Source organism: Mustela erminea, chromosome X (assembly GCF_009829155.1).
Source record: "Mustela erminea isolate mMusErm1 chromosome X, mMusErm1.Pri, whole genome shotgun sequence".
NCBI lineage: Eukaryota > Metazoa > Chordata > Mammalia > Carnivora > Mustelidae > Mustela > Mustela erminea.
In genome coordinates, this window is record NC_045635.1 from 46084015 (window position 1) to 46372372 (window position 288358).

A 288358-nucleotide genomic window follows, 5' to 3' on the forward strand; every position below is an offset into this window, starting at 1 on the left:
AACCTATGGCCACACCTCCTTTGCTGTGAAATGAGTTTCTGGATCAGATGCAATGCAATGCAAAAGAGTTCACTGATGGTGGTGTTGGCACAAGCAATACGAATGGGAAAGGGAATCCATATCTAGAAAATGTGTCTATTCCTATGCAGATGAATCTCTGTCCTCCTTCATAATGGAAGAAGTCCAATATAATCAACCTGCCATCAGGTTGGTCCCCACAAGGAATAATGCCTTATCAGGGACTCGATTTTCATTTCTGTTTGGTGGCAGTTAGGCACTCAGAAACATCACTACACCATGCTCATTAAAGGGAAGTCTATATTGTTGAGCCCAGGCATAGTTTCCATCTCCACCATTTTGTTCTGGGCTGCTATGGACTGAATTGTGTCCCTCAAAATTTATATGTTGAAACCCTAACCTGCAGTTGTGATGGTATCTGGAGATGGAGCCTTTGGAAGATGATTAAGTCATGAGGGTGGAATCCTCATGTAGGATTAGTGTCCTTGTAAAAAGAGACATGAAAGAACCTTGTCTCTCTGTTACGCGAGGACACAGCAAGAAGATGGCTGTGTGCATGGAGAGAGATCTCAGCAGGAACGAAATCTGCCCACGCTCAGATTTTGGAACTTCTCCAGCCTCCAGAAGTGTGAGAAATAAATTTCTGTTGTTTAAGCTACCCAGTCTATGATGTTTTGTTATTATAGCCTGAGAAGACTAGTACACAGGCCCATTGTTTCTTTTACCAAACACTGGAGTGGCTGGTAAAAGAAGTTGACTGATGTGCACAGAGCAAGTCTCCTCTGCAGTAAATGCCTTTTGGTGGGTATTCACATGGGATACACATATCCTCACTGTGTCCATTCAGATGTTCATCCACCTCTCTCATTCCTCGACTTCTTGGTCACTAATATTAAAGTACTATTCTTTCCAACTCCCTGATCACATGCATCAGTGTAGATCCATACTTCTGGCTCTTTCTTGCTCCAGACACAGTAGACAATGAAATATACTGCTCTGTGTTTGGCTCACTAGAGAGGATTTTCCTTCACCACTAACATTCACAGTCACCTCTGAGTAGAGCTGTAATGCACATCTCCACTTTCAAATGTTATCAACATATCATGCAGGCCCATATATAAACCAGGCTTGAGTCTTGTCTTTTTCAGTCAACTCATCAACTCATCATAAGAAATGTCCCGTGATACCATAGACATGGACTGAAGGAGAGGAGGCAGTATTACAGGATTTCAGGTGTCAAAAGAGTCTGAGCCACTTGCTCATACAATTTTCTTGGACCTCCCAGACTTGCTCAAGTTGTTGTTGTTGTTGTTGTTTTTCATGCGATAATAAATTGTTGCTATGCATGTCTAACCATATGACTATGTGGGTCAGACAAAACACCCAAGTGGGAATCTCAAAATATATGGCCACCTGATATCTAATTATCGGTTAGGTGTTTGTTCTATGTCAAGGTCTAGTAGTATGCCAGAAGCTGTTTCTCAAAAGGAGAATAGTTATCTGCAAAAGAGGGTACAGACTTGCTCTAAAATCCTAGTGGCTTACACTATGATTCTCTCATTGGTGCTTGCCAGAACCTTTATACAGCATTCTTATTTGTCAAGTGCCAGTGGATCTGCTGGATCATAAGGTCCTAGTTAAAGAGCTTGTACTGAAGTCTGAATATGCCTAGCTTTGGCTAGTTCTGGTCCTATTGGAAATTGGAAACCTTGTGGGTTCAAAGTCGCACACTCAAATGTTGCTTCCAAAATCCAAAGAAGCCTACCAAAGTGTCTAAGTCTGTTTGGGCTACTATAACAAAACATCACAGACTGCATGATTTCTATACAACATATATTCCTCACACTTCTGAAGCCTGGAAGTCCAAGATCACAGCACTGGCATTTCTGATGTGTGGTAAGGACCTTCTTCCCCACCGACAGCTTCCTTCTCACTGTAACCTCATGTAGTAGAAGGTGGGATGGAGCTCTGTTGGGGTCATTCTTACCAACGCATCTAAGAAACTTGATACTTCCTTTTCACCAGATCTAATCAGCCTTTCATCAATATTAAAGCCCAGTGTGATGTTTTATTGAGTGTCAAGATGATCAGGATCTCTGCAGACTATACATGACAGAGACCAGGAGATTTGGTGTATACCCGAAGCAACACTTTCAAGTTATTCTGTTGATCTTTTTTTTCTTTAAGTAACCTCTACTCCCAACATGGGGTTTAAACTCACAACCTTGAGATCAAGAGTTAAATTCTCTACCAACTGAGCCAGCCAGGTGCCCCCAAATTGTATTGGTGTTCTTGGCAGTTAAAGCAAATGGCATCTGGTAGTCCTTGAAATTTATTTTTTAGAAAAAAAGCCATTGGCCAGGCCAATACCTGCATACCAAGTTCCAGGAATTAAGCGAATTGTTCCAGTAAATATACTGTATCTGGAACAGCATCTACAACTAGAATCACCACCTGATTGAATTCGTGATAGTCTGCAGTCATTATCCAAGATTCAGCTGACTTCTGCATAGGCCATACTGGCAAGTTAAAGGGAAATACGGTAAATATCACTCATTTTTTTTTTGTCTCTTATGATGACATTAATCTCTGCATTCTCCTGGGGATGTATTATCATTGGTTACTAACTTTGAAGATAGAAGAAGTTCACTTTCACTTAGCCCCCTTCTTAACATAATGCCCCTCATTATTATCAGTAAACTGATGTGGGGATTGTGCCAGTTTCTAAGTATATTTATTCCAATAATAAACTTAGGAACTGGGGAAATAACCACAAGGTGGGTTACTAGTCCAACTGGGCTCAATGGGAATCAGATCTGAGGTAAAATTCTATAATTTGGCTACCACTTTGTAAAGCAAAAGTAGAGCCCCCACTTTGACTGTTGGGTCACAGTGGCATTTTGGGTCCCCAGGAATTAATGTTAATTCAGAGCCAGTACCTAGGAATCCTCATAAAGTCTCGGTATTTCCTTTTCCTCAACGAGCACTCAATCTATTAAAAGGGTCACAGGTCCCTTTGGGGAAGGCTTGGAGGAAGATTTGCAATATGTTTTTGCAGCAATGATGCATGCTCCTTCCTCAAGGGAACCTAGTTTCCCCTTTAATCAAAGGTCTGTAGGTCTACAAATTGATCTCAGACTAGAAACAGCAAGAGGCTGACTCTCCACTACGATGACTTGAGTCAGTTTTCTGGTTACTAGATCTAGAACTTTTCTTATCATATAGATTAGCAATATTGCAGTAGACTATTCATTTATTTCATCCCTAGGGATATTGTGATTACTACCCTTTATGGTAGATGTTCCCACCTTGTCTTTTGCAGTTAAGTATTGCCACTTGGCCTCAGCTTCTCTGGGAATCCGTCATCCCCATTGAAAACAGGGAGCCTTTTGTTTCCCTTGCCTTTGGAGACGTGTCTTGAAAGAAGTTGCTGTGGTTGATGTCGAAGAGGTTACTGCCTATGTTCTCCTCTAGGATTTTTTTTTAAAGATTTTATTTATTTATTTGACAGACAGAGATCACAAGTAGGCAGAGAGGCAGGCAGAGAGAGAGAGAGAGAGAGGAGGAAGCAGGCTCCCTGCCGAGCAGAGAGCCCGATGCGGGGCTCGATCCCAGGACCCTGGGATCATGACCCGAGCCGAAGGCAGAGGCCTTAACCCACTGAGCCACCCAGGCGCCCCTCCTCTAGGATTTTGATGGATTCCTGCTTCACATTGAGGTCTTTCATCCAGTTAGAGTTTATCTTTGTGTATGGTGTAAGAGAATGGTCCAGTTTCATTCTTCTGTATATAGTTGTCCAATTTTCCCAGCACCATTTATTGAAGAGACTGTCTTTCTTCCATTGGATATTCTCTTCTGCTTTGTTGAAGATTAGTCGACCATAGAGTTGAGAGTCCATATCTGGGCTCTTTATTCTGTTCCATTGGTCTATGTGTGTGGTTTTGTGCGAGTACCATGCTGTCTTGGAGATCACAGCTTTGTAATATAGCTTGAAATCAGGCAATGTGATGCCCCCAGCTTTGTTTTTCTTTTTCAACATTTCCTTGGTGATTCGGGGTCTTTTCTGGTTCCATACAAATTTTAGGATTGTTTATTCCAGCACTTTGAAAAATGTTGATGGTATTTTGATCAGGATGGCATTAAAAGTATAGATTGCTCTGGGCAGCATAGACATTTTAATGATGTTTATTCTTCTGATCCATGAGCATGGAATGTTTTTTCCATCTTCTTTTGTCTTCTGTTGATGGGTGTTAAGGAGGGCACAGATTGCATGGAGCACTGGGTGTTATACACAAACAATGAATCATGGAACACTACATCAAAAGCTAATGATGTACTGTATGGTGACTAAGATAACACAATAAAAAAATATGTTCAACCATTGTTTGATGAACAGTATGTTTCCTGGTAGAAGATACTCCAGAACAGCCCCATGTCTTAACTCTTTTCTGTAAATGCTCGTAGAGGGACAGTGTTTCACACAATAGATGTATTGCTGCAAACTTATATCTGTAAATAAAATTTGAATAGTATTTAGCAAAAAAAAAAAAAAAAAGAAAGAAAGAAAAGAAAACAGGGATCCTGTCTTAGTGTGTTCAGGCAGCCCTAACAGAGTATAATAGACTGAGTGGTTTATAAGAAATAAATATTTACTTCTCTCAGTTCCAGAGGCTGGGAAGTCCAAGATCAAGGCACTTGCAGATTTGGTGTCTGTTGAGACCTGCTTCCTCATTCATAGATGGCTGTCTTCTTACTGTGTCCTCACATGGTGGAAGGAGCAGAGCCTTTATCATAAGGGCACCGATTCCATTCTTGAGGGCTCCATCCTTGTGACCTAATCACCTCCCAAAGGCCCCACCTCCAAATACCATCACACTGGGGGTTATGTTTCAACATATGAATTGGGGGGACACATTCAGGATATAGCATCTAGCCCTGATCCCCCAAAACTCATGTCCTTCTCACATGCAAAATATACTCATTCCAGCCCAACAATCCCCAAAATCTTGATTTGTTCCAGCATCATCTCTAAAATCTAAAATCTTTTTTTTAAAAGATTTTACTTATTTATTTGTCAGAGAGAGACACAGTGAGAGAGGGAACACAAGCAGGGGGACTAGGAGAGGGAAAGCAGGCTTCCCACTGAGCAGGGAGCCCAATGCAGGGCTTGATCCCAGGACCCTTGGACCATGACCTGAGCTTAAGGCAGACACTTAATGACTGAGCCACACAGGCACCCCTAAAATCTAAAAACTTATCTAAGTATTATCTAAATCAGATGTCAACCACGAGAGACTGTGGACTCTGGGGAAAAAACTGAGGATTTCGAGGGGAAGAGATGGAGTGCCCGGGTGATGGGTATTGAGGAGGGCGCGTGTTGTGATAAGCACTGGATGTTATATGCAACTAATGAATCATTGAACACTACATCAAAAGCTAATCATGTACTATACACTGGCTACCTGAACATAATTTAAAAAATAAGCTATGAGTGAGACTCAATATATGGTTCATCCTGAGGCAAATTTCTCTCCAGCTGTGAACCCAAGTCATGTACTTTCAAATATAATGTCAGCACAGGCATAGGGCAGACATTCCCATTCCAAAAGGGAGAAATTGGAGAGAAGGAAAAAGTGATAGGGTCCAGGCAAGTCAAAAACCCAAGGGGGCAAATTCCATTAGACCGTAAGGCTCTTTGGCTGGACATTCTACCCTGCAGGTCCGCTAGGATGGATGTCTCACGACTGGAGTCAGTGTGTCTCCAGACACACTGGAGAGAGGCACATGGTGGCAGGATTACACCACAGTTTTGCTGGTCATGGATTGGGCCCCTTAGGCTTTTGGGTAGCTGGCCCCCAAGCAGTGTTCCCAGGGTTCTTTTACTCTGGCTCTATCATCAGAGAAGCAGGCCTGATGATCTCTGGATTGCCATCAGTGTCATTCTTCTCCTGAGGTCATACCTGGCCTGCAAAGGGAAACAACCACAGAGGTTCCAAAGTGCAGGTGCTCCTCTCATTAATGGATTTCTTAATGTCTTAATGTGAAGGAGGTGTCTTCTGAGCCTTTTAATGGAACATGGTTGGGGATTGTGTACAGGTCATACATTATAAATTCTGTCCAGCATTCCTATCATCCTAAGCTTTTGTATTCCCTCTTCCATATCGTGCCAGGGCACCTCTGGCATCTCAGCTTCATTAATGTGGGCCATAAATAAGTTCCAGTTTCAGTCAACAAAGAAAGCTCTTAGAGCCACATTCAGCTATATGTACTGACACATTAAATCCAAAATTTCTGGTAAGTGTACCTATATCAATGAATTTTGCCTTCCTTCATCTAACACCCTTAGAATCTGCTTCTGCACAGATTTCCCAGGTTTCTGCCAATATATATTAGCAAAGTCTTACAATTCTTTTGGTATATAAGCTGTTTCTTCCTTGGTCATAGTGTGTACTTGTTCCCCTGGAACATGCTGAGATTTAAGTGAAGTTACAGTTCTATCAACAGTAGGGGGTGGTTATGCTTGGTCTTGAGGAGAATAATCATCTGCTTTCAAGGCATTTGGGCCAGGTGAGTTTATTACAGTGTTTTCAAGGAGAGAAAGGCTAAACTCAGACACTGAAGGGCAAGGTATTTCCATTAGTAAGGGAGGCTCAGAGTGACTTTGTAGTTTAAGACTGTCAATTTCATCTGGAGCCAAACTGATGTTACCATTTCAAGTTTGAGGATCCCATTCTTTACCAGACTTTTACCAACTTTCACATGAGAAACTTTTCAAGACTGTGAATTCAATTCAAAGACTGTCATTACAATTCAACAACCCATACGATTAAGTACTGTACTTGATTTTCAGCAACATTATCCCTGTAGCTACAATAAATAAGAACATCTTTTACCCATCATGAAAGCTCTCTTGTTCTTAGACTGTGGCTTGAGCTGAGAAATTAATGGACATAAGCTTGTCATTTTCTCTTTGTAATTAATGGACATAAGCTTGTCATTTTCTCTTTCTAAGTGCTCAGTACACTCAAAATAATCCATCTCACATCACAGTCTTTATAGCCATGATTATTGCCATAATGGTCAAGTGCAACAGCCTTTTAAGCTTCCAAGGACATGCTTCAGTTGGTATTTCAACACAGTCAACCATAGGTTGATTAATTGTGATGCCACCATATGCCATGGATTATAAGCATCCATTTCTCATTGGCAAAGACTGTGCTCAAGCACAGAGGTGTGAACAAATCAAACCAAAGGTCTCATTTCTTCAGGTCTATTTTCTGGGACCACTCTTTTTTTTTTTAAGATTTTGTTTATTTATTTGACAGAGATCACAAGTAGGCAGAGATGCAGGCAGAAAGAGAGGAAGGGAAGCAGGCTCCCTGCTGAGCAGAGAGCCCCATGTGGGGCTCCATCCCAGGACCCTGAGATCATGACCTGAGCCTAAGGCAGAGGCTTTAACCCACTGAGCCACCGAGGCGCCCCTCCTGGGATCACTCTTGGTGACAATTCTGTATCAGCCTGAGTCCTATCTGGAGAGAGGAATGACAGTAATTTGAACAGAGAAGGTTAATATAAGGTATTACGTATGAGAGGGGATTGGAATAATGAAAGGTTGGCTAGGAAGATGTAAAGAGAAATCCAAAGAACATAGAAATAACAGATATAAGAAGTAGTCACTATCTCCAGGCTGAGATACAATGCTCTGGGGCTGACATGCAGATTTTGTTGGAGAAGCATGACCGTAGCTCATTGAATAGCAGAGAAATCACTGTGGTGCTACACTAGTGGAACTTTCTGGAAACCTTTTCTTTGGAACTTGCCAGAAATCTGCCTGCTGTGGGATTCACTGAGCACTATTGCTCTATGCTCTGAAGGAGCCAGGCCCTGGGGAGGCTGCAGGATCCAGAAGCACTCAGCTTGCCACCAAAGTGCCTGAGGGTGAGTGCTAGGGGGAGGGAAAAGCTACTAATCACCAGGTGCTACTGGCTGCCATGCACTGCAAGAACCAGGCCCTGGAAAAGTTGTGAGCACTGCAGGAGTCTGATACCAGAAAAAGCCATGCAGAAGGAGCCTGCCAAGCAAGCACACAGGAATCAGGAAGGAAGCCTCTTTTCTTCTTGCAATATCTCTCCAGCCCCTTCTACTGAAAAAGCTTCAGTGCCAGCTGGCAAAGGAAAAAAAGTTAAAATATGCTCCACTATCACAGAGCAGGCAGAAAGGGTGAATTTGAAGTTGAGAAGCAATAAATTGACAACCAGCACACCAGGGACCAAAGAATAAATCATAATAAAAATTAGAAAGTATTTTGAATGGAATTGAAATGAAAGCAATAATTTATCAAAATTTATGGAATGCAGCAAAATCAGTGCTTAAGAAAATTACAGTGTTAAATGCTTATATTAAAAAAGAATGGGTCTCAAACCAATGACCTCAGCTTAAGAAATTATGATAAAAAGAGGAAAGTAAACTCAAAATAAGTAGAAGAAAGGAAATAACAAAGATAAGAGCAGGAATCACTGAAGTAGAAAACAGAAAAACAATAGAGAAAATCAAAGAAACCAATAGCTGGCTCTTTGGGAGGATCAATAAAACTGATAAACCTCTAGCCAGAATAAGGAGGGAAAAGAGAGAGAAGACCCAGATGACTAATATCAGGAACAATATATGGGACAATGCTATAAATCCTACAGAAATTGACATAATAATAAAGGGATGTTATAAAGAGTTTTATGCCCACAAATTTGGCAATTTAGATAAGATCGACACATTCCTTAAAAGATACAAGCTATCAAACTCACTCCAAAAGAAATACAACCTGAATAACTATGTATCTTTAAATAAATTTATTTCATAGTTAAAAACATTTCCATAAAGAAAATTCAAGATAGCTTCACTGGGCATTCCATTTGACCAAACAGTTAGGGAAGAAATAATAGTAATTGTACACAAACTTTCCAGAAGATAGAAGTGGAATGTATTAATTTTCTATTGTTACGTACAAAACTACTATAAACTTAATGGCTTCAATCAATATTTATTTATTATTTCAGTTTCTGTATGTCAGAAGTCCAGCATGACATGACTGGACTCTCTGCTCAAGGTGTAACAAAGCTGTAATCAAGATGCTTGCCATGCTAAGTTCTTTTTTTTTTTTTAATATTTTATTTATTTATTTGACAGACAGAGATCACAAGTAGGCAGAGAGGCAGGCAGAGAGAGAGGAGGAAGCAGGCTCCCTGCTGAGCAGAGAGCCCAATGCGGGGCTTGATCCCAGGATCCTGAGATCATGACCTGAGCTGAAGGCAGCGGCTTAACGCACTGAGCCACCCAGGCGCCCCCATGCTAAGTTCTTATCTGGAGGAACTTATCTGGGGAAAACCGTTTCCAAGCTCATTCTTGTTGGCAAAATTGAGTTCTTTGCAGTTGTGGGACAGAGGATCCCACTTTCTTGTGGGCAATCAACTAAGGCTACCCTTGTCTCCTAGAGGTCACCCTGTCTTTTGCCATGTGCCCCACCCCCCCGGTCTTTGAGCCACAAACAGTGTGGCAGATGCTTCTAGTGCTTTGGATTTTGGACAGTTACATCTTCAAAATCCCTTCACAATAGTAACTGGATTCATGTTTAATTAAGTAAGTAGGAGAAGGTAATGTGTATACCAGGGCTGAGAATCTTGGGGACCATCTTAGAATTCTACCTACCACAAGGAGGAAACACTTCCCAACATATTCCATGAGTTCAGCATTACTCTGATCCTGATATCTAAACCAGACAGAAATCTCAGCAAGTTATTTCATGGATATCAACAAACTGATAGTAAAATGTATAATGGAGAGGCAAAAGACCCAGAGCAGCCAACACAATATTGAAGAAGAACAGAGTAGGAAGGCTGATATAACCCAATTTCAAGACTTACTATAAAACTACAGTATTTAATACAGTGTGGTATTGCCAAAAGAATAGACCTTGATCGTCTACGGCCATACCACCCTGAACGCGCCCGATCTCGTCTGATCTCGGAAGCTAAGCAGGGTCGGGCCTGGTTAGTACTTGGATGGGAGAATAGACCTTGATCAATGGAACAGAAGAGAGAGCTCAGAAATATACCCACATAAATATAGCTAACTGATTTTTTTTTAGCAGGAGGGGCAGAGAGAGAGAGAGAGAGAGAGAGAGAATCATAAGCAGGCTCCATGTCCAGCATGTAGCCCAACATGAGGGTTGATCCCACAATCTTGAGAACATGACCTGAGCTAAAGTCAAGAGTTGGACACTTACATGACTGAACCACTCAGACACCCCAAGTCAACTGATCTTTGACAAAGGAGCAAATGTAATACAATGGGACAAAGATAATCTTTTCAACAAGTGCTGCCACCTGTCAGGATAGCTACTATTAAAAAAAAAAAGAAAAGGTGGGGGAAAACATGTCTAACTCAGTTGGGGGAGCATGTAACTCTTGGCTTCAGGGTCATAGGTTCAAGCCCACATTGGGTATAGAGATAACTTAAAAAACAAACAAACAAAAGTGTTGGTGAGGATATGGAGAAATTAGAACACTTGCAGACCTGTGGTGGGAATGCAAAATGGTGCGTCCACTACAGAAAACATTCTTGGGGTTCCTCAAAAAATTCTAAAAATAGAATTATCATATGATCCAGCAATTCTACTTTTGGTTATATATATAAAAAAATTGAAGTCAGGATTTCAAATCAGATCTCAAAAGCACTCCTATGTTCATTGTAGCAATATTCACAATGGCCGAGATATGGAAATGACCTAAACATCCATTAATTAATGAACAGATAAAGAAAATGTGGTATACACATATTTTGGACTACTATTCAACCTTTAAAAAGAAGGAAATTCTGCAGTATGAGACAATGAGGATAAAACTTGATGACAAAATGCTCAGTGAAATAATCCAGTCACAGAAAGACAAATATTGCATGATTCCACCCATATGAAGTATCCAAAATAGTCAAATTCATAGAATCAAAGAATACGATGGTGGTTGTCGGGGGCTGGAGTAAGAGGGTAATGGGGAGTTACAAATCAATGGGCATAAGCCTCAGTCAAATAAGATGAATAAACTCTAGAGAGTTGCTGTACAATACTGTACCTATATAGTCAACAATAACGCATTGTGTATTTAAAAAGTTGTTAACAGTGTAGATCTCATGTAAGTGTTTGTATCTCTCTCTCTCTCTCTCTCACACACACACACACACACACAAATGGTGCTGAAACAACTGGACACCCACATGCCAAAAAAAAAAATGAATCTAGACACCAACTTTATGACCTTCACAAAAATTAATTCAGAAAGGGTCACAGTCCCAAATGTAAAATGCAAAACTATAAAACTAGAAGATACCAAAGGAGAAAATCAAGGTGATCTTGGAATTGGCAATGACTTTTTAAATACAACACCAAAGGCATGATCGGTGAAAGAAAGAATTGATTAGCTGGACTTTGTTAAAATTTAAAAAATTCTGCTCTGTGAAAGACACTGTCAGGAGAATAAAAAGACCCACCACAAACTGAGAGAAAATATTTGAAAATGGCATATTTGATTGGGGACTGTTATCCAAAATATATAAAGAATTCTTAAAACTCAATAGTAAGAAAATTAACACCCAATATAAAAACGGGCCAAAAGTCTCAATGGACAGATATACAGGTGGAAAATAAGCATATGAAAAGATGCTCCACATGCTGTGTCATTAGAGAAATGCAAATGTAAACAATACTACTACATACCTATCAGAATCGCCAAAATTCAGACTGCTGACACCACTAAATGTTGATTAGGCTCTGGAGCAAAAGGAACTCTTATGCATTGCTGGTGGGAATGCAAAGTGGTACAGCCACTTTGGAAGACAGTTTGACAGTTCCTTATAAAACTAAACACATTTCTTACCATACCATCCATCAATCATGCTCCTTGGAATTTACCCAAAAGAATTATGTCCACACAAAAATCTGCACATGGGTATTTATAGCAACTTTATTTATAATTGCCAAAACTTGAAAGCAACCAAGATGCCCTTCAGTAGGTGAATGGATAAATAAACCATGGTGTATCCAGACAATGGAATATAATTCAGTGCTAAGTAGAAAGGAGTTATCAATTCATGAAAAGGTGTGGAATAACCTTAAGTGAACCTGATTTGAAAAGGCTATATATTATATGGTTCCAACTATATGACATTCCAGAAAAGGCAAAACTGTGGAGACAGTAAAAAGATCAATGGTTGCCAGGGGTTGGGGGAAGGCAGGAAGGGATGAAGAGGCAGAGCACAGAGGATGTTTAGAGTACTAAAACTATTCTTTATGATTTATGTAATGGATAAATGTCCTTAAACATTTGTTCAAACCTATAGAATATACAACACCACAAGTAAACTCTAAAGTAAACTATGGGATTTGGGTGATTATGATGTGTTAATGTAGGTTCATCAGTTGTAACAAATGTACCACTCCGGTGCAAGATTTTGATAATGGGGGAGTGTATGTATGTGTAGGGGCAGGGGGCATAGGGGAAGTATCTGTACCTTCTGCTCAATTTTATTTGAATCTACAACTACTGTAAAAATAAAGTCTTTGTAAAAACACAAAGATATGAGAAAAGAAAACTACAGATCAGATCCCTCATAAACATAGATATGTAAGTTTTAAACAAAATATGAGCAAATCAAATCCATCTCAATATATAAAAAGTATAATACATCATGACCATGTAGGGTTTAATTCTAAGAATACAAGTGTTGGTTTAACACTTGAAAACCAATCAATGTAATTCATCATATTAATGGACTAATAAAGAAAAACCATATGATCACTCAATCAACACTAGTAAAATATTTGACAAGACCCAACATCCATTTGTGATTTTAAAAAAGAAAAAACAAAATATAATTTCTTTGAAAATTAGGAATTTGGGGGCTTCTTCAACCTAATAAAAAGCATCTACATAAAAACTACATCTAATTTCATTTTCTTTTTTTTTAACATGAATTCTTTTTTTGAAGATTTTATTTATTTGAGAGAGAGAGAGAGCAAAAGAGTGACAGAGTGGGAGGGAGAAGCAGACTCCCCAAGGAGCAGGGAGCCGAGGGGCTTGATCACAGGACCCTGGGATCATGACCTGAGCTGAAGGCAGACGATTAACCAAATGATCCACCCAGGGACCCCATCTAATTTAATCCTTAAAGGTAAAAGACAAAGGTGCCTGGGTGGCTCAGTTTGTTGGGTGTCCCACTCTTGATTTCAGTTCAGGTCATGGTCTCAGGGTCGTGAGATTAAGCCTCGACTTGGGCTCTGCACTCATCAGGGGCTTAAGATTCTCTCTGCCCCTCTCTGCTTCCTTCTGTCTCAAGTAAATAAATCTTTTTTAAAAACCTGTTTTTATTTGCACACAACATGGCTACCTATGTAGAAAATCCTATGAAATCTACAAAAACAAACCAAACCCATACTAGAACTAATAAATAAATTTAGCTAGATCATAGGACACATTTTTAATAGAAAAAAAATCAATTGTATTTCTATATACTGTGAATGGTCAGAAATTGAAGTAAAAAACACAATACCATGAAAAAGTGAAATATTGGGGGGTGGACTTAGCAAAAGATTTGCAAGAGCTTTACACTGAAAAGACTAAATATCACAGAGAGAAATTAAAGAAGACCATCATAAATGGAGAGATATATTATGTTAATGGATTGAAATACTCAGTATTGCTGCGATGTCAGCTCTCATCAAATACATCTATAGATGCAATGAAATCCTAATCAAAATACCTGGAAGGTTTTTTCTTCTGGAGTGGGGAGGGTAAAAATTGACAAGCTTATTATAAAATTCATATGGAATGTTAAGTATCTAGAAAAGCCAAAATAATGTTATAAGAGGAGAACAAAGTTGGAGGGCCTAACACTACCTGATTTCAAGGCTTATCAGAAAACTATAGTAATCAAAACAGCATGGTATTGGAATCAAGATAGACAAATAGATCTCTGGAACAGTGTAGAGAGTCAAGGAATAGAAGAAGTTTAAATGGGGGCACCTGGGTGGCTCAGTGGGTTAAAGCCTCTGCCTTCAGCTCAGGTCATGATCCTGGGGTCCTGGGATCGAGCCCCACATTGGGCTCTCTGCTTAGTGGGAAGCCTGCTTCCCTTCCTCTCTCTCTGCCTACTTGTGATCTCTGTCTGTCAAATAAATAAAAAATCTTTTTAAAAAAAGAAGAAGCTCAAATGGCATAATGAAGGTGGATTACAACATGTGTAACTAATCACCCACTGATTTAAATAGTCTTTGTTCCTTTCCTGCAATATATTTATGCCCATGCAATTCTGTACATTGGCAAGTATGTCTGTAGTGTTAAAATGGTCAGTGTGGTCAAATCCTGGAATTGGCATTTGACTGAAGGTAGGGGCTTTTGGCCAGTTTGTTTTTTTCATAACTGCATATGCAGTGTCTTGTGCAGTGCCTGGTATCTAGGAGGTGCCTAATTAATTTTTTGTAAACTGATGAAACCCACAAGAGTCATACCTAGAGGCATGATCTCTAAAATGCTGGCAGAACCACAGGTACGCACTCTTGAAGATACAGCCCCATTTAAAAAATATTTATTTATATATATAAAATATATATTTAATGTAAAATATATTTTATATATTTATACTTATAAATATATATTATTTATATAAAATATATATTTTATTCATCTGGGGGAGAGAGAGAGAGAGAACATGGAGAGGGAGAGGTAGAGGGAGAAGCAGACTCCCTGCTGAGCAGAGATCCTGGGATCATGACCTGAGCCAAAGGCAGAAACTCAACCGACTGAGCCACACAGGCTCCCTGAATGAGCTGATGTTTAGCCAGTGCTTCCTATGGGCCAGGTGCTGTGCTGAGCCCCAGCTAAGTATTGCTTTATTTTATGCTCCACCAAATATAAATGATTAGGATTTGTGTTTTGCAGATAAGGAAACTGAGAAAGAGGGAGGTTTGGTACTTTGTTCAAGGTCACCTAGCCAGTAAGTGCCAGAATTTGCACCCAGGCCAGTTTGTCTAATTTCAGAACCTATAGGCCTGACTACTATGCAAGAGTCACACACAAACCCAGATAGACCCAGGGATACACACGGACAATTTTTGGCCATAAGAAAGCTATTTCCAAACTCAGAGACAATCTCATGCAGTCATGTGTTCACACAGTTACACACACACACACACACACACACACACACTCACACACATTCTCCCAGAAACACAGACATACTCAAGTGATGGCCCCTCTTCCATGTCAAATATGGACATTCCCACTGTTGAAAAAAGGAAACCACAGGACCAAAATGGAGTCATTTATGCTAGGCCAAGTCACCCAACTGGGGCTTAATCCCTAACCTAATTGTAGTTTCAACCTCCCCTCAGACATGTAGTCTTAACCAGCCAGTCAGGAATTTTCTGGTCAGCACCAATAAGATAATCTGTCCCATGGGCCCTCTCTAACTTCAAAAGGAAAATGAGGTAATCCACTTAATAAGACCCCTTTTCCCACAAAGGATGTCACCTCACCCCAAATAATCCCTTTTTTTCTTTACGACCTCCTTGTCCTGCTTTTAAAAACTTTCACCTTTCTGTAGCCCTCTGGAGCTCCTCTCTACTTGCTAGATGGGATGCTGCCTAATTCATGAATGGATTAATAAGGCCAATTAGATCTTTAAAATGTACCTGGTTGAACTTTTATTTAACAGAAATGGTGGCAGAATCAGGATCCAAAGAGAACTTCTGACAGCATTTGGGGACAATGAGAAACAGGTGCGGTGCCTGTGAACCCTTAAGTTCTCTGTGATTCTCCCTGTTTCCGAGGGCCATTGGTAAGTTTCTTTCCGTTCTGAGACCCCCTTTCTTAGTGTTGAGCTCCCAATATTAAGTGGCTTTCCACAGTTCCCTATTTTGATTGAAAAACCTTAATCCTTTCCCTAATCCCCAGATTGCACTTTCGGAGCTGTTGTTGGTTACTAGGTTGAACTGGACTGGGTCTGGCTTAAAAACTAGACGAGGGGGGTGCCTGGGTGGCTCAGTGGGTTAAGCCGCTGCCTTCGGCTCAGGTCATGATCCCAGGGTCCTGGGATCGAGTCCCGCATAGGGCTCTCTGCTGAGCAGAGAGCCTGCTTTCCTCTCTCTCTCTCTCTCTCTCTCTCTGCCTGCCTCTCTGCCTACTTGTGATCTCTCTCTGTCAAATAAATAAATACAATATTAAAAAAAAAAAAAAACTAGACGAGGGTCCAGGATTGGACTGGGTCTGATTTAAGCTGAGCAGTCTGGTATGAGGCCTCAGGTCAGTAAAATTTTATTTTATTTAAAATTTTATTTTAAATGAAATTTATTTTAAATAAATAAAATAAAAATTATTTTAAATAAAGCCTAGGGGCACCTGGGTGGCTCCGTCAGTTAAGCGTCTGACTTCGGTTGAGCCCCATGTCAGGCTCTGTGCTCAGCAGGAAGTCTGCTTCTCCCTCTCCCTCTGCCTCTCCCCCCGCTTGCTTTTTTCTCTGATAAATAAATTTTAAAAATCTTAAAAAAAACCCACACAAATGTTGATGGGCATGGGTCAAGCATTTAAAGACTGTTGGAGCACTTGCCACCTCAAGCAAACTGCCAGAACAGGACAGAGTGACATCTGCCAACCTTAAGAAAATTTCTGTGCAACAAGGTACCCTGTAAAACAGCCCACAATTCCCAATCCCATGGCATGTCCCTCTTACGTACTGGTTTGGTTCTGAGAAGCCCAAGGTCTAGCTAAAAGAAATAAGATCCTTTAGGGGCACCTGGGTGGCTCAGTGGGTTAAAGCCTCTGCCTTCGGCTCAGGTCATGATCCCAGGGTTCTGGGATCGAGCCCCGCATCGGGCTCTCTGCTCAGCAGGGAGCCTGCTTCCTCCTCTCTCTCTGTCTGCCTCTCTGCCTACTTGTGATCTCTGTCTGTCAAATAAATAAATAAAAATCTTAAAAAAAAAAAAGAAATAAGATCCTTTAAATTCAAAGAGTTGAGTGCTCCACCTTCGGGAACACCTGCTTAGGTCTAAAAATTATAATCCCTGAGGTTGCAAATAGATACCTAGTAAAAGAGCAAGGTCTTCCTAAAAGCTCTCTAGAATTACAACAGCCATTATGGGGAATGTTCCAATTAGACAAGATTGTTCATTTATGATGTGCCCTTGAAGGCAAGTGATCCCAAATTAAACGCAGAGAATGAGATACCTATTTTAATTGGTAGGCAGAAGTTTCCAAAAGACTTTAAGATTCCAAAAGAGCTTCATTAAGAGATTCATCATAGAAGGGTAATGAAAAATTTAGGGCACAAGAGGATATGTAAAACAAAGCATGGTCAGACTGAAGTGACCCCCTTCTGCTCCCCTCTGTCCTTCTTTACTGGAGCACTCACAGTTTACTAATTCACTGTCTGAACTGCCTATCCACTCTGTAGAGACTATTAAACAGTTATCCTTTAAAATAAAACTACCTGAGGTTGCAGACCGACATCCTCAGTTATCTTTTACTTTGGTCAAAGACTGCACTAAGGACCATAGTTAAAGAATTTCCTAAACCTAGGGAGGAAACCCCAAAGTTTTTTGAAGAATATTTAGTCATTATTGGAGCCCGTGACTCCAGGCTGCCAGATCCTCATCTGCTTGGACACACGTTGGCAGGACCTGGTAAAGCCCCAACATGGACACAGGAAGCAAGATGTCAAAATCCCGAGGATGATGTTCAAGATCCTCGACCTTCAACATCTCAGGGACCAGAAGAAGCTCACAAAAAAGCACCTGAACCCTTACAAACCACTCCTAGGGTCTTCCTCACCCACACTGATTGGTCTACTATACAAACTTGCAAACAAAACAAAACAAAAACCCCAAGATGAATCTGTGGCAGACTTTAAATCCTGCTTAGAAGCCCTCCTTCTACAGCATTTGGGGTTCTGTACAATAAATAAGGTCACCCAACCTGCTCTAGCTGCTCTATTTGTAAACAGATTATCTCCTGAAATTGGTGGATTAACAAAAAGATAGAAAACAGGATGGGAGGCCACTGGACTGATCGAACTCATGACCACAGCTGAGCATTCTGGAAGAACCCTGGAATGAGACCACAAACAATAAGTTGCCAAGGTATTAGCCTTACAGTTACAACAGCTCCAAGGCCAGAAACCTAAAATAGCACCTGGGCCTTGCAAATGGCACCATTTTAGGGGTTCAACATCAACACACTGGCTCAAGGATCTATGTCTCAGCTGTAATCACCTGGGACACTAGAAAAGAGATTGTCCTCAAAGGTTCTATGAAAAATTTTCTTGAAATGTCCTTGTATTTACTTCCCGAGGAGGGTCCCCATATGTGCTCCTCCCACAGTTGATGGGACATCGAGGGGTTCTCTGATAAATTATTACCAGTAATCCTCTTAAACAGTCAAGGGGGAACTAAAATTAAAAGTGATGTAAGATCTTGCCAAATTAGAGTTGATACCAGAGCTATGCTTTCTTTTCTTTTTTTTCCCCCAGAGCTACATTTTCTACTTTAAGCCTCACTGTCACAAGGACAAATCCCTTGGAGTAATAAGGAGGTTTCCATAGTGAGGGTATCTAATAAAATTCAGAGAGAGTTCATATTTCAACCAGTACAAATGACTCTGGGACCTTTCACTGAAAAAGATTCCTTTTTGGTACGATATACAGCCTTAGTCAACCTATTAGGTAGAGATCTCCTAAGTTAAAAAAGCTAATACATTTTTGCCTCCAATGGAGACCTCACCTTGGAATTTCCCGACCAACTTCAACCTGATCTTTTATATTCCTTACAATCTGTCCTTGATGTAGAAGAGGAAGAAGTCTAACAAAAGTCCCCTAACTTAATAGAGGTACCCCCAAATTTGTGGGCTACTTCTAATACTGACACTGGGAGAATAGAAAGTGCAGAGCCTATAAAAACTCAAATACAGGGGTGTCTGGGTGGCTCAATCAGTTAAGCATCTGCCTTCAGCGCAGGTCATGATCCCAGGGTCTTGGGATTGAGTCCTGCATCAGGCTCCCTGCTCCACGGGGAGCCTGCTTCTCCCTCTCCCTCTGCCACTCCCCATGCTTGTGCTCTCTCTCTCTCTCAAATAAATAAATGAAATCTTAAAAAAAAAAACTCAAATAGACAAAACTAAGCCTCTTCCTAATTTGCCTCAATAGCCACTGAAGTCTGAGGCCAAATAAGGCTTTGCACCCACAGTGTAAGACCTACTCACTCAGGGGCTAATCATTCCCTGTATCAGCCTCTGTAACACGTCCACGGGGCCCTAAACCTAGTGGGTGGGGATAGTGATTTGTCCAGGATTTGAGAGCTATTAATAAGATAGTTATTCCCCAGTTTCATTCTTCTGCATGTGGCTTTCCAATTTTCCCAACACCGTTTGTTGAAGAGACTATCTTTTTTCCATCGGACATTCTTTCCTGCTTTGTCAAAGATTAGTTGACCACAGAGTTGAGCGTCCATTTCTGGGCTGTTCCATTCATCTCTGTTTCTGTTTTTGTGCCAGTATTTCCCAGTTGTCCCAACCTGAACACCTTTCTGTCCTAAGTCCCACCAGACTCAAAAGGCTCACTGCTGTAGACCTGTGTTCTTTCAGCAACCCAGTAGACCCCAAAAGCCACTATCTGTTTGTCTTTACTTGGAAGAGTCGACAATATACCTGGACAGTTATGCCTTAAGGACTCACTGAGGCCTCTTCTTATTTCTCCCAGGTGTTCCACCAGGATTTAAGGACCTTCCAATCCCCTAGGAAATCGAGCCTTTTATGATATGTGGATGATTTCTTGCTGTGCTCAATTATCAGAGGCATCCATAAAAGATTCCATTTATTATGCTACAACAGTTAGCTGCAAAGGGACATAAAGTCTCTAATGAAAAATGGCAATTGTCTTTAAATTCTGTTCATTTCCTAGGTCATAATCTAAGTGCTGGGGGAATTCGGCTATTTCCAAAAAGAATTAAACTAACCCGGGGATTTCCTAAGCCTACAGGCAACAGCTTCATGGGTTTCTGGGCTTGACTGGCAATTGCAGACTGTGGGCTCCTAATTTTTCTCTGTTAGCTTCTCCACTGTACGAACTTACGAACATTTCAGTCCGGGAGCCCATTCCTTGGGAAGAGAAATGAGAGCAGGCCTTCAAAAGCCCAAAGTAAGTACTACAAGAACTGCCTACCTGAGGGCTACCTGACTACTCAAAAGTTTTCTCCTTATTTGTACAAGAAAGGGGTGGATAATCAAGCCCTGGGAATGCTCACGCAAGAATGTGGTAATGAACATATGCCTATTGCTTATTATAGCACATAACTTGGTTTACTTGCTTGTGCCTATTCCAGCAGTCTCTTTTTTATTTCTTTCAAGATTTTTATTTAAATTCTAATTCGTTAACTCTCCCAGTCTTAAGGCTATATCCACAGATGCAAAGTTAATAGAAGCCTCCGCAGATCTAACTCTAGAAAATAGTGTCTATTTACAAACTCCTCATTGTGTCCCAAGTTTTCTTAACTGAATTGACTAAACCATCTTCTCTGCCAGCAGACAAACCTCCTGCCTTCTGCTTTCACTACCTCATCTACAGCTTAAAATACCGAAACATCCGTAATGCTGCAACATTACCACCCCTGCACAATGAAGGTGAGCCCCGTGGCGATGAGGAGGTAACATCCCATTTCATGACACTTCGCCCTGACTCATGAGACACCCCTTTAACTCATCCTGATTTAATCATGTCTGTTGACAGGTCGTACTGTAGACATGAACAAGGCAATCTCCAAGCTGGTTATACTATTGCTCTCCAATATGAACTACTATCCAATATGAACTATCCAATATGAACTACTCAACCCAACGGGCAGAGCTCTGTGCCCTTACCAAGGCTTGCAAGTCATCAGGACAAACTGTTAATATTTGTACTGATGGCCAGCAATTTCTCTGGGGTTGCCCATGATTTGGGAATGCTATGGAAACAAAGGAGTTCTCTTACATCCTCTGGGACCCCAGTCAAAAACGGATAGCAAGTAAATGACCTTCTTACTGATATTTGCTACCTTCTGAAATTGCTGTCATTAAAATGGAGGCTCACACTAAAAGGACTGAACCTGAGTATCAGGGGAATGCCCTGGCTGACTCCCATGCAAAGGCTATTTCAGTCCATGCTCCTTCTGCCAGACTCTTTCCAGGCATGCCCTCCATGCCAGACTTTTGCCATCCTGATTTCCTTACAACATGGCAGCAGTTAGAAGCAAAGAATTTAAGATGGGCAAACAATGGTTGTAAATTAAATGAACAGTCAGAGCTATGGGAAACCCAGATGGCTACTTGGTTCTTCCCGGCTCCCTGGCAAACCCCATTTTTCAGTTTTTACATTCCTTCACCTACTGTGGTGCATTTGAGATAATTCAAATCATAAATAGACACCAGCGGGGAGATTTCTGTGAAATTGCAAAAAAAAATTTACCACCAATGTCTTATTTGTCAGGTCCATAATCTCGGAAAAACTGTTTTTGTTCCCTTACTCTGGACCCTTTGAACACCTGCAGCAGGATGTCATTCAACAGTCACTTAGTATGAGGTATCAATATGTTCTTGTTACTTTATGTATGTTTTTCAAATGGACCGAAGTGTTCCCTGGCCCAGTGCTGATGCCCTCACAGTGGCAAAGAAACTGTTAAATGCATTTTCCATTTGGGTTATACTCTCCATGATCTCCAGTGATGGAGGCCCCCACTTTGTTGGGCCAACCATAAAGCTTTAACACAGAACCCCACAAACCTCTTGGGATTATCACTGTCCTATCACCCTCAATCATCAGGCAAGGTCGGGAGAACTAATGAGATCCTCAAACTTAAAATCTCTAAACTTGCTGGAACTAGCAGACTCCCTTGGCCTTAGGTACCATCTTTGGTCTTGCTGATTCTTCATAGTACCCCCTTTTGAAATCATAAACTCATTCCATACGAGCTAGTCACCAGTAGACCAATGTCTTTTGTCACAAACCTTCTGCTGATCCCTTAGCTCAAATGAGTATGATCAGCTACTGTAAGTTCTTAATGTCTTATGTTCAAGCCTATCAACAGGTTCAAGAAGCTTTCCCATATTCCAATTCAAAGGATCCTATTAGTCTACAGCATTGTGACTGCGTAATCTGGAACTGTCATCAGAGTAAGACAGCCACTCAACCTCACTGGAAAGGCCCTTACTAAGTGCTCCTGACCACTGGCACTGCTGCAGAACTAGAAGGCATTGAGCCTTGGGTACACACCTCACAGCTACACCTGACAGCTAATCCTGGGCAGACACTGGAGGTCTCCAATTCAAACTGACAAGAAAGAGAAGTAGCTGACATTGGGGTAGATTGCTCCTGCTCAAGATAACAAATTGAAAAATAAGGAAAAACAAGCAAACAAACAAGCAAAGAAAGAAAAATGAGTGCGCGCGAGAGAGACAGAGAGAGATAGATCAGATCAGACCTCATCCTTAAAACATGAAGCCCTTTCTCCTTTATTCCCTTTCCTTTATTGGCATTGGCCTGGAAACATAATGCCTTTCCCTGTATCTCCTAGGTCATTGCTAAGAGGACGGAAGCCTTTCAGATTGCTTAATTGTCATCCAACATAGCAATCTACCCATGATGTTAGAGACCCCCTCATCCTCCCTGTGACCAGTTTCTCCTCCTAACGTCCCTTCAACTACAGTCGACTGCTCCCCACCCTTAGAAGTCTCTTACTGAGTTCAACTCCTATGGCCAGAACACCCAGTGCCTTGTTTTTACATCTCTCTAATTATAACTGTAGATACCCAATTTGACAAAACTACCTACATAATTCTTAGTCCATTTGCACTCCCACATTCCCATGATTATCTAGATCAGATCTGCCCTCTACTCAGTGAGATCTCCCCAGCAGCACCCATCTTTGCTAGGCATTTAGAAGGACTATTTCAGGCTCAGGGATTCTGTTTCCATATGCACTGAAAACCTGACTGACCACTGGCTTGAATGAATAAGTGTAGCATTCCTGTGTATTAACAGGACCAGCCTGATGGGAATGGTCTGTGCCCGGACAGAGTTTGTCCTTGTCTGTTTCATTCTTCATAGGTCTGTGAATGCCTAGATGGCCAGTACATAACCTGGCAATGCCTTTTAGGTTATCTACCGGTGCTCCTAACTTTCCCCAAAGGAACTAAGACACCTCATTGGTCAACTCCCCTGTATTTACATCATTGAGTTAGAAAGGACTTCCCAGGAGCCTCTCATGACTCAGAATTCACTGAACCAGGGCCCCACTTCCCTGGCTAGGAATAAATGTAAATGAAGATATGATCACAAACTCCTCCTTAACTCTTCAAGGTATTGCAGATTCTGTTGCTAAGACAATTGTCACCCCTGAAAGATCCGTAGACTCTCTGGCCAAAGTAGTTCTTAATAATAAGGATAGGCCTTGACTATCTTTTAGCTGGGTAAGGAGATGATTGTGCTATGGCCAACACCACCTGCTGAACTTGGATTAACACTTCTGGGGAAGTTGACAGCTTATAAAGGAGACTCCTTTAGCAGGATCTTTTTTGACTTCTTTGATTTTGATTGGTTTGCATCTTGGGGACCATCGCTCCAAAGTGCATTCCAAACACTGGAAATTATTCTGGTCATTATAATCACCATAATCTCCCTGTTGCATTGTATTCTTTCAAGAGCTGTAAATGTGTGTTAGTAGCGCTCACCACCAAGCAAACGATCTCCCTAGGACTGGAGTGTCAGAAAAGGAACTAAGAGAATGAGCAACTTAAAGATTGTGACCCTGAAACCATGATTTGTGAATATCACGAAGGTTAAGACCTGTGGATACCACACAAAAAGAGCAAGAAAAACGGCAAGACCTTTAGAGTGGTAGCTGGGAGTAGTGCTAATGCCTTAAATTTTTATCACATCTCTAAATTAAGACAAGAGTCTGATCAAAAGGGGGGGATTATTAAAAAGAAAATCACAGGTCCCACATGGGGTGAGTTATGTGAGATCAAGTCTCCAAGCTTGGATTTAATCCCAAACCTGTGTAGTTTCAACCTCCTCCAGACATGTAGTCTTAACCAGCCAGTCAGGAAATTTCTGGTCAGCACTAATAAATTAATCTGTCCCATTTGGGTCCTTCCTCTCTATCCGCAAAAGGAAAATGAGGTAATCCACTTAATAAGGCTCCTTTTCCCACAAAGGATGTCACCTCACCCCAGATAATCCCTTTCTCTCTTTATGACCTCCTTGCCCCGACTTCAAAGAACATTTCCCTTTCTGTAGCCCTTTGGAGTCCCCTTCTAATTGCAAGATGGGACGCTGTCTGATTCATGAATGGATTAATAAGGCCAATAAGATCTTTAAAATTTATTCAGTTAGTTTTCGTTATTTAACAACACAATCACCATAACTCAAGGCAGCAGATCCGGGCCACACGGGGTCACACAGTCACACACCCACTTCTGGAACCACAGACGCACAGGTAACCCCCACAAACCCATTCGGTTATGCACAGTCAGCAATGCACATAGTCATCCGATCACTTGCAGTAGGACTGCACACAATCTCCCCAGCACCGAACAATGCCTCTTCCCCTAGCTAGCGCAGTGACACAAACCCAGATTCAAACCCACTGATTTTCCAGGAAGTGGAGCGGGGAGGCCGTTCCGGGGTGGGGTCTCAGGCCGTGCCTGGGGTTGCCGGGCAGAGCAAGCCTGGGCTCCACGTCCCGTTCTGCTATTGGCTGGAGGCCCGTGCGGGGGCGGGGCTTGCCCCCAGCCTTCTCCCTCAGAGGCTGAGGAGCCAGTCGGCTTGGGGAGGGTAACCAACTCGGGGACGGTGCCTAACCGTCCTGGTTTGCCGGGGACGTGGGACTTACAGCACTAAAACCCGGGAAGTTCACGGCAAACCACGAGGAGCTGGGCGAGGCTTCTCTGCAGTGGGCATGTCGGGCGGGATGGGACGCCTCCAGTTCCTAAGGCTTGCGTCTGGGAGGGGAAGGAGCGGGGCGTGCCCACTAGAAATAGGCTACTTATTTTCTGTTGTAGAAATACTCGCCCAGGGTGAAAAACAGACAAGGAAATCATCACCACCACCACCACCATCATCATCATCATCCAGAGGAGGCTCTGGCTCATCTTAGGCCCTCAGTCCCCCTTTCCCTTTAACAATGCTTTGTTTCACCCAAGCCTACAGTAAACCTATTAAGGACTCTTTTCAAAGTGCCCGCCGGTAACTTGTGAACTGCCTGAAAAGAGGGCCTCGGCAGCCTCCTTAGGCTTCCTGGGACTCCCTGCTGGCCCCTCCCATCTACTCTTCACAAGCAGTAGAGAGGTCTGCGTCCCATCTCTTCTGTGCAATGCCCTTTGGTAGTTCCCACCTTACTCAGAGTAGAAGCCCGAGATCTGACTCCTGCTTATCTCTCTGACCTCAACAACCAACAACTTCGCATCACTTACCTCTCTAGAACCACACTGGTCCTCCTTCTGGATGCCATGCGAATTCCCACTTTGGAGCCCTTACACTAGCTGTTCCCTCTGCCTGGAACACTATTCCTTGAGATCTTCTGATGACTTATACCCTCGCTTCTTCCAAGCCCACCTTCTAAGCTTAAATATCATCTTTTCAGAGAGGCCATCCTTTGGCCACCCCCAGTTAAAATAACCTCCCCTTCAACTCTCTTTTTCTGTGTATTTTTCTTTTTCTTTTTTTTTTTTTTAAAGATATTTTATTTATTTATTTGAGAGAGAGACAGTGAGAGAGAGTATGAGCGAGGAGAAGGTCAGAGAGAGAAGCAGACTCCCCATGGAGCTGGGAGCCTGATGTGGGACTCGATTCCGGGATTCCAGGATCATGACCTGAGCCGAAAGCAGTCGCTTAACTAACTGAGCCACCCAGGCGCCCTCTGTGTATTTTTCTTCAGAAAAGAGAATATGTCACTCACTCCCTGACATATTTATTGTCTGCCTTCCCCCAGAAAAATGTCAGCTTCATAGTGGCAGGAATTTATATTGTCTGATGTGTTCACCCGTGCCTCCCTAGCCTGACACAGTACATGCTCAACAAATGTTCATTCAATGAACAAAGCCAGATGATATGAGTGTAATAAGGAGTGGTAGAGACTGTGGGACCTGTGAAAATATGTTCACCTCAGACCATTCACATTCACACACACCCACACACATCCTCATACATATACCGGGTTGTTGTCTGCAAGCCAAAGAGTTTGGGCTGCCAGTTTCCATCTGAATTTATAAATAGTAAAAAGCATTAACAGGAATATAGGATACATGCCAGTTAGCACCTTACTGTGTATAGTTCCTCATAGTGTCAGTGTCCCAGCAACCAAAGATCAGGAGCATGAACCTGCCCTGAGTCAAGAAAGTTGGCAGTGAGGGGGAACACACAGCATGGGGGACTGTGGGGTATTGCAGTAAAAGTTGTATCATAGGATTGGGGCTTGTTAAGTGATTTGGGGACAATTCAAAGTGAAGTTTTACTCTAGATTGAATACTATCCAGAAGTGGGGGTAATTTTATGATTGGGTATGCTAACACATCTTCCCTATAGAGAGGACAGACTAGAAAGAGGCTAAAGCTGTAACTGGTTTAAAAAAAAAAAGCAGCGACTCATTAATCAGGATAGGGGATGTTCAGTTAATTTCTGTGGTTTAGACAGTGTCTCTGATGTTTTGTCTGTGTTCAGACATGATTTTGAGGTGGTCTCAATTTTGTCTTAATCCACCACAGTTACAGAGTGACCTTCTCTGATGTTGATATTCTGTGAAATTGTTTATGTTCAACAGAAGAACACCGAAGCCTAACTGAATGCTAGACCAGCTCCCAGAAGTCAGCGGCTGCTTTTCTCTTTTTCAGTAGACATTACAAAACTACACATCAGAAAAGTGGTGCCAATTTCTCAGCAGTGCCTATTTCTTCACATTCTCTGATACCTGTGTTCACAGACACACACATTTTAATCCCAGTTAGTTATATTAGTTTTAGGTGTTATATTGGTTATATTATATTTAGGTGTTATATTAGTTTTAGGTGTACAATATAGTGATTCAAAATTCTGTACATCACCTGGCTCTCATCACAAGTGCACTCCTTAATCCCCATCACTTGTTTAAACTATCCCCACACCTTCCCTCTGGTAACCATCATATATTTCAATTTGGCAAGTGGTTTCCACAGGGCTTTTAATGGATTTTTGATTATTACAGAGGTAATAATTATCACAGAGGTAAGCATTTTTATATACTTATTGTTCATTTATATTTCTTCTTTTGTGAATCATCTTTTCATATCCTTGCATGTTTTTCTGTTGGGGAGTTTGTTTCTTAGTGATTCATAAGTTTAAAAAATATATATATTTAAAAAATATATGTATATACATATAAAGTATTAACCCATTGCCTGTTAGGGACATTTTTTCCCCCCTGGAATTGTCATTGTTTTTTTTAATTATGTTCACGGTGTTGCCAACATTTTAGTAGTCAAATGTATCATTATGATATATATTCCATTATGATGTCTTTGTAGATTTTAGCCTAAGGTTTTCTATATCCCAGATCAGTTATTATTTGCCCATATCCTCATTTTGTGCTTTAAAATATCAGTTCATAGTTTTCACTCTTGAATTTATTTCGTGTGAAGTGCAGGGCAAAATTTATATTTATATTTTATAAATTTAAAATTTTATAAAGTCGTATTTTTTTACCCTACCAATACTCAGGCAAGTTTCCTAACCTTAACATTGACAAAACTGTTCTTCCCACAACTAACTCTTGGTGCCTCATTTTTTTTTTACAGACCACAACATGCTGAATATTCACCGCTAAGGCCATTCTGTCAGGTCTATATGAACTCCCATCTTGTTTAGCATGTCAGTTTGTCTCCCACAGTCTCAAAGCCAGCTATACTTGCATTTTTATGCAAATGTACATCTCTTCATTTGTCTTTTATGCTTCTCATGAGTTTTCATTCATTTTTCTTTCACGAGTCCTAAACACTCCTTCTTAAGGCTATTCTTTGGTATTTTGTTACTGTTGTGAAGATAATCTATTTCCTGTTCGTTTTCTAACTGGTTATTGCTTGTATTTGAGAACATGTTTAATCTTGCTACCCCTGCCTGCTAAGTCTCTGTGTACCCATGCCCCCATAGTTTCCTAACACCTGCCTCCTTCTCTTCACAGAGAGCCTTCTCACTATTGTCAGTCCATGTAAGTGCTCAATGGAATTTTGCTTATTAGGGGTGATAATTGTTTCTCCAGCCTAGACAGACACATATCTCAAAGAACCATACATTCCAGTTTATTTGGTTTATCCCTGTGGCCCAGCATAATTATTAATAGTACCCTTTTTATTCTTAAATTTTCCAACTTTGGATGATAAATTACATGGTCACTCTAATAAAAAAAGGACTATTTTAATAAGGAGGTAACCCATGGTAATCATAATGCACAGACAGATCAGTGGAGGGAATTACTTGAGGGCAAAAAGGGACATGTTCAATCATGTCATGCAAGCAGCCTTCATGTAGAATTAGGCCTGTTATTGATTCCCCTGCTACCTACCTCAAATTTATTGTGAAATTTAGTAAGTCATATATCTCAAAGATTATGAAATGTCATTGTTATAAAGTATCATAGTATACAGCATTATAAGAAACACCCATGTGTCTAGCACCACCCAACCTAAGAAATAAACATTACCAAGGTAGTTGAAACTGTGTGATTACCTCTTCCAAACTGCATCTGCTTGTCTACCACAGATTATCCTGAACATTGTGCAGTACTCTGTCATACTCATGCATGGATTTTCACTCTTCATACATATGGACGGTTTTTCATGCTATTGATACATACATGCTATATGTTTTGTTTTGTGACTTCTAAGCAGGTCTCATCTTTGAGATTATGCATGTTGATATACATTTTTACTGCTACACAGGATTCCATTGTATTATTTATTCACACTTGTTGGGACAATGTCTACATGAGTTTTCTTTTTTTTTTTTTTTTTTCATTGTAACCAGTCCTCTTGCTGGCCTCTTTTAAGTGCTATTAACTTTTGGTTCTCTTTGGCTAGCAGTTTCTCCTCAGTAGTTGTACCTTATTTTCTACTTTACTGAAGTGATTAGAACTGACATACGAGTGTTATTAGTGGTAATTGGCCACCTTATGCTTCCTGTGTGATGTTGGCTGTTGCTCTGAGCCAACCTTACCAGGGTAGTGTCTTTAAGTTACCAGTAACAATTATTGTTAGCAAGTGCCTTGCATCAATTGACAGAATTTTTCTTATTTGACTTTGAGGTGATGAATATTACACCATACACACATCCCAAAGGCAAGTCATGCTTAGATACATTAAATATTTGTAGGATGCCACTGAATTAGATTCACTTTTCTTCAGGGTTATTCCATCTGTGCTCCCAGCTTCCACACCCAACTCCTGAACCCTATGCCTCCCAAATTTAAATGTCAGAGGTTTCTTTCTACTTGGGTTTTTCGAGGAATCCATTCTTAAGCTTATCAATTGCACTGTATTTCTGCTTATTCATTTCAAAGCTCTGCTGAACTCCCAGCCTCATCTCAGGCCATCAACCTTTGCTCAAGCTGTGTCATCAGCTGGACTCCTGCTACCTTGATCTAGATTACCCTCCTCTCCTTAATCTTAACTCCCAGCCAGGATTCAACTCATGAATGCCTGACAATGGAAAGCCTTCCCTGACCTTCCAGGCTAGGTCAAGGACTTCTGCTCTGGGAACCTAGGGACCCCTTCCCTCCATCTGTCACAGAACTACTCAGTCTCCTTCTCCCTTGACCAGAAATTCAATAGCAGGGACAGAGTCAGTTCATCTGTCTTCTCAGTTTTTCGCAGAATGAGGCACAGGCAAGTGTGAATATTTTAAAAAAGGGAGAAAATGTCTAGCAGCCATTTGCATCAGGACCAAGGGGATAAGGGGCTAGGTTAAGGAGAAAATCTTTACAAAATAGAGCCTCAGAAAATGAGAAAACACACACAAAGCAAGCATCACTTGGGGTTATTTTTCTAACTAAACCTTTATTATTTTCTTTGAAAGCTGGAACCATCAAAGTCCTTGGATCAGCTTTAACTGCTGGATGGAGTAAAAACCAAGAGACTACTGGGTGATCTGTGAACAGATTGGCAGATGACGAAACAAAACCAAAATGGATGGGAAGATTGTTCTGGAGAGCTGGTCCAATTACTTGCTTACTGAAATTTGTTAGAAAACCTAAAACATTAAATGAAATAAAAATTCTAAACTGAGCTCTACACTTGAGGCCGTTATAAAGGCTCATCACATAGAACTGTCGGTTGGGTTGAGTTCTCAGAATGTTTCTTACAACTTGCTGGTTTGTTCCCCTCAAGCAAGGTGATGCTTTGTCCTTGGCTGCAAATTTTAACACCATCACTGCCCTCAAGTGCAGATCCCATTCTAAAAAACAGGCTCCCCTCAATTCCTGGTGGTTGCTGATCTCTCCTGACAATGGGGAAACCGACTTTGAAGAAGGAAGATGCACCAGTGGTGGTGGCAAAGATGGTTTTCTGGAGAGTCCATTTGCATCTTTTCTCTAGATGTCTAGCATGTGTTCAAGAGTTATTTCTTTTAAGTTTGAAAAAAACTCCGTTGTGAAAAGTGAGTTATGAAGAGTGCTCTTTATTTGAAACCTCCACAACACAGACGCCAATCTTGTCTCGCATTGAATCATTAGCTGTGCACATCAACACATTCCAAGCACAAATTAAGAAATGCAAACAGAACAAAAAAATATATATATATATAATTTTTCCCCTATCCAAAGGTTTCAAGTCTCAATGCAGCAAATCCTTCTGAACACAGAATCTGAGGAGCACACTGTTCAAACAGTTGGGACAAATAGGTCCCTGCAAAGGCTATTGCCTTTTTAACACATGGGCTGGGGATCATGGACGGCATGGAACAGGGAGGAGGAGGTGAGGGAGAGGGAGAGAGGGAGAGAGAATGAGCAGGAGAGGGGGAATGGGTATGTGCTGGGGAAGATGGGGAAGCTGGGACACACACATGGTGAGTTGGTGGATTTCATTTATTGGTTTTCGACATTTTCTTTCTGGTTCTTTTTTGTTTTTCTTTCCCCCCAATTCCCAGGTCCAACATGGTAGAAAAACCCCACAGTGGTGGGCGGGGCCTTATTAGGCCAGCCCAAAGCCTTCAGAGCACTCCTGGATGGCCAATAGTAGCATGTGGCGGAGCTTCTCAAAGCTCTCATAGGCAGGCAGGTCCAGCTGATTAAAACTAGAGAAAGAAAAAAATATCAGTTTGTGACAAAAGATAGCCATGATCCCTATGTTCCCATGGTGCCCACTGACCTCTCCTCCCTGATGGAAACTTTTCCTCTCTTGCAGACTTGAAATCTTGTCCTAGGCCTCGTCCTCCCTCTTCTAATCTGGCCCCAATACTGCCCATCAGTTTCCCAAAGCATAAATCTGACCCTGTCAGTCCTTAAACACCATAGTCTCACTTATGGGTTAATGTGCAAGCTCCAAAGAGGCATTTGGAGTCACTGGTGATCCAACCTCTGGTGATCAACATCTTTAAGCATTCTGTTCCCTCTTTTTTTTTTTTTTTTTTAAAGATTTTATTTATTTATTTGTCAGAGAGAGAGCGAGCGAGAGCGAGAACAGGCAGACACAGTGGAAAGCAGAGTCAGAGGGAGAAACAGGCTCCCTGCGGGGCAAGGAGCCTGATGTGGGACTCGATCCCAGGACGCTGGGATCATGACCTGAGCCGAAGGCAGCTGCTTAACCAACTGAGCCACCCAGGCGTCCCCATTCTGTTCCCTCTTAACTCCTTGTTCCAGCTCAGCCCTGGAGTACACTGTGCTCTCATGTGGCAGTGCTCACCCGCAATGTCTCCCCAGCCTCACTGTGAATTTGGGCCAGCTTCTCATCTCAAACGTCACCTTTTCCACAAAACTACCAAATTATGCACTACTCCAGATCTAGTACAGCTGAGGCCAGATTGGGGTTCCTGCCCTTGGTTAGGCGTCTAGAAGCAACAAACAGGAAAGCTCAGTCTGAATGCTAAAAAGAAGAACAACCCCTTCCTCTTACCATGTGTGAGCTGAAGGCAGGCGATCTGTGGACCTGTCATCTCGATGGATCTGAAACTTCTGAATGCCATTCATGCCTTCAAGGGCAGCAAAGCCTTGCAAGGGCACCTTGGAAGTACCCGTGACAAACTGAAGGAACTTGGCACGGTCAGCTTGGTCAAAAGAACGCAAGGCTCTCCAGAACCACTGGATCTATGGGAAAGGACACAAGAAGTCAGTGAGAGGGGGTTAGAATCTTGAATCTTAGGCAAGTCCAGTTCTTTCATTCCATAAGATGGGCAAGAACATCCCCTGAAAACACGTATTGGAAGGATGAAGAGTTAGGTATAAGTACGCGGTCACCAATATCCCTTTGCCCCCTAACAGTGCTGAATTATGTGGTGTCATACCAACTAGCACTGCTTAGGGACATGGGGAAGGATGCCAGCAGCAGCTCACCTGAATAGAGTTGGACTGGTACTTGTGGTATTCAGTGTTGGATTTCAAATCATCAATGTCAATTGTGGGCAGTCCTGATATGAGGAGCTCTAACTCCTGCTCAGTGAAGATAGAAATGAGGCGCTTTGGAATGATTTCATAGAAGCCTTCTAAGAAAGCTGCCAGCTGTTTACGGATGGCTCCTGGGGAGAGAACCAACAAGCCATGAGGCGTCTAAACTCACACAACTGTTAAGAGGTCAGAGATCCTCAGTCTAGCTCTACTGCAACGAGGATACTGAATGGTTTGCCTGTTTCACCTAACACTGCTTCTGGCCCTTGAATGGAGGTGGATGAAGGGAAGTATTTTTTGGTCAGATGTTTGTAGACTCTTTTGTGCCAGGCACTTGTGGTTGGCACAGGGAAAGAGAAAAAACAGTATCTGTGAAATGACTGAGGCCTGACCTCTTCCGTATGAACGATAAAGAGTCTAAGGGACATTTCCCCTACCTGTCATCCTCATCTGGCACACCAGGTGTACATATTCCTTTTTATTCTCTTCTGTTACCAAGATGTTGGCCCCATTGGGTTTGAGGTCACGAACTTCACAGACTCCAAACTCTTGGACCTAGAATACCCAAAATACCAATCATTCATGTCAGGCTTGGTCTAGGATGGGATTTATATAGATACCTAGGATTACTTGAACTCTTTGACATGTCCTGGACAGAAAGACGAAGCAAGGTCATAAAAAAGTGTCCTTTATCATGAGCGCATAACTTTGCAATAGGGAAAAGCCATGGTTAACATGTGTAACATGACATAGCACAATCTTTACGGAAAACAATTTGGAGGAAGAGTAACCTTAAAAATTACTGTTTTTCACTTAAATCTGTTATAATGAACTAATTTTGGGAATGAAGAATACTATACTGAACAGTTTAAAAAAAAATAAAAAGGAAACTAGGAAACACCCTGGATTGTTTTTACAAAATCCTGGTTTTTCTGTTTGTGATGTCTCATGCAAATATCCACTGCTCACTGCTAGATGGGGAATGGGGCATGAGACTTTATCCAGTGCCAGTTCAAGGGTGGTCCCCCAATGGGTTTCCTGGACTAGATAAGATGTGCTGCAGTCAAGATTTCTCGACCTACCTCAGTGCTGAAGGTGAGGTCATAACCTAGTGTGGAGACATCATTTTCCAGCAGATAAACCAGGCCCTGGTAGAAGTGGTAATCTTCACTTTCCATATCTGTGTATCTAGAAAAACACAATTAGAGTCATAGGTTAGGGTGGAGGAGAGAAGTACGGGGGTGGGACACAAGAAAAGGACCTGTCAAGTGAGAATGTGGATCCTGTGCCACATTCCTCACCTGACAGACTTGCCCAAGATGTGTTTGTAGAAGGACCGAGTAAAATAGCACTCCAGGAGGCGGTTGTCATATACAGCTTTGGCCACAATGCGTCCAACAAACTTGAAGTAGCTGAGGTGGTTGGGGTTGCAGTGGGAAGATGGGTTGATGGTGTAGGTGACCCGATCACCGGGTGAGGTACGGAACAAGGCATACATAGGGTTAAACATCTCCCGAGAGATGATCATATACCACTCCCGCAGGAGCCCTCCAGCATCCTGCCCTTCTTCTCCTTCAAACACTATATACCTGCATAAGAGACCAGAAACAGATGTGCAGAAAGCCCAGCACAAATCCATTCATTTATGTAGCATGACCCGAGTGAGTGAGTGAGTGAGTGAAGCAGTGGCTGGGGAGTGCAGGATCAGAGAACAGAGGTGAATGCAGAGTACCAGGAAAGCCCAGAGGAACGGTGGGGATCTGGGACAAGAAAGCATCATAGAAAAGATATCCTGAATTATCACTAAAAGCTTATCAATATTCCAGAAAACAGCAACAGGAAAAATACAGAGGCTTAAATGAGGGCCTCACTTAGGGGAAGCAGGGAGAGGAGTTGACAAGTGGTGTCAGAGAGGCCTGAGCTCAGTCTGATGTCTGTAAGGATTTGGTGGTGGAGGAGCTGGGCCCAGTCTGTCTCAGAAGCCTGACTTCCTATGTGGTAACATGGATGGTGAGCCCATGCCATGAGGTAGAGGAGGAATCGGGTTCCTGAGCTCAGGAGCACCAAACTACACCAACAGGTTTATCATCTCACTGGCTTCCATGACACATATTATTATTATAAACTGCTGATCTCCTCTAGGCAGCTCAGAGTTACCAGTGAGTGATTACCAATTTCGTGAGGGGCCATTCATGCAAGTGTGGTCTCTCCCAAGCCTGAATAGCATTTGCTTAGCAGGCTTCCCATTCCTAGTATAACAGAAAACTCTCTGCGAAGTCATCGGGTCTATCTTTGTAAATTCCAAAGACTCTTCTCCCTGGGAATTGGTGGGTAGCTCAGCTCAAGGGCCAGCTAGCTAACAGAAGATCAGTCTCTTGAGACCAGGCTGAGGAGAGAGGAGACAACTCAGTGAGATTTTCTATACCGGGTTCCTATCTGGAATTCCTCTGGAGTTCCCCTGCACATCTGGCACTGGAGTAAGCCTTCACTACCACGTAGGAAGATCCTCCACCCTCCCATCCTGTCTTTTCTCGTTCTGGGCTCTTACAATCGATTCTTCATTTCTTCAGGGGATTTCCGGTGCAGTTCACGATAGGAGTCTTCAAACACATGATCACGGCGGACATGCACGGCCATGTCTTCTTTCCGGAGTCCCTCATCCAAACGTTCCAGCTCTTGGCGAAAATATCTTGGGAGGTAGGGAAGGAAGGAATATAGGACTGGGTGTGGCAGACCAAGTTTCTGTTCGCTTGATTAGAATGAAGACCTATAATGATGCTTCTCCCATCTTCTACTAAACATCTGCTCCCCAGGGGAAGGTGAAAAGTACTCAGTAGTTGGGAGAAGTGGGTCATTCATTACCAACACCAAATTTTCCTATCTCTACTGCATAAAGTCCCACAGAGATTGTGGCACAGCAGGCAGTACGTGTAGGTGCATAGAAAAGACAAGGGTAAGGATGACGGGAGTGCTGTGGAGCCCCCACTGCCCCCAAGCCCTGCTGTAAGTGTATTGTGGCTACCCACACCTCTTGTATGACCCCAAAGAATGGAATGGAACTTTAGAAGTCATGTGATTAAAGAAAGGACTGCATTTCTCTGATGAAGAATGGAGACAGAAATGGAGAAGGAGAGGGAGTATTTAGGTATGATGACAGTCAGTGGCACAGATGAACCTCCTCCCTCCTGCCTAGCACCATTCCAAGGGCTGCCACCAAGGGAAACTTCTTTTCCCTGGAAACACTCCTTCAGGAGGAATTTTGGCCTCTTTCTGGGAAGAGAGATACTACTTGAAAAGTTTCCAACCCACAGCCTCCAGGACACATACTTGCGCTTGACATCAAAGTCGAGGACACGAATGTAGTCTACCAGGACAGCAAAAGGCCCATCAGCAAGGTGGGTGGTGGACTGCCGTAGGATCTGGTTTAACACAGTGCGATGAGTCTCTGAGGGGAGGAAGGACACCAAGAATCAGCACATCTTGGCTCCCAGAAGACTATATTACTGCCAACCAGACAGCAACTGTGTTTCAGGGAAAAAAGACCGTGTGGCATAAAAGGGCTTTCAAACCCAGGCCCTATATCACTAGCTTCATTCTTTCCCTTTCTCTCTCCTCTCCCCACCACACACTTATTCATAACATGCACTCTCACCGCCTCTTCCCTATGAAAACAGCTATGAATAAAGTGTATGAAGTGACCCTGTAAAAAATGAAGCCTTCTTTTATGGGCCCAAGAGTTCCCTGTACCTGCAAAGCGAAGGAACTTCTGTGTGTCAGGGGGCAGGCTTGAGGAGATGTGCATAGACGAGGGCTCCCTGGAGAAGAATGGGTCAAGGGAGGAAGGAGTAGCTGGGGTCAGGGGGGCAGGGGAGAGTGGAGGTGGCTCGTCCTTGATGTGTGCCAGCTGGCTCTCACGGGTGTCTCTAATGGGAGGCTTGCTCTCCCGCTCTGTGGCATGGACCAGAAAGAAGGCCTCGACGGCAGGCTGTAGCACTGGGGGTAGGAATGACAGGGAAATGTTATTTTACTTTAGAAACTTCAACATATAATAAACCTCTTTTTCTTCATAATCAAATTACAGAGGCACAATATGTTAGAAAAAATAATGAAAACTTATAGGAGAAATACAATGTAGCAAAGAAAAATGAAGCCACAGAGAAAGTCCAAGCTTCCCTGAAACTTAAAAAAGGCAACCAGTTATAAAGATTCCCCTGATCTAAAAAGTGAAAAGATACAGCTACTAAAAGAAAGAGCCAATCTTTTTTTTGGATACTGAAGTGAGAGAAAAAACACCCCTCCTTTGAATTCTTATTACAGAGACATTGAGAGAGAGAGAGAGAGAGAGGTGATCTGGAAGGAAGAAAACTGAGTGGGCAGAAAGGGCCCGAGAGCAGATCAGCAGGGTGGGACCTTGGCCCAAAGGCCACAACTCACCTAGCACCGCATGCTGGTCATGGGATTCCTCTAGTTCCTTTAAACATTCTCCCAGCATGTCCCACAGTTCATCCAAGCTCAGCTGCTCACTGAGCAGGGGTAACTCAGGTGGCCTCTCCTCCTTTTCCTTCTCCCCTTGTGGGGTTCCATCTGAGCCTACAGGCCACAGAAAGGAGAGAGAGAAAGCTTTGAGGTTTTTCCTTCATTTAGCTTTTTCCCAGATCAAATGTGCAGGCCATTAATCCAGATTTCCAATGCCAGATCAAGCAGACTGGCCCACTGGCTACTAAGTAATACTGAGCAGTATCTGAAAGCAAGCTCCAGTCCTACACTAGATGACATTTAAATTTAAATCAATTACAATTAATACAATAAAAATTTTGGTTCCACAGCTGCAGAAGCCACATTTTAAGTGCTCCATAGGCACATGTGGCCAGTGACTACTATAGACAGAGCTGGTTTACTCACTGCCTCATTAGCTTTCAAAGAATCTATGGATTATTAAATGATGTAATGCATTTCAAAAACGGATGTCCTGTGACAACCCTATTCCACAGAAATGTGTTTAGGAGGGCATCGGAAAGTATTCTACGTACAATTAACTTTTGAGAAATGCTGCTACTAATGCACCCGCAATGTGCCAGGTTCTGTTTTAAGTGCTATATATATGGGTGTGTGTTCACTTGTTCAATATTAACTATGAACATCCCTGTTTTAAACAAGGAAACTGAAGCTAAGAGAGGTTTGCTTCATGTCCCAGAGCTAGCAAATGGCAGAGCCACCACTCAAACATATGCTGTCTCCATGTCTAACATTATCACATCATAGTTTCTTTACTACAGGAATTGTAGTGTATGCTAGAAATCTCCAGAAAGGGTGAGGTGGTGACAGTTAGTGATCTTGGTTGGTAAATGCCTATTAACATTTACAAAAGCCAGCGTTCACTGGAACAAACTGGAAAACACTGAGCTCATGTATATAGAGAACAGGGGATGCAGCAGACTGGCTTTCTCTTCTGCTGTACTGGAAACAGGAAGTAGTACTGACCAATGGACTGAGTATCCTGAGCACTGGGAGATGGCTGGTCCACATCCATGGGTGACTCCTCCCTCCGGACAGAGGCCTCCGACTGGCTTGACTCCGACTGGATAAAAGGGAGACAAAGTCACATAAAAGGGTGCAACTCTGCTTTCCTCAGGGAGAGGCTAGAGGCTGGCTCTACCCATTCTCATACATCATAAGTTTGGAAAGCTTAGAAGATAAAGCTTCCTTTATCTGGTCAAAAAACTCTGTAGCTTTCTAGAACAAAAGAAGGGCCTTCCCACCTCCTTTGCCGTCCTCCACCCTGAGCTAGTGAACTTTTCCAAAAAGCTCCCTGGATGCCTGCATTGCCTCCACTGTACTCCAGACCTATGTCCAGTTAGTTATGTCTAGTTAGACACCAGCCCTGAAGACTTCTTCTGAGAACAGATTGCATGCGCGTGTGTGCGCGCGCATGCGCGCACACCCACACCCACACACACACCCCTCAGGTGAGCACACTGTAGGTTTGGCTCTCTGTTTCTGTTTGCTCAGAAAAGGAGAAATAAGGGACAACCTTTGATGGGTGGGAGTATTCACAAAGCCAACACCTGTCCTTTTGGGTATGGGAAAGATGGCGCAGAAAATACTCCAGAATAATAGTTGCTTTCCCTTTCTACTGTGTTGGGAGTCACAGCCCTCAAATTCTACGATGTTCTCAGCATGCTCAATGAAATCACACTGTGTTAAATAGAAGTAATATGCAAAGAAAAACCAGGCCTCAGGATACCTTTATTTCTTGGATCTTGGGAAGGTGACTTGCATGTTGCAAGGACAGGAAAACAATGAGAGTGCCACAGCATATAGACATGATGCTAGGCTTTTCCCGCAGCCACTCTGTGCTGGGATCCCAACAATTGAGTTTGCTATCTAGGAACCTGAAGGTTTCTTCCTAAAAGTGCCTAAGTGCCTAGGTGCCATGGTACCAAGAGTGTGTGGAGAACAGAAGCAGAGGCCAGGGTAGATAGACCAACCATAGCCTAGAAGAGGCTGCATGGGATGTATACCAAGCCTGGGGGCATTACAAGGGCAGGATTCCTGATGTACTTGCATTATTCCATGAGACTGAAAAACCTTTATCCCACACCCCCTCAGAACCCAGACACTAAGCATTATGCAGTTTGCAAAAGCGCCACTGTTGACTGGATAGCTGGGAGTGGGGTATGATGGCCAAGCTTTAAGTCACATCAATCCAAAACAATGAACAAACAGTAGAGAAAACATCAATAAGAAAGTAACCCTGTTGTCCGGAAGCATTCATACAGCAAACTTAATGCAAAAGCATACAAGGTAAGGGCAGTGAAACCCCACTGATAATGTGGTGGGGAAGGGGAGAGAGACAAATGAATGAGGGGCCACAGGCATCATGCTAACCGTTGCTGCTTGTTGCTGTCTCCGCGCCCTTTGACCCTCACGTACCATTTGTATAATGGCATCAGCCTCAGCCTCCAGCTGCCGAACAGCTGCCTGGATGCTGCTAGCTGAGCCTAAACCGGAAGAACCTGGGAGAAAGAAAGAAAAAAAAAAAAAAGGCAAGATATAAAAAGTAGAAATGAGGGAATGCCCAATATTCTCTCTCCCATCTCCTGGGCTGCCACAGGGCATCTTGCTGAAGTCTTTGAGCTTTAGCTCAGGCAGCTTCAGAGTGCTCTTCACCAGGCACTAAGAACTACCATTACAAGTAAGGGCAGGGGACATGGTGCTAGGCAGATGGATAGTGGCAGGTGTAGAGGGTTCTGTGGGACAGGAGAAAAAGAGATAGGATTTGGCAGGCCACAGCTGAGGCAACATGGCTGCAATGTTTTAGTCAGGAGTGATCAAAGAAGCAGAAAGGAGACACACTCAGTGCCTTAAATCTTGCTCAACAAAAGAGCTGCCCCCAGTTTCTTTGCCGGATTTCCACTCTCCCTTAATTCTCACTTGCCCTAATGAATTTCCTATGCAGAGAGCTTGAGTGACATATAGAACGCAGCCATCAACAGCCAAGGAAAGGATCATCACTTCCTTTTTTGAAAAGGTTAAGCAGGATGGAAACATGACATTAAGTCCTGCCCTCCAGGGACTCTGAGTTTGCCACCACCAACCCTGCCCCTCAACTGGACACTCCAGTTTCATACCTAGCCTGCCTGTCTGCTTGGCTTTCTTGTTAGCTCGGCGTGTGTCGTCCCGGAGCTGGATGATGACCTGCAGTACCCTCAAGAAGAACTTCTGGGTAGACGTCTTGGATGTCAACATGGACATAGAAGGCAGCTGGAGCTCCCGGCCACCCAGAGGTCGCTTCTGAGATGCCACAATTACCACATTCTCAGCCATGTCAAACCTGGATGGTGTAGAGGTGGCTTGCGTATACTGACAGCATCAAAGCACAAACATCCAGAGCGAGCAGGGATTTTTGGTGTCAACCAGAGGGTTAAAGAATCTCAGAAGGAAATCCCCGAAGTGGGAAAAAATAAGGTAAAGCATGTATAGGACAGATAAGAAAATCTGCCCAAAGAGGGGAAACAACACCGCCAACAACAACACCACAACAACACCACCACCAGGAAACCAACAAGAGCCACCTTTTAGAATACCCCAGATTCCAGCCCCACAGCCAAATGGGTGGCAACCACCCACCTGCTCTGCATTTTGCCTTTTAGCTTGGTGGTCTGTGGCTGCTCCTCAGGCAGGCCATCAGGAGAGAGGGTTTCACACTGGGCTCGTCGCTGCTGTTCTAGGTTGTATTCCCGTAACTCAGCCAAAAGGGTACCTGGTCAGGCAGAGGAGCCAGCAAGTGTTCAGAGACTCCCCTAGTGAAGCAGCTGAAAGCCAAACTTTTCCAAGAAACCTGCCCCGGCTGTCTTCTTTGCTCAGCTGCAGAGAATCTGGAGTGAACAGGAATTCTGCTGTTCACCTTACTACGTATGTTCATGGATCAGCCATTCAGAGACTAGCAATATACCCTGCCTCAGGAATCTGTTCAATCTACACAAAATGCAGCTCAGTGCAGAGGGGGAAAGTATCAGTTTCTGAGGTGATCTCAAGCAAATTGCTTAAACTCCTCTCCAAGTTCACGAATCTATCTTGATAACGAGACTAACACTGACTAACCTCACAAGGCAGTTTTGAATATTAGGAGATAATAGCAGTAGAGTAGGTGGGACACTGCCTGGCCCATGGGTATTGAATGGTAGGACTCAAGGAAATCAGAGACTGGCCAAATTCCTTCTGGAAGAACCTTATAGTTCGCATGTAACAAATACTCTGGGTTATACAGTCTAACCAATACCCATATCACCTCTGCTCTAGGCACATTTGTGAGAAGGAGATAACTAAGCAGGCAGCTGAGATCTAGGGCGATCCATGATTGGGTTGGGGGTGGGAGAGAGCAAAGAGACTCTCTATGCTTAAAGAAAATCTGGCTCTACTCCTCAATTCAATCAGTTTATCACCCTGGGTTTTAGTTTTCTTCTTGATTAACAACAGGGAGACTGAAACTAGACAATTTACAAGTGTTTTTAGAACTTCTGTACCCTCACAACTGCACAAAGGCAGGGGATATCTACCACTTGGACTCTCAATTCTTGAGCCTAAGTGAAGTGCAAGTGTATCTCTGAGGTGGGAAGCTGCCTTAGCAGGCTCATCACAGGGCTCTTGTAAGTGCCCAGAATGGAGAAGCAAAAGAGCACTGCTGGTCCTATATGTACTCATTTTCCTTTACTAAGCACTGATTACAAGGCATGTGCCAGGCACTGGGAATGTAGAGAGAAGCCCAGCCCTGTTCTCCCTGAACAACAAGTAGAGGGAAACAGATGACAACCCAGTATAATCAGTGCTGCAACAGAGGAGAGGACAGGGGCTGTGCTACAGAAGCACAGAGGAGTTTGATTCAACCTGGAGATCCAGGGAAGGCTTCCATAAAGAGGTGACCCCTCATTGGAAAGCTTTAGAAAGACAAGATGCTTTACTCTGGTTATTACCTATCTGTTTACAAAGAGTATAACCCAGATGGCGAGCTCCATTCAGTAGCAGCTTGAGAACAGTGTCCCGGGTTGCAGGGTCCCCCCGAGAGAGCTGCAGTAACACATTTGCTGCATCCTCTAGACCTTCTTCAGAACAAGAGTGGGATGTCAACACCTGGGGGAAAGAAAAAGGGTAAGCCTCAACTTGAGTATGAAAACTTTATCTATTCCCATCCACCTTTTTTCCCTCAATCTTAGGAATTCAGAAGAGCTTGGACTCACCTCCACAGAGAGCTGTAGCTGGTTTTCAGTGAGGCCAGAAGATACCATCTTAAAGTCTGCACTGCTGCTGCCCCCATCACCCATCTTTGCTGGAGATTTGCTGACCTTAGTAGTTGTAGAAGCTTTGAGGAATCAGATGGAACACTGTAAGCCTCTAAAAAAACTCTCTGAAAAACAATCTGAGGGGTTTGAAGTGGTGGGGGGTGGGAGGTTGGGGTACTAGGTGGTGGGTATTATAGAGGGCACGGATTGCCTGGAGCACTGGGTGTGGTGAAAAAAATAATAAAAACTGTTATGCTGAAAATAAATTAATTTAATTAAAAAAAAAAACTCACATGACAGAACCAGATAATCACTGAACTGTCCAGAGCTTCACTATGGTAAAGTAGTACAAATGAAAAGCCACCCACCAAAGCTAAATCCAAATGACCTGGGATGTCAAGGACTCTCATGACCGTACCTTTTAAAGTGACAAAGAATCTCAAACATTTCTCAATTGTTTCCCTACCATCAGAGCCCCCTCTTCAAAACTTTTTTTCCAGTAATTCTTACCAGTCTGCTATAGGGCTCCTTCCTTTTACTTCCTAGGATAGCCTGGCTATTCTACCCTTATTCACACGGTATCCTGTTGGCTCTTAAACTTTTTCCTGAGATTGGTTCCCTCAACCAGAATGGAAAGGCTGGGAGTTCTTTGAAAATAGGGACTTTCTCTCTCTCTCCTCCTCCTTTTGGTGCTTAGCCTAGGGAAGCCACATTCAGTGAATGCCCGCTGGTCTTCAGGAGTGTCTGTGTGGGTAGGTGGATGAGTGTGGGGAAGAGAATGATGGAGAGAGAAAACTGGGACTGAGGGGGGCAAAAATGAACACGTTTGGCTCTCGCAAACACAAACCAAGCCGAATGCTATCATTAGGGAGTAATACCTGGATGGGGGAGTGGAGGGTGAGGTGGGTGTCCATACCCCAAAGCTCCCAGCCTACATCCACACTTACTTGAAACAGTAGTGGTAGCAGTCGTGGGGGTAGTCACCGTGGTCGAAGCAGCTACGGCAATGGTGGATATAGCCGTGGCAGCAACCAGAGCTGGAGCAGAAGTGACAGGGGTGGTTGCAGCAGGGGGAGTGGGCGTGCTGGAGGCAGCAGTGGTAGTGGTGGTAGATGTGGTTGAGGTGGCAACAGTGGTGGAGGAAGCACTGCTGCCAGAATTAGCCTGTGTTTCCGACACTTTGTTTTCTGGGAGAGCAATTGAGATGAGAGAAAGGAGTCTGAGGAGTTTCTCAGTTAAGAGAGAGCTCCGGCGGATGACTGGGTGTGACAACATGTTCATGAGCTGCCCCAGTGGAGAGGCCTCGAGGCTGTATGGGGAGGTTTCCCCCTCACCACCAGCGCTCACTGGCACTGACTTCACGGAGTTCTTGCCTTTCCGGCTGACATTCATGTTGTCCAGTTTTACCAATAAGTCCCAGAAGTCTGTGCAAATGCCACTGCTGGTGGACTGTGAAGAGCATGGGCTGCAGGCCTGCTTATTACTGCCCCTCTCCCGATCGCTCTCACAGTTTGTTTCTTTGGTCCGCTGCTGTGTAAAGTGGCTGGGAAATACCTGCCGGCAAAAGGAGGACAGGCTTGGTCTAAGGGTCTACACAGAAAATACGTCTTCTTGACAAGGAGAGACAACTGATTCCTAGACACACCATTCTTCTGAATAGCTTTGGTGACATGGGAGAAAGATCATATATGAGTTTTATCTAACTGATGGTGAAGTGGCCTAGAGAAGCAAACAAGGGGTTTGTAGGGAGATGATTAGCTAACCTCTGAGCATCTGTCTCTGTACTTAAGAAATGGGGAGCATAATCATGCTCTATCAAAAAAATGGCCAAGATCAAAGGAGATAATGTATTTTTGCATAGTGCCTGGTACGAGGTAGGCCCTCAAAAATGGCAGCAATGATTATTAAAAATAAGACTGAACAGGGGCACCTGGGTGGCTTAGTTGCTTAAGTGTCTGCCTTCGGCTGAGGTCATGATCCTGGAGTCCTAGGAGCGAGCCCCACATCAGGCTCCCTGCTCAGTGCGCCGTCTGCTTCTCCCTGTCCCCTCCCCCACTCGTGCTCTCTCCCTCTCTCTCTCTCTCTCTCTCTCTAATAAATAAAAACATCTTTTTTTTTTTTTAAAAAAAAAAAAGGAGCAGGTTCTAGGTCCAGGTCCATCACTTACTAGCCACATGACAAAGCCATTAAAAATTTCTGTACCCTAGCATCTTCATTTGTAGAATGGGGATCATACAGACCACTGAGAGTTTTGATAACCAAATGCACAAAAATTATAAAAAGTGAAAGTAAGAACCCCACAAAATTATTTACTGGATAACGCCAAGAAACAATACGGGCCTTAGGATTAATACTGCAGAAAGACCTGCTAGCTTTCTCAGAGTTCAGATTTCATCTAGGTTGTGGCTGTGACCCCCCCCTTCCATCCCCAAGGGTTGGGTTCAAGCTCCTCACCTTGGCCAATTGAATGAGTGTGTCCAAAACATGTCTGCAGACAACAGGAGCAGCCTGGGGGTGGATGTGGACGGTGGAGCCACTGCTTGCATGCTTCTCGGTGTGTTTGCGACCCCCTGAACGCTGGATCTGGAATATATTAGTCCTGCAGCCTAGGGCTGCATCCATGGATACTGAGAGCCAGGAAAGCTGGTTGGAACTCTTAGACTCCATCTTGTGTAGCAGGTCCAGTGGCCGGTTCTCATGACTGCTCGACCCACAGCTTTTGCTGGACTTTTTGCCCTTCTCCTCACTTGAGGAGAGCTTCGGTGTTTCAATGCATAGCTCACTCTCACTGCTGCGCTGCAAAATGGAGAGCAGACTGCGGATGACCCAGTGGCGGGTCTGGGCATGGTAGCAGAGATTTCTCAGTACTCGGTGTAGACGGCTAGTATTAAGCTTTGGCTCATCCACGAAAAGCAGGACCAGGAGACAGGATAGGGCTTCATGGTCCAGAAGTAGCCGTCCTCGGAGGCGGAGGAGAGTGTCCACATTACTGCCAGAAGGCCTGGAACAGAGCATGGTTTCTAGGTAACACTTCAGCTAGAGCTCGGGGATTAGGTATAGCCCAAGGGAAGGGGAATGAGCTACATACTTCCAAGGAGGCATAAGGGAAGAGTGTCTAGTCTAAGTGTTCTTAACAGTAAGAAGAGCTGCCCTCTTGTGTATCTACTGGGTACCAAGTACTCTATAATCCATACCAGCTGGAATGGGGCTGCTGAAAAGACCAAAGAACTGTCCATTTTTGAGATTTTTTTTTTAAACCATTTTTGAGATGATGAACAAGAGGCTCAAACAGGTTAAGTGACTGATTGCCCTACAACAGTGTCCATATTAACAATTGGTGAAGTCAGACTACACTTAAGGTCTTAAAAAACAAACCAATAATGCTTATTTCCTACCTTCTCTAGCCTATAAAGGATTTGCCTGCCTCACTGGGACTGATCACTCCCTTTATATTTTGGCATGTTGGGTGCAGTCTGCTTCAGCCTGGGTAGTAATGAACTCTTCTTCCACAGCCTAGATGTTACAAGCTCTCGGCAAGTGGCTTTCCTTACTATAACCACAGCTAGCACCTGCTGCGAGTCTGCCTTACTTTGTGATTATGGTCTATGGTAGCTACACCACCCCAAAGCTGGGTCTTTCTGAAGGAGGAGTCCAAAGATCTGGCTCCCCTACTCATTCAAGGCAATATCCTAGAGAGATCATCCAGTCTCTCCACCTATAAATTAAGGAAGTTGGACTAGCAACAGAAGTGAGAGGTGGTATGGCAATAAAACAATAAAAAAATAAAAAATAAATTAAAAAAAAAATAAGGTACCTGTTATGGCTGCTGCTACCCCCCATCTGGAAGGTGCCACCTCTCTGCACAGCAAGGCGAGTGTACTGGACTCCACGGTTGCCACTGAGGCGACTGGTGAAAGCTGGAAGGAAAGAAAAAGGAAAATGAAACTGGGGAGGTGGTTGGTGAGCTGGGTCCAATAAGAGAAAAGGGGAACAACAGAGCCTCATGTGGCCAAAGCCAAACATTTCAGAGCCCTCCCACTTGCCTCCCTCTGTACCGGGGCTTCGGAGGATGGCAGAGAGTGCAGAGGTGCTGCTGTGGCCAAAGAGCCGCTCATGCATGAGTTGTCGCTGCCGGGCTTCCTGCTCTCGCCTCAGGGCTTGAGCCTCAGCAGCAATGTCAGGTGGCATCACAGCCAACACACTGTCCTCCATGTCCTCCAGGACACTACGGCGCAGGTCTGAGGGCAGGGTCTGGATGAAGGTCACAGGGTCCATGGGGGTGTCTGAACTGGCATTCTGTGCCAGTTCCCGTCGCTGCTGCTCAGCTCTCTGCTGTGCCAGCACCTACGGAGCAGAAGAAGTCAATGGGGGCATACCCATGGCTAGGCAGCCTAGCCCCACCAGCTCCCTGCTCACATACTTCCTCCTGGATGGCTGGAGGCAGGGCAGCCAGGAACTCAGGGCTCACTTCAGTCACACCAGGATTGCCCACCACTGCAGGAGCTGAACTATTTGCTGAAGGGGCAGTCCGAGTTGGTGGACGGATACCCAGCTGGTTCTGCAGGACTTCCCGGCGGATGTCATCAGGCAGAGCAGCCAGAAAAGAGGGGTCCACACCTTCGGGTAGACTGATACCTGAGGGGAGGCACAAAATGTGAAGGGACTCCCATTTCTACCAACGCTTAAAATGTACTCGGAGTAAAGAGACCCATGGCCTTATTTAACCTCAATGCATGCAAAGGACAGAGGACACAAAGAGGGCCCATTCACCTTCCCTAGGCTCAGTAAAGCTCTAATTATGTGCCATAGTCTTCGTGTATGCTGTCACTGAATCTTCACCAAGACCCTACCACGTAGCTATTATCAACCCCCCTTAGTACTGATAAGGATCAGAGAAGTTAAGCAAAGGTTCCAAGTTCTGAAGGTAGGTGACTACAGAGGGGGTAACCTGAGCTAAGATCTGTTTGACTCCAAAGCCTGGGCTCATTCCATCATGCAGCACCAGCACTCCCTTACTGCTGGACCTCCTCCCACAGGTATGCCACCTTCCATGTGGGTGGAACAATTTAACTGGCAGGAATTTCCACGCCAAAGGCTCCTAGAAGCCTACATAACCCTAGGATGGCCTACGCACACATGGAGCTCACCTGCAAGGGGATCTTCTTCTTCACTGCTTGTTGAAGGGAGTGGCTCTTCTAGGATTCCCCGGGAATCTGCTCCAGAAATGGCCACAGCAGAATCTCTGGTGGAAGAACTCTCAGAGGATGCAGGGGGAGAGCTAAAGAAAATAATTTTCAGGTTGTTCTTGGTATTAATGTTTCCCCATTTATAAAATACTCCCATAACACCCCACTCTCATAGAAGCCAGGATGATTTCCCCAGTGCACCAAGCATGTGCAAGAGTTAACAAATATGCATGTGGCTTGAAATATCCACCAGCACATTCTGCTTTCCTCTTGTTCACACAATGCTTACCTGTCCTCAGGGGGCTGGGTAGGTTCCCCTGACGCATCGCCCCTGCCTTGCACTTCTGTCACAACAGGTGGGGCATCCCCAGGAGTGGAGCTGCCTGCTGTGGGTTGCTCAGAACTGCCAGCTGCTGAGGTGTCACCCACAGCCTCCTCCAGGGTACAGGAAGCTAGGCTACTGGTGTCCATAGGAGAGCCTTCCAGTTGACTGCTGACAGCTGTCAGTGCATCAGAATCTTCAGCTCTCTCTGGGGAAAGAGAGGCTAGGAGGAAGTCACATGGAGAGGTTAGATCTCTGCCTAGAAGAGGGGGCCGAATTAAGATGCAGCCAGATTAGACTTCTCACTTCTCTACTGTCTTGCTCGCCTGACATTCCCCTCAGTCTCATATACTTTATAAAGCTCAGCTCAATTCCTCATGATGTTCCTGGTATGCCTGTGAAACACCTTTCCCTAGGCACCCCAGGTAAGGAAGGGAGTCTGTCACTTTCAGATTCCATGCAGGCACCACTTGTACATGCATGTTGATTTTGTTTATCTAAAGAAGGGTCCTTGAAATAAAAAACTCCTATGCCTTAAAGTTTTTCCAGAGCCTATCACAGGCAGCATGGTGCAGAGCAGGAATAGCAAACAAGTCTCAATTTACCCTGTTGGAACACTGCTGTGAAGAATTTTGAGGCCCCACTGCAAACCACTGGGAAATAGTGGCATGAGATGAACAGTGTTTGCCAGGATGGGAGAGATGTGTGTGTGTGGGGGGTGGGTGATGTGCTTGCCATGCCTAAAGGATGCTGAAGGAGAGCAAGCTTTAAAGTCACACAACAGATCTGGATTTTTCTCAGCTCAATCACTTATTGAATGGTCTTGGGCTAATAATCTCATGTGGGTTTCAGTTTACTCACGGAGATAATACTATCTACTTTGGAGGGTTGTTTCTGTTTGGACGTTTATTTACTATTTTTTAAAAGTAACTTCTACCCCCAATGTGGGGCTCAAACTCACAACCACCAGATCAAGAGCTGTTGCATGCTCTTCTGACTGGGCCAGTCAGGAGTCCCAGGAAGGTTGCTTTTAAAGAAGTAACAGGCTTGCCATGATAGCCCAGGAAAAGTGATCACCTCAATAAACTGTTTGCATTATCACCTTTATCATTCGACACTCAGATACATGATCTTGAGTCCACAGAGAAGAAACCTCAACTTTAGCTAAGGAAGAAAATATGCAAGCTAAGATCCTACTCTCTGAGGACCCGAACTTCTACTATTTCTTTAAGGACAGTAAAAAACTCCAAAGATGTCCATTTTCCCTCCTGTTAAATCACCCTTCACTCCTTACCCAAACCTTGAAATTCTACTCACTTATAGTAGGAGCTGGGGACAACTCCATCTGAGTTGTTTCTGCTTCTCCACTTGGCCTTGTGGGACCCAATTCCTCTGACTCTACAGGCATCAATAGCTGTGCAGAGCTACCCCCTTCTCCAGCAGGGGATTGCAGCTCTTGAGCAATCTCTCCCAAGGCTGGTGGGGGTGGGAGTGTTTGTTGCTGTTGTGAAGGCTGCAGAGTGACAAGGGTGTCCTTGGACTCAGATGTAGCTGCATCAGTTGAAGATGGGGTTGTTGGGTAGCTGTCAGGCATAGGAGTCCCATCTTTCTCGGAAAGAATAACAATGCAGGTGTTAAGGGACAATCAGCCAAGAAACCAGGACTCCACTCAATCAGCACATGTGGCCTGACAAGTATCCCACCCCAGTCAGTAATGTATGAATATCTTTCCACCCTGCCCCCAAGTGTTCCTCGGAACAGCTTGTGGATCATTTGGTATACCCAGGATGAGGGCTAAGGCACAGTGTTATCTTAGTCTCAAGAACTGAAGATATGAATCTTTACAGATCCTAAGAATTAAATCCTTTCTATGCCCTGGGTGGAAGGGGAAAGAGTTCAAAGTCAATTCATGATGATACTTGCCTCACCCTAAATATCACTTATTCCCTTCGACCTCCCTTTCCTTAAGAGTCCTGATTATCCCAGGAATATCTGTATCTCTGATGGAGGCAACAGTGCCAAGACTAAGTATGAATATGCCCACACCAGGGAAAGTAGTAAGTTGTATAGTTATCTTCTAATTGGGGCCTAAAATCCCTACCCCACAACAATACAACTTACTACCTCACCCCGGCATGAGCAGAATCCTCTAGCAAGGGTAGCAGACAAAAGGCCATTTTACCTGGTAACAGACCTTTTCAAAGACCTTTTGCTTGATTAAAGGCACCAGGACACCTACCACCCACTTTAAATGCTTAGAAAAAAAACAACAACAACAACAAAAAACTGTGTAGGCTTTAGTATCTCATTTTGCAATTCAAATGCCAAAGGAGACAGAAGGCACAGGGAAGCAGAAGAAAGTTCTGAAGAAATGGGGGTGGGGGAGACATAATACCACATGGACAAGTTATCAGAACCAGGAAATAGCTGCTGACATTAAGATTAGAAGGAGGAATACAAAACATATAGTAGTAATACCAGTTAGCCCACAGATGCCAAAAACAGATTGCTCAGGATAACATCCCTAGACTTTTAGATTCCGAAGACTCACAAAGTTTATATAAAAAGGAAAAAATAGAAAGAGACTAACATAGGGTTACCAAACGTAGGTTAGTTTAGCCAAATAAGAAAGAATTCTGTCAATAACACTTAATAAAAATATTTTGATACCAAAGAACTAGGAAGGACATAATCTCTATAAAAACCAGTTCTTTAAATTGAATAAATTCAGCTTTCTGAAAAACTCATTAAACCCTCTTTATTTTGTTCATTTCCACAGAGGGCTGGCATTTGGGAACCACCGCCATCAGATATTCTCATGAAGCACCACACCACGGTGGTCACCAAAGGCAATAGGACACATGGCCTTGCTACACATGCCAGAATGCAGCACAGCATGATCAGAGTGAGAACCTGAACAGAGCACGTTGGAGGGGAAGTGTACCACCGTGGGAAAGACAGTAGACTGTATAGTTATCTCCAAGATGGGGTATGACCCTAAAACTATACAATCTACTACCTCATCCCACAGAGCACCAGTGTTCATCTTCAGCCCACTCTGGGCCAGCTACTTGAAAGGGTCAGGAAAAAGAACGAACCAATTAGCAGGAACGTGAAAAAGGGGAAGAGTTACCTGAGAGGTTCTGTTCAGTGGAGTCATTGGTCTTAGATGCAGTACACTGGAAAGAGAGGGGACAGACCAATGTGGGACTTCCGTAAGCATGTAAGACAGTGGAAAACTAATAGCTACCCCTGCCCACATAAGCCACCTAGGAGTTCAAGAACCTGGATGAAAGATGAGCATTTTAAAGTGCAATATATCTCTAATACATACTTGTGCTGAAAGATGGCTTGGGAACAAGGGGAAACAGCCAGGAGGCTGACTGAATAATGAGCTGGGCCGGGCACAGAATGTGGCCTAAATACAACCATGAGACCAGCAAGAATTCCTTAAAGTTTCATCACTAGGTATTTCCCTTCCTTGGGCTCGTTTTGTTCACTCCAGCTTTGTTTATTTGATTTTAAAGATTTTATTCATTCATCTACTTGAGAACGAAGAGAGAGCGCACGTGAGTGGGGTTTGGGAAGGAAGGGGCACAGAAGTGGGAGGGAGAGGAAGAAGCAGACTCCACCCTGAACCTTCCATCTTATGACCCTGAGACCATGACCTGAGCCAAAACCAAGAGCTGGATGCTTAATTGACTGAGCCACCCAGGCACCCCAACTGTCCACTCCAGCTTTTAAAATCACATGTCAGGCTTGCTTATTTTCTATCCATTTGTTATATCAAGTTTATTATCCTGAGTATTTTTAAAATCCTTCATTTGATATCCTAACTGCTGAGTTTTCTTATTTCTATATATTTCATATATTTTAAAGCCAGTATTATTCAACATCCCAGAAATTTCAAAACAGGTAGTTTCTTTCTAAACCAAAGTCATGCTAGAGGTTTTGCAAACTGAAAATCAAGCCTTAGAAAACAACATGTGGTGCTGGGGTTTAGGGCATGAGTATTTCCTGACTGAAGCCTAAGCCTAACTTATCCAAATGATGGAATGGGGTCATCTTGGTAAGTAAGGTCTCCCCACACTTGGTCAGTCAATCCACTGAGTGAACTGCAACTGAATCACTAAGAGCATGGGCATAATCAAAATCATTCTTCTTGTCTAGTTGCAGTCACTGAAGGTAGAGACTACACAGTGTCACTGGTAAGTTAGGAGCCACTCTGGTTCTTGCTCAAGTTTTCCCCAGCAGAGACACTGGAGAAATAGTTTTTCCTAAGGGTTTGAAATTCTTTCCTCTAAAAAAAACCCCATGTGAATGTAGGGTGCATTTGGAAGGAATCGTTTCTCAGGTTCAATGTGAACATCTCAGGATTCTTCAATCACTGGTGCTACGTATATGCCAAAACCATTTGAAAGTAAAGTATGACAGAGCCAAAGATGAATCCTTCCCGCCCTTGAAAATCACCTGTGCACCCTGATCCCTGTTTTCCTTATCTTCTTTGCTTTTGTCAGTTATCTTTGTTTCTTCCTCAGCCAGTTGTTTTCTGCGTTTTTCCCGCCTCTCTTCCAGCTCCTCATCCCTCAGGAATTCCAGGTGATTGACAATGGGCACTTTAACAACTGGATCAAAGAAGCAAAGATCAGAAGTTGCTCAGTGGAGGCAGCCAAGAGGCAGAGCCTGTGGCCAGAGAATGAGGGCAGCAATTCCCACGCACTCATTCCCAGCTGTGGAAGGCTCACTACTGCCCAGATAACCAAGCTGTCACATACCTGAAACACAGTCATGCATGCTCTCAGCATCGAGAACTTTGCATTCCTCTGTCCAGCGGGTCAAGGCTGTGGGGATGCTGGATAGGGTCCCTGTAGGGGCAAAAGAGTGAGATTCTTGGCCTGGTCCTATGTCACCTGATCCCCAAATCGCCACATTTCTCTAACAGGACCCAAAGTCTATCACAACATTTGGCACATCACCAGTGTCCAGAGATAGTAAAGATTTTGTTGACCTTGGCTGAACTATCAAGTGGTTCTGGATCCGATAAAATGTGGTTACTTTAGGCAGGGCAGATACTGTTCTGCCTTCCCTCAGCAAGAAAAAAGCAGAATGTAAAAACTGTACTCTTCCTTTCACCACACAAACTTGCCTGCTTGGCTGGTTGCTGTGCTCTGGTCATGGAAGAAGTCATCCAGAAGTTCATCATCAGATCTGGCAATGATGTGGACATCATCATTGCCTACCAGGAGGCGGGCTCGGCCACGGCTTTGTAGGGGAAGGCTGCTGCTCAGCTGAAGGATGTCAGCAGCAGCAGAAGGACCAAGCAACCTGTAGTGTGATGGTGGGGTACCATGGTCACTGTAATTCATAGGGGTCCTGCAATCTGTTATTGCGAGATCCTTTCTGTACCCTCTTGGAAATGCTTAACACTATTATGGACCTGATCATATTGAGTATAAATCTTTTTTTAAAAACTTTTATTTAGTAATCTCAACACCTGACATGGGGCTCTAACTCATGACCCCAAGATCAAGAACTGCCTGCTCCTCTGGATGAGCTGGTCAGATGCCCCACTAAGCATAAATCTTAGTTACTTTTCGAACTATCAGTCTGCCAACTTTATTTGGGCTGAGGTTGGATATTTGTTCCTGACAGAGTGTGTGTCATTGATAATACCATGCACCGCACCCTCTCTCTCTTGTGTACCCACTGTAGCCTGTACATTGACCATTATGATACCTATGTCCTTTTCTCTCACTCTGATATTGTTTCTTCCACTAAACTCTAAGACTGAGGGCAGAAATCTTGTCCTGTCTATATTTAAAGTGTTAAGTGCTTGGCACATGAGATGTTTCATCGATTGCTGAACATATGCATAGGAGGACACTTAAGCAAAAAGACTGTTACATAATTTAGTACTCCCCCAAAAGCTGCACATACAATCCTAAGAAATGGGACAAATGTAACTTACCTCTGGAGTATAAGAGGAGGGTTGGGCTGGCGATTCCCAGGGTAGTGAACATGAATGGTATGGCCTGTATTGGCCGTCAGCTGCCTTAGGGTCCTCTGACTGCGCCCGATGCCCTGGGTGAGACGCGTTGTGGAAGAGCCACTGCCCAGCGTCAGAGAACTGTGGTCTGCATGGCGTACCATCAGTGGGTGAGTGGTAGGGATATTTCCTGGGGATGGGGGGATGTCTGCTGCAAGGACAATATGTAAAGGGGTCAGTGCCAAAAAAAATCTCTTCCATGGTTGTTCCAACAGAACCATGTCTCCTGGGCCTTACTTCCTCACACGGAAACCTGAGCTTTGTCCTTTCTCCCTCATTCCCACACCTCATTTATAATCACTGACACTACCATAGCTTATGCCACAATCTCTTATCTAGATATAACAACAGCCTCCTAAATAGTACCTTCTCCCAATCCATTCTTCACACTATAGCCACAGTGATGCTTCTAGGCCCCTGAGAAACATGCTACTCCCTTCACCTAGAGGACTCCTATCCCCCTTCTTCACCTGCTCTTTTGTTCTTGGCCCAGATGTCACTTCCTCTGATTCTACAGACTGGCTTAATAATCCTTTTCTCTGGGCTTTCTTACCATGCTACAACGTAATGCCTCCTAACTTATAATTCCTAATAGACCATAAACTCCTTTCATGGAAAAGGACTGCTTTCTTTTTCACTGCTGTATCCTGAGTACCTAGGAAGCAGTAGGCACTCCTCAAATATTTAATTTGCTAAATGAAGGGAGGCTCAACAAACGGAAGACTGATGGAAATCACAAAAATGCAAAGAAAATCACAGAATAGAAGGCACCTTGAAAATTATGTAGTACAACCCATTTTTTTTTTCTTTTAGAACTTTTCATTTACAGGTGACAAACTGAGGCTCAAAGAGGTAAGAGACTACTTGGCCAAGACAACAGACCAGAACAGTTCAGTATTTTCTGCTATATCATGCTTGTGATTTGGGGTCAAGACCTGCCTTCTCAGGACAGCTTGATTCTAAGAACTAGATGCTAAAAGCGAACTTTGTCGTTGATGGGGGAGAAGGAAAGAGATTCACTCTCTCCTCCGTAAAGATGCATCCTTGATGACCAGAGTGAATGTGCTCAAATATATTCCCCAATGCCAAGCTCAAAGGTGTTCATCCAAACTCTCAAGATCCAGGGTTACAGACATAAGAATTATTGATTTCCCTGTCACTGTAGCATGCACATGGGTGCCTGATGCAGTCAGCCTTGGTCTCATTTAAAAAAAAAAAAAATTCAAGCAAATCATCAAGTTGTCCAGGCTCTAAAATGGCTGCCTGTTTACTGAGGTGGAGAGAACAAAAGCAGCCTCTCACAATTCCTTCTTCTAAGTACACATTTATTGAGAGAGATGGATTCAGATATCCCTTGCCCCAGGAAGTCAGCATAGGAAAAGAAGTGCTGTATCAGATTGATAGCTGCTCTGGTTCACTGCTTGGCTTACCCTAGAGAAGGGTATATGAATCAAGAGGTAAAAACCCAGCTGAGCCCCTGTATCTTACTAGCACTGGAGAACATGTTGTCAAACTCAATGATGAGATCATCCTCCCGGTCAAAGCGCTCAAATCGGACCAAGGGAGAAGCGTTCATATCAGGGTAATCCTCATCCAATTCCATTTCAGAGCCATCGTCGTCATCGTCTTCATCTCCCTCTTCACCTTCATCATCCTCCTTAAGGGGAAAATAGGAGATGGAGAATTGCTGGAGGTAAGGGTTTTCTGAAGTCTGGCGTCATGGCCACATTTGCACATGAGGGAGGGAGGCGCTGAGGCTAGCAACCCAGACTGTTGGTTTTCTCCAGCTCTGTGTTCCCATGGAAGAGGTTGTCTGAACCAGCCCAAACACAGTCCCCCCTCACCTGATCATCTTCCTCATCTTCCTCCTCCTCCTCCTCTTCATCCTGACTATCATCCTCATCCTCGTTACTGCCACTGCTGTCCTCTTCCTGAGTGTGCTCCTCCTCATCCTCAGGGTCCAGGATATTCATGGAATCTAAAACAAAGGGAGCACATTGGAGGACTATACTGAGTAGCTAGCAAACAGGCTACTGTGCAGGCCGGCAGACTGAGTGGGAAGGCGATGGGGTATCTGACTCTAGGAGAGGAAGAACCAGATCTGGGGTGATGTACAGACTTAGTGAGCCAGCCCTGATTTCCTGAGAGTGCCAATCAATGCATCAACACGCTGAGCAGGGTGGCTGAATGTGGAGGCTGGCTATAGGGTGGTACTTCAGGAGCCATGGTCTAGGACTTGGCCAAGTCTGCTGGTGCCCCTTTGCCTTTCCAGTCCTACTTTGCTACTGACTGCATCCTGTTGGTTAAGAGGGAATCTGGAGCGATGATAGCAGGTGGGTGAGAAGAAAGCGAACCAAGTAAGAAGTGACAAACTTTTGGGCAAGCAGTAGTAACATGTTATTTGAAAAACTGGCTGAGGATAAAGTGGATGGTGTATGTCAGCGCATGCAGACAGATGCTTCCTTATTCTGCACATGTGGGCAGCTGCCTCCAGGAAAACCCTAGTGTAGTGTCTGTCAGACGTGCAGGGCAAGAAGGGAGGCCTTTCTGGCCTCGGCACTCTCACCTTCTCGGTTGGCCTGCAAGGTGGAAGCTTGGCTGAGGTTGGAAGGAGCTTCATCCATCAGCACGTCCTCTTGTGATTCATCCTCTCCACTTCTGCTCACTGAAGGTTACAGAGCAGAGCCTTCACTGAACAACAGAGGACTTCCCTTTCCAGATTGGGTGCGCCTAAAGTAGCTATGTACACCCAGCAGATATCCATTTTTTTTTTTTTTTTTGGATGAGGGAGAAGACCTAGGTTCTCTGCTGTTGACTAGCTAGGTGAGCTTGGCCAGTCACTTTACCTGTCTGAGTCTCAGTTTCCTCATCTGTAAAATGGGATGATCACATCTGCCCTGCCAATCCCACTAATTGTGAAACCACAGAGGATAATGGGTGTGAAAAAGTCTTGTCAAATTTAAAAATAGAGGTCTACTTCCATTTATCCTTTGATTTCCTTTATCAATAAAATAAAAACAAGTAACACATAGACCCTTGGAGCCAGGTGACAGTAGGGTACTTTCGCCATTTTCCCTTTGAGTTGTAAAAAGGGCCACCCTTAGGGAATGATCACTCTTTTTACACTACTGAGACTCAGAGGCGGAAAGCCCCTGGATTTTGCTGAAGAACTGAAAGGAAAGCACTTTCTCACCCTACAGCCTCTAAAGCCTCCTCTCTAGGCTTCCATGAATAACACTCTTGATGTGCCTCATGTATCATCTATACTGATGGCCACCCCCTCCACCTCCCCCACACAGGCAACGCTTCAGACCTGCCACCACAGGTCTGTAGATGGTTTGTGAATTTCTCATCTGTAAGACCATCAACATCAAGACAAGCAGCAATCTAGGCTGGCTATGAGCCCTTAGGCAGAGCTGAGCAAGCAGATGATGAGAAAAAGGGTCCTCCCAAGAGAGACTGAGGCAAAGGAAGAGGCTATACTCAGTTCTGGGGCTCTCACCTATAATTGTACTGTTCCCAGATCCGCCATCCCTCTCAAGCAACTCATCTATCAGGTCCTCCAGCTCATTCTCAACCTGGAGAGAAATAGAACATATATATGGATGCACACAAGTCTATCATTGAGCTAGCACGGAAACCCTAAAAAAAGCCAGCAAGGGAGTATATATTTCTAGGATAACATGTGACAGAACATGTTGCATAAACACCACACATTTGGTGCTAAGAGCACAGAAACTACTATGTGCTGCCAATCCGCACTCAGATTGTCCTTCAAATGGATTCATCCCAGTTATCTCAGATCTGGTTAGTTTTACTATCCAGGAATACATGCAGATCTCCTCAGAGCTAGCAGCTTAGGACTGTAAGGCCCCATTTCTTACCACTGCTACTAGCTCCAGAAATTACATTGCCTTCTTTAGGGTCTTTAGAAAATAGCTGGTTTGAATGCTCCAGTGAGACCAGGTGCTATAGGTACAACAGTGATGTTAAGGAGTTTCCATTAATGGCCAGAGCCAAATAAATCAAATACCTTGGGCCCAAAGGGCTCAGGCCAGTTTTCTGCATCCATATTTCACCTGTGCTTGAGTTTTCCTCTTGGGATCTATTCTGTTTCATAGTACATGGATGGCATTCTGGCCCTGCCCCCACCCCTCATTTAATACAATTCAAACACATTTACTGATCTACTACTAAGAGTATCATCTGTGTTCCTCTGCAAAACAGACAGCATTGAGGCAAAGATCTAAAGTACTCACCCACCCACACCGCCTGGGGGTTTGGTTCAGCGCCGCAATAGGGGTATGCTGGGTGATCTGCCTCCCTACCTGCATCTCTTGTGAACTGAGCACCTCAGGCTGCCCAGCAATCACCACTGAGTCGGTTTCAGCCTCCCCATCCATGATATCCCCATCTGCCACCTCTGTCTGAGTGACATCATGATCCTCCTCCTGCACTTCTGCTTCCCCAGGCTCGCCTGAAACAATCAACCAACCAGCAAAATAATCAAAGGGTGCCTATCTGCAGGGCACCATGAGGCAAGCATTAAGACAATAAGGTCCCTTCCCTGGGCAAGTTTACAAGTTCTCAGAGAATAAATGAATGGGTGACAAAGGAAAAGACAAGGCTACGTGTGAGGAGAGCCAAATAAGGCTGCAATTTGAAGGAATTCTTTGTGGGGCGGATTCCCACACCACTATGACAGATCTCTGGAAGGCCAGCAAGTTCCCAGGGAAACAACACCAAGCCAGAACAGTTGTGATGCAATGCACCCATAAAATAGCTATGCCCACCCAGCCAGCTCTTCAGTCCATTGGCTCTGATTCCCTACCTGGGTCCTGCTGGTTGCTATTGGAGTCCTGAGCAGCTCCTTGGGCATCCTGCTCAGACTTGCTCTTGCTAGAAGCACTCTTGCTGCCAAAAAGGCTACTGGGCTGGTTAACAATCCGGGAAAGTGTTTCCAAAGGCTTCAAAGCAGCGTTGACTGTGTTGGCCATGTTTGGACTGAGATAAAGGAAGATACAGAGATGGACTTAGCACAGAAACTCACACTAAGGAGGAACCAAGACTCATCAGAGTACAGCTGATTCCAGGGATGAGGCATGGAGGGTACAAGGTGAGTCTGGGACATCTTGTTGTGCCAGAGGCTTTAAAAAATTAATGGGGTCATCATTACCACAGGTCAAATTTGAAACACTGAAATATCAACAATAATGATGGCAATGGTATTACATTAAATGTAAAAAGAATCTGCAGCCATAGGGATACAAACAGGCAGGATAAAGTCAGAAATCATCACTTTTCAGACAACAATGAAAGTGATCCAGGCAAAGATCAGTAAATGCTAAAACTATGGAGTTAAAAATCCTCAGGGCATAGGATATTCATATAATCTTCATGTGAACTCAAAGAATCACCCCATAGAAAACTTATTAAGTACAAAGGGAAAAGCTAACCTTTAACTGTGATCAAACCTAGCATTACCAATAATGGACAAATTAGTATTATGTATCTCCTGGTGTGATGCACCAATAAGGGCAAACATCACCTATATACTATTCTTGCAGGAAAGTTTAACCTAAACCTGAATATAAGGAAGCAATTAGACAAATCCAGATTATGGAATATTCTACATTTGTCTTTCTGGATCCTTCAAAACAGTCAAATTTCATAACAAGAGATATGGGATAATCAAATGCAATTACTGATGCTCATTGGATCCTGGACAAAAACCACTCTCCCCTCAAGGTGTAATACTTGGAATAATTGGGGATATCGGAGTACGAAATACATATTGAGTACTACTGTATCAATGGTAAAATTTCTTAGATGTGATGATATTCTAGCCATGTAAAAGAATGTTTATTTTTAGGAGAAACATGCTGAAACATTCAGAGGTTAAAACATCATGTTGTCTGCAATGAACTTCAAATGATTCAGCTTCTAAATGGGGGAACTCAAACAGGACAGAAATGATAACCACTGGTTAACCCAGATGAGACATACGGTGCTCATTACACTCCTGAGTTTGAAATTTTTAAACGTCTTAAGAAAACTGATGAGGGGCACCTGGGTGGCTCAGTGGGTTAGGCCTCCGCCTTCGTCTCAGGTCGTGATCTCAGGGTCCTGGGATTGAGCCCCACATTGGGCTCTTTGCTCGGTGGGGAGCCTGCTTCCCCTTCTGTCTCTGCCTGCCTCTCTGCCTACTTGTGATCTCTGTCTGTCAAATAAATAAATAAAATCTTAAAAAAAAAGCAGATTAATTTGTATCAAAACGACAAAGAAGTCAGTCTGAGGAGGCCCCATGGGCCAAAGATATAATGAGAAAGAATGACGGCAGCAGTCCAAATAATTCAATTACTGATTTAAAAAAATCAGTGAAAACAGAAAATTGAAAGCCAGAGAAAAGTTGCATTTGGGGTGGTGATTAAGTCTACTGATTACTCTAAAAATTGGTGACTTAAGAAAAATAAAAACAACAAAGTTTTTATCCTGCCTTTTCAGTAAGAACTGTATTTCAGGAAAACCAGACCACAAAAATGCCAGCTAACAGTGTAGAAGGAATGACAGAATTGAGAAAGTTATCACTGATAATCCCCAAAGAAATTAGAACAGGAAAGGATTATCACTTACTGTTAAGATCATTAATTAGGTATACGGCTGACAGGAAATCAAACATTTATACAGTGCCAAAATACTAACATAGATTACTTTATAGTAAGAAGGTGGAAAATACAACAGTACAATGACAATTATCACTCTAGTAGTCAGTTTTGTCATGATTTTTGATAGTTCAAAGAGATGTGTTGCCCCATGATAGAATATGAGATATACATCACTTAAGATAGAGCCTAACCAATAACTTGAAATTAAGCTTCTAGCTCTAATTAGAAGTTTACAGAAAACAGGAAGTAAAGGAATTGCAATGGGCCAAATCTAGAAGGCAAGACATTCTGCAGGATGGCAGGCCTGACCACCTCAACAAGTTAGTGTCACTAACAGAAATAAAATGAAGATTAAAAAAATTAAGGTTCTGTGTTAGAATAACAGAGATTCAGAGGACATAATCAGAAGTAATGCAAGATCTGTAACTAGATTCTGGTTTGCACAAAAATTTTTGAATATGGATTTGGGCATTATATATAAAGGATGAAAATTTACTTAAACCGGAAGGTAGACATAGTAACTGAAAAAAAACAAAAAACCACCCCAACCCAACCCAGGTTACACAACAACATATGTAACATCATTTTAGTAAAAAATACATTTTGTATGCATGTGAAGAAAACCACTGAGAGATATGTGGTAGGTAACAGTGATATCTGAGTGGCAGTGATATCTATTTTTGCTCATCTGTAGTTCTCATGATACACATATAATTTTACAATAATAGGTTATTTTTAATTAAGGTGGGGGAAGCTTGGGAAAAAATTATTCATACAGTCTAACTCTGGAGTTTGCAGGACATGAGAAAACTAAGGCCTGAAGAAAGGCAAAGTGTCTTGCTTAACCACGATATTAAGAACTCAGGTTCCCACCTATATCCAAATCATTCCTATCACATTGGTGGCTCACTACTCATCTGACGAAGATACAGGAAATACAAGCAAATGAAGAAATAAAAGCAGCATGACTAAAGAGAGGGCAAAAGCCTGCCACTGGGGTTCAGGAATAACTTTACCTAGACAGGTCCAGACTGTGAGGCACTCTTGCCAGGTCATTAACCAGTCCCTTCTTTAGGAAGAGTCGAATGATGTTGTTCATGCCATTGTGCTGGGTCTTGGCTGTGGCACTGCTGTAGAAGCTGGAGGTGGAGGGGCAGGACTCCATGATAGTACTGATGATACACATCACTGCCTGAAGTCTGGGAGAGAAGTGTGACACCTCTATCATATGAATACTGCTTGTTATTGGTGTCTTCACTAACTCAACTCAGATAACCCTCCTGTGCCCTCAGTATTTCCTTGTGGAAGTAACATTGAAAAAGGTGAGAGCTCACTCCCTGAGTGGTAGCACTTAGTTTTCTTTACACATAATTTAAAAAGTGAGACTGAATAGCCTGTTGAACATCAAGACCTCAGAAATATAATGAAAACATCCCTTTGTTTTTTTCTCTAAGCTGTATCCTCTTCCAAATGTAATCAATACTCTAGGTATCTGGAAGCACTAGAACTATTTGAGAGGACCAGAGGATATACAGTGCCAGTAGGACCAGAACTCTTGTTCAAGTGCAAGGAATCCCATGGACAAGGAATGCAGTAAGGGGATGCTATTGGTTACTAGCACTACATCAGGCATGGATTTTACCTGGCATGTTTCTCTGTACTCTCAGCCATAGCCAGTGCCCGTCCCAGGGCTGCCTTTACTTCATTCACAAGGGCCACTTGGGCATCTGTGCCACTCCCTGCAGCAGCCAGGCTTGCGAGGAATAAGCGGGCCAGGGCAGGTGTGTCCTTGTCTTCCGCATTCTGGGTATGTGGGAGGAGGTGGTCCAGAACAAAAGCTAGCACACTGCAGTCCTGAAAAGTCATTAACCATGACGTTTACTCACAAGCGTAATTATGCCATATTATTTGCATATCAACAAGGTACATATACATAGATTTGATCCTTCAAGTCATCCTGTCAATTATCAGGTCTACTTTACAGATGAGAAGACCAAGGGTTGAAGGTACATGCTAAGTGAGTAGCAAATCCAGATTTTATGCTTTTAAATCTCATTCATTTCTCATTACACAGTTTAAGCACCTTTACTTACATGTCACTTGGCATTTCTCAAACACTTTTATGTGTGATATTTGACAGAACTGTTCACAGTAAACCTATAGAACAGTTAAGCCAAGTTCATTATCTTCCCCGTCTGACAGATGGGTAATCTGAGGCCCAAAGAAACATGGCCTGCACAAAAAACTTAGCCCATGGAAAGGATTCAAATCCTGATTCATAATTGAGTGCTACAATTCCTTCAGTATTCTATTAAATTGTAATATTTACCGATACCTACAACATGCTAAGGAACGTGGGCTAAAAAGTGGCAGGAGTTCGAACAGTAGTCACAGATATAGATATGCAAACATATTTAATGAAGAGTTACATAAAATAGCAAAAAAGGTCCAACAAGGGAAGGAAACTGAGACTTGTTCCTTCTTTCTAACAATCATTTCTGCCCTGGTAATTCCTTACATTAGAAAGGAACTTAAAGTTCTGTTGTCATTCAAGCAGATTTTGGATCAAAATACATAAATGATTTCATAATTAGAAAGAGATGATGGTTGCACAAACACTTAATGTACTAAATGCAACTCAACTATACACTTAAATGCTTAATTTTATGTAAAATTTGCCTCAATAAAGAAAAGCACTGAAGAATTGTAAAGTCTAGATAATTAAGTAAAGTAGCCTAGTTAAGATGGAACTTGTTAGAAATAAAAAATTCCCAGTAGTGAATACAATACAAAATTGTATAAATATGTTATGTGACATTATTACTAAAAACTGGAAAAAAAGCTTTGCAATTTGGAAAAGCAGTGTGATGCAGTAAAGAGACTTGGATTTGTAATCAGAGACCTGGGTTCCAATTCTAATCCTGCTCCTCTGCAGCTGACCTTGAGCAAGCTAACCTTTCTGAGCCTTCTCTACTTCTCTGTTAAGGGTGGCAATACCAATCACCTTCCAGTCCTGAGGAAAGGATCATCAATAGCATTTATAAAGCACCTAGGAGTACCCAGTACCACAAGGTCACGTGACATGTATTAAACACATGCTTAATAAATTTACAATTAAATGTCTTATTCCACCAGTAACTACAACTGACGTAGTGATTAAAAACTTTCAAATAAAATGCCTAATGTATGTTTAATACACGTAACTCCACAAAAATACTTGTATCCAGAATATGTGAAGAATTCAATAGAAAACAAGAATACAAGACTTGGACACATCACAGGAGAATATCCAAATGGCCGATAAAGACAAGGATATTTTAACCACAATGCAATACCACTACAAATCCACTAGATCAGCTAAAATGAAAAATGAGAAAAATACCAAGTGTTGGCAAGGAGGTGAAACAACCTGAACTCCCATATACCATGCTTGGTGATAATATAAATTGACACAACCACTCTGGAAACTTTTGGCACCATTTGCTAAAGCTAAAGAGACCAGCAATTCTATTTCTAGGCATATACCACCTAACAGAAACACTTGTACAGTTTGATCCTTGAACAACATGGGTTTGAACTGTGTGGGCCCACTTATATGCGCCTTTTTTTTTTAAAAAGTGGAATAAATTTAAAAGTGTAAATGTATTTCTTCTTACGATTTTCTTAATCATATTTTCTTTTCTCTAATACATATAGCCATACAAAGTACGTGTTCATTGACTGCTTATGATATTGGGTAAGGCTTCTGGTCAACAGCAGGCTACCAGTAAAGTTTCTGAGGAGTCAAAAGTTATATGCGGATTTTCAACTGCATACATGGAGTGGGGGAAGGGTGCGTTGGCACCCTTAACACTTGTGTGTTGTTCAAGGGCCAACTGTGTATGTTCACCAAGACATGTTTAAGAATGGACTGTAGCAACACTACTTTTAATACCTCTAAATGGAAAACCACCTAATTGTCTCTCAGCACTGGAATGGATAAGATTGTGTTACATTTACACAAGGGAACTCTATATAGCGAATAAACTACAACCACACAGAAAAATCAATTTTGCGAACACATTAAACAAAAAAGAATCCAGACACAAAGGAGTATGTACTATAAGATTCCATTTATATGAAGTTGCAAAACTAACCTGTGGCAATAGAACTCAAGATAATGGTGACCTTATAGAAGCTTAAAGGGAAGGGGGAAATGTACAAAGGAAGGAAGGGGTAAGCTTTTATGGAATTTGTAACATTTTAATTTGGGTAATGGTCACCTAAGAAAAACTGATGAATTATTCAGGAACTGTGTATCTTTTTATGTATTTTAAAAACTTGGATTAAAGCCAAAATAGCTTAAAAAATGGCAGCTGCTTTCTTATTCTTTGCCTGCAACATTAATGTCCCCATTCTACTCTCAAAACCTTTACTACTTACTAACCATAAAGTTACAATATGACAACCCAAAACAAGATCCACTTCATGAAAAACAAGATCCACTTTATGAAAAAAAATTCCCTGGGCACCCCTTTTACATATATGGGAACATCATCTAGTTTCTTAGAGTGCCCTCTCACTTGAAAAATAACTTAAAAGATAATTCCGTATCAGGACATACAAAATATGACTTCATTTTTTTCCAAGCTCTGAAAGACATTTTGACTTTCCTTATATTCCATAGTACCGATACTATTAACCACATCAGGTGTCTTAGCACAGGTGCTGAGTACAATTGGAAGATAAACACCCATATTCTTGTTTATTTGGCTTATTCTACAGTCCCCTTAGATACCCTTATGCAGACAAACTACCTTTTCCCTTCAAACCATTTTCTTCTACTAACATAAAAAGGAATGGAAAATCATAAAACATCAAGTCCTTGATTTTGTTTTCTTCCAATTCTTGTCTATTTCTACCTTTAAAATATCTCTTCAACTCACCTATTTTTTCCCGCGACTTCACCAAGATGCTGTATTACCTAGATTGCTATCTAGATCAGATTCTTAACTGGTCTGACTCCAAACCTTGCCTTTTGTAGCTGCCATACTGCAGACCAAGTAGTTTTCTACAAAACAAATTAACAAATGGCACCAACTCACTCCCTGTAATGAGCCTGATAGCACCACATCACTGGAAAATGTCTAACTTCTTCATTGTATCTTAAGAGGCCTCTGCCTTGCAACACTGGGCTAGCATGCATAGGTTCCCAGCAAAGAGTGAGACACATCTGTATCCAAATGTTAACAGTATAAAGCCTCAGACGTACTGGAAATATTACCTCTTTAATCAGCTCAGACTGGCCCACAGTGTAGCTGTAGTTGGCAATCAGGGTAGCAATACCAACATAGGACCTCACCAACTCTGCCAGAAGACGAAGAATAGTGGAGGTGGGCATTAAAGGTTTGCTGCCTTTGCCTTTCTGCTTGCCTTCCTCAGAGGCCCGGTCCCCTTCTTTATCTTTCTTCCCATCCCGAGACTCCTCTGGTGTTGATGCTGTTGAGAAAGAGCCAAACTCTGGTTCAATTTCACGTTGAAATATTGGCAAACATCAAGTCTCAAGTGCAAGGAGAATACTCCTCCTCCTCCACTTTAGGACAATGGTACAAACTGAAAGTCCCCCTCACAATGCAGCGGAAGGACAGATAGCTAAGATGACAGGTACAGCAGGGAGGCTATTCACGTAACTTCTGCCACTCCCCTTCTTTTACACATAGTTTTATGCTCGAGAAATACTGTATACTCCAAAGATGCCTTATACATCTTTATACCTTTTCCTTCCCACATGTCTCCCTGGCACGCATTTACTTATCTAGCTTAGCTCAAAAGCTGATCTCCTCTATAAATGCTTTCCTGTCTCATCCAGGAATACTGAGATGCTATTAATCACATGCCCTCTATATTTTATCCCAGCAGTTATATCAAGTACAATGTCTCCTTGCTTAGATCTCGAAGATCTTCTCTATCCAAGGAGCAGCAGCTCTTGGAAGGCATCCTTAAAACTGCTTCCACGTGACAATGATAGAAGGCAAGAATCCACCACATAAACCTTAGAGCTAGAATTGTGTCACTGGCACCAAAGCTCTATAAGCCAGCATGAAAGCCAACAAAAGAAATATATGGGGTGGTTTAAAGAGTACCTCTGAAGGATCGCACCATAGCAACCATTACTTGGTTCTGTCAGTTTTATTAATTTTAACATATAGATACCTTTATTTACAGAATACTGAGCTCACCCTTGGGAAAAGTTCATTTAGATAAGTAAATGCGACAATTATGCCTATATTCCCATACCTCCTGCCCAGGACACCCAACCCAGTTTCTTTGTCCTCTCTAGAAATAAGAACAAGAGAAAGTAAACCAATACCTTCTCCTTGGGATGTCCCAGATGTGGAAGTCTCAGTGGAGGCACCATCTGCAGCAAAGACCTGACTCTATAGAAGAATATTCATGAGCCATTATTAATTTCAAACACAATTATCCCTAAATGGTAGGATCCCTTCCCAGGGTACTCATTGTAAATGCTACAGATTATCTTTAGCCGATCTTTTAACCACCTTTACCTGCTATATACTATAATCTGTGGGAATCAATCATTATAAACAGTGACTGGGAGATTGGGGAGCAAGGACAGGGAAAAATGAGAATGAAAAATCAATTTAAGGAAATGTTTCCAATCCAAAGAGAGACAAATCCCAGGGACACCCTAAATTTATTTTCATTTTTAGGCAACAGATAATTGACAGGTATATCAAAATCAGTACCTTTGAAATTTCCCAAGCATAACCCTAAATATGGAGAACACATCGGTATTGGAAAGGGAAAAGGAAATAGGAGGTTGGAATTGACTTACATTAATGGAAAAACCTGACTGTGTATCAAAGTCACTGCTCTGACGAGTAAGTGACCGGTACTGCTGGTATACATCATCACCCATGTCTTGTAGGAGTTGGCCAACCTCTTGGGTCATACCCCCAGGTTTAGGGTCAGATTTCTCTGCTAGAAAAGCAAACAAAAACAAAACTCAACTGTAACTGTGCAACGTCAATGCCTATTTGGCAGCTTGGTCAATTTTGCTCCACCCTACCGTGACTATTTATATGGTGGTATTGCCAGGCTTTCACTTAAGAGGAGAAATGTAGTTTAATCAAAAGAGCATGGATGAAAGGCTCATTCTTTCACTAACGAGTTTTGTGACCACAGGCAATCTACTTGGTCTGTTCAACTTTCCTCAGCTGTCATTGAGCTTAAATGAACATAGGCAGTATTATGCCTAATGTAACGGGGGTCAATAAATGTTTGCCCTGGCTATATAGCTAAATTATTTTTTGGGGTTGGGGAAGATATGAGGTGGAGTAAAGGTTCTATGGTTGTAGAAGAAACAAGGAGCTCTTTACAGATCAGAGTGCTGAATGGATGAAAAGCATCAAAGACTCAGATTTTCTTGACATAGTAAAGACTATATTCATCAATTTTTGGCAATTCTGTGAGACCTATCAAAGAAATATGTCCCAAATAAAATCCAGAAGGATATGACTGAATGAAAGCTGAGGTTCCAAGTAATTCATTCAAGACTTTCCCAGTACTTACAAGGAGCACCTTAGCTAGGAATAAAGGTGGATTGAGATGGTGCTCTCAAAGGTCAGGAAGCCTAACTACACCTTCTAATACTGATCCCAGTTTTTTGGGAGATAAAAATGTTTTTGTTTCTGAGAATGAAAATATTAGAGACTCCTTGGTATTTATTTTTCTGTCCACAAGATACTATCTCCTCTTTAATCTTTTTTTATTCTTTCCTCTGTATGGGATGGACTCTTGTATGTCAGCATTCTCCTCATCTCCTCTTAAATGATAATTTAAGACTTACTTTAGAAACCACCTGTTCTAAGAAACTTTCCTACAGGTCCCAACCCCCACCAAGTCAGGTGCCTTGCTCTAGGATTCACCACTACTTTGCCATCTGTCATAATGTATGACCACTAGTTTTTTCAGAAAAGGACATATGTTTTATTCATCTTGATTCCCAGTACATGGGCACATAGTGAGTGCTCATTAAGACTAAGTTGGTTGAAATATCCAGGCAAAGTGCCCAGACTTCTGAGGTACGGTAGCTACATACCTTCCTCTGGAGCATGGTATGCAGCCAGGGCATTCAGCATATCATAGATCACCTCCTTGATAGTATCAGGAATGACAGGCAGAGGCGAGGGCTTCAAAGGGGTTGTCTTTACCAGCTGTACAGCATTAGGACCTTTAATTCTAAGATTCTCAAATTCATCATCTGAAGCTAAGCCAAAGTGAGACAGAGAAAAATCAGTCAACAGTGAACCAGTACCTACACTTGGTTGGGGATAAAGACTCAGAAGGGGGCTTGTATAACCTGTAAGCTTGGGACAGGTGGCCATTTACAAATAACGTTCAAGTAGCCTATTAGAAAATCTGGCTTTTACTTTCTCTAAATCTCACAGGATTTATTAGAGCAGTACAAAATAGTAAATAGAATACAGGCAAAAAAGAGTACGCCTTTTGCCTGGTGCCTAGATGGCTCAGTTGGTTAAGTGTCTGACTCTTGATTTTAGCTCAGGTCATGATCTCGGGGTCATGAGATTGAGCCTCACATAATCAGGCTCCATGCTCAGCTGGCAATCTGCTTCTCGGCACCACCCCCCACCCCCGCCATGCTAATGAACAAACAAATAAATCTTTAAAGAAAAAAAAAAAAAGAATACAGTCTTTGTAATTGGGGAGACTTCGTTCTGAAATCTAGTTCTATTAGAGGATAATGGCCAAATTACTTCAATAAACCTGAATTTTAAAAATTTTTTTAATTCCTAAAATTTTAGGTTTAAATGAGATCGCACATGAGAAATGCTCAGCACAGAGAGCCAGGTACATATCTGAGGCTCCCAAGATAAAAGAGTCCCCTTCCCAACCTACCTTTTATTTTAAAAAGAAAACCCACAACCCTACAGAAAAGTTTAAAGGTTAGAATAAATAATACCCATACTTTTCATCTAGAATCAACATTTGTCTATCCATAAATATATTTACCTGCACTTAAGATTGGGGATATTTTCCTACATAACCACAATACCATCATAACACCCAAGACATTTAATAAAGATATAATTATCTGACCACACATAGTCAGTATTCAAATTTCTCTCAATCTCTTTATTGGGTCCAGAATCCCATCAAGGTCGGTAGTTCTTTCTAGTTTCCTTTTACCACCTAGAGTAACCTTGCATTTTTTCTCCTTTAGAACATTAACAGAACATTAATACTTTTGAAGAGTCTAGGTTGGCTGCCTTATAGAATATCTCACAATTTGCATTTAGTTGTTTCCTTGTAATTGAATATAGGTTGGACATTTTGAGCAAGAACACACTGATACTGCATACTCCCTACTGCATCAGGTGAGTCGTCACATGTCTACCTGTCCATCAATTACCACTCTCTCTGTAAACCATTCACAGTGTATAGAAGCTCTGTTGTCACACCAAGACAAATTCTTTGAAGGCAAGGACTAAATTGAATGAGACCTTGCTTTCTCTGGCAGGGATTACCACAGGGCAAGTAAGAGGCTACTGAAGTACCTCTGAATTGGCCCACATGACCGATCAGTTAATGTCCCAACACTTGCCTACCAAAGAGGCTTTCCAAGTTACAGGTCTCTTCACAGAAAATCTCAGGGGTTATACTAGGCCATAGACTTCAATATCTCAAAGGCCAGGGTAAGGGGAAACTCACCAGTTCCTGACCCTCGAGGGGCTGGAAGGGCAATGCGGATACAGCAGTTGGCTACTTCTGTGAAAATGTCTGGATTGCGGCACGCAGCTGGCCCAAGGACACGAAGGATGTAGTTGATCTCCCGAGAACCAAGGCTGCCAGATACAACACCAGAGGTAGTGCTACCAGCTCCACTTGTAGCTGCTGAGCGAACCACCTTGTAAAGAGAAGAAACACTGCTGATAAGACCACTTTTCAAAAATACAATTGCATTCAAAAAAGAGTTACCAAGGTTTTTTAAATACTATCCAAACTCTGCCTCAAGACAGTAGATGACAGCTTTAGATTTTTGAGAAAAGATGCACTTGGTCTTTTAAGTCCCACTCCTTCCTGATTATAAAAAAAAGTTACAGTATTCAGCATATCCCAAAACTATCAATTATTACACCAGATGGCATGTGATCTTCATAGAAATTGGCAAATATATCTAGACCACTGATCATCCATATAAATTACAGCTCTCATATGTAAGTGCCAGCTCCTAGCCTTCCCAAATGCTGTCCCAATTTTAAGCCAGAATGGTTCAAATTCTAAAAATATGCAATACTGATATCTTGGTGTTTAAGAACAAAATTAGACGTTTTCTTTATGTCTCAATCATCAGTCTCAGATAGCCACAGGAAATACCAAACTATTTACAGACCATTTGCTCTGATACTACAGATCATTATACTTTTCGTCTTCTTATAAAAGGACTCATCAATCAATAGAAAATACAGGAAAGAATAAAGAAAATAACTCCACTGTATTTTCCATTATTTATTCCTTTGTCAACTGTTCACAAACATCTTTTGGAATCTTAATGCTTTTCTTACCAAATCAGTCATGCTCTTTTTTTTTTTTTTTTTTACTTAGTCATGCTCTTTAAGTTTAACTTATTAACCCCTTTATCTTGCCTGTAAGGCTACAATAATAAACTCTCATTTTTTAAATACAAAGAAGTGTAATTTCATTATAAAGAATATGCTATAATTTATCCAGTCCTCTGCTGGACATCTGATCTCATTTCTTGTTATTACAACCAATTCTACAGTGAACAATCTATATGTACCTTGGCATACTTGACTTTAACTATCAAATAAATTCTTAGCCACAGAATTTCTAGGTCAAAGGATATCTTAAACTGACAGTACCAAATTGCCCTCCAATGTGGCTGCACTAATTTCCACTCCTACCAAAAGTAAGAGTATGCCTGGTTGTCCACACCCACACCTGCAATGGTTATTATCAAGCATTTACATTTCGCCAACTTGGTATGTTAAAACTGCCACTGATCTTCCTTTGCTCCCTACCCCCCCAAATACAATTAAGCTTAGAAAGTTCTCTCATCCAACAAGAACCTGATTTTTCTTCCCTAGCATTTTTCAAGTTTATAAACTTTAAACAATTTGCTTTTAAGTCAGAATTCTACCTGTATATAGCTGTTCATGCCCTCTTAGGCTTTTTCTTGCCCTTGGAATAATGTATATGCAGCTTTTAATAGCATTTTTTCTTTTGATTTTGCTCACATCAGATGAAATTTAAAAAGCCTGGTTAAAGAACTGAAGAATTTGAGATATATACTCATACACATGTGGAAGTATAAAGTGGTACCCCTTTCCTGGCAAGTTAAAAAATATTTATACATTTTGACCCGATTTCTAGGAATCCCTAAGAAAAACAAAGCTAAATGCAACAAAGCTATGCACAAAAATGCATATTGCAGCACTACTTATAAATGTGGTAATCAGTGTCCCAACAGAAAAAAATGGAAGTCCAGTAACATTCACATGATGACTGCTGACAAAGAATTAGGAGGAGGAAATAAGACATTTGTCTTCCCTACTTTTCCGCTTTCTTAATGTTGTTAAAAATACTTTCATTTTTTCTAATTGTTTTGTCATTTCTTCCACTGCTTTATATGTTTCCTAAAATGAACATATATGCCTCAGTTTTCTGATTGCACAATGGGTATCTATAAGGAGCTTATTAAAATGTCTGGTATATCATAAGTATTCCCAAAACTTTACTACTTTTACAACCCCAAAATACAGTGTTTGGAAAATAGGCTCATAGGTGAACACATGATAAATACTCCTATAATGTAATTAAGACATGAACTTGGTGGAAGGTATCCCATTCCTCATTAACAGTTTTTGGTTTGAAAAACCTATATATATTGCCAGAAAGAACTTTACAGCTAAGATTTATTAACTATAGTAAATTTAAGGACAGAAAATGTTATGTTCTACTTTTTAAAAAATGTCATCCAATGGGACAATCTACCACACCTAAGCAAGCACAAGATCACATATTTGGTAAAGTTTGCCAGACAAAGCACATAGTCTATGTATCTAACTATATATATATCTTATGAAGAACCAGAAATATATCTGTTCTGAGACCAAGGAGAACAAAGGTTTGATACAGAGCTAAAACAGCTTCTGCCACCACAAAGACTCACCTTTTCCATGGTATGACGGAGGGTGCAGGGGTCCTCAATGATGTGTCTTAAGAGAAGGGTGACCAAGGGAGTAAACCCATTGAAGCCTGAGCTCTGGGTCAAATTCAAGATCATGCGGGTACTCTTCAACTCTGCAAACATCATAGCATATTTGTGGTCTCGGGTGAGCCTCAGACAGAGGCGAAGGGTGGCATGCAAAGTGTCTGGGTCCACAGGGACTCCTAGCATGCTCACGCAGGCCCGGATTAAAACAGTCACCATATCTTCTGTCAGGCCTTGGATTAGGATCTCTCCAATTTTTGTTTCTTCCAGGCTTGTCTCCTTTTCAGTATTTGTACCTTCTAGGGCCAAAGGAGTATCTACAAATAAGAAAGTAAGAGTTCAGACAGTTTAACTTGACATTTCCTCCTCCATCTCTCCCTCAGAGCCAGGTCAAGCACCTGGGTCCTTATTAAGAGAAACATACAAAACGCCAATTCCAAGACCAGATGAAAGGGCATATAAAAAGGACTGTTGATCTTTAAGTCATCAAACAATCTGATGGATAAGAAAATCACTCATGATGAAGCTGGCCAAAATTTAAGCCATAAAGACACGCTAAGCTTTATATAACATTATCCTGAAAGACTCAAAACTAAAAGTCCATACCATTGGCTTTATTTTCTTTACGTTTGATATCCATTTCTTTGCTTTCTTCCAGTGTCTTCTCTAGCTCCTGTCCGTTGCTATTTTTCGAGTTTTTATTTAGCCGTGGTACTCTCAGGAGAGTCAACATCACAGGGCGCCGGTTCCCTGTTTCCTCATTAACCTAGAATTTCAAGGAGACAAAGAATATCTCTACAAAAAAAAAACCTGTAAGAGGGGTTTTGGAACTCCCAGGCAAAATCCTGTAATAGGAAGGAACCCTGGCAATTTTCCCATCCCTATCATTTACAGAGAGAAAAAGCCTAAGGTCCCCAGAAGGAAAGTAGCATACATAAGGCCATAAAACAAACTGGAAACTTTCCAACAGAGCAGATACCATCACTAACACTTAAAATCATTTCTGGATGGGACAGTATCAAACTGCCACAGACTGACTCATGGTCTCACTAATGACTTTAGGAAGACTCCATTCTCTGTAAATTACATCCAATTTAGTAGTGGTAACAGTGCTTCTTAGAACACGTGAAGACTGCTGGTTCAGGAAGAAGCAAGCCAAAAAGCACACCCAGTACCTTCCCCTCGTTTCAGTAAAAGTTTATGGCACTGAGTAAGCATGTACCTGCACCATTGTAGTGAACTGGACTGTGTATCTTCTTCGGCCTGCAGTGAAACGCACACTTGTCTCTCCAGATTTCCAGGCAGAATCAATTGTGCTGTTGTTGCTTGCACTGTAACTACACCAACGCCCAGAGCGGTCATCAAACCAGCGCCAGTTGTTGTTGTTGGACTGTAGATACTAAATTTAAGAACACAAAGTTTAACTGTATTTCCTACAAGGTTCATTGTTAGAAGAAATATTAACTTCATCTGTTCATTGCTAAACCTAACCCAGGAAAAAGAAATAACACCCAACATTTAATGAAATTTTGAGAGCGAAGAGAGAGATTTTTGTATGCATTAACCCTCAAGTTCCTAAGCCCCTTCAGTGGCACAAAACCCTCTATACCTTTGTTTTGCAATTCTCAGCTTTCCTTTTGTTTCCAATTGTTTTTCTACAAATAGGAAGCATTCTGGATGGGCAGGAACAAAAATTTCTGTTTCTGAGAAGGCACGGAGATAATGTGACAGATACAGTTTTCATATAAAGATCCATGTGGCTTGGGGCACCTGGTGGTTTAGTCGGTTAAGTGCCTTACTCTTGGTCTGCTTAAGAGTCTCTCTCTGCCCCTCTTACAAAAATAATAAATAATAAATAAAATCTTTTTTTTTTTTTTAAAGAGCATTTGGCTTTTGAAGGAATTGGTGTATAAAAGCCACTCTCCCTTCCTTTGGAGATAGCACATTCCTTTAATATTTACTTCCAGGGTAGTTTTTGGGCCCTTTTGCAAGCAGCCCCATAGAAAAATAATTCTAAATGACCATGCAGAACAGAAATCTAGAATTACTCTGATTCCTTAAGAGATTTATGTCTTCATCAGGGAGCTTTCTCCTGATTCTTTACCACTCTCCCATATTCTCTCCTCGTCTATTCTTGCCTTGAGAAGCTAAGTAGTTTTACCAACCATGTATTATATACCTTAGTCATTTGGGCTCTTCTTTTAGAGGAGATGGCTGTCTTTTCATAGAAATCTATCAGGAGCAACACTGGGGTGATCCACCTAAAAAAGAAATCATTTACTCTAGGAAAGCTAGAAACTTACATAATACAGAAAACTTATTTGATTTCACATTAGGGACCACAACTATTTTCAAACCACAGGAAGTACTCAAGATTTGTCCTATACATGCTCTAGGAAAGTGCCTGATTCAGGCCCTACACTTTAGGGCCCAAGTATAAGGGGAACACAAGTGAAACCAGGTGAGATAAAAGTCACTCACTTTGGGGTCTGGACCTCCTTTTGCTCCTTTGCAGCCTGTAGGCAGGGCTGAACTACTTCCAAGAGTTTGATTAGGACATTGAGGATGCCACTTGATTCAACCACCCAGGCACAAGGTAGCTTCAACTCCTAATTGATCAAAGAAAAAACATAAATCCCAACTTCTATTCAGTATGAAGGATTAGCACAGTACAGGGAGAACATTAAGAGAAATAGATGAATTCAAATTCCACCTCCACCACCAACCAGCTGTGTGATCTGAGAGGAGTTACTTAAATTCTCTAGGCCTTCAGTGTCTAGACCCTCAGGGGTCATAGGAAATAATTATTTCTACCTCCAATGTTAATTATGGTGATTAAATGAAGTGTGTGTGTACGTTCGCTCACTCTCTCTAATGCCCAACACGGTGCCTGGTACATCAGCATATACTTAATACAGAAGCTGTTATTAGTATCACTGATATCATTAAGGACTGTCATCTAGGTTACACAGTCTTAATTATGTTGAAGTTAAAAAGCTTCTGTTACAGAGAACCTTTACATTCCAAGAAGATGGAATAATTAAATGCAGCAATGATTAGTACAGTTCCCCTATAGGGCCTACACTACAGTATTTCCTTTATAGGGGTTGCACTAGAAGAAATTTAAATGTCCAACAATAGGCAATTATTTAAGTAAACTAGGGGACATCCCAAAGATGGAATGTATACATGGCTGGGGAAAACATTCATAATATAGTACTGAGAATACAGGACACAAAAGTTTCTAAATAGTCTAATTGTTTAAATGCACAGGAAAAGGATTAGAAGAAAATGTAAGACCAGTCCTCTGATTTTTAAAAGGGAGGGGATTCATAAGTGATTCTCTCCATATTATGTTACTGGGGACCCCGACAATCAGTACTTTGCAATCTTTCCCAGAAGTATCCGTTCACAAGTGCCATAGTAAGAATCACCACTTCCATCATAAAGGAAGTCAAGACTGTAGACACACAATATGACATATATTGGACTTAATCTCCTCAGCAGTTATGAAGGATTTACTCAATTAAGTTCAGGCTTTACTATTAAACATGAGCTACAAATGAAGAGTCACTTGTTCAAGGTCAGTTGCCTCCTAATTCTTGTATTGGCTGGAAAAAGAACATGTCCTGGCCAAACCACTCTCCTGCCTAAAATAATCTGGTGACTGACCAGGTATGAGGAAGAATCAGATTCTTTCTGATGCTTTATATCCAATTTCCACACCCGATCCCACTCTTTGGCTGCCAGTTAGGTTTCTTCAGAGAGGCCCAAATTATCCCATAACTATACTATGATGGTCATTCTAAAAACCTTTTAACTACCACTCCCCTAAATCCTCTATGACACAATTAATTAATAATTGTTCTGAGAAGTCTTTTCCTCATTATATCCAGAAGTGATGCATTAGCCCTTCTCCTGAACTCAGAGAAAATTCTGTATGTTATTAATGTGGCACAAAACATTGCATTTTATACTTAATTACATGTCTTACAGCCTATCAGAAACTGTGGGCTCATGAAATGCAGAGATCATGCCTTATATTTCCACTATCTTCAAGGTCTCAAATGGTACATGTATTATAATTCTTTAATGAATCACAGGAACCAAAAAAATCTAAATCTTACCTCAAAAAGCAGTGTTAAAAGCAAGATTCTAGTAGCCAAATTGGAGGCCTGGGGCAGGGTGGCCATCTGACTGATCCACTCTGACACAGTTTTTGTGTCACTTGTTGTCAGGGGAAGAGCAGCTTTGATCAATACATCAGCAGCTTCCCATACCTATAAAAGCAGAGAAATGGCCAAGTCAGGTAACTGTAGACAGAGTATAATAAGGTTTGTCTAAACATTTTCAAACTTGCAAAACACTCCCTCTATCCCCAACACATTTGCTGAAGGAGGGTGAGTAAATAGTAAAACATTTACTATATGGACTTGTGTCTGTATCAAAAGATGTATGCTACGAAAGGAGCACCTCTAAAAGATGATTTCTTAGGCTAGATTACAAGAAGCTAAGAAGCTGGTAAATTAAAGGAAATTAATATTTAAAAAATTTCTAGGGAGAATAAATTTCTAATACATAGTCAACACCACAAAGCTTCTACCAACTTACACTTCGACCAGTAATCTTTTACTACATCTGTCCCAGAATTATCATTAAGAACAAAAATAAACCAGAATGTTAGAAATGTTGGTCTTGCTTTAATTTGAATGTTAAATTTCTTATAAATCTGACATAATTGCTCTTTCCTAAGTTTCAGTTTTCTTAAAATCATTTCTGTAAGCTCTTTATATAAAGATAACTAAACCTGGGTCTTATCTTGTATAGAAAAAAAGGTTTATCCAGTTTGCCTTTTTTTTTTAAAAAGATTTTATTTATTCATTTGACAGAGATAGAAGTAGGCAGAGAGGCAGGCGGGGGGGGGGGGGCGGGGCGGGGAGCAGGCTCCCTGCTGAGCAGAGAGCCTGATGCGGGGCTCCATCCCAGGACCCTGGGACCACGACCTGAGCCGAAGGCAGAGGCTTTAAACCTCACCACCCAGGCGCCCTGGCCTTTTACTTTTGTGACATCTCCATACACAAAGTTATGCTTCCATACATCACTTTGATTTTTTCCTCTGCTTCTTGACTTCAAAAAATATGTCATAGATTTCAATGATTTAAAAACATGAACTGTAGGGGCGCCTGGGTGGCTCAGTCAGTTAAGCATCTGACTCTTGATTTTGGTCCTGAGACTGAGCCCTGCGTCGGGCTCTGTGCTCAGTGTGGAGTCTGCTTGAGATTCTCTCTCTCCCCGCCTCCTTCTGCCTCTTCTCCTCATATGCATTCTCTAAATAAACAAAAATCTTAAAAAAAAAAAAAACAACCCATGGAGTAAAAAAAAAAAGTTAGTAATGTATACAATTAGTGTATATTAATTTCATAATGAGGAAAACAGTTTTAAAAAAAATACAAATACCAGAAATACCAGGTCACGGCTATTCATTATGATGAGAACTTTTTTTGCTGATGTGGTTGTTGCATAGGAGAGGGAAAATGAAACATTTATTCACTGTTAGTCCATGGGACCTAACTCGGCTCAAGAGTAAGAAACATTTGGGACATTTTAGATGAATTTCAGAAGAGATGCCTAGAAAAAGAGAGCCTTGTTTCTTCCTTTCAAAGACATTTTTTATGAAGTAGCTTATTCACTTTCTGCAAGGAACATACAAGAAAGAGCGAGATTACCAAATCTAAAGAGTTCAAAGAGAACATATCTGTATTGGATTAAAACAAACCAAAACAAACAAACATACAAAAAAAAAAAGCTTCATTTAAAAAAAAAATCAGAGTTTGATGACAGCAGAATAACCACTTTATGCACTTAAAAAAAAAAACTTTTAAACTATATTCAATAAAGCCAGCATGTACTACATCATTAGTTTTGATATAGTGTTCAACGATTCATTAGTTGGATATAACACTCTCCTCTTCTGGCTCCTAGAGAACTGACCTGATTGACTACTTGCTTCAGAATCATGTCTCGATAGTCAGCTCCATTACGTTTGATCGCGGTCATGATCAGATCACAAACCCGGTACACTGTGTCTGGCAGCTCATCAAGAAGGTGAAAGCAACCTGGCAACATGGTATCTGTGAAAGTGTGGAGCTCATCTTGTTCCAATGGATCAGCATCCTGGAACTTCTCTAGACATTTTGCTTCTTCCTCTTCCTGCTTTTCCCGAGCTTTCCGTTCCTCTTCTTCCTTCCGACAAGCAACTTCCTGGATGCAGGGTAAGAAATGATTGCAAATGGGAGAGTTTAAGAAAACAGGGAACACTCTAAGAATGCACTGCTCTACCATACTGAAAACCCACTACCTTCTTCTCAAGCAGGTGATACATTCTTCAAGGTGTGGTAATCATTCATGAGGGCAACCTCAGGTCAATACAGTTTATCAATGATGGAGGTAAGTGTTATCAGTAATGGCATAGTTGGGATGAATGAATATCCCCATGTCCTTCTTTAGATATTAATTCCTCAATTATCTTTCCATAAAAATACTAAGATTAATGTGTCAGACCCTTTTGGATGTCATGTTTCCTAGTTACCTCAGGTGACTCCGCTCTTTGATCCATTGGGATATCCTGTCCCAGAGACATGGCAATTGCTCTCATCATCTGGTCCTCTTCAGACATACTCAGATCCTACAGAGAAACAACAGGAAATCCAACAACAAAGCACATACCAACTTACAGGGAATCAGACATCCTGTGCTCCAGTTTTAGAGAAGAAGGTGCTCCATATGTTACTCTGTAACAGTCAAACCCAACTAGGCTTACTTGGCCATTATAGTAACAGAGAGGGAAAATCACAATGAAGTTAAGCATAGGAAGGGGGTTTCAATGTGACCACTTATTCTGCAGCTCAGAAAAGGGAGTTTCTTCTATTGCTTTCTGACTGGGTAATTTAACAGTTCTTCTACAAAAAAAAAAAAGTTCAGTAATTTGCACAGCTGGAAGATAGGAAGCTTCTGCTCTGATTACATTCTAGAACCAAGAGTTATCACAAAAATGAAAATATTGGCATGCAGAATTCTGAAAATGAAAAGTAGTTTTCAAAGGGAAGGCCAACAGAAGAAAAAACACATCAGCAGCCAAACCAATGCCTACAAAATTAGATCCCCCAAGCCAACTTACCCTAACAACTCCTCCCATGATTGGGGGAGGGTGGGTTAGAAGGTACTCTGTGGCCTGCTCCATGGTGCTGGTGTTCAACAGGGCCTCCATGGCATGTTCCCTTGTGAAGCCCATGTCCATGAGCTACAAAAAGAATGCAGGATCTCAGAAATGGAGAGAAATCCAAATGCATTTTAAAAAGGCAGAAACCAGGGGCGCCTGGGTGGCTCAGTGGGTTAAAGCGTCTGCCTTCGGCTCAGGTCATGATCCCGGGGTTCTGGGATTGAGCCCCGCGTCGGGCTCTGCGCTCGGTGGGGAGCCTGCTTTCTCCTCTCTCTCTGCCTGCCTCTCTGCCTATTGTAATCTCTGTCCGTCAAATAAATAAATAAAATCTTTAAAAAAAAAAAAAAAGGCAGAAACCAGGTGCCTGGGTGGCTCAGCTGGTTAAGTGACTGTCTTCAGCTCCGGTCATGGTCCCGGAGTCCCAGGATTGAGTCCTGCATTGGTCTCCCAGCTCCATGGGGAGTCTGCTTCTCCCTCTGACCTTCTCCCCTCTCACGCTCTCTCTTAAGGTCTCTCTCAAATAAACACATAAAATCTTTAAAAAAAAAAAAGGGCAGAAACCCTTTCAAGATGGAAAGGAGTTTTTCTAACTTCAGATGAACTGAGAACTAAGCTCAAAGAGTTAGGTAAATGAACAAACCTTTCCATCTGGTGCTTCCACAATATTTGAACATTAGAGCTATACAATGGGGCAGGAAGCCAAGGTGAGTTTCAATTCTGTCCTCAAAGAAAATGGAGCTAGATGGTTATTATAATTAATAGGATCACCGTAATCCAAAGACTGAGATTTACACATAGAAGCAAAAATTGGGCCCCATTTTTCTGGAAAACAAACTGGAAACAGAACAAGAGCCTGAGAAACTGACCTAAGAATTTTATTACTAGGAAATAATCATGAGATGTACAGAAAGATCTGTACAAAAAGAAACTATACACGACAGTTTTACAAAACCAAATAAGAAAATTAACATCCAGTAATAAAATAACAAATTAAAAAAATATTTTCTTAATGATAGCACAATTCTATACTATATGTTAATTATATAAAAATTAGGCATAAAACTAAGTGATGAAAAACTATCTTGTGTTGTTATAAATGACTTCTTAAAAATATTTTGTTGTATTTCCAGATTTTCTTAAAGGGAGCCTTTTATTGGTTATAATAAAAATGTGGCATGTATATGTAGAAGACATATTCGAAGACTATCCTAGATATAAAAAGAACATACATACACACACACAAATTACCAGGTTAAATGCTCTGTGAGACTGAAAGGTCAGGATCAAAGGGCCTCCCCCAACCTCCGCTTCTGGATTCCAATTTTCAAAATGTGGTTTATGTATTTATTTGAAAAAACTAGTATGTTCTGTAGGTAAGGTTGCAGAGAGCTCTTGTTGGAGATACCCTTAATCCTTTCCTCTACAGAGAAATCAGAAAGTAGCTGAGGACAGTTCGCCTCCAAAGAACAAGACAGCCACAGCCTACTGAGTGGCTACTATACTATACTACTATAAAAGAGTTTTAATACTAAACAACATGCTTGGGAGGACACAAATCTTACACTGGTTAGCAGCACTGAAACCATACCTATACCTTGGCTTTTCAGGAGAAAAAAGAAAAGTTAAGAGGGAACAAATTTAAAGCTATCTCCTGGCTAAGAGGACCAAGCACTTTGTGGCACATAAATTAGAAAACCCACAACCCACTTAGTGGCATGTGAACTTAGAATATACTTGTGGGTTTGTGGGTTTTTTATTGGCAGCAAATTTCTTGGCCCTGGAGTGGGAACCCAGGACCCTACCTGTTGCAGTTGCTGCTGGTTGACTTGAGGTTCCCGGCGGGAGCCACCTTCCTCTTGCCCTGTGTCCTCTTCTCCTCGAGATCCCTCCTTCTCTTTGCTCAGTCTCTCACGAATCACAGGTTCTCCTCGGAGAATATGGCATAGGATGGCCAACATGGACTCAGCCATTCGCCCGCCATATACCTTTAGGGGTTTCCGGTTCCACAGGTTCTTGATGCAAGTAAAGGCTGCCTAGAAGTCATTTGAAAAGCTGTGTGAAGATCATTTTGTCTTAATTCAAAGTCACTGGAGGAATAAATCTAAGACCTATGGGACAGTCTTTCCCTGAAAGGTCAGTGTCAACAATAAAACCCTAGGTCAGTGCTGTGGAGGGCTAAAGAAGCACAGAGAAGGGGCATTTTAATCCAACCTGAAATATCAATCTCAAGTTTACAGTTCAAATATTTACACTATAGGAAATTTTCCAGTGGTCTATATCCCTTTCTGTAAGGCAGCCCTATCTGGGAGTAGGATCCAATGGTTCTCCAAGAATCAAGTTATTTCATTGAGGAGGACATAAAGGAGAGCTAACCAGTCAGCATGAGAAATCCCTCTTCGTTTCAGAATGCTTAATACTCACTTTCTGAGTTACCACAAGGAAGCGGAGGGCACTGAATTGTGGGAAGTTCTGGACACCTCCAGGCAATTTGGCAGGCAGTGAGTGTGGAGATTCAAGCACCGTGGTGGGATTCACCATCTTCTCCACTAGCATTAGCCAGGCATCTAGGAATTCTCCTGTGCCATCAGGTAAATCTGAATGTTCTAATCCCTCAGCAACAGGAACTTTGCCTCCCATTGATAGGGCCCAATTGAAAGTTCTAAAATTCAAATAACAGAGAATATGGAGACAAAATATTAGTACTTTAGATGGGGGGCATTCAGAAGGTTCCCAGTATCTATACTGCCACTACACATCTCTCTTCTTGCAGTTACAGCTGATAATCTGTCCAATATTTATTAGCTTTATCTTTTTTGAGGGGAGGATTTATTTGAGATTTATTGGGGTATTACTGACATATAACAGATATAAGTTTAAGGTATACAATGTGATGATTTGATACACATATAGTATGCAAAATGATTACCACTTTTAGCTTTACTTTTTAAAGCCAAAATGAATAAACAAACAAAAAAACCCAAAGTGGTTGTTACCAGAGGGGAGCATAGGGGATAGGGGGATGGTTGAAATAGGTAAAGGGGATTAACAGGTACAAATTTAGTTATAAAATAAACAAATCATAGAAATGAAAAGTATAGCATAGGGAATAGAGATAATAATATTGTAGTAACTTTATATGGTAAAAGATGTAACTACACTTATTGTGATGAGCACTGCATAAATACAAATTGTCAAATCACAATGTTGTACACCTGCAACAAGTATAACACTGTATGTCAACTATACTTCATGAAACAAGTGAAACTTTGCTTAGAATCTTTAGACCAAGAGAAGCAGAAAAATTATTGGAGAAACAAAAGGAAAGAGTAAGTCTACTAGAAAAATATGTACATCTGGCACTAAAAACCAGATGAAGAAAAGCAGAGACTCTTACAAACATCTCTAGGAAAGGCTGAATCCCACCCTCCAAGGAAGACTGAGACAAATATGGCTAGTTCCCCGAATGTAAAAGGTTAAAACTAATGGCTATCTTTGTGTATCCTGTGGTTACAGGACAGGTGATTTAGAAAGTGGTGCGCTGCTAAGGCACAAAGAAAGACCAAACTCCGAGAAATGCTTCTCTGTGAAGGAACTTGATTCTTACTCAAAAAGAGCATTGTGGCCTCCAGAGCAGAGAAATTTCTGCAGCATGAGGTGGTAGGGATACTTCCTCTCATCAAACAGCATTGGGGATGTAAAACCAACTGAACAGATGAAGAATGTCAGCCTGAAAGGGGGAAAAAGCAAAATTTTAGCTTTCTCTGAGGCAGTCACAGAAGCGCTGGGAAATTCATGTAGCTGCCTAGAGTAAAATTTAACATTGTACTAAAGTGACTGAGAGACTGACTGGAATTCAGGTGGGTGGCTGGCTAGTCTGGTTATTAAAACTTCTAAGGCAAAAAAGGTGACAGTCCTCACTTACTAAAAAATACAAGGTTACTGAAATACACTTTGATCATAAATACTTAAAAAATCTCTATATTCTAGACTAAAAAGCACCAATATAAGTACATTAAACTGCATGTGGGCTACACATCTAGAGTTAACAGGGAACCTTTCAAGTCCTCTAGTTCAGTGGCTCACTCTCCATTTAAGTACAAAAGGAACCAATTAGATTCTGTATCTCAAGTAGAACTCACCTGAAGCGAGGAGTAGGTGTATATGGTGGAGGCTGCCAAGATAAGCCCTTTGTGAGGAGCTTAGTGAGGGCTGAGGCTGTGGATCGAGCAGCAGGTGTCGGTGCTGTGGTGGTGCTGGCAGCATGATGGCTCCTTCTCTGGCGGACAGGAGACCCCACACAAAGTTTAACAAGGAGTCCAAATAGTTCAGCAAGCGCTCGGCCTAATCTGGAGGATGCTGGAAACCAAAAGTCAGAATAAGGCATGAGAGTATGCTCAGAATGGTTTCATTATAACTAACCAACAACACCTGGGAAACACCTGGACTTATTTCTACATTTAATAATCCAAAAAGGATGTTCCACAGAGAATAAATGCCTCTTTTAAAGGCAGGAGACAGAGAAGTATACTGGAACTTGATATATAACAAATGTGAAAGACGAATAAGATAAACACACTGTTTAAAGAGGTACAGAGTTAAAATCACCTTTGTAGAAAAAGCAACAGATCAATATGTATCAGTTAAGCAAATGATACATCTACTGGGTTACAGAATCACTTAAAATGCCCACAATATTTTAAAAACAGCAAAACTGTTAATAGAATTATCATATATATCGTCTGATCACAACATTAAATATATGATCCCCAAAGGAAAAAAGATCGCTAGGAAAAGCATAAAAATTTTTTAAGTGGCTTTCTTAACATTAATTAATTTATAGAGAGACTATGTGCACGCACGAGTGGGAAGGGGCAGAAAGAGATAGAGAAGCCTGATGTGAGGAGCCTGATGTAGGGATTGATCTTACAATTCGAGCTGAAATCAAGAGTCAGACCCTCAACCAACTGAGCCACCCAGGTGCCCCACCAAAGGCCATTTTCTGATTGCTTTGGGGCAGAGCTCTAGATTCCCAGGAGTTAGGTCTTCACCTTCCTCTACATTAAGGTGTCAGAAAGTGACAAATATCAAGGAACATACAAAACACGTTCTCCAAACACTGATACTACATTAAAGGGCAAAAGAAGACAAGGACATATCAGTGAACATCCTTAATGCAGTCTTATATCACGTTAATGTCTCCACAGAGCTGCCAAAATGACATTAGTAAAACATGAATCAGCCATGTCATTTGCCAGCTATATTTAATGAATAGAGAAAGGAAAAGAACACTGGGTGTAGTAGCCTAACAGGTAACAGGAAAGCAGAAGAGTTTAATACCAAAGAAACCAAGAAGAGTGTTTTGAGGTGATGGGCCGACTATCATGCTGCAGACAAGTTAGAAGGGGACTGAAGAGTATCCAATGGACGTAGCAACAGGTCACTGGTGAGTCATTTCAGTGGAATGGTAAGAGCAGGAATCATTTGCAGTAGTTGAGGAATGAGTAGCAAGGAAGGAATTTTAAAACATGACTTTCAGGAAGTCAGTCTCTTATCCCTGTATCCCTAGCAGTTAGTACAGAGCCTATCATATAGATACCACCTGAAAATGAGCCACCAAGGTTTCCAAGTTCCTTAAAGGAAACAACAGAGCCATACCAACTGAATTTGTCTAAAACTGGTTACGGCTCTGAAAGCCAGAAAAGGCAGTAGAATGAGGAAAATCACTCACCCGACAATAAAGGCTTGATTTGCTTGATTCTGGCAGCCATAGCAGGTGTGATTTTAGATTTGCCTTTAGAGTCTGAAGCAGTAGGTTCATCTGTCTCCATGGGAGCCAGTGTGTCGCCATCAAGCCCAATGCCTTCTAATAAGCCCTGGGTAGAAGCATCCATACTTGCAGATGTTCCATCCTGCTCACCATCTGTAGACATAAGAGACGAGCAATAAGACCATGCTGTGTCATCACTTACCTTGTTCCCTGTCCTGAACAGTCACAAGAAAGAGCTACATATGATGCTTGTTACTCTTTAAATGTCCATAACTTCCTAAATCTGAAAAGGAAAAATCAAACCAAAATGTAACTACTGATACCTTCCTCTCCTTTGAGACCTTCTAGGTAGCCAATACTAACATCTTCCAGCAAGAGCATATGAACTGTTTTAACCCAGGGCTACCTTGCAAAACTATAGGCACTATATGACATAGGGAGCACCATTCACATAGCCTACAGTGTGTACCCTGCCCCCCCCAACCCAATGCTGTCAAGGTGAATACCCTGTTAATATTTTATGGCTTATCAATAATAAACTCAAATTAAACATCACAGATGGCCACTGGAGAAATATATTTTATGACATTTAAGATTTTTGTATATGAACGTGAGATACATCTATTTTTTTGGTGGACATATGCATGCTTTTATATCTAATAATCAGGTTAGACAAACCTTTAATAAAACACACCACACCAAGTTGTCTTTGTAATATTCTAAAAAAAAACTATGTGGAAATGGAGTCATCTTTGTTAAATTAAATGTGTAAAAGAAATTGCTAGAAAAAATATATCCAGATTGTTAGGTGAAGCAATTCTTTGACACCAAATCTAATTTTGTTCATATTTCTTAGTAAATTACTTCTTTCCTTGATTCAAATTTGTTGCATTTTGACTAAATCTGAGGTTCTAATTTTTGGTTTGGTCCATTTTCTCCAAATTTACATGGGCCAAAGGTTTGTGTTTATTTTACTGATTCTCTCTCCTCTCCCGTAATAATCAGATGTTATATAAATCCTTTGTCTGTTCCTTAAGCATTTCCCCTATGTTTAATAACCCAAGTACAATTTTTAAGCATATCCTAACAGTTTTTATACATAGAATTGTCTTGTTTCCTTAATAGTTTATTAAATTTATTTCTTCCCTGATATAGAATATAAGGGAAAAACTTTCTAGAAAAGTTTTTATTAAGTTTGTTGCATTAGAGTCTAAAAATTGTGTATAGTTTCTGCTTACTGAAATTTCTTACTTTACTGTGATATAACATAAAAGCCATTTTCTAAAATACCACTGTACAGGAGTGCCTTGCTGGCTCAGCTGGAAGAGCATGTGACTGTTGAGTTTGAGCCCATGCTGGGGGTAGAAATTACTTAATATATGTGCTGCTGAAGCGAGCACTGGGGGTAGAAATTACTTAAATAAAAAAATACCCACTGTACGAAGAGGAGCTTGGGAAGATGGCAGAGTAGGAGGACCCTGAGCTTACCCTGTCCTACATTTACAACTAGATAGCATTCACATCCAAGTCATTAAACTGAAGAGCTATCTGAAGCCTGGCAGAACAAACTCCACAACTAAATATAGGGAAGCAGCTGCATCTGAAAGTTTAGGAAGGTCAGTAAGACAGAGGGAGGCTGCCCACTGAAGGGAGGGAGCTGGCTGCACAGCAAGGACAGAGAAAAAGGCACTCACTCCAGGAAGCTCGCATGGAGAGAGTAATTCCCATTACGTCTAGCTTTAAAAACCAGAGTGGCTGAATTCTGGGAGTTTATAAAGCCACTGGGACTTGGGAGACTGGAGCTTTAAAAGTTGGAGGACTCAGCAATGGGCCAACTATCACTGGGTCACCACCCTTAAAGAGACAGCAGTCTGTATCAAGTAGTAACATGAAGGGCACCCGGGAGACAGATCTGTTCATACTGATTTAGGAGCATGTTGGAGGATTTCTCTGAAAAGAAGAGAGCTGGTGGGAGCCATTCCCCACCCCCACCCCCGACTCTAACACAGAGCAACTTGCAGGAAGTGAGGCTGTACAGACAACTGCTACCTAACTAGATAGCAGCGTACCACAGCCAAGAGGTGTCCTGAGCACTCACCTACTCAGGGCAAATTCTGTTAAATTTGCACATACCCCACCTTGGCATCTCCCTAGCCACTTCGTGCTTTGAGGAACCTAGCATAAAACTAGTGGTCTAGTACACAATTTCCCAACACTGCCTTCCAGCTTTCAAGTTCACTAGTGGACACACCCTTCAAGAGCCAGCCTGCCTACGTCCCACTAACATCACAGAGACCAAGAACAGCCCACAAAAGGCTGAGAGTGTCAGTGCAAATGGCTGCATGAACAGGAAAGTAACTTAGACAAAACCCCAAGACATAAGCACCACATACATGATAATCTCCTGAAGTACTATGTTCTGGTGAACAGAGCACACTGCAGTCCAGGGCATTCTAGGACTGCTTCTTCATAAAGTCACTACTTTCAAGAGCAGAAGATAGAGCTGACTTTCTTAACACAGAGAGGCAGACAAAATAGAGACAGAGAGAAATTTATCCCAAATGAAAGATTAGCATAAAGCCACAACCAAAAATCCAAGTGAAATGGCTATAAGTAACATGCCCGATAGAGAATTTAAGGCAATGATCATAAGGATACTCCCTGGACTTGAGAAAAGAGTGGAAGGCATGAGTAAGATCCCTGACACAGAGGTAAGAAACAACATAGGAGACATAAAGCATTCAATAAATGCGATAAGAAACATGCTTGATGGAACAAACAATAGGATGGAAGAAGTAGAGGAATGAAGTAGTGACCTAGAAGACAAGAGCAATGGAAAGTAATCAAGCTGAAAAAAAACCAGAGAAGACTTAGGCAATATGAAAATAGATTTAGGGAACTCAGCAAGGACACCAAACATGACATCTATACTACAGGAGGCCCAGAAGAAGAGAGAGAGAGAGAGAGAAGGGGGCAGAAAATTTATTTGAAGAAGTAATAGCTAGAAACTTCCCTAATGTGGGGAAAGAAACAGTCATTAAGATCCAGGAGGCACAGAGAACTCCCAACAAAATCAATAAAAGCATATCAACATCAAGACATACTGTAATTAAAATTGCAGAATATGATAAGAGAAAAAATTTTAGAAGCAGCAAGATGAAAGTCATTAACTTACAAGGGAAAACCCAGAAGGAAAGCAGGAGATTTTTCAGCAGAAACTTGGCAAGCCAGAATGAAGTGGCATGATATAGTCAAAGTGCTGAATGGGAAAAATCTATAGCAGGAATACTCTATCCAGACAGGCTATCACTCAGTTTGAAGAAGAGATGAATAGTTTCCTAAACAAAAACTAAAGGAGTTCATGATCCCTAAACCAGCCCCCTAAAATATTAAAGAGGACTCTATGAGTGGAAAGACCAAAAGTGACAGTATCAAGGAACTCGCCAAAAAAGGGATATAAAATATAGTAACACATACCTAAAATGTGGAAAGAATCGAAGAATGCGTTCAAACTTAAAACAACCATCAACTTAATATAAACTGCTATATATAAAAGATGTTATATGCAAATAGAATGGTAACCATATTACCAAAAGCCACTTGTAAATATGCAAAGAATAAAGAGAAAGAAATCCAAATATATTACTAAAGAAAATCAGCAAACCACGAAAGAAAAGAGACAAGAAAGGATCAGAGAAAATCTCCAGAAACAACCACGAAACAAGTAATAAAATGGCAATACCTACCTCCTTCTTACCCACCTATGTGTAATTACACATTAACTGTAAATGGACTAAACACTCCAATCAAAAGATAGGGTGACAGAATGGATAAAATAGGAAGACCCATCTATATGCTGCTTATAAGAGACTCATTTTAGACCTAAAGACAACTGCAAATGGAACACGAGGGGATGGAGAAATATTTATCATGCAAATGGCTATCAAAGGAAAGCTGGAGTAGCAATACTTATATTGGACAAAATAGACTTTAAAGCAAAGACTGTAACATGAGACAAACACAGACACTACATAATAATAAAGGAGACAATTCAACAAGAAACTCTTAACAACTGTAAATACTTATGATATACCCACGTAAGAGCACCCAAATACACAGATAATTCCAAAAATAAAGGAACTGATCAATGGTAATATAATAATAGTAAGGGACTTTAACACCCCACTCACATCAACGGTTCATCTAAACAGAAAATCAACAAGAAAACAATGGCTTCCAATGAAACACTAAATCAGATGGATTTAATGGATAGATTCTGAACATTCCATCCTAAAACGAAAGAGAATACACATTCTTTTCAATTACACATGGAACAGTTTATAGAATAGATCACATATTAGTCCAGAAAACTAGCCTGAATAAATTCAAGAAGGCTGAAGTCATACCATGTATATCTTTTCAGACCACAATGCTATTGACACTAGACGTCAACCACAGGATAAAATCTGGAAAGATCACAAATACACAGAGGTTAAAGAACATGCTACTCAACAACGAATAAGTCAACCAGGAAATCAAAGAAGAAATAAAAAAGTACATGGGAACGAATGACAACACAATGGTCCAAAATCTTTGGGATTCAGCAAAAGCAGTTCTAAGAGAGAAGTATATAGCAATACAAGCCTACCTCAAAAGCAAGAGAAGTCTCAAGCAACCTAACCTCACACCAAAAAGAGCTAGAAAAAGAACAAACAAGACCTAAAACCAGCAGAAGGAAGGAACTAATAAAGATCAGAATAGAAATTAATACTACAGAACTAAAACAACAGTTCAATGATACCATGAGTTAGATCTTTAATCCTATCAGACTTGTTAAAAAAAAAGACTCAAATAAATAAAATCACAAATGAGAGAAGAGAAATAAACCCAAGAAATACAAAAAATCACGAGAATATGAAAAACGATATGCCAACAAACTGGACAACCCAGAATAAGTGGATGAATTCCTAGAAACATATGAACTACCAAAACTGAAACAGAAGGAAACAGAAGATTTCTGATAACCAGCAAAGAAACTGAATAAGTAATCAAAAAACTCCCAACAAACAGGAGTCCAGGACTGGACGGTGCACAGTTGAATTCTACCAAACTTTTAAAGAAGAGTTAATACTTATTCTCCTTAAACTATTCTAAGATACAGAAAAAAGGGAAAACTTCCCAATTTATTCTATGAGGACAGCATTACCCTGATTCCAAACCAGACAAAAACTCTACTAAAAAAGAGAACGACATGCCAAAATCCTTGATGAATAGAGATGCAAAAATTCTCAATAAAATACTAGCAATCCAATTCAACAATACATTAAAAAAAATCATTTGCCAGGATCAAATGGGATTTACTCCTGGGCTGCACGTGTGGTTCAACATTCACAAATTCAGTCAGTGTGATACATCAGATCAATAAGAGAAGGTAAGAGCATATGATCATTTTAATAGATGAAGAAAAAGCACTTGACAAGTACAATATCCATTCATGATAACCCTCAAGGGGTACCTGTGTGACTCAGCTGTTTAACTGTCCGACTCTTGATTTCATCTCAGGTAATGAATTCCGGTCCTGAGAACAAGCTCTGAATTGGGCTCCATGCTGGGGGAAGGAAGGTATGCTTGAAGTTCTCTTCCAATGCCCCACCCTGCAGCTCAGGCGCTCTCAAAATAAATAAATCATAAAAAAACACCCTCGGGGTGCCTGGGTGGCTCAGTGGGTTAAGCCGCTGCCTTCGGCTCAGGTCATGATCTCAGGGTCCTGGGATCGAGCCCCGCATCGGGCTCTCTGCTCAGCAGGGAGCCTGCTTCCTCCTCTCTCTCTGCCTGCCTCTCTGCCTGCTTGTCATCTCTGTCAAATAAATAAATAAAAAATCTTTAAAAAAAAAATCAAAACCCTCAACAAAGTAGGCTTAGACGGAACATACCTAAAGATAATAAAGACCATATACGAGAAACACAGCTATCATCATCCTTAATGGGGAAAAACTAAGGACTTTTCCTCCCCCTAAGGTAAGGAAGACAAGGAGGTCTACTCTCACAACTTTTATTCATCATAATATTCTAAGTCCTAGCCACAGCAATCAGACAACAAAAAGAAATAAAAGGGCATCCAAATCAGTAAAGAAGAAGTAAAACTTTTACTATTTGCAGATGACATAATACTATATATAGAAAACCCTATAGATTCCACTAAAAAATGCTGGAACTGATGTATGTATCAGTAAAGTTACAGGATACAAAATTAATGTACAGAAATCTGTTGCATTTCTATATACCAATAATGAAGCAGGAGAAAGAGAAATTAAGAAGACACTCCCATTGGGGCACCTGGGTGGCTCAGTGGGTTAAGCCACTGCCTTCGGCTCAGGTCATGATCTCAGGGTCCTAGGACTGAGTCCCACATCGGGCTCTCTACTCGGCAGAGAGCCTGCTTCCTCCTCTCTCTCTCTCTCTCTGTGCCTGCCTCCCTGCCTACTTGTGATCCCTCTCCGTCAAATAAATAAATAAAATCTTAAAAAAAAAAAAAAAAAAGAAGACAATCCCATTTACAACTACACCAGAAATAACGTATCTAGGAATAAACCTAACCGAAGAGGTGAGGGACCTGTACTCTCAAACCTATAAAAACACTGATGAAAAGAAATTCAAGATGACACAAAGAAATGGAAAGACAGTCCATGCTCACAGACTGAAGAACAAATAACGTTGAAATGTCTATACTACCTAAAGCAGTCTACACATTTAATGCAATTCCTATCAAAACACCAACAGCATTTTTTACAGAACCAGAACAAACAATTGTTAACATTTGTATGGAAACACAAAAAACTCTGAAGAGCCAAAGCAATCTTGAAAAAGAGAAAGAAAGCTGGAGGCATCACAATTCCAGATTTCAAGTTATGTTATAAAACTGCGGTAATCAAAAAAGTATGGATGGGGCACCTGGGTGGCTCAGTGGGTTAAAGCCTCTGCCTTCAGCTCAGGTCATGATCCCAGGGTCCTGGGATTGAGCCCCACATCGGGCTCTCTGCTCAGCAGGGAGCCTGCTTCCCTTCCTTTCTCTCTGCCTGCCTCTCTGCCTACTTGGGATCTCTGTCAAATAAACAAATAAAATCTTTAAAAAAAAAAAAAAGTATGGCAGTGGCACAAAAATCAGACACACAGATCAGTGGAACAGAGAAAGTCCTGAATTAAACACACAACTATATGGTCAATTAATCTCCGACAAAGCAGTAAAGAATATCCCATGGGAAAAAGACCATCTCTTCAACAAATGCTAATGGGAAAACTGGACAACAATATGCAGAAGAATGAAACTGGACCATTTTCTTACACCATACACAAAAATAAATTCAAAATGGATTAAAGACCTAAATGTGAGACCTGAATATATAAAAATCCTAGAACAGAACACAGTAACCTCTATGACATCAGCCATAGCAGTTTTTTTTCCAGACAGATCTCTGAAGACAAGGGAAACAAAATAAAAATTAAACTATTGGGACTGTATCAAAATAAAAAGCTTCTGCACAGTGAAGGAAATAATCAACAAAACTGAAAGGCAACCTACAGAACAGGTGAAGGTATTTGAAAATGACATGTCTGATAAAGGGTTAATATCCAAAATAATACAACTCAATACCCCCAAAACACATAATCCAACTATAAAATGGGCAGAAGACACTTCTCCAAAGAAGATAAACAGATGGCCAAAAGATACAAGCAAAGGTGTTTATCTTTACTGACCAACAAAGAAGTGCAAATCAAAACAAATATACAAATAATAAACAAAAGATGTTGTTGAGGATGTGCAGAAAAAGGAACACTCAAGCATTGCTGGTGGAATACAAACTGGTGCAGCCAACTGTGGGGACCAGTATGGAGGTTCCTCAGAAAGTTAAAAAAAAGATAAGATCCAGCAATTGCACTAGTAGGTATTTATCCAAAGAATACAAAAACACTAATTCAAAAGGATACATGTCCCCTATGTTTATAGCATCATTATTTACAACAGCCAAGATATGGACTGATAAATGGATAAAGAAGTGGTAGCATGTACATACAATGGAATATCATTCAACCATAATAAAGAATGAAATGTCATTTTCAAGGACATGGATAGACCTAGAGAGTATAATGCTGTGCAAAGTCAGAGAAAGACAAACACAATGTGATTTTGCTCCTATGTGGAATTTAAGAAACAGAACAAACAAGCAAAGGGGGAAAATGTGAGAGTAACAAACCAAGAAACAAATTCTTAATTATACAGAACAAACGGTATATTATTTTTACCAGATGGAAGGGGGTCAGGGATATGTTATATATATAAGTAATTGGGATTAAGGATTGTACTTGTCCTTATGAATACTGGATAATGTATGGAACTGCTGAATCACTTTATTGTTCAACTGAAACTAATGTAACGCTGTATGTTAACTAACTGGAATTTTTAAAAAACCTTAAAAAATACAAAACCAAAAGAAAAGAAGGAAAATTCAGAAAAATATATTAAATATGTAACAGAAAAAGTAGCACTGTCCAACAGAAATATGTGAGCCACATATATAATTTTAAACTTTCTGGTAGCCACATTAAAAAGTGAAAACAGGTAATTTTTAACACACTGCTTAACACAATATAGTTGAATTTTTATTTCAAGACATAATCATATATAAAAGTCACTGAGTTTTGACATTTTTATACTCATGATTTTTAAAAAAACAAGAATCTATGAAATAGAGTACATCTCAATTCAGATGTTAAATATTCATAAAAACTGACCTACATTTATTTCATACAATTTAGTTGGAAAAAAAAATACATTCACTGACCAAAGTTGTTCTAAACATTCTTAAAAGCTTCTAACAACTGTACAGAATAGTAGTAGTTATATTTATATAAAAATTAAGAATTTAGTTTCTTCCATCCAGTCTATCACCCTCCTCTTAACTATATCTTTAATAACCCTATTTCCAAATAAAGTCACATTTTGAGGCACTGGGGGAGGGAGGTTAGTGCTTCAACACAGTATTGTTTTGTGTAGGGAGTCAGACATACAAATCAACCCATTATATCCTTCCCTTACAAGAGGAAATAAAGGAAAAAAAAAAAGCACCTGGGAAGATAGAATAGGAAAGGAGAAGGAGGGAGGGAGAGCCAAAGAAGAAGAAAAAAAAAATCCAATTTTTTTTAGTTATACTGGCCATATTACAAGTGTTCAACAGTCCACATGTGGCTAGTGGCTAGCTACCATATTGAACAGTGTGGTTCTAAAGTGCTCCACAGAAATTGAAGAAGACACAAAAAGATGGAAGACCATTCCATGCTCTTGGATCGGAAGAATAAACATTGTTAAAATGTCTAGACTGCCTAGAGCAATATATACTTTTAATGCCATTCTGATCAAAATTCCACCGGTATTCTTCAAAGAGCTGGAGCAAATAATCCAAAAATTTGTATGGAATCAGAAGAGACCCCGAATCGCTAAGGAAATGTTGAAAAACAAAAATAAAGCTGGGGGCATCACGTTACCTGATTTCAAGCTTTATTACAAAGCTGTGATCACCAAGACAGCATGGTACTGGCATAAAAACAGACACATAGACCAGTGGAACAGTAGAGAGCCCAGATATGGACCCTCAACTCTATGGTCAATTAATCTTCGACAAAGCAGGAAAAAATATACAGTGGAAAAAAGACAGTCTCTTCAATAAATGGTGCTGGGAAAACTGGACAGCTATAAATAGAAGAATAAAACTCGACCATTCTCTTAGACTGTACACAACGATAAACTCAAAATGGGTAAAAGACCTCAACGTGAGACAGGAATCCATCAGAATCCTAGAGGAGAACATAGGCAGTAATCTCTTCGCTATCAGCCACAGCAACTTCTTTCAAGATATGTCTCCAAAGGCAAAGGAAACAAAAGCGAAAATAAACTTTTGGGACTTCATCAAAATCAAAAGCTTCTGCACAGCAAAGGAAACAGTCAACAAAACAAAGAGGCAACCCACGGAATGGGAGAAGGTATTTGCAAATGGCAGTACAGACAAAAGGTTGATATCCAGGATCTATAATGAACGCCTCAAACTCAACATACACGACAGGCAAACATATCAAAAAATGGGCAGAAGGTATGAACAGACACTTCTCCAATCAAGACATACAAATGGCTATCAGACACATGAAAAAATGTTCATCATCACTAGCCCTCAGGGAGATTCAAATTAAAACCACATTGAGATATCACCTTACACCAGTTAGAATGGCCAAAATTAACAAGACAGGAAACAACATGTGTTGGAGAGGATGTGGAGAAAGGGGAACCCTCTTCCACTGTTGGTGGGAATGCAAGTTGGTGCAGCCTCTTTGGAGAACAGTGTGGAGATTCCTCAAGAAATTAAAAACAGAACTTCCGTATAACCCTGCAATTGCACTACTGGGTATTTACCCCAAAGATACAGATGTTGTGAAAAGAAGGGCCATCTGTACCCCAATGTTTATAGCAGCAATGGCCATGGTCGCCAAACTATGGAAAGAACCAAGATGCCCTTCAACGGACTAATGGATAAGGAAGATGTGGTCCATATACACTATGGAGTATTATGCCTCCATCAGAAAGGACGAATACCCAACTTTTGTAGCAACATGGACGGGACTGGAAGAGATTATGCTGAGTGAAATAAGTCAAGCAGAGAGAGTCAATTATCATATGGTCTCACTTATTTGTGGAGCATAACAAATAGCATGGAGGACAAGGGGTGTGAGAGGAGAATGGAGTTGGGAGAAACTGGAAGGGGAGGTAAACCATGAGAGTCTATGGACTCTGAAAAACAATCTGAGGGGATTGAAATGGCGGGGGGGTGGTGGGTATTATGGAGGGCACGGATTGCATGGAGCACCGGGTGTGGTGAAAAAATAATAAATACTGTTTTTCTGAAAATAAATAAATTAATTTATTAAAAAAAATAAAAAAAAATAAAGTGCTCCACAGCCACTTAAAACAATCATTTGCCATTTTTTTAAAAAAAAAGATTTTATTTATTTATTTGTCAGAGAGAGAGCGAGCGAGAGCGAGCACAGGCAGACAGAGTGGAAGGCAGAGTCAGAGGGAGAAGCAGGCTCCCTGCGGAGCAAGGAGCCCGATGTGGGACTTGATCCCAGGATGCTGGGATCATGACCTGAGCCGAAGGCAGCTGCTTAACCAACTGAGCCACCCAGGCGTCCCCTCATTTGCCATTTTTAGAGTGAAATTAAACTTCTGAAAAATAAGCATACAAAAATTAGGGGCCCGCCATAACTTTCAGTACAGTAATTTCTAGGATTTAATTTTTTATTTGCATAAACTATAGAAAAATATACTATTTCAAAATTGTACATTAGAAAACAATAGGGAATGGTTAATTCACAGACCCTTTACATGGCACTTAATGTTAAGTAAAAAGAGATCTATAAAATATTATCTCTAAGATAATCACAACTATGCTAAGATGTATCCCTAGGGAAAAAGATTAGATAAACTGTTTATTTGTGGTACAAATGTTAAGTGATTCTTTTTACTGCAACTTGTAATTTTTACCATTGTATATACACATTTTACAGAGAAACTGACTGAAAATAATTTAATTTTAAAATAAAAATGAAAGGAAAAAATTGAGGGCTAAAGACAATACAGCTAACTCAGTTTCACAATAGACCTATAAAGACACAGAAACAAAACTAAGAGAATTAATGACTAAGATTTTAGATTCTTGGAGTTACCTGATCTTTTTCCGCCCTGGGTCGTACCTGCCTTCTCATCCTTTGGAACCAGTTTCTGCATGTCTGCCTGGCCAAATTCACACCCAGATGGTAAGCTGCAATAAGACAAACCATGAGTAAAAAGAACCCTGATAGCTCATTTCTTACGTTCTGCTTGGTCCCTCATCTGCTTGGCTGACAGGTAAGTGAACCTAACAAAACATGTACAATGATCAAATTCCTGAGGTAGTTCTCAACAAGATTTCCAACCCAACTTTAGATTTGGCTAACAAATTTTAAATACCTATCATGCTGACACAGAATAATCAGGACATAAGATCAAAGATGCAGAAAATAACCCATTTGTAAGCATGTCCCTAGGCTAGTAAATGGGAAGGACAATAGTGTGGAGTGAATGTTTGTGTCCCCTCAATATTCGTTTGTTGAAATCCTAATGACCAATGTGATAATATTAGTAGGTAAGGCCTTTGGGAAGTGCTTACGTCTTGAGGGCAGAACCTCAAGAATGGGACTACCGCCTCATAAAAGATGCTCCAGAAACATTCCTAGTCCCTTCCACTATGTGAGGATACAATGCAAAGTCTGCAACCCAGAAAAGGACCCTCACCCAACCACACTAGCAACATAGTCTCAGACCTCCAGCTTCCAGAACTATGAGCAATAAATTTCTGTTTATAAGGATCTAGTCTGTGGTATTTTGTGATTGCAGACTGAATGGATTAAGACAGACAAAGAACCCTCTGAACTCTTTACTAACAGCTTTCTGCTCTTGACCAAAGCAATCCTCCAGGATCACTGAACTTAAGTTTCTCTATTAAGAAAGACAACAGAGATAATAAAGAGATGACCCCTCCCTTACCTGTTTGGTGTACACAGGGAGAGAAGGACAGTGCTTTCCCACACCAGGGAACAGTATAACTGGCTCAGCTTGCTCAGAACACTCAGACCCAACTGAGAGCCCCACTGGTTTACCGAGATGGAACGAATTTCACTCTGCAAACAAAGTAAACAGAAGCTATCTTTGGGATGCCCTCTGTAACATTTACAGTCTGTATCTAACATCCCTTCTCAATTTCTTCTCACTGCTTTTTGTAAATCAAGAGGCAATGGTCACAGGCAACTCTTTTTAAAGAAACAGTTTCGCAGATTCAATGACAGTCTTCTAATTCTGTTAGGTTGTGCTGTGGGACTTGCTATTTCCCTCTTACTTCTTAACTTCAATTAATATTTGGATTTATGTAATTCCTTGAAGTGAACATTTCACCTTAAATTTTATTTAATAAAAAGTCATAAAACTCAATTCCAAACCTTTGTCACGTAATTATTTCCTCAATAGTTTACATCCATGCTTTTCAATTGATTTGATACAAAGAATATACTCCTGCTCAACAGCATAAAACAAGGGTGCTAAAACATTACATCATTTAATCTTTAGAATCGATTACTTGAGAACTGAAAGTTGTAAAACCATGAGCACACACAAACCACCCCCCTTTCTGGAACCACAGGAGGAACCTCACATGGATTACAGGCATAGGGTTTGATATTCAGGTAATCTTTACTAATCTCTCTTAATTACCATTGACTTAAACACGCTATGGTCAAATTTCCTTCTTGCCATCCCATTATCAGGCCTACATGCATCTGTACAAAGATTAGGAAGTAATAAGGCCAGATGAGCACCCAACTGAAGCTTGTCCACTAAAAAGGTGACTATAAATCCCAGTTGGCCTATGTAGCTGCTAAGATCTATTAATGCCTGTTATTTTTTAAAAAGATTTTATTTGCTTATTTGAGAGTGAGTGAGAGAGAACAGAGGGAGAGTGAGAGAGAGAAGCAGACTTCTCTGATGTGGGGCTCGATTCCAGGACCCTAACACCATGACTTGAGCTGAAGGCAGGTGCTTAACCGACTGAGTCACCCAGATGCCCCATTAATGCCTATTATTTATAGTAACTTAATAAAACATGAGCAATGATCAAATTCCTGAGGTAGCACTCAACAAAAAGTTTCCAACTCAACTTTCACTCTCAAGAAAGTCTAATTCACAAGGGGCGCCTGGGTGGCTTAGTGGTTTAAGCCTCTGCCTTCGGCTCAGGTCATGATCTCAGGGTCCTGGGATCGAGCCCCACGTTGGGCTCTCTGCTCAGCAGGGAGCCTGCTTCCCCCTCTCTCTCTGCCTGCCTCTCTGCCTACTTGTGATCTCTGTCTGTCTATCAAGTAAATAAATGAAAATCTTTAAAAAAAAAAAAAGAAAGTCTAATTCACAAAACAAATTATATGGTCACCCAAATTCTAATAAAAAAAAAGGGAAAATAAACTAGATGGCATCTTGAAGCATAAACTTGCATCCCCCACCAAAAAAAAAAAAAAAAATCTGTTCTTTTAGCAGCTAGCCCAGGTAGAACTGTTTCTAAGCACAGTAAGATGCCCAGTATGTGACCTATGTACTTCACTGGCTTTAAACTAGCTTGTTCACCCCCCAATTCTTACCTGTCCAACTCTGCAAGTATGAACAAACATCATGATATAGGCATGGGCAGCAGTGAGCGCATGGAGTAGAGGTGTGGCCTGAGCTGAAAGGGTAGCATCAGCAACGTTGCCAGCACAAGCCAGTTCTCGCAACAACACTGAGCCTCCAGGAGATTCAATTGGGCGGTGTAAGGGCTCCAAGGATGAAAGGATGGAGTCCAGCTGAAGGAGACCCTCTTGAAGGACTTTGGGTTCATGGGACAGTGTCTGAAACAAGAATAATAATTAAAGTATTAATATACAATGAACTTCATATACACCACATCTTTAATAGTCACAATGGAAGAAGTAGAAGACAAATGTCACAAATTTTGAACCTGGCCATGGTATCCCACCTGGTTAAATGGTAGAGCCAAAATATGAATGCAGATATGATATACCTCAATGCCTCCTTTTAGAGCAACACTTTACTTCTCTCAAATGAGAGGCTTTCAAATGTGGTAAGTCAATCATATTTAAAAGCTTGTGATGGCCAAACTGAAAATACTATTATAGCAATGACTGTATACTATAAGATTAATTATAAATTTTGCTCAACAAGGAGCAATATTAGGCAAGTTTCCAAAGTATGGAAGTGAACCAGTATTACTACTGTTTTTTTCTTCCTAAAATAAAAAAGATGATTCTAGAATAGGAATGAGGTAGGCAATCTCCTTTTTTATGAGACAACTCAAGGATTATAGGACACGGCCCTTGTAATTGCTTTTCAAATCTGCAGAAAATCTCACAGTAAAATACTATCACTTGCCATTCAAAGACAGGATAAGTTATGTGCCTTTACTGTGGCTTTAGATAAATCTATGAATTCTCACATAGTATCTTAGAGGTAGGATAATGATGGAGCACAGCCTCTTTACCTCTCTCCTATAAACAGCACTTAATATTGCAAAGAGTAAAGCAAAATAAAACATTACGGATATGTCACAATTACGGACTTTACAAATCCAAACGCAACTGTATTACTGATTTTTACCAGAAATTTCTTATCACTGCACAATCCAGCTAATGAAGGAGCTTCACAGATTTAATGCAATCCTTATAAAATCATCAATGGCTGGGGGGGGGGCAGAAATAGAAATCTCTCTCTTAAAATTTGTAGAATAATCTCAAGGGACCCCAAATAAATGTAACTACCTTGAAAAAGAACAAAGTTGGAGGTCTCACACTTCTTGATTTCCAAGCTTATCACAAAGATAAATTAAAAAAATGTGGTACTGGCATAAAGAAATACATCAGGATCAAAAGAATATAATAAAGCCCCCAAATAAACCCTCACATCTGTGGTCAAAATATTTTTGACAAGGGTGTCAAAACACAGGTGCAGTAGGGAAAGAACAATCTTTTCAACAAATGGTGTTGGGAAAACTGGATATCCACATGCAAAAGAATGAAGCTGGACCTTACCTTATACCATATAAAAACAATTATTCTAAATAGATCAAAGACCTAAATAAAAGAGTCAAAACTATAAAAGCATGTAGAAGAAGCCATAGGGTAAAAGCTGCAGGATCTTGGATTTGGGAGTGACTTCTTAGATTTGATACCAAAAGCACAGCAACAGCATAAAAAAGATAAAATGGACATCATCAGAATTAAAACCTTTTGTTCATCAAAACTATTAACAGAGATAAAGGCAAACCAGAGAAGAGAGGAAAATACTGCAAATCATTTATCTGATAAGGAATTAATATCCAGAATATAGAAAGGACCCCTATAACTCAACAACAACAAAAAACAAACCCTACTAAAAAATGGGCAAAGGACTTGAATAGACATCTCTCCAAAGATACACAAATAGCCAGTAAGCACATAAAAAGATGCTCAACATCACCAATCATTAGAAGATGCAAACTGAGATCATGAGATCTCAATTCACACCTATTAGGTTGGCTACTATCAACAACAACAGGGAAAAAAAAAGGAAAAGAAAAAGTAAGTAAGTGTTGGTGAGGATGCAGAGAAATTGGAACCGTAGTACACTGCTGGATGGAATGATGTGAAAATTATGGAGCTGCTATGGAAAACAGTATGGTGGTTCCCTGAAAAATTAAAAATAGGTACTATATAATCCAGCAATCCTACTTCTGAGTATACAACTTAGAGAACTGAAAGAAGTCTTGGGTATGATCATACTTTTATACGGAATCTAAGTAAGTCAAATACATAGGACCAGAGAGCAGAATGATGGTTGCCAGGGGCTGGGGGGAAATGTGCAGATGTTGGTCAAAGGGCAAACTTTCAGTTATGAGTAAACTGTGGGGATATAATATATATCTTGGTGTCTATAGTTAATAATGTTGTATACTTGACATCTGCTGACAGTAGATCCTTAAGTGCTTTTACTGTACACACACACACACACACACACACACACACACACAGTAGTCTTAAGTAAGTATTTTCACACCTGTGTTCATAGCAGCACTATTCAAAAATAATCAAGAGGTGGAAGCAACCCAATGGTCTATCAGTGAATGGATGGATAAACAAAATGTGGCTTATACATACAACAGCATCATAAAAAGGAAGGAAATTCTGACATATCCTACAACATGGAGAATCTTCAAGACATTATGCTAAGCAAAATAAGCCAATCACAGAGAGACAAATACCTTATGAATTACATTTACATGAGGTACCTGGAACAGTCAAAGTCAGAGACAGAAAGTAGAACAATGTTTACCAGGGGTTGGGAGGGAGAGAGGAGTGTGGAGTTGTTGTTTAATGAGTACAGAATTTCAGTTTTGCAAGGTGAAAAACTTTTGGAGATCAGTTGTACAACAATGTATATGTACTAAAGACTACTGAACTATACACCTAAAAATGGTTAAAAAGGTAAACATCATGTGATGTGTATTTTACTACTACTTAAAGTAAATAAAGCACTTAATTTTTGGGCAAAATTTGAGCAATAAACTATAGGTCACTTATGGTTAAAATGCGTGACTATCAAGCTTGAAAAAGGAAAAAAGCTATATGACTAAACAATGCCAGATTGTTAAAAAGCATCCATGAGAAAGGATGACACAAGAATAATAAACCCAGTTCCAAAACTTTCTTCATCTACCATCTCCTCCAATAAACTCAAATACTGGAACTATATACCAAACCTAAGAACAATGAACAAATAATTTAACTTTTCAATGAGAAATAATGTGACACACTACTTATTAGTCACAAAATTCACTTGATTCACTTATAATACATAGCCACAAATTTCTTATTTTTTAGTTGAAAGTAAAGGGAGACCAAAGTAAAAACATGTATACAGAAGTATTACAAAATTGATTTCTGAAAAGAAATGAAGATATTTGGCCAGAAGCTCTTACCAATATGGATTTGCAGACACCTGCAACAGCCTGACAGGCTGCAGATGTGGGAAAGTCAATGGGCAGATTGGGAAGGCCCAAAATGGTAACCAAAGGCAAGAGTCCTTTCTGATTCACAAATTCCTGGCAGTGGTCATCTGTTGTATTGTTGCTCAGAATAGATTCCACAAATTTCATCTAGGTAATGAAAATTTAAAAAATTAAGTTAGAGTCTGACATCTGGAACTAAAAGGCAAGCCTGGAGTAAGGACAGGGGTTGCCTTTGCAGTCATAAAATCAGTATTTTCTAGAATACCAAAACCTTAAATAAATAGGGAGAGAGATAGGATATGGACCCTAAAACATCCAAAAAACAAAAACGAAACCTCCAAAAAATACCACACAGGAATAATTACTTCTTCCCAATCTACCTTTCTGGCCACACCTAAAGTCATGTAATTTGAGAGGATAAATGATTTGCTCAGGGCCACATCCATGAATTAGTGGCAAAATCATATCTGATCTCTTAATGTGCTTCTTACATGATACTATGTTGCCTCTCCCCGTAAATAAAAATGGATACTCTTTCTCAATGTGTTCATAATGCAAATGAAAACCAGAACTCTAAAAAAGAGTGACTTGGACTAAACAAAGCATTTTTTTTAAGGGAAGAATGTAAAATGTGGGCAAGAAACACACAGGCATAAGGAACCATCTCTGAAAGTCTTGGAAGTGCTTAGTGGGCTAGAACAATTGCTAAGTGGGCCCTTACAGGTAAACAACTCTGGGAAAATTCAAAATCTTCCCTTTTCTCCTGTGAAACACATGGTAAGTTGAAAGAAATGGTCATATTACTATTTTTTTTTAATATAAAGGAGAAGTTAACAGGAAAAATAGCAAGTAATGGGAAAAATTTATGTTGGACACATTCAAAGAAAATAATACTGGATTGTCCTAAACAGCCCACTCTCCTGTTTAAATTCCAATGGCAAATAGTAACAATGAAAAAAAAACTGAGAGTATTTAGAAGAAGGAAGAGTGTTGTCCAATTGCTGGCAAACCAGTCTTATAGAACAAGGTTTGCACATCTTTTCCCACTGATCTACACTTTAAGGGCCCCAATGAAAATAAATGTGGAAATCACTAGACTATCTGGTAATCCCACACATTTTCCAGAAAAACACACACCTTTACTCAGTTTATCCTACCATGAATCTTACCACATTAAGGATGTAATCCATGAGGGGAATAGGAATACGTTCCTCTGTACCAACAACCCTGTTAAGGGAGAAAAGAGTGAGTTACACAAATTCACAATACCAGTGCAAGAGAACGAAGTGAGGAAAGGGAAATAGCATGAAATTCTAGGTCCTTTCTCTAAGTCAGACTTCTAGACTTCAGTACAGTATAGGAAAAAAAAAAAAGCTGAAATCAATTCTGAAACTAGTTTTTCTAGCCTGAGTAGGTTGAGAGCACAAAAGGAAAAACCAAGTCTTTACAAACTCAGCATATGCACATATCTCAAAAGAAACTATCTTAGGCAAACTATCATAGAAGGAATTCATCAATATGAAAATACAAAAAAAAAAGCCAGTTTGATAAGACTATTGAAACATCTGCTTGAAGACAAGAGCTAGACAAAGAAACAAATACAATAAACATCTTACCATGTTCTTGCATCAGGTTTAAAGTTATAAGAGAGAGCAGGAAATGGAATTTAATTTTGTTCAAAATTCCATGCTTAGACTGACAAACCATTCAGAACAAGTTAATCAAAGATGAAGCCAACACCCAAAGCCTCCTTTCTTAGCAATTTATATTTGTATCACAACAGTCCCTGAACTATCAAAAAACTGTGATCAGGTCATTTGCTTCGGATACTTCAATGCTGCAGTTAATGCCACAGCTGCAGAAAATGCAGCACTTAGCTCAATCTTGGCTTTTGCAAGAAATAAACAGAAAATCCACAAAAATATATTAAAATGAAACAAAATCTACCTCAAGGTAAACCCCAGAAAGGGACAAAACTTGAGTCTAATAGGGAGCATTCTGGATACAGGCTCTTGAAGACATTTGGGGGGGAAGGGGCAGAAATAAAAGGGAGAAGTAGGGGAATAGAGAAAGCAAGAGAATTTGCAAGAAGTTAACAGTTCTTGTCCTTGAGCAAGACAAAATGTAAATAAAGATTTGTCAAGCATGAGGGCATTGACAGCAAAATGGAGACTAGACCTAGTGGAGAGGCATCAGAAATGGTTTCAGTGATGAAATATCCAGAGCTAGGGTTTGGCAAGGATATCGTGAACACTCTCAATGAAGAATTTAGGGAAGAGCTCTGTACAAAGGCAGGACCTATAAGCCACGAGTGGAATGATTCCATGGCAAGACTGCAACCTTTCCTTGACCGTAAAGCTCCTTCTCAGAACCACTGCGGCATTCCCTGCTACTTGTACCAATCATCTACCCCAGCTTCATTGCACCTTCTAGAAAAGAACCAATAAATCCATCTCTACAGCTAAGGAGTACAGGTGTGGCTCTAGCCCAAATTAAATACTTGTCCCTTTGTAGAAACCGAAGGTAATGACAAAGAGCCAAAGTAATATCATGAAATGGGACCAAGGTACTTCCTTCATTTGCTTAGGGAAATAGAAGTTAGGGAAAATAAAAGAAAATAAATCAACACTTGGTTCTTAATCCAAATCTAGGAACAAATTTGTTCAATAATCACTTTTTCATTATCCTCCTCTTTGGGCCTCCAGGCTCAGAACATCATACAGGAACAGTACATATGATAAACTCTCCCTAGTAGAAATCCCTCTATTAACTGGTTTTAAGAAGAATTTTAATCTTAACCTCATATGAAACTTTGACCCATACCATCTATGAAGCAGTTAAGTCTGCATTCCTACAATGAATAAAACAATTTACCTTAACTGTCAAATTAAAAACTTCCTGTCTCCCCTTTGAATAAAGCACACATATTCCCAAACTCAATTTTACATGTGTATTTATGGTACTGGAGCCCTTAATCAGAAGTACAGAAAAGGGATGCCTGGGTGGCTCAGTCGGTTAAAGCTGCTGCCTTTGACTCAGGTCATGATCCCAGGGTCCTCAGACCAAGTCCTGCATTGGGCTCCTTGCTCAGTGGGGAGCCTGCTTCTCTCTCTGTCTCTGCCTCCTTGTGCGCATGCTCTCTCCCTTTCTCTCACAAATAAATAAATAAAATCTAAAAAAAAAAAGCACAGAAGAAAAATTCCAATTGTGTGTCATACTACAGTGTATAGAACAACAGGTCTCAGGGAATTATTTGGGGTGGGGTGGGGTGAATCATCTCTTTCTTCCAGCTCTTGAGGAGACACAGCTGCCTTTGGCAAAGAAGTCCTCCCAGTGAGCTACAATTAAGGAAATAGCTGCTTTTCTAATTGGCTGCCTTTAAAGCCCAGACACTTGCTATTCAAGTTCCAGAGACGACATGGATTTATATATCTCATTTCTTTCAAGTTGTTCAGGATAGGCAGTTAAGTTAGGCAAAGTAAATGGAATCCACCACAAAATAAACCATGGTGCCTTCACTAAAAGCCCTGGTTACTCATTGGCAAGTATATTCATCCCCAGCAGTATCAGTTTTACTGACATGAGAACAGTTTAGAAGGCAGAAGAAAGAGGCCAAAACACAAGTATTTAGAATTACTTGTGAATGTCTTTGGATGTAGACCAAACTGTCATGTATCTGGGGTAGACTGTAGTGCCTAAATTTCCTTATTCCAGATTGAGCACAAAACCACATGTCTCAAGATCAAATACAAACAGCATTTTCAAATGCAAGCTACTGATTTTAGAAAAAATAAAGAAAAAAATATTGTTTTATCCTGGAAAAACCTAGAAACTCAAAAATCCATCCACAGGAGTGGATTCATTCAATGAAACACTACTCAGCAACGAAAAGAAACCAACTTGGAGATGCAACAATGAGATTCCTTTCTCATGAATTTCAAAAACACGCTGAACAACAGAAGCCAGATATAAGAAAGCCAGATACAAGAAAGTACATACATCAGGTATGAGACTCCACATATGAGACTCCATATACTGTTTTTATAGAATATTCTAGAATATACAAATTTATTCAGTGATGATTAAAATAAGTAGGGGCGCCTGGCTGGCACAATAAATTAAGTGTCCGACTCTTGGTTTTGGCTCAGGTTGTGATCTCAGGGTTGAGATAATGCCCCACAGTTGGGCTCCACATTCAGTGGGGAATCTACTTGAGGATTCTCTCCCTCTGCCCATGCCCTGGCAATGTGCGCTCTCTCTAAAATAAATAAATTAAAAAAAAATAAGTAGCTGTCCTGCTTTAGGGTAGAGAAATTGTTATCTTAAGATCTGTGCAGTTTACAGAAATTAAACCTTAATTAAAAAACAGGAAAAAATTTACTCATGTGTTTATTTAAGGCACTGGACAACAGATGAGGACATGTGAGACTGGAATTTGTTTGAGAGTCCCACTGAAGAATTCTGCATTGGGGGTGAGTTGGGGGACACAAATAAGACTTCTGGAGAGAAGGGATGGCACACACTATAAATTTTTCTAAGCCTCTTCCCATACTGGCAGAAAGTACATAGTAACTCCCACCATAACAACTACCTGGGATAGGGAGATAAAAGAACTCCCTTTAATATATTATGGCTTTCGAGATGAAGGTTGAGTTTAGTCAGTTTCTTACTTTTCCTTCCAGCCTTAATAATCCAGAGTAACCCAACTGAGACTTCTGAAGGTGGCAGAACTGGGAAAGTATACATGTGTCAACATTTGTGAGACTCTTAGATACGTTATGTGAATGAGGTAGTGATAAACACCCAGACCACACAGAGTATAGCAAAACATCAATACCATGGAATAGCAATTACTAGAGTCCTCTATAGCTTTAGAAGCTACATATGACTAACACTATGGTAGACTATTAATGCTGTGCGTGCCTGTATTTTTACTATTTCTTCTCATTCATGTTTCATTAGGATCCACCTCTCTTGGCATTTAAAACTCAGGAAATCCTTCATCTAATGCTCTAGAGTCATTCCATCAAAGCACCAAATGAACATTTACTGGCCAATTATCTGCTATATACAAAGTAATTAGGATACACTGTAAAATGAGACATCGTCCCTTCCCTGGAGGAGCACACAGATTAATGGGAGAAACCATTAGAATATATGAATAATTCCAACTAAACTTTGGGAAGAACACAAAAGACTGACTTCCCATTCGGAAGTAAAAGGAAAAGCTCCTTTAAGAATGTGACGTTTGAACTGGCTAAGCAGGAATTTAGTAGATAGAAGAGAAGGAGATACGATAATTTGGGGTGGGGACAAATATAAATAGTACACAGTGACATATATCCCATGAAAAGCACGGAGTGAAAAAATACAAGGGTGTGAGAAAACATCAATTTACTATGATAGCTTAAAATGTGGGCACATTTTATTCTAAGGTATTCTGGTAGAGAAAAAGTTATATGCAGATGAACACGTGCAACCTCACTCAAAACCACCCTCCCACTCCTCAAGTTTAAGAAATCCTTCCCTTGTCTTGTAGTCAGGAAAGGAAACAGTATCTCTCTCTCTCGCAGGGTGGCTGACAATCAAGGGTGTGGCAAGTAAGCACAGATTCTGACTCCTCTGCATATAAAATCTTGTTTTCTTTCAGGTCTCCTCCCAAAGAGAATGTTTTAATCAAAATTAGAAGATGCTGCTAGAATGAAGTTGCCATCTCAGACAAGGGTAAGACACATCTGCCCAACAAACTTAGTAGTTAATGCATCTCCTCCAAAAAACAAAACAACCCCCCCCAAAACCAAAACCCAAACAAACCTCATACCAATAGGCTCATCACTTCCTAGAGCTCCAAGAGGGCACACCAGTTTTGTTGTCCAGGACTTTCCTCCTTCTGTGTATTCTGCCATAATTTTCTAAGTTCCAAACTGTCATTCAAGACCAGCCCAAGCCCATTCATATCGACACTTAAAACATTTCCTGTTTTTCTCAGAACTAGGTATCTATAAACCAGAAGAGCACTTATTAAATGGATAAATGCATGACAGCTCAGAGGTATCACACCCTCTTCTGGCATGAAAATGATTAAGAGTTACAGCTACGGGGGCACCTGGGTGGCTCAGTGGGTTAGAGCCTCTGCCTTCAGCTCTGGTTGTTGATCCCAGGGGACTGGGATAAAGCCCCGCATTGGGCTCTCTGCTCAGCGGGGAGCCTGCTTCCCTTCCTCCCTCTCTCTGCCTGCCTCTCTGCCTAATAAATTTTTTAAAAAATTTACAGCTACAAGTTACATTTCACCCCTTACATGCGACAATATAAGCTCAAAGAGCCTGGTAGACTATGCACCACCAGCCAGCAAGCAGTCTTTAAGCCCATCCCCAACTCACCATTCAGGTAGTCAATTTTTATGTAAAACAAAGCTTAAATAAACAGAAATAAGAAGGAAAATCTACCGTGCCTGGTTATAATAATATCGTATATTCCAAAGACTTATGATTTATCTAAAATAAACAGATAGTAATCAAACAAAAGCAAAGACCAACCAACAACAAATCTCTGTAATTTTTAAGGACTTTGGAGACAGGCTTCAAAAGTGCAATGTTTCATTATGTGCTCACTTATGCAAACAATCAAACAATGATGCAAATACCAAATCAACAATGGGGAAAAAGTCCTCTGAGAAAAACCCATAAACCTGATATAGTGGATTCAATTCCATGAACAAATTTTAAAGAAAGACACCTTGCTAAGGCAATCCATACAATTAATTATGAAAGCCTAAATGATGCACAATGGTCAAAGAAAGAAAAAACTAGACTCTTAGGGCTGGAAGAATCCTGTAATGAACCAACTCCCTCATGTTATGGATGAAAATGACATGCCTAAGATCACAAAGCTAGGAAACCTGTCTTGTCAATACTTACTGCTGATTAGGCTCTGTTTCATTCTGTTGGGTAGAATTAAAGCTCTGCATGGCCTGTACTTCTTCCTCCTCCTCATCTTCACTAGAGGCCTCTTCTGCAGCATGATTAGACCTTGGAGGAGGAGCAGTTGCAGTTCCATCAGCCTTCTGGATTGATGGCTTCTGACAGATGTATTTAGGGTCTCTTCCAAGATTACAGATTTCTTCAAGTAACTGAAAGACACAAAATAGGATTATTTATTAGTAAATAAGAAAAAGGGGACAACTAACACTTTTAGAGCATTTTCTATCTGTTATACACAGAAGTACCAAAACATTTTATATACATGTATGTATGTAAAATATATCACTTATGAAATATAGTCATCAATCCCATTTTACAAATAAGGGAACTGAAGTTCTGAAGTTAAATAACTTGTTAACACAGATGTTAAGTGATCGAATGACTAATCTGACTTCATGTCCCAATTCACAATAACTAGGAACTCCTACATCATACAGGCAACTGGCAGGGATACTAAATGTGAAAAAAATATCAAGAAACAAAGATTAGAAAAAGTAACATGCTTTTACAAATGAAGTTAAATCCTGGCAACTTGTTAATACTTATGGAAGAACATAATACTTAAGTGACTTTTGGGGGAGGGTCCGGGACAAAGGACAAACCCAAGGAAATGGAGAAAATAAGGCAGATATAATCCTCTTTTAGGCCTAGCCCAAGAATCCAGATGACCTCCAGCAGGCCAAGTTTTTTTCTTAAAAACCCCCTTAACTGCTCTCTCATGCCCATGGTCAGTCTTAATCACTTCCTACCTTGATGATCGCCGTTGTTGCATCTGTTTTGAGGGTGGGCTGATGTCTCATGAGCTCATCAACAGCACTACCCAGGTTAGATGCAGTATCCCCTTAAAGCAAAAAATGAACTGTTAGAAAGACTGAAAGAATAGAATTTGAGCTATCTTCTTTGCCAATGAGGAAAGAAGAAACTGAGCTGGTGGTTGTGATTTTTCTAATGCCACATTTTCTCAAATGAATTCACACCAACTTCTGAAAGTAAATCATTGGGGAGGAAGAAAAAAACCCCATCAGTCTACTGAGCATATTTAAAAATAACCACGTACATTACATTCTACCCTTGCAATCTCTACTACCAAGGTCTGAACTAGCAAAGAGAGAGAGAAAAGAAAGAAGCATAAAATCATTAATCCTCGGCTGCCCCAATAGAGAATGACAATGGCAGCTCGAAAGACAAAGTACACTTATGAAAACTGGATTCTTTCTAGAACCCTACCTCCTCACTATTCCTCAATAATATGGTCTCAAATACACTGGAAAGGAAATCTATTCATTTGTGACTATTCTGGGGACTTAGATTAGAATAGAAGTCTACTAAGATCAACACCTCAGGACTTTGTATCTCCTATTGCTAGATAGTAGATCTGGAAATATACTGCCCCAAATACCCGTCTCTCACTAGCACCATGACAGCAGATCTAACAATGAACTTTGATAGTCTGAGGAACACCACCTCTTATTTGCACATCCAAAGGTCACTGGAAGGAAGTCCTCAGCCTCTCTCAAGTTCTGGCCACTGAGGCGTCCAAGTGGCACAGAAATGATGACAGGTGGAAATTTCCCAAGGAGACCTTTCCCTCTTGTGCCAGACCCCAAGCCCTAGGTAACCTTGCCCCTAAGATCTCCACTGGATAATTCCTGCTCCTCTGGGTAATCCCACTGAGGGAGCAGTGCAGTGTAGGTCCTGCCTCCTGGTAGTCCACCTGGGAATCCAGGGCTGCCCCTCCCGCCCTAACCCAAGAAGAGGGGGGCAGCTTCTGTGAGTCACTCCACAGTTCAGCTTCTGACCTGCCCAAATGCTACAGCCAACTGGAACATGAGGGCATGGTCTGGAGGTATCACCTGAAGATCTGGAGCCACTTAGGCCACCTAGGAACGTGATTTGGACCATTTGGTGGCCCAGGAAGGGAAAAGGTTTTCCCAACACTTGTACAAATTTTGATTAAAACTCTTAACTTCTGAACACACACACACACACACACACACACACACACACACTGAACTGCTGAGAAACATGAGAATATGAGCAGAAGATAAGGGTGAAGTATTCTTTTTTTTTTTGAAGATTTCATTTTAAAATTTATTTGACAGAGAGATTACAAGTACGCAAAGAGAGAGGGGGAAGCAGGCTCCCCGCTGAGCAGAGCCAATGTGGGGCTTGATCCCAGGACCCTGGGATCAAGACCTGAGCCAAAGGCAGAGGCTTAACCCACTGAGCCACCCAGGTGCCCCTGAAGTATTCTTTTCTACCTGCTATACAATGTACATAGTGATATAGTAATAATTATATTGATAATTCCCATTAAGCTTAGAACACCTAGCCAGAGAAATGTGAGGTCAAAAAAGGGTTTTCTTCTCAAACTGGTGGCTCAATAATCACCTAAAATCTTAGCACAACAACAAACCAATTATTGTAAGATAAATCCTGGTGACTTACCAAGAGGATCAGAACTCCTCCTCCTTCGCATGGCTGGGAGGTAATCTGGAGACAAAAGAACTTTGAAAAGACGTTCAAAAGGCTGACACTGCACAAATGACTGAAGACCTCGGGCATTCAAGCAGAGTGCACTGAATACATTTGGGAGGGAGCCAAGGACTTCACGGGTAGCAGGAACCTAGAGAGAAGATCAAGTGAATTTGAAGACCTCTAAAAGCATTCAGGTATAGATGCCACGAACCTCTGACCAGGCTATTGCACAGAGAGGTAATAGGGGAGGGGTATATTGTGGGAAGGTGCATATCATGCGGAAGGGTATGCAAAGAACATTCTTTACAGAGAGAGAGTAAAGGACTCACATCTTTGATAAGCAGTGCATGAAGCATGACATCTGTTAATCCATTGTCCTGGAGTGAGGAGAGAAGTGATGGTTCTTGAAATACAAACACAGTCACCACTTCAGTAGCTAAAAAAGATTAGAAATAGGAAAAACTCAGATATTGTTCACAGGTATTAACAATAAAACTCCAAAGGCTTAAAAAAACACACCCAATGTACAATAATTTAAATACTTACACTTACTCTGAAACGAAAGCTCCTAATACTGCTCCATCAGAAGATCACTATTAAGAATTAGGTGAAAAACCTTCAAGATTTTTATGGGCAATGTATAGGTATAATGATAATTAATAATACCATACTGAACACTGAAAAATATACCAAGAAATTTCAGGTGCTTTCCTCACATAAAAAAGGTAACTATGTGAGATGATTTGTTAATTAGCTTGATTATAGAAATCATTTCACTACATATACCAGATCATGTTCTACATCTTAAACATATATAATTCAAGAAATACATATAAATGAAAAACATATTAAGATTTTAGGAGCACATTTTTATACCACTGAGGTTACACTGCTATATAACCTGTTTCTTTTAAATTATAATATACACCATATATTCTCCTTTTTCTTTCCCTGTCATTACACTACACTTCATTCAAATGAATGGCTGCATACCACTCCACAAAATACACGAACCACTGCGGATATAAACCAGACCGCGATTATGAGAACTAACAAATCTAAAAATGCAACCTTTGCTTAAAATGCAGGGAAAATATCTAAGATAGGGTGGTGGTTTCCGGAGTGAAGTAAACAGCTGATGGAATGGACAAAATGTCTTCTCAAAAGCCTTTTAGCAATTTTAAAATACCATTAGCAATGTTAAGAGTTCTTAGGTATGTAATCTGCCCAACTTTTGACAATATTGTATTTAACATGGGCTTATAGATGGTCAGCAGTGCTCAAGAGAAAATTAATGCATTCATTAAAGGTAACCAAAAGCGAAGCTAGAAAAAATAGAAAAAAACAGCATTTAGTGAACTGCAAGCCAATAGGACGAATAATTAAAACCTGCAACTAACCCTCTGAAAAGACTGAAAAAGCTTACAAGCTTATGTGAAATCCAAGAAAAGCAGGCAGTATATCAGCAGTTAAAAAAGGAGATCTGACCAGATTTAGAATAAAATTCTTTTACAAACTGTATGCTTACAAGTGAAATGTAATGCTTTTGTAAGAAAATCATAAAAAATCGACTCTCAAGAAGTGATAGCAAAGCAGCCTAGCCCATTAACCATTTTTAAAAGTAAAAATACCAAGTAACAGGCACCAAACCAACAGTTTCATTATTTTTAAAAAAGATTTTATTTATTCATTTGTCAGATAGAGAGAGTGTGTGCATACAAGCAGGGTGCGGGGGAGAGGCAAGCAGAGGGGGAAGCAGCCTCTCCGTTGAACAAGGAGCCCAATGTGGGACTCGATCCCAGGACCCTGGGATCACGACCTTAGCTGAAGGCAGATGCTTAACAGACTGAACCACCCAACTGTCCCGAAAGTAACAATTTTAGATGTGAGATTATTAAACCTTCTAGGAGCAATTAAGACAAGGCTTCCCAACTCATTTTATGAGATTTAAAAATTTTGACTTTAAAACCTGACAAAGGGGTGCATCTACTCCAAATGTCACTGAGATGGGCAAATATATGACAATTACTGGGGACCAACAGTTGTCAATGACCTTTGGGACATCTGATGGGACTACAAACTTATGGAAACTATAAGTTATTTTTTGGGTTCCTACTGATATATAATAGAATCTTCCACAGACTTTTTCTTAAAACAAATGTCTAAATTAAAAGAAGTTACTAAAATTGAGTATTCATAAACTAAAATTAGTGTTCTACTAGACGTTACTAAGAAATCAAATCTGTTATTTTACCATGGTCTTAACTATAATGCTATGTCATAATGCTACTGTGCAATGGGACAGTTTAAACCCTCTTTTAAAATTAACAGATGACCAAATATTAGAATTTTTTAAAAAGGAAACACAAAAACCAACTGGCTCCATGTGGAACCTAGCAACTGACTCCTAAGTTAACTCTTAAAAAATTAATGATAGGGGGGAGTCAAGATGGCAGACAAGTAGTAGGTTGAGATGAGATCAGGTAGCAGGAGATCAGCTAGAGAGTTTATCAAACCACTCCGAACACCTACAAATCCAAAGGAGATCAAAGAGAAGAGCAATAATACTAGAAACAGAAAATCGACCACTTTCTGAAAGGCAGGACCTATGGAGAATTGAATTCAAAGCGATGGGAAGATAGACTATGGGGAAAAGGGCTGGCTCCCGGCAAGCGGCAGAGCAACAGAGCACAAAATGAGATCTTTTAAAAGTCAGCTCCACTGAGGGACATCCCTCCAGAGGCTAAGCCAGGTGAAGCCCACGTGGGGACAATGTGGCCTCAGGCCCCGTGGGGTCACAGAAGGATTGGCGTTGTCTTGAGTGTTGCAGAGCTTGCAGGTATTAGAGCGGGGAAGCCAGCTACAGACACGGAGACGAGGAGTGAGCTCTCAACTTGGGGTTACCTTAAACTGTGATCCGTGGCACAGTCAAGATACTGCTCTTTGAGCAGGGACCCCACAAGATCCGGGGAGACCCTCCCTGGAAGAGCTCAGGGATCTGCTTGGGTTTGGAGACTCCATCTGGGGCTGTGTGCCAGAGACAGAGATGCTTGGTCACAGGCTGGGTGAGCTTGGAGCATGGCCAGGGGCCAGAGAGATGGGAGTGACTGAGTGCTTTTCTCTGAGGGTGCACTGAGCAATGGGGCCCCGAGTACTCGGCTCCTCAGGGCTAGAGACTGGGAGGCAGCCATTTTCATTCCCGTCCTCCGAAACTCTATGGAAAGCATTCAGGGAACAAAAGCTCCCGAAAGTGAACCAGAGAGGATTACTTAGCCAGGCCCCTGGTAAGGGCCGTGCAATTCCGCCTCAAGCAAAGACACTTGAGAGTTACTACAAGAGGCCCCTCCCCCAGAAGATCATAAGGAATCCTGCCAAAACCAAGTTCACTTACCAAGGAGAACAGCAGAATTCCAGAGGAGGAGAAAGCAAAGCATGGAATTCATGGATTTCTCCCCATGATTCTTTAGTTTTGCAAAGTCAAATTTTTTTTTTTACTTTTATTTTTTCTTATGCTATAATTTAATTAACTTATACTTTCCTCTTTTAACATTTAACTAGTTTATCTTAACAACACCTTTCACAAAAAAGTATTTTTGAACTTTCATGATTATAGTTATATTTTATCCTTCATTGTATCTCACTTTATTTTTTGTATATACACGGATTTTTTTCTTCTAAAAAATTGGGAATACAACTTCTTCTACTTTATCAAAATATACCTTAAATCTAGCACAGGGCTTTTGTTCTAGTCTCCAGACTAAGCAAATTCTCTCCAGGTTCTTTTCCTTAATTCTCCCAAACAACTTATCTTATCAACTCCTTTCTTAGAAATTTTGTTTAAAAATTGTCATATTTATAGTCATATTCCATCCCTTCATTGTGTTTACCCTTATTGTACGTATGTGTGTGTATATATATATATATATAATTTTTCATTCTTTAAGATTTTGGGAGGTAGTTTCTTCTAAGAGACCAAAATACTCCCAAAATTAAGTGGGTGACTCTGTTCTATTCATCAGTTTAATATATATATATTTTCTTTTTTATACTTTTTATTTTTTTTCTCTGAACTTTTTATCTCCTTTCTTCCCCCACGATATGGGGTCTCTTCTGATTGGATTAAAGCACATTTTCCTGGGGTCTTTGCCACACTTTCAGTATTTTATTCTCTCCTTCACATATTCTTATCTGGATAAAATGACAAGGCAGAAAAACTCACCACAAAAAAAAAGAACAAGAGGCAGTACCGGAAGGCTAAGGACCTAATCAATACGGACATTGGTAATATGTCAGATCTAGAGTTCAGAATGACGATTCTCAAGGTGCTAGCTGGGCTCGAAAAAGGCATGGAAGATATTAGAGAAATCCTGTCTGGAGAAATAAAAGGCCTTTCTGGAGAAATAAAAGAACTAAAATCTAACTAATCTGAAATCAAAAAAGCTATTAATGAGGTGCAATAAAAAATGGAGGCTCTTGGGGCGCCTGGGTGGCTCAGTGGGTTAAGCCGCTGCCTTCGGCTCAGGTCATGATCTCAGGGTCCTGGGATTGAGTCCCGTGTCGGGCTCTCTGCTCAGCAGGGAGCCTGCTTCCTCCTCTCTCTCTCTTTCTCTGCCTACTTGTAATCTCTGTCTGTCAAATAAAATAAATAAAAAATCTTAAAAAAAAAATTGAGGCTCTTACTGCTAGGAGGCAGAAGAGAGAATTAGTGATATATAGTGATATATAATATAGACATATATTATATATTATAATTTATATGTATATTAATGTATATAATGTACATATATTATACGATATATATAATTCTCTGTCATTTGGTCTTATATATCACTATTGTATTATTGTATTATTGTCAATGTGTTTCAATGTGTGAATGACAAACAACTACTGGACCATGAGGGGAGAATTGAAAAGATGAGTGGTAACATAAGACAAAACAACATTAGAATAACTGGAATTCCAGAAGAAGAAGAAAGAGAGAGGGGAGCATAAGGTATACTGGAGAGAATTAGTGTAGAGAATTTCCCTAATATGGCAAAGGGAACAAGCATCAAAATCCAGGAGATGCAGAGAACCCCCCCTCAAAAGCAATAAGAATAGGTCCACACCCCAACATCTTGTAGTAAAATTTTACAAGTCTTAGCGACAAAGAGAAAATCCTGAAAGCAGCCTGTGACATACAGTGGTGAAAATATTAGACTGGCAGCAGACTTACAGAGACCTGGCAGGCCAGAAACAACTGGCATGATATATTCAGAGTGCTAAACGAGAAAAATATACAGCCAAGAATACAATATGCAGCTAGGCTATCATTGAAATTAGAAGGAGAGATAAAAATCTTCCAGGACAAACAAAATCTGAAAGAATTTGTAAACACCAAACCAGCTCTACAGGAAATATTGAAAGGGGTCCTCTAAGCAAAAAGAGAGCCTAAAAGTAGTAGACCAGAAAGGAACAGAGACAATATATAGTAATAGTCACCTTACGGGCAATACAATAGAACTAAATTCATCTCTCAATGTAAATGGGCTAAATGCCCCAATCAAAAGACACAGGGTGGGACGCCTGGGTGGCTCAGTTGGTTGGACGACTGCCTTCGGCTCAGGTCATGATCCTGGAGTCCCGGGATCGAGTCCCGCATCGGGCTCCCAGCTCCATGGGGAGTCTGCTTCTCTCTCTGACCTTCTCCTCGTTCATGCTCTCTCTCACTGTCTCTCTCTCAAGTAAATAAATAAAATCTTTAAAAAAAAAAAAAGACACAGGGTATCAGAATGGATAAAAAACCAAAACCCATCAATATGTTGCCTATAAGAAACTCATTTTAGACCCAAAGACACCTCCATATTTAAAGTGAGGGGGTGGAAAACAATTTACCATGCTAATGGAAATCAGAAGAAAGCTGGGGTAGCAATCCTTATATCAGATCAATTAGGTGTTAAGCCAAAAACTATAATAAGAGATGAGGAAAGACACTGTACCATACTCAAAGGGTCTGTCCAACAAGAAGATATAACAGTTTTAAATATCTATGCCCCTAACATGGGAGCAGCCAACTGTATAAACTAATTAATAACAAAATTAAAGAAACACATTGACAACAATACAATAATAGTAGAGGAATTTAACATCCCCTTCACTGAAATGGACAGATCATCCAAGCAAAAGATCAACAAGGAAATAAAGGCCTTAAATGACACACTGGATCAGATGGACATCACAGATATATTCAGAGCATTCCATTCCAACGCAACAGAATACACATTCTTCTCTAGTGCACATGGAACATTCTCCAGAATAGATCACATCCTGGGTCATAAATCAGGTCTCAACCAGTATCAAAAGATTAGGATCATTCTGCATATTTTCAGACCACAATGTTCTGAAGCTAGAACTGAATCACAAGAGGATATTTGCAAAGAATCCAAATACATGAAGACTAAAGAGCATCCTACAAGGAATGAATGGGGTTAACTAACCGGGAAATTAAATAAGAATTGAAAATATTCATGGAAACAAATACTAATGAAAACACAACGGTTCAAAATCTGTGGGATGCAGCAAAGGCAGTCTTGGATGCAGCAAAGGCAGTCCTGCAAGGAAATTAGACAGTGATACAAGCCTTTCTCAAGAAACAAGAAAGGTCTCAAATATACAACCTAACCTAACACCTAAGGGAGCTGGAGAAAGAACAAAGAAAGCCTAAACACAGCAGGAGAAGAGAAAGAATAAAGATCAGAGCAGAAATCAATGAAATAGAAAGCAAAAAAACAACAGAATAAATCAATGAAACTAGGAGTTGGTTCTCTGAAAGAATTACTAAGACTGATAACCCCCTGGCCAGACTTATCAAAAAGAAAAAAAAAGGACCCAAACAAATAAAATCATGAACGAAAGAGAAGAGATCACAAACACCACCAAAGAAATAAAATTGTAAAAACATATTATGAGCAACTATACACTGGCAAATTTGACAATCTGGAAGAAATGGATGTATTCCTAGAGACATATAAACTACCACAACGGAACCAGGAAGAAATAGAAAACCTGAAGAGACCCATAACCAGTAAGGAGATTGAAGTAGTCATCAAAAATCTCCCAAAAAACAAGAGCCCAGGGCCAGACAGTTTCCCAGGGGAATTCTACCGAACATTTAAAGAATTAATTCCTATTCTCCTGAAACTGTTCCAAAAAACAGAAATGGAAGGAAAACTTCTAAACTCATTTTATGAGGCCAGCATTACCTTGATCCCAAAACCAAAGGTCCCATCAAAAAAGAGAATTACAGACCAATATCCTTGATAAACAAAGATGCAAAAATTCTCACCAAAATACTAGCCAATAGGATCCAACAGTACATTAAAAGGATCACTCACCACGACCATGTGGGATTTATTCCAGGGCTGCAAGTTTGGTTCAACATCCACAAATCAATCAATGTGATACAATACATTAATAAAAGAAAGAACAAGAACCATATGATACTCTCAATAGATGCTGAAAAAGCATTTGACAAAGTACAGCATCCTTTCCTGATCTCCGCAGGGAGCCTGCTTCTCCCTCTGACTCTGCCTTCCACTCTGTCTGCCTGTGCTTGCTCTCGCTCGCTCTCTGTCTGACAAATAAATAAATAAAATCTTTAAAAAAAAAAAAACTCTTCAAAGTGTAAGGATAGAGGGTACATATCTCGGTATCATCAAAACCATCTATGAAAAACCCACCACGAATATCATTCTCAATGGAGAAAAACTGAGAGCTTTTCCACTAAAGTCAGGAACATGGCAGGGATGTCCATTATCACCACTACTATTCAACATAGTACCAGAAGTCCTAGCCTCAGCAATCAGACAAACAAAAAGAAATTAAAGGCATCCAATTCAGCAAAGAAGAAGTCAAACTATCACTCTTCGCAGATGATATGATACTATATGTGGAAAACCCAAGAGACTCCACTCCAAATCTGCTAGAACTTGTACAGGAATTCAGTAAAGTGTCAGGATATAAAATCAATGCACAGAAATCAGTTGCATTTCTATACACCAACAAGACAGAAGAAAGAGAAATTAAGGAGTCAATCCCATTTATAATTGCACCCAAAACCACAAGATACCTAGGAATAAACCTAACCAAAGAGGCAAAGAATCTATACTCAGAAAACTCTAAGTACTCATGAAAGAAGCTGAGGAAGACACAAAGAAATGGGAAAATGTTCCATGCTCATGGATTGGAAGAACAAATATTGTGAAAATGTCTATGCTACCTAAAGCAATCTACACGTTTAATGCAATCCCTATCAAAATCCCATCCATTTTTTTTCAAAGAAATGGAACAAATAATCCTAAAATTTATATGGAATCAGAAAAGACCTCGAATAGCCAGAGGAATATTGAAAAAGAAAGCCAAAGTTGGTGGCATCACAATTCCAGACTTCAAGCTCTACTACAAAGCTGTCATCATCAAGACAATATGGTACTGGCATAAAAACAGACACAAAGACCAATGGAACAGAATAGAGAGCCCAGAAATAGACCATCAACTCTATAGTCAACTAATCTTTGACAAAGCAGGAAAGAATGTCCAACAGAAAAAAGACAGTCTCTTCAACAAATGGTGCTGGGAAAATTGGACAGCCACATGCAGAAAAATGAAACTGGACCATTTCCTTACACCACACATGAAAATAGACTCAAAATACATGAAGGATCTCAATGTCAGAAAGGAATCCATCAAAATCCTTGAGGAGAACACAGGCAGCAACCTCTTTGACCTCAGCTGTAGCAACTTCTTCCTAGGAACATCTCCAAAGGCAAGGGAAGCAAGGGCAAAAATGAACTATTGGGACTTCATCAAAATCAAAAGCTTTTGCACAGAAAAGGAAACAGTCAATAAAACCAAAACACAATTGACAGAATGGGAGAAGATATTTGCAAATGACTTATCAGATAAAGGGCTAGTATCTAACCTGTATAAAGAACTTAACAAACTCAACACCCAATCAAGAAATGGGCAGAGGACATGAACAGACATTTCTGCAAGGAAGACATCCAGATGGCCAACAAACACATGAAAAAGTGCTCACCATCACTCGGTGTCAGGGAAATACAAATCAAAACCACAATGAGATACCACCTCACAGCTGTAGAATGGCTAAAATTAACAAGTCAGGAAATGACAGATGCTGGCGAGGATGTGGAGGAATGGGAACCCTCCTACACTGCTGGTGCGAATGCAAGCTGGTGCAAGCAGTCTGGAAAACAGCATGGAAGTTCTTCAAAAAGCTGAAAATAGAGCTACCCTATGACTACCCTATAGTGCAATTGTACTACTGGGTATTTAACCTATACAAATGTAGTGATCCGAAGGGGCATGTGCACCCAAATGTTTATAGCAGCAATGTCCACAACAGCCAAACTATGGAGAGAACCCAGATGTCCCTCAACAGATGAATGGATAAAGATGATGTGGTGTATATATATACAAATGAATACTATGCAGCCATCAAAAGAAATGAAATCTTGACATTTGCAATGACATGGATGGAACTAGGGGTTATTATGGTTAGAGAAATAAGCCAATCAATTATCATATGATCTCCCTGATATGAGGAAGTTGAGAGGCAACGTGGGGGTTTGGGGGGTGGGAAAAGAATAAATGAAACAAGATGGGATCAGGAGGGAGACAAACCATAAGAGACTCTTCATCTTGCAAAGCAAACTGAGGGTTGCCAGGCGGAGGAGGGTAGGGAGAGGGTGGTAGGGTTATGGACAATGTGGAAGGTATGTGCTATGATGAGTGCTGTGAAGTGTGTAAATCTGGCAATTCACAGACCTGTATCCCTGGGGCTAATAATACATTATATGTTAATAAAAAAATACAAAATTATTTTGAAAAGTTAATGACAAAAAACCACATTACAGAACCTACAAAATCCATAAAACAGCAATAATGTGTTAAGACAAAGGGTCCCTTAAGGAAATAGAAATTTACAAAGTTTGTAAAAACTGTTTAAAATTTGATACTGCCATAGGCATCTTGAAAGGTTATACAGAGAAATTCTCTCAGATAGTGACATGAAATCAACATGGCAGGCGTACTAGCTATACAGTAGGATTTCTGAAAGAGAATATAGAAGTTAAAAGGAACCAAAGGAATTTTCCTGAAGTAAGAAAAATTATCAGTTTTTTAAAAAGGCCTAACCAATTGCTATGAGAGAATACTGAAAAGAAAGAGAACCAAGTATGTCCTGGTGAAATTTGTAAATTCCTAGAGTAAAGAGAAAATGAAGTTACCTACAAAAGAACAAGAACCAGTTTAACATCGTTATTATCTTCAAGGCATAACATTAGAAGACAATAGAGAAATGTCCACAAAATTGTGAAAGAAAAAGAAGTGTAACACTTTAAAAATTACCCAAAGATGTACTCCAACAAAACTAAAACATGAATCAGAAAAGGAAAGTCAAAAAAGTACAAAAAAAAAATGATGAGAAAGGGGTGACATGAAGGCAGGTTGAAGACCTTATGTTGTTGTTCCAGTCTGGCAGAAGACAGAGTAAGAAATTTTTTAAGTTTAGATGTCAATAAAATATAAAAATAACCATTACAAAAAAGGAGTAAGAAAACTAGTGTAAGATTCAGAATATGAAAAAAATTAACATAAGACGCAAGACTTTAGTAGAAAGAAAAACATTGGTGATCACAAAAAATACATCAACATAGAGTGCTCGCTTTGGCAGCACATATACTAAAATACATCAACATAGAAAATTCTTCCTTTTAAGATAAAAAGGCACAATATTTTAATAAATCATTCTGCTGAAAAGAACTAAAAGCTGGATTAAACACCTGAAATATCTTTTTAAATGTGAAGGGCAGACAAAGTAAACTATAGTTAAAGGTCCAAAATAAGTGAAAATGTGGACTCACAGCCTCCGGCTTTTGTCTTAAAAAACACAGGGACACAGTGAATAGGAAATCCAGTAGAAAGGGAGTCCATTTATTACAGAAGGCAGTTAACACTAATCACATGTGATGGAACCTGCTGGAAAGTTGGTGCTTTCCAACCCATGATCAGGTCACTCCTGATAAAGGATGGGTCAAGAGTCAGCCCAACTAGAAAGCAGACCACAGTCATTCTGGCACTGGAGGACACCTCAATAAAGGTATGAACACTGTTCATATTTTTATAGATTCCCAGGTCTTAGGTCAATGGGCTCAAAAGTTACCACATTCAGTATCGTGCTCTATTAGGCTTCCTACATTGCGAATATATTGCTGCTCAGATATCACGTATTACAATTAAAGTCTGATGTCTCAACTCATACCAAGGCAGCCACACAGGAAACTCATTTTCACGCCACAGCTGACTAATTTGTTCACACTTCTCAAATAAGCTCTGATATTACTCCCTGACTCAGCTCAATGAGACCTCCAGTGATTGCAGTCTCCAGATCCTTAAAGCTGGGCTCAGTGCCATAGTATCCAATGCTACTGGCCATGGCCCAAACTCTAGCATACCAGTGTGATCTTTGCATTCTGTCTTCCATTAGCATCATGGTCAATGGGAATCCATACAAAGGAGTAAACACTCCCTCTCTGAATGGCAAATTCATTTTATTGAGCCACTGCCCCAATCTGGGGATATAAGGTACTATTCCCTCACAAAGATTTAATGTTATACAACCATGTTCTTGGTTTATCCTTCCTGCCACGCTACTGCTGGCAGTTAATATAGGTCTCACTAAATGTTAGTCCCCTTTTAGCTTCCAAGTAACACTGACTCTCATGGGGGTACACATTTTATTCATTCAATCTGGGCACTGGCAATAAAAACAAGGCATCATCTGGAACTTTTGATCTGTCTTATCGTCTGCAGACTGCAGACTTAACACAAAAACATAATAGCCTACTTAAGGGCATGCTCTTAAATTAAAAAAAAAAGGACAACGGTCTCCTAAATGGGTCTCTCTTTTAACCACTTTATCTTAGTTATCCTGAACTCTCAACCTTTTAAGTCACATGCCATCCTAACAAAATATAACGAGGACCTTCCTATTCTTCTTCTAGTTATGAAACGAATGCCTGCCATGTATGAATCTGTAATACCCAAAGAGAGTCTCTTCTCACTTAAAGACACTGCCCCCTTTTTGTACTTGGTGCAACCTATGCTAGATTGGTACCTCCATTTAGAGTGGGTTACAGAATGGGGTCCACTGAAAATTGAGGTCTTTTGCCCTTTCAGACTATTCTGTATGCCACAAAGGTGGTCTCTGCTAAAGTCTTTTCCCAATATAATAGTTTTAAAGGTTCACTAACTGGAGTTCCCTCTTTGTAAGAAATGGAAGTCTTGCCTGTTCCCACACCTACAATTTTATGCTTCTTCTAAAAAGGAAAGGAAGATCGTAAATTAGTTCTCAGTACTAACATTCTTAAATATGGATGCTAGCTCTGGATCCACCCTATTACAGCCCTAATTACAGAGCTAATGAAAGGAAAGCCACTACAGGACCTGGGATAACAATGCCTGTGACTTCCATAAATAAATGGACACCTCCATCATGCCAAGCCTATAGATCTCAACAGGTCTGAAAATATTATGGAACACTCTGGTTCTGGTTGGCCTAGCAATGCCAGATTTGGCTCATGGCCTGCATCTGGGAGTCTACAATTCCAACTCAGTGCCAAACTCCTTGGACTCCTTTATGTCCATGTTGTGACCTCGACTGTTTGGGGATATTCAATCAGTCCACAATTCCCTGTAAGAAATTACTCTGTAACTCCTAGAGACGAAGGAATACTGAAAATCACTTCTGTAATTATTTCTCAAATGTATGAAACCTTCCATCAAAGTTATGGGGTTAGGTCAGGACTCCCATGAACCCAGTATCCTAGAGGATGATGTTAGCACAATCGGTGGTCCCAGCCTCCATGTTAACAGCCCCAAATGTTTAACTGCCCCTATAATGGGTGGCCACATCACTCATCACAATTCCAATGGCCCCATCAGCTGACTTTCCTTAATCTGACAGTCTCACACTTCACTTTCCATTATTCCACCATCACTGCATCAACACTGCCCATCTTCCTCAACCTGAAAGACAATATTTATATAATAGTAACAGAGAATGTCACCTGAGCACTAAAACTCTAGCAATGTTAACAGGTGCCCAGGTTCAGGCAATTAGTTATACAAACAACTCTTATTCCCTGGAAGGTCTTCAACATTCATACTGACTATCTGTCACCCCCCTGATTAAGCAGTCCATAACAACCATCATGGTGTTGACATCAGCTAATCTAGGAACAGAGCACAAGCTCAGGGAATATGGACTTAAACAGGAAGTTAAGAGAAGAAAAGGTAGCTGGGGAACTTAGGAATATAGTTGGGTATAAAAGTGGGGTAGAAGAGTCAGAGATTGAATTTGGGAAGAGTCAGAATCCTTATTTGGTTGTTTTTTTTTTTTTTTAAAGATTTTATTTATTTATTTGTCAGAGAGAGAGAGTGAGCGAGAGCGAGCACAGGCAGACAGAGTGGAAGGCAGAGTCAGAGGGAGAAGCAGGCTCCCTGCGGAGCAAGGAGCCCGATGCGGGACTCGATCCCAGGACGCTGGGATCATGACCTGAGCCGAAGGCAGCTGCTTAACCAACTGAGCCACCCAGGCGTCCCCTTATTTGGTTGGTTTTAGCACAGAATTGTTGCAGCTGGACAGCACAACCTCACCAGGTATTTCCTTACTGACTTCTTCATGCCCTTCCTAGCCTTCCCCACCAATCCAGAGTCTAGACCATGATGCCCTTCTTGTTGAGACTGTTTTGCCCTCGCATGTCTGCCGTGATATAATTTGGCCACTAGAAACTCCACCCTCCAGCCCCCTTGGGCTACTGGATCTCCTAGGACACAACTCCTATTCAGCAAGGTCATACACTCTACTCCACCAACTGCTCCCTTCTAGTCCATACACCCTGACCTGTGTCCTATGGGTATTTAGTATCCAGGTACCCTAGATCAAACCAGAATGTCTAGTTCGTTGATCAATTCTTGCCACAAAAGGGAGCACTGGGCCACCTTTTTAACTTTTATAGTGGGCTGCATCACCATCTTTGGTATAATGGGCACAAGATTAGGTGTTTTTAATTCTGTGACATAGACGCATCTTAACAGAGGCTACCCAAACAATGGCACAACTCCTAGCCAATCATATAAACCAAAGAGCTTAAGCCTTAGAAGCCCTTAATGAGGGACAAAGCAGTCTAGCTGCTGTAATTCGTAAAAAGATTGGGGGTGCCTGAGTGGCTCAGTTGGTTAAGCGTCTAACTCTTGGTTTTGGTTCAGGTCACGATCTTGGGAGCCATGGGATCAAGCCTTGCATTGGGCTCCGCACCCAGTGCAGAGTCAGCTTGAGATCTGTTCCCCCTTCCCTCCCCATTCCAGCTTCCACTTGAGCAAGAGTGTGCACTCTCTCTCTCTCTAAAATAAATAAATAAACTCTTAAAACAGATGAGTATTAAACTACTGTCACTTTAAGGCAGCGTTTGTGCCTTAGGGGACTTCCTTCTGCAGGTGGGTTAAAAATATAAGTAAGGTATCCAGAAGAATTAAAATAAAAGAACAAGGGGCACGTGGGTGGCTCAGTGGGTTAAAGCCTCCACCTTCGGCTCAGATCATGATCCCAGGGTTCTGGAATTGAGCCCTGCATCGGGCTCTCTGCTCAGCAGGGAGCCTGCTTCCTTCCCTCTCTGCCTGCTTCTCTGCCTACTTGTGATCTCTATCAAATAAATAAATAAAATCTTAAAAACAACAACAACAACAACAACAACAACAAAATAAATAGCCAACTACATTAAAAAAAATGTGCCAGCAGATTTTTAGACCCCCATTAATTTCTTTTCCTGGCTGTCTCCTGGCTAGAGCGAAAGGCTCTACACTATCATTTATGGAGCTGTAATAATAATTGCTGGCCTAATTATTTTGAGTTGGCTTTGCAAATTTGGTCCTTCTCAAATATAAGTTATTTACAGGAAACCAGAAAAGTTATCATGCTAATTTAAATAGCAGGGATGAAGTACAAGACTCTAGAGAAGAATTCTGACCTCCACTATGTTTGCTTTAGTGCTCTAAATCTCATTTCTGGATTCTTGTGTCATTCTGAAGGCTTACCTGCTACCTGCCTCCACCCCATAAGCATACATGTCCTCTTGCTGCCTCCTTTAAACATTCCCTTTGCAAGATGCCTGTGTACTTGCTTTTCTCTGTTTTGGGGCTTTCTCCCAGAGAGAGCCATCCTTCTTCCCTGCACCGTAACTTGGGACTTCTCCACCTGTATAAGAAATCTTTGATTTTACTAAAGAACTACTTCCATGAGTTCTGCCATATGAACCTAACCTTGGGAGGGTGTCTCTCCATGTCAAGATGGAGTTGCTATAGTACAAGGGAATACTTCCTCACCCTGATAAAGAGGAATAAGACCTTCTGCTAACCTCAGATTTAATGGTGAAATACTGAATGCTCCCCTCCCCTGAGTTCAGGAATAAAGCGAAAAGGCCCATTCTCACCACTTCTATTTGGCGTTATATTGGAAATCTTTGCCAATGCAGTTAGACATAAAAAGCAAAATGATTATTAAAAAAAGAACTGCTTGTAGATGAGAAACCTATATAGAGTATCTTAAGAAATTAACAAAGCAATTATGAACTTCTAAGTGAATTTAGCAAGGTCACAGGATACAAACTTAAAATATAAAACCCCAATTTGTTTTAGGCAAGGGACCACGTACCTAAATTGTAGTAGCCAAAACTACTACCTCCAGATACCCCAAAGTGTGCTACTGGTACAAGGAGGTTTTGTTTATTTCTACACTTCCCACTACATTCCTTTAGTTTTAAGGAGAATTCTAGACACTGATGTATCTCAATGTCCTGAATATGTATGGCACCCAATAAATGAAAAAAAAAATGAAGTTTTAACAACAGCAATACACAGAATACTGCCAAAATAAAGCTGCACAGGCATTTTTACAAATAATTACAAAGGAACCACAGCTTCCCCAACTGAATTTTCTACAGTGAGAAACTATTTTCTATACTACGGTTTGTGGGAGGTCTGTCATTCAATTCTAAGAATGGAAACCATTCTGACTGAATTTTCCAGACCAAGATGAGGGACCAACCATTGAATTAAGACATGCTTCTTATCACACTTGCAATGTTAAGTACAGCACAAAGTACAATATTACTTATCACAAATGATTTATAATATACTTCTTATAGAAAGTATATTTGATATTCAAAAAATGGGTATTTGAGACTGAATTCTGACCTTTCTCTATTTCATCATCAACTAGAAAGATACATAACACAGTGGACAAATGTGGACAGTAATATCCTATAAGGATATAACATACACAGAGAACTCTGCCAGGTTATTCCAGCGTGGTATAACCAACTATAATACCACTTACCGAGGAGGAAGAGTGATGGGCCATAGTATTCTGCATTACTGATGATGTGCTTCAGGGAGGTAGGGAGAGAACCATCCATCACTAAGAGAAAAGAAAAGTGAACATCAAAGAGAATATGATCAGCATAGAAGTAGTTTGATAGGTAGAGATGATAGAACAATGCATTATATATACCACCACTGTGGTAAACATCCTGTGTTGATTCCAGTCTAATGGTTTCTACTTAGTTCCTCCTATTTTATTATTTATTCCTTGTCCATGAAATAGCCTCTTAACAGTGGGTCAAAGAACAAAAGAATACAGACATAGACAAAGTGGAGTAGCAGACTGGAAGTGAGCACAGAGTCAAAAGCTGAAAAAGGAAAAAAATAGGTCAATCATTATGAAAATAGCTAGAGAATCCTTAGGTCTAGGAAAAGTGACACTAAAAGACTAAAAGCATGGCATGCCTTTTCTTAAGCCTGTCTTATAAAACAAGAGTAGCATCAGTATCGAAAGAACTACATCTTTGGAAAGAGTCAGACATCCTTCAAGAAAGAATCTAAAATCAAATACCATGTCGTATGCCATCTGAGAAAGCTGGGTCTTGAATGGCCTTCTTGAGGAAATTCAACATGGATTTGAGAAGTGCTGCTCTTTGTGGAATACACTGGACTCCTGGCAAGAGAGAAAGATGGAGGATTATACTGAGTTCACCATCAGACCACAATAAGTAGGCACATAAAACAAATTTTTAAGAGAAGCATATACACTATATCAACACCAGCAGATATTCGAAATGAGATCTCTGGATGTTGGGAAGAGTACATACTTACTAAGCTTTAAAAATGGGAAAATAAATCACCAAGGGCTACACAAAACTAAAACTAAAAGGAAAAGACAAGTATAAGTGCAACTAAAAAGATTAACTCTGGGATCCTCAGTTTCTGTTTTAGATATTATCTGCTGACATGGGTGCTTTGATAAAATAATCAACATGTGAACAGTTGGAAAACTATGAAATGCTATGAAATAAATGTTAATATGAGAAAATGGATACCAGAAAGGCAAAGTAACATGCATAGTCCTAAGAAACAAACCTCCAAATGTATCACTAAAGCTGTTCCCAAAGTACCTCCTTGACTAGTTTAGTAATACATTGTGAAAGAATGTGTATCTACTTGTCTACCCACCAGGACGGGGGCCAGGGCCAGAGCCAGAGGAGATGCTAGTGCTGCTGCTAGAACTTGATGCCCTTAATTCAACATCTAGCCGGTGCTCCACAGAGATGGATGAGCCTGGACTACTTTCCATAGTCACATCTGTAACTAAAGTAAAAGTTATGATAAAGAAACTTGTTAGAATAAAGCACTGCCAAAAGAATGAAAAAATTTTTCCCATTAAGGTGAGATAAATGATACAAAAAATGGTGACAGATATCGAAACTCAAAATAAAAATGTAAGCTTTCCACAAATAGAGGAATATTTAACAGCACTAGTTATTTAAGAAATGCAAGTTAAAAACAATCCTTCAAAAGAAATCCCCTTCAATATTTCTCACCCACCAAATGTGGGAGGAGAAACAATGGTAAGTAAAACATGCAATTTCACACACTACTAGTGGGCAGCAGACTATGGGTAAAGCTTTTTCTAATTTTAATGAAGTACAAAATACATAATTACTTCTTATAATTTATAAAATATAATACAGTTTCTACAGTATTAAACCACTGTTTACACTAGAAATACTTTCTTCCAACCTTTTTATACATACACAAACATACATACTTGTGCCTACTTATATAAAGGCAGCACACACTCATAGTTTTGTAACCCTTTTATAGAATATAAAGTTTCCTCTACAAATACATCAGAATCACCTGGATTAGTTATTAAAAATGTGGATTTCCTGGGATGCCTGAGTGGCTCAGTTGTTTAAGAGTCCAACTCTTGTTTTCAGCTCAGGTCACGATCTTCAGGGTAATGGTGTCATGCCCCAAGTAGGGCTCTGCACTCTGCAGGGAGCCTGCTTGAGATTCTTTCTCCCCCCTCCTGTCCCCACCCACCAACTTATACATACTCTCTCTAAATAAATAAAATCTTTAAAAAAATTTTTTTAAAGTGTGGATCTTTCTGGTCTACACTTGCACACTTCTGAATCAAACATTGCAGATGAGGTCTATAACTTTTTAAAAATTTTATTTATTTTATTTCAGAGAGAGAACACAAGTGCACAAGTCAGGGTGTGGGGGGAGGGAGAGAGAATCTCAAGCAGACTCTACAATGAGCACAGAACCTGATGTGGGCCTCAATCTCAGGATACTGAGATCATGACCTGAACTGAAATTAAGAGTTGGACGCTTAACCAACTGAGCCACCCAGGTGCCCCTGAGATCTACATCTTCAGCAAGCACTTTAATTTATTCTTATGCATATTCAAATTTGGTAACACCTGATTTATAATAAATAATGAGGCTTTTAAATAGTCTTTTATTTAGTAGATGTCACATTTTAATCAACACTCTGGGATCTCACCCATTAACTCAAATGCCAGCTTGCCCACAATAAACCAGAGACAGAAACTGGGTAAAGGAGTTTCTAGGGGCAACAATGCATGTAAATAACTGTGTTCAGGAAAGATAACAGAAAAAAAGGAACAGTATCCTATGGGTACTGAGTGTTAAGAATGAAACCATTATGAATTCTGGTACCTTTATCATAAGCATGATAACAGATTCATGTAATGACATCCTGGGTCATTAAGGTAAGAATCTGAATTCTAAGAAAGCTGTTTCGGGGAATGGTTTTTTGCTTTTATTACTATTACTATGAATTATGCATGGGGGGGGGCAGGGAGAGTGTTAAAAAAAAAAAAGGACACACATGATGATGCACCCAAAGATTAAGAATATCTGGTTATCTAGCCTTTTGGCTTTAGGGTTTAAAATATGTTCCCTATTCAACAACTTCTTCACCTCTCCTCTTCCTTCTCAAAATAACCCGACAGTTTCCATTTTAGGGTCTACATTCTCCTTATCTTTCTCAAACACATTATTTAAACACCTACGATTTATCAGGCACTGCTGAAGATAGAGCAGTGAACAAAACAGTACCCTGATCTCATGGAGCTTACATTTTAGTGGGAATAGGAAGATAATGAACCAATACTTAGAAAACAGCTATTAAGCCTTGAAATAAAACAGATTAACATCCCATAGAGTGACTGTAGTGCTCTACTGCAGCTCTACCATCTGCTTCACTTTCCACTGCTATTCCCAACAACTTGTGCCTCCTCCTTTTATAATTATCCTCATGAAAAATACACAAATTACTTATATAGAAAAATACAGTTTTGTTGCTGAAAATACACACTCAAGTCACTTGTGCACTTTGGAATTTATGAGGAGGAAGAATGAAAATTGGGGCTGGATGATAAGAAAATGCCAAGCACAAAAATACTGACTTAGTAACTGTTAATTACCATCCATATCAGTTTCCATTTCTTCTCCTTCTTGTGTAGTACTGGGTCTCTGGATCTTTGGCTTGATCACAAATGGACATTCTTTCCGACACAAATCTACTTCATGCTACAATCAAGGGAAAAGTAGTAAGAAAATCCTACATATATACCAGGAGTTAAAAATAATTATAATGAAAGAATGTCACAGGCAGATTATAAAATTGGTTTCTAAAAACAGAAAAGGGCTAAGATGGCTCTTTAGAGTTATTAGGATACTTCCTAGGTTCATCTTTTACTGGCTGGGTATGTCTAGGCCAAGTACTCCTTGTATAATAATACCTCGAGTCTATAAATGAAGATAGAAAGTCCACTATGGGATTGAAAAGCTGCCATGTCCAGGTTGGTGATAAGGTCAACCACTCTAACAGCTCTGGTGACAAATGTTATCTGGTCTTGTTCATCGCCAAGAAACTTTATAACCTATTGAGGAAGAGAAAGAAAAAGACAAAGCCAATCAAAAGAAGAGACACAAAACTGTGAATAATGTATTCTTTTGGAAACATGCAGTCTAGGGTCTCAAGGAGGCAAATACTGTGTGGGAGGAAAAAATAGGTGTTCGTCAAATGTTAGCTCTATTACTTCTGGGACTCAACTTCCTGAGGTAATGGGGACATAAAATTACTTTTCAAGTTTAAATAAAATATTCAGGGAGAAAAAAGCTGGCGTCCAGTGCCAAGCACAAAGTAAAACCAATGTACCTTAATAGCACAATTTACAAAGTACCTTTACATATTTTTTCTTTGGAGTAACAGCCTAAGGTCATGGTAAGATATGGCTAGTCATGACTAGTACCTGGAGAGTACCTGGAGCCTCCTGACTCTCAGACCAAGCTACACTATGATCAATTCTTAATAATTAAGCTGCACTTAAAAGTTGTTAATGAGATAGATAACTAGAATACCAAACTAGAAAAATTAAGAACATTTTCTGGGTAAGCTTCCTTATGCTATCTGCTCTCACTGTTAACCGTTCCAAACCTGTAACTCTACACCTGCTCTTAGTTGATTTCCCCACAGATGTATTAAAAAAAAAATACCCAAAAAACAAACAAAAAAACAAGGCACCTTCAATAAGGCTTCCATCATTCCACAGGAGACCAAGGCTTCACCACCAGCATCATAGCTGGCCAGATGGTATAAAAAAGAGAAGAGAGCAGTGGCAAACTGGTGAGGGTATGGATCCATGGAAGGATCTATATGGGAAGTTGGGAGAGACAGAAAAAAAGCAAGCTCAGAATATGATGTTAAGAGGGCAAGATGTTAAACAAAGACTGATAAAATCAAGGGTGAAGTTCCTGCTAGCTTAAAGAATAACCATCAAAACTTACCAATCATGGCTTGGATACAGTTCCGCACAAGTACAGGCAAAAATCCATGGTAAGAGGCAGTTCCAGTACAGTCAATAATACTGCTGAGTTTGGGAGTTCTCTCCAAATGGACAATTGATGTTAATGTTCGTAAAGAAGCAGCTTTAATCTCCTACAAAAACAGAAGGTAAACATGTGATATATTAAGTAAGTTGATGACTGGGGGCACCTGGGTGGCTCAGTCAGGTAAGCATCTGACTCGTGATTTCCACTTGGGTCATGATCTCATGGCTGTGAGATTGAGTCCTGTGCTCAGTACAGAGTCAGCTTGAGATCCTCTCCCTCCACCCCTTCCCCCACACACTCTAAAATAAATAAATAAAATAAATCTTAAATAAAAGAAGGGAGATGATTGAACCATGTTGCTAATATCCAGAACTCAAAATTAAGGTCATTCTACTGTTAAAGGTTTGGGGTAGATGGAGGTCTGTTGAGAATAACATTGAAAATCCAGCCCTTAATTTTGTAGCTAAATATCCAAAGAGGAAGATGTAAAACAACTAAACTCCCCTTTTGGAACTCATTCTAAACCCCTGGGAGAAACCAAAAGGAAAATAAACAAAATACACACGAGCCTGACATACACATTAGAATATTAATACTTACCATAAGCTGCTTATCTGTTATCTGAAGGACATCTACCAACTCCTCTATCAACCCATTATATAAGATACTGTTTGCTGACTCCTGCAAGGCATTGGAATACACTGCAAAAGGAGAAATAAACACTTTAGGCAAGAAGGCAGTGGTCAAGCCACTGCCCAATGACAAACCTTTGGCACCTACTGATTCTGGGAAAAGAGTCCCTTCCAACCAGCACTGGAGGGCAGAATCACTGAATTTTGGAAGATTGATCAAATAGGGTGATAAGCCTTAAATATCCTCCAAATTGACAGATTCTCCTATTATTAGTACTGGTAGTCATGAGCAAGGATTTTTGGAAATGGAAGTATGAAGAGAAAGTGAAGAGCTAATTTTTTATAGTATCACTACTTGATAGAGCAACTATTATGCCTTTCGTATAGACTTCACACGAAGACTAGTCTCTTCATGTGATACTTCTGTTTTTCATTGGAAACACTTATATAGGCTGTAAAGAACAGAATTTTGGACTACCGCAGACTAAGTCAGAAACTTGTAAATGACACTGTGGAGTAAAATTTGAGAATGTGTTTAATCCACTTTCAATGAATCCCACACAGACGTAACAGTAGACACGGTCTCCTGAAGTGCAACTAATGGATTCAAACACATTCATTTAGTTAAACAAACATGTATCCATTAATGTGCCAGAAGTTATGCGAGGTGTGAGTACAAAAAGAAGAGTATGAATTTCACTTCAAGAACTCATAGTTTAAAAGAGGAGAAAAACAAATAACATAACAAAAGCTGGTAATATTAACAGCAGCTACCATTTCATACCTTCTAAGTGCCTAGCCTGTGCTAGGTGCTTTATAGGTTTTCATTTAATCCTTGTATCAGTCTATAAGGTAAGCGCTATCCCAATATTAAATGAAGAAACAGGCCAAAAGCATAAACATGTAGCACTAATCATCTGCAGAATCCGGATGAGAGCCCAGGACTGATTCCAAAACCAATGTCCTTTCCATTCTACCACTCTGAAGTAAAAGTAAAATGCACAGTATTGACTTCTTAATTAATATCTTCTAACTTCAAAATTGTACTACTGACAGGACAGAAGAGGAAGATGAAATGGCAAAAGGAAGAATAGGGGCTAGGAGAGAGGACTACCTGAACATCCATCTAAAAGAAAAAGGGCCAAAATCAAGACTAAACCCAGGCAATACATTTGTTAAGTATTATACTGTTTTCTAATACAACATTAACAAGCTCAAGAATGATGAATATAGTGAACATTAGAAATGCAGGCAATTTTACAAATTAATTTGCCACCTAGATAACTACAATTAATCCTCACAGCAACAAAGACATAGATGAAGCTCAAAGGAAATCATGTCTAAACTGCCTAATCAGGGCCTGTTATTTATAGTGTTATAGTCTCTTACCTAGTATAGATATTGCATGCAGCCTGGCTTGAACAGCCTGCAATCGTTTCCTGTGATTAGAAAAGCCATGGGCCAGCCGTATGTGTGTAAATAACAGCATCTGTGTAGGAATAGAAGACCTAAATCAGGAAACCAATGAAAATGGAGAATGTACTTTCTAATGGCTAAATCTTACCTACTGGGGTATTTGGTAAAACGGTATAGTGATAGTTTTTGGCAACAAGCTGAAGACATTCACAAGAGTTCTGATTGTTATTAATCAAATATTTTATCACCATAAGAATGGCCAGAAAAAACACAACTAAATGTTTTCTCTTTCATATGTAAAGTGTTGAGATACTAACACTCCATTTTGCATGATGAGTAAAGCAGCTTATGTCTTTCTCAATTCTCATAAAAACCTAACTAGGAAGTGAGCAGGTGTTGGCCTCATAAAAGATGAGGAAACTAAGGCTCAGAGGCTAATTTACCCATGATCTGACTCCTTCCTTTCTGATATGCTGTCTCCCAGCCCAATAAGTACCATTAATCTACATGAATGACAATCCACACCCTTTAGATAAATATTAGGACCTATCATACCTGCTTGTCCTTAGGAATGCTATACATTTTGGTAAGCGATTCCATGATTTCGGAAGGGCTTTCTGAAATCTACATTAGAAAAAAAAATTGATTAGGAACAAAAAGTAAACTGAATGTTAGGAAACTGGCCAACAGTCAAAGATTCCTCTTACCTTGTCAAGTTGCTCTATGTGAATATAATGTAGTGTGTTACTAGTTGTCTGAAATTAAAAAGATAGAGTTGTCAGAAGTCAATGTTAATACCTTAGCTTCCCGTTCCATAAGACTAAAAGAGAGCTGTCTGAATACTAAGATGTCACCCTAGGTTGAAGCCTAACTGAATGCTCTTAAAATTAAGGTAACTTTAGAGTCCCACAAAATACCCATTTTATATACAGAATATTCTCAAAAAAGCTTCTTTGAAGACAACAGTATCAAAATATAATGCACACAGTCAGACATAATATTCTTCCTTATCCCTTTTAAAAGTTTTATTTTTTAATTGAAGTATAATTAACATACACTGTTGTATTTGTTTCAAGTGTACAGTATAATGATTCAGCACTTCCACACATTACTCAGTGCTCATCATGGTAAGGGTTACTTTTAATTCCCTTTATTATTTAACTCCCCCACCCACCTCCACTCCAGCAACCACCAATTTGTTCTCTGTATTGTCTGTTTTGTCTCTTTTCTCTCCCTTACCCTTTTTTTAAACCTAACTTAATTCCCACAGCCTCTGTATTCATAGCAAAGACCAAATCCATGAAAATGGCTTCCACTCTAAATATGCACTACAGCTGTTTTCACGGCACCATTGATCTAGAAATTATGCTACACGTAGGAAAAAATCTATTCACTAAGCTACTTATAAACAAAACTGAATTTCAGTACCTCCTCAAAGAATATGGAATGACTAGATAATTGAAGCAGGACCTTGTAAGCAATATACAGGCTTCTTACAAACTGGCTAAGTAGAGAAAAATGCACCAAGTTATGGCAATGCCTCACAGGGGAGTCCTGTCTTTCAGCAGCTCCAACATAAGTAAACTTATCAGAGCTGGGCATACAATGAATAGTTATTTCTGAGAAGGTACTAGCTATGTTTAATTTGGGAGGGCAGCAATGAAGCTCAAAACCATCCCTTCATTTAACTGAGGAGTCCCAGAAGTCAACCCCAGTTACAGTACATCATAGACTCTATCAGAACAAGTCAATGAGACTCACCCTTTTCTCGATTTTGACCTCGGCCCCAGGGTCTGCATAGAATTCAAAGTGTAGTGTAGTTGCACTGGGTGGGTATTTCTGTGTATAAAGCACATGAAAGAATCAGATACTGTCTTCTCCTCAAATCTTCCTCCAAAGTCCTAACCACCTGTCCAACTCACTGTAGCAGCAGAATGAGCAGTGTAGTCAGCAGCTACAGTGCCTTCACCTCTCATCTTAGCAGAGCTCAGATATCTTATAACACAAAATCAGGATGATGGCGACCAGAGCTCCAAAAGCCTTTACATTTCTTACTTATAAGTTATCAGCCGCCCTTTATTTCAAGAGATTAATTCTGACTGTGGCTATTCTCAAGAGGAAAAGGAGAGGCAAGTCTGCCAAGCAATAATGAATAAGAATCCAAGAAAGGATGGAGAACAAATACAAGAGTCTAAGTGACTTGGGAGTGGAAAAGAACATTTTTATGGAAACTTTAGTGTATATCATCACCGTTTGAAATATTTTTTCAAACTGCGCCTTCTTAATTCTTTAAATACCCTTTCATACCATTCTACACCACTTCCCATGGTCTTAAAATGCTTTTCTGCATAGATGAATAACAAGTCAATATAAACCAGACCATGACAAAAATCCACTTTAACTCTGAAAAGCAAAAACAAAATTAAGATGACAACAGCATGCCCATTAAAATGAATCCTTAAAAGAAACCAGTAGCAGTGGTTGCCTCTGAAATGGAGAATTATTGTATAATTATTATACATAATAATTTTTAAAATCGAAACAATTACAGTATACAATTATTTTAAAATTGCATGTATATATGTATTTTTAAAAACATGCATATGTATTACTCCCTTTTAAAATACACATATTTTTCAAAGTCTCACTGATATACCAAATATCAATAAATAAAAGGATGTGTGATTTCTTAACACAGACTGGGCCCCAGACAGACAGCATACAAACAGTACAGTGTTATCACACTGTTTTGACAAAGGGTAAAGAACAAGCTTGATATACAAAAGGAGGCTCAGAATTAACCAAATTTAAGATGAAAGTTATTTTCTCTTAATTAGAATTCCAAGCTGAATACTCTTTAAGATTTATGTAGCTTTAGTAAATAGACAACACTAACCTCCGTATTACCCAATATTCATTCATATAACACACACTAAAGAAAGTATACCAACTAAGGCAGGAAAGTAATTTATTTTAATTTGTAGTTTTCTTCGACCAGAAAAAAACCCCATCTTCCCAGGGGGGAAAAGCTTGCTAAGATAAATTCACTAAATTTCATTACAGCTATTTGTCCTGTGCATGACAAACTGACAAATTTTCCAACATCTGTTGGAAAATATAATTGCTTCTTGGCACAGAACCGTTTTTTAACAAATCCAATTGTGCCTTGTGGTTCCAAAACAACCTATCAAAGCAGAAGGGAGGATGCCCTAACCTTTTATCCAAAGCATGGATGAAAGGTATAAGGACAGAACATGAAGAGTAAACATTTAAAACACACAGAACATTTTAAATTCTCAATAACCTTCATGGCAGGACTATTCTCCAAGCATCCATTCTTAAAAACCATGCTATACTGCCCAGAGTTCCAATAGTTCCAGTAAGAGAATGCAAATAAATACACTTTCTGGGATTTTTCAACACTTTTAAACCTATTTACCAAATACAGCTTTCTACTCAAGAGCTGGGTATGAACATACACTGTGTTTCTGAGATTCTTCCTACTGTCAGCACACTGAGGGCCCAAGCATTTCTAGATGAGGTGTGTTATGTCTCAATTGAGCTCAGGTTCCTCAAAGGTCCTGATTTGAAGCGGCAACTTAATATACCATATATTTGAGCCTTACCATAAAGTAAGGCTCAAAAAGAGACCACACATAACTCTGCCAAAAGACACCAATACCCCAGAATTACTTACCATCATATGCAAGTCTCTACAACATTCTGCAAGTCCAAAGCCGTTCTCCTTTCCACCCCAACTCTTAAAAAAGGAAAAAGACAGTGTTAAAATAGTGCCTAAAGTTAGCCCTGTGTATAAAACTATTTAAGAGTATGCGGCTGCCTGGAATACGGTGTTGAGAAGACATCCACTGTGAAAGTCCAACAGAGGGAGCAAATAGAAGCAAGGACTTAAGACCCAAGGCAAGATGGTCTGCCTAAAGGTGATTTCTCCAATGAGATCAATTTCACTTTCTGTAAGGATGCTACTGGGAAGAACATAAGCAACTACTGCACTGTAAATGCCTGTTGTCATACTTGCTGACAGGTCAGTTTTATCCCATCAGGCCTTCAGTACTCTATTATGCTTTCCATGCTCTCAGCTTGTATCACCTTCTTCACTACAGTGAGGAATCACATGCTCTACAGTCCCACTTTTTTAAAAGATTTTATTTATTTCTTTGACAGAGAGAGAGAGATCACAAGTAGACAGAGAGGCAGACAGAGAGAGAGGAGGAAGCAGGCTCCCTGCTGCAGAGAGAAGCCGACACGGGGCTCAATCCCAAGACCCTGAGATCATGACATGAGCTGGAGGCAGAGGCTTAACCCACTGACCCACCCAGGCACCCCATACAGTCCCATTTTTAAACATGAACCAAGCTGCAAAGGAGAAGACTCTACTGCTTACTTCTACTAAGCTCTGCCACCACAAAGTCTAAAAACTCATCAACACTAGCCTCTAAGGTAATGGGGGAGAATGACTAAATTGTGCACTATTAACTGGCCTTCAAACCCAAACCTCCAGCCATATATTCTTGCTTAATAAACTCGCTTGCATTTTCAACAGTGCTTAAGATATCAAACATTTTTGCTTGATTTGGAATGCTCCCAAGGGTGAGGTGAACATTTGTTGAAAACATTAAATAGCAAATGCATTAATCCCTGCTTCATGGGACAAGGCAAACAATTGCGTTCAACAACAGACAAACTGAAAAGCTTGAGGGGTAAAGGCTAGGGTGTGAGATGCTTTGGAGAATAAGGGCTTGGAAAAGTTTCACAGACTCCTGGGAATCTAGGAGGCCACATGTATGTCCAAGGTTAAGCACATTCTCAGGAAAGTCCCAAGAAAGCCCTAAGTTCTACATGCCTGGGTGGTCATCAGGCTCTGTTCAAGTCACAAGTGAAGGCTAAGGCAGAGTTTGTAAACATCCTGGTTAAGCAGTGAAGATATGAGTATTGCCATTGAAGATACTAACATATACACAGAACCTACCTGTGCCGGGAAGTATGTATTCTTTTTGTTCAGGAGTTTAAGGCAAATCACTAGCTAACCACTAATCTAAGAGCATAGATTCTGATGATCACATAATTATGAAATCAGGTCAGGAAAGTCTAAAGAAACAACAACAAACCATAACAACAAACCCTGGTGAAGGGTGAGAATTTGATTTCCAAAGTTGCCATATTATAGTATTAAAAATGTCCACCATTCAACAACAACAAAAAAAACTATGAGGTATACAAAGAAACAAGACTATGAAACACACAAAGGAAAAAGAAATTACAGCAACATGAGCATAAGCAGTGATGTCAGCATTATGGCCAAATAAGACATATCTCACTGCCCCTATGCAACACCTGGCATCCACCCATGAACAAAAGTGCCTTTGTTGGAGTTGGGGAACCTAGCCCCATAAACCCAAGGATGGGGGTGGTGGAGAGTCTCACCCAATTGCCTACTGGGTAATAGACTTAAAAGACCCTGGTCCCAGCTACATACCCTGCAGTGGCCTATGAACCAGCTACTGACACTCTGAGGAGCCCCAGGAGAACATGGTCTTAAAGAATCACCCATGGGTGAAGGTATGATTTGTGGGATTATGACTGAATGCCTCTAAGTCAGGATCCCACCCAGGCGGAATAATAATACAGCAGGGTCATGGGGCCTCAGCTGGCCTCAGCCAGCCAGTTCCCCACCGTCCCTGCCACCTGTTGGGGCCAGGGTCCAGTGTGTATAGCTGCTCATCCCAGGAAATGGGATATGGCCAGAAAGAGGGCTGCCCCCTTGCTGTCACACAATGCACATTTGTGGGAACCTGGAGCTAAACCATTGATAGATGACCTGCTTCTGGGTCGGGAGAGCAGAATCCTCACTGTGATCTATTGAAAGTCAACCCTGACACAAGGGTTTGTGAAAATTAACAAAAAAAAAATAAACAAACAAATGATCACCCATGGATGATAAAGTTCAAAGGACAAAAATATTAAAAAATAGTAAGAGCTAAAATAATTTATTAATGAATATACAATTTGAGAAGAGGTAAACTGAACATTAAAAACATAAAATAAGGTTGGAAGTTAAAGGGTAGAGTATTTGTGTGTGACGGAAGTTGTTATCAGCTTAAAAAAAACTTATCTATGTTTTATTTAAAGCTCATGGTAACCACAAAACAAAAACCTAGATTAGATAGAAAAAAGATAAACAAAAAGGAATCAAAGCATACTACTATGGGAAACCATCAATTCACAAAGAAAGGCAGGGAGAGAGGAATAAAGGACAGGAAAATACAGAACAGCCAGAAAACAGTAAGATGGCATTACTAAGTCCTCGCCCATCAATAATTACTCTAAATGCAGATGTATTAATTTTCCAATTAAAAGGCACGGTATGGCTGGCTGGCTGGATTAAAAAAACAAAACTGAATCAAGAAATGGGCAGAAGACATGAAGAGACATTTCTCCAAAGACGACATCCAAAAGACACAAGAAAAAGTATTCAACATCACTTGGCATCAGGGGAATACAAATCAAAACCACAATGAGATACCACCTCATATCAGTCAGAATGGCTAAAATTAACAAATCAGGAAACAACAGACGTTGGCAAGAATGTGGAGAAAGGGAACCCTTCTAGCTGGTGCAGCCACTCTGGAAAACAGTATGGAGGTTCCTCCAAAAGTTGAAAATAAAGCTACCCTACAACCCAGCAATTGCACTACTGGATATTTACCCCAAAGATACAAATGTAGTGATCTGAAGGGTCACCTGCACCCCAATGTTTATAGCATCAATGGTGCTAAATTATGGAAAGAGCCCAGATGTCCATTGACAGATGAATGGATAAAGATGTGGTATATAACTACACCCACACACCCACACATATATACAGAGGAATATTTTGCAGCCATCAAAAATGAAATCTTGCCATTTGCAACAACATGGATGAACTAGAGGGTATTACTAAATGAAATAAGTCAATCAGAGAAAGACAATTATCATATGATCTCACTGACACGTGGAATTTAAGAAACAAGGCAGAGGATCAGAGGGAAAGAGAGAAAAAAATGAAACAAGACAAACGCAGAGAGGGAGACAAAGCATAAGGGCTCTTATGGAGGTTGCTGGAGTAGAGAGGGGCTGCTGGAGTAGAGAGGGGTGGAGGGTTGGGCTAAGTGGGTGATGGACACTGGGGAGGGTATCTGTTGTAAAGAGCACTGGATATTATGTAAGATTGATGAATTACAGACCTGTACCCCCGAAACAAATAACATATATGTTAATTAATTAATTGAATTTAAATAAAATTTAAACGAAGTCTCAGCAGCTTACAAGGGACTTACTCCGGCTTTAAGGATACATGCAGTAAAGTGAAGGAATGAAAAAGATATTCTATGCAGCAGAAACAGAAGGAGAGCATGGGTTGCTGTACTTGTATCAGACAAAATACTTTTACTAAAAACCTATAACAAGAGACAAAGAGGGGCACCTGGGTGGCTCAGTGGGTTAAGCCTCTGCCTTTGGCTCGGGTCGTGATCCCAGGGTCCTGGGATCGAGCCCTGCATTGGGCCGTGATCCCAGGGTCCTGGGATGGAGCCCTGCATCGGGCTCTCTGCTCAGCAGGGAGCCTGCTTCCCCCTCTCTCTCTGCCTGCCTCTCTGCCTACTTGTGATCTCTCTCTGTGTCAAATAAATAAACAAGATCTTTTAAAAAAAAGACAAAGAAGGTCATTATATAATAATAAAGGGGTTAATTCAAAGAGTATATAGCAATTGTAAATTATATACATACAATACTGGAGCACCCAAATACATTAAAAGCAAATACTAACAGATCTGAAGGGAGAAACAGATTAATAACAGATGATAGGGGATGTCAATACTCTACTTTTTTCACCAATGGATAAACTGTCCCAACAGAATATAAGGAAATGTTGAATTTAAACTATACCTTTTAAAAAAAGTTTTTATTTAAATTCCAGTTAATACTGTGTGATATTAGTTTCAGGTGTACAATATAATGATTCAACACTTTCATTCAACAGCCAGTCAGTGCTCATCGCAAGTGTATTGCTTAATCCCTATTACCTATTTAACCCAACCCCCCAATATCTACACCCTGTAACCATCAGTTTGTTCTCTATAGATAAGAGTGTGTTTCTTGGTTTGCCTATCTTTTCCCTTTGCTTGTTTTGTTTCTTAAATTCCACAAATACTGAAATCCTATGGTATTGGTCTTTCTCTGACTTTTCACTTAGCGTAATACTTTCTAGAAAGCTCCATCCATATTATTGCAAATGGCAATCTACCAGGAATATACAGAACATTTGACTGAATAGCAGAATACACACTCTTCTCAACTGCACATAGAACATTCTTCCACACAGATTACATATAAGTTACAAAATAAGTCTTAGCAAATTTAAGAGACCGAAATTACACCAAGTATCTTTCCTAACCACAATGGTATAAAACTAGAAATCAATTAACAGGAGGAAAACTGGAAAATTCACAATATGTGGAAACTAAACAATACACTTGTGAAGAACCAATGACTCAAAAAAAAAAAAAAGTCAAAAGGGAAATTTAAAAATACCAGGTCAAAAGACAATGGAAGCCTATCAAAACTTATCAAAACTCTTCTACCAAAAGTAGAAGAGAGAAGTTTATAGGGATAAATGACTACAGTAAAAAACAAGAAAGATCTCAAATACACAACCTAACTTTGTAACTCAAGGATACAAAAGAACAAACAAATCCTGAAGTTAGTAGAAGGCAGGGAAATAATAATGATCACAGCAGAAATAAATGAAATAGAGACTGCCCCAAAAAACCAAAACAAAATACCCAAGGGTTTTTTTGAACAGATAAACGAAATAGATGAAATTCTAGATAGACTAAGAAAATAGGAGTGAAAACTTACATCAGAAATGAGGAGACATTACAAATGATACCATATAGATAGAAAAGATTAAGATAGAAAGGATAAGTGAAATTATTTCACCTGTAAGTGGAATTTAAAAAAGGAGAGAGACACAAACCAAGTCTTCATTATAGAGAACAAACTGATGGTTACTGGTTGGGAGGTGGGGAGAGAAATGGGTGAAATAGGTCGTGGGGTAAAGAGTACACTTATGATGAGCACTGAGTAATGTTAAGAGTTGTTGGGGCGCCTGGGTGGCTCAGTGGATTAAAGCCTCTGCCTTCAGCTCGCGTCATGATCCCAGGGTCCTGGGATCAAGCCCCACGTCGGGCTCTCTGCTGAGAGGGGAACCTGCTTCCCTTCCTCTCTCTCTCTGCCTGCCTTTCTGCCTACTTGTGATCTCTTTCAAATAAATAAATAAATAATCTTAAAAATTTTTTTATAAGAGTTGTTGAATCACTATACTGTATTCCCGAAACTAATAAAACACTGTATGTTAACTATACTGGAATTAGAATTTAAAAACTTAGTAAAAAAAAAAACTATATATTTACAAATTGCCAACATATTGCATGATCTGTAAGAATTGGAAAATTTCCTAAGAACAGAACTTACCAATAGTGGATAATGAAGAAACAGAAAATCAGAAGAAACCGATAATGAGTAAAGAAGATTAAATCAGTAATCAAAACATACCCAATACAGAAAAGCCTAGGACCAGATGGTTTTTCTGGTATATATTCATCAAACATTTAAAGAATTAACACCAATCCTTCTCAATTTCTTACCAAAAAATTGAAGAGGCCAGACTTCCAAACTCATTTTAAGAAGCCAAAATTACCCTGATAGCGAAGCCAGATAAGGACACTACAAGAAAACAGGCTATCATCCCTGATAAATGAAGACATAAAAACTGTCATCAAAATACTAGCACACCACATTGAAACAGTACATTAAAATGATCATATACAATTATCAAGTAGGATTAATTCTTTGGATGCAATGACTGTTCATCATATACATGCCAATAAATGACATACCACATTAAGAGAATAAAAGACAAAAATCCAAGATGTCAATAGATGCTGAAAAAAAACATGACAAAGTCAATATTCTTTCATGATAAAAAGTAAAAAACGAGGTAATAAAGGCCATATGTGACAAGTTCATAGCTAACATCATACTCAAATGGTAAGAAGACGAAGGCTCTCCCTCTAAGATCCTGAACAAGACAAGGGTGCCCACTCTTAACACTCCTATTCAATTATAGTACTAGAAATCCCAGCCAGAACAATTAGGTAAGAAAAGAAATAAAAGGCATCCATTTCAGAAAACAAGAAGTAAAACTGTCTCCATTTATAAGTGATATCTTATGCATTAAAAAACCCTTAAAAACCACACAAAAAAACCCGTTAGAATAAATTCAGCAAAGCTGCAGGATATAAATCAATGTACAGAAATCAGCCACATTTCTATACATTAACAATAAACTATATGAAAACGAAATTTCTAAGAAAACAATCCCTGGGCACCTGAGTGGCTCAGCTAGTTAAACATCTTTAATTTCTTTAATTTCAGCTCAAGTCATGATCTCAGGGTTGTGAGACTGAACCCCAGGGTGGGCTCTGTGCTGGGTGTTTAGCCTGCTTGGGATTCTTGGGTTTCTCTCCTTCTCCCTCTTCCCTTCCCTGCCCCACTCCTGCTCACTCTCCACCCCACCCCCAAAAAAGGTTAAAAAGAAAACAATCCCATTTATAGTAGCACCAGAAACAGCAATAAATTTAAGCAAGGTGAAAGACCTGTACATTGAAAACTATAAAACACTGATGAAAGAAATTAAAGACACAAATGGAAAGATATCCTGTGTTCATGAATCACAAGAATGTTAAAAAGTCCACAGAATCCAGGGGCCATCTACAGATGCATGTAATTGCTATTTAAAATTCCAATGACATTTTTTCAGAGAAATAGAAAAAAAAAATCCTCAAATTTACATGGAACCACAAAAGACCCTAAATAGCTAACACAATTTTGAGAAGGAACCGCAAAGCTAGCGGTATCACGCTAGATTTCAAACATTACAAAGCTAGAGCAATAAAACAGTATGGTATTGACATAAACACAGACAAATACGCCAACAGAACAGAAACAAGAGCCCAGAAATAAACCCTCATATATATGGTCAACTAATATTTGACAGGGATCCAAGAATAATCAATGGGGGAAAAGACAGACTCTTTGCTAAATGGTGCTGGGAAAACTGGTTAACAAAATGCAGAAAAATGAAAATGTACTCCTTTCTTTTTACCCCTCAAAAAAATAAACCTGAAATGGATTAAAGACATCAACATGAGACCCGAAACTGTAAAACTACTAGAAGAAAACAGTAAAACCTACCTGACACTGGTCTTGACAATTACTTTTTTTGGATACCATTAGTACAAGCAACAAAGGCAAAAAGCAAGGGAGAGAACACTAAAAGAATTCATTACAACTCAGCAATACACAAAAAATGATTTAAAAAAGGGCAGAGGGTTTAAGTACACATTTTCCCAAAGAAGACCTACAAATGACCAACAGGTATATGAAACAGTGTTCAGTAACACTATTTATCAGGGAAATGCAAATCATAACCACAATAAGATACTTCCATACCTGTTAGAATCTAGACTACTATCCAAAAGACAAGAGATTAACAAGTATTGGTTAAGATTTGGAGAAAAGGAGACCCTTTTGTACTGTTGGTGGGGATGTAAATTGGTACCGCTACTATGAAAAAAGCTATCCTCAAAAAATTAAAAATAGATATGACCCAGCAATCCCAATTCTGGGTATATATCCAAAGGAAATGATATCAAGACATCAAAGAGGTATTTGCCCTCTCCTATTAACTGGAAGATTATTCACACTAGAGAACGTATGGTGACAAACTAAGTGTTCATCTATGGATGAATGGATAAAGAATATGACACACACACACACAGGAGTATTATTCTGTCAAGTCAGATACAGAAAGACAATTACGGTATCATATCACTTATATGTGGAATTTAAAAAGCTGAACTCACAGAAACAGAATGGTGGTTGCCAGGGGCTAGGGCCTGGGGCAAATGGAAAGATGTTGGTCAAAGGGTACAAACTTCCAGTTTTATGGTAAGACCTAGGAATCCAATGTATAGCATGGTGACTATAGTTAATACTGTATTATATATTTATCAGTTGCTCAGAGTAAATATTAAATGTTCTCCCCCCAAAAAAGGAATAACTATGTGAGGTGATAATCCTAGTATGGTAATCACTTTGTAACATTCAAGTGTATCAAATCAATATGCTGTAAACCTTAAATTTACACATTATAGATCAAATATATTTCAATAAAGCTGGAGAAAAACCCAAAAACTGTTTGTAAATCCAGATACTCAACTTACTAGGCAAAGATAATTTTAGATATGCTCAAAGGGCTAAAGGAAATCATACACAAAGAACTAAAGGAAGCCATGAGAATATTTCATCAAATATCAACAAAGAGGTTATAAAAAAGGAAGCAAATAACAGCATTGTAAAGGACAGTAACAAAAATGAAAATATTCACTTTTTGAGTGTTTCACCAGCAGATGTAAGCAGGGAGACTAACCTAATTAAATATATAGAACATCAGGTGGTAGGTAATTATGTGTTATAAAGAAAAAAAAAGCAAAGAGGGTGACAAAGAGTACACAGGGTGTTCCAATTTTAAAACAGGATGTTAGGAAAGACCTTGCAGAGATAGTGGTAAAGATGAAGGAGCAAGATATAGATTGGGAACATAGCTGTGTAGAGATCCTGCAGGAAGAGTATACCTAGCACTGTCCAGGAAAGGAAAGGGGCCAGGTATATGGAATAGACCGAGCCTGGGGGAAACAAATGGCAGAAGTCAGAAGTTTGATACTGTACACATTATAACTGAGGTATCTATTATATATCCAGTAAAGATTTTTGAGTCAGCAATTATACAAGAAAGCCAAGGGTGGATACCTGAGCCACTATAACTAACACTCAGAGGCTGAGTGCAGGAGGAGGTACTCGCCAAGAGACACAGAAGGGCAGTTCTGGAAACTCAGGAGGACCAGGAGGTGGTTTTGAAGCCAAGACCTCCGCCTAATCTTTAAAACTTTCATTACCTTTTCTATTTTCTTTACATTTTCTATTTTCCTACAAAGTACTAAAACAAACATTATTTTTTAAATCTTTAAGTCAACACATTTATTAATTTTTATTTTAATTCCAATAAACATACAGTATTAATTTACTTTCAGGTATATAATACAGTGATTCAACAACTTCATGTATTATTGTGTTCTCATCAAGAAGTATACTCTTTAAAAAAAAAAAGATCTTATTCATTTATTTGACAGAGATCACAAGTGTGTGTGTGGGCGGGGAGAAGCAGACTCCCTGCTGAGCAGAGAGCTGGATGCAGGCTGGATCCCAGGACCCTGAGATCATGACCTGAGCTGAAGGCAGAGGCTTTAACCCACTGAGCCACACAGGCACCCCCAAGATGTGTACTCTTAATCCCCTTCACCTATTTCACCCACCTCCCCTCAGGCTATGATCTGTTTGGTTTTTGGTTTGTCTTTTTCCCTTTGTTCATTTGTTTCTTAAATTACACGTGAGTGAAATCAAACGGTATCTGTTTTTCTCTGACTTATTTTGCTTAGCATTATATTCTCTAGCTCCATCCATGTTGTTACAAATGGCAAGATTTCATTCTTTTTATGGCTGAATATTCTTCCACTGTTTATCCATTCATTCATGGGACATGTGCTGCTTCCACAGTTTGGCTACTGTAAATAATGCTGCAATTAACGTAAGAGTGCATATAACCTCTCAAATTAGTGTTTTGTATTCTTTGGGTAAATACCCTGTTATGTGATTACTGGATCATATGGTAGTTCTATTTTAAAAATTACATTTTCAAAGAAATATTTAATGCTGTGGGAAAATACTCACCATGGGTTATGTGGAGGGAAATCAGGATATGGAACACAATGCTATTGTTTATTTTTTGTACATGATGGTGACTGAGGACTGTTATTTCTTCTTCACAATTTTATGTACTTTCTTACTTTCAACACTAAACATGTATTACTTTTGTAAAAATTCTGAGACAAGTATATTTGCAAATAAATATTGGAAGGTGAAAATATATCAATAAATTTGAAGCTAGGTTAACGGATATTACCCACTTGGAAGAGCAGAAAGAAGGAATATCAAAAGTAAGTCAAAGAGATATGTGGGACTCCATCAAGTATACCAATGTATGCATAATGAGATTCCCAGAAAGAGGGGCGAAAGGGGAAGAGAGAAATTATTTATGGAAATAGTTGCTAAAATCATCTCAATTTTCACCAAAGACATGATCTACAAATCCAATTCAGGGGGAGCTTGAAGCAGCAAGAGCAAAAGAAACTGTCATGTACAAGTGATCCTCAGTAAGATCAATAGCTGATTTTTTTCATCAGAAACCATGGAGGTCAGAGTACATGGAGGAAGAGATATTCCAAGTGCTAGAAGAAGAGAACTGCCAATCAAAAATTCTGGATCTAACAAGATGGGATTGGGAGGGAGACAAACCATAAGTGACTCTTAATCTTACAAAACAAACTGAGGGTTGCTGGGGGGAGGGGGGTTGGGAGAAGGGGGGGTGGGGTTATGGTCATTGGGGAGGGTATGTGCTTTGGTGAGTACTGTGAAGTGTGTAAACCTGGCGATTCACAGACCTGTACCCCTGGGGATAAAAATACATGTTTATAAAAAAATAAAAAATTAAAAAAAAAAATTCTGGATCTGACACAATTATCCTTCAAAAATGTAGGAGAAATTAAGAATTCCAGATAAAAGCAGAGGGACCTTGTTGCTGGTACACATGATTCAAGAAATGCTAATTGGAGTCCTTCAGGTTGAAATGAAAGGGCACAAGACAGTAACCTGAATCCATGTGAAGAAATAAACACACCAGTAATGTAACTACATAGGTAAATTATAAAAGTCAGTATTAACATATTTTTAAGTTTATAACCCCTCGTTTTCTGTGTTTTAAAAGACAACTATATAAAACAGTAATTAAAAATCTATGCTGATGGAGCACACAATGTATGAAGATGTAATTTGTGGCAACACAAAACGGGGGAACAGAGCTATACAGGACCAAATTTTTTGTGTACTATTAAAACTAAGTATTAATTCAAACTAACTCTTCATTACTCAAGTGTTAGTCTAATCCAAAGGGAAAATGTTTATAACTAGACAAAAAAACAAGGATAGAAGACTTGAACATTAAATTAACTAGACCTAACAGATAAATGTATGTAACAATCCATCCAATGGGATATACATTCTTCTTATTTTTTAAGATTTTATTTATTTATTTGACAGAAATCACAAGTAGGCAGAGAGAGGAGGAAGCAAGCTCCCTGTCAAGCAGAGAGCCCGATGCGGGGCTCGATCCCAGAACCCTGGTTTCATGACCTGAGCAGAAGACAGAGGCTTTAACCCACTGAGCCACCCAGGCGCCCCTACATTCTTCTAAAGTACATATAAAACATTCTCCCAGATAGACCACGTTAGGCAACAAACCAAACTTTAAGAAATTAAGAAAGAATAAAATCGGGGCGCCTGGGTGGCTCAGTTGGTTAAGCAACTGCCTTCAGCTCAGGTCATGGTCCCGGAGTCCTGGGATCGAGTCCCACATCAGGCTCCCTGCTCCATGGGGAGTCTGCTCCCTCTGACCTCCCCTCTCATGCTCTGTCTCTCTCTCAAATAAGTAAATAAAATCTTTAAGAAAAAAAGAATAAAATCATACAAAGTTATCGTCTCCAAGTTAGAAATCCCAAACAGAAGGAAATCTGAAAAATTCACAAATACGTAAAAATTAAACAACACACTCTTAACAACCAATGGGTAAAAGAAGAAATCACAAGGGAAATTAGAAAATTCCCCAAGATGAATGAGAATATGACATACTAAAACTTAATAGGATTTGCTGAAAGCAGTGCTTATAGGAAAATTCACAGCTGTAATTGCCTACCTTTAAAAAAAGAAGATCTAAAATCAGTAACCTAACTTTCTACCTTAAGGAACTACAGAAAAAAGAGCAAACCAGACCGAAAGCAAACAAAAAGAAGGAAATGGCTAAAATTATAGCAGAGATAAATGAAACAGAAATCAAGTGAACCAATTTTGGTTCTTTGAAAAAAAATCACCAGAAATAGACATGCTTTTAGACTGACCAAAAAAAATGTATGTTCTTGCTTTCTCTTGCTCTTTTTCAAATATACATATAGATAGGAGGAACCAGTGAAAAGGGAAAGATTTAAGGCAGCTGGCTATTATGATCATCTTCAACAGTAAGAGTAAGATACTCAATTTTTTAAATCTTTATCTCAAAATTGAGTTTAGGTATAAAATTGAGAAAATGATGCTTATAGCATCTTTCTGATGATTACATGAGATAAGAAAATTACAAGGTCCAACATTCATTAAGAATTTGATAAAGGCATCTGTTATCAAATATTGATGCATTAAAGATAGTCATTGTGGCATTATTTACAACAGAAAAATACTGAAAAATTACCCAAACAATGAGAAATGTTCTGTTAATGGAGATAATCATATGCTGGTGTTGAGAGTACTTAAAATATTCACTTACAGAAGGTATAAAGCCATTATTTTTATATCTATTTCTTCTCTGATGGTATTGGTTTCATTCCCCAAATGACTGCCCACCCGAAACAACTGAGAACACGTAGTTATACTTTCTTTGAATGCTTTTAGCTTCATGGTTTTAACACTCAACTTTTTAATACATCTTAATTTTACTTTGAGGCAGTATCTACCTTAATTGCCCCACAAATAGTTAGCCAGTTGTTATATTATTTATTGAATAGCTACTTTTTCTGCTAATGGGAAATGTTGTCGTTACTATAAATTCAAGTCCTATGTGTTGGATCTGTTTGTGTAAATATTCAACTGAATTCCACTGTTACTACCATGCCACCTTAATTCCTACAGCTTTACTTAAAAAGTTTAATACCCAATAAGAAAAATACTTTGTCATTACATTTTCTACTTTTTTGGCTATTCCCAGGACTTCTAGTGAAAAAACATTTAATTTGCTGATAACAATGAGGATTTGGTGCCACACAGAAAAGACAGAGAGAATGAGACCCAGGATCAAACCAAAGATCTGAATTTGCAAGGCAGGGTAAGTTTGAAAGGGTATACACCTTCACATTGTTCCTCTTGTTTCTTCTGTTGTCACAACTAATTGCTTTAGCATACTTATACGTGTCACGGCAAAATCTTTCCTTCTGTCTTTTGTAATCTGATAAAAATAGAGCACCAATGACTAGAAAGTTGTGCTAAGCTGGAATCCTTAAAAAACCATGTGCCAAACCAAACCTGATTCATGAAACTGTGTGACCCAGTGACATTTATGATATTACACATGAAGAAACATTTCTTAGAAAATTATGTAAAGTTAATAGGGGAAAACAACAATGCTAATACATTAAACTTATATAAAATTATGTGTTCAGCTATGTAAAGAAATACGCATAAAACAAAGACTAAGAAAATCTACCAAAATGCTAAGAATAGCACATGGTCATGATAAATTATCTTTTGTACATTTCTAAATATTTAAAAATACTGACTACATATTTTTATTATGGGGAAAAGTTTCTTTTGCAGCCAGCAAGGCAAATCTATGGAATGTTTGAGATTCTAGGGTATTTATTAGACTACTCAGAGTAACTAGTTCTTTGTCCTTTTTATTATGCACATATATCTGCTTTCTCAACTATGTGAGCTTTACAAAGAAAAGAACATGTTTTGTATTACATCCAGCAGAGGGTTGGTTACATACCTCTTAAATGGTATCAACTGGAAGGTTTGGGTGTGGATTCAAGAGTCAGTCTCAGGCTGACACACCTGTATTTTTATTCCAAACTATGCTATATAACCCCTACCACAGTAACAACAAATAATACATTTCACAGTTTATCAGAGGCTAAGAGCCCACAGGCTATTCCCAAAAATAATGTAACTTCTGAATTTCATTATGCTCACGTACCCATAGTGTTACCATGATCCTAGCAATTAAGCAGATACCCAATAAATAACTATTTTACCAACCATGCCATAGAGGCATATTTGACATCACCTCACTAGATGGGATTTGCTAAAGAGTAAGTATTCAGACATCAGGAAAAAGGCTTGATGTTCTTTGAGATGCGGCTGTAAGAATTCAGTAAGATTTTATAACTTTACACAATAGGATAGCCTAGACCAGGGTTTTCAAAGTGTGGTCCCTGGACCAGTAGTCTTAATCTCACCTAGAAATTTGTAAACAATGGACATTATCGGGGTGCCTTGGTGGTTCAGTTGGTTAAATGTCTGTCTTCAGCTCAGATCATGATCCTGGGGTCCTGGGATGCAGCCCCACGTCGGGCTCCCTGCTCAGCCGGGAGTCTGCTTCTCCTTCTCCCCGCCCTCCCCACTTGTGTTCACTAGCTCTAACAAATGAATAAAAATTTTTAAAAAAACAACAACAATGCACATTATCAGGCCTTGTTCTGGGCCTACTGAATCATAAACAGGAGGGGGAGACCAATAATAAAATTACTTGATACAAGCTCAAGTTTGAGAACCAGTGTACTAGACCTTCACAAAACCAACTGGCTCAAAACAGATGAGTGGTATCGAGACAGAGCCCTGTTATCTGACTCCCTGCTTAGCTGGGAGTATGCTTCTCTCCCTCCCTCTGCCCTTCCCCTCTTTGTGTTCTCTCAAATAAATAAAATCTTTAAAAATAAAAACAACATTTTAAAAGATTTTATTTGACATAGAGAGAGAGCTAGCACAAGCAGGGGGAGTGGCATGCAGAGGGAAAGGGAGAAGCAGGCTCCCCCATTGAGCAGGGAACTGGATGTGGGGGCTTGATCCTAGAACCCTGGGATCATGACCTGAGCCAAAGCCAGCCACTAAACTGACTGAACCACCCAGAAACCCCAAATAAACTCTTTTAAAAAAACTTATCAAACTCAACACCCAAAGAACAAAAAAATCTAATCAAGAAATGGACAGAAGACATGGACAGACATTTCTCCAAAGAAGACATACATATAGCTAACAGACATATGATAAAGTGCTCTACATCACCTGGCATTAGGGAAATACAAATCAAAACCACAGTGAGATACCACCTTACACCTGTCAGAATGGCTCAAATGAACAACTAAGGAAACAGATGTTGGCAAGGATGTGGAGAAAGGGGAACCCTCTTACACTGTTGGTGGCAATGCAAACTGGTGCAGCCACTCTGGAAACCAGTACGGAGGTTCCTCAGTAAGTTGAAAATAGAGCTACCCTATGACCCAGCTATTGCACTAGTAGGTACTTCCCCAAAGGACAACAACGTTATAATCTGAAGGGGTACCTGAACCCCAATGTTTATAGCAGCAATGTCTACAATAGCCAAACTATGGAAAGAGCCCAAATGTCCATCAACAGATGAATGGATAAAGAAAATGTAGTGTGTGTGTGTGTGTGTGTGTGTGTGTGTGTGTGTGTATATAAAAAATATATAATGGAATATTACTTAGCCATCAAAAAGAACGAAATCTTGCCATTTGCAAGATGCGGATGAACTAGAGGGTATTGTGCTAAGCGAAGTCAGTCAGTCACAGAAAGACAACCACCTTATGATTTCACTCACACGTGGAAGGGAAGGAAAAATAAAATAAGATAAAAAGAGAGGGAGGCAAACCATAACAGACTCAACGACAGGAAACAAACTGAGGGCTGCTGCGGGGGAGGTCAGTGGAAGGATGGGGTAATTGGGTGATCGGCATTAGGCACCTGAAGTATTAGGCACTGGGTATTATATGCAACTGATGAATCACTAAATTCTACCCCTAAAACTAATAATACACTATATGTTAACTAAATTGGATTTAAATAAATTTAAAACAACCACAACAGTAACAACAAAAATCAACTAGCTTTCAACAATTCATTAAGTCTTCTTGGAGAACTTCCTCTATATTTGCAGTTAACTAACCACTATTCATATTCACAACTGGCCCACATCACTGGGTTAAGGGAGTCACCAAAAAAACTATCATGAGAAAAGATACCACATACAAAGTCATTTTTTCATAAAGATCAAAACATGATGTTCAACATTTCGTCTAGAAGCCATCTGCCTTCTTTTGAACCATTTTTGAAAACAGTTATGTACATAAACACAATAAACAAAGAGAACACAAGGATTTTGGGGAAAATACTTTTAAAAGAGACAAAGAGCTAATAACTCCAACAGAACTTTGGTAGAAAAACACTAAACCAAAAGAAAAATGGGCATATGAACAGATAATCCCACAAGAGCAAATTCTAATAGCCAAACATGAAAAGATGGTCAAATTCACTACTCATTGAGTAAGGGCCAATTAAAGTAACATGGAGATTACTAGGACTCTTACAAAGAATCAAAATTATTAGTAAGTAAGGACATATATAAAACTGCTTAATGTAGCAATCATTGTTCATAACAGGAAAGAATAGAATATGCATTAATAGGGAAACAGTTGAATAAATTATGGAACGAACTATGGAATATTAGGTAGCCATTAAAAGAGACATAGTTATATAAGTGATTTAGTGAATTTTTAACAAACCATTAAATAAGAAAACTGAGATGCAAAATTATCCTGCCTTTATAATTCAAAGATAAAAATATGCTAAACACTGTCAATATAATGAGAAGATAAAAATACATACATATTTTTATATGTACAGGATACATTTTAGGTTGTAGGAAGATGACCCAAGAGAAAAACACACTACACCAAATAAACTGCATGGCAATATGTATTTATGCAAAATAATGTATATATAGTTTTAAAAGAAAGTAAATATAAAAGGGACTTATTTAGTTTATGTGCTGACAACCATCTTCAATGATAGTGTCCATTTATTATGTACTTTCAACATGCTCAGCATTAAACCTAGGAATTTTATTTAAGACCTCATTTAGTTTATACCTCAAAACTATGAGGCAGATACCATAATCCCCAATTTACAGATATATAGAGATTAATCTGATCTGTTGACAGAACTAGGTCCTTCTAAACCCAAGTTCTTAACCACATGCAAGTGAATACATGTAGTTGTTGCACAGGGCACTGATAAAAGAAAGAATTCAGATTCAGGAAGCAATCTAAAAAATGAAAAGGCACAAACCAAAATGTCTATCAAAGACCACTATTAGAAGAACTGTCACATTTCAAAAGAAGACATAGGAGAAAGCAATCCCTGTCAACAACTTACATTACAAATTACATAGTGTAAATTGAGAAAAATTAAGTTTGAAAATTTTAACAGTAGTTTGAGTAATGGTAGCTACTATTACTGAATACCTAGCATATTGTATCTTAACCCTCGAAAACATTAAGATGCTCTTATTTGTAATAACAAAGCCATCAAGCACATAATATAGTAACAAAAGCTACACCCATCGAGATTCTAAATTGTCTGGGACTCAAAAGTTAACCTTCCATCTATAGTCTTTACGTTTAGCACAATTCAGAGGAAAAAGGGGGCACACATCTATCATACGGTACAAGGAGCCCAAAACACAACAGAACATATAGCAGTCCCGCCTTATCTGAAGTTTCACTTTCTATGGTTTCAGTTACCCACAGTCAAAAGCAGTCTGAAAGATGATGATCCTCCTGATATACCATCAGATGGTCAACAGCAAACCTAGGCTGTATCACGACTACTACGTCACAATGTCTAGTCATTCACCTCACTTATCATATAGGCATTTTATCATATCATAAGATGAAGAGTGAATGCAGTAACAGTATTTTCAGAGAAACCATATTCATGTAACTCTTGTTACAGTATATTTTTATAACTGTTCAATTAGTTATTATTATTCATCTCTTACTGTGACTAATTTACAGACTAAACTTTATCATAAGTATGTACAGGAAAAAACATAGTAGGAGCGCCTGGGTGGCTCAGTGGGTTAAATCCTCTGCCTTTGTCTCAGGTCGTGATCCCAGGGTCCTGGGATCGAGCCCCGCATCGGGCTCTCTGCTCAGTGGGGAGCCTGCTTCCTCCTCTCTCTCTGCCTACTTTGTGATCTCTCTCTGTCAAATAAATAAATAAAATCTTTTAAAAAAAACCCATAGTATATACGGGGTTCAGTACTATTTCTGGTTTCAGGCATCCACTGGGGGTCCTGGAATGTATCCCCTGTGGACAGGGTGGGGGAGACTACTGTAACAGCAATCATTTAAGCAATCCTTCCTGGTGATAGAATGATCCAAGGGAAGAAAAGAACAAGATAACCCCAAACTACCCAAAAACTACAGCAAAAAAATTCCACACTTTGCATATGTGTGCCATGTAAAAGTATAGTATGCATCTTAACTTTTACTTTCTAAATGGCCAGAACAGTTAAATATAGTAGTATTAGTTTTACAGATAATCAGCCTCTAAGTGGGGTGCTATGATCTGACAAGACATTAATTCTGATAGGTGCTGTTATGGCTCTACACAAAATACTAAATTAACTAGAGTACTCTTCTTCCATCTATAAATGTAAAGCTTGTTCTGAAATCTGAAAACCATTCAATATGGTACATCCCCAGAAAGGGTATAGCTCGTATAAGCAGACAGATCAGGTTTCAAACCCCAAATCACTGTCTGATTATGGGAATTATAAGCAAATCATTTCAGCTTAACTTCATACTCTTCACCTGTAAAATGAGTGTAAGAATTCATACTCCCAGAGTATTAAGAGGATTACATAGAGTAGGCATTAAATTAGGTAACAACTATAGCACAAACAATGGAATGTTACAGTCATTAAAGATAGATCTACAAAGTTATTACAAATTCTCACATTTAATTATAAAATATATAGTATATTATAGTTATAAAACATTTAAAGCACAGAATATAAAAAGTGAAACTGACCCATCATCTTTTCCCCCAATTCAATTCTCTATCTAAGCTTACAATTAAGATATGTAACCCTTTCTTCATTTTATTAATATAGTTTTACTTTTGGACTTTTAAAAAACCATAAATGGGGATCTTCAACTAACTTTTCTTGCTAAGAGATCCTTTCATTGAGGAGCTCTATTAGGGTCACATATAGGCTCATGCCTTGTTAAATATGATGTTTTAAAAATTTTTTTCCAAACAATGGTGCAGTGAGAATACTTAAGCATAATTTTTGAGCATATCTGAATATGTTCCTAACAAAATAGAACTACTGGATGAAATAAAATATATATATTTTAAAATTAAAGGTGTGGCTAAATAACCTTACAAAAGGGCATTTTTACACCAACAGTTTATAAGTACCTAAGTACCCGTTTCCCCACAACCTAGCCAATTGTAGATAATGCTGGCAATCTAATGGTAAAAAAATGATCTCACATAATGTACATTTCCCCCATTATTACTGGTGTACTCTTTTCATGTTTTCTTGACAGTTTAAAAATGATTTCATATTCATTTATGAATTATCTGTCCATATACTTTTGCATGTTTTTCTACTGGGTTATTTACATTTTTAATGATTTGTAAAAGCTTTACATAATGTGTTACTCCTTTGTTGTACACAGTCAAATACTTTATCCCAGGTTAAGAAAGAAGTCATCTGCCCTTTATAACTATTTTATCATACAGAAGTCTTACTATTTTCACATAAAATCTGTCAATTTTTAAAATGGCTTATAGGTTTCCTGACTTAGGAAATCCTTCCTCATGAAAGATGTTAAAGAGTTGCCTATATTTACTTCTAAATAGGTTTGTAGGATTTATGTGAATAGTGTAAAGAAATGATCTAAACACATTTTTCTCTTGAATTGTCCCACTTTTCTTTATAAACAACATGGGGCTTACTATTTTATTCTGCAGACATATTTGTCTGTTCCTATACCAATTAAAAAACTTAAAACATACTGAATATATGTTTTGCTTGCAATCACTCTTTTGCTTCCACCAGTTATCTGTATGTGTACCAAATCAGGCGTTTATCTCTAAACTCATTTATGTCAGTTGTATACAAGGAAGTTAAAACACTACACAGAACAATGATTTAAACTGTAAAGGAAACTATTTATATTAAAACTAATCCAAATATTTGGCAAAAGCTAAAAGGTAAGATTTTTGAAAGTGTCAAATTAGGAAAAAGAGATTCAGGGGTAAATTATAAAAATTTCTAATTCTGCATTCAGGTTCCTTTACAAAGAAGTCTTTACACTGTTGCTCTACTTTAAAGAAATCAGAAATGATCGTTGTAGTTTATGTAAGTAAGAGAACAGACTATTTCTCACTCAAAGTAGTGTCTATGGCCTTACATTAGAAGGAGGAAAAGGAATTGCCATTTGTGTTTCAGTTTTTAAAAAATTGTATGTACTGGGGCACCTAAGTGGCTAGTCAGTTAAGCCTCAGGCTCTTGATTTTGGCTCAGATCATGATCTTGGCATCATGGGATTAAACTCCCCTGCACTGGGCTCTATGCTCAGTCTAGAGTCCACTTGACATTCTCTCTCCTTCTGCCCCCTTCACAACCCCCTTCCCCGCTCACTCTCCTCTCTAAAAATAAAATCTTTTAAAAAAAGTGGTATGTAGGGGCACCTGAGTGGCTCAGTGGGTTAAGCCTCTGCCTTTGGCTCAGGTCATGATCCTATGGTCCTGGGATCAAGCCCCGCATTGGGCTCTCCGCTCAGAAGCCTGCCTCCCCTGCCCTGCACCTGCCTCTCTGCCTACTTGTGATGTCTGTCAAATAAATAGAAATTTTTTAAAAAGTGGTATGTATTAATGACATTTTAAAAAAAGATCTGCTTTAACATTTTAACAATAACTAACCTAACAACTATTGACCCAAATCTGATCAAAGAGCTTCTTCTATACTGCATCTTCCCATGCAAAAAAATGGTTGTCTCTGCTCACAAATTTAGATCTTTTAAATTTGTAGATAAAGGTTTAGTTTTGTTCTAACAGATCTTAAATACTGCTGATTAAGTTTATTTTCTTTTACTTACTTATGTAAACCATCTGATTATTGCCCATTCACATTCCTTTCTCCTTGCCAAAGACAACACTTTTCACTTCTGGTATCTGTAATTTTTTCAAAACTTTACATTGCTGTGTGTGTACATTTTTAAGTTTCAGAAATGGTACTGACCAATAAACATTTTTAACCACCCCCCAGCATTATTTTTAAAAGCTACTGATGTTGCTACATGTATTATTTGGTTCACTGCTTCTAACTGCTACATATTCCATAATATGCATGTACCACATTTTATGGTACCCAATCTACTAATTGCCACAATGATGCAATATTTTCCCAGATGTTACCTTAAGGAATAATGTGATACCATCTTTGGGATATATACCCAGGAGTAAGAGTCAAGGGTTCCCATAGCCTCAGGTGCCTGCTAACACTTAACCAATACACAGTTTTCTAATTTCTATTCATGACAGTTTTATAAGCTGTTTATAATTAGTTTTATAATTTAAAAAAGTTTAATAGCTTTATAAACTAGTAAGTTTCATAAGTATTTCTGTAATTACTAATGAGTTTCAACACTGAATTATCTATGCATAGCCTTTGTTTATCCTTGTTAATTTGGAGGTGTCCCTTAAATATACTACACTAACACAGGCCCTTGACAATACTTTAAAAAAAACTGTTAATTTATTTTTGGTGGGGAGGGGGAGGAACAGAGGGAGAGAGGCACTCATGCAGATTCCGAGCCCGAGTGCAGAGCCTGCAATCATGACCTGATCCCATGACCCTGGATCATGACCTGAACCAAACCCAAGAGTCAGATGTTCAACTGAATGAGCCACTGCAGCACCCCGCCCCCACTTGATAGTCTTAGAACATGGCTAAACACTTTCGATCTATCACTCACTACTTTGTTAAATTTTATCTTTGGCAGTGCTGCTTAATGTTGTACACAGGCCAGCTGATATTGCACCAATTGTTTGAATGTGGTATTGGTCCATGACAAAATGAGTTTGCACCAGAAATGTTAGTCAACCATATCAGTAAGTACACTGTTTATTTCAACTAATGTTTTTCTTGTTCAAAGAAGCAGTACACGCTGATTTACATTCCAATTTAAGTACCAGTAGGGAGTTATGTTTTTCACTGAAAGGGAAATCTTAATTTTGTATTATCAAACTCAAATTTTTACAGTTAAGATTTATGCTTTAAGAGTTCCTTCCCTACTAGTAAATCACACTATAACCTTCTACATTACCTTCTCCTTAAATGTATGGCTTTATCCAGTATGGCTTATTTTAATACACTTGTTGATACCATGAATGGGGTCTTTTTTCTAATCATCTTACTGGTTATTACCAATGTATGGAAGAAATATTTGTTTCTGTATAGTGATTATTTACTGGCTACCTAATTTTATTAGTTCTAATAATTTTGTACCACCTCCGCAGAAAACCAAAAGCCTCAATCCTATCACCTTCAAATAGTATCAAGTTTTCTTTCTTTTTTTTTTTTTTACGACTCTGTTTGACAAAGAACATGCACAAGCTGGGGGAGAGGCAGAGGGAGAAGGCAGCTCCCTGCAGAGTAGGGATCCCAATACCACAGAATCATGACCCGAGCCAAAGGCAGACACGTAACTGACTGAGCCACCCAGGGCCACCAGTTTTCTATTTTAATATGTATCCTTCATTTCCTTCTTTTCTCTTGTATTTGTTAGGACTTCTACTATAAATTTAAGTGGCAAAAAGTAATAGTATTTTTATGTGACTCTCGACTCAACAACAATGCTTCAGTTTTTCCATTATGACTTCTGGTAGATGATTTATATAAAGTTTGTCTTCCTAGCTTTCTAAGAGTCTGTATTAGTTTTAATTAACATGCTGAATTTTATCAAATGCTTTTGAAGCTTCTATTGAAATATGGCTTTCTTCTCTTACTGTTAAGTTGGAAGCCAATACTGAACTGTCTTACATTTGTTAATAACATGAGAAAATTGTGTTAAGAAAACAGGCTGCACATCTGTATATACATACTTGCAAATACAAGAAGAAAATTTGCTCAAATTTTGAAGGAAGCTCCATCTGCATGAATTAAAAGTGATTAATATTCTCATTTTTCTATACGGTCCTAGAATTTTCATAATACATGTCACACATCATTATTCAAAAATGATTTTTAAGGAGGGTTGCCTGGGTGGTACAGTCTAACTCTTGGTTTCAGCTCAGGTCATGATCTCAGGTCGTGAGACTGAGCCCTGTGTTGGGCTCCCACTCAGCATGGAGTCGGCTTAAGACTCACTCTTCCTCTGTCTCTACCCCTTTACCCCCAACCCCGACTCTGTCTCCTTCTCTAAAATAAATAAATAAATCTTAAAAAAAAAAAAAAAGATTTTTAAGGAATCATGTACCTAAAAATAGCCTGAAAATTAAGTTTTATTATTTATGAGGTAATCATTAATTGGCTTTTAAGAAGTCAGCCTTACCAATTTTTTAAGATTTTATTTATTTGACAGAAAGAGAGAGAGCACAAGCAGGGAGTGGTAGGCAGAGGAAAGGGAGAAGAAAGAGCATGATATGGGGCTTGATCCCAGGACCCTGGGATCATGACCTGAACTGAAGGCAGTCACTTAACTGACTGAGCCACGCAGGTGCCCCTCAATTTTCTTCTAAGCAAGCTTTCTAGCAAAGCTTTCTAGCAAAGCCTTCTACCTCTCTCAAACCGTAAGTACATATGATCAATTTGTGTCTCTAACACTAGACAATAGTTTGGTTGAGTTGAACTTTTATATGAGAGGGTTTTTTCTTTTGCCTTCAATTCTAATTACTACCATCACAAACTAATTACTGAGCATAGCACTAAGTAACCTACATTTTATTTTATTCTGAAACACTTTTAAGGTAGATATACTAAATTCTATGAGAAAACTGGTTTCAGAGCTAATAAGCAGGGACAAGACTCAAATCCAGATTGTACCATATTTCCTTCCTAAGTAGAATCTGATTATGAACTTTCTTTCTAGAAAAGTTGTTGTCATTTTGGAACAAAGAGTGATTCTGCTTTATGAGTAGGAATTCATGAAATCCCTCAAAATTGCTTTGTAACAAATGAAAATACTTCTTAGGTTTTGGGGGTTACTTAGTTAAGGGGGCCCCCATAATTCTATTCAATTAGGCCAATAAACTTAGGGATTACTATCCATTTTGACAATATAAAAAACACCTGTGAAAATGAACTATATGGTCTAATTTCTGTGCCCTTCCAACTCTTTACCCATGACTCACCTCTGCTAAGTGTTGCAGCCGGGTTAGCAGTGGGGTTCTCTTGTCAGATCCAAGGCGTGTGATATAGTTTGATCTTTTGCTAAATACATACAGAAGATTAAGGACTGCCAGCACCACTTGCATATCAGAGGAAGCCAATAAAGTTGTCAAATGCTACAGGGAACAAAAAGGGCAAGTTCATGGTACTGGGCACACTAGGCCTTGAAAACTTAAAATGCCTATGTAGTAATAGATTTGTTTATATATACAAAGCTATCAAGAAGTTTAACAGTACAAAAAAACCATTTATAAATATTTGAGCACCTACAACATGCAATCTTGTCCATAAGCAGCTTATAATCTAGCAGTAAGCCAGAAAGTCCAACAAAAGTTTTTTTAAAAAGTGAGCAACAGCTCAAAATTGCACAGGTATCCCCACAGAGGATTACAAGAGACAAAAGTGATATTTTAATATATAGTGGAACTCAAGAACATTAAGTCTCTAAGCAGACTGTAAGTACTGTGAAAGAAAGATAATTATATTGTTCCTCTGTATCCTTTGAGACAAACATAAAACTGGAACTAATTAAAATGCAGGGTCCTCCATACAGAAGCTAAAGATATCAACAACAGCTAGTGGCATTTATGACTGTTACAGTATAGTGTATGTAACAGTAACCTAAGAGTGACTACTTATTTTTTTTTAAATAAAATCAAGGTTCATCAATATATTGAAGCATTTGGTCAGTGTTAAAATCATTATGTCATTTAGAGGGCAAAAAACTTAGGTATTTCTGGTTGCTGATAATCCTGAAGGCTATGGATTTCCTTTTGCAATTAATCTATTTTATCTTTAAGAGACTGCTTATCTGTTCCTCACTTAAAACTGTGGGTGCTACACTTTAGTTCAGTTATTCCACTCTTCCCAAGCCATTTCCTTTCAATTATTACCCTATTTCTTTACCAAAGACCTGGGGAAATTAACACTAACAGGGCACTTACGCAATGAGTAATGTATCAAGGAAATCAAACTATTTCTAATAGTTTAAGTGACTTGGGCCTGCTCTAATAACCTGGAACAAAGATCAATTTTTTTGGAAATTCCCAAGAATACATCAATACATGTATTACATTCTCACTAATTTCTTGAATCTGGAAAGGTAGAGTGAAGGTAAAGAACCTTCCCAACAACCTATGAAGGGTATCTATATCCAAGAAACATCATTATTGTCTTTTACACTGAAAACCCTAGACCTCCACAATGAAAAGGAAAGAAGCAATTATCAGAAAGAAATAGCAATTTATCTCTGGACATGAACAATTCTACTTGAGAAGAGACCACACAGGCTTGAACCTCTCCTACCTCTATGGAACTGTACAGATGCCGGGAAAAGCTGTACTCAATGAGCAAGGCTGTGAAGTTCAACACAGCCAAGAGAAGCATTTTCAGTTGTTCTCTTTCCGGCCTATCACATACGAGCATCCACGACATATTCTCCACTGTTTGTCCAGCATCTGCCAGGATTCCATCAAAGCGGTCCAACAGATCCACCCAGTGGTATAACTCACACTGGAGAAGGGAAGAGAAAGAGGAACATCAAAGAATAAAGTACTAAGTACTGTGTGGGTGCTTTGCTACAATGGACTGCTGAGCAAGACACCTAGACAAGTTCACTTCCTACCTCTGCTTCTCTTTAACCCCCCCACCCCAGTACAGAAACCCGTATGAGAAATATCATACTCTGAGGCATATAAACCTGAGTTCATTATTATATCCATCAAAGTACACATGTACTAACACCAGTAGACACCTTAATTAGGTCTTCAGAGAGAGAATTCTGGCTACATTCTGAGGTCTACGAACACAATGACTCTCCCTGCCAGAACCCATTTTATCAGAAGTGTTCATTTTTAGAGTTCTCTAAAGAAGACTCTTTTAACTATCTCAAACTTATATTGTCAATCAAACTGATGGAATTCTGTGGTTGAAATTCTTTATCAATACCTGTGTAAACATTCTTCATCCTCAGCTAGCAAAATTTTCTTTCACAATTTCCTTGGTGTTCACAAGCTAAAAGCTACTGGTCTAGAGCTGTACTAGACATACAGAAGATAATCATTAAGTAACTGATGAATGATGCTACCTCATTGTGGCTTCTCTTCCCATACAGAGAATACAAAAAGATGTAATAGTCCAGGGAGCCCTGTCTTTTGGGAGCATGGGTTCACATACCTTCCCAATGTTCCATGTTTTGATCTGCTGCAGTTCCAAGAGGAGTTGCTCATCATTACAAACTTTGAGTTTGTCTATTAAGGCTCTGCAGTCTGCAGGCTGAGGAAAACAGGTATTCACAAAGAGTGTTTTGGAGGATGAGGGGTACACAAAAACAAAGAATAGGAAAAGGAATCTTTAGGCCAACACACTTAGCAATTTAACTTTTTAAAGAATATACAACATTAGAAAATGGGAAATTTGCCAATCACTTGGGATTAAAGGGAAATATTACAATAAAACAATCCATCTGTGCATTTTTAACTTGGATAAACTTGTACACGTAGACAATCTACTTGGAAGGGTACAGACAACAGAAATAAAGGAAATTAGCTAGACACCAATAAAAACAAAATGAAGAATCTGTACCACAGTTGAAAGTTAACTAGAATGCCTGATAAGAAATGTTGAATCGGGAACACTGAAAAGCCCTAGTGAATTCACAGTTAAAGGTGAAAATTAACACCGGCTGTATTTTTCTGCAACATTAAACCCTCTAACTGTAGGAGGCAAAGACCTTCTAACTTTGTAAAACTGGGACTTCATCCTTACTGGATTCCCATTGCCATATATTCCTGCTCTCTTTCTACTGATGAAAGGGCCTGTTTTTCCAGTAACAAGGTGTGGACTGAAAGCTTATAGTAAAGTTTCTGAAAGTGGAGGAGGAAGAAGGCTAGGGACTGGGACAGAGATGTCTTCTATTAATGGATGTCAACTGGAAATGATTACACTTGCTTTTTTTTTTTCTGTAAAGCAATATGGTATCCTGGAAATGGGCCTAGATTTGCAACCAAACAAAACTGGGTTCATTTATTAGCTTGATGTTTAATAAGCTGTTTGATCATGAGCTACTCCAATCTCTCAACCAGTTTTCTTACCAGGAAAAGAGACCTAATAATTACCTTGGTAACGTGAGAATCAAATGTTTGCCACCTACTAAAGCACTTACTTCATACAACAGGAGCTTAAATATTGAGAAACAGCATATCACTACAAAGAGTATGAACTTTGGAATTAGATAGTTGGTAAGCTACCTCTTTGAATCTTAGTATCCTCTTCTGCAAAATGAACCACCACCACCTATTTATCCAGCAATATTGTTGTGATATATAACTAGAGGTATTTTCAGTATCCAAAACAGAACAGGGAAAAACAGGGGTTTAAAGGTTTTCTTGAAGCTAAGTCCCCAACCTTTTCTTTCCTCTGAGGAAGCATTATTAAGAGCTACCTCAAATTTCTGTGGTAATTAAATGCATAGAAAATACTTGGCATAAAATACTTCCATAACCAGGCCTGTACTTTTTTCTCCTCTCTTTGAAGTCATATAGATGGAGGGAGAGATGATGGAGCAAGAGAAACATAACATGCGAGTCTGTACCACCTACTCATGTAGTTCACTTGTGCCTTCTGGACCTACTCAGGCTTAGTATCAAATATACCACTTCAATATCTAACAGAATGCAGTTATGCAGATCCAATTTTTTGATTCTGTGAGTTAGATTACACCCAATTCATGATGAACATTTGAATCCTATTATCACTTGGTATCTCAAAATCAGGCATTCAGTCTTTATCAAGTTTCAGTTGCAAGCCAGAAGTTGCTTTTCTGAATGTTAGAATAGTTGCTGGCAGAAAACAGCCTTGCCAAAATTCTAGGAATCTCAGCTGTACTTCTCCTATCATAGCTTGCCAGAGGAATCTTTAGCTGATATGAAAGTTGGACATCTTATTCTACTAGGTCAAAATGTCCACGTAGTAGGGCAGCTTATATCATGACCTGAACCTTTCTGAGCCTTTTCTAGATCCAGACATCACTATCACTTTAGAGGTTATCCAGTAAATAATCAAAAGAGCAAGTCCAAATTTGATGTATGCTGGCTCCAAAATCCAAAGAGGCACCTCATATGTTGTTCCTCTGTCTCATGGTATATGGTACAAGGTACAGCAATTCATCTCTCACTTTAGAAAGGAAATCTTCCCAGACTTCTGGACCCCTAGAAACTTTCCTGATGTAGAAGAACCTCACGCTTCAAAGGGAAGTCAGTCTCTGTCACACATATGCCTAAGGCATCTAAGGTACTTGTGTTTTCTACTCACAAGGTTCAGTCAGCATCAATTTAATATAGCAGTATCATGTTCTGTTTTATCAGCAGTATCAAGGTCCCTCTGGATTTTATAGTTTCCAGAATGCACCAGGGACAAAAGTCTATCTTTACCATCTTGTTCCTGCTATATAAATGCAACTGATTGTTATTTTCCTTCTCCTGGTAATGCAAAAGAAAGCACTTGCCAGTTCAATGGATGCATACTGATTGCCAAGGTTCACATTGATTTCTTCCAGTAAAGGTTATCAAATCTAGGGGAAAACTCTTTTGCACAGTTGCTGATATACAAAGTGATCAATAAATGTCCTTCTTGTGTAGCCAATACGAAAACTGTGGAGATTCCTCAAAAAACTTAAAAACAGAACTACCATATGATCTAGCAGTTCCACTTCTGGGTGTTTAACCCAAGAAAAGAAAACAGTAATTTGAAAGGATATATGCACCCCCATTGTCACTGTAACATTATTTACAACAGCCAAGATACAGAAATAGCCTAAATCCATTGACAGATGAATGGATAAAGATACGGTATACATATACAGTGAAATACTATTCATCCATAAAAAAGAATGAATTCTTGCCATTTGTGACAACATGGTTGAACCTTGAGGGCATTATGCTAAATGAAATAAGTTAGAGAAAGACAAAACACCATATAATCTCAACTTCTACACAGGATTTAAAAAACAAAAAACAAGTTTAAGACTCAAGCTCATAGATGCGAGAACAGACTGTTGACTGCAATAGATGGACAGGTGGGAAAATGGGTAAAGGGGGTCAAAAGGTTAAAAATTTTTTTTCTAATGCTCTTCTTAAAAATAATATCTAGTATTAACCACAATACAGAAAACTAGGTATGCTGCTCAAGTAAAGTAGGCATCTTCAAGCCTTAAAAATGTATAGGGTGGGGGGTGGTGGCGGCTGGGTGGTTTGGTTGGTTAAGTGTCTGCCTTCTGCTCAGGTCATGAACTCAGGACCCCTCATGGAGCTCTCTGCTCAGCAGGGAGTCTGCTTGTTCCTCTCCCTCTGTACTCACTCTTTCTCCCTCTCACTCTAGCTCTCGCTCAAGTAAATAAATAAAATCTTTAAGAAAAAAATATATAGGCAGTGATCTAAAAATTCCAATTCCAGGACTTTAAGTAATTTGCTTGGAGCTATCAAATGTTTTGAGCCAGGATATGTGTGTATATGTGTTACCCCAAGAACAAATCTGTAAGAATCCACTAGGTAAAAGAAGAAAAAATTTAATTTGCATTTCCCTGATTATCTACAAGGTTAAATTATTCTGGAAGTTTACTGAATTTGTTCTTTTCTGAAATGACCTATGTCCACTTTGTCATTGGGATATTCATCTCTCCTACTGATATAGCTACTAAAGATATCAACTACAGTTCACTGCAGAACAACATGGGGGTTAGGGGCGTGGACTGCCCCCCATGCAGTAGAAAACCCAAGTAGAACTTTTGACTCCCTAAAACCTTAAATACTAACAGCCTACTGTTGACTTTCAGAAGCATTACTGGTAACACAAACACTCAACACGTATTTTTTATGGTATGTTTATTATATACTATATTCTTATAATAAACTAGAAAATAAAATGTTATGATTTTTAGGAAAAGAGTAAGGAATATATATTTACAATACTGTATTTATTGAAAAATATCCATACAGAAGGAGAACTTTGCAGTTCAAACCCATATTGTTCAAGGGTCAACTGTGTATTAGGTTATTATAAGTATTTTCTGCAGCTCGTCATGTGCCTTTTTACTTTGGATATACTACTTAATGCTTCTGTTATTTTTTTCCCTTTTCTTTCAATGCTTGGAAGGGCCAACCCAATCAAAAACCAAGTAAATATTCATTTACATTTCACCTGTAATTTATTTCTTTTAAAAATATTTGACTTTTATCTAGAATTTCTTTCATTATAATAGTCCCCCCACTCAAAAGTCATAAACAATTTTCCTGACACGGCTTCTTGACTAATATTGTCCTTCCCTATCAACCAATAATTCCTATAATTATCATATGTTAAGTTCTTATGCACATGCACACTAGCATGCTTTCCTAGGTTATCTTCTTACACCAATGCCACTGCTTTATTTTTTAAAAAAGATTGCATTTATTTGACAGAGAGTGAGCGAGTGAGCACAAGCAGGAGGAGCAGGAAAGGGAGAAGCAGTCCCCACTGAGCAGGGAGTCCAATGTTGGGCTTGATCCCAAGACCCTGGAATCATGACTGGAGCCAAAGGCAGACACTTAACCAAAAAAAACCACCAGGTGCCTTGATGCCAGTGTTTTAATTTGTGTAGTTTCTTTCTTTTTTTTTTTTAAAGATTTTATTTATTTATTTAACACAGAGAGAGATCACAAGTAGGCAGAGAGGCAGGCAGGAAGAGAGAGAGATCACAAGCAAGCAGAGAGGCAGGCAGAGAGAGAGAGGGAGGCAGGCTCCTTGCCAAGCAGAGAGCCTGATGCAGGGCTTGATCCCAGGATCCTGAGATCATGACCCAAGCTGAAGGCAGAGGCTTAACCCACTGCGCCACCCAGGCGCCCTGTAATTTGTGTAGTTTCTTAAGGCAAGTTTTCTTTTTGTTCTTTAGTTTCAAAATAATTTGAGTATATAACTGTCAAAAATTCAAGATGCCAAAACACATTAAAAACTAAATCAAAAGGAAAGTATCTTCAATAGATATGAAAGTGAACATACTTGATATCTACAGCACTCAATAAGAAACAACCTGAATATTCCAATGTCAAATACAAAATGACCAGCATGAGCAGACAACCAATATAAGGCCAATAAATTTGAAAATATACCTAATTAAAGCATGAGAATTAAAACCATGAAATATTTTCCACTTATTAACAAAAATCTAAAAGATAATCTGTATTGTTGATGAGGATATGGGAAGATAGCATTTCTCACATTCATTAGTATAATGCTTAACAAGAAAAGGTCAGGAGAATGTCCATGCAATTATCTTTCTAAAAAAGACTAGAAGAAATATAGCAAAATGTTAATAGTGATATCCATGGTGATACTTGCCAGGTAGTTACAGTTTTTAAAAACCAAGTGGCCTGTATTTAGAAAATGAACGAATTATGTGCCAGGTACTTGGCTAAGCATCTGCCTCACACCAAGAAGAGAAAAATTATCAACCAAGTTTTACAGCTGTGAAAACCAGGCCACAAAAATCTAGTGATTTAAACTCGTGTCTAATTTCAAAGCTCGTGCTCCTTGAACTACAGCATAATGGGATCTATAGGAGTCTTAACAAAGCAATACTTTCTTAATCTCAAAATGCAGTTTAAGCCAGCTGACAGAATACTGGACTAAAAGCTGGGATTTCTACTGCTGACACAGGACCAACCGACATGGTCACCCAATACACAGGTTAATACAGGTTAAGGTGAACTGTATGAATAAGAATCCATAATTTAAAAATCTACTTAAGAAAGGTGTTACCACTTTAATTTTCAAGAAAATAAAATTGAAAAAGACCCCACAAGTACAGAGAGAATCTGAATCCACATCCGCTCTTTCCATTATACCATACTGCCTTCCAATGCATAGGACAGCAGCCAGGGAGCCCACTTTATGTACATAAAGCCACAAACAGTTTAGTGTTCATTTCCAGTGGCGACTAGCCTGTTCACTTTTTTAATCAAGGTAAGTTCAAAAGTAAATATGACTGTTTCAAGACACCTTGCTATTTTACTGCACTCTGTATATATAAGTGGTGACATATTTTGAAGATCACTATGGTTGAACTGACCACTAGGACTTTTTTCTGAAATGAAAAAAATAGAGCATACTTCTGGATACTTACAGCCTCAGTAGGTGTCTTTTTCAGTTTAGTCCTGTCTACTTTCATGTTTTCGATTTTCCGTTTTACGACCTGAAAAAAGAAATTCCCCAAAAAAGTGAGAACTTAAAGTAGCAATCTTGAGCACTACATGAATGACATAAACAAGACAGAATGAAGAACATGCAAAATGCTTAAAGCAAAAACTCTGGAGTTATGATGCCATGCCAACTCAGACGCACAGCTATGAGGTAGGGAAGAAAAAGGAATCTCTCCAGACAAAATTGGCCCACATCCATATGTTGCATAAGACTGTAATCAATTTAAGCCAAAATTAAAACACTTTTCTTAAAACAAAACCTCTCAAACTCATAATTGAAAATAAAAGATCAGACTGTTTAACACACCTCAGGATGGAAAAAATTCACCATATCCTTGCAGTTTTCTGGAAAATTTAGCAATTCCACTTCTGGGAATTTATCCAAAGAAAATCATAAGGATGTACACAAATATTTAACCACAGGAATCTATACTGTATGACCATATGTAATAGTGAAAAATTGGAAAGGACCAAACGTCCAAAAAAGGATTGGTTTAAAATATTACACAACTGTTATAAACATTGCACACAATTATATAACAAAAAGATGTTCATTGTGAAATAAAAAGGTTATAAAACAAACAGTATAAATCTATGTCTAAACTGCTTAGAAGGGGTATGCATCAAAATGTTAACTCACTACTAACCAAAATGATTATGTATACTCACATCTTATCTTCTACTGTTTTAACCGATAAAAATATATTAGTTGTGTTATAAGGACAAAGGCAACACAACACCTTTATTTTTAAATTAGAAAATGAGGTGTAAGACTCCCACTAGAAATGTTCTAAGCACAGAACACAATCATTTTTACTAAACCCATTTAATTTAGAAGGGACAAAAGTGGGCAACCCACAGTACAAACCTACATGATCCTTCATGGCAGACAGATCCCTCAAGATGCTCTGACCAAGGGACAGGAAGAAATACAGGTTTCTCCCATTAGCAACTAGGACACCCGGACAGAAGTAGAGGTGAACTGATAGCTATTTACATACCAAGGATTCTCCTACTAATAATGTATTTGCTACACAGCAGTAACTGAACGTCAGTATGTTATGACAGCTGTCATAAGAAAAAGCTAACCAAGCACAAGTGTAAATTTCAGGTGGCTTTTGGCCTAGATTAGTCCAACATACTCAGTATTGTGAAAATAAAGTATATTTGCCTACATGGTTGGCATCTATTTAACCAATGGGCACTCAGGATGAACTGGTGAAACATCCAGAGTATATTCTAAAATGCTTTTGGAGAGATTAAAAAAAAAGTTTTCCCTCTATGGTTCACATGTTAGGATATGAGATTCCAGATTACTTTTTTAAAAATTACCTCTTCATATAAAAGAAAATGAACAAAATGCCTGCTGCCTACAACTTCCAAATATCTAAAACAAGACCAATGGTATTCTGGCAACGATCTGATTCATTTAGCGGAAACCGTAAGTGAGCTACTTGTATTCAGTTGTGGCTTTTTCCTTACAAAACTCACACTCACACATTACCTAAAACAAGCAGCTATCACACTACTGTGGTTGCAGTCATTTGCTGGGAGGCTTTGAGACTACCTCTACTGCAGGAAGAAGCAGCCAGCCCCAACACCATATACCCCAAATCACTGAATGCCTTCCTTCCAAAATTAGGAACAAGGTAAGGATGTCCATTTCCACCACTTTCATTCAACAAAGTGCTGAAGTTCTAGCCATTTTAATAAGGTAAGAAAACAAAATAAAAGGTATACAGATCAGAAAGGAAAAACAAAACTCCCTATTTGCAGATGACAAAGGATTATCTAGTGGAAAATCCCCCAAATGTACCCCCGCAAACCCCTCCCAGAACTAAAAAATGATCTCAGTAAAGTTTCAGGATCCAAGATAAACATACACAAATCAATCCATTTCCATATACTGGCAATGAACACATAAACTCCACCACTCACAATTGCTAAAACAAATCTTGAAATACTTAGGTATAAATCAGGACTTGTATGTTCAAAACTACAAAATGCTGATTAAAAAAAACAAAGCTAAATATATGAAGAGATAAACTATGTTCATAGATTAAGACGACTTGACACAGCAAAGAATTCAATTCCCCTCAAGATTCATATGCAGGTTTAATGCAGATCCTGTCCAAAGCCTAGCAAGAATTTTCCTGTAAATAAAGAGATTATTCTAAAACGTATATGGGGTGCCTGGGTGGCACAGTCAATTCAGTGTCTGACTCTTGGCTTCAGCTCAGGTTGTGATCTCAGGGTCGTGGGATGAAGCCCCACATCAGGCTCCACACTCAGCACAGAGTCTTCTTAAGACTCTCTCTCCCTCTGCCCCCCCCACTAAAATAAATAGATCTTCAAAATGTATATGGAAAGACAAAGGAACTGCAATAGCTAAAATAATTCTGAAAAAGAGGGAGGAATCACTCTATCCAATTTCATGACCTACATATGTAATTTCTCGATATGTAATCAAGATGGTCTATGTAGTATTGGAGGTGGGATAGACACATATATGAATCAGAATAGAGACTCAAGAAACAGACTCCTACAGATATGCCAGACTGATTTTTTTTCTTTTCTTTTCTTTTTTTTTTTTTTAGAGAGAGCGAACACAGGGGGAGAAAGAAAGAAGGAATCTTAAAAAGGCTCCATGCCCAGCACAGAGCCCAAACATGGAGCTCAATCTCAAGACCCTGAGACTGTGACCTGAGCCAAAATCAAGAGTCAGGCGCTTAACTAAGTGAGCCACCCAGGCATCCCTACCCAAATGATTTTTGACAAAGTTGAAAAAGCAATTCAAACAATAGTTTCATCAACAAATGGTGCCAGAGAAATAGATATCTTTTGGCAAAAGATGAACTTTGGCCTAAGAAAGCCTCATACTTTATATAAAAATTAATTCAGAATTAATCATGTGAGAATGTGGAGAAAAATGAACCCCTGTACACTGCTGGAGTGAATGTAAATTGGTGCAGCCAATATGGGAAAACACTATGGCGATTCCTCAAAGTATTTAAAATACGATCCAGCAATTCCATTTCTGGGTATTTAGCAAAAGGAAATGAAAACACTAAGTTGAAAAGATCTATGCATCCCCAGGTTTACTGCGTTATTTACAACAGCCAAAATAAGGAAGCAATCTAATTATCCATTGATGGATGAGTGGACACACACACACACACAGGAATATTAACTGTAAGGAAGAAGGAAATCTTGTCATTTGTCACAAATGGCTGCACCCTGAGGGCACTATGCTAAGTGAAGTCAGAGGAAGACAAATAGTGTATGGTCTCACATACAGAATCTCAATAAACGAAAATAACAAATAAGTCCCAAAACACTGAACTCACAGAACAGATTGGTAGATGCCAGACGTAGGTAGGGGTGAGTGAAATGGCTAAAGGTGGTCAAAATGTACAAACTTTTAGTTATAGAACAAATAGGTTATGGGGATATAATGCACACCATGGAGACTATAGTTAATATTGTATTATATATTTGAAAATTCCTAAGAGAGTGACCTTTAAAGTTTCCATCTTAAGAAAAAAATTCTAACTAGACTTACTATGATCATTTCACAATAGATACAGTTATCAAATCACTGTTGTATACCTGAAACCATTATAAGTCATGTTATCTCAATTTAAAAAATTCAAAGTTAAAAAAAGGATCACAGACTTAAATGTAAAAGTATAAAACTCACTGGGAGAAAATATCTGCAAGCTATATATAGTATCTAGAATATATAAAGAACCTCAGTATTCAACAATAAAAAACCATACTATCCTCCAAAACAAGTGCACTAATTAACTTGCATTAATAAACAACTTGAACTCTTTTACTGACTTAAGAAAGTGTAGATGAGGTACTGGCAAATCTTCACACGTGTCTCACTTTAACTACAGCTGTTTTGACTTGGAAAATTCTGTACCAGTTAAGGGTCTGGGTTGAGAACAACAGACTCTGATCAAAGCAGAAAAGTGATTTACTGGAAGGATAACAGCTTAGGGAATCAATAGGAAGTCTTACAGAACCACATTCAGAAAACAGGAGGAACCAAGGAAACTATGCTGCCTTGAACTACAGCCAAGAAACTCCCACAACTTAGTTGGGGGTGCCTCTACTGCCAATACCAGACTCTAGATGCCCGGAAGGTACTGTTGGTGGCAGAATGATTTCTGAACAGTGTCAGGTTATTTGCATCAGCGGCTCTAGACACAAAAAGTGTGAGCATCTAATCGGTCAAGTGTAGGTCCTAAGCCCAAGGCTTAGCTGTCAAGGTTCAAGGAGAGCAAATACATTTGGCTTTTTCTGTTTCCAGTGTTTGGGCTCCAAACTTTTCATAAACAGACTGAGATGACAGGCACCCAATTAAATAACCAAGCCAAAACAAATGAATGAACACACACGTTCCCCTAACAAGTGCAATGTTAACCTGGTTTCTATAATTTTGTTGCAAGAAACATTTATAGTTTTAAAAAGGTTATTACTGTCCATGAGACATCAATTAAGAAAATTCAAGTTTTTTTGTTCCTAGTTAGTCTCTTTCTAAGCTGGCTTTGCAGTGGGAAGGAAAGAATTTTTTGGGCACTCACTACAAGCTGGACAATGAGCTTGTGTTTCCTAAAGCATTTTAGAGCATTCTGCTCCATGAAGGAAGACAAGGTTCCAGCAATTTGGGAAATGTTAAAAATGGAATTTGTCTTCCTTTAGGATGGTCATGTAGCTGACTGACATTACTAACAGCTCCAAGAAATCTTGGGTAGAGGAAACTTATTAGGGCACAAAACCATTTTTTTCCCAAGTGTTATTTACTAAAAGCCTACCCCTTTAAGTATCCCAAAAAACAAACTTTGAGACATGCTGCCCAAAGGGCTTCATATTATAGTCTTTCACCACTCAAGCCAAGTTTTGTCCCCATTTACAGATAGAAAACTGAGGCTCAGAGAAATGAAGTACCTTATGCCTAGCTAGTAAATGCCGGCACCAAGATCTAAATCCAGGCCTTTTTGGTTCCAAAGTCCATGCTTTCATAACATGCTTTTTACTTTACTAGTTTTATTATAATAAATCCCTGTAGATGAAAATATAGATTTGTGACAGACTCTTCTACACTATTGGATCCTATGTTCAAAAAGTTATTGCAAAAGAGAAAGCGGGGGCACAAGGTAAGAAGCTGAGATACCGTCAAATCACACTAATGATCAGAACAGTAACCAGGGAATGAGTTCTACCTAATGTTTAGAAGTTAAATGGGTAAAAATCCCATTATATATAAAAAAGCCTCTAACAAAAAGAAGGTAATTCTAGACAAATCCCTGGAAATGGCCTACTGCCTTTGTTGGGTCGGACCAGAACTCTAAGCACCAAACAATCTTTACATGTAGTAAAAATTTCTTCCTAAACCTAGGTTAAAAAAATCAGCTTTAAGGAAATTAATGAATTACTATGAACCACCACCCATAGCTATACGTTAATTAAATACTTCTATTTAATTAACCACTTTTTCCCCTTCCTCCTTTTCCCCAAACTTCATTTACCTTTGAGGTTTGAATCTTGGTTTTGTGGGGTTTAAATAAGACAAGTGTGTTCATTTAAAATATATTAAGGGGGAAAAATATATTAAGGGGGAGTCACTCTTCAAAGGGTAGCTCACTTTGTAGTAATCATCTTCAGTTGATCAAATTTAGAATGACTTTCAATACTGAATCAGCTTAAGGGCAGAAGACACCTGTAGTTCCCAAATCTGGCTCAATAGGAGTGTAGCAGCAGTCTAGCCTTACAATTCCAAGTATGGTTGAAGGATCAGCAGCACTGACATCACCTGGGAATTATGAAAAATGCAGAATCTCAGGCCCACCCAGACCTGAGGAATCAATCTGTATTTTAATGAGATCTTCAGGTGATTACCTTAAGTCTGAGAAGCACCAATTCAGAATACAGGCTCAAAATAAGGAATCCCAGGTTAGGGTTCCTGCTATATCATTTACTCACTGTATGAGCAGCCTCTGTGTACTCCTGTTTCCTCAACTGTGAAATAGGGATAACTGATTTCTCCACTTCCACATTTTCTTTCATCCAATCCATTCTCCAGAGAGCAGCAAAAGTAATCTTCTTAAAACATAAATCAGCTCACGTTACTTCCTTGCTTAAAACCTTTCAACAGATTTCCTAGAACTCTATCCAAACTCTAATCATGACTCACAGGGCCCTGGCATGATTTAGCTACTGGAACTCTCTCCAATCTCCTCTCTGCACAATTACTTTAGTCTTTCCCTTTACTTTCTAGAATGCTCTAAGTTCCTTCTGTCCTCCAGACCTTTACAAGTGCTATCCCCACTGGAATGCTTCTACTTCACACTCCTATTTCCTCCCATAGCTAGTTCCATTTGAGAACTGACTTTAAGACCCCAAGTGGCTTCCGAAGGTAACTCACCTAAAGCTAGTCTTATTTTTCTAACAAGCACTACCCTGCTTGTTTCTCTCATAGCCAATATCAATGTAACTAGTTTGATTTTCTACAGTATTAAGCTCTCAGCATCTAGCACAAGCATCTACCACCTGATATAGGTAGGCAAATATCTGCAGGATGAAGTTCATGAAAGAAGTATGAACTGAGAATAAAAATCTGTGATTGTCAGCATATAGACAGTATTTGAAGCCATTGGTCTGGAGATGATGACTTACAAAGGAAGGAAGGAAAGAGACCCAGAACTGAGTTCCCACTTGATCTAACATTTAAAGGTAAGAAAGAGGAGGAGAACCCAGAAAAGGAGAGCTTGCTGATGTAGAAGTAAAACCAGTTCATCATGGTATCATGAAAGACAAAAGATGGTAAAACTGATCAAATGTGTCCAATGTTAAGATGAGTCATGCCCAGAAAAATGTATACTGAAATTGGGAATAGAGATAATTTGACCACCAACAGTTTCAGTGAGGTGATGGGAAGGGAAGCCACGGAGTGAGTCAGGGAATCAATGGAAAATGAGGCAATACAGATGGCATGTATAGAAAACTCTTCTGAAAATGTTGTCTGTAGATATAAGCAGAGAATTACAGGTTCATTGAATGGCAGAGGGGAAGAGGAGATAACAGAAAGAAAATTCCTAAGAGCTGAGGGTAGGGGACCCTTTAACCTCTATTTCACCTTAATATAATGAACACTCATGTGGGTTGTTGTTGTTTTTTTAAAGATTTATTTATTTACCTGACAGAGATCACAAGTAGGCAGAGGGGCAGGCAGAGGGTGGGGGGAAGCAGGCCCCCACCAAGCAGAGAGCCCGATTCGGGACTCGATCCCAGGACCTCGAGATCATGACCCGAGTTGAAGGCAAAGGCTCAACCCACTGAGCCACCCAGGCGCCCCTGTGGGTTTTAAAAGCACAAATACTAACCAGAATTAGGACAATCCTCTCCCTAATCTCTTAAAACTTGACTGAGTGTCCTCTGTATGTGCTTACATTGTACCCTGTACCTATCACTTCCCTGAGAACTAATGAGAAAATGCTTGCCACAGGGTGAGGAAGTTTAAAACAAGCATACACACAAAACTCCACAAACCTGGGAAGGGAAAAAATATACACTATCAGTGGTTGCCTCTAGGTGGCAGGATAACACAGTTTTAATTTATGCTTCATGCTTTTCAGGTTCTTTCAAACTTTCTATAATCATACATCCATTTATGAGAATTTTCCTTTTGTACAATTTTTCTTTAGGGTAGAAAAGAGTGACCCCTAATCCAAATGGCATGCATCAAATTAAGAACGCAACATCTAAACAAATGCCTTGTAGTAGTGGCTGCTAAAGTGCTCTTGGAGCTTCTGAAGTTTAGCACATAGCACGGACTCAGTATTTACTAATTTATTATTGGTAGGTTAAGAAATGCTGCAAACACATATAGGAGTGTGATGAATCAAAGTCAGCCTAAAATTCCCACTGAAATCATGGAAAAGCAATTTGGCTGTTTTTAACCCAATGAGCCACCCAGGTGCCCCAATTTGGCCGTTTTTACATAAAAAGGTTTTCAGAGCACACTAGACTCCAAAATGCTACAAGGCAAAAAGCCTCTGCCTCTATGAAGTCTCTCAGAGAAAATTCAGGTGAGAACTGCCCAGACCATCCATTATCTCAGGAAGCAGCAAACAATCTTAAAACCCACTCTGTTATATACTATTTGATTAGAGACACAGATATCACATTAACTGATTTCTTAAAGGGAACACATTTCCATCCAGCCTAGTTTCTGATTGTTTACATTAATATCAATCCAACAAATATTCAGAGAACCCATTTGTCATTATAATAACAACGGCTAATATTTACTTACCACCTAATTATGCATTATCTCTAATCCTTGAAGATGAAGAGACTGTTTCCAGCTTACTAAGTCCAAGAGTAGCCACATACCCAGTAAGTGGTAAACCTGAACAAAACCAAATTTGCTCCATGATTCCACAGTACACAAAATGTCTATAAGCACAGTCCACCCTGCTACACCCCCCTCCTACAGACACCAATATCCTTATCATTGAGCCATATAAAATATGACCCTGAGGACTGCTGACCTAGATTTTATTGGGCACTGATAGTAAAATGCAATAATAAAGCAACCCCCAAAAAACAGCCATTATTCACCCAAGACAAATCTGGGAATAATCTGCAGAATTACCTTGATAGAGCCTCCTTCAAAATCTGTAAACACTCTACCTAAGGTAAGTGTGTATCCTTGCTCTCCTTGCTCTGCAGTATATTCAAAGAAAATCTCTTACAGGGATACCAAGAAGGAGGAATCTGAAACCTCTAACACTGACTCTGGAGGTAAGAATGATGTTTAAGAACACATCCCCTATATATGATCTATCTACAGCCCTGGGAAGGTGCACATCCAGGATTTACTCTTTAAGTCATTACTCCCAATTACTTAAGAGAGATAAACTGGCATCAGAAGAATCAGGCAACAAAATAGCTGTAGATCAGTTTTGCCAGTAGAAAGGAAAGGGCAGCATGCCAAGTAGCCCCTTATTAGCATTCCGAACAACAACAACAACAAAAAACAAGCAGCAATGTCTACATGGAAATTATGCAAATTAAGGAGGAGAGGAAGAGATTCCTTGTCTACACATTTTCAACTGGTGCTCTGGAATAATCCTCATCTACCCTCAAAGACTGATCTGTCTCCCATCTCCTTCCTTCCTTGTGGCTGGATTTGGTGCAAAAAATCAACTATAACAATGGTTATTCCCTATGTCATCACATCCAATTTCAAAGATGCAATTGCCTTTTCAGTCTCGCCCACCTCTAACAGAAAATGAAGATACCAGCCTTTAAACTAATACTCTTTATTTAAACTAATGTCAAGAACTTAACCACAGAAAAGCTATCACTTTCTAATAGGTGAACTTCACCCAGAAGGGCCACAGGCAACATTTAGTGAGTTCAGGAAAAACGTATTTGCCAGAAAAATCAACCTACTTAAAAATTACCTTCAAAATAATTTACTTAAAAATTAAATTCAGAGTTCTCAACCCTGACTGTGCAAAGTCAAAAACTAAAAATGTCTGGTTATACAAATATCTGACTTAGTAAATATGAGGTGGGAACTTTTTTTCTTCAAACTGTATAGGTGATACAGCTGCACAGCCAGATTTAAGAACCACTTTATTAGATATTAATTATCCTTTGCCTATTTGTGACTCACTGAGGAATTTTCTTTAAGAGACTGGGGGAGAGGGGGTGCCTGGGTGGCTCAGTCAGTTAAGCGGCTACCTTCGGATCAGGTCATGATCCCAGCAGGGTCCTAGGATCAAGCCCCGGGGGGCCTGCTTCTCCCTCTCCCTCTGCCTGCTGCTCTCCCCGCTTGTGCATCTGTGTCGTCAAATAAATGAAATCTTAAAAAAGAGAACGGGGATAGAATGGTTATAAATAAAGCAAGAATAGCCATGTGTCAATAACTGTTGAGGCTAGGTATCAGGTACATTGGGGTTCCATTATACTATCCTCTAACTTTTGTATAGGTTTGAAAATATCATAAATTAAAATATTTTAAATTAAGACTTTATCCTGCCAGATCCTTCCATTCCATCCTTCACATTACTACCAGAACAATTCCCCTCAAACTCAAAATCTACCTACATTATCAAGTGCAAACTCCTTACCTAATCCAGCATCCAAGACCTCTAGGACCTGGTACCTGTTCACCTCGCTTACCAGGGCCACAGCATTACATAATATTCCCCTTGGCTCCCCACATACTTTAACCATATGAGGCTTTTACAGTTCCCCTAACAATCAAGACTTCAAATACTTTGACTCAGATTGCGCTTTCTGCTAAAATGGCTGTTCTCGGCATATCCCCTGGAGCTGAGCTTAAATGTCACCTCAATGAGGCCTTTTCAGATATCCTCTCCCTCAGAGAAAAATCGATCACTCCCTCCTTTGTGCCCCCTCCAACTGTGTCCTGCATATACCCTCAATCAACATACTTCTTTATTTACCTGTCAGTCTCAACACTAGGGTGAGTTCTGCATAAGTGGGACTGTGTCTATTTATCTTTGCATTCCTGTCACCAGCACAGGAACTGTCACTTAGTAGATGAATCAATGAATGACTATCCAGTAAACATTTAAGGAAGCTTAAAAATCCAAGTCCCAGACTCTTGTTGAAATTTCCAACTGACAAAACCAACTTATAAAATTCATTCAATCTGCACTTTTCCAATCAACATATAGGTATGGACACACTAAATGCAGGGCATTGCGAAGGGTGCTATGAGATAGCCAGGTATTCAGAAACATAAATTAGAGGAAAAAGGAAAACTAGAAGCAATGATAGTATAAAAGCTATGAAAAGTCAGTACACAAAACACAATCAAATTACAGTACACAATCAAATTACAACTTCCTAGTGGCCTAAGCAAAGCTGCAAACGCAATTACAAGAGATCAACAAAATACATACAATAAATCCTTATAGAACACCAAACATAATCCTCTTGCTTTTTAAAAAATTTTGGATTTTTAGAGATTCAAGTTGCATACAACAGAGTACACTGTCAGCAAAACTGAAACAATTAGCCCAGTTTCACTTTTTGGGCACAGTGCTTTAGTCTAGAAAAATATATACATAGATAGTAATTTGGACATCATTTTAAAGCAGGTGAAGAAATCTTTATGGATTTCTTGTCCTATACTGAGGGATTTCCATAAAAATTCTGAAGTTCTACGGAAAATTTTTGCATATGTTGGAATTTTTCTGAAAAGACAGTTGATAGCTTTCAGTGGCTTCTTAAAGTGATCCATGACCTGCAACAGTAGGAACCATCACCCCACAAGATATCCAAGACTGCTTAGTACTTAAGTGACTACAATGTTTTCACTTTCACTTATGAAACACAGGCATATGGTATTTCCCCTAAAGTCACATGATAGGCTACTGTCAAATATAATAAAGATAGTACAGGAAACCAAAGAAACAGAATTCCAACCCTTTTGCATTATTCAGCTCCAGTTATCTCATATCCCTGGGTTTAAGAAGAAATACGCAGCATCTCTCAAGATTGAACCTCTGAATAGGAGAGAATCCTGTGTTCCTGGATAAAATCCTCTAGTCTGTATCCCGAAGAAAGGCAGAAAAGGCCCAAACCTTCTATAAAAAGCCTAGATTAAGTGTATTTCTAAATAAAAGCTAGTTTCTTTTTTAAAGATTTTATTTATTTATTTGACAGAGAGAGAGAGAGAGACAGTGAGAGAGGGAACACAAGCAGGGGGAGTGGGAGAAGAGGAAGGAGCTTCCCACCAAGCAGGGAGCCCGATGCGGGGCTCGATCCCAGGACCTTAGGATCACGACCTGAGCTGAAGGCAGACGCTTAACCACTGAGCCACCCAAGCACCCTAAAAGCTAGGTTTTAATGCCTTAAAATATTCTGACAAAAGATATATCTGTATGGGGAGAAGATAAGAGACATTAGTAATGTATTTACTTGCACTGTATATTGTGGATAATTTATTTTAAAGGCAGAGATTGAGGAATACAACTGGGAGAAAGTCAAAATGAAGTAGAGGACAACAGCATAGTGGAAAGGCTTGGGAGCTGGGACGCAAATGGGCTTAAATTCCATTTATTAGCTGTATGATCTTAGACAAGTTACTATGCCTCACTGAGTCAGTAACCTCCATAAAATAAACAATACAGTCCACCTCAAGGGACTGTGTCTGGCAATGAGTAAGCCACATTATTATTTGTTCTATTTCTTTTAGCTCCAGATTAATTTAAGGGTAGCATTCTTATGCCGGATATTACACACACACACACACACACACACACACACACACACACACCAAAAGCAAACAAGAGCTGGTCTTTTCAAACTTTCTACATGTTATCTGCATATGAAAGAACATAAAGCATGTATTGAAAATGTTAGCTTTAAGTAATGACATGAACCAAAAAGTCAAACTCAACTTTGATGATGAGACTAGGAAGTTCTGGATCTCCTTCTCAAGTAAGTTATAGTTCTCCAAAGGTTAAACAGGCCACTAAATACTGTCTGGGCCATACAACTTAAGAATCAGAGATTTTAAGTGGATCTGAGCTATTCTGACCTGTTCAAATGAATCTGGAATGCAGAGACACCAAGATTCTTCTACATGATTTAAATAACAGTAGTAATTATGGCAATTACCAACATGGCAGCAAATTCCTTTCAACATGAAGTAACTCCAACTTCACAGGTTTATTATGAGGCTAAAATTAATTCATTGACAAGAAAACTTTAAAGCAATGCTTTTACAAAAAAGTATATCCCAGGGGCGCCTGGGTGGCTCAGTGGGTTAAGCCTCTGCCTTCAGCTCAGGTCATGATCTCAGGGTTCTGAGATCGAGCCCCACATCGGGCTCTCTGCTCAGCGGGAGCCTGCTTCCCCCTCCCTCTCTCTGCCTGCCTCTCTGCCTACTTATGATCTTTCTCTGTCCAATAAATAAATCTTAAAAAAAAAATTTAAAAAAAAGTATGTCCCAACATATAAACAAAACTGGCTCTATAAATTTAACAGCACCACACACACACAGCCCTTCCAATGTTCTTTAAATAAACTGAATAATGTGAACAATCTGCTCCTTTAAAACATTTAGATCTATAACATGAAAGATGTTTGCTGAAAATTAAAGAACAGTATGCATAGATACTATAGTTCCCTGCCACCAACTGACTTTGTGACCTTAGGACAATCTGAGCTTCAAACATGTAAAATGAAAATAAAAGAACTAAAATCTCTCAAAGCACTGTCTCTTAACACTTTGCCTCCAGTTGAAGACAAATGTTAAGTATTAAACGTGAACAACTGGAATTATTCTCAAAAACTAAAGACCAAAAAGTAACCAAGTCTGTTTTCTACTTGGCACAAATTCCAACTTTTGTTTTAACAAACTACATTTTTCCAAATAATTCAGTTTTAAGCTGACCTTATGTTTAAAAATCAAATAGTCCTTCCCAAAACAGGACTACTGGTTAACCATCTGGACAAAAATAAAAGCACACACTACTTCACACCATTACTTAAACATAAAAAGCTAAACTATAAAAGTATTTGAAAATAATGCAGATAAATATTCTTGTAATCTTGTTAAATAAAAGATCTTCCAAGAAAGATACACAATCTAGAAACCATAAAGGAAAGAAAAAGGGAAGATTTGGCTACACAAAAATTCCAAACCATAAACACAGAAAATATTTTTAAAAGGATACAGAAAGGGCTGGTTATTTCTAATACACAAACAACTCTCAAAACTCAGCAAAACAAATAATGTGATTGAAAACCAAGTAAAAAGACCACAAACATGCAATCTGCATAAGATACTAACATTTGCTCATCCTCTCTAATAATACAAAAATTCCAGTCAAAGCAAGGAGATGCTATTTCTCATTCATCAGACTGGTTAAAATTGAAAAGATTATCTTGTATTGGCAGATATAGGTAGAGAAAAGGGCACTGACAGACACTGCTGGTGTGAATGGCAATTCAATATAGCCTTTCTGGAGGTCGCTTTGGCAGTATCCATAAAAAATTTAAATGGTACCACCCTTTGACCCAGAAAGAACTCTACTTCTAAGGATCAACAAATAGGGAATGATTAAATTATAGGACATCCATGCTTTGAAATGCAAAGCACCATTAAAAAGAATGGAGTTGAGCTCTATGTTTTAACATACAAAAATATACATAGGACATAAACAGAGAAGCACAGTATGTAAATGCTAAAAGATATAGAAGAATATATACAAACTGTCAACAGACTTTTGAAATGTGGTATCAAAAAAACAAGACTATCATCTAGGGAGGGGAGAGACTAATTTTTAACAAAAATGTTTATTTTGTTTGAATCTTTAACAGGAAACACTTCCATAATTTAAAACAATAGAAAAGGGATACATAGATGGGCTCAGGGGAAAAAAAAGATGGGTTTATAAAACAACACTTTAATTTCAAAGTTTTATGAACAGGAAATTCAGTCCTAGCTACAGGCTTATGGCATCCATAAATATGCACAAAAACACATGGCCAAATTGAAATGTCCCATGAAAGAGCTCAAAATTGACCCCATGTTGAAAAGTAACAGCCCTAGTCAAAAGGGCTTTTTGGGGGGGACTTCTCATTTACCTTCCTACTCTTTCTACTCCCCCAAAGCTTCCCCATTTTGGGGGGTAACTTCTTATTCTGTGCTCCTATGGGTGACATCTGCTGGCACATTTAGAAACAGATTATAGTATAGCATACTGAAAATACTGGACTAGGTTAACCTGGATTCAATGCCCAACTCTACCACTAACCAGCAACCTTTGTTATCTTGGACAAATCATTTCCCCTAATCCAGGCCTATAAAGTAAAAGGAGTTTGATACAGTAATATCAAATACAGACTCTTATTCAGCTATTCTGTTGCACATGGAGAAGAGTGCCATTTTAAAGCCACTGGTCATTTGTTTTGCTAGAGGCAGAGATTTGAATTAACTGTGCAGGCAGTCTGACTTTACTTTTAAAAGCAAAAATCTATGTAAGATCTATGTAAAAGGTTGTCTTCAAGTGGTATCTACATCCCTCCGGATTATACTCTTAAGGATGGTCTTGCCAAGACACTCAAGGAAATGTAAATAGCAGGGAAATGGAGCCCCAGATTAGGCCAAAAGACTACAAGGCACCATAGGTTGGAGGAGTCAAGCCAGCCCCTACAAAATACAAAAGTAGATATAGATGTAAGGAGAGAGCCACCTATAGCAATGATACTGGATCTGTCCAGATTTAAGCTCTTCTCTAACACTAACCTATCAAGGCTTACCCTGAGAAGCTATCATACTATAAACCACATGGATCATACACTAAACTCACCATTGTGAATAATGTAGGACAGTGCTTGTAAAGGGCAATTTGATAGTAAGTATCCAAAGCCTTTTATATTTTTGCATTCCAGTTCTAGAAATTTCTTAAGGAAGTAAACATAATGTCACAAAGACATCTCATTCAGATGTTCTTAAGCTTCTTTCCTTTATTCAATACTTACTTACCAAATGGCCTACTGTGTGCTAGGAAGCATTCTTTAAATATCACGGAAAACTAGGACTTATAGGTCTGAAAATAGGAAACTGGTTAATAAATGATAAATTATGTACATCACAGAAAATAATAGAGCCATGAGAAGTATTATGTTGTCATAATACATTATGACAGGGAACAGAGATCAATAAAGTGGTAACAACAATTTAAAAATACCATTTTTATATTGGTTTGGAGAAAAGCTTTAAAAAAAAAATTTAGGGACAACTGAGGAAATGTGACTACAGACTAGCTATTTAGATATTAAGGTAAAGAACAAATTTCCTAGGTGTGATAAACAGTATTGTAGATATTGTAGGTCCTTATTAAGACAAGCAGGCCGAAGGACTTAAGGATGAAATGTCACTTTTTTTTTTAAGATTTTATTTATTTATTTATTTATTTATTTATTTATTTATTTATTTGACAGAGAGAGAGAGAGATATCACAAGTAGGCAAGAGGCAGACAGAGAGAGAGGAAGGGAAGCAGGCTCCCTGCTGAGCAGAGAGCCCGATGCGGGACTTGATCCCAGGACCCTGAGATCATGACCTGAGCCGAAGGCAGTGGCTTAACTCACTGAGCCACCCAGGCTCCCGAAATGTCACTTTTTTTTAAAGATGAAATGTCACTGTTACTTCATATGCTTCAGAAAAATTAAACACATATATGTACACATAAATCAAATATGGCAAATTTTAACTATTACTGGATATAGCCAGTGATATACAGATGCTCAATGTGCTATTCTTTCAGCATTTTTATGTTTGAAAATTTTCACAATAAAAAGCTGGAGGGAAGGTTATGAATTACATTTTTAAAGAGTAAAGTTTTGGGGAGAGAAAGTATGCTTATGCTACACAGGGATAAAGGAAAGCCTTGGAAGAATATATTGTGTACCAGCATACTAACAGTATTTATCTGAATGGCAGGAGATTTCTGTGCTTATTTGTGTATGTTTTCAACAATAAACCATATATACTGCTATAATCCTGAGAAACATTACTTAAAAATAAAGGCAGGAAAACATTTTCAAACAAGAACTACAATAAAATGAACAAATGACTAAAGGCCCACTCCCAAAGCATTCTTATTAAATGATTTTACAAACTAAATAAGTATGTAAACAATTCCACACAAGTAATAAATTGCTGTGTGAACATCACAATTTTTAAATTTCTACTTACATAAGTAATTTATACCGTTCTCACAATATGAAAATTCAAGCAATTCATGGTAAAGATCAAGTGGGAAGGGGAATACCGAGTTAAAGTACTTAAGAATTTCCCCTCAAATCATACCCCCCCCACTAAAAGATTGGAGGCAAAAATAAATGTTCAAGTTATCAGTTCATGAGGAGAGGCGGGTAGGCTAAGGGTTTTGTTTTATTATTCTCTGTATTCTTTAGTGTATTTTAAGTTTCTCGGAAAAAGAAATGCAATTACAGAAAAAGCAAAAGGTCCTCTTGACCACTCCTTCCAAAAAATCAGTTTACCCTAGTTTTTAATATCTAAATAGCAACATATAGTACATACTATCTTACAGCTTGCCAAGTATCTTCACATAAACAGCTGTATTAACTTAAACCACTTGTGGGCAGCATTCTAAGACCATACTCTTCCCTGTATTTTTGCCATAACCTGTACCTAATTATGTTTTGCCAATCTAATGGTTAAAAAATATCTCATTTTAATTTGCATTTCTAGTATTTAGTTTGAGTATCTTTTCTTGTTACCAGACAGTTTTAGTTCCTATTCTGGGAAAAGCCTGTCCTTAATTTTCTACTGCTTTTATTTTTAAAATGTTACTCTTATCATTAAGACAGGAACACACCAACCAAAATGTTAATGATGACTGAATATTTTTGTGGGAGTAGGAATCTTTTCCCAAAATAAGAACACATTTTCTAGTTCTTCCTAAATTAATTCAGTAACAGAAACTAGAAAATTATAAAAGTGGGTGAAAAAAAGCCTTTCAGATGCAAGTAGTACTTTCAGGATACCCTATTATAGGAGCACATAACACCCTAGAGGAACTCATAAAATCCAGCTTAAAGAAATAAACACACCTAAAGCACAAGTCTTGTTAAGAAATGAAATACTGGTTGAGGCTACTGATTCATTTGGGATACATTAACTAACTTCATTTTTAGAAAGCATATTTTGAGATCATGATGTACTTTTCATGTATCTTGTTTAAGCCCAACAAAATTCTGGGTTACATTCGCTATTGCACATTTTGTTCACTCCTCCTCATTGTACTAATCCCTCTGACTATGATTTATAAGTCTCCCTCCCCTAGGAGACCATGCTACCCTCCACTCCCTAGTTGCTTATCTTGGAATTTCCAGTATCTGGCATTATTGAGTATGTCCTCGAATATTTGTTGAGAGAATGAGTTATCATCCTTATTTAAAGGATGAGGAAACTAGCTCAGTGATGAAATAATTTGCCCCAAGTAACATAGCTATTAAGTATTTATTTTACATAAATTACAATGGCCATTAACTTTGTAGTATACTGTATAATTTAAACATTTCTAAGTAATGTATCATCTCACTTTAATGCCCACAGCAACTTATGAAGTAGGCTTTTTGATTACCATTTCATAGGTGAGAATGAAATATGGGGCACACACAAATCCTAGTTTATAAGAAGTTCAGCTGTCTCTTTACATACTTCATAAATCACTAATTGGGTATAGAACCCTCTATCTTTATGTAGCAAACATCTTGGGGAATGATGATGGGGGAGGGAGAAGACAAAAGGAAGACAGTTAAAGCAACAGGACAGAGACTGAAAATCAGTTTATAGGTCCATCTGAGGACCATAAACCGATATTGTAGTGTCAACCACATGTGCCACTCTGAAATCCGACCTTGGCCCAAAGGTTTTTCTTGATATTACCCTCTATTCACAGAAGACAACTGCAGGCTTTCACACAGATCAGCAGTCTCAAAGGCTGGGGATACAGAGCTAAGGAGAGCTTTGAAAAACAATAAGGTTACATCACACATGGACAAAGCAGGTGGAAAAGTGACAACATAAAGGAAAATGCTAAGGAACTTTAAACATTACCTCAGTCCTTAAATGGACTGTGAGTTTCTCAAGTGAAGAAACCAACTCTCATTCATTTTATGTCCCTAGCTCCTTGAACTTAAGAACACTCAGTAAATGGTTACTGAACTAAAAGGAGCTTAAGATGTGAGGGAAAAAGATGTATTAATTTTTTAAAAATGGCTTTAAAATTTATTGAGCACTTACTATGTGCCATGTGTTATACTTCTGATAATATATAAAATGTTAAAAGGGTAATATTTACCTCTTTTCTAATCTGCTAGATATGGTGCTACTCAAGTATATTAACAGTGGTGATACTGATGACTATTAGGAAGACTCATTATGGGTTAAGGTTACTAAGGTTACAGCAGAACCTTGAACAGAACAAAGTTGAACAGTAGGGGGCTATGTAGATGTAAGGAGATCAAGGCAACCAATGTATTACACATCACCACAGAAGTAGATACGACCCTTTAGAGGGTATGAACATGACTCCTAATGCTTGGCAAAGAGAAAAACCACTCTGGTGACACCCACTTATCTTGGGCCAGACAAAGTCTGCCCCAAAATGACCAAAATATAAACCCTTTTCTTCCCCACCACTGATGATCCCAACACAGAGCTGAAGGGTCCAGATAGGCTTTGCTAACTGGCCATCAATTCACCACCGTGACTGCCCATCTCTGAGCTGTTGAAGGGGTTATGTGAAACTGTTAAAGAAATGACCATCTGCTGACTACATAGAGTATACTAACCACCTAAATTACCCCACTTAACCCCACAAATAAAGCATTTTCCCCAGATGAGACAATGGATAGGTTAACTTGCCCAATATGACAGAACTATAAAAAAAATTAAAAATTCAGCATTTATCCTACCCTTCTTGTACAAACTATATCACTGAGTAACCTTACACAATTATTCCACCTAATACACAAAAACAAAATGACAGAGCTAAAACATCACCATTTTGATATTTCCAATAAACTAATCCATCTAAGCTTTAGACAGAAATGGCTGTTAATATAAAAAAAAATACAAGACGTCATTACAACTTAATGAATGTTGTGCACAAATACACCACCGCCAATTCTTGCCAAAGGACATGAACCTGAATTTATAAAAGCCTCTGGATCCACTGTAAATTTGCAGGAAATACAGAGGACAGACAAACATAATAACTGTATTGAGTGTGCAATAAAGAAATTCAGTCTGTGGGAAACTCCACAGGTCAAACGGCCTAAGTTATTCAACAGATACAGTATAAGGAAAAGAAAGAAAGAAAGAAAGGAAAGTTACAGGTATTTAAAATACATCAAGTTTTAAAAAGTAGACAAAGCAAATTATCCTGTTCAGGGGTGTATACTTGGATGATAAAAGCAGAACAATACAAGAGATTATTATAAAGTCAGAAAAGTAGACACTTTCTGGAGAGGGAAGATGCTGTGACTGGGATGAGCACATGGAAAGACTTATGGTTTAACAGGCAAAGTCCTATTTCTTGAGTTGGGTAATGGTGACAAAAGTGTTTGCCTTAGTTTATTAACCTGTGAAATTGTTTATGGGTGGTTTGCCTTATCTGTATTCTATTTCTTACAATAAAAGGAAAACACTATATTCACATTAAAGCTGCTTATGTATGGTATGATTCTATTTGTATGAGATGCCTAGACTAGGCAAATCATAGAAATATAAAGTAATTAGTGGTTGCCAAAGGCTGGGGTGGTTCGGAGAGAGAAGGGGAGTCACTATTAATGGGAACTGGGTTTCCTTAGGGGTGATGAAAATGTTTAAAAAATGATGTGGTAATGGCTGTACAACTGTGAACACATCAAAAATCACTGTATGCAGGGCACCTGGGTGGCTCAGTGGGTTAAAGCCTCTGCCTTCAGCTCAGGTCATAATCCCAGGGTCCTGGGATCGAGCCCCACATCAGGCTCTCTGTTCAGCAGGGAGCCTGCTTCCTCTTCTCTCTCTCTGCCTGCCTCTCTGCCTACTTGTGATCTCTGTCAAATTAATAAATAAAATCTTTTTTAAAAAATCACTGTATGCTTCAAGTGGGCACATCATATGGCATGGGAATTGTATCTCAATAAAACTGTTTTAAAAAAGTCTAAGACACCCCTGTTAAGCCAAGACACATGTTTAAAACAAAGCCTGGGGTGGAGCCCAAGAACTTGCACTTCTGACAAGTTCCCAGATGCTGCTGCTGCTGTCGATCTGGGGGCCACATTTTGAGAACCAATGCAACAAGGGATTTCAAAACTGCTTATATCTCAAAGTAGTACTAAACAGCACTGGAAAGTGAAGTGTTTTACTCAGGGACTGAGAAAACAGTCCAGGAAAAAAAAAAGTTAACACTCTGCAAAGCACTGTTCTATTCCAACTGATTCCCTGACCATCAACATCTGCATCTCCTAGGAATTTGCTGGAAATGCAAATTCTCAGGCCCCTTCCAGACCTATAGGATAGGAAGCTCTGGGGATGGAGCTCAGCAATTTGTTTGAGCAAGCCCCTCTAGGTGATTCTGACATTCCCAAAAGTTTCAGAGCTATTGTTCTAAGCACTTTATATGCATTAACTCAGCTAAACTCCAAAACCCTATGAAGTAGGTAATACTATTAGCATTTTACAGATTAAGAACTGTGGCACAGAGGTTAAATAATTTGCGCAAGATGACAAATGGTAAAAAATGAAGTCAGAACTTGAGCCTAGAGAGGCTGGTTCCAGAGTCCATGCTCTTAATCACTATGATGAAAGATCTTTCCACCCACAAGAACTCAACTGGCAGAATGCAATAATGAAGAATTAGTGGAAGAAAAAAATACAAAGACCAGGAGAAATATGTCCCACTAAATACACAGGCAAATAATCACAATTTATGCAAATAATGTTGTCATTAAAAAAGCAATCTTCCAGGGGCGACTGGGTGGCTCAGTGGGTTAAAGCCTCTGCCTTCAGCTCAGGTCATGATCCCAGAATCCTGGGATCGAGCCCCTGCACGGGCTCTCTGCTCAGCAAGGAGCCTGCTTCCTCCTCTCTCTCTGCCTGCTTGTGATCTTTTATCAAATAAATAAATAAAATCTTTTTTTAAAAAAAAAAAAAAGCAATCTTCCAAAAGCATTCCAAAACATAAGCAGCCATCAAATACAATATATCCCAGTATTTCCAGAACAATTATCTCAGATATCTAATTATAAGGATTTAAAATCTGGATTACGCTAAAGATGGCACAAATTCACGGCAGTTTTGTTCACATTTACCAATCTTTAAAATCTAAATGATTATACTACAAGGTCATTGCAGAATAATTTGAATCTCCCTATTCCTAGTCCCTTTTAATCACTGTACAGTCAGAATGTAGGGGTTGAAAAAGAACTTTCACATTCCTCTAGTCCAATCAGCAATCCAGGCTGAACCATCTACAATACTGATCTTCTTATATTATCTTATATTATCTTCTGATATTCATTAAGAACCTAAAAAACAAATCCCAACTTTCTATAAAATCACATCCTGGGATCAATCCATGTCACCACTGTAATTTTTAAAGCCAAATGATTAAAAACTTTTTAAGGGCATTAAAATGTGAAAATGTTCAATATTAACAGCCAAAACAAAACCTACAGTTGTTTTAGTCACAGAGAGCCACTCTTTCACACTATCTGAAAACATTTCTATAACCAGAAGACCAAGCTGGTTAACAAGTACATCAAGTTTTAGCAACTCAACCCCTATGACACATCAAATGAGAGAGCTTCCAAAGAATCTTCTGAGCTGAATTATCCCTGACATTAACATGTAAACATCTGGTAACCAGTCATTGAGGAAACAAGTCAGAGAACAACAATACAGCAAAACACCCAGAGCCCAAGCACTTGGGACTATCAACCTTATAGATAGTGAGACCACTGTAAAGCAGCCCAATATGGTTACAGCTACACAGCAAATTTTAACAATTTAACAGCAGGAAAGGTAACCTGGAATGTGAAGGGCAAACATTTTCAAAGCAACCAAGTTTGGTATTTCAATAATACTTTGAACCCATGGCTAAAAACACAACAAAAGAGAAAAAACCAACAGCATTTCCATTATAAACTTGTAGCTATTAAGAACCCTGGAAACAATTCAAATATTGAAATGCCTACTGCATAAAACTCTGATCCAAAAATCTAGTTATCCCAGATTCAAAACTCCGGATTAGAAGGTGTAAGTGACCTTGTTCAAACTTCTAGTGACTACAGAAAACTGAAGACAGGAGTAAATATCTAACCATGATATCCAACACACTCAAAATTTTTTTGTTAAAATGAATGGACTTCACTGGAATTCCCAAGAAATCACTTCTTTAAATAGTCACTTTTCAACCAGCGATCTGATTTCGCCATAATGAATAAAGAACTGAAAAGCCTGAACTCATGATCCATAGCACTGGTGATTCAAAATCATTTTTATCTAAATACCTCAAAAACTTTCATTCATGATCTCTACCCTCTCTGCCCTTCACCTTGGAATCACTCTCATTTTAAAGGTAGGCTCAAGTGGCCTTTCTCTGCCAATATTTGTGCTTATGTCCAACTGCCATCCCCAGGTTTTGACTATGCAAGGGACAGATAGATCCCAAGATAACCAATTCTACACCTGGAAAGAAATGAACAGTTTAAAGGACTTTGTGCTGTCGATCACCATTTCCAAAATAAATAAAATGAAAACTAATAACATAAAAACTATGGTTGCGTATTAATAGCTGAAAATCAGGATGCAAGCAGAAGCTCTCAAAAACTGGTTAGTACTGCCATTTCAAAAACTATTATTAGAGCCAAAGAACTCATCACTAAGGCTTAACAGCTTAGAAGTTATGGGTCAGAGCAGCTGAGATACCAACATCAAAAGAATAAAAAGCAACATTGTAAGATAGTATAAAAATAACTAAACCACCTAAGGAAATTGAAACCATGAAAAATCCCAAAGGCACACTTAAGTCATTATCTAGGAAACATTAGCTTCTTCCATAAGGAGGCCTACTTTTCATGTGGAGCAGTAAGCAGGGCCAAGACATGGAACCAAGGTCAGGTATCAATTAAATCAGACTCTGCCACAGAAAAGGGAATCCATGACTAGTTATTTTGGGATAGTGCCTAGGCCAGCAGTATCAACTCCAACTAGAATACAGGAGATTACTGCTTTTGTTCCATTATAATGGGGGTCCTCCAAGGTCTTTAACTTAATAAGAACGTGTTAGATACCACTGCTGGGATACAATCACCAAATGTGAGGGAAGTTGCACAACAATTTCTTCAAAATATCAGAAGAAAAAAAGGTAGAGAGTCTGCAGATTAAAGTAGATTTAAGAAATATACATCTCCACCTTTGTGATAAATGGATTTTCTTTGGACCCTAATTCAAACTAAAATATGAACATTAGCTTCATATTTGATATCTTCAAAAATCACTGTTAATTTTTTGAGTTGTGATAATAGTTTTTGAGGTTATGTTAAAAGAGCCTTTCTCTTTCAGGCATATAAATATTTTTCAAGTAAAAATATGACAGCAGGGGTTTATTTCAAAATAATAGATGGGGACAGTAGGTATAAGTACAGATGAAGCAGAATGGCTACAAGCTGGTAACTGTTAAAACTGGTGATAGATACACAGAGGGATCATTATACTACCTGATTTCTGTATGTTTGATTTTTCATAACTCTTTGATAAAGAATTGATTAGACATAATATCTTACAACTTTTTTTGAATGGAGCTTTAAGTGATTTAAAAATCACATACAGACGGACTTCATTTAAACAATAACGAGAGAAGCAGCCAATGCCACATCAGATCCAAACAATGAAAGAAACCAAAGTAGCTCAATTACAGAATGGAAATATATACCCCCCACCTCCACTCCATGAAGTAAAATATAAATACTACCCAAAGATCTACAAAAACTAACCTAAAATCACAGCCAATCATACTCATCCTGGTGGGAAATCCCAAACTTCTCCAACAGCTTCCTGAACCTTCTGACCAAGTTGGGCTGCTAGTTCCTCTGGAGTACTAACCCACTCAGGTCAGACTACTGGAGGACCTACCAAAAAAAAGGGTGGGGAGAAAGAGATAACACATTTATTAGGGTGTAGGGGAGTTAACCATTATATCAATGTTCAAACATGATCACAGTTATTATTTCTCAAGCAATAGCCCACACATACCAATTTTTATTTTTAAGGACCTGTTTTAAGCAGCAACAAGAATTCAGAACCAAGAGCCAACACCCTGAAAACTCAACTCAGTCCTCAACCCAAATGAAATGATAGGGGATAGTAATTACAATTTTATATCCTCACTATAAACTGATACTAAGGCAATATTAAATTTATTATTTTCTTGTGGAAAAAAATCTGCACTCATAAAAACTACTCTTCACCTTCACACATGCTTTTTGGGCATACTGGGAGACAACTGATAAACACCTGGGAAACAGGTTGAACTTTACCACTGAAGCTTAGACAAAGCTTCTGACTGCTATTGCCACTCCTTCCTCTCTCTCCCTCCTTAGAGATCTACTAGAATAAATTAAACCTTTTAGGTCACACCTAGATTTATTTATTTATTTATTTCCAGATTTATTCTAGTCCTGAATGACAAGAATCAAATTAAGATTTAGTTAATTACTGATTCATTGCTTGACCCACTGTAAAAAACTCCAAGGCAGTATCTCAAAACAGAAAGTGATCTCCTGTCCTCCAATGAAAAAGAGAATATTCTATTACCTCCAAAGCACCTTAAACTGAACAAAACCAACCCTAAAGCTCAAAACTAGTGTCTACACAGTTAATTACCAGATGGTTCCCATGGTAGATCTTTAATCCTACATAAACTTTTCACCATCATGTTCCTGTTTCAAGCCCCATCACCCGCCCAAGGTTAAGAGTAATAGATGAAAGTGTTCAGTTTAATATTGGTCTAATCAAAATATTAACAGTAAGAAAAACTACCTCCAAATCGAATACACTCACTTCTATTTAAAAAGAATGCTGGAAAATATAAAATGGCAAAACACAACAGGAGGTAGTGCATTAAAGAACTGGTAGTAATTCATTATGGGAAATAAGCTTGGTATTCCAAACAACTTTTCTAAATTCTCTAAGACAGGAATTACCCTGTGCAGGTATAGCCAAATAGCAGATCCCCACACTGATCTGAGGAACCAAAGAAAGGAAGCTGGGGGAAAGCAGTGTGAACACTTGAAAACTAGCTGGCAGAAGTTCCCTTGATTACTGTGAAAAGCATAGCAACAAATTTCATCTTTGAGTGAATAACAGAACAAACTCTTTTTGAAGCAGTGGAAAGAGGGACTGGGCAAGGGATGAGGCATTCCTTCTAAAAGGCAGAACACCTGGGTGTGGTTCTTGACAGGAACCTTATGGCCAGTGGTTATTTCAAGCTAGTGACTTTGCAATTAAATTCCTAGACCAGTAGATTAAGAGAGGTGGAAATCACAATCAAACACCAAGAACCACGGGAAATAAAGAATTTGGCCCATGAGTAGGAAAAAACTACAAAAATGACAGGGCTGGCCTAGAAATATACTGAAAACGTACAATTAGAGGAATAAAAAATCTTCTTCTTTTCCAGATCATAAAACTATCATATGACACAGATCAGTCTTCCAACCTATTCTCACACCTAGAAAAAGTAACCACAATTTATTGTGTGCCTACCATAAGCTGGGCACTTTACAAATTGTCGAATTCTAGTAACTGTAAGTGTTACTATCTATTGTACAGATGAGAAAACTGAGAATCTGAAAATTTGCCCAAAGTTCGACGTGAACACAAAGCACACAGTTATTTCTACCATACCAGGGTGCCTCCCTTGAATGGACAATGTTGAGGTCTCCTCAATCTACTCAACATTGGGGTTAACAGAAAACAATGCCGACAAGCAATCTACAAAGAAAACAAATGATAGGGAATCATCCATAGTAATGGTGGAATGGGGGAAGGGAAGAGAAAAAAGTAGAACAGGGCAGTGACTGAGGGTCAGAAAATAATCAAAGCTATTTTATTTTCTAGCACATGGAGGAGGGGAAACGTAGTGGAGCCTGACAGGAGGGTATCTTCTCTCTAGCGGATTCAACTCTTGAAAAAAGAACACGGGGGTGGGAAGATAATTAAATGAGACGCATGTTAGATATGGTTAGTAGCAAAGACAGAGGTCCACAGACCTAGAGGACTCAAGAACTCAGAGCAAGGCAGGGAAAAGGGGAGGTTCCCGAGCTTGCAAAGAGGGATGGCAGGGGACAGAGAAGGACAAAAAGTTGGTTTACTGGAGGATTATCTTCTACAGCCTTTTCTTTACTTTTTTTTTTTTTTTGAAGAGGGGTGTTATGAGGAAGGAAAGGCTAAGAGCCCCAAGAACAAGAGGTCTGCAATCATCCAGTCACCAACCCATTCATTGTTCCATCTAAGAGCGGTCGAGCAGTCTGCAAAGTTGCAGAAATCTGTCCTGTACTCGAATCAGGGTCATACAAGCATGAAGACCCGAGGAAATGGAAGGCTACCATATAATTCCATCCACAAAGATGGAGTAAATGCACGGAACGTGAAAGGCTCTACTCAAGTCTTGCGTCAAGGGGACCAATAGAAGAGGGAGACAGTCCTGGTTAAGGGGCTTGGACTAAGCTCTTCCTTAGAAGGGCTGGGGTGGGGGTTACAGGGAAAAGCTTTGTCTCCTCTTATTAAATACGAGCATTAACTATCCATGTGGATGAGGTCAGAATTAGGGGGAAAAGGGGAGGAGTACGTCAGAGACACCGAAGCTTGACCCCTAAATCTTAGTTAAAAAACCAAAGCAGTTGGACAACTGGAGCCCACCTCAACTCAAGAAAAATTAGGAGATTCGTTTGGGCCGCGGAAGGGGCGGAGAACAGAGGCAGGCCTGAAAAAAGGTAGTAGGGAGACAACCAGTCGTCATTGATTGGTCCCCTTTCCCCCACCGCCCAATCTAACCCCCAGCCCCACTCTCTAACTCACTCCAGGACTCCCGCCCCCCACCCTTCCCAACCCGCCCACTGCGGTGGCAACAACGGAGGCGTTGACCGATTGGTGGGGCAAAGGCGGGCCCACACGCGACGGAGGCCCGGGAAATGGTGTCGCCTCGCACAGAGACGGCGTGGTCTTTGCCTCAGGTTCGGCTTACCAGCACCTCGGTGTTTCGCCAACAGTCACCTCCTTAACGTTGGGTGCTTGGGAAGCGTCACAAACGCGGATAGCCAACACCTCAGTCTCCGGTCCTGGCCGGACAGACATCAGCTTCCGCCGCCATCTTAACAGCAGGCGGACCGACCCTAGTCACTGCCCCCCCCTACCCCAAGCTACCTCCGCCACCTCCAACGGATCCCACGAGGACGTAACCCCGCTCGCGCGAGAACTCACCGGCTAAGAACAGCACGAGCCGAAGACGCTGCTGCCGCCTCCGCGGCTGCTGCAGTCCGTAGCTGAACCGCGGCCGCCTCCGCGCGATCCCGCGAGAACCTCTTACCGGACGGGAAAAGCCTGAGCCCAGCCCTTCCCAGACCCCTCCTCCCACCAAAGCCGAAGTCGCTACGGATCCGCTCTCACCCTACGCGAAGCGAAAAGCAAATGACGCACAACCCCACGAAGCACTGAGGGGCGGAGCCAATCTGCCGCCGCCGGCTCCCGCATGCGCCGAGAAAACTATCGCGATATTACGCTTTAGTCTCTGCGAGACCTTCGAATTCACCGCAGGATGCCGCCCGCGCCTCGCCTTTAGGAAACACGAGATCTCGCGAGACCTAGCGCACGCTCCTAAAAAGGAGAGAGGCGGGGTTTCAATGAAAATGACTGGGAGTTTTTCGGGGGAAGGGAGGAACCTCCCGTCCTGCAGGGATCTCGCCTACCACGAGGTTTCCGACCCACTGCGGAGCTGGCTGCCAAACCTCGCGATGACACAGCTCAGCGCCAAATCTCGGCCATGTCCTGAAAACTGCCTCCGCCCCCGATCTAAGGTGTCTAGAGCCTAGTGCTTGAGGAAAATTTAAAAAGTCAACCTGTTTATTCTCACGCTTCCGGGCAGAGCTGTACCAATTAGCCAAACTCCATTCTGGAAGAGGAGCAATGGGTCCCCCATTGTTACCTGCCTCCAGTAATCACATATTATCCTGGACTAACACATAAAAGACGTTCAGTCTCACAAAAAGCTCGCAAATGCAAATGAAAACAATGACATAACATTTTTGGCCCATTAGATCGGGGAAAAATTTTTTTAAGACATAATATCCTGACTCTTTCCCTCGCCGCACTGCAGGTTAACCTGAATCCATTTTAACGTAACGAAAGACTCATATCGTTAGTTCCAGCACTAAAGCCACTAATTTTTAACTCCGGACGCTTTACCTTGGCTTAACCAAAAGATCATAAAGTGGTTTTCGCCAAACAAAGGAGTATGCCCTCAAAGGAAAATTCAAGCTTGGGGGGGGCGTGCTTGCAGTTTTTAATATGGCAGTTTTTCCACGTCTAGCCAACAATGTTTCTCCAATAAATCTTGGATCCAATCTGGCTCGATTTGTGGGCTTTTCTCTTCTAATGCATTGTTCTGTCCATTCTCATTTAAATATTGTTCCTTTGGAGTGCATTTTAATAGATGGTAGTACAAATACTCCCATCTTATCTTTTAAAATATTTTCTCTGTTATTCTTAGCCATCTTTTTTTCTGGATGAACTTTAGAATCACATTAAGTTCCAAAAACTTGGCATATTTATTGACATTCCATCAATTGTATAAATCGACATAGGAAAAATGGTCATCACTACAAAATTGAGCCTTCTTATCAAGAAGCATGGTATCCCTTCTCCGTGTATGCAAACATTCTTTTATTATATATCTCAATAAAGTTTTGTAGTTTACTTCTAGGGTTTTTGTTTTTCATTTTTCTTGCTACTGCGAATGGGGTTATTATATTAAATTTTTGAAATGCTTATCGCTTATAGATATTTGATATTTGCGTACTTTTGTAATCCGACAAATAAAAAATATGTTCAATTTCACTGGTAATCAGAAAAATGGAAATGAAAACAATGACATACCATTTTTTGCACTTCAAATTGGCCCAAATTACAAAGATTGATAATTATTCATGTTGGCACAACTGTGGAAAAATGGGCAATGTTGCACAACATTGGAGAGTGTGAAACAGTATAGCCTTTTGCGAAGGCAATTTGGACAAATCTATCAAAATTCCAAATGCATATACACTTTGAGAGTAGCGATTACTCTTCTAAGAATTTCTCCTACGGAAATACTCATACATGTGCATGAAACGTATATATACAAACCCATTCATTATAGCATTGCTTGTAATAGCCCCCTCCCCCCTTCAAAGGGAAACAAGCTAATGTATATCAATCGGGAAATGGTTAAATAAACTGTAGTACAATCGTACAATGCAGCTGTTTACAAATGAGATAAATTCAGATTCCCTGATATAGGAAGATCTACAAAACATATTAAGTTTTTAAAAAGCAATTAGTCGAAATGAATATGCGTGTGTGTGTGTGTGTGTAGTACCATTTAGATACCAAAACATACATATACAACACCTAGTAGTTACCCGCGAAGCCTGCCTGCCTGCCCCTCACCTTCCCCCTCCTCTGAGGCCGCCTTCCGAGAGCCTGTGAGAGAAACGCCGAAGGCCCGGCCTCTACTCCCTCTCTAGGGCCACTTGGCCACGACTAATGCCGGTACCTCGCATCCCCACTGTCAGCACTGTCAGCCGCTCTCCCGCCGCGCTGCCTGCCGCTGCCCGGCTGCCCCTGAAGATGCAGCTAGCTTTCTGCTGGCGCCGGCTGAGGCCTGGGGGAGGGGAGAGAAGGCGGGGTTGAGGGAGGGTTGGGGCAGGCCACCGCGCCCCTTCACCAGCCTCTCGGGCTGGCTCCCCAAGGCCGCCACCTCCGCCACTCCGCGCAGGGTCCCGTGGGAACAACCCTCCGCAAGGAGCAGAGAACCGCCTCGCGAGCAGAGCGCGCCCCCCAACCCGGGGGAAGACGCTCACCTCGGTGGCAGTAGCTCCGCGGGGCCCGCAGAAGGGTGCCAGGTCCTCGGCCCTGCTTCAGCCCCGCTTCAGCCCTGCTCCCCTCGCTCGCCCTCCGCGGAAAACCTACCCCTCCGGCTCTCCCCACACCCGATCTGAGGCTCCACCCCCTCGCTTGAGAAGCCCCGCCCCTGCCCCTCCGGCGGGCACTCCCTCCGCGGTGGAGCAGAGTCCCCTTCAGGGGACTGCGCCTGAGCTCTTCGCGGTCCAACAAACCCAATGGTAGAGGATAGTAGGGTCGCTAGGGAATTGGATTTGATTCGTGGTACGATGGGAGCCACTGAAGGGTGACGTGATTTGATTTGATTTACCTTTAAAAATTAATCTCTCCAGCTGCCTTGTGAAGAATAGGGGGCGAGAGGGCAAGCAGGGACACGGTGCGGAGTGCTGGAGACGACGGGGACGCCCACTACAGTGAATCCCCCCGGCAAACCCTTAGAACACTTTCTCCAGGCACATAGTAAGCTCTCAATAAACATTCTCTTTATTGTTCCTCTTGGTATTATTTGGGGTGGTAGTGCGATTGGCAGAGTTTATAAAGGATTTGCACCTGTGAATGCATAGGAATAAAAAGAATTTTATAGGAGATACCCCTATTAACCATGCGTCATCTGGGTTGCAGAATGAGGTTAGAGGGTGAGAGGAGAGGGGAGCTTTGAATTGCAACTTTCGGTAAGGTTTGAGTTTGGTTGTTTTTGTTTGTTTGTTTGTTTTCAGAAAAGCATGTATTAACTCAGTATTTTTAAGTATATACACAAAAGCACTGTCCAAAATACTCTTGAGACGTAGAAGAAATAAAAACTGTAATTCCAGTTTTAATTCTAACCTTACAGAACAGTGGTTCATGCCCGGAAATGAGTATCTGATGAATGGATCCACTGCCCGCCAAATATATATTTATACAAAAATTTTGTGTATGAGCTCGGCTTTATGGAGGCCCCTTTTGAGAGGGATTGATCCATATTTTTACAGTACTATTTTTAATGGGTGACTGTTACTCCATTAATGTTAATTATTTAACCAAGATCCCATGTTTAGGGCTTTTTTTTTGTTAAAAGAAATACAGACATGAACTTTGATGTAACTATATATACGCATATTTCTAAGATGTCTCTCAAGAAATTTGTAGAAATGGAAAAGATAGCGTCAAGATGTCACTGCTCCCAAAAAAGTACATGACAGGTTTTCCAGAACAGTTGTAAAACTATTCAGTCCCATCAGAAATATATAAAAATTCCAGTTTATTTGGATATTCTAATATCTTCACCAATAGTGCTATTACAGTCCTCAAAAAACTTTTTAGGGACACCTGGGTGGCTCAGTTGATTAAGGGTCGGCCTTCTGCTCAGGTCATGATCCCAGGGTGCTGGGATCACGTCCCGCATCCGGCTCCCTGCTCAGCCAGGAGCCTGCTTCTCCCTCTGCCTGCTCTGCCTGCTGCTCCCCCTGCTTGTGCTCTCTCTCTGACAAATAAATAAAATCTTAAAAAAAAAACTTTTTAATTTAGTAAACCCTTTGACTCTAATTCTAATCTCTCACAGCATCTGCATTAGTTCTAATAATCTATTGGCTCTGTACCTAGTCCTAACCCCTACATTTCTACTGTTAATTCCTAGGCCCCATGATGTCTAGTTTTTCAACTCCTAATTCTAAAATCCCACATACCCCACAATCTTCATTATAATTTCAATCTGTAGGAGTCTTCAGTTTACTTGCCAATTTCAGTCCTTTTATAGTCTTAATTCCAACCAACATCCCCCTACAGACACAGGCACGTGCATGTGAGCGCGCGCGCGCGCGCGCGCACACACACACACACACACACACACACACTTCTATTTCTTATTGTAGAATATTCAGAAAATATATGAAAGCATAAGGAAAATACCAAAAGATAAAAAACCTGTAATCCCACCACTTAGAAACACTAATAATGCCTTTTATAATGCATTATATAATATTTATAGTTTTAAACAAAAATCTTATCTAACCTCGTAAATATTTGCTAAGTAATTAAATATTTGTCTATAACATTTTATCTTATAACATCATCTTAATGGCAACATGAAACATTCCTTTCTTTAACATGTAATTAGCTTTGTTTTTCTTCTTTTCATTTTAAAAAGGTTTTCCTAATTACACACAAATGAGTACATTTTTGCAAAAACACTTACCACAGATGCATTTAAAGTTCCTCTTACATTCACACACTCCTATAGAAATACATAGCATTTTGTGTTGTTTACTTTTTAAAGATATAAAGGGCATCCTATTTTATGTACTGTTCTGTTAATTGCTTTATTCTCTTTCCATGCTTGAAGATCTTTCCATGTCAGTATCTATAAATCTATGTCGTTTGTTTTATGTACTGTATAGTATTCCATTGACTGAGTATACTATAGTTAAGTCTTGCTATAGCCACCTATGGATGAATATATATTATTTTCAATCTTTTACTATTAGAGTGTTCTTTTTTCTTACTATTAACAGTGCTGCAGTGAAAATCCTTGTACATTTTTTGTGTATATGCTAAAATATTTTTGTAAGACAAATATGGAAAAATGAAATAGGTAGCTCAAAGAAAGAAATTTCAATATTTAATGCCAAACTGTCTTGTAGAATGATTCAGTTTATACCTTCACCAGCAGTGAATAAGAATAACGATCTCCCTTGGGGCACCTGGTGGCTCAGTGGGTTAAAACCTCTGCATTTGGCTCGGGTCATGATACTGGGGTCCTGGGACTGAGCCCCGAATCTTATCACGCTCTCTGCTCGCTGGGGAGCCTGCTTCCTCCTCTTTCTCTGCCTGCTGCTCTGCCTACTTGTGATCTCTGTCAAATAAACAAATAAAATCTAAAAAAAAAAAAAAAAAGAATAGCCATCTCCCTAAATTTTATCCACACTATCAATCAATTGTTTCTTAAAATTTCTTATTTAAATTCAATTTATGTAACATATAGTGTATTATTAGTTTCAGGGGTAGAATTTAGTGATTCTTCAGTTGCATATAACACCCAGTGGTCATTATATCAAGTGCCCTCCTTAATGCCCATCACCCAATTACCCCAGTCCCTCACCTCCCTCTCCTTCAGCAACACTCAGTTAGTTTCCTTTTTATTTTTTTTTAAGAATTTATTTATTTGACAGGAGAGAGAGAGCACAAGCAGGGGGAGCAGCAGGGGTAGCAGCAGAGGGAGAGGGAGATGCAGGCCCCCCACTGAGCAAGGAGTCCATGTAGGACTCAATCCCAGGAACCCAAGATCATGACCCAAGCCAAAGGCACATGCTTAATCGACTGAGCCACCCAGGCACCCCTCAGTTTGTTTCTAATAGTTGAAAGTCTCCTCTGGTTTGCCTCCCTCTCTGTTTTTATTTTATTTTATTTTTCCTTCCCTCCCCCTATGTTCATGGTACACACACACAGACACACACACATAGAGGAAGATTACTCAGCCATCAAAAAGAATGAAATCTTGCCATTTGCAATGACATGGATGGAACTAGAGGGCATTATGTTGAGTGAAATAAGTCAGTTGGAGAAAGATAAATACCATATGATTTCACTCATATGTGGAATTTAAGAAACAAAACAGATTAACCAATTGTTTGAATAGTTTGCCAATGTGATGGGTGAAAAATGTCTCATCATTTGCATTTCCCTGATTGTTAGTGAGGTTAAGGGACAGTTTCATATGTTTGTTGACTATCGCTTCTGTTTTTTTTGTGACTTGCCTGTTCATATCTTTTATCTGTTTTTGAATTGGCTTGTTTGGCTTCTTGTTATTGAATTATGTAGTCTGGATATAAGTCTTTGTTACACGTGTAGGAGATGTTTTGCAGACTTCTGCTTATTTTTAAATTTTGCTCATGGGGTATAGACTGTTTTAGATGTTGATGTATTCAGATTTACCAATTATTTCTTTTATGGCTTTTGCATTTTGAATTTGCGTAAGAAGGCCTTTCTACTCCAAGGTTAGGAACATTGTTCTGTATTTCCTCGTATTATTTTAGAATTGTTTATGTTTGGCTCTTTAATTTTCTGGAATTTTTCGTAGACATTTTTCTAAGTTGTTAAATATTCTTACAATATTATGCTTAATAGATGACTATTATTCCCTTGTAATACCAATTACTTATTAGTATTTTTCATTTGGACTTAAACATTTATTCAACAGATCATTCTTTCCCTATATGAAAAATGAAATTCCTAAGTATGTATATGGGTCTGGACATAAATCATCAGTTCAATAGTCCTAAAATCCATACCAGCATCAATACCACATATTTTTAACACTTGAGTTTTACATTATTATTTCATATCTGCAAGGGTAAGACCTTCTCTCTTTTTTTCCCACAAATCTCTTGACTATTCCTGTGCATTTTCTTTCCCAGATGAATTTGAAAATTAGCTTGTAAAGTTCTATAAGAATTTCTATTGGGGTTTTGCTTGCATAAGTTTATTTCATCAAGTGGGTATAGGATATTATATTTGACAAACCAGTCTTCTATTGCTGTATAATCATGTCGTTTCTTTCTTTCTTTTTTTCTTATGTTCAGTTAACTACCATATAGTACATTGATCACCAAGACAGCATGGTATTGGTGCAAAAACAAATGCATAGATCAGTGAAACAAAATAGAGACTCCAGAAATGGACCCTCAACTCTATGGTCAACTAATCTTTTATAAATCAGGAAAAAGTCATGTTGTTTCTAATTGTCCAGTGTTATAAGCAGTTCTGTAAAGGATATTCAGAAAAAATCTTTGCTCACCACTATGATTATCCAACTGCAATAAATTTCAAAAAGACAAAGCACATCCACATTTTAAGGGCCCAGTGTACTTTAGGAAAGATTTTACCAATTTACATATCCTTTGGGAGTATGGGTGAGTCATTTTTCTATCCATGACCGGGTCATTAAAGGGTTTTGAACCTTTGAAAATTTGATAGGCTACATATCTCATTGTTTAATGGATGTAAAGTATTTTATATTTTTTAAAAGATTTTATCTATTCACTTGCACATTTATTTATCTATTTATAGCCCAAGCAGAGGGAGCAGCAGGCAGAGGGAAAAGCAGGCTCCCTGCTGAGCAAGGAGCTCCACACAGGACTCGATCCCAAGACTCTGGGATCATGACCTGAGCTGGAGGCAGCCGCTTAACCAACTGAGCCACCCAGTTGCCCCAAGTATTTTGGATTTTCTATTTTCCCACAATAGATCACAAATTAAACAGTTTAAAACAATACCTTCTTGTCTTACAGTTCTGTATGTAAGAAGTCTTGGTGGGTTTAACTGAGTTCTTGCTTAGGTCTGTACAATACCAAAATCAAGGTGTCCCAAGACTTGGCTTTTATCTGGAGGCTCTGGGGAAGAATTCATTTCCATATTCATTATTTTTAATTTTTTAAAATTTATTTTCAGTGTAACAGTATTCATTGTTTTTGCACCACACCCAGTGCTCCATGCAATCCGTGCCCTCTATAATACTCACCACCTGGTACCCCAACCTCCCACCCCCCCGCCACTTCAAACCCCTCAGATTGTTTTTCAGAGTCCATAGTCTCTCATGATTCACCTCTCCTTCCAATTTACCCCAACTCCCTTCTCCTCTCTAACACCCCTTGTTCTCCATGATATTTGTTATGCTCCACAAATAAGTGAAACCATATGATAATTGACTCTCTCTGCTTGACTTATTTCACTCAGCATAATCTCTTCCAGTCCCATCCATGTTGCTACAAAAGTTGGGTATTCATCCTTTCTGATGGAGGCATAATACTCCATAGTGTATATGGACCACATCTTCCTTATCCATTTGTCCAGTGAAGGGCATCTTGGTTCTTTCCACAGTACACAAAGATAAACTCAAAATGGATAAAAGACCTCAGTGTGAGACAGGAATCCATCAGAATCCTAGAGGAGAACATAGGCAGTAACCTCTTCGTTATCAGCCACAGCAACTTCTTTCAAGATATGTCTCCAAAGACAAAGGAAACAGAAACAAAGATGAACTTTTGGGACTTCATCAAAATCAAAAGCTTCTGCACAGCAAAGGAAACAGTCAACAAAACAAAGAGGCAGCCCACGGAATGGGAGAAGATATTTGCAAATGGCAGTACAGACAAAAGGTTGAAATCCAGGATCTACAATGAACTCCTCAAATTCAACACACGCAAAACAGACAATCATATAAAAAAAAGGGCAGAAGATATGAACAGACACTTCTCCAATCAAGACATACAAATGGCTATCAGACACATGAAAAAATGTTCATCATCATTAGCCATCAGGGAGATTCAAATTAAAACCACACTGAGATAGCACCTCACACCAGTTAGAATGGCCAAAATTAACAAGACAGGAAACAACATGTGTTGGAAGGGATGTGGAGAAAGGAGAACCCTCTTACACTGTTGGTGGGAATGCAAGTTGGTGCAGCCACTTTGGAGAACAGTGTGGAGATTCCTCAAGAAATTAAAAATAGAGCTTCCCTATGACCCTGCAATTGCACTCCTGGGTATTTACCCCAAAGATACAGATGTAGTGAAAAGAAGGGCCATCTGTACTCTACCTTATTCTTTTAAACTAACTCTAGAGCTGGCATTTATACAAAGTGCCTGGCCCATCACCACCTTCCTTCTTAATTTAAATATCACTTCAGAGAAGCCTTCCCTGACCTCCCCCCCAAACTGGATCGGGACACCCTGTAATACACTTTCATGATACTCAGCTATTTTCCTCCCTAGGTACCCAAGACAACTGTATAGTTGTGTGATTAATGGCCGTTCCTTCTCCCTGCCCCCCTATACATACACCCTATACTAAACAGTAAACTTCTTGAGAGCAGGGCCCATATCTTTTTTGTTTTATTTGTACCTCAGTACCTAGTGTAGTGTCTGGCAATTGTATCTTTTCAATAAATATTTTTTGAAAGACTGAATGAATTAAAAAACCCTATCAGGCAAGTATTATGATTATATTATACCAATTTTAGTCATCCTATATGAAATCCCTTGAGGATCCTCAGAAATAAATGGATGAGATAACAATCAATTATGGGTTTCTTAATATGTCAATATACCTTATTTTTAAATTATTTGCAAGGGATGGGTGCTTCTTTGGATTGTTGCTGAGTTTTCATTATTTTAGATTACTAAAATGAACATCCTTATAAATAGCTTTGCACATGTATGTACTCCTTTAAGACAAATGCCTGAAAATGGAATTGTTGCAGTGGGTATGCACATATTACAATTGGATAGACATTGCCAAATCTTCCTCCAAAAGAGATCATACACATTTATATTCCTAGTACCAGAGCATGAGAATGTCCTCCCCCCCATACTCTTGCCAAAGCTGTGTAATTCCCTTCATTTTATATTTGCTAATTTGGTACAAAGTGATATGTCATTGCTTTCATTTTCATATTTTTTGACATTTTGGTGAAATCAAGCACCTTTTAATTTGTTTCTTAGACGTCTGAATTCTTTTTTCGAATATGTAGCCTGTTTGTGTTGCTTGCCCAGGTTTTCATTGAATTTAGTATTTTCTTATTGATTTGGAATAGCTCTATTTATGTTGTGGATAACAACACTTTGGCTTTCTGTCACATATTTTTCTTAGTTTGTTATTTGTCTTTTACCCTTGTAAATTTCTTAGACTATACACATTTAAAATATTTTATACAATCAAATTACTGATTATTCCATTTATAATAGTTGGCTTCTGTGCTGTACGTGGAAAAGCTTTCCCTACCTCAAGATTTTAAAACTCTTAGGGTATCTGCGTGTCTCAGTTGGTCAAGCGTCTGCCTTTGGCTTAGGTCATGATCCCAGGTTTCTGGGATCAAACCCTGCATCGGGCTCCCTGCTCAGTGGAGAGCCTGCTTCTCCCTCTCCTTCTGCCTGCCACTCTGCCTACTTGTGCTCTCTATGTCTCTGTCAAATAAATAAATAAAATCTTTTAAAAAAAGATTATAAAAGTCTTTATGTTTTTTAGCACCTTTATGGTTTTAATTTTTGCCTTTAAATACTTGTCCAATATGGGTTTTATTTTGATGTACAATATAAATATAGGTTTCCAACTTTAATTTTTCCCAATAGCTATCCAGTTATTTCTATGTAATTGTTGAATAGTCAATATTTTACTCATTTGTTTGAAATCATACTAATCTCCTGGATATTTTGGATTCCATTTCCAGAATCTTCTGTTTCAATGGGTAATGATTAAGAGTGCAAGCTTTGGAGCCAGGCTACCTGGTTTTGTACCCTGCTCTGCCATTTATAGCTTGTTCATCTGTGAAATGGGAATAATAGTATCCATGTCATAGGTTGTGATTACAGAAGTTTGTTTATGTACAATAATTGGAACAGTCCCTGGCACATAAGAAGTACTACTATTTTTGTAATATTTATTATTGTAGATTTTTATTATTGTTTTAACATTTTCATACCTATATGATCGCATCATCTGCATGTAATATTTTGGTCGCCTTGTTGTAGAATAACTTCTAAGCAACTTGAATAATTTGCCGGTGGCCTATAACAACGCTATTTATCCTTATATTTCACCTGAATTAGGCAGCTCAACTCTAGGCAGTTAGGGAGGGAGAGGAGAAGAAAGGATAGGGGATGAATAAAACCAACTCTATTCAGAGATGACAACCCCAAATAACACACACACATGCACACACACACCTAGAACTAATAAGTGAATTTTTGTAGAATACAAGGTCAATACACAGAAATCAATCACATTTCTACATAGTGGTGATAAAAAATACTATTTATAATAGCTCCAGAAAATGAAATACTTGGGGGGAAATCTAACAAAACATGTGAAGGATCTGTATGCTTAAGTTTATAAAATTATGATGAAAGAAATTTCGAAAGGCCTAAATAACTGGACAAACATATCATGTTTATGGAGTGGAACACTCAAAATATTAAAGATGTCAGTTCTCCCTAAGTTAATCTATAGATTTAATGCATCTCCTATCAAAATCTCAGATTTTTTGTAAATACAGATGTGTTGAATCTAAAATTCATACAGAAAGGCAAAGGAAGTAGAATACCCAAAATGATTTTGAAAAGATCAATAAGGTTGGAGGAGTCACACAACCTGATTTTAAGCCTTACTATATAGGCACAGTAATCAAAATAGTGTGGTATTGGTGAAGGGATAGACATATAGACCAATGCAACATAATAGAGAATGCAGAAACAGACCCACACAATTATGGTCAATTGGTTTGTGACAAAGATACAAAGAATTCAATGGGAAAATGATAGTCTTTTCAGAAAATGATATTAGGACAACTGGACATCAATATATAAAAAATGAATTTTGATTAAAACTTCACACTTAATACAAAAATTGACTCAAAATCGATCACAGAACTAAATGTAAATCATAAAACAATAAGATTTTTCAAGGAAAATATAAGGAAACATCTGGAACTTTCTTAGATTGCTGGTGAGAATGAAAAATGTGATAGCCACCCTGGAAAACAGGCAGCTTCTTGTAAAGTTAAATATTCACTTACCATATGACCCAGCAATCCCAAGCCTAGGTACTTGTCCTAGAGAAGTAAAAACCTATGCTCATACAAAATCTGTACATAAATGCTTTAAAAGTGTTCTACATATAATCACCAAAACTTGGAAAGCACCCAAATATCCTTTAAGGGATGAATGGATAAATAAGCTGTGATATGGCCATCCAATGGACTACTACTGTGCAGTGAAAAGGAATGAATATGCAACAACTTGGATGAATCTCAGAACCATTGCGCTGAATGAAAGAAGATGATTTCAAAATGTTATGTACTGTTTGCTTCCATTTATATGACATTTTTGAAAGGACAAAAATATAGTGATTGAGAACAGATCAATGGTTAGGAGTGGGGAGAGGGTGTGAGGTCAAAGCAATAGCATGATGGAGTTTCTATGGGATGATGAAACTATTTTGTATCCTTACTATGGTGGTGGTTATATGAATTTCTGCATTTGTTAAAATTCATGGAACTATACACACATAAAAAATCAAATTTACTGTGTGTTAATTTAAAATTAAAAACAAAAAATGATGCTAATTTTGGAATGATACCTGCTATGTCTGGTGGGTCAGTACACAACATAGCTTCATTTAACCATTTTTTATCCTTATAATTTCTTCTGGGAATTCTAAGGTCACCATAAAATATCCTAAATACAGATAAGCCTCTGTACCCAAGCTGTTAACCCTGTTATGTCCTTCAAGGTGCATCAGTTAGAATTCTTTCAGTTGCAATTAACAGCAAAAACAACACACAGTGGATCAACCAATAAGGCCATTTTATTATCTCCTAGACATATAGGGATTCAAGAGTAGGTAATTCATCAGCTTAGCAACATCATTAAGAATGCAGTGTCCCTCCATCCTGTTCCACTCTCCTCAGCCTATTGGTCCTTCACTTTATGACTCCAAGATGGCTGCAGCTACTCAGGCATCACATGGTCATACACTAACATCAAGAGGCTAGAAAAAAGATCATAACTGTCTTTTGTCCCTTACTAAGACCAAACTTTTCCCAGGTGTCCCAGTAGACATCCCTTCGTATCTTAATGGCCAGAGATCATGTTTCTTGTCCACGCCCAAATCAATCATTTGGCAAGATAAGTAGAATTATCATGATTAGTCAGGTCAGACCAATGCTACTCACAATTTGGTTCCTGGGCTGGTGCTGGTCTACAAAATGTTGGTTATTAGTCTAGGACAACTAAGTGCAGAAATTGAGATTACACATGTAGAAACTTTTAAAAACAAGTCGACTGAGTAATTTGATGTCTTTTGAATATAATAAAAATTGGGGGCTGGCATTTTGTAGGTCTTCATTTGAGATCCCAGCTCCCATGAAATCTAGGGTTGTCCTACACTTGATCTTAGCCAAAAGGCCAAGAAGCAATCAGGGTTGTCCTAAATATGAACAGAAATCAAGGTGTATTAGGGAGGAAGAAACTGAAGGATGGCAGTTGGGTAGGGTACCAACAATGTCGGCCAAGAAAAAAAAAATGGTGGGAATGATAGAACTCCTAAAATCCCTGGAAAATTCCAAAGTATGTAGCAATACCGGCCTACCTCAAGAAGCAAGAACAATCTCAAATAAATAACCTAACCTAACACCTAAAGGAGCTAGAAGATGAAGCTTAAAGCCAACAGAAGGTGAATAATAAAGATTAAAGCAGAAATAAATGATATAGATACTAAAAAAAAAAAATCCAAAAGAACAGATCAATGAAACCAAGAGCTGGTTCTTTGAAAAAATTAGTAAAGTTGATAAGACCCTAGCCAGACTTATCTAAAAAGAAAAAAAAAATAGAGAGAAAAGACCCAAATATAATCATGAATGAGAGGAGAGAAATAACAACACATAGAAATAGAAATAATAATAAGAGAATACTATGAAAAACTATATGCCAACAAATTGGACAACCTGGGAGAAATGGATAAACTCCCAGAAACATATAAACTACCAAAACTGATACAGGAAGAAATACAAACTGGAACAAATAACCAGCAAAGAAGTTGAATCAGTAATCAGATCTCCCAAAAAACAAAAGTCCAGGGCCAGATGGCCTCACGGGGAATTCTACCAAACTTTTAAAGAAGAGTTAATACCTATTCTTCTCAAACTATTCCAAAATATAGAAAAGGAAGGAAAAATTCCAAACCCATTCTATGAGGCCAGCATTACCCTGATTCCAGAACTGGATGAAGACTCTACTAAAAAAAGAGAATGACAGGCCAATATCCCTGATGAACAGAGATGTAAAAATTCTCAGTAAAATACTAGCAAATTGAATCCAACAGTACATTAAAAGAATCATTCACCACAACCAAGTGGGACTTCTATCTGGGCTACAAGGGTGGTTCAGCATTTGCAAATCAATCAACGTGATACACCATATTAAGAAGAGAAAAGATAAGAACAATACGATCTTCTCAATAGATGTAGAAAAAACATTCGACAAAGTACGACATCCAGTCATGATAAAAGCCCTCAACAAAGTAGGTTTAGAGGGAACACACCTCAACATAATAAAGGCCATACATGAAAAACCCACAGCTAATATTCACAATGGTGAAAAACTGAGAGCTTTTCCTCTATGGTCAGGAACAAGACAGGGATGTCCTCTCCCCCCATGCTTATTTAACATGGGACTGGAAGTCCTAGCCACAGCAGTCAGACAACCAAACAAAAGTCATCCAAATCAGTATGGAAGAGGTGAAACTTTCACTATTTGCAGATGACATGATACTCTATTTAGAATACCCAAAAGACTCCACTAAAAAATTGCGAGGACTGATACATGAATTCAGTAAAGTATGGGAGACAAAATCAACATACAGAAATCTGTTGCATTTCTATACACCAATAATGAAGCAGCAGAGAGAGAAATTAAGGAATCAGTCTGATTTACAATTGCACAAAAAAACATAAGATATCTAGGAATAAAACTAACCAAAGATGTAAAAGATTTGTACTCTGAAAGGTATAAAACACTGATGAAAGAAATTGAAGATGACACAAGGAAATGGAAAGACATTTCATGCTCATGGATTAGAAGAACAAATATTGTTAAAATGCCTCGACTCTCCAAAGCAATCTACACATTTAATGCAAAACCTATCAAAATACAAACTGTGGGGCGCCTGGGTGGCTCAGTGGGTTAAAGCCTCTGCCTTCAGCTCAGGTCATGATCCCAGAGTCCTGGGCTCGAGCCCCGCGTGGGGCTCTCTGCCTAGCAGGAAGCATGTTTCCTTTCCTCTCTCTCTGCCAGCCTCTCTGCCTACTTGTGGTCTCTGTCTGTCAAATAAATAAATAAAATCTTAAAAAAAAAATACAAACAGCATTTTTCACAGAGCTAGAACAAAACAATCCTAAAATTGTTTTTGTGGTGTATGGAGCCACAAAAGACCCCAAATAGCCAAATCAATCTTCAAAAAGAAAAGCAAAGCAGGAGGCATCCCAATTCTGGACTTCAAGTTATATTGCAAAACTGTAGTGATCCAGGGGCGCTTGGGTGGCTCAGTTGGTTGGGCTCAGGTCACGATCCTGAAGTCCAGAGATCGAGTCCTGCATTGGGCTCCCTGCTGGGCGGGCTTCTCCCACTGACTTCTCCTTTCATGCTCTCTCTCATTCTCTATCTCTCTCAAATAAATAAATAAATAAAATCTTTAAAAAACCCTGTAGTGATCAAGACTGTATGGCACTGATGCAAAAGTAGACACTTAGTTCAATAGAACAGAAAAGAATGAAGAAATGAGCCCACAACTATAATGGTCAATAAATTATCAACGAAACAGAAAGGAATACACAATGGAAAAAAAATCTCTTCCACAAATGGTGTTGGGAAAACTCGACAGCAACTTTCAAACGAATGAAATCCACTTTCTTACACCAAAATGGATTAAACACCTTAATCTGAAACAGGAAATAAGTAAAATGCTAGAAGACAACACAGGCAGTAACCTCTTTGACATCAGCCATAGCAGCTTCTTGCTAGATACTAGATATGTCTCTGGGGGCAAGGGAAATAAAAGCAAAAATAAACTATTGGGACTACATCAAAATAGAGTTTCCGCACGTTGAGGGAAACAATCAAGAAAACTAAAAAGCATGGGGCGCCTGGGTGGCTCAGTCAGTTAAGCGTCTGCCTTGGGCTCAGATCATGATCCTGGGGTCCTGGGATTGAGCCCTGCATGGTGGTGGGGGGGAGCAGGAAGCCTGCTTCTCCCTCTCCCACTCTCCCTGCTTGTGTTCCCTCTTTCGCTGTCTCTCTCTCTGTCAAATAAATAGAATTGTTAAAAAAAAAGAAAAAGAAAAACAACTAAGAAGCAACCTACAGAATGGGGAAGATATTTCCAAATGACGTATCTGATAAAGGGTTAGTATCCAAAATATATAAGGGACTTAGACAACTCAACACCCAAAAAACAAATAATCCAGTTTAAAAATGAGCAGAAGACACAAAGAGACATTTTCCCAGAGAAGACCCACAGATAACCAACAGACGCATCACTTATCATCAAGGAAACACAAATCAAAACTACAGTGAGATACCCCCTCACACCAATCAGAATGGCTAAAATTAACAATATAAAAAACAGCAGGTGTTGGCGAGGATGTAGATAAAGGGAAACACTCTTACACTGCTGGTGGGAATGCAACTGGTGCAGCCACTTTGGAAAACAGTATAGAGGCTCCAAGAAGTTAAAAGTAGAACTACCCTACGATCCAATGATTGCACTACTGTATATTTACCCAAAGGATACAAAAATACTGATTTGAAGGGATATATGTACCCTAATGTTTATAGCAGCATTATCAACAATAATCAAATTATGGGAAGAGTCCAAATGTCCATTGACTAATACTGGATATAGAAGATGTAATATATATACATATATAAAAATATTTTATATGTATAATATTTTATATATATTAGCTATATGTATATGTATAATAGAATATTACTCAACCATAAAAAGAATAAAATCTTGCCATTTGCAATCATATGAATGAAGTTAGAGAGTATATACGCTAAGTGAAATAAGTCAGTCAGAAAGACAAATTCACTCAAATGCAAAATTTGAGAAACAAAACAAACAAACATAAGAGGCACAAAAGAGAGGAAAACCAAGAAACAGACACTCAACTATAAAGAACTAGTGATTACCAGAGGGAAGATGGTTTGGGGGGGGTGGATAAAACAGGTGATGTGGGGGACGCCTGGGTGGCTCAGTTGGTTGGACGACTGCCTGCGGCTCAGGTCATGATCCTGGAGTCCCGGGATCGAGTCCCGCATCGGGCTCCCAGCTCCATGGGGAGTCTGCTTCTCTCTCTGACCTTCTCCTTGTTCATGCTCTCTCTCAGTGTCTCTCTCTCGAGTAAATAAATAAAATCTTTAAAAAACAAAACAAAACAAAACAGGTGATGGGGATTAAGGAGGGATCTTGTGATGAGCACCAGGTGTTGTATGGAAGTGTTGAATCACTAAATTGTACACCTGAAACTAATATTATACTGTATGTCAACTAAATGGAATTTAAATCAAAACTTGGAGATAGAGAGTAGAAGGAAGTTGGGGGGAATTGGAAGGGGAGGTGAACCATGAGAGACTATGGACTCTGAAAAACAATCTGAGGGTTTTGAAGGGGCAGGGGGTGGGAGGTCGGGGTACCAGGTGGTGGGTAGTATAGAGGGCACAGATTGCATGGAGCACTAGGTGTGGTGCAAAAATAATGAATACTGTTATGCTGAAAATAAATAAAAAATAAATTTATAAAAAAAAACTTGAGGGAAAAAAACCCTGGAAAATTCCAGACAAAAACATAATTTGGGTTCACTACTGTGGAACAGGCTCTTCTTTTGGCTTCACCTGTACAATCACCTGCAGTGCTACCACTCCCAGTGGGTCAAGTCTCAAGCAGGCAGGTGGAGTTGCACTTCCCTTGAGAAGCCACACCTCAAAACCTGTTTTCCAGCTGGCCCGACATTACCTGTATTTTTTCAGATACCAGAGACTCCTCCTTAGGAGGTTATAATTGGCCTACATCTGCTATTCTTGCTCACAACAACAAAAACAAAAGAGCAAAAAAATCCTCTAGATCTGCCAAATGAGACACATCCGGTCAACTGGCCACCGTGACTGAATCTGTAGCCTGGGACAGAGCCTTTAAAACTTTTTTTAGCTCAATTTAACAGAGCAAGGAACAGATTTGACATCACAATTCAGTACATGCATGCAAACACACAGACATCTGAAACTACTGTTTCACAAAACAGTATTTACTCTGTGCAGTACACTGTTGTTTTAAAAATTGTATTCATTTTTTCATTAAAAAGTGCTGATCTTTTCCCACTAAATTAATTGGGTAGCCTACCAATGACTTACAACCTGCAGTTTGGAAAGAAGTGCCCTTAAGGTTGGAGACGCGATGGTTCTTAATTCCAGAGACTTTTAGAGTGGCCATATGTGGGATGTTGTGGCTCCCTCTATATCTACTAGCAATGCTTGAGCCCTAACCAAGGACAATGCTTCAGCAACCTTATCTTTTTCCTCATAAGCTTCTCTGACCTCAGAGCTCTGGGCTCCTAAATCAGCTGCCTTAGCAGTGAGAAGGCCAGAGGCCTTCCAGGCTGTTCATGGAGACAGAGTTGCCCTAGCAACACTTGGCTGTAATTGACTCCCGCTGTCACCTGCTCCAGCCTAGACTGCGTCTCCACACTGCGGGCTCTCGCCCCCTTTTCTCCTGCCTTTCATAACAATTTTTCCATCCTCATTACATAGACAGATGTATTCTCATCCCTCCCCCTCCTAATGGATGGTCAGATTCTTGGCACACTCTGACATGATTAAACACTCCCGGGGATGGGTGATTTGCATTTTTTTTTTTCCAGATCACAAACAACCGCTAATGCTGGTCAATTTAAATCAGAGATCACAAACCCAAATGTACGCAGGGGATAGGCAGGTCATGCAAAAGGCTAGCTGGGCACTGCTTCCCTTCCTAAAAGAAGGAGTGGCTACTCTGTCCATCTGATTTTGCCATACAGAAATGCACATTCATGTGGCTGGAATCTTCCAACTTTTCCGGAGATCCATAGAATCTGTTTGTTTGTTTGTTTTTTGGTATAGACTCTAACAATTTTTATATGCTGACAAGTAATTTTAAAAATATCTTTTTAAATTCTTATGGGTCAAATCAAGCACATCTGTAGACTGGATCTGTTCAGTTGGCTACCATTTTGCAAGCTCTGTTTTAAGCTCTCTTTTAGCCTCTGTCTTTCATTTGGATTTGATGTCTTCTGCCATCTGGGGCAAAAAAAAAAAAAAATCCAAAACAAAACCAAAAACAAACAAACAAAAATCCACGAATAACTGGGCTTAAATTAGGTCTAACTTTCTCTCCCTTCCATATGGGAGGCAAGACTCTTAAGGGATGTTCATGGAGCAAAACCAGTACGTTCCAGAGTTTCTACTGGACACTGTAGCACTCATTTCTACATACTACTGCACTATGGTTTGTTCCAGTCATGGAGTGATATGTAAGGCTAGCCACCGGAATGAGCACTGGGGAAGCAGTCCTTCTCTTGGTTCTTCCCCTTTCACCATATTTATTAATTATGTGATGTTTCCCTTTCTAGTATTCCCATCTGTACATGAACTGGAAATTTCTGCCCTTTTGGAAGTGTTGGGAAGAGAGCTTTCTAGTCTCCATTGTGTGCTACCCTACCTCTTTCACTTACCACCTTCTCCCCACAGTGACTGATTGGTAAGACTCCAAAATTTAATTGAGGGCTTATTGCTCAGCCCCTGCTGAGCCCCTGCCCTTAATGTGGGCAAGCCCCACTAAGGCCAGCTTAGCAGGAGTAAGATTCTGCTGTGCAGACCCATCTATTCCTTCAGGAAGGTGCGAAAATCCAGGTTTGGGATGAAATTCTCCAAACTAGTCTTGTCAACAATAAATCTCAATTTTTGGATCCCTCTTTGACTCCTGTGTCTACTTCTTAATTAGTTTGGAATTCAAGGGAGACAGTGATGTGATTGCAGGACCTTTAGCGAGACCCCATGGTGTATGTATGGGTGGAGAAACCTTGAGAAACAAATACAATGACTGGCATTTGAGATCTACAATAACATTTGAGGGAGGCAGTTTTCTTTGTGGGAGTGTGGTGGCCAGTATGCACAGGTGTTGCAACCGGTTTTCTCTTTCTTTGTTTCTTTCTTTCTCTTTCCCTGTCTTTCTTTCTCTTTTTCTTTCTTTCTTTCTCTCTCTTTCTCGTCCTTCCTGCCTCCCTCCCTCTTTTTTTCATTCTTTCTTTCTCTTTTTCTTTCTTTCTCTCTCTCTCTCTTCCTTCCTGCCTCCCTCCCTCTCTCTCTCTTTCTCTCTTTTTTTCCCCCTTTCTTTCTTTCTCCCATAATGGCAGCCCTGGAAAGCGCTGGCCATGTGCATCATTGACTTTGGGAGTTTGTAACAGTTTACATTATTGGTGTCTGCAGGCATGCAACGCTTTTAATAGACAGCACAGGGCCCAGAGGTTTTTGACCTTACAACTGTGGCTGGTGTCTAAAGGCAGGTGGAACCAAGTGGACCCTAGTAAGAACAGACTGTGTTTGCTTTTGTGGCTGAGACAGGGATTAGAGTTTCAGAAAAAGAATATTTTGGTCTTGGTTAGGTTTGCCTTAAAACAGCTTTTTTTTTTTTAATTGAAGTATAGTTGACACACAATGTTACATTAGTTTCATGTTAAGCGCAGCTTTAATAATCAGGCTTTTCAGCATCAGAAGAGTGAAAATTTTTTGCTCCCTTTTTCCTATTTCTCAGTCAAGACTACAATCTGGGGCTTTAAACTGAAAAAGTAGCTAAATTCCATCTGAACCACAAAGTACTAAAGAATGAGATTATGTATGTTATATTTAGTAGGTTGTATTCTATCAATTCTGTCTGTCTATCTTGATTTGAATTGCATCTTGTTACAGAGGCAAGGAAAAAACTCTGGAGGAGCTGCCTTCTTGAATTTTTGTGGCACATCCACAGATTCCTAGACTCATTCCACACACCCCCCCCCCACCACCACCACCTCCGCATGGTGTCAGGTTGGCACTGAACTTATTAATTACATGAACCATGATTATAACTTTAGATTTTAAAGACTCAGACTCTTGGCTTTACCTAGGAAGGCAGGTGATTTTTTTTTTATCAAGGTACACATAGAGAAACGGGAGTCCTCATCATATATAGGACATAGCATCTTCTTGTTTAGAGGGGAAGAAACAAGTCTTTTTTAAAAATTTAATTTAATTTTTTCAGTGTTCCAAAATTCATTGTTTATGCACCATACCCAGTGCTCTATGCAAGTCTCAAAATTATTAAAGTTCCAAAGACTAAGCAAAAGAACTTTAAAGATCATATTTTCTAAGAATAGGGTTTGCTTACAAAATCAAAGAGGTATTGGATTTCTTTCAAAATAATGCTTTACGCTTATTCATGTGTGAGTGATATGATATGATTTCTAAGATTTCTTCAAAATACTCAAGAAAAAAGTATGAAAAGATGAATTAAAATTGACAAAGTGTTAATAATTCTTGAAGTTGAACTAGCAACTAGATGTAACTAGAAAACAGGGAGATAACTTTAATTGTTACTAGGTCAAAGATGTTTCCTGAGTTCCGGAAAGACCAAAGAGAGATAGACAGAGAAGAAAAAACAGGCCGGAATTACTCTACCAGCAAGAGTCCAGATCTACAATGCTACGGGCAAGTATTTGCATATAAAGGTGTTCTCTGAAAGCTGACCTACCTTAAAGACCTCAGCTTAATAGGCAAAATGCCCCTCCCTAAGATATTTACAGTATAATACCTAGAAATTGTGAATATGATGTATTACACGACAAGGGGAAATTTGCAGACATAATTAAGGGTACAGACTTTAAGATAGGAGTTTATTCTGGATTTTCCAGGTAGACCCATTCTGATAGCATGAGCTCTTAAAATCAGAAAACCTACTTCTGCTGGCAGCAAGAAAGATATGGCAGAAGGAGAAGTCAGAGGAATTCCAAATGTAAGATGAAAGGGCCCATGTGTAAGGGCAGAAACAGGCCTTTAAAAACTAAGAGCCACTGCTAGCTGAATGCCAACAAGGAAACTAGGTCCTCAGGTCTATTAGTGGAAAGAACTAGATTTTGACAACAACCTGAATGAGGTTGGAAGTAGATTACTTCCAGAGTCTCCCAGTAAGAGCCCAGCTGGCTGATACCTTGACTCTGGCCTTGTGAAATCCTGAGCAGAGAAACCAGTTGAACCAATCTGGACTGCTGATCTACAGAAGAGTGAGACACTAAATTTGTAAAATTAAGCCTTGAAGTTTGTGGTAATTTGTTACAACAGCAGTAGAAAACTACTATAAATCATAATATTAAGTGGGTATAAAAATTTGGATAGATTTATGAAAGGGAGACTAAGAAGATCATTATAAAATACTTCAAGCACTTTAGATGAGGTTCAAGGCAATGCAGTTATGGATGGGGAAGCAGGTATGACATGTCCTTGTGGGCACAAGCTTAAAGCGTGTAGGGTTAAGACTCCTAGAGAAAGAAACCAGGAAGATGAGACATACAACAGAGAAATCAGGTAAGAAAATAATGAATTGAGTTAAGGATTTGATGGAATTGATATTGATTTTAATGGGAGAATAACTTCTGGTGGAATTATCCAATTCTGGAAGTTGAAGGTAGATAAGAATTGTTGAACTGTGGATGCTTTTGCCAGATCCAGAATTTCTCCCCCTTCCAGTTTTATTGAGATATAATGGACATATAACATCTTATTAGTTTAAGGTGTACATCATAATAATTTGATATATGTATATATTGTAAAATGATCGCCACACTGGGTTTAGTTAACCACAATTTCTTGAGTGCATGTCTTTGACTATGATGAACCTCACAAAATACAGAGGAGTTTGTTAGGAAAACAAGTAACTGGGTCTGAAAACAAAATTAAAGTAAAAAGAAGGAACACACTGTGACCCCAAAAGTAGTAACAAACGCATCCAACACTACTAATTGTCCTTCAATATCTGTTCTCACCTTCTTTCAAGGTAATTATCTTTTTAGGTATGCTCATACCTGCCAAGCTAGAGATTGCATTTCCTATCCTCCATTGCAACTAGGTGTGGCTAAATATTAGCCAATGTGATGTGACTGGAAATGATGTGTACAACTTTTGCATAGATCTCTTAAGTTGAGAGCTTTTCCTTTCTTCACCCTACTGGCTAAAATGTGAGCCATTTTGTACCATATGGATGGGAGCACCATTCTGCTTGATGAGGAGGAGACTGAGTCTCTGAATAACCTTATAGAACAGCTACCACACTAGTCCTGGACTGTTTTCTTCTGGTTTGTTACATTCAAGGGAAATACGTTTCTGTTTTATTTAAGACTTTGTCAATTTGGGTGTCTCTTACAAGAAGCTGAATCCATATCTTAACTAATATAGCCACATACACTTTAGAGAAGGAAAGAAACCAACCTAAGAAGCAGATTAAAACATGAAAAATTTAGCTGAGCTTCTGGATCAAGATGGGGACTTGGGCATTTGCTAAAACCTGCCCTCAGCCCTGTTTCAGATACCTAGAAGTCTAGTGTAAAATGTTCCCAGTTTCCTATTGTGAAAAATCTCAAACGTGTAGAAAAGTGCAATGAATAGAATAGAATAGTGCAATGAATATCATTATGCCCACCACTCAGTTTCAACTCTTAACATTTTGCCATATTTGCTGTATCTATCATTGTGTATCTAATTTTTTGAATCATTTGAAAGTGAGTTGAGTTACATTATTCCTAAAAACTTCAATGTGCATCTTGAAAGATCATTCTTCTACCTAATTCCAAAACCTTTATCACATCTAAGGAAATTAGCAATAATTTTCTCACAGTAATATTTTAATATAATCTAGTAATATCAAGTCCATATTAAGATTTTCCTAGTTGGGGCGCCTGGGTGGCTCAGTGGGTTAAGCCTCTGCCTTCAGCTCAGGTCACATCTCAGGGTCCTGGGATCAAGCCCCACATTGGGCTCTCTGCTCAGCAGGGAGCCTGCTTTCCCTCTCTCTCTGCCTGCCTCTCTGTCTCCTTGTGACCTCTCTCTCTATCTGTCAAATAAACAAATAAAATCTCAAAAAAAATATTTCCCTAGTTGTCCCCAAAATGTCCTTCCATAACTGGAATACTTTATTTCTTAAAAACAGACAAACAGACTCCTACTTACGCACTAAACATAATTGGATGGATATTCACTTACATTGCTATTTCTTATTCAAACTCTACCAAAATTACAATTAAGGAATATAAAAAAAGTAAACCAGAAAGACAGCAGTAAACAAGAGATCAACAAAATTTTTAAAGATGGAAAGCTGCTGAAAAATTGTAACTGACTAAGCAAAGATAGAAAGTTGAAATCTAAGTGGTTATATAAAAGACAAAACAAAACAAACCCATATACAGGGGAATGTTTATAAAATTTACCACTTCACGGGGCACCTGGATGGCTCAGTGGGTTAAAGCCTCTGCCTTTGGCTCAGGTCATGATCCCAGGGTCCTGGGATCGAGCCCTGCACCAGGCTTTCTGCTCAGTGGGGATCCTCTTTCCCCCACCCCCGCCTGCCTCTCTGCCTACCTGTGATCTCTCTCTCTGTTAAATGAATAAATAAAATCTTAAAAAAATTTACCACTTCACGTATATAGGAAGAAAAAATAAATATATTATCATTTCACCATAACATCTATTTATACTTCCTCGTGTAAGAAAGATATTGTATTGGTTTTACAACTTGAAACACTTCAAATTTATTATTTGAGTGATTTGGCCCCATATTTACAGCAAGAATTGGACCATATAGGGTTATTTCTAGTACAATTTATATTTGTGTATTTTCTTATATCTGTGTATTCTTTAAAGCATCATACCTTTTGATTTTACCTAGACCCAACTGTATCCATTTAGCTTTCATTATCACTTCCTTTTGGGTTCTCCAATTGTCACTATGGCAGCTCTCCTTAGATGATGACCACATTGTTGTTTTTAATGATATCCTGCTACCTCTCAGTGAGTCCTTGATTTCAGACAATAAAAAGAGATCATGGGATCATCTTGAATTCTCCTGCACCAAATAAGGAATCAAGGAGTCTTGAATCCTTTTAATGGAAAGCAGTTTTCAACATCAGATCTGGATTATTGTTGGAGCAGAGTATACGGCTTCTCATTGCTATTGAATTCATGGATAATAACACCAGGAAAGAAGCTAATTAAAACATAGAGCATCTAAAAGAATAACATAAGAAGATAAGAGTAAGGCATATGTTCAAGCAGATTATTCCAGCTCCATAAAATTATTACCTGGTTTCATGAGATCTTATTAGTATATTTAACCTATTTTCTCTAACCGTGCTATACTATTCTAAATGCTGCCATAAAAACAGTGAATTAAAGTTACATTTCTCCCTAAATTTAGCAATCTCCATAACTTTGAACTTTCTGACTCTTTTATCAAGCACCCAGAAAATGGTTCTGAAATATTCAGGGCTGCATGATCCAAAGTGTCAGTATCATTTGGTCACTTCTTGATTGTAGGAGAAAAAGAAAGCCTCTCTCCAAATGAACACTAAATAAAACACAAGCATAAAGAGACACAGTGTCTCAAGAAATCTCATACTATTGGTTGGCAAGGACAATGAGGTAGCCCAGAGATTTATTTGAAACTGGGATTTATTTGAAACTGTCCTTTAGCTTCCCATTGGGGAATTTTTTTGTCCTTTATTGCAAATATCTTGATATAGTTTTCATAGCTTTTTTAAAAACCAGGATCCAGTCAAGTTTCAGGCATTGCATGTAATGTCTTTATTAGTTTGCTTGAATTTGAGACAGTAGTCCTGCATTTTTATAAACTATTTTTAATGTTAAAAAAAATGAACAGGGTCCCTGAGACAGTTGGTTAAACCCCAAACTCTTGATTTCAGCTCAGGTCATGGTCTCAGAGTTGTCAGATAGAGCCCCACATAGGACTCTGTACTCCTTGGGGAGTCTGCTTGAGATTCTTTCCCTCTCCCTTTACCCCTCCCCCCACTCTCTCTCTCAATTAAATAAATAAACCTAAAAAAGTTTAAAAAATGGATGGCTGAGATAGAAAACTAACAAAAAAGGAGTACTTCTGGGGTAAGAAACAGAGATAGCCCTGTCTAAACACAGGAGTCTTTAAAAGTGGAAGAAGAGTAGGTCTGAGAGATTCAGTGTGAGAAGGACTTGACCCATATAGGTGACTTTGAAGGTGGAGGAGGGCCACAAACCAAGGAATGTAGTCAGCTTCAGTTTGTAGCAGGCAAGAAAATGAGGACCTTTGTTCAACAACTGCAAAAAACTGAATTCTGCCAACAGCTCAGATGAGATCCTCAGGAGCCTCCAGATAGCGGCAGGCCTGGTGACACTTAATTATCGCCAGTGAGACCCACATGGGATGTCTGACCTTCAGAACTGTAAGAGAATACATGTGTGTTTTAAGCCACTAAGTTTGTGGAAATTTGTTTCCACAGCAATAGAAAATTCCTGCAGCAAGATTCTGAACCATGTTCAGAGCCATGCTTACTGCATGTAACCGCTCAGTGTGGAGGCTGGGTCACCACACAAAGCCCATCCTTAGGGAAATGCGGGATGCCAAGAGCATTGGGTTCATAATGGGAATTAAGTGGTTTACAATAGAGAGGAGGTTGAGGAAAGGAGCCACAAAGATGACCTAAGGACTGGAGTGCTACCGCAAAAAATCTTTCAACTTTTCAAGCAGACAAGATTGTCTCAAATGCCACTCTCTGAGAGAGGTAACAGCAACCGTGCAGGGAGCTCCACCCTCCCCCACAGGGTAAACTGAGTGCCATCATTAATCTCTTGATAAATCCCAGTAGATATCAACCTTTTGTCTGTACTGTCATTTGCAAATATCTTCTCCCATTCCGTGGGTTGCCTCTTTGTTTTGTTGACTGTTTCCTTTGCTGTGCAGAAGCTTTTGATTTTGATGAAGTCCCAAAAGTTCATTTTCGCTTTTGTTTCCTTTGCCTTTGGAGACCTATCTTGAAAGAGTTGCTGTGGCTGATAACGAAGAGGTTACTGCCTATGTTCTCCTCTAGGATTCTGATGGATTCCTGTCTCACATTGAGGTCTTTAAATGACAGTACAGACAAAAGGTTGATATCCAGGATCTATAAGAACTCCTCAAACTCAACATACACAAAACAGACAATCATATCAAAAAAGGGGCAGAAGATATGAACAGACACTTTTCCAATGAAGACATACAAATGGCTACCAGACACATGAAAAAATGTTCATCATCACTAGCCATCAGGGAGATTCAAATTAAAACCACATTGAGATACCACCTTACACCAGTTAAAATGGCCAAAATTAGCAAGATAGGAAACAACATGTGTTGGAGGGGATGTGGAGAAAGAGGAACCCTCTTCCACTGTTGGTGGGAATGCAAGTTGGTGCAGCCACTTTGGAAAACAGTGTGGAGATTCCTCAAGAAATTAAAAATAGAGCTTCCCTATAACCCTGCAATTGCACTACTGGGTATTTACCCCAAAGATACGGATGTAGTAAAAGAAGGGCCATCTGTACCCCAATGTTTATAGCAGCAATGGCCACGGTCGCCAAACTGTGGAAAGAACCAAGATGTCCTTCAACAGACGAATGGATAAGGAAGATGTGGTCCATATACACTATGGAGTATTATGCCTCCATCAGAAAGGATGAATACCCAACTTTTGTAGCAACATGGATGGGACTGGAAGAGATTATGCTGAGTGAAATAAGTCAAGCAGAGAGAGTCAATTATCATATGGTTTCACTTATTTGTGGAGCATAGTAAATAGAATGGAGGACAAGGGGAGATGGAGAGGAGAAGGGACTTGAGGGAAATTGGAAGGTGAGGTGAACCATGAGAGACTATGGACTCTGAAAAACAATCTGAGGGTTTTGAAGGGGCAGGGGGTGGGAGGTTGGGGGAACCAGGTGGTGGGTATTGGAGAGGGCACGGATTGCATGGAGCACTGGGTGTGGTGCAAAAACAATGAATACTGTTACGCTGAAAATAAATTTAAAATTTTTTTTAAAAAATAAAAAAATAAAAACCTTCAAAATAAAAATCCCAGTAGAGTTTAAATTGAGAGGTTGTAAACCCTAGACGACTAGCACAATTTAAGTTGCCTCCTGTTGAGACTGAAAGCAAGACGATTTCCTTTTTCTCTCATGTTTTCTATGGTTACCCTTCTTTCCTCCAGATAACACTGTCTCTGATATACATACGCTGTATGACAGCATTGTATATGTACTTTCTGACAGTGATGTGGTCTAGACTGTATTATGTACTACTGTCCAGCAACATAATTTTTCTTGGGACAATTGCTTCAGTGGCTGAGTTTTACTTGTGACTAAGAATTTTTAAAATAACATTTTATTAGTATAGAAACAGTCCAGATGCATTGTAGAAAATGAGATTATATAGATAACCGGAAATATAATACATAACTAAATAAGTAAAATTTCCACTACCCAGAAATCACTACTGTAAGACCCTAGTGCATTCCTTTTAGGATCTCTCCTTCTCTCTCTCTCTCTCTCTCTCTCTGTATATCTATATGTGCTTCTATTTTATCACCAGACTGAGATCTCACTAAATATACTGTTCTATTAGCCCATTTTTTTCAGTCATCAATTTCTATCTTACTATTTCAGTAAAATTTCAACTGACCTTACACCCAGATCTTATTTATATTTCCCCAAATGACCTAAAAATGTCCCTTGCAGTTGCTTCATCCAAAGCATTATCCAATCCAGACCATGCATTACATCTTGTTCTTATGTCCCTTAAGTCTCTTTTAATCTATCACAGATCATTTTTAGTAATACTGATATGCTGAGGATACCAGGCCAATTGTTCTGCAGAATATTCCACTTACTGGGTTTGTCTGGTTGCTTCTTTTATGTTATTTTCTTCTAAAGTTTGCACATGTGGCATTGGTGCTGGGACAATCTTATGTGTCTAATTTCTTAAAACTCTTACACAGTGGGACGAATGAGAGTCTTGAAGTTGGATTAATTCTTTCTTAGGGGTCCTTAGTGAACTTCACTTATTCCAGTGGATGACTGTTCAGGTCGTAGTTGCCAAAGCAACCTTTGTTTTCTTCACACCTCTAGCTGAGTGAGCAAAACAGTAATTGGGAAGGAAATAATTTTAGACTTAAATTTCTTTGGAATTTTGAAATTTATTTTCTGCCCAAGAATTTCAGAGGATGAGAAATTTTACATTGTTCCTCAGAGTCCACAGTCTCTCATGGTTTGTCTCCCCCTCTGACTGCCCCTCTTCGTTTTCCCCTTCCTTCTCCTAAGGGTTTTAGAGGGGAGGGGGTTGAGGGCATGGATTGGCTCTCTGATAGGTATTAAGGAGGGTACATATTGCACGGAGCACTGGGTGTTATACGCAAACAATGAATCATGGAACACTACAGCAAAAACTAATGACGACATACTATATGGTGATTAACATAACATAATAAAAAATAACAGTAAAGAAAGGAATAATGTAAAAAAATTTCACGCTGTTCAGATTTTGGATATTTATATGTTATTTGGGACATTTTAGTACTATCATTTGGGCTGAACATATAACTTCTGGTGAACTGTTTTAGACAATGTGACTAGGCATAATTTGGTATGGGAAACACAAACAGGGACAGTCTTTATAGCTTAGGGTGTAGCCCGGAATTTGGAATTAATTTGGTTAATGTCCTATTCTTATCCACTTCAGAGCATTCTGGAGACAAAGCAGAAGTGTACAACATTGGTCCTAAGAGAAACGGTGGTTTGTTTTGGGAGAATGGTGTTGTGAAGATAGAAACTGGACTGCTCTGTTGAACTCTTGATGCAGGCAGCCACAATCCCAAAGGACAGTGAGTTTGTTTATTAAACCCAACAGGTTAAGATAAAAAGGTTGAGGAGTATTAGAGGAATCATGATCTCCTTTATTATAGGCTGAATTGTGTTCCCCAACCCCATTTCATATAAAAGCCTAACCTCTAGTACCTCAGAATATGAATATATTTGGTGATAGAGCTTTTAAAAAGGAAATTAAATTAAAATGAGGCAAAATGAGGCCGTTAGGATTGACTCTAATCCAATCTGACTGGTGTTCTTACAAATTGAGGAGATTAAGATGCATAAAGAGATACCAGGAGTGCAGGACACAGAGGGATTACCTGGGATAGAGGCAGCAAGAGGGTGTCTATGCGCAAGCCAAGAAGAGAACTCAGGGGAAACCAACCTTGCTGGCACCTTGGTCTTGAACTTCTAGCCTCTAGAATTGTGAGAAAAAAAAATTTCTGCTGTGTAAGCCACTTAGTTTGAAGTATTTTATTATGGTGGCCTAAAGCAGACTAATACATGCCTTTTCCCATGTTCTTGCTAGTCCATGAAATAGAAAGTTGCCCCCTTTCAGAAGTATAGATGTCACCTGAGGTGTTCTTAAAAAATAGCACTGATGTTAGCATGGAGGACATGGGAGTTAGAGAGGAGAAGGGAGTTGGGGGAAATTGGAAGGGGAGGTGAATCATGAGAGACTGTGGACTCTGAAAAACAATCTGAGGGGTTTGAAGTGGCGGGGGGATGGGGGGTTGGGGTACCAGGTGGTGGGTATTATAGAGGGCACGGATTGCATGGAGCACAGGGTGTGGTGAAAAAATAAGGAATATTGTTATGCTGAAAATAAATAAATTTAATTTAAAAAAATAGCACTGACGTTAAGTCCTGCACCCCAGAGATTCTTATCTAACTGGTCTGGGTGGTGGCCTGGGTCTCAAGTGATTCTAAATTACATCCAAGGTTGAGAGCTACTGGGAAAGGAGGTCAACCAGTAGTTGTGTGACTCAGCTCCCGAAGATGATTGAGACCAGGGCTTCTCACCAACTAAGTAGCAGAATGGTGGGAATCCAGCCACCTCACAAAACTTTCAGGGAAATTTGGTCCTATTACTGGGAAGTTGGGCTCTATGGGCTGTTCAGTGCGAATTGCTTTCGCAGTGTTAGGTGATCCTACTAAGCTTTTCATTATGTATATACACGTTAGTTTTAGACCCTAGTTTTTAGGGTCTAAGAATAAATAGCGCTATATCAACAGAAAAGGGGAACAGATTCTTTCAGCTTCCAGTAGGAACCTGAAAGAAAGCCACACCCAGTACCCTTCTCACAAATTTAAATTCCTGGCCCTGAAGTGTGTGGTTACTCACAAAGTTTAGAATTTCCTGTTTGAGGTGGCTAATTTACGTGTTAACTGACAGTCACATCATGCTTTCAGATTAGTTGGAGACACTGTCCTCCACTGTGGCCATGTGTCTATCTGCTGTGCCACTGCATAGCCACAATTTACACATGGAATGTTCCAGCACCCCTTTTCTTTAAAGAAAAAAATTAAATTTAGTTTTAATTTACATATAATAAAAATTTATTATTGGTGTACATTTCTATGATTTTAGACAGAGCCTAGAATCATAACCACCACCACAATCAAGCTACAGAGCAGTTCCATCATTCCCCCAAATTTCCTTCCCAGCTCTTATGTTCTTGACATGCAGAAACCCTCCATCCATTCCCTCAAGGCCCAGATGCTTAGTGTTTGTGAATAGTTTTGGCGCAACACCTAATGAGACAGCTTTTGACCCTCCTGAAGTGGGCACGGCAGGTGGAGGTAAATGGGAAAGGTGGATCCTGGCAGTCATGACAGGAGGAATGGCGCCATTGTTTTCCCAGACAGACTGACATGGCTGAAAATAAAATTTCCAGAAAAGTGTTCCAGCCCTGTTTTGGTCAGGCTTTAGGACATTGTTAGTGCCTTATCATTTAGGGCTGGATTCTACCCCAGAGCTTAGAAAGGGAACCAATCACTTGCTAGATTTCAAATGTACCAATATAAACTTTGAAAACCTTCCTGCCAACACACACTGGTGAAGCAGGCTCAATACCAGGCAGTTATTGCATCATCTCAAAAGAAACATTCTTATAGTCAATTACACTCATTGCGTTTGAATATTTAGTTCCTGCCAAAGCACAATTTAAATCCCCATTTCAAAATAATGTGTTCACAGAGATCAGGTCTATTATACAAAAGATGTCATGAAACTGTTTCAAGAGGCATTTGAAAGTCTTTTGACAGGACAGAATCTCTTTAAAAGGGGCTTTCCAGCATTGCTCAGAGCATATGTGCCCACTGATACTAAACTAGATACTGTGGGACAATAGTGGGTAGCCTTACTGTTTCTAATTTTGGTATCTATAACAAAATGGAAATCTGCAAAGAATCCCCTTCAACTCTCCCTGGGGACAAAGAGAGCCTTTTGGGACTTCTTGGAACTAGGACAAATTCCTGAAGGAGATACAGCTGTGTAATAGTCCAGATCCTTGGTTGCAAGCAACAGAATTGGATTCTGGATGATTTAGGTAGAAAAAGAATTCATTAAAAGGATATTGGGCATCTCCTAGAATGAGCAGGCAGGCTGGAGAAGCAGGTTTACAGGCAGGAACGACACTCAAGCCACGCTGCAGAACTGGTCTGGTGAGGAGCCCACTGCAGCACCTCTGAGCACACCACTCTGTAGCTTTCACCACTGTTTCCCTGCAGGGAGCTCTTGCTGAGAATGCTAGTGCTGCCTGAGAGAGAAAGAGACTCAGTCTCCAAGTCTCTAATTTCTAAGACAAAGTCTAGGGTGACTGGTCTAGGTTATGTGCCAACACCCTAGCTGCAAGGGAGAGTAGATGTGGCTTTCTTAAGCCTATGGAGGAAGGCAGGCTCTGCCTCCTTCCAAGAATCATAAGATGGGGAAGTCCCTAACCAGAGGAAGTGGGTTCAAATGTACACTCAAAAAGAGTAGCAAAAGGCCCAGCACACGCTGACGGTTGGGGGCTGCCTAGTGTCATGTGGCACCAAGTTAGTCATTGCTACCTCATTTGGGCGTAGAGTAGAGGAAGACAGACTGGGCTGACCCTGAGCTGAGGAAAGTGATTAAAAAAGAAACAAAGGTTCTATTTCTCTCAGGGCCTTAATATTTTGCTTCAAGATTGGAGGGAATGAGAACTGCCTAATGGCTGGTGTTAGGGACAGTACCGGGAGTTTCAGTGCCCTATACAAGGCAGAGAAAGCAATTTGTGTTGTCCTTAGAAGGTAACTTCCTTGTCTAGAGACCATGGCATGATAACTTTGGTGATCTGGGAGCAAGTGGGTGGTGATGGTGGGTGGACGGAGAGAATTTAAAGTGCTTTTCTCAGCAAGTCATTGCCTTTGATCCCTTGACGGGATGCACCTAAACGCACATGGGGACAAAATTAGGCAACAGAATACATTTTCTGATTGTAGCCATTTGGTTCCAAAGATAAGAAATCTATTTATAAAAACTTTAGGGAGTTTTTGCTCTGAAAAATGAAAAAAAATTCTCAGAAGTGATAAGGCCCTGAGTCCTACTGTGAAACTTGGGGTTGCCCTGTGAACCATCACTAGACAACTACTTCCTAACATGTGGAAAGGTAGCTTGAGTCCCTCTACTGTGTTCAAAGTTTAGTCAGAAAATTGGTCAAGACCAGATAAAGTGATCTACCAAATGAAATTACTGCTTATAAAGGAATTGGTTAGAAAACCTACCTCCATATACCCCAGCGTAGACAGGGGAAAATCTCTTTGTATCCAGAACAGAAAGCAGGAACTAATATTTTGAGGGATTCAACTTTGTCTGAAATTGAGGGAAACAGAACCTAAAATATCAGAATGAGGGAACTGGGTGGTGAATTTGACTGGGGAGATGGAGATAGCCACCTATTAGGCTGTCCACCCACCTACACCTCTGGGGAATCCTGTGTGGCACCCAACCAATCTATATATGGGTCATCTGGAGGTAAGTGGGTAAAAAGCAGACAGTGCTAGTTGTTTGCCTGAATTCATTTCTCCCCTTTCTTCCTTGCTGACACAGTCCTGAAGTGGTCATGTCCTTTAGGGAAGGAATCTTACCCCAGTCCTCTGTTGTGGTGGTGGCGAAATCCTCAATAGTCAAAGTCAACTGAGGGTTTTGGAGGGAAGGGGGTTGAGGGGCTGGGTGAGTATTAAGGAAGGCACATATTGCATGGAGCACTGTGTGTGGTGCATAAACAGTGAATCTTGGAACACTGAAGAAAAATTAAATTAAATTAAATTAAAAAAAAAGAAAAAAAAGAATAATTGGCTCATTCTCCTTGTCAGTAATTGGGTTAGGTATGGACATGTGACCTAGGATCTGAGGAAATCATGTCCTAGGATCTGAGGGAAAGTATGCTGGGGGGTTTTGGGAAATGGTTTTCCTCAGTAATAAGAGGAGCAATATAGAAGGAAACTCATCTTTTCTTAACAAGATGTTTCTGTGCATGCAATGCTGGAACTGCAACAGCCATCTTGCAACCAGGAAGAAAGATCTGCTGTCAGGAGAGGAAGACAGAAAGAGGAATGGAAGACCCTGTGCCTTTGATGATGTTATTTGATTACTAATTCAATCAACTCTGAAACCACCAGACAGGAATTTTTGAATCAGTTTTAGAAAATAACACATTCCCAGGAGTGCAATGGCAGGGTCATATGGAAGTTCTATTTTTAATTTCTTGAGGAATCTCCACACTCTTCTCCAAAGAGGCTGCACTAACTTGCATTCCCACCAACAGTGTAAGAGGGTTCGTTCCCCTTTCTCCACATCCTCTCCAACACATGTTGTTTCCTGTTTTGTTAATTTTGGCCATTCTAACTGGTGTAAGTGATATCTCAATGTGGTTTTAATTTTAATCTCCCTGAGGGCTAGTGATGATGAACATTTTTTCATGTGTCTGATAGCCATTTGTATGTCTTGATTGGAGAAGTGTCTGTTCATATCTTCTGCCCATTTTTTGATATGATTGTCTGTTTTGTGTGTGTTGAGTTTGAGAAGTTCATTATAGATCCTGGATATCAACTGTCATTTGCAAATATATTCTCCCATTCCGTGGGTTGCCTCTTTGTTTTGTTGACTGTTTCCTTTGCTGTGCAGAAGCTTTTGATTTTGATGAAGTCCCAAAAGTTTATTTTCTCTTTTGTTTCCTTTCCTTTGGAGACATATCTTGAAAGAAGTTGCTGTGGCTGATATCGAAGAGATTACTGCCTATGTTCTCCTCTAGAATTCTGATGGATTCCTGTCTCACGTTGAGGTCTTTTATCCATTTTGAGTTTATCTTTGTGTACGGTGTAAGAGAATGGTCGAGTTTCATTCTTCTACATATAGCTGTCCAGTTTTCCCCTCACCATTTATTGAAGAGACTGTCTTTTTTCCACTGTATATTTTTTCCTGTTTTGTCGAAGATTAATTGACCATAGAGTTGAGGGTCCATATGACCCTGCCATTGCACTCCTGGGTATTTACCCCAAAGATACAGATGTCGTGAAAAGAAGGGCCATCTGTACCCCAATGTTTATAGCAGCAATGTCCACGGTCGCCAAACTGTGGAAAGAACCAAGATGCCCTTCAACAGATAAATGGATAAGGAAAATGTGGTCCATATACACTATGGAGTATTATGCCTCCATCAGAAAGGATGAATACCCAACTTTTGTAGCAACATGGATGGGACTGGAAGAGATTATGCTGAGTGAAATAAGTCAAGCAGAGCAAGTCAATTATCATATGGTTTCACTTATTTGTGGAGCATAACAAATATCATGGAGGACAAGGGGTGTTAGAGAGGAGAAGGGAGTTGGGGTAAATTGGAAGGAGAGGTGAATCATGAGAGACTATGGACTCTGAAAAACAATCTGAGGGGTTTGAAGTGGTGGTGGGGGGTGGAAGGTTGGGGTACCAGGTGGTGGGTATTACAGAGGGCATGGATTGCATGGAGCACTGGGTGTGGTGAAAAAATAATGAATACTGTTTTTTTGAAAATAAATAAATCAATTTAATAAAAAAATAGAAATAAAAACAAGAAAAAGAAAATAACACATTCCTTTTTCTCTTGGAGAGGGCTGTGGGATGGGGAGTGAATTTTCCTTGTGGAAACACAAAGACTTTTATGGGCAGCATAGCGTAGTAGGTAGTAGTGAGCTCAAATTGTGACATGAGTGCGTGTGCGCATGCACACACACACACACACACACACACGCACATTATGGCAAGAAGTCCTTCCCGGGGGGCAAGCTGAGACCTTGAAAAAATGAAAACATTTACAGTAATAGAGACCATAAATAATAAAAACCCTATACCAAAAAAAAAAAAAAGAAAGAAAGAAAGAAAGAAAAGAAAAATGAAGTAATAGAGACTGGCCACTGGGTGTAGTTACATAGCCTGAGGAGGGCTTGAGAAGACATGGTCAATGGATGAGGGGTATGGTCATGAGAAACACTGATTTGGACCAGGGAACCAAACCCGGAACCATGGCCAGGGCCTAAGTCTCAAGGGTATCCATCCTATGAATGGAAACACCACCTTCTGTTTTGATCTTTTCCCCTAGCCATCTGCATGACAGAACAGTTGCTCTACCTATATACCCCAGGACCTAACCTTCTCACTGCTCTCTTGTGACATGAATGGATACAAGATTTTGTCTGTGCCTCAAGACCATATATCACAATCATCTAGCCAATGTGCTAACACATGCTCTAGCACATGAAAGGATGGTTTCAGATCACCCTGGACATCTATTGTACTATGTTGAAGAGGAACTCCTATCATCTATAATACATTTTGAGACAAGGAATGGGACATGGGAGTACATCAGAGGGATAGAGGGCACAGACACTGTTACACCCATAAGAACTGAAATAATATGCCTGGGTACCAACTTTATTACAAAAACAGTGGTAACATGGCTACCAGAATTATATAGCTGGACTTTACTATAATTGTTGCATATAGATTATGGCCAAAAAAATTTTAGAAAAATTTTAATTTCAATTCCATTTAGTTAACATATAGTGTATTATTATTTTCATGGGTAGAATTTGGTGATGCATCTGTTGCATATAAGACCCAGTGCTCATTACATTAAGTGCCCTCCTTAATGGTCATCACCCAGTTACCTCATCCCCTGCTACTTCTCCTCTAGCAACCCTCAGTTTGTTTCCCAGAGTTAAAAGTGTCTTATGGTTTGTGTCCCTCTCTGTTTTTATCTTATTTTATTTTTCCTTTCCTTCCCTTATATTCATCTGTTTGGTTTCTTAAATTCCACATATGAGTGAAATCATAAAGGTATTTACCTTTCTCTGAATTATTTCACTTAGCATAATACCCACTAGTTCCATCCATGGCATTACAAATGGCAAGATTTCATTCTTTTTAATAGCTGAGTAATATTCCATTGACTATATGTACCATTGCTTCTTCTTTTTTTAATTTTTTTTATTTTTTATAAACATATATTTTTATCCCCAGGGGTACAGGTCTGTGAATCACCAGGTTTACACACTTCACAGCACTCACCAAAGCACATACCCTCCCCAATGTCCATAATCCCACCCTCTTCTCCCAACCCCCTTCCCCCCAGCAACCCTCAGTTTGTTTTGTGAGATTAAGAGTCACTTATGGTTTGTCTCCCTCCCAATTCCATCTTGTTTCATTGATTCTTCTTCTACCCACTTAAGCCCCCATGTTGCATCACCACTTCCTCATATCAGGGAGATCATATGATAGTTGTCTTTCTCTGCTTGACTTATTTCGCTAAGCATGATATGCTCTACTTCCATCCATGTTGTCGCAAATGGCAAGATTTCATTTCTTTTGATGGCTGCATAGTATGCCATTGTGTATATATACCACATCTTCTTTATCCATTCATCTGTTGATGGACATCTAGGTTCTTTCCATAGTTTGGCATTGTGGACATTGCTGCTATAAACATTCGGGTGCACGTGCCCCTTTGGATCACTACGTTTGTATCTTTAGGGTAAATACCCAGTAGTGCAATTGCTAGGTCATAAGGAAGTTCTATTTTCAACATTTTGAGGAACCTCCACGCTGTTTTCCAGAGTTGTTGCACCAGCTTGCATTCCCACCAACAGGGTAGGAGGGCTCCCCTTTCTCCGCATCCTCACCAGCATCTGTCATTTCCTGACTTGTTGATTTTAGCCATTCTGACTGGTGTGAGGTGATATCTCATTGTGGTTTTGATTTGTATTTCCCTGATGCCGAGTGATATGGAGCACTTTTTCATGTGTCTGTTGGCCATCTGGATGTCTTCTTTGCAGAAATGTCTGTTCATGTCCTCTGCCCATTTCTTGATTGGATTATTTGTTCTTTGGGAGTTGAGTTTGCTGAGTTCTTTATAGATTTTGGACACCAGTCCTTTATCTGATATGTCGTTTGCAAATATCTTCTCCCATTCTATCAGTTGTCTTTTGATTTTGTTAACTGTTTCCTTAGCTGTGCAAAAGTTTTTGATCTTGATGAAATCCCAATAGTTCATTTTTGCCCTTGCTTCCCTTGTCTTTGGCGATGTTCCTAGGAAGATGTTGCTGCGGCTGAGGTCGAAGAGGTTGCTTCCTGTGTTCTCCTCAAGGATTTTGATGGATTCCTTTCTCACATTGAGGTCCTTCATCCATTTTGAGTCTATTTTTGTGTGTGGTGTAAGGAAATGGTCCAATTTCATTTTTCTGCATGTGGCTGTCCAATTTTCCCAGCACCATTTAAGAAGAGGCTGTCTTTTTTCCATTGGACATTCTTTCCTGCTTTGTCAAAGATTAGTTGACTGTAGAGTTGAGGGTCTATTTCTGGGCTCTCTATTCTGTTCCATTGATCTATGTGTCTGTTTTTGTGCCAGTACCATGCTGTCTTGATGATGACAGCTTTGTAATAGAGCTTGAAGTCTGGAATTGTGATGCCACCAACGTTGGCTTTCTTTTTCAATATCCCTTTGGCTATTCGAGGTCTTTTCTGGTTCCATATAAATTTTAGAATTATTTGTTCCATTTCTTTGAAAAAGATGGATGGTACTTTGATAGGTATTGCATTAAATGTGTAGATTGCTTTAGGTAGCATAGACATTTTCACAATATTTATTCTTCCAATCAAGGAACATGGAACATTTTTCCATTTCTTTGTGTCTTCCTCAATTTCTTTCATGAGTACTTTACAGTTTTCTGAGTATAGATTCTGTGCCTCTTTGGTTAGGTTTATTCCTAGGTATCTTATGGTTTTGGGTGCAATTGTAAATGGGATTGACTCCTTAATTTCTCTTTCTTCTGTCTTGCTGTTGGTGTAGAGAAATGCAACTGATTTCTGTGCATTGATTTTATATCCTGACACTTTACTGAATTCCTGGAAAAGTTCTAGCAGTTTGGGAGTGGAGTCTTTTGGGTTTTCCACATATAGTATCATATCATCTGCGAAGAGTGATAATTTGACTTCTTCTTTGCCGATTTGGATGCCTTTAATTTCCTTTTGTTGTCTGATTGCTGAGGCTAGGACCTCTAGTACTATGTGGAATAGCAGTGGTGATAATGGACATCCCTGCCGTGCTCCTGACCTTAGCGGGAAAGCTTTCAGTTTTTCTCCATTGAGAATGATATTTGCGGTGGGTTTTTCATAGATAGCTTTGATGATATTGAGGTATGTGCCCTCTATCCCTACACTTTGAAGAGTTTTGATCAGGAAGGGATGCTGTACTTTGTCAAATGCTTTTTCAGCATCTATTGAGAGTATCATATGGCTCTTGTTCTTTCTTTTATTGATGTGTTGTATCACATTGACTGATTTGCGTATGTTGAACCAAACTTGCAGCCCTGGAATAAATCCCACTTGGTCGTGGTGAATAATCCTTTTAATGTACTGTTGAATCCTATTGGCTAGTATTTTGGTGAGTATTTTCGCATCTGTGTTCATCAAGGACATTGGTCTATAGCTCTCTTTTTTGATGGGATCCTTGTCTGGTTTTGGGATCAAGGTGATGCTGGCCTCATAAAATGAGTTTGGAAGTTTTCCTTCCATTTCTATTTTTTGGAGCAGTTTCAGGAGAATGGGAATTAGTTCTTCTTTAAATGTTTGGTAGAATTCCCCCGGGAAGCCGTCTGGCCCTGGGCTTTTGTTTGTTTGGAGATTTTTAATGACTGTTTCAATCTCCTTACTGGTTATGGGTCTGTTCAGGCTTTCTATTTCTTCCTGGTTCAGTGGTGGTAGTTTATATGTTTCTAGGAATGCATCCATTTCTTCCAGATTGTCAAATTTATTGGCGTAGAGTTGCTCATAGTATGTTCTTATAATAGTTTGTATTTCTTTGGTGTTAGTTGTGATCTCTCCTCTTTCATTCATGATTTTATTTATTTGGGTCCTTTCTCTTTTCTTTTGGATAAGTCGGGTCAGGGGTTTATCAATTTTGTTAATTCGTTCAAAGAACCAGCTCCTAGTTTCATTGATTTGTTCTATTGTTTTTTTTGGTTTCTATTTCATTGATTTCTGCTCTGATCTTTATGATTTCTCTTCTCCTGCTGGGCTTAGGGTTTCTTTCTTGTTCTTTCTCCAGCTCCTTTAGGTGTAGGGTTAGGTTGTGTACCTGAGACCTTTCTTGTTTCTTGAGAAAGGCTTGTACCGCTATATATTTTCCTCTCAGGACTGCCTTTGTTGTGTCCCACAGATTTTGAACCATTGTATTTTCATTATCATTTGTTTCCATGATTTTTTTCAATTCTTCTTTAATTTCCCGGTTGGCCCATTCATTCTTTAGAAGGATGCTGTTTAGTCTCCATGTATTTGGGTTCTTTCCAAACTTCCTCTTGTGGTGGAGTTCTAGCTTCAGAGCATTGTGGTCTGAAAATATGCAGGGAATGATCCCAATCTTTTGATACCACTTGAGTCCTGATTTAGGACCGAGGATGTGATCTATTCTGGAGAATGTTCCATGTGCACTAGAGAAGAATGTGTATTCTGTTGCTTTGGGATGAAATGTTCTGAATATTGTGATGTCCATCTGGTCCAGCGTGTCGTTTAAGGCCTTTATTTCCTTGTTGATCTTTTGCTTGGATGATCTGCCCATTTCCGTGAGGGGAGTGTTAAAGTCCCCTACTATTATTGTATTATTGTTGATGTGTTTCTTTGATTTTGTTATTAATTGGTTTATATAGTTGGCTGCTCCCATGTTGGGGGCATAGATATTTAAAATTGTTAGATCTTCTTGCTGGACAGACCCTTTGAGTATGATATAGTGTCCTTCCTCATCTCTTATAATAGTCTTTGGCTTAAAATCTAATGGATCTGATATAAGGATTGCCACTCCTGCTTTCTTCTGATGTCCATTAGCATGGTAAATTCTTTTCCACCCCCTCACTTTAAATCTGGAGGTGTCTTCGGGCTTAAAATGAGTTTCTTGGAGGCAACATATAGATGGGTTTTGTTTTTTTATCCATTCTGATACCCTGTGTCTTTTGATTGGGGCATTTAGCCCATTCACATTCAGGGTAACTATTGATCGATATGAAGTTAGTGCCATTGTATTGCCTGTAAGGTGACTGTTACTGTATATGGTCTCTGTTCCTTTCTGATCTACCACTTGTAGCCTCTCTCTTTGCTTAGAGGACCCCTTTCAATATTTCCTGTAGAGCTGGTTTGGTGTTTGCAAATTCTTTCAGTTTTTGTTTGTCCTGGAAGCTTTTAATCTCTCCTTCTATTTTCAATGATAGCCTAGCTGGATATAGTATTCTTGGCTGCATGTTTTTCTTGTTTAGTGCTCTGAAGATATCATGCCAGCTCTTTCTGGCCTGCCAGGTCTCTGTGGATAAGTCAGCTGCCAATCTAATAGTTTTACCATTGTATGTTACAGACTTCTTTTCCCGGGCTGCTTTCAAGATTTTCTCTTTGTCACTGAGACTTGTAAATTTTACTTAGGTGACAGGGTGTGGGCCTATTCTTATTGATTTTGAGGGGCGTTCTCTGAACCACCTGAATTTTGATGCTTGTTCCCTTTGCCATATTGGGGAAATTCTCCCCAATAATTCTCTCCAGTATACCTTCTGTTCCCCTCTCTCTTTCTTCTTCTTCTGGAATCCCAATTATTCTAATGTTGTTTCATCTTATGGTGTCACTTATCTCTCGAATTCTCCCCTCGTGGTCCAGTAGCTGTTTGTCCCTCTTTTGCTCAGCTTCTTTATTCTCTGTCATTTGGTCTTCTATATCACTAATTCTTTCTTCTGCCTCATTTATCCTAGCAGTGAGAGCCTCCATTTTTTATTGCACCTCATTAATAGCTTTTTTGATTTGAACTTGGTTAGATTTTAGTTCTTTTATTTCTCCAGAAAGGGCTTTTATATCTCCCGAGAGGGTTTCTCTAATATCTTCCATGCCTTTTTCGAGCCCGGCTAGAACTTTGAGAATTGTCATTCTGAACTCTAGATCTGACATATTACCAATGTCTGTATTGATTAGGTCCCTAGCCTTTGGTACTTCCTCTTGTTCTTTTTTTTTTTTTTGTGGTGAATTTTTCCGTCTTGTCATTTTGTCCAGATAAGAGTATATGAAGGAGCAAGTAAAATACTAAAAGGGTGGCAACAACCCCAGGAAAATATGCTTTAACCAAATCAGAAGAAATCCTAAATCATGAGGGGGAGAAAGGGGATAAAAAGAGGTTCAAAAAGAAAGAAAGAAAAAAAAGAAAAAAAGAAAAGAATTATAAAAAAGAAAATGAAGAAAGAAAAACATAAAAAAGAAAAAATATATATATTAGATAAACTAGTTAAAAAACGTTAAAAAAGAATAGGGTAAAAGTTAAAAAAACTTTAGCAGAAGAATAGAAAAAAATGAAAAAGAAAAAAATTAAATTAACTGCAAGACTAAAAAAATCACAGGGAGAAAGCCATGAGTTCCATGCTTTGCTTTCTCCTCCTCTGGAATTCTGCTGCTCTCCTTGGTATTGAAACCGCACTCCTTGGTAGGTGAACTTGGTCTTGGCTGGATTTCTTGTTGATCTTCTGGGGGAGGGGCCTGGTGTCGTGATTCTCAAGTGTCTTTGCCCCAGGCGGAATTGCACCGCCCTTACCAGGGGCTGAGTAATCTGCTCGGGTTTGCTTTCAGGAGCTTTTGTTCCCTGAGCGCTTTCCATAGAGTTCCGGAGGACGGTAATACAAATGGCGGCCTCCTGGTCTCCAGCCCGGAAGAGCCAAGAGCCCGGAAGAGCCAAGAGCCCGGAAGAGCCGAGAGCCCTCCTCAGTGTGTCCTCAGAGAACAGCGTCCAGTTACTCCCGTCTGCCTGACCTCCGGCCCTGCTCCGAGCTCTCGGAGCCTGCGACCGGTTCAAGGTAACCCCGAGCTGTGATCTTACTGTCAGCTCTGTCTCTGTAGCTGGCTTTCCCGTTCCAATACCCGCAAGCTCTGTGACACTCAGACACCCCCGATCCTTCTGTGACCCCGCGTCGGCTTCGCCCTGGTTTAGCCTCTGGAGCGATGACCCTCAGTGGAACAGACTTTTAAAAGTCCTGATTTTGTGCTCCATTGCTCTGCTGCTTGCCGGGAGCCGGCCCCTCCCCCTGGGGTCTATCTTCCCATTGCTTTGGATTCACTTCTCCGCCAGTCCTACCTTTCAGAAAGTGGTTGTTTTTCTGTTTCCAGCTTTGCTGTTCTTCTTCTCTTCGATCTGCTGATGGATTTGCAGGTGTTTGCAATCTTTATATAAGCTATCTAGCTGATCTCCTGCTAGCTGAAGTAGTCTCAGCCTGCTACTTCTCTGCCATCTTGACTCCTCCCGTTCTGTTGCTAGGACTTCTAATACTATTCATCATCACTAGCCGTCAGGGAGATTCAAATTAAAGCTACATTGAGATATCACCTTACACCAGTTAGAATGGCCAAAATTAGCAAGACAGGAAACAACATGTGTTGGAGGGGATGTGGAGAAAGGGGAACCCTCTTACACTGTTGGTGGGAATGCAGGTTGGTGCAGCCTCTTTGGGGGAACAGTGTGGAGATTCATCAAGAAATTAAAAATAGAACTTCCCTATGATCCTGCCATTGCAATCCTGGGTATTTACCCCAAAGATACAGATGTAGTGAAAAGAAGGGCCATCTGTACCCCAATGTTTCTAGCAGCAATGGCCATGGTCGCCAAACTGTGGAAAGAACCAAGATGCTCTTCAACAGACGAATGGATAAGGAAGAAGTGGTCCATATACACTATGGAGTATTATGCCTCCATCAGAAAGGATGAATACCCAACTTTTGTAGCAACATGGATGGGACTGGAAGAGATTATGCTGAGTGAAATAAGTCTAGCAGAAAGAATCATTTATCATATTATCATATGATTTCACTTACTTGTGCAGTATAAGGAATAACTCAGAGGACATTAGAAGAAAGAAAGGAAAAATGAATTGGGGCAAATTGAAGGGGGAGATTAAGCATGAGAGACTGTGGACTCTGAGAAACAAACAGGGTTTTGGAGGGGAGGGAGGCCAGGGTTTGGGTGAGCCTGGTGGTGGGTCTTAAGGAGGGCATGTATCGCATAGAGCACTGGGTGTGGTGTGTAAACAATGAATCTTGGAACACTGAAAAAATAAAATAAAAAAATAAATTAGGTAAAGGTCCAGAACAGCTGAACTATTGAAAGAGCCGAGATGTCAATGGACAGAAAAATGGATAATGAAAAGCTGGTATATATTATATATGGATAACAAAGGAATATTACACGGTCATCAAAAAATGAAATCTTTCCATTTGCAAGGAAATGAATGGATCTTGAGGGTATTATGTTATGTGAAATAAGTCAATCAGTGAAAGTCAATTATAGGATTTCACTGATATGTAGTATTTAAGAAACAAGGCAGAGGATCATAGGAGAAGAGAGGAAAAAATGAAATAAGATGAAACCAAAGAGGGAGACAAACCATAAGAGACCGTTAATCTCAGGAAACATAGTGGGGGTTGCTGGACGGGAGGGAGGTGGGGTAATGGGGAGGCTGATAGTGATGGACACTGTGGATAGACACAGTGATAGACACTGGGGAGGATATGTGCTGTGGTGAGCTCTGTGTGTTTTGTAAGACTGATTGATCACAGATCTGTACCACTGAAACAAATAATACATTATATGTTGATCTGTACCACTGAAACAAATAATACATTATATGTTAATAACTAAAAATAAATAAAATAAATAAATAAATCTTTAAAAAATTAAAAAAAAAAAGAAAAACCCACAGCTAACATCATCCTAAATGGGGAAAAACTTTTGCCCATCCTAAGTGGGGAAAAACCCTCGGTTTTCCCCCTAAGGTCACAAACAAGATCCAGATGTCTACTCTCACCACTTTTATTCAGCATAGTACTGGAAATCCTAGCCACAGCAATCAGACAATCAAAAGAAATAAAAGACTTCCAAATCAGTAAAGAAGGAGTAAAACTTTCACTATTTGTATATGATATGATACTATATTAAAGACCTGAAAAATTGCACCAGAAAACTGCTAGAACTGATACAGGAATTCAGTACAGTTACTGGTTACAAAACCAATGTACAGAAATCTGTTCTATTTCTATACATCAATAATGAACCAGCAGAAAGAGAAATTAAGAATCCCATTTACATTTGCATCAAAAATAATACAATTCCCTTCTTACTTTTTTTTCTAAAGTTTTTTCCTACTCCTCTAGTTTCTAGGTAAAGTTTTTATAGAAATATTCAGATATTATATATTTTGTATTTAAATTTTATATGAAATAAAGCTATTAAATCTTTGAAAAAATAATACAATCCCTAGGACTAGGACTTAACCAAAGAGGTGAAAAATCTGTACTCTGAAAACTATGAAACATGAATGAAAGAAATTGACGATGACACAAAGAAGGGGAAAGACATTCAATGTTCACAGCTTGGAAGAACAAATATTGTTAAAATGTCTATACTCCCCAAAGCAATCTACACATTTAATGCAAAACCTATCAAAATACAAACAGCATTTTTCACAGAGCTAGAACCATCCTAAACTTTGTATGGAACCACAAAAGACCCCGAATAGCCAAAGCAATCTTCAAAAAGAAAAGCCAAGCTAGAGTCATCACAATTCTGGACTTCAAGTTCTATTACAAAGTTGTAGTAATCAAAACATTATGGTACTGGCGCAAAAGTAAACACATAGATCAATGAAACAGAATAGAAAACCCAGAAATGAACCCACAACTGTATGGTCAATTAATCTTTGACAAAGCAGGAGGAATATTCAATGGAAAAAAGACCACCTCTTCAACAAATTGTATTGGGAAAACTACACAACAATTCCACCACTTTTTAAAAAAAAAGACATTATTTATTTATTTATTTGACAGAGAGAGAGAGAGAGAGAGAGAGAGATATTGATCACAAGTAGGCAGAGAGGCAGGCAGAGGGAGAGGGGGAGGCAGGCTCCCTGCTGAGCAGAGAGCCCAATGCGGGGCTTGATCCCAGGACCTTGAGACCATGACTTGACCCGAAGGCAGAGGCTTAACCCACTGAGCCACCCAGGCGTCCCTCCACCACTTTCTTATGCCACACCCCAAAATAAATTCAAAATGGATTAAAAACTTAAATGTGAGACTTGAAACCATAAAAATCCCAAAGAAGAACACACACGATAACTTCTCTGATATTTGCTGTGTAGCAAATCTTTTGAGACATGTTTCCTGAGGCATGGGAAACAAAAGCAAAAATAAACTATTGGGACACATCAAAATAAAGAGTTTCTGCACTGGGTGTGGTGCAAAAACAATGAATACTGTTACGCTGAAAAGAAATAAAAAAATAAAAATGAAAATTAAAAAAAAAGAGTTTCTGCACAGTGAAGAAAACAATCAATAAAACTAAAATGCAACCTATGGGGATGGGAGAAGATATTTGCACATGACAGGGGTTAGTATCCAAAATATATAAAGAATTGACACAACACCCCAAAAACAAATAATCCAGTTATAAAATGGGAAGAAGTCTTGAATAGACATTTCTCCAAGGTCGCACAGATGGCCAAGAGGCAGATGAAAAGATGCTCAGCATCACTTATCATTAGGGAAATGCAAATTAAAACTGCAATGTGATATCCCATCACACCTGTCAGAATGGTAAAATCAACAACACAAGAAGAAACAGGCGGTGGGGAGAATGTAGAAAAAAGGAACACTCATGCACAGTTGGTGGGAATGCAAGCTGAAGCAGTCACTGTGGAAAACAGTATAGAGTTTCCTCAAAATGTTAAAAATAGAACTATCTTATGATCCAGCACATGCATTACTTGGTATTTACCCAAAGAATACAAGAACACTATTTCAAGGTGATACATACACCTTTATGTTTATAGCAGCATTATTTACAATAGCCAAGATATGGAAGCAGCCCAAGCATCCAGTGATTGATGAATAGATAAAGAAGATGTGATATGTATATCAGAATATTACACAGCCATGAGCAAGTATGAAATCTTGCTATTTGCAAGGGTATGCATGGAGCTAGAGAGTATTATTTTAAATGAAATAAGTCAGAGAAAGACAAATACTATATGATTTCACTAATATATGGCATTGAAGAAACAAAAAATCCAAGGGGAAAAATAAGAGAGAGAGAGAGAGAGAGACAGAGAGAGAGACAGACAGACAGACTGTGGACTATGAGAAACAAACTGAGGGTTTTGGAGGGGAGGGGTGTGGGGGGTTTTGAGGGCCTGGTGGTGGGTATTAGGGAGGGCACATACTGCATGGAGCACTGGGTGTGGCGCATAAACAATCTTGGAACACTGAAAAAATAAAATACAATTTTAAAAAAGAAAAAAATAAAGAGATCAAAAGATCAAAAGAAGAATAATGTTTTGTGGCATGTGAAAATCATAAGAAATTTAAATTCAGTCTCCAAAGAATGTCCAGTTTCAACTTGGAGATGTAGAAGAGCTAGAAAGATGTCACTCCTGCCCTCGTAAGAAAAATACTGGAAAGCCTATGTATTAATGACTTTTCAAGACTCCTTCAGAGAACTGAGGTCTCAAACCAAATGTCCTAGAGATGGGTGCCTGCAGGGAAACACAGAACCTGTGAATTTGCTTTCCTGGAGCAGATACTTCTTGATGTCATATAAACCAGTAAGAACAGTGAAGTAGAAATTTTGATGAACTGCTGGAGGCAATTGCTGGACTGTGAACTAGCATGAGAGTATTGGTCTCCTGGGAGAGAAAAGGGCATTCTTGCTGTATTTTCCTCCAGGAATTCCCCCACCCTACGCTCTAACAATGGGGAGAACATAAAGAAAGTGCTCTCTCTCACTGGCTCTCTCTCTCTTTCTCTCTGGTGCTGGCTGGGAAAGGGGGAACAGCAGCCACTTCAAAATCTGAAATCCACCCAGGCTCCTTCCACTATCTCCTATATGGAACAAACAGCTTAATCTGCAATGGGAAGGGATCATATGGAAGACTTTGATAGGGGAATCACAACTGAGACTTTTAAGGGTTTGAAATTAATCTGTGCCCCTTTCACCAAGCACTGAGCTCCTCTTGAGTAGCACATCTTGGTTTGCTCTGTTGGAGACTGAATAGCTGACCTTGGGAATACAACATCCTTAGGTATACAACCTAAGCTGCTTGTCATTAATTTTTTCTGATCTACCAAGTGATAAAATTGGTGTCCTCGCAGATATTTCATAATGAAAGGGAAGTAAATTCAAGAATGCACTCAAAAAATTCCTAGAGGCCCAAGTAGGTTGCATGAATAGGTGTCTTACATTGTCTGGATCCCATACCTAAAGGATGATGAAGAATTACCTATGGCCAGATTATAAAGGAATTAAAAAAAAAACCTATTTGGCCTAGTTTACAGATTGTTCCACAATCTTTAATTTACTGTTGCCAGATAGAAGTAGATTGCTACAGTGTTATAGTTTCACTCATGGACAGCTTTGAAGGACAGTGGTGAAGGGATATCTTATCAGTGGGCAGAACTTTAAGTTATAAAACTGGTTTTCCCCTTTTCCATGAAAGAGAAACAGTCAGAGGTTTGGATCTACACCAAATGATAGACAATTTCTAATGGTTTGGTTGGAGGATCTGAAACTAGAAAAGAACATGTTTGGAGGTATAATAGCACAGAGATCTAAGGAAGACTCACACACACAGAACTCTCAAAATTGTTCCAGATTTTGAAACTGTTTTTATAGTTCTAGAATATTCATCATAGCTCTCAACTACAGAAGCAGCTCTCAATAATCAGGTGAACAAGATGAACCATCCTATTAACATCAGTTATCCTCCTTTCTCAGCCACTGCAGGGCTTGCTAAATGAACTCATGAACAAAAGTCCAACTTCCTGGGGCACCTGGGTGGCTCAGTGGGTTAAAGCCTCTGCCTTTGGCTCGGGTCATGATCCCAGGGTCTTGGGATCGAGCCCCACATTGGGCTCTCTGCTCAGCGGGGAGCCTGCTTCCTCCTCTCTCTCTGCCTGCCTCTCTGCCTGCTTGTGATCTCTGTATGTCAAATAAATAAATTAAAAAACAAAAAACAAAACTCTACCCTTCTACACGTTAAACAAATTAATAGCAAGGCACGAGACTAATTGCAATTAAAATAGTTAATTCATTGCTTCTTAAAAAAAAAAAAGTCCAACTTCCTTCTCCTAAGTCTGAATTGGTCTTTGCTGAATGACCATGTTGTTAATGCTGATTGCTTGTCATGAGTTTCTAATGAGGGATTATGGCTTGAGAGGACAAACCAGCTACACAGTGGCATGTTGATTACAGTAGACCCCTTCTCTCATTGAACAGGCAGTGATCTGTTGTCTCTGTAATGTCTGTAATGTTCTGGAAACAGATTTACCTTCTTTGTTCACCATACTTCTATCCATGGATTTATTGAATGCCTCATCCACCATTATGATATCTACATAGAACACTGTTACTGTTCTGACCCAGAAACTTGTCCTACAGAGGAAAAAGTCAGGCAAGGAACTGTTGTTCAGAGGTCACCATTTTTCCCATCACCTAAAACCGACTAGCTTTAGAGGATGGGGATGACAGTTGTGCCTCAGTTGGGAGGCAGCACCTTATTAACACAGAGTGCCATTCTACAGTAACTAATAAACATTTGGTGTTTTTATCTCATAGCCAGAACACATGGATCAAGGAACCAAGGGATGAAAAGAGGAGTGATCCTTCTTACCATTACACTTAATGCATCATTTGTAAAAATGTTGCTTCCTGTCTCTGTGATTCTGAACTCTACCAGTTTAGAAGTTTTTAAAACTGAAGACAGGAATGCTTCCCCTGAAGTATATTTGAAAACAGCCACCTTGTCATTTCAAGCTTCTCATGCTGCTAGAGAGATAGGCCAGAAAAAGGGAGGAAATTACTGATTAGGCTGAAATGACCAACTCTATCAAGGGGAAATCAGGTTCCTACAGCCCAATGGGACAAGGGTGAGTATGATGGCCCTCCTTGGTGGATCTTCTGGGGCACTTTCTGCTACTACTATGTTCAAAAGTAGAAGCTAGTGGAAAACTAAAGCAACTCCATATAGACAGGCCTACCAACAGCTCAAAATGTAGAACGGGTAATGGGGAAGGGAAGTCATAAATACCAAACACAGCCTCCTGACCAGTTGTAGAAATGAATATTTACACTTTAATTTAAATATTTTACTTCATTTGTTACACATACATGTGTCTATATTTATATATGGGAAAATTGGACAGCCACATGCAGAAAAATGAAATTGGACCATTTCCTTACACCACACACGAAAATAGACTCAAAATGGATGAAGGACCTCAATGTGAGAAAGGAATCCATCAAAATCCTTGAGGAGAACACAGGAAGCAACCTCTTCGACCTCAGCCACAGCAACATCTTTCTAGGAACATCACCAAAGGCAAGGGAAGCAAGGGCAAAAATGAACTATTGGGATTTCATCAAGATCAAAAGCTTTTGCACAGCAAAGGAAACAGTTAGCAAAATCAAAAGACAACTGACAGAATGGGAGAAGATATTTGCAAACGACATATCAGATAAAGGACTAGTGTCCAGAATCTATAAAGAACTTAGCAAACTCAACACCCAAAGAACAAATAATCCAATCAAGAAATGGGCAGAGGACATGAACAGACATTTCTGCAAAGAAGACATCCAGATGGCCAACAGACACATGAAAAAGTGCTCCATATCACTCGGCATCAGGGAAATACAAATCAAAACCACAATGAGATATCACCTCACACCAGTCAGAATGGCTAAAATCAACAAGTCAGGAAATGACAGATGCTGGCGAGGATGCGGAGAAAGGGGAGCCCTCCTCCACTGTTGGTGGGAATGCAAGCTGGTGCAGCCACTCTGGAAAACAGCATGGAGGTTCCTCAAAATGTTGAAAATAGAACTGCCCTATGACCCAGCACTTGCACTACTGGGTATTTACCCTAAAGATACAAACGTAGTGATCCAAAGGGGCACATGCACCCGAATGTTTATAGCAGCAATGTCCACAATAGCCAAACTATGGAAAGAACCTAGATGTCCATCAACAGATGAATGGATAAAGAAGATGTGGTATATATACACAATGGAATACTATGCAGCCATCAAATTTTTTTTCTTTTACTCTCCTCTATTGTTCTATGTAGAAGTGATGGATGTGATGGTGAACATTATCATTTAGTCCATAGATTACAGAACACTAGGATCAAGGTGGAGTGGAGAAAGAAAGTCATCCTGCAGAGATCCTGGACTTGGATCTGGGTGTAGCAACTGATGAAACTTCTTTTGACTCTCTAGGGGAATGGGGTCAGTGTGTTTCAGTTGTACATGGAATAGGTACATTATGTAAGGGGGCATTTTTGAAATTGCAAGTATAGAAGGTGGCTATTGGGCAGATGAGGAATGGCCTATGGTGGACAGCTATTGTTTCTTTTCTGCACAGTATACTTCTTTTAGTAATAACTCCTTTTTTTTCCTGGATAGGAGAGCTATCCTATCCCAATAAATACATACACTTTTGACTAAACTACACATTAAGTCTTATTTCCCATGGTGAAGTCTTGAACATATGACCTAATTAAGGCCAATAAGCCTCTCTCAGCAACTTTGAAACTTGAGTGTAATCACAAAAATAGGAAAAAATTACTGTAGGAGCAGATTCATCTCAACAACGGCATCCTGTCCATTAGAACTGATTTCCTAGATTCTAAAAGTTGTCCTGGTTCTTGTCCTTTCTGAGGTTCAGTTTTTCAGCTTTTCTTTGATTCTGTGAGTTATCTCATTCTTCTTCCAGTAAATTCCCTTTTTTTCTTTTGTTAAAGTATATCAGGCTTGTTTCCTTGCAGTCAAGGGACTCTAACCATTACCCCATTATATAATGCTGAATGAAAAAGATAGGTCACAAAGCAGTATGAGGGGGAATAGATCAAGATGGAGAATTAAGTACATGCTCCAGGATCTTGCTCCTGCTCTAAATATTTGGAAAAGACATACATGATATATTTCTAAAAGAAACAAATATAGTGCTTGAAAACTGGAAGATGTTCCCCCAGGAGAGCTAGTATTATGAGGAATCTGTGAAAGAGAGAAGGCAAATGTGATTGGAAAAACATGGAGGACATTAGAAAGAAAGGAAAAGTGAAGGGGGGGGATATCAGAGGCGGAGAAGAAATATGAGAGACTGTGGACTCTGAGAAACAAACGAGGATTTTAGAGGGTAGGGCGGTTGGGGGATGGGTGAGACTGATGGTGGGCATAAAGGAAGGCACATATTGCATGGAGCACTGGGTGTTATATGTAAACAATGAGTCTTGGAACACTACATCAAAAACTAATGATGTATTGTACAGTGACTAACATAACATAATTAAAAAAAGGAAAAACAAAGGAAATGAAATCCTTGAATTACACAAACAGGCAAAAAAATGCTACAAAAGTTAGAGACGTCTTGGAGAAGGGGATGTTCCAAGCTTAGAGATAATAGAAACATTAGAAGAAGAGAGTCAAGGGTGATTGCTTGAAGGATGAAACAAAGGAATCTTTGTGAATAGAAGCCCTTGGGTGCAGAGCCAAGGTTGTGCCCAGGCAGCTGAAGCCTCCTGGAAGGCAAAGCATTTTCCTATCCCTAGAAGACTACCTAGGAGAGCACTCTGTCCATTAGCATGTTGACTATACCCTGACTCCAACCCCTGGCAGGCTTTGGTCAACAGTGTAGCACTCATGCAAAGTTAAGAGAAAATTTCGAAACAGCGTATAGTATTATTCTATTGATTTGATCATTGTGAAAAAGAAAAAGAAAACCTCACCAAACCTATTTGTGGAGATTATCTATACATTTTATATGCATAACAAAGGGTTTGAAAGAATACACAGCAACCTGTTAATAATGGTTACTCCTTAGAGGTGATCAGAAAACGACTACTTTTTTTAAAATTTATTTTTTATTTATTTTCAGCATAACAGTATTCATTATTTTTGCACCACACCCAGTGCTCCATGCAATCCATGCCCTCTATAATACCCACCACCTGGTACCCCAACATCCCACCCCCCGCCCCTTCAAAACCCTCAGATTGTTTTTTAGAGTCCATGGTCTCTCATGATTCACCTCCCCTTCCAATTTACTCCAACTCCCTTCTCCTCCCTAACACCCCCTGTCCTCCATGCTATTTGTTATGCTCCACAAATAAGTGAAACCATATGATAATTGACTCTCTCTGCTTGACTTATTTCACTCAACATAATCTCTTCCAGTCCCGTCCATGTTGCTACAAAAGTTGGGTATTCATCCTTTCTGATGGAGGCATACTACTCCATAGTGTATATGGACCACATCTTCCTTATCCATTCATCCACTGAAGGGCATCTTGGTTCTTTCCACAGTTTGGCGACCGTGGCCATTGCTGCTATAAACATTGGGGTACAGATGGCTCTTCTTTTCACAACATCTGTATCTTTGGGGTAAATACCCAGGAGTGCAATGGCAGGGTCATAGGGAAGCTCTATTTTTAATTTCTTGAGGAATCTCTACATTGTTCTCCAAAGAGGCTGCACCAACTTGCATTCCCACCAACAGTGTAAGAGGGTTCCCCTTTCTCCACATCCCCTCCAACACATGTTGTTTCCTGTCTTGCTAATTTTGGCCATTCTAACTGGTGTAAGGTCAGGAACACGACAAGGATGCCCACTCTCACCACTCTTGTTCAACATAGTATTAGAAGTCCTAGCAACAGCAATCAGACAACAAAGAGAAATAAAAAGGTATCCAAACTGGCAATGAAGAAGTCAAACTCTCTCTCTTCGCAGATGACATGATTCTTTATATGGAAAACCCAAAAGAGTCCACCCCCAAACTATTAGAACTCATACAGCAATTCAGCAACGTGGCAGGATACAAAGTCAATGTACAGAAATCAGTGGCTTTCTTAAACACTAACAATGAAAATACAGAAAGGAAAATTAGAGAATCGATTCCATTTACTATAGCACCAAGAACCATAAGATACCTGCAAATAAACCTAACCAAAGAGGTAAAGGATCTGTACTTGAGGAACTACAGAACACTCATGAAAGAAACTGAAGAAGACACAAAAAGATGGAAGACCATTCCATGCTCTTGGATTGGAAGAATAAACACTGTTAAAATGTCTATACTGCCTAGAGCAATCTATACTTTTAATGCCATTCCGATCAAAATTCCACCAGTATTCTTCAGAGAGCTGGAGAAAATAATCCAAAAATTTGTATGGAACCAGAAGAGACCCTGAATCGCTAAGGAAATGTTGAAAAACAAAAATAAAACCGGGAGCCTCATGCTACCTGATTTCAAGCTTTACTACAAAGCTGTGATCACCAAGACAGCATGGTACTGGCATAAAAACAGACACATAGACCAGTGGAACAGACTAGAGAGCCCAGATACGGACCCTCAACTCTATGGTCAATTAATCTTGACAAAGCAGGAAAACATATACAGTGGAAAAAAGACAGTCTCTTCAATAAATGGTGCTGGGAAAACTGGGCAGCTATATGTAGAAGAATGAAACTTGACCATTCTCTTACACCGTACACAAAGATAAACTCAAAATGGATAAAAGACCTCAATGTGAGACAGGAATCCATCAGAATCCTAGAGGAGAACATAGGCAGTAATCTCTTCGATATCAGCCACAGCAACTTCTTTCAAGATATGTCTCCAAAGGCAAAGGAAACAAAAGCGAAAATAAACTTTCGGGACTTCATCAAAATCAAAAGCTTCTGCACAGCAAAGGAAACAATCAACAAAACAAAGAGGCAGCCCACGGAATGGGAGAAGATATTTGCAAATGACAGTACAGATAAAAGGTTGATATCCAGGATCAATAATGAACTCCTCAAACTCAATACACACAAAACAGACAATCATATCAAAAAATGGGCAGAAGATATGAATAGACACTTCTCCAATGAAGACATACAAATGGCTATCAGACACATGAAAAAAATGTTCATCATCACTAGCCCTCAGGGAGATTCAAATTAAAACCACATTGAGATATCACCTTACACCAGTTAGAAAACGACTACTTTTTACTTTATGGAGTTCGTTATTGTTTAGATATTTAAAAAAGAATAAGCATGCATTTTTAAAGGTTCATTTCATTTTTTCTCATGCAATTATTTTGTTGAGACATTATACGCATACCAAAAAATTCACCCCTTTAAAGTGTACAATTTAATGATTTGGGGTGCATTCACAACATTGTGCAGCCATCACCAACAACTAATTCAAGATATTGAATATTCTACAACATTTTCCTCATCCTATAAAGAAAACCATACCCCTTAGATTTACTCCCCACTTCTCCTTCCCCCAGACCCTGGCAACCACTTCTTATCTCTATAGTTTTGCCTTTTCTGTACATCTTGTATAAATGAAATCACCCAATATATGGTCTTTTATGTTGGTTTCTGTTATTTAGTATGTTTTTAAGATTTATCCATGTTATATCACATACCAATATTTCATTCTTTTTTATGGTTAAATCATATTAAATCGTATGGATATACCATATTTTTTATGTTTGTCAATTGATGGACATTTGGGTTTGCTCCACTTTGAAGCTGTTATGAATAATACTGCTACAAACATTTGTATATAAGTGTTCATGTGGGCATATGTTTTCTTGAGTATATACCTAGAACTGGAATTGCTGGGTCATACAGTAACTCTATGCTTCACCATTTGAGAAACCACGAAACTGTTTTTTTTTTATTTAAAAATTTTTAAATTTATATTCAGTGTACCAGAATTTATTGCTAATGCACCACAGCCAGTGCTCCATGCAATCCGTGCCCTCCATAATACCCACCTCCAGGCTCTCCCAACTCCCACCCCCCGCCCCTTCAAAACTCTCAGATTGTTTTTCAGAGTCCATAGTCTCTCATGGTTCATCTCCCCCTCCAATTTCCCTCAACTCCCTTCTCCTCTCCATCTCCCCATGTCCTCCATGTTATTTCTTATGCTCCACAAATAAGTGAAACCGTATGATAATTGACTCTCTCTGCTTGACTTATTTCACTCAGCATAATCTCTTCCAGTCCTGTCCATGTTGCTACAAAAGTTGGGTATTCATCCTTTCTGATGGAGGCATGATACTCCATAGTGTATATGGACTACATCTTCTTTATTCATTCGACTGTTGAAGGGCATCTTGGTTTTTTCCACAGTTTGGCGACTGTGGCCATTGCTGCTATAAACATTGGGGTACAGATGGCCCTTCTTTTCACGACATCTGTATCTTTGGGGTAAATACCCAGGAGTGCAATGGCAGGGTCATAGGGAAGCTCTATTTTTAATTTCTTGAGGAATCTCCACACTGTTCTCCAAATTGGCTGCACCAACTTGCATTCCCACCAACAGTGTAAGAGGGTTCCCCTTTCTCCACATCCTCTCCACATGTTGTTTCCTGTCTTGTTAATTTTGGCCATTCTAACTGGTGTATGGTGGTATCTTAATGTGGTTTTGATGTGAATCTCCCTGATTGCTAGTGATGATGAACATTTTTTTCATGTGTCTTTTAGCCATTTCTACGTCTTCTTTGGAGAAGTGTCTGTTCATGTCTTCTGCCCATTTTTTGATATGACTATCTGTTTTTTGAGTGTTGAGCTTGAGGAGTTCTTCATAGATCTTGGATATCAACTCTTTGTCTGTAGTGTCATTTGCGAATATCTTCTCCCATTCCGTGGGTTGCCTCTTTGTTTTGTGACTGTTTCCTTTGTTATGAAGAAGCTTTTGATCTTGATGAAGTCCCAAAAGTTCAGTTTCACTTTTGTTTCCCTTGCCTTTGGAGACATGTCTTGAAAGAAGCTGCTGTGGCCAACGTCTGAGAGGTTACTGCCTATGTTCTCCTCTAGGATTCTGATGGACTCCTGCCTCACGTTGAGGTCTTTTATCCATTTCGAGTTTACCTTTGTGGATGTTGTAAGAGAATGGTTAAGTTTCATTCTTCTATACATAGCTGTCTAATTTTCTCAGCACCATTTATTGAAGAGGTTTTCTTTTTTCCACTATGTACTTTTTTCCTGCTTTGTCGAAGATTAGTTGACCATAAAGTTGTGGATCCATATCTGGGCTCTCTACTCGGTTCCACTGGTCTATGTCTCTGTTTTTGTGCAAGTACCATGCTGTCTTGGTGATCACAGCTTTGTAGTAAAGCTTGAAATCAGGCAACGTGATGCCGCCAGTTTTGTTTTTCTTTTTCAACATTTCCTTAGAAATTCAAGGTCCTTTCTGGTTCCATACAAAGTTTAGGATTGTTTGTTACAGCACTTTGAATAACATCGGTGGAATTTTGATTGGGATTGCATTGAAAGTATAGATCACTCTAGGCAGTATAGACATTTTAACAATGTTTATTCTTCTGATCCATGAGCATGGAATTTTCTTTTTGTGTCTTCTTCAATTTCTTTCATGAGTGTTCTGTAGTTCCTTGAGTACAGATCCTTTACCTCTTTGGTTAGGTTTATTCCCAGGTATCTCATGGTTCTTGGTGCTAATGTGGGTGAAATCAATTTTCTAATTTCTCTTTCTATATTTTCTTTCTATATTTTATATTCTCTTTCTTTCTATATTTTATGTTATCTTTCTATATTTTCATTGTCAGTGTATAAGAAAGCAACTGTTTTCTGTGCATTAATTTTGTATCCTGCCACATTACTGAATGGCTGTACAAGTTCTAGTAATTGTGGGTTCTAGTAATTTTTGTGTTTTCCATAAATTATCATGTCATCTGCTAAGAGAGAGAGTTTGACTTCTTTGCCACTCTGAATACTTTCTAATTGAATACTTTTCTTTCTTTCATTCATCTCTCTGCACCCACTCCATTCTCCTGCTTGTTTCTGCAAATCAGATTCTTCCTCTCTCTTAGAAACACACTGCTGCACCAGAACTTGAACTTGCAGGTTTATGATATGGTGATTCCCACCCTGACCTAAATAACCTTTTGACTCAAATGTCCAGAGCTAACTCCCTCACCAGTCTCTCAGCGTCCATTTCCAGTTCTGTGAATAAACGGACTCGCTCAGTTTGTGGGTATCTATCTAGCGCTGGTCCATAGAGCCATGGACAGGTATTTGGGGATATTCTCCATGTTCTGTGTACAAGGAAGCTTTTCTACAAAGCAGGATTGGGCATGGAGGAAATAAATGTGTATACCTTCTGAGTCCCTGAATATCTGGGAGAGTGTCTTTTTTTTCTGCCTTCATACAAGTGATAGTTTGGTGAAATATAGAGTTCTTGTGTCACAACTTCGGTTTCCCCTAAAACTCTATATAGATAATACTCTGTTGTCTTCTCACACTTTATGGTGTGTATATATGCTGCTGAAGTGAGCACTCACATTTTATGGTGTGGAAGAGAAATATGATAGTGATCTGATTTTTTTTTTCACTTTGTGGTTAACCTGCTCTTTCCTTTCTAGATTTTCATAGGATTTCATTCCTTCCTCATGATATTCTTTTATATTGATTTTCTTTTGACTCATTATCATCATCTTTTTAATTTTTAGGTTATAAAAGAATTTCTTTAGCCTTTGTCTCAATAACTGACTTTTTGCTGTAATATCCAAAGTACTGTTCACTATCACTACTGTGTTTTCAAATACAGCAATCAGGTTTTTCATCTGAAATTAAGCTTGGATTGCTCCCTCTTCAGAAATGGAATGTCCTCTCAAATCTCTCTGAGCATACTAATCTGTACTTTTCTAAAGTTATCACCTATTTATTACATTGAGTCTATTTCAAAGGTAAACATTTCCTCCGAATAGTCTTCTCCCTTAAATTTTTTAATCTTTTCATAAGCTCAATACTTATATTTGACTGCTAATTCTGAAGAGGTGGCCTATGTTTTTCTATTCCTGACATTTGAGACAGATTTTCTCTGAGATGGTATTCTAAACAAAGAAAAAAATGAAATCTTATATTTTCTGTAGTTTTATTTTGCTGTATCGGGGGAATTCAATTGGGACATGAAGAGTATGAAATGAACTACCAAAAAGGTCAGGGAAGTTAAGTATTTTGTCAGATGATTAATTTTTTCCCCTAGCTACTCTATGGGCCAGAACTATGGTGTATAGTGCCCAATGTATCTCTTAACTTGGATTTTTTCCCTAAAGTGACCTTTTAGTCTACTCTTAGGCTCCTGCTCTCTGAGATTTAGAGCTCTTATATTGGATCCTAAATCTAATTGCCCATGGAAAATATGCCCACAGTGCAAGGAATGCTCCTGAAGTGCCAATGACAATTGTGATTATCATTGTGATAATTGCTAGAAGGGGCACAACACCCTTTCTCTAACTGGTTCAACTACCTTTTTAAGAATCTTGCTATGGAACACTTCCTGCTTTCCTTACCATCTGCAGCAAATGAAGACTGGTGTCAGACTTGAGCCACTTGGTCCACATATGAGATGCTGAAACAGTTATCAGTCCCTTGGTTTTCTCCCTGGTGTCTGTCTTGTGGCCTCCTTCTGTTTCCACTCTCAGCTGCTGACTTTGCACATTTCCAAAGCTCTTCTGGGGGGGCGGGGGCGGATAACCGTCTTACTTCTTACATAAGCCCCTACTTTGATGAGTTAAATTGTGGGTTACTCACCTCTTTTATCTGACTATCTTGTAGAAGTTTTTCTGTTCTACTTGTTGTTCACTTATAAAGGGTTTTTCTTATCTTTATAGCTCTTAGGTTGTTTCAGTTGGATTAAACACATGTGCTGAAATCATTATCTTTTATGCATTCTGAAGTGCTTAGGGATGAAGTGTATTGATGTCTCTAACACTTGTAAATGCATCAAAAAGTAATATGAGTTGCTAAGCATGTGACAAAACAAATTTAGCTAAATATTATTTATAGAATCTAGATGGTGGGTATATGAATGTTCACTGTACCATTTTCATAATTTTTCTGTATACTTGAAAGAACTACAATAAATGTTGAAGAATCATTATTTTCTTTCTTTAAATTTAATTTTATTTTTTCAGTGTTCCAAGATTCATTGTTTATGCACCACACCCAGTGCTCCCAAACTGTGAAAGAGCCAAGATGCCCTTCAACAGATGAATGGATAAAGAATCATTATTTTCAAACTAGAAATAGATTGATTGATTGATATTTTTTATTGACATATAATGTATTATTTGCTTCAGGGTTACAGGTTTGTGAATCATCAGTCTTACACAATTCACAGCACTGACCATAGCACATACCCTCTCCAATGCCCATAACCCAGACACCTTATTTCTCCCCCACCACTCCCTAGCAACCCTCAGTTTGTTTAGAATTTATATTTAAACTCTGTTTCATTGTTTGGAGATCATCTTCAAGTAATTTTCACAAGGTACTGGTGATATATATTTTCTCAGTCTATGATTATCTTTTGCCTTCTGAAGGACTTTTCTTCTTGTGTTATGCACTCTCCTGCAGAATAATATTTTTCTTTCAACTGGATTATTGATATACTCTAGTTTTTCTAACCCCAAAGTCCTCTTAACCAGGTAATTTTCCATATTAGAGCTCATTCCACCTGGCATCCTCACAGATACATCCCCAGAGCCTAGATAATACCTAACCTATGTTAGTCATTCAGCAACCATTTGCAGAGTAAATGAATGAATATTTCTGTTCTCCTTCAAAGCCACTCTTCTCAAACTTATTGTCTATACTCTTTATGGCTACTACCTCTTTACTTCCCTTTACTCATAAGCCCATTCAAACTTGTCTTCCAACCTCATAATCCAGCTGAAATATATCAATATGAAAAGTAAACTCCATGTTGCCAAATCCAGTAGCCACCTTGCTGACTTCTAATTCCTGCTTTCATCGCAGACATTTCATATTTAACATGTTCAAAACAAAAATGCTTTATCCTTTCCTCTCCCCTTGAAAACCAGCTCTACCTCAGTCTCCTCCATCTCTGAAAATTCCAGATATTGAATGGTTTCTGCTTGATTCCTTTCTTTTCCTCATTCCCCATTCCCAATGGGGATAGCAATAGCAAGTTTCAGTAGCAAGTCCACCTAATTCTCTTTCCAACATATATCTCCAATCTGTCTGTTTCTGATTCCATTGCTATCACTTTAGTCCAAGCTACCATCTCTGTCCTGAACAATGCAACAGTTTCCTACTAAGTATCCATGCTCTATCTTTGCCTCCATATAAACCAAGCTTTACAGAGCAACCAGAATAAACATTTAAAACTAATTTCTGGACTCCCAGTTCTCCCAGGTAGAATAATCCCATTCTCCCTAGGTCTTGTCTCATACAACTAATAAACTCTGGACATACACGACAAACAAGCATATGAAGACTCTGACGGTGGAAGGAAGATAAACTGCCTAGGGACATTAGGACTTGAGGAACAACACAGCAGTGAATTCCTTTAGTTTCCTTAGTGTGTCTCCTATATCCTGATTGGATAGAGTGCTGCAGAAGCCTCCAACCCTGAACTGCTTTAAGAAAAGCTTCAAGGAAAGGACCAGGAAAATAGTGGCCTAAGAGCAGAAAACGTTTTGGCTTTTGTTATCAACCTAAGTCCTCTCAGGGGTCTTCAGATATCAAAAAATAGGAAAGAAAAGTTCTTTGTATTTTTACCAGGAAGGGAAATCTCTCCAAGAAGCCTCAGAGCAGACTTCTCATGTGCCATTGGCCAGATACGGGTCACATACCTACTCCTTAGTTGTGAAGGAGGCTGAGAAAGTGAATGTTTAGTTCTCTGGGTTTTTGTGATGAGAGGGCATCTCTGTCAGCAAAGAAAGGGGCTTGTGATGATTTGGAGTGGGAAACCAACAGTACTTGTCATGCCTTCTAAATTAGGTTCTCACAGAGTATTCTAAATCATGGCACTCTCTCAGTTTTAAACGATCTCAGTTTTAAAGTATTTTTTCAGTTATTGAAGAGACTGTCTTTTTTCCATTGGATATTTTTTCCTGATTTGTCAAAGATTAGTAATCAGAGGGAGAGATGAACCATGAGAGACTGTGGACTCTGAGAAACAAACTGAAGGTTTTGGAGGGGAGGAAGGTGGGGGGATGGGTTAGCCTGGTGGTGAGTATTAAGGAGGGCACATATTGCATGGAGCAGTGGGTGTGGTACATAAACTATGAGTATTGGAACACTGAAAAAATTAAAATGAAATGAAATGAAATAAAATAAAATAAAATAAAATAAAATAAAATAAAAAGATTAGTTGACCTAGAGTTGAGAGTCAATTTTTGGAATTCTGTTCCATTGGTCTATGGGTCTGTTTTTGTGTCAATACCATGCTGTCTTGGTGATCACAGCTTTGAATTATAGCTTGAAGTCAGGCAATGTGATACTTCCAGCTTGGGTTTTCTTTTTCATCCTTCCCTTGGCGATTTGGGGTCTTTTCTGGTTCCATGCAAATTTTAGGATTTTTTGTTCCAGCTCTTTTAAAAATGCCAATGGTAATTTTAATAGGGATGGCATTGAAATTGTAAGTAGCTCTGGGGATGATAGACATTTTAACAATATTTATTCTTCCAATTAATGAGCTTGGAATATTTTTCCATCTTTTTGTGTCCTCCTTAATTTCTTTCACAAGTGTTCCGTAGTTTCTAGAGTATAGAACCTTTGCCTCTTTAGTTAGGTTTATTCCTTGGTATCTTACGGTTTTTGTTGCTCTGGTGAATGGAATTGATTCCTTAAACAGTGGTGCTGGGAAAATTGGATAGCTATGTATAAAAGAATGAAACTGGACCATTCTCTTACACCGTACACAAAGATAAACTCAAAATGGATGAAAGACCTCAATGTGAGACAGGAATCCATCAAAATCCTGGAGGAGAACATAAGCAGTTGCCTCTTCAACACTGGTCACTGTAACTTCTTTCAAGACAAATCTCCAGCTTGCTGATTGTGGACATTACTGCTATGAGAATTGGGGTAGATATGGCCCTTCTTTTCACTACATCTGTATCTTTGGGGTAATGGTACACAAACAATGAATCTTGGAACACTGAAAAAATAAAATAAAAAATAAAAAGCAGAATAAAAAAGACGTGTCTCCAAAGGCCAGTGAAGCAAAAATGAAAATGAACTTTTGGGAGTTCATTAAGAAAAAAAGCTTCTTCACAGCAAAGGAAACAGTCAACAAAGAGGCAACCGACAGAATGGGAGAAGACACTTGCAAATGACACTAAAAATAAAGGGCTGGTATCCAAGATCCATAAAGAACTTTTCAAACTCAACAAATGCAAAAACTAATAACCCAGTCAAAAAATGGGCAGAAAACATGAACACTTTTCTTTTCCTTTAAAAAAAAATTATTTATTTATTTATTTGACAGAGAGAGAGAGAGAGAGAGAGAGATAACAAGTAGGCAGAGAGGCAGACACAGAGGCAGGCAGAGAGAGAGGGGGAAGCAGGCTCCCCCCCAAGCAGAGAGCCCGATGCAGGGCTCCATCCCAGGACCCTGAGATCATGGCCTGAGCTGAAAGCAGAGGCTTAACCCACTGAGCCACCCTGGTGCCCTGACATGAACACTTTTCTAAAACAGACATACAAATGGCTAACAGGCACATGAAAAAATGTTCAACATCATTAACCATCAGGGAAATACAAATCAAAACCACAATGAGATACTATCTTACACCAGTTAGAATGGCAAAAATTAACAAAACAGGAAACAAAAAATATTGACCAGGATGTGGAGAAAGTGGAAACCTCTTACACTGTTGGTGGAAATGCAAGTTGGTACAGCCACTCTGGAAAATATTATGGAGGGTCCTCAAGATGTTAAGAAGAGAGCTATCCTAGGACCCAACAATTGCACTCCAGGTATTTACCCCAAAGATACACATGTAGTGAAAAAAAGGGTTACATGCACCCCAATGTTTACAGCAGCAATGTTCACAATAGCCAAACTGTGGAAGGAGCTGAGATGCCCTTCAACAGATGAATGGATAAAGAATATGTGGCACATATACACAATGGAATATTACTCAGCCATTAGAAACAATACTTGCATCAACATGGATGGGCATGGAGGATATTATGCTGACTGAAATAAGTCAAGCAGAGAAAGTCATTATCATATGGTTTCATTTACTTGTGGAACATAAAGAACAACATGGAGGATATTAGGAGAAGGAGGGGAAAAGTGAAGTGGGGGGAAATTGGAGGGGGAGACAAACCATAAGAGACTGTAGACTCTGAGAAACAAACTGAGGGTTTTGGAGGGGAGGGAGGTGGGAGGATGGGTGAGCCTGGTGGTGAGTATTAAGGAGAGCATGTATTGCATGGATCACTGGTTGTGGTGCATAAACAATGAATCTTGGAAAACTAAAAAAATAAAATTAAATTTAAAAAGAGAATGAATTGGAAAGTATTCCTTCCTCTTCTATTTTTTATTTTATTTTATCTATGTATCTATCCTTCCACCAATAACACATATCTTGCTAACTGTAGCTATGTATTGTCTTGAAATTAAGTGAAGTGGAACCTCCTACTTTGTCACTTTTTTCCCAAAATGGTTTTAACTATTGTAGTTCCTTTGCCTTTCCTTATATAAATTTTAGAATAATCTTGTTTATATGTACAAAAAATCTTTCTGGGATTTTGATAAGAATTTCATTATGTACCCCAATTTTGGGAAAATTGACGTCCACATTAAATCTTTCACAGTATTCTCACCACTTATGTAGTTCTTAAAATCTCTTTCAGTGATGTTCTGTAGCTTTCAGTGTACTAGCCTTGCACTCTTGTTAAACTTTTTTCTAAGTGTTTTATATTTTTTGATGCTTTCAAAACTGGAATTACTTTCTTAATCTTATTTTTGAATTATTTATTGCCAGTATATGTAAAAACAATGGATTTTTATATATAAATCTAGTATCCTGTGACTTTGGAAAACTCCCTTATTAGATCTAATGATTTTAATAGATTATTTAGAATTTTCTGTATACAAGGTCATGTCATCTGTGAATGCACGTTGTTTAGCGTCTTTCTTTTCAATCTGAATGCATTTTGTTTCTTTGGCTACCTAATTACACTGGTTAGAAACTTCAGTACAATGTTGAGCAGAAGTGGCAAGAGTAGTCATGTGTGTCTTCTTTCTTAGAAGAACATTATGTATCACCATTATGTATAATCACCATTATGTATGATAGTAGATGTAGGTTTTTCATAATGGTCTTTATCAGGTTAAAGAAGTTCCATTTTATTCCTAGTTTGCTGAGTGTTTTTATTATGAAAGGGTATTTTATTTTGTCAAATGATTTTATGTGTCTATTGTGTTGACCATATGATTTTTGTCCTTTATTGCTTGATTTTTGTATATTAAACCTACCTTGCATTCCTGGGCTAAATCCCACTTGGTCATGGTTTATAATCCTTATTATTTGTTGCTAAATTTGGTTTGCTAGTATTTTTTTGAGGATTTTTGCATCTATATCCTCCACACCCAATGTGGAGCCCAGTGCGGGGCTTGAACTCATGACCCTGAGATCAAGACCTGAGCTGAGATCAAGTCAGATGCTTAGCTGACTGAGCCACCCAGGTGCCTCTGCATTTATATTCTTAAAGGATATCAACCTATAGTTTTCCTTCCTGGTGATGTCATTGGTTTTCACATCAGGCCTCATACAAGAAGTGTAACCTCTTCTTTTTATTCTAAAAGAGTTTGTAATGTATTGGTACTAATTCTTTCAGTGTTTGATAGAATTTAGCAGTGAAGCCATCTGTTCCTGGACTTTTCTTTATGTGAAGTGTTTTGATCACTAATACAATCTTTTTACTTGTTATATTTTATTCATATTTTTTCTCTTTGTAAAGATTTATTTGTTTATTTTAGAGAGAGAGGGAGAGAGAGTGTGAATGGGGGAAGGGGCAGAGGGAGAGGGAAAATCCTCAGGCTGACTCCCCACTGAGGAAGAGCCCAACTTGGGGCACCATCCCAGGACCCTGAGATCATGACTTGAGCTGAAATCAAAATTTAGCTGCTTAACCAACTGAGCCAAACAGGCACTCCCATATTTTCTCTCTTCTTCAGTAAGTTTCAGTAGTTTTTGTTTTTCTACAAATTTGCCCATTTTATATAGGTTATTAAATTTATTGGCAAGTATCCATGGTATCAATTTATAATCCTTTTTTATAATTGCTAGTAATGTCATCTCTTTATTCCCAATTTTAGTTATTTGAATCTTCTCTTTTTTGTCAGTTTAGCTACAGGTTTGTCAATATTGTGGATCTTCTCAAGGAACCAATTATTGATATTCTCTATTGTTTTTCTAGTATCTATTTCATTTATTTCCACTGTAGTTTTTGTTATATCATTCTTTCTGCTTGCTTTGGGTTTAGTTTGCTCTTCTTAGTTTCATAAACTGGAAGGTTAGGTTATTGATTTGAGATCTCTCTGTTTTCTAAAATATAGGCATTTAGAACTATATATCTCCTTGTAAGCACTATTTTAGCTGCATTCTGTAAGTTTTGGTTTGTGTTTTCATTTTCATTCTTCTCAAAATATTTTCTAATTTCCTTTATGGTTACTTCTCTGAACCATCAGTTACATAGGAATGTATTGTTTAATTTCAACATATTTATGAATTTTCAACTTTCCTTCTGTTACTGATTTCTAATTTAATTCCATTATGGTTGGAGAACATACTTCAACATTTTAAATTCCTTGAGGCCTATTATATGGCCTAGAATATGATCTACCTTGGAGAATGTTCCATGTACACTTGAGATGAATGTGTATTTTGCTGTTTTTAGTAGAATGTTATAAAGATGTCTTTATTTCTCTTTATGCCAATTTGTTGTTAGTGTATAGAAACACTACTGATTTCTGTGTATTAATTTTGTATCTTGCAACTTTGATGAATTAATTTATGACTTCTAGTAATATTTTGGTGGAGTCTTTAGGGTTTTCTATAGGTAGTATCATGTCATCTGCAAATGGGGACAGTTTAACTTATCTTTTACCAATATGAATGCCTCTACTTTTTTTTCTTGTTTGATTGGCATGGCTAGGACTTCCAATATTATGTTGAAAAAAATCAGTGAGAATGGATATTCTTGTCTTGTTTTTAATTTTAGAGGAAAAGATTTCAGCTTTTCTTCACTGAGTAAGATGTTAGCTGTGGATTTTTCATACATGGTCTTTATTATGATGTGGTATGTTCCTTCCTTGTTGAGAGTTTTTATGATTGTACATCGAATTTTGTCAAATTCTTTTTCTGTATCTATTGACATGATCATATGATTTTTATCTTTGTTTGTTGGTGTGATGCATTACTTTGATTGATTTGTGAATATTGAACCATCCTTGCCTCTCCAGAATAAATTCCACTCAATTGTTGTGAATGACTTTTTAATGTATTGTTCAATGCAGTGTTCTAGCACTTTGTTCAGTATTATTGTATCTATGCTCATTAGGGATATTGGGGAGTAGTTTATTTGTGGTCTTTGTCTAATTTTGGTATTAGTATTATGCTGGCCTCATAGCATGTATTTGGAAGCTTCCTTTCCTATTTCTTTTTTTTTTTTTTTGCAATAGTTTGAGTTTGGGTAAATAACTCTTTTTTAGATGTTTGGTAGAATTCACCTGTGAATCCATTTGGTCCTGGAATTTTATTTTTCATAGCTTTTTTTTATTAGATTGATTTATTTATTTTCAAAAAACAGTATTCATTATTTTTTCACCACACCCAGTGCTCCATGCAATCTGTGCCCTCTCTAATACCCACCACCTGGTACCCCAACCTCCCACCCCCCCGCCACTTCAAACCCCTCAGATTGTTTTTCAGAGTCCATAGTCTCTCATGATTCACCTCCCCTTCCAATTTACTCCAACTCCCTTCTCCTCCCTAACACCCCCTGTCCTCCATGCTATTTGTTATGCTCCACAAATAAGTGAAACCATATGATAATTGACTCTCTCTGCTTGACTTATTTCACTCAACATAATCTCTTCCAGTCCCGTCCATGTTGCTACAAAAGTTGGGTATTCATCCTTTCTGATGGAGGCATAATACTCCATAGTGTATATGGACCACATCTTCCTTATCCATTCATCCATTGAAGGGCATCTTGGTTCTTTCCATAGTTTGGCGACCGTGGCCATTACTGCTATAAACATTGGGATACAGATGGCCCTTCTTTTCATGACATCTGTATCTTTGGGGTAAATACCCAGGAGTGCAATGGCAGGGTCATAGGGAAGCTCTATTTTTAATTTCTTGAGGAATCTCCACACTGTTCTCCAAAGAGGCTGCACCAACTTGCATTCCTACCAACAATGTAAGAGGGTTCCCCTTTCTCCACATCCTCTCCAACACATGTTGTTTCCTGTCTTGTTAATTTTGGCCATTCTAACTGGTGTAAGGTGATATCTCAATGTGGTTTTAATTTGAATCTCCCTGAGGGCTAGTGATGATGAACAATTTTTCATGTGTCTGATAGCCATTTGTATGTCTTGATTGGAGAAGTGTCTGTTCATATCTTCTGCCATTTTTTGGTATGTTTGCCTGTTTCATGTGTGTTGAGTTTGAGGAGTTCATTATAGATCCTGGATATCAACCTTTTGTCTGTACTGTCATTTGCAAATATCTTCTCCCATTCCATGGGTTGCCTCTTTGTTTTGTTGACTGTTTCCTTTGCTGTGCAGAAGCTTTTGATTTTGATGAAGTCCCAAAAGTTTATTTTCTCTTTTGTTTCCTTTCCTTTGGAGACATATCTTGAAAGAAGTTGCTGTGCCTGATATCGAAGAGATTACTGCCCATGTTCTCCTCTAGGAGTCTGATGGATTCCTGTCTCACATTGAGGTCTTTTATCCATTTTGAGTTTATCTTTGTGTACAGTGTAAGAGAATGGTCGAGTTTTATTCTTCTACATATAGCTGTCCAGTTTTCCCAGCACCATTTATTGAAGAGACTGTCTTTTTTCCACTGTATATTTTTTCCTGTTTTGTCGAAGATTAATTGACCATAGAGTTGAGGGTCCATATCTGGGCTCTCTAGTCTGTTCCACTGGGCTCTGTGTCTGTTTTTATGCCAGTACCATGCTGTCTTGGTGATCACAGCTTTGTAATAAAGCTTGAAATCAGGTAATGTGATGCCCCCAGTTTTATTTTTGTTTTTCAACATTTCCTTAGCAATTCGGGGTCTCTTCTGATTCCATACAAACTTTAGGATTATTTGCTCCAGCTCTTTGAAGAATACCCATGGAATTTTGATCGGAATAGCATTAAAAGTATAGATTTCTCTAGGCAGTACAGGGCACTCATGAAAGAAATCGAAGAAGACACAAAAAGATGGAAGACCATTCCATGCTCTTGGATAGGAAGAATAAACATCGTTAAAATGTCTATACTCCCTAGAGCAATCTATACTTTTCATAGCTTTTTAAATTACCAATTTGATTTCATTACTAGTTATTGGTCTATCCAGATTTTCTATGTCTTCTTGATTCAGTTTTGGAAGATTGTATGCTTCTAGGAATTTATCCATTTATTCTACGTTGTCCAATTTATTGGGATATGATTTTTTTAATAGTATGCTTTCATAATTCTTGGTATTTTTATGGTGTCAGTTGTTGTTTCTCCTCTGTTTCTGATTTTATTTATTTTGTTTCTTTCTCCTTTTTAGCTTCAAGACTATAGCCAAGGATTTGCCGATTTTGTTTATCTTTTCAAAGGACCAGCTCTTGGTTTCATTGATTTTTAAAATTTTTTTCTGGTCTCTACGTCATTTATTTTTGTTCTGATTTTTATTATTTCGTTCATCCTATTCATCTTTCACTTCATTCTTTTTCTAGTTTCTTCAAGTGTGAAGTTAATTGTTTATTTGAGCTTTTTCTTATTTCTTGAAATAGGCCTGTATCACTTTATGTTTGCCTCTTAGAACTGTTTTCACTGCATCCCAAAGACTTTTTGACTGTTGTGTTTCATTTTCATTTGTTTCCATGTATTTTTAAAAATTTCTTATTTTTTTATTTTTATTTTTTTTATTTTTTATAAACATATATTTTTATCCCCAGGGGTACAGGTCTGTAAATCACCAGGTTTACACACTTCACAGCACTCACCAAAGCACATACCCTCCCCAATGTCCATAACCCCACCCACCTTCTCCCAACCCCCCTCCCACCACCAACCCTCAGTTTGTTTTGTGAGATTAAGAGTCACTTATGGTTTGTCTCCCTCCCAATCCCATCTTGTTTCATTTATTCTTCCCCTACCCACTTAAGCCCCCATGTTGCATCACCACTTCCTCATATCAGGGAGATCATATAAGAGTTGTCTTTCTCCGCTTGACTTATTTCGCTAAGCATGATACGCTTGGGTTCCATCCATGTTGTCGCAAATGGCAAGATTTCATTTCTTTTGATGGCTGCATAGTATTCCATTGTGTATATATACCAGATCTTCTTGATCCATTCATCTGTTGATGGACATCTAGGTTCTTTCCATAGTTTGGCTATTGTGGACATTGCTGCTATAAACATTCGGATGCACGTGCCCCTTCGGATCACTACGTTTGTATCTTTAGGGTAAATACCCAGTAGTGCAATTGCTGGGTCATAGGGCAGTTCTATTTTCAACATTTTGAGGAACCTCCATGCTGTTTTCCAGAGTGGCTGCACCAGCTTGCATTCCCACCAACAGTGGAGGAGGGTTCCCCTTTCTCCGCATCCTCATCAGCATCTGTCATTTCCTGACTTGTTGATTTTAGCCATTCTGACTGGTGTGAGGTGGTATCTCATTGTGGTTTTGATTTGTATTTCCCTGATGCTGAGTGATATGGAGCACTTTTTCATGTGTCTGTTGGCCATCTGGATGTCTTCTTTGCAGAAATGTCTGTTCATGTCCTCTGCCCATTTCTTGATTGGATTATTTGTTCTTTGGGTGTTGAGTTTGCTAAGTTCTTTATAGAATTTGGACACCAGCCCTTTATCTGATATGTCACTTTGAAATATCTTCTCCCATTCTGTCAGTTGTCTTTTGATTTTGTTAACTGTTTCCTTTGCTGTGCAAAAGCTTTTGATCTTGATGAAATCCCAATAGTTCATTTTTGCCCTTGCTTCCCTTGCCTTTGGCGTTGTTCCTAGGAAGATGTTGCTGCGGCTGAGGTCGAAGAGGTTGCTTCCTGTGTTCTCCTCAAGGATTTTGATGGATTCCTTTCTCACATTGAGGTCCTTCATCCATTTTGAGTCTATTTTCATGTGTGGTGTAAGGAAATGGTCCAATTTCATTTTTCTGCATGTGGCTGTCCAATTTTCCCAGCACCATTTATTGAAGAGGCTGTCTTTTTTCCATTGGACATTCTTTCCTGCTTTGTCGAAGATTAGTTGACCATAGAGTTGAGGGTCTATTTCTGGGCTCTCTATTCTGTTCCATTGATCTATGTGTCAGTTTTTGTGCCAGTACCATGCTGTCTTGATGATCACAGCTTTATAATAGAGCATGAAGTCTGGAATTGTGATGCCACCAACGTTGGCTTTCTTTTTCAATATCCCTTTGGCTATTCGAGGTCTTTTCTGGTTCCATATAAATTTTAGAATTATTTGTTCCATTTCTTTGAAAAAGATGGATGGTACTTTGATAGGAATTGCATTAAATGTGTAGATTGCTTTAGGTAGCATAGACATTTTCACAATATTTATTCTTCCAATCCAAAAGCATGGAAAAATTTTTCCATTTCTTTGTGTCTTCCTCAATTTCTTTCATGAGTACTTTATAGTTTTCCGAGTATAGATTCTGTGCCTCTTTGGTTAGGTTTATTCCTAGGTATCTTATGGTTTGGGGTGCAATTGTAAATGGGATTGACTCCTTAATTTCTCTTTCTTCTGTCTTGTTGTTGGTGTAGAGAAATGCAACTGATTTCTGTGCATTGATTTTATATCCTGACACATTACTGAATTCCTGGACAAGTTCTAGCAGTTTTGGAGTGGAGTCTTTTGGGTTTTCCACATATAGTATCATATCATCTGCGAAGAGTGATAATTTGACTTCTTCTTTGTCGATTTGGATGCCTTCAATTTCCTTTTGTTGTCTGATTGCTGAGGCTAGGACTTCTAGTACTATGTTGAATAGCAGTGGTGATAACGGACATCCCTGCCGTGTTCCTGACCTTAGCGGAAAAGCTTTCAGTTTTTCTCCATTGAGAATGATATTTGTGGTGGGTTTTTCATAGATGGCTTTGATGATATTGAGGTATGTGCCCTCTATCCCTACACTTTGAAGAGCTTTGATCAGGAAGGGATGCTGTACTTTGTCAAATGCTTTTTCAGCATCTATTGAGAGTATCATATGGTTCTTGTTCTTTCTTTTATTGATGTGTTGTATCACATTGACTGATTTGCGGATGTTGAACCAAACTTGCAGCCCTGGAATAAATCCCACTTGGTCGTGGTGAGTAATCCTTTTAATGTACTGTTGAATCCTATTGGCTAGTATTTTGGTGACAATTTTCACATCTGTGTTTCTGTTTTCATCAAGGATATTGGTCTATAGCTCTCTTTTTTGATGGGATCCTTGTCTGGTTTTGGGATCAAGGTGATGCTGGCCTCATAAAATGAGTTTGGAAGTTTTCCTTCCATTTCTATTTTTTGGAACAGTTTCAGGAGAATGGGAATTAGTTCTTTAAATGTTTGGTAGAATTCCCCCGGGAAGCCGTCTGGCCCTGGGCTTTTGTTTGTTTGGAGATTTTTAATGACTGTTTCAATCTCCTTACTGGTTATGGGTCTGTTCAGGCTTTCTATTTCTTCCTGGTTCAGTGGTGGTAGTTTATATGTTTCTAGGAATGCATCCATTTCTTCCAGATTGTCAAATTTGTTGGCGTAGAGTTGCTCATAGTATGTTCTTATAATAGTTTGTATTTCTTTGGTGTTAGTTGTGATCTCTCCTCTTTCATTCATGATTTTATTTATTTGGGTCCTTTCTCTTTTCTTTTGGATAAGTAGGGTCAGGGGTTTATCAATTTTGTTAATTCGTTCAAAGAACCAGCTCCTAGTTTCGTCGATTTGCTGTATTGTTTTTTTGGTTTCTATTTCATTGATTTCTGCTCTGATCTTTATGATTTCTCTTCTCCTGCTGGGCTTAGGGTTTCTTTCTTGTTCTTTCTCCAGCTCCTTTAGGTGTAGGGTTAGGTTGTGTACCTGAGACCTTTCTTGTTTCTTGAGAAAGGCTTGTACCGCTATATATTTTCCTCTCAGGACTGCCTTTGTTGTGTCCCACAGATTTTGAACCATTGTATTTTCATTATCATTTGTTTCCATGATTTTTTTCAATTCTTCTTTAATTTCCCAGTTGACCCATTCATTCTTTAGAAGGATGCTGTTTAGTCTCCATGTATTTGGGTTCTTTCCAAACTTCCTCTTGTGGTTGAGTTCTAGCTTTAGAGCATTGTGGTCTGAAAATATGCAGGGAATGATCCCAATATTTTGATACCAGTTGAGTCCTGATTTAGGACCGAGGATGTGATCTATTCTGGAGAATGTTCCATGTGCACTAGAGAAGAATGTGTATTCTGTTGCTTTGGGATGAAATGTTCTGAATATATCTGTGATGTCCATCTGGTCCAGTGTGTCGTTTAAGGCCTTCATTTCCTTGTTGATCTTTTGCTTGGATGATCTGTCCATTTCAGTGAGGGGAGTGTTAAAGTCCCCTACTATTATTGTATTATTGTTGATGTGTTTCTTTGATTTTGTTATTAATCGGCTTATATAGTTGGCTGCTCCCACGTTGGGGGCATAGATATTTAAAATTGTTAGATCTTCTTGTTGGACAGACCCTTTGAGTATGATATAGTGTCCTTCCTCATCTCTTATTATAGTCTTTGGCTTAAAAACTGATTGATCTGATATAAGTATTGCCACTCCTGCTTTCTTCTGATGTCCATTAGCATGGTAAATTCTTTTCCACCCCCTCACTTTAAATCTGGAGGTGTCTTCGGGCTTAAAATGAGTTTCTTGGAGGCAACATATAGATGGGTTTTGTTTTTTTATCCATTCTGATACCCTGTGTCTTTTGATTGGGGCATTTAGCCCATTCACATTCAGGGTAACTATTGAGCGATATGAATTTAGTGCCATTGTATTGCCTGTAAGGTGACTGTTACTGTATATGGTCTCTGTTCCTTACTGATCTACCACTTGTAGGCTCTCTCTTTGCTTAGAGGACCCCTTTCAATATTTCCTGTAGAGCTGGTTTGGTGTTTGCAAATTCTTTCAGTTTTTGTTTGTCCTGGAAGCTTTTAATCTCTCCTTCTATTTTCAATGATAGCCTAGCTGGATATAGTATTCTTGGCTGCATGTTTTTCTTGTTTAGTGCTCTGAAAATATCATGCCAGTTCTTTCTGGCCTGCCAGGTCTCTGTGGATAAGTCAGCTGCCAATCTAATATTTTTACCATTGTATGTTACAGACTTCTTTTCCCGGGCTGCTTTCAGGATTTTCTCTTTGTCACTGAGACTTGTAAATTTTACTATTAGGTGACGGGGTATGGGCCTATTCTTATTGATTTTGAGGGGCGTTCTCTGAACCACCTGAATTTTGATGCTTGTTCCCTTTGCCATATTGGGGAAATTCTCCCCAATAATTCTCTCCAGTATACCTTCTGCTCCCCTCTCTCTTTCTTCTTCTTCTGGAATCCTAATTATTCTAATGTTGTTTCGTCTTATGGTGTCACTTATCTCTCGAATTCTCCCCTCGTGGTCCAGTAGCAGTTTGTCCCTCTTTAGCTCAGCTTCTTTATTCTCTGTCATTTGGTCTTCTATATCACTAATTCTTTCTTCTGCCTCATTTATCCTAGCAGTGAGAGCCTCCATTTTTTATTGAACCTCATTAATAGCTTTTTTGATTTCAACTTGTTTAGATTTTAGTTCTTTTATTTCTCCAGAAAGGGCTTTTATATCTCCCGAGAGGGTTTCTCTAATATCTTCCATGCCTTTTTCGAGCCCGTCTAGAACTTTGAGAATTGTCATTCTGAACTCTAGATCTGACATATTACCAATGTCTGTATTGATTAGGTCCCTAGCCTTTGGTACTTCCTCTTGTTCTTTTTTTTTTTGTGGTGAATTTTTCCGTCTTGTCATTTTGTCCAGATAAGAGTATATGAAGGAGCAAGTAAAATACTAAAAGGGTGGCAACAACCCCAGGAAAATATGCTTTATCCAAATCAGAAGAGATACGAAATCGTGAGCGGGGAGAAAGGGGATAAAAAGAGGTTCAAAAAGAAAGAAGGAAAAAAAAAAAGAAGAAAAATACAAGAAAAGAATTTTAAAAAATGAATAAAGAAAAATATAGAAAGAAAAAAAATATATTAGATAAATTAGTTTAAAAACGTTAAAAAAGAAAAGGGTAAGAGTTAAAAAAATTTTAGCAGAAGAAGAGAAAAAATGCAAAAGAAAAAATTAAATTAACTGCAAAACTAAAAAAATCACAGCGAGAAAGCCATGAGTTCCGTGCTTTGCTTTCTCCTCCTCTGGAATTCTGCTGCTCTCCTTGGTATTGAAACCGCACTCCTTGGTAGGTGAACTTGGTCTTGGCTGGATTTCTTGTTGATCTTTTTGGGGAGGAGCCTGGTGTAGTGATTCTCAAGTGTCTTTGCCCCAGGCGGAATTGCACCGCCCTTACCAGTGGCCGGGCTGAGTAATCTGCTTGTGTTTGCTTTCATAAGCTTTTGTTCCCTGAGCGCTTTCCATAGAGTTCCAGAGGACGGGAATACAAATGGCGGCCTCCTGGTCTCCAGCCCGGAGGAGCCGAGAGCCCTGGGCCCCACTCCTCAGTGCGCCCTCAGAGAACAGCACCCAGTTACTCCCGTCTGCCTGACCTCCCACCGCGCTCTGAGCTCACCGAGCCTGTGACCGGGTCAAGGTAACCCTGAGCTGTGATCTTACTGTCGGCTCTGTCTCTGTAGCTGGTTTTCCCGTTCCAATACCCGCAAGCTCTGCGACACTCAGACACCCCTGATCCTTCTGTGACTCTGCGGGACCTGAGGCCACACTGACCCCACGTGGGCTTCGCTCCGGTTTAGCCTCTGGAGCGATGTCCCTCAGCGGAACAGACTTTCAAAAGTCCTGATTTTGTGCTCCGTTGCTCTGCCGCTTGCCGGGAACCGGCCCCTCCCCCCCGGGTTCTATCTTCCCGTTGCTTTGGATTCACTTCTCCGCCGGTCCTACCTTTCAGAAAGTGGTTGTTTTTCTGTTTCCCGAATTGCTGTTCTTCTCTTCGATCTGCCGATGGGTTTGCAGGTGTTTGCAATCTTTAGATAAGCTTTCTAGCTGATCTCCTGCTAGCTGATGTAGTCTCAGCCTACTACTTCTCCGCCATCTTGACTCCTCCCCCGGGATGCTAATAATTCTAATGTTGTTTTGCTATATGGTATCACTGATCTCTCAGCGCTTCCCTTCATGGTCCATTAATTGTTTTTGTCTATTTTCTTTAGCTTATTTCCCTTACATCAACTTGTCTTCTATGTCACTGACTCTCTTTTCTGCTTATTTACCCTAGCTGTTACAGCATCAATTTAGACTGCATCTCAGTTAAAACATTTTTAATTTCAGCCTGATTAGATTGTATTTCTGCATTAAGAGATTCTCTTCTGTTGTTTATGCTTTTTTTCAAGCCCAGCTAGTACCTTTATAATCATTATCCTGAATTTGAGCCCTGAAGTTTTACCTATATCCATGTTGATTAGCTCTGTTGCAGAGAGTATTTTCTCTGGTTCTTTTGTGCGTGTGAGTGTGGATTCTTCCTTCTAGGCATTTCACCCAGAGAAGAATGGATAAACAAGAGGACAAAATTAAAACTATCAACCACAACCCAAGTGAAATACACACTAGACAAATCCAAGAGGGCAGAAACTGAGAAAGAGAAGGGGGAAAAGAGAGAATATAATCTCCCAGTTGTACAAAATAGGGTGATTCATCTGATCCTGGGTATATTTTGGTCTGTTTGTTAGAAGACAATAAATCCCAAAATTGTCAAGAAAGCAAAACTTATATATATATATAAAAGAAGCCAAAAACTAAGAATATATTTATAACATGTAACAGAAAAAATGAAATTTAAAAAAGTCTTAAAAACAAAGTTGATAAAATAATAAAAGGAAAAAAGTTGAAAAGGAAAAAATTTAAACTGAAAGATGAACAAATCGTGAGAAAAAATCCAAATTATGTGTTCTATTTTCCCCCAGTGCAGGAGATTTGTGGTCCTGTGTGCTCCATAAACTTGGTTCTCAACTGTTGTTCCAGCTGGTTTAGGGGAGGGCCCTGCTGCACTGAATCTCAGTTGTCTTTGCCTGGGCTGAGATGCACTACTCCTTACCAGGGGGCTGGGCTCAGTGTAAGCTGCTTCTGGTTCCTCGATGTAGCTTTTGTTCCCCGTAGGCTATACACACCTCTTTAGAGGATGAAAATAAAAATGGCCACATCCTTATCTCCAGCTCCAGAGCTGAATGATCATGGTCTCTTTCCTCAGTAAAGCCTCAGGAATAAAAGGCCTTCTCTTTTGTGTGTGCCAAACCTTACAGACACCTGTGGTGCATGCCCAAACTGATCTTCTTGGGGTAAGGCAGAGGGTTAAGATGTTTCTGTCATTTGAAGACCCCCCCACACAAAGAGCTGTCACCTTATTCTGTTGTGGTTCATGGTTTATGGCAAACCAAGCTGAGAGTCCTCTTCCAGCTCACCAACCATAACCCACTTCCCCACTCCAATGATCAGTAACTCTCCTGGCTCAGGCACCCTCATTCTTTCTGTAACCTCAGGGATCCTGAGACCACACTGTTGCACTTAGGATTCTGCCCCATTTCACCACCTGAGCACCTTTCAGGCAGGGATGTCTCTCACTGGAGCAGATTTATAAAAGTTCTGATTTTACACTCCAGGGCTATGTCACTTTCCAGTAGCTATCTTACCGAGGCTACCCCTACCCCACCCACTGTTTGTCTTCTGATATATCCACACAGATTCACTTCTCTGAACTTCCAACCTTGCAGAAAGTGGTTACTTTTCTATTTGTAGAATTTCAGCGATTATTTTCTTACATCTCAGGTTGAATTCATATGTGTTCAGAATTATTTCATAGTTATCTAACTAAATTCAAGGGACCAGATGAAACAAGGTCCCCTACTCTTCCACCATCTTACCTCCCCTCTCCCACTGAGGCTCTGTTTTTCTCTATTCTTTTCTCTTTCTCTTCCTCAGGCTAGGTAATCTCAATTGACATATTTTCAAATAAGCTGTTAGTTCTTTTATTTTTTCAGTGTTCTAAGATTCATTGTTTATGCACCACCAAAAATATGATACTAAGTCCTTACTGAATTTTTCATTTGAGTTATCATACCATTAAACGCAAAAATTTTTGTGTAGTTCCATTTATATTATCTATCAGAATTACCAATATTCTAATTGAAGAGCTATTTTTCTCATACTTTCCTTTAATTCTCAAGGTAAGTTTAATTTAATTCCTTAAACATAACTAAGAGTTGGCTTAAATTATTTGTTTTATAAAGAAAAGGAGCAAAGATGGTGGCATAGTGGGAGAACCATAGGCTTGATTCATCCCTTGAACACTGCTAGATAGCTATCAATTCACACTGAATACCCAAGAACTTGACCTGAGGACTGACAGAACAACTAGAAGGAGAGAGGAGACCTCATCCAGGAAGGCAGGAAGTATGGAGATGTGGTTTAGGTGATAAATGGATTGTGGGTGCTGCAGGGGGTGGGTAGCCCTGGTCACAGGAAAGACAAAAGAGTAGAGCACATAGGGGTACACACAAGGAGAGCACTTCCCCAAAGCCACGGGCTGGGAAAATGATTTTTATTAGTTTTGCAGCCAGTGAGGCTCAAAGACTAAAGTTTTAAAAATCAGTGGGCTTGGCTGGGTTAGGGCCCTGAGACACTGCATTACTCCAGGAGAGAAGACAGGCAAACAACCCCAGGGCAGACTGCTCCATCTGAGGATCACCTAAGGCACATAGGGAGAAATGGTTCACTCTTCTTGGAACCCATCTGGGAGAGGTGGCTAAAGTGCCAAGAGATGTCATTTCCCTCCTTGACCCCTCAGCATAGGAAGAGAGACAACTTCTGAGGGCAGCTAACCCAGCCACTGGCTCTTTATCTTTCTTTCTCCCAAATTCCATACCTCTGGACTCTGGTGTGACTGTCTATCCTGATCAAAACTGTATCTGTTCCAGCATGGTGAGACTCTCCCCCCAAAAGTTCAGTGAAGGTCACTGCCAAAGCATGTCCCTAAAGTGTGGTGTTTTAAATGTGAGCAGACTTGCCTGGGAAAGAGCCCAAAGTTCATTGTGCTGCTCCAGGCAGACAAGAACCCCGGAGACAGACAGCATGAAAACAGTGATCTGAAAACTGCCTGGGACATATGAGGGGAAATTACTTTCTCTTCTGGGAGTGCCTCTCTGAGAGCAAGAGCACAGACACCCCTCTCCAGGAACAAAGGACCTGGCTGTCACCACTTCCTTCCCCTGCCCTCAGCATAAACCAAGTTCAGTAACAGTATAGCACCAACACTGGCTGCTTAGCCTGCTTACATCAAGCCCCACCCTACCATGCTCTGTTGGTACTTCTTTTCTCAGGCAAGTCTGCCTAAGGCCCACTTCAGTGAACCCCTTCTCCAGAAGACCAGCAGAAACCTCTGCATACACCGTGTCTACCAACTAGAGAGTTCTTCAGGTCTTCACTTCTAGTAGAAGTATTATCAGATCTCATATAAGAGGCAGACTAAAGCACACCTAGCTAAAACTTGCCACACTCTGGCCAAGGACCAAATACTGCACAATGGAAGCAAGGTGAGCCTCTGCAGAAAACTGGCCTGAAGGACAGAGTGGCCAAAACAGAGCAGCAGAGTACACACAGCACACATCAGAAACCCTCCTTGAGACATCAGGCTCTGGACATTATATGACCTCTTCTTCATAAAGTCATTACTATCAAGAGCAGAAAACATAACAGTCTTTTCTAACACAGAGAAGAAAAGAGAGACTTAGACAAAATGCCTAGATGGAGGAATTCATACCAAAAGAAAGAACAAGAAATGTCATAGTCAGAGAGCTAATCAAAACAGATATAAGTAATATGTTTGTGGATAATTTAAAGCAACATTCATGAGGATGCTTGCTGAGCTTGAGAAAAGCATGGAAGACACCAGGGACACCCTTAACACAGAGATAAATGAGTTTAAAAAAATCTTGCCATTTGCTACAATGTGGTTGGAAATAGAGGGTGATCTGCGAAACAAAATAAGTCAACCAGAAAAAGACAATTATCATATGATATCACTGATATGTAGAATTTAAGAAACAAGACAGAGAGTCATAGGGAAATAGAGGAAAAAATGAAACAAATTGAAATCAGAGAGGGAGACAAAGCATAAGAGACTCTCATCATAGGAAACAAACTCAGGGTTCCTGGAGGGAAAAGGGTTGGAGGGATAGGGAAACTGGGTGATAGACATTGGGGAGGGTATGTGCTATAACAGCACTGTGTATTATATAAGACTGATGAAACCCAGGCCTGTACCTCAGAAACAAATAATACATTACATGTTTATTAATTGAATTTAAACTAAAAATTTAAAAATCAGAAAAATTCCATAATTATCTGAGATTTGAAGCAGACTGGATACAATGACCACAAGGATAGAAAAATGCAGAGGAACAACTAAGCAATATAGAAGATAGAATAATGGAAAATAATGAAGCTGAACAAAAGAAAGAAGATTTATGGATCATAAGAATAGACTTAGGGCACTTAGTGACTCCATCAAACTTAGTAACATTTGTATCATAGGAGTCCTAGAAGAAGAACAGAGGGAAAGGGGGACATAAGGTTTATTTGAGGAAATTATAGCTGAAAATTTCCTTAATCTGGAAAAGAAAATAGACATCTAAATCCAGGAGGCACAGAGAACTCCCATGAAAACCAATAAAAGCAGGCCAACACCAAGACATATTGTAGTTAAATTTGCAAAATATAGTGATAAATAAAAATCTTAAAAGTAGCAAGACAAAAGAAGACAATAACTTACATGGGAAGACCCATTAGGCTAGCTGCATATCTCTCCACAGAAACTTGGCTAGCCAGATGGGAGTGGCATAATACATCCAATGGGCTGAATGATAAGAATCTATAACCAAGAATACTCTAGCTAGCAAGGTTAGCATTCATAATAGAAGGAGAAATAAAGAGTTTCCCAAACAAAAACTAAAGTGGTTTGTGACCAGTAAACCAATCCTGCAAGAAATATTAAAGGAGACTCTTTGAGTTGGAAAGAAAAAGCAAAAGCAACAAAGACTAAAAAGGAACAGAGAAGGGTACCTGGGTGGCTCAGTGGGTTAAAGCCTCCGCTTCAGGCTCAGGTCATGATCCCAGCGTCCTGGGATTGAGCCCCGCATCGGGCTCTGCTCAGCGGGGAGCCTGCTTCCCCCTCTCTCTCTGCCTGCCTCTCTGCCTACTTGTGATCTCTGTCTGTCAGATAAATAAATAAAATCTTTAAAAAAAAAAGAGAGAAAATCTCCAGAAATAATGACCAAAAAAAATGGCACTAAATTCATATCTATCAATAATTACTCTGAATGTAAAGAGACTAAATGCCTCAATCAAAACACATAGAGTGTCAGACTGGACTTAAAAAGAAAAAAAACAAAGAAGACCCATCTATATGCTGTCTCCAAAAAACTCATTTTATACCTGAAGACACCTGTAGATTGAAAGCGAAGGATGGAGAACAATTTATCATGCAAATAGATGTCAAAAGAAAGCCAGAGTAGCCATTCTTATATTAGATGAATTAGATTTTAAACCAAGGACTATAACAAGAGAGGAAGAAGGACATTATATCATAATAAAAGAGTTTTCCAACAAGAAGATTTAAAATGATAAATATTTATACCCCCAACTTGGAGCACACAAATATATAAAAACAATGTAAAACAAAAATATATAAAAAATAAAAAATAAGGAAGCTCATTGATAATAATACAAAAATTGTAGTGGATTTTAATGCCCCACTTACATCAATGGATGGATTATCTAACTGGATAATCAACAAGGAAACAAGGTCTTTGAATAACACATTGGAGCAGATGGACTTAACAGATATATTTAGAACATTTCATTCTAAAGCAGCAGAATACACATTCTTTTCAAGTGCAGGTGGGACATTCTCCCAAATAGATCACATATTAGGTCACAAATCAGGCCCTGACAAGTACAAAAAGACTGAGATCATACTATACATATTTCCTGAGCACAACAGTATGGCATTTGAAGTCAACCACAAGAAAAAATGTGGAAAACCCACAAATACATGGAAGTTAAACAACACGCTGCTAAAGAATGAGTGGGTCAACCAGGAAATCAAAGAAGAAATTTTTAAAAGATTTTTATTTATTTATTTTTCAGAGAGAGAGGGCAAAAACAGGGAGAACTGCAGGCAGAGGGAGAAGTAGGCTCCCAGTGTGGGACTCAATCCCAGGACCCTGGGATCATGACCCGAGTGAAAGTAGACGTTAATCCAACTGAACCATCCAGACATCCCAGAAGAAATTCTAAAATACATGGAAATAAATGATAATGAAAACATGACAACCCAAAACCTTTGGAGATGCTGCAAAAGTGGATATAAGAAGAAAGTATATTGTAACACAGGCTTGCCTCAAAAGGCAAGAAAAATCTCATATACACAACCTAACCTTACACTAAAGTGGACAGAAAAAGAAAAAGAAATGAAGCCTAAAGCCAGCAGAAAAAAGGAAGTAATAAAGATTAGAGAAGAAATAAATTATATAGAAAAAAAAGTAGAAGAAATCAATGAAACCAGGAGCTGGATTCTTTGAAAGAACTAATAAAATTGGCAAACTCTTTTTTTTTTTTATTTCCAGCATAACAGTATTCATTATTTTTGCACCACACCCCGTGCTCCATGCAATCCGTGCCCTCTATAATACCCACCACCTGGTACCCCAACCTCCCACCCCCCGTCCCTTCAAAACCCTCAGATTGTTTTTCAGAGTCCATAGTCTCTCATGGTTCACCTCCCCTTCCAATTTCCCCCAACTCCCTTCTCCACTCTAAGTCCCCATGTCCTCCATGCTATTTGTTATGCTCCACAAATAAGTAAAACCATATGATAATTGACTCTCTCTGCTTGACTTATTTCACTCAGCATAATCTCTTCCAGTCCCGTCCATGTTGCTACAAAAGTTGGGTATTCATCCTTTCTGATGGAGGCATAATACTCTATCCCCAGGGGTACAGGTCTGTGAATCACCAGGTTTACACACTTCACAGCACTCACCAAAGCACATACCCTCCCCAATGTCCATAATCCCACCCCCTTCTCCCAAACCCCCTCCCCCCAGCAACCCTCAGTTTGTTTTGTGAGATTAAGAGTCACTTATGGTTTGTCTCCCTCCCAATCCCATCTTGTTTCATTTATTCTTCTCCTACCCACTTAAGCCCGCATGTTGCATCACCACTTCCTCATATCAGGGAGATCATATGATAGTTGTCTTTCTCTGCTTGACTTATTTCGCTAAGCATGATACGCTCTAGTTCCATCCATGTTGTCGCAAATGGCAAGATTTCATTTCTTTTGATGGCTGCATAGTATTCCATTGTGTATATATACCAGATCTTCTTGATCCATTCATCTGTTGATGGACATCTAGGTTCTTTCCATAGTTTGGCTATTGTGGACATTGCTGCTATAAACATTCGGGTGCACGTGCCCCTTCGGATCACTACGTTTGTATCTTTTGGGTAAATACCCAGTAGTGCAATTGCTGGGTCATAGGGCAGTTCTATTTTCAACATTTTGAGGAACCTCCATGCTGTTTTCCAGAGTGGCTGCACCAGCTTGCATTCCCACCAACAGTGGAGGAGGGTTCCCCTTTCTCCGCATCCTCGCCAGCATCTGTCATTTCCTGACTTGTTGATTTTAGCCATTCTGACTGGTGTGAGGTGATATCTCATTGTGGTTTTGATTTGTATTTCCCTGATGCTGAGTGATATGGAGCACTTTTTCATGTGTCTGTTGGCCATCTGGATGTCTTCTTTGCAGAAATGTCTGTTCATGTCCTCTGCCCATTTCTTGATTGGATTATTTGTTCTTTGGGTGTTGAGTTTGCTAAGTTCTTTATAGATTCTGGACACTAGTCCTTTATCTGATATGTCGTTTGCAAATATCTTCTCCCATTCTGTCAGTTGTCTTTTGATTTTGTTAACTGTTTCCTTTGCTGTGCAAAAGCTTTTGATCTTGATGAAATCCCAATAGTTCATTTTTGCCCTTGCTTCCCTTGCCTTTGGCGTTGTTCCTAGGAAGATGTTGCTGCGGCTGAGGTCGAAGAGGTTGCTGCCTGTGTTCTCCTCAAGGATTTTGATGGATTCCTTTTGCACATTGAGGTCCTTCATCCATTTTGAGTATATTTTTGTGTGTGGTGTAAGGAAATGGTCCAATTTCATTTTTCTGCATGTGGCTGTCCAATTTTCCCAGCACCATTTATTGAAGAGGCTGTCTTTTTTCCATTGGACATTCTTTCCTGCTTTGTCAAAGATTAGTTGACTGTAGAGTTGAGGGTCTATTTCTGGGCTTTCTATTCTGTTCCATTGATCTATGTGTCTGTTTTTGTGCCAGTACCATGCTGTCTTGATGATGACAGCTTTGTAATAGAGCTTGAAGTCCGGAATTGTGATGCCACCAACGTTGGCTTTCTTTTTCAATATCCCTTTGGCTATTCGAGGTCTTTTCTGGTTCCGTATAAATTTTAGAATTATTTGTTCCATTTCTTTGAAAAAGATGGATGGTACTTTGATAGGAATTGCATTAAATGTGTAGATTGCTTTAGGTAGCATAGACATTTTCACAATATTTATTCTTCCAATCCAGGAGCATGGAACATTTTTCCATTTCTTTGTGTCTTCCTCAATTTCTTTCATGAGTACTTTATAGTTTTCTGAGTATAGATTCTGTGCCTCTTTGGTTAGGTTTATTCCTAGGTATCTTATGGTTTTGGGTGCAATTGTAAATGGGATTGACTCCTTAATTTCTCTTTCTTCTGTCTTGCTGTTGGTGTAGAGAAATGCAACTGATTTCTGTGCATTGATTTTATATCCTGACACTTTACTGAATTCCTGTATAAGTTCTAGCAGTTTGGGAGTGGAGTCTTTTGGGTTTTCCACATATAGTATCATATCATCTGCGAAGAGTGATAATTTGACTTCTTCTTTGCCGATTTGGATGCCTTTAATTTCCTTTTGTTGTCTGATTGCTGAGGCTAGGACCTCTAGTACTATGTGGAATAGCAGTGGTGATAATGGACATCCCTGCCGTGCTCCTGACCTTAGCGGGAAAGCTTTCAGTTTTTCTCCATTGAGAATGATATTTGCGGTGGGTTTTTCATAGATAGCTTTGATGATATTGAGGTATGTGCCCTCTATCCCTACACTTTGAAGAGTTTTGATCAGGAAGGGATGCTGTACTTTGTCAAATGCTTTTTCAGCATCTATTGAGAGTATCATATGGCTCTTGTTCTTTCTTTTATTGATGTGTTGTATCACATTGACTGATTTGCGTATGTTGAACCAAACTTGCAGCCCTGGAATAAATCCCACTTGGTCGTGGTGAATAATCCTTTTAATGTACTGTTGAATCCTATTGGCTAGTATTTTGGTGAGTATTTTCGCATCTGTGTTCATCAAGGATATTGGTCTATAGCTCTCTTTTTTGATGGGATCCTTGTCTGGTTTTGGGATCAAGGTGATGCTGGCCTCATAAAATGAGTTTGGAAGTTTTCCTTCCATTTCTATTTTTTGGAGCAGTTTCAGGAGAATGGGAATTAGTTCTTCTTTAAATGTTTGGTAGAATTCCCCCGGGAAGCCGTCTGGCCCTGGGCTTTTGTTTGTTTGGAGATTTTTAATGACTGTTTCAATCTCCTTACTGGTTATGGGTCTGTTCAGGCTTTCTATTTCTTCCTGGTTCAGTGATGGTAGTTTATATGTTTCTAGGAATGCATCCATTTCTTCCAGATTGTCAAATTTGTTGGCGTAGAGTTGCTCATAGTATGTTCTTATAATAGTTTGTATTTCTTTGGTGTTAGTTGTGATCTCTCCTCTTTCATTCATGATTTTATTTATTTGGGTCCTTTCTCTTTTCTTTTTGATAAGTCTGGCCAGGGGTTTATCAATTTTATTAATTCTTTCAAAGAACCAGCTCCTAATTTTGTTGATTTGCTCTATTGTCTTTTTGGTTTCTATTTCATTGATTTCTGCTCTGATCTTTATGATTTCTCTTCTCCTGCTTCTTTCTTTTTCTTTCTCCAGCTCCTTTAGGTGTAGGGTTAGGTTGTGTACCTGAGACCTTTCTTGTTTCTTTTTTTTTTTTTGTGACCCCCCCATTCTTTTTTTTTTAATTCATATTTTATTTTTTATAAACACATATTTTTATCCCCAGGGGTACAGGTCTGTGAATCACCAGGTTTACACACTTGACAGCACTCACCAAAGCACATACCCTCCCCAATGTCCATAATCCCACCCCCTTCTCCCAAA

General features: G+C 39.4%; 1 protein-coding gene across 17 annotated transcripts; it reads right to left on the reverse strand.

Annotated features, from left to right (window-relative positions):
- Window positions 1-30760: 30760 nt before the first annotated feature.
- Window positions 30761-203828, reverse strand: HUWE1 (HECT, UBA and WWE domain containing E3 ubiquitin protein ligase 1). Of its 17 annotated transcripts, XM_032331298.1 has the most exons (86): window positions 203693-203828; window positions 203386-203493; window positions 197570-197704; window positions 181310-181405; window positions 172911-172979; window positions 166931-167029; window positions 166061-166267; window positions 164719-164871; window positions 140129-140191; window positions 138193-138270; window positions 137139-137186; window positions 136987-137055; window positions 136405-136504; window positions 134984-135084; window positions 134339-134489; window positions 134076-134203; window positions 133291-133431; window positions 132973-133078; window positions 130685-130819; window positions 130068-130169; window positions 129513-129593; window positions 113389-113495; window positions 113030-113207; window positions 111331-111422; window positions 110519-110730; window positions 104771-104828; window positions 103572-103748; window positions 100204-100449; window positions 98570-98703; window positions 97711-97805; window positions 85903-86094; window positions 84314-84530; window positions 83779-83901; window positions 82596-82833; window positions 81977-82207; window positions 80133-80255; window positions 79545-79640; window positions 78947-79216; window positions 77083-77235; window positions 75437-75564; window positions 75135-75216; window positions 74178-74354; window positions 73562-73721; window positions 72914-73272; window positions 70432-70627; window positions 68801-68968; window positions 67535-67680; window positions 67049-67115; window positions 65963-66177; window positions 62342-62553; window positions 61716-61898; window positions 58866-59038; window positions 58363-58511; window positions 57537-57612; window positions 56601-56699; window positions 55879-56012; window positions 55523-55691; window positions 53957-54185; window positions 53135-53313; window positions 52764-52853; window positions 52459-52613; window positions 51122-51167; window positions 49306-49593; window positions 47956-48247; window positions 47628-47758; window positions 46901-47115; window positions 46536-46824; window positions 46295-46397; window positions 44935-45481; window positions 43428-44034; window positions 42439-42560; window positions 42175-42331; window positions 40832-40964; window positions 40333-40535; window positions 39590-39717; window positions 38183-38279; window positions 37136-37291; window positions 36449-36694; window positions 36029-36146; window positions 35250-35390; window positions 34003-34290; window positions 33784-33889; window positions 33139-33256; window positions 32651-32832; window positions 32214-32404; window positions 30761-31395 (listed from the first exon to the last, which is right to left on the reverse strand). In XM_032331298.1, the coding sequence occupies exons 5-86, from the start codon at window positions 172953-172955 to the stop codon at window positions 31293-31295; spliced, it is 13302 nt and encodes a 4433-aa protein (XP_032187189.1). In that variant the 5' UTR covers window positions 172956-172979; window positions 181310-181405; window positions 197570-197704; window positions 203386-203493; window positions 203693-203828; the 3' UTR covers window positions 30761-31292. The 17 variants fall into 17 exon arrangements, with proteins under 17 accessions (XP_032187189.1, XP_032187185.1, XP_032187188.1 ...); XM_032331294.1 differs by lacking the exon at window positions 181310-181405; XM_032331297.1 differs by lacking the exons at window positions 181310-181405; window positions 203386-203493.
- Window positions 203829-288358: the final 84530 nt, after the last annotated feature.

What these genes read in the sequence shown, in the direction of transcription:
- HUWE1 (XM_032331288.1), bottom strand. Translation starts at nt 179,070, where the DNA reads ATGGATTGGATGAAAGAAAATGTGGAAGTGGAGAAATCAGTTATCCCT. An exon ending in AAGGAGGTCCAGACCCCAAA is followed by an intron (nt 75,217 to 75,436) that starts GTGAGTGACTTT and finishes TTTCTTTTTTAG; the next exon opens with GTGGATCACCCCAGTGTTGC. An exon ending in CTCCAGCCATCCAGGAGGAA is followed by an intron (nt 46,825 to 46,900) that starts GTATGTGAGCAG and finishes TCTGCTCCGTAG; the next exon opens with GTGCTGGCACAGCAGAGAGC.